This window comes from Felis catus, chromosome E1, assembly GCF_018350175.1.
Source record: "Felis catus isolate Fca126 chromosome E1, F.catus_Fca126_mat1.0, whole genome shotgun sequence".
NCBI lineage: Eukaryota > Metazoa > Chordata > Mammalia > Carnivora > Felidae > Felis > Felis catus.
In genome coordinates this window covers 28,338,361-28,623,143 of record NC_058381.1, presented here as the reverse complement: position 1 = coordinate 28,623,143, position 284,783 = coordinate 28,338,361, and the positions used below count along the sequence as shown (strand labels likewise).

The window sequence follows — 284,783 nt, the reverse complement described above, 5'->3', positions numbered from 1 at the left end:
CGTACGTTAAATAAGACCTTGTACAAAAGGTTTAGTTCAAAGGCAGCGGATGACTGTGTGTAAGCCCCACCTTCAGGAATTTGCTTTCCTTCCTGGCCTCTAGGAGAAGCTGTGGCTGCAGGAACAGGCTTCTCGTTCTCTTTCCCCGGGGCCCCCTGGGGAGAGCGGTCTGACACCAAGCGCACAGCTGAGGAAAGGTCCAGCCCTCGGCAGGGAATGTGCCGATGGATACAGTTCATGGGATGGGTGGGTTCACAGTCCCCAGGCCAAGGTTCCCAGAGTCATCTGGGTCCCTCGGCCAGCTGTGGTCTCGCTTACTTACAGAATAGAATCCTCAGGCCCGAGTCCAGAAGCTGCTCCATGCTTTCCCACCCTGCCTGAATCTGTTCCAGTAACTGGGATCTGAGACCCACAGTCCCCCTGCTCCTGACCCATTGTGCTGGAGCGGAGGGTGGCAGTCAGTGAGGAAGTTCATAGCACAGTTGAGGAGACGGAGGTCTGGCCAGGGCGGGGAGCCTGGCCCAGGTCACATAGTCCTACCACCTCTTTCTAGCCCCCAGAGCTCTGCCTGCTTCAGCAGAAAGACACTTCTCTGGCTTCTCTGGGAAGGGCTGCGGTGACTCTGAACTCGGGGTTTTCAAGGGGACTGTCGACCATCTGAAACCCCCAAACTGGCAGCAATGCATACCCTGTTTATGCGGGAGCACACCCGGCGGGCTATGCAGCTGAGACGCCTGATTCCCCCGTGGAGTGGAGACACCCTGCGCCAGGAGCCCCGGAAGACCGTGGAGGCCACGGTCCACGTGGGGAGTCCTGGGTCCCAGCATCCCTGAGAAGACAATCTGGCCTGAGACACCATTTGAGGGAGTGGCTCCCACTTCCCCTAATGCATCCTTTGGGGAAGTGCCTCAAATCAGCTAGGTCTGGGTGGTTGGGAGTGTACCCGAGATCCCACCTGTACCCCAAACTCTGCCACTAACTGGCTGTGTGTGACACCGTCCTTGTCATCCAGCTATCTGGGCTTCAGGAGCTTCACCAGCCAATGGGAAACAAACATTTCCACTTTTGACATGATGGCAATAAGGAATTAATATGTCTGAGCAGCCCTTCGGAAAGCGGAAGTTTTGTCCAAAGGCAAGGGGATGGGGTGGGCGGCCTCTAAGGTTATGTTCCTCCGGTATTCTCTTGCAGATCATCACCTACTGAGACTTTCTGCCCCTGGTTCTGGGCGAGGCCCAGGCTCCCCCTGGGAGAAAACCCTGGGGCCCTACCGGGGGTCTTGCTCCAATGTGGACCGTCATGCGGCCAGTGTCTTCGCCCTGGCCTTCCGCTTTGGTCACACCATGCTCCAGCCCTTCATGTTTCGCTTGGACAGCCAGTACCGTGCCTCAGCACCCAACTCATGTGTCCCTCTTAGGACTAGCTTCTTTGCCAGCTGGCGAATCGTGCATGAAGGTGACCAAGTTTTAAGAGCAGATGGGAGTGGGGGTGGGGCCAAGCTTAGTGCCGGGAGGCCAGGCTGCTGCTCAGGCCCCTGCTAATCATCTCCCCAGGGCAGTGAAAACAAGGCGAATGCCACCAAGACCCTAGGTCCTGGGCATCCCATCCCCTCAGGGATCAGAGGATTTCCAAAAAGGGGAGGAGACTCATGTCAGACTGGCCGCTTGCGGGCCTCACAGGAGCTTGTCTTCTGATCCTTCTTTAAGAAGTGGGGGTCACTACTTTCTCTGCCAGCCCCAGCACACTTCGAGTCTACCCAGGCCTTTGTTTCCGGATACAAGCATTATAGAATACAAGCGACCAGCTTGTCCAGCTCTGAGCTAGCTTGGCGTCACGCGATGACCCCAGGGCTCCCCAGAGGCTGATCCAGTGTGTGCTGTTCACGTTCCCCACCACCAGGTGGCATCAACCCCATCATCCCAGGCCTCATGGCCACCCCTGCCACGCTGAACCCTCAAGATTCCATGTGAGTGGACGAGCTGCGGGACCGGCTCTTTTGTCAAGTGAAGAGGATCGGGCTGGACCTGGTGGCTCTCGACACGCAACGCAGCCGGGACCACACCGCGGCCTCCCGGGTGTGCCCGTCCCTCCTCCCAGGCTTTGGCCTCGGGTTGCTGCTGGTGGTGGTGAGCGGGTTTCAGAGAAGACCGTTGGTGCATCCTTTCTGACTGTCTAGGCGATGTGCTGTGGTCGAGAAGCATGCGAGGCCACGCTTGATGTGGTAAAGCATCCCTGGGACCAGCCTTTTGCCATCCTGTCCTATCTTCTCCAGCCACTGTTCGGCCTCTGGCTGTAGATTCACAGCACGGCCAGGACTTGGACACAGGAGTGGACGAAGCAGTTCAGGAATTTCCGGGTAGAGAAAACAGTAGATCCAAAGGGCGGGGAAGAACAGCTCCATTCCCCACTTACCCAGGCGAGCTCCAAGGAGGAAGACTCAGGTTCCAGATATACAGAAACTGACTCCTGCTCTAAGTGCAGAAAGGCCAAGAGCCCCCGAGGCAGGAACAGTTGGAGTAAAATTAAGACAGCCGCGGCTGTTTTGTGACGACACAAGAATCCCAGGAAAGAAGAAAAATTCATCCCGGAAAAGAAGAAAACGTAGGCACTCTGCTAGGAATTTTCATGGATATTAATCATTTAGTTCTGCCAATGATCTTGAGAAGCAACAATTACAGCCATAGATGAGGAATTACAGCCATATAGATGAGGAAATAAGCTCAAAGATATCTAGTAATTTTCTGAAGGCCACATAACTAGGAAGTAGTAAAATTTGAATCATGTTCAAAATTTCTTTCTTCCCCTTGTTTAAGCTACAATGTTAGGGGAAGGCTTTGGTCACTGCCTTGCTCCCCTCTCCCTCCCCTGAACTCCCTACTTTTTTGTCCAAATACAACCCAAAGCCCCATCTGCTTTGGCTAATCTTTGGCCGTGTATGACGGAGTGGGGGCAGTCTCTACCTCACCTAACACAGCACTTGGCAGGCACACAGCAGGCACCCAGGAACCTGAGTTTCTTTCTTCCTTACACGCGGGTGCTATTGACAACTAAAGAGCTGTGGGTGCACCCTGATGGAGAGCTGAGATTGCTAGCCCCCGGCCCCCACCCAAGGGCCACACAGTTTTTGTGCCCCCACCCCCCATACCCTTTCCTCCAAGCTGTCCCAGAAATATTCTCCAGATACTAGCTCTGACAGTCTCCTCCATTCCAAACACCAAACCTGGAATTGGATGATCTTGTTTGAACTCCACTTAATGGTGGAGTGACCTTAAAAAAGTCATAGTTGGGGGCGCCTGGGTGGCTCAGTTGGTTAGGCATCTGATTTCGGCTCAGGTCATGATCTCATGATTCCTGGATTCGAGCCCCGCGTGGGGCTCTGTGCTCACAGTTCAGAGCCTGGAGCCTGCTTCGGATTCTGTGTCTCCCTCTCTCTCTCTCTGCCCCTCCCGCACTTGTGCTCTCTCTCTGTCTCTCAAAATGAGATAAATAAATGTTAAAAACATTCATTTTTAAATTTTTTAAAAATGTTTATTCACTTTTGAGATAAAGAGAGAGAATGTGAGCGGGGCGAAGGGGCAGAGAGAGAGAGAGGGAGACACAGAATCTGAAACAGATTCCAGGCTCTGAGCTGTTAGCACAGAGCCCGACCTGGGGCTCGAACTCACGAACCACGAGATCATGACCTGAGCCGATATTGGATGCTTAACCAACTGAAGCACCCAGGCACCCCCATAAAATTTTTTTAAAAGTCACAGTTGCTCAAGCAAATATCCATTGATACAATGGAGATTACAAAATGCCTCACAAAGGTATTGTGAGGATCAGAAGAGATAATCACATAACTGTGCTTAGTGAGGTAAGACATTGCATCATTTTCCTTTGCTCAGCTGGAAGGTGGTATTTGTGAGTTGTAGTTCAATGGACAATATTGGGCAAGCATTTCTTCAAGATTGGGCCAAACCTCTCTCGTATCTTGCTGGTCCCTACCCCATCATCGGGCTTGGTTCTATTGTGGGATCCTAATAGCAGAGAAATCAGTATGGCTGGTCTTTGGAAATTTCTGAGCAGCTGAAAACAAATTTTAAAGCAACTTTATCGAGACATAATTAGCACATCCCAAAAATCACCCATATGAAATATATGATTCAATGACTTTATCAATGACTTCAGTAAATTTAGAGTTGTGCATTGTTTTTGTTTTTTGTTTTTGTTTTGCCTGTTAAGGTCTTTGGCCCATTGATCTCCACTGCTAATGTCAGAACATTTTCATCACTCACAGAGAAACCTTATAATAATAGTCCCTCCCCGTCCCTACTCCAGCCCCTGACAATCACTGATCATCTTTCTATCTTTACATAATTGCCTATTTTGGGTCTTTTGTGTAAATGGAATCATAGCATGTGTTCCTTTTCTGAGTAGATTAACCACATTTCATTTCTTGGTTTGTTCACTTATTTACTTCTTCACTCATTCCTGCTACAAACCTGATTAAGAGTCTTTTATGTTCTAGGTCCTATCTTATTTGCACCTAATTGATGTGCCTGAGCCCAATAAATCACATCCCTGTGGTTATGAGTGTTGGATTACTGCAGCTTCTTATGTTAGGACACACTCACAAAGCCTGGTTGTCCACTTGCTTTGAAAATTAGAACGCAGTGGTTCGACATTTGGAAGGTTCGGGCCTCTTCTGTCAGCAGGGATCTTGTCCTGCCTAACATTTCCGGACCACAGAGCTCTCTCAGGAGAAACTGTGAAGTAGAAGCTAAAGGGAAGTCAGACTGAATCCGCTTCTGGCCCTCTCCCTACAGGGCACAACGCTCGGAGGCGCTTCTGTGGGCTTTCCCAGCCCCAGAATCTGGCACAGCTTAGCCAGGTGCTGCAAAACCCGGATTTGGCAAGGAAGCTCCTGAAGCTGTATGGGACACCTGACAATACTGATGTCTGGATTGGGGCCATTGCAGAGCCTCTTCCGCCAGGGGCCCAAGTGGGGCCTCTTCTGGTTTCTCTTTTTGAAAACCAGTTCACAAGAGCCTGAAATGGTGACAGGTAAGTGACCCTACCCTAAAGAGACCAGCCCCAGAGGAAGGGCAGAAAAGCACTAGCATTTCAAGTCTCAGCAAGGGGGAAAGTGCCTTTTTTAGATTCATTTTTTTCCAAGTTCACAGGGTCTAAGACCAGGAGGCTCCTCTGGGGAGAGACTGGTCAGAGGGAGAGAGACAGTGGGCCAGGCAAGGCTGATATTGCCTGAACTACGGGCACCTTTAACCCATGAGATTGGTCAGCCTTGCTCTTCCTGGCTAGTGGATCCCAGAAAACATGGACAGAAAGGGCTAAATCTGGTTTCCTTCCTAAACTTAGGGTTAAACACTTGACTTATTTGGATTTGGTATCTACCTGGGTTCAAATCCAGTCCTGGCCGCTAAATTACTGTGCATTTATACTGGGCAATTTACTTGACTGCTGAACCTGTTTCTTTAAAATGGAAATAATACCTATTTCGCAGGAATTCTGGAGAAGTGAATGAAATGATGTGAAGCATCTGGCATGCAATGGGTGCCCGTCCTGTTAATTCCTCCCTAACACACGAGGCCCTGGGCCAGGTTTCCTGGTCTGGAATTGTGTATGACCATACTGGTATCCCCACCATTTCGAAGGACATCTTCAGGGCCAACACTTACCCCCAGGGCTTTGTAAGCTGCACCGCATCCCCAGGTTGGATCCGTCAGCCTGGCAAGGCTAATGAGGCCTCTGCAGGTAAGGGGGTGGGGGGGCCCTCCTCCAACAGCCCTGGGTGGGGCCAGGCTTCCACATCCTTCCCTGGACCAGATGGCTGAGACCCTTTAGGCCTCTCAGCAGAGACAACAAAACTTGTCACTAGAGACAGGGTACTCTCCCCTGGTGGCTTTCCGGTATGCTAGTTTCTGGACTGTTAATCCAAGGCTCAGGACTTGGGGGGACAATTGGGAAGTGTCGAATCAACCCCAGCCCAGTCATCAACACCCCGACACAGCTCCATGTCTGGACACCCAGCAAGTTCCACACTGGCCCACTTGTGCTGCTTCCGCAGGAGCCCATTCCACGTCTGCAGCCTCGGACACAGGATCACGTAGGGAAGACCACAAGGCTACCTTCTCCCCCGGAGCAAGCACGCCTGCTGACACTTTTGCTGGCTATGGCTCAGGGCTGGTTCTGTGGCTGGGAGTCACGGCTGGGGCTCCCAGCAGCAATGAACCCTCCCACCTTGGGAACCTCTTAGGTAGAAGGTCAGGCATCAGCTCTGGGTGAAAGGAGTTCTTGAGGCCCAGGCAGGAAGAGTCATCTGAACGATTTCCAGCTTCTTTTTTCTATTTCCCAGCCTGTCCCCCACACCTGCCCGTGGCTGCAGGCCACCCCACACCTGGTCCTGGCCATCCCACAACCCTCTGCTGGAGCCTGCAGGCTGGGCAGCACGCTCTGCTCGTACCAATAAAGGACGGCTGGGGGGCAGGAGCTGGTTTCTGAGTTAGGCTGGGGAGGGCATGACATTTGGGCTTTGCTCCAAATGTCTAGAAGGAGCACAGCCAGGACACCGGTGGCACTAACCCCTAAGGCTCTCCTGCAGGCTCACATAAGAGAACCAAAAGAGACACTATGGATAGGAAAGGGTAGAAAAGGGGAAGATTCAGGAGAACACCTTGGCCACGCCAGCAACTTGAGCAGAAAACCAGCCAACACATCAGTCAATATACAAAGTTTTTATGTACAAGAAAACACAATAAAGGTACTACCCAGCTAGCAGAAAGGACTGGGCACTGCCTTTAGCCTTCATTTACTCCAGAAGTAAGCTGTATCTCCAAACACAACAAGCCCAAGCAGCAAGCCCAGGCTACCCTGGAAAGAGGAGGCTGAGGCTCTCGGGCCGGGAACTCAAGATATCTCTCACCTTTCTTTAGCCTCCATTGTTCTTTTTACATTTTTTTTAATTTAAGTAGGCTTCACGCCCAGCACAGAGCCCAATGCGGGGCTCGAACCCACGACTGTGAGAGCAAGACCTGAGGTGAGAGATGAAGAGTCAGACACTGAACCGACCGACCGAGCCACCCCGGTGCGCCTTGAACCTCCATCCGTAATGCAGGCTGCAGACCAGGAGTTGCCTGCGGCTCTCCGCTGGGAGACAGTGAGACAAGCCAGAAAAGAGGCTGTGTTGAGGACTGAGCTAACTGTGGGGTCACCCCAAACGGAGCTAAACCAATAAGTCTGCCTTGGGGTGACTCCCACTTGCAGTAAATGAAATATGAAGAGGGGGACCATAGGGTCTCCAGCTTTATTGCTTCGCAGCAGGGAGGAGACCCTGCTGAAGACCAGGCAGAGGCACCGGCCTGGGATTTTCTCAGCTCTTCTGGTTCTCGGCAGGTCAATGGGGTCACCAGTCAGAAGGACGAAGGTAGGGGGACACCAGCGTTAGCCATTACGCATCTTGTCCTCTTGCCCAGGGGCCAGTGCAGCAGTGAGCTAGGACGCCATGGTTCCCGAAGGGCTCACCAGGTCCTGGGGAAGGCTTTCTCGGGCCTCCTGCATGCGGCGCCGGGCGCGACGGAAGGCCTCTGCGAGGGGAGCAAGTATAGCAGTCAGCTGCCACACTGTGGGGAGGAGCGTGGCTGCTGCTGGTGCTGGGTGGCCGGCTGCGGGGGGCAGGGAGACCTACCCAGCACACTGTGAACGGAACTCTGCTGGCTGAATCCCTCCAGACGGTCCAGCACACTCTGCATCCTTTTCCGGAGGAAACTGGACTCCATGAAGGCCCTGCACACAAACCCACCACACGGCCACAGCTGCTCTCCAGCCCTCAGGGGTAAGGCTCCCCGAGGCAGAGGCCAGGGTTACTCACCTGGATTGCTGCAGACAGTGCAGGCGGAAGGTGACGCTGCCTGTGGTCTCAGTGCGGAACCCAAAGCGGCTCAGACGCTCTCCCTGTGGTGTGCAGTTAAGACAGCGTCAGGCTTCTGTGGCTTCTAGATCCCAGGAGCACGCTGGCCTCACCCCCATCCTTACTCCCATTCTCGGAGAGAATGGGGAAACCTCATTCCAGCACCCAGACTCCATCATCTCAAGGCTAACACTGGGCTCCCAACTGTAAATGAGGGAACATTCCAACCTCCCTGGAGAATAGCAGCCTTATAAGCAGCCTGCCAATCCTCCCCACCTTCGATTACTGAAGCCTCCGTGATGGGCTGGAAGGAGGGGCCAGTAACTCTGACGGGACCAGGGGAATCTCTGAGTATACTCATTTCCAGAGATCTCCTAGGATAGGAGATTTCCTAGGATCTCCTATGTCTGCACCTGGTTCAAGATGTGGCCATGACCTCCAGCTTAAACCACAGGCAGGAAGGGACTAAGTAATAATGATGCAATTAAGGGGCCTTAACCCTGATCCCACCTTCTCCAGAAGAGACAGGAACCTAAGCTCCCAGCATGAAGTCTGCCTAGAGACAAAAGTGACCTTGAAGGTTCCCGGTATCCGCACGTAGGAGAGGTCCTCCAGTTCCAGAGAGCCGCCAATGAAAAACCTCCTCAGCTCAGCCACGGTGCCAAGTTCCATGGGTCTCCACGTGGAGACTGTCAGGGTGTGAGAGCCTATGCAGAAAGGACAATGGGGCCACAGCCAGAAAGGGCAAGTGGTCTCTCACTGACCCCCAGCAATGACACAGGCCTACCAACCACGAAAACACCTGACCTCTGGTGAAGGTTATCATGGGGGCTTGGGGCACCTGTTTGGAAATCAATCAGCTAGAAATTAAAAGCTCTGCCAGTTGTTACTTGCACACCCAGGTCAAGTTTCTTAACCCCCATGATCTCCGTTCTCCTCACTGGTAAAACGGAAATGGTATAGCGCCTACACTCGCAGAGAGGTCGGCAGAATGAAACGAGACGCGCTTAGTGCAATGCCTGACAACAGAAGACAGTGGCTATTACTTCAAAATGAATGCTGATCCATCCAATACATGTGTGCCGAGAGCCCACCCTGCCTGAGCCGGTCCCTCAAGGCCGCGAGTCAAATCAGCGGAGCTCGGAGCGGACGCCACAGATGCTCAGGCTGCCCTACTTTGCGGTTAGCTGCAATTTCACTCAGTTGTCTCTAACAGAGCGGGGGAAATTCCTCAAAACGAGCAAGGAATCTTGCAAGTTAAATGCGTCTAATTCCTAACCGTCCCTACTTCTCACTGGAAGCGATGGAATCTTTTGGAAGTGTTAGTCTCGCTCTTAGGAGCTGGGGCACAGAGGCCACGTGGAGGGCAGGGACAAGAGGTCACCTGGGGTGGCGGGCAGCACCACAGCCCCGTAGCCTTCCACGCGATACCTCTGCCAGAAGTCCAGTGAGAGGACCTCACAGTAGAGCACAGGCCACTCTGGGAGAGCATCTGGGAGACATGAGAGAAGCAGCAGGTCACAGGAGGCCTTCACCACGAGAGGGCACCACCAGAGGAGATGCCGGGCCCAGGATCTACTGAGCTACTCACCAGCAGATTCGTCTTCATGGAGGAAGGAGGCCTCAAATGTGAATGGGTAGGAGAAGTAAGCCACCTTATCCTAAAAAAGAGAAGTTTTATTTTATACTCGGTGTCATGGGATAGGCTAGGCCTCAACGGGAACTTGTTCTCTCTGTGGCCGATGACATACCTTCACCAGGGAAAGACTCTCACCCAAGATAGGAAATAAGAGGCTGAGAGGGGAGGGGACGCCCAAATACAGGCTGCTACCATCCACAGAAAGACAGAGAGGGAGCCCTTGGACCAGGTAGCCCTGCAGAGCCCACAGAGAAGGGCCAGAGCCAACTCTGAATCCTCCCCAGTCCTGATAATCTTCGGAGTCCTGTTCCCCTCCAGATACCCCTCTTGTTTTCCATACCATTCCCAGGGATTTGGTGGCACAGGTCTGTGTTATTCCTGAGAGCTGCTGGAATGCTGGGCTTGACCAATCTGAAAGCCAAGGGGCATATATACAGTCAGTTGACCTGGGAGGAAGGCAAGTGGTTGAGAAAAAGACAAAGTTCCTTTATCGGTTCATTCACTCACACACTCAGTCATTCACTTAACATTTACTGAGTGTCTCCTATGTGCTATGACCCACCACTGGGGAGAGAAAAGATCCCTGTCTCTCATGGAACTGACATTCCAGTTGGCAGGGGAAACACAACAAACCAGCCAACAAGAGGCTATTGGGTAGCGACAGATGCTCTACTAAAAATAAAACAGGCTCATTTAGACTGGATGGTGAGGGAGGACCTCTCAGAGGTGACACTTTGGCTGAGACCTAAACTCGGAAGAACCATTCGTGCAAAGATAGACAGAAAGGTTTTCAGACAAAGGAAATGATCCCCAATAGGCCCTAAGGTGGAAATGAACTTTGCGTGTTCAAGAACAGAAAGTCTGACTGGAATTCTGTGAGGGAGAGATGGGCAGGGGCCAGCTCATTCAGGCTCTGGAGCTTGGTTTTTACACTAAGTGGGAGGGGAAGCTGTTGGGGTTTAAAGCCGAAGAGAGACACAGCTAGCTTCCATTTTCAAAGCCATGTGGCTGTGGCGCCTGTGGCAAATGAGGTGTAAAGGAAGCAGCAGGGTAAGTAAGAAAGTTAATGCATTGGCCACGGCAGAAGATGAGAGATGCAGGTGGCTTGGTCTAGGGTGCTCGAGAGAGCCGATGTTCAGGACATCTTTTGAAGACAAAGCCGACAGAAACTGCTGGTAGAATGACGGGCTGCAAGGAGCTAGAGAAAGTGAGGAATTCAGGGTGTCTCCTGGGTTTTCGGCACCAGCAACTAAGTAAATGACACTGCCATGTCCCTTAGGGAAGGGACTCTTTCCCTAAGATGGGGGAAGACCATGAAGGCAGGTTTGATGCAGGAAGGAGAATCAAGAGTCCTCTGGGTCATGCTAAGCAGAAATGACAAAGAGGTAGCTGGATATGAGCCTGGAGCTCGGGGGAAAGGCCAAGGCTAGAGAGAAATCTGGGGGGTCTGAGACGCCATTACAAGTCATGGATGGATGGGACCACCTAGAAAGGCTGTAAAGAGAGAGTAACAGAAGGCCCAGGCCCAGCCATGGACACTCTAATGCTTTAAGACCAACAGATGAGCAAACAACCAAGGGGACTGACGAGCCACCTACAAGAAAGAAGAGAGAAGTGTGGAGCCAGAAGCCTAAAGGAGTTTCAGTGAGGAAATGCAAGCTGGGCCACGAGCTTCTGAGAGGTCATGTAGGGTGAATGCACAAAGGTCACCACAGGATTTGACAACTTGGAAATGATCTATGACTTTGAAAAAGACAATAACTATTTCTTTGAAAAAAGGTGGGAAGGAGGCCTGACTGAATTCCTCTAGAAAATTGTCAGAATGGGTATAAAAGAGACTTATGAAAATTACTTACTAGTGGTTGGCAATTCCACAAAGAAGTGCACATAGAGATTGTCATACTCGTAGCCTTGGGCTGAAACTAAGAAAACAAGAAATGATTTCAGCTCATTCTCCTATCACCCTTAGCACCCAACTCAGTCCTGAAAGGCCTACACACGTCAGGAAGCAAGTCCCTGGAGGGCCAGGAACTCTCTGCATTTCCAGGAAAGACTCAGGACTGAGTTTCCCAAGTAGTACAGACAACCTGGCGCGTCCACTGCGGCCACAGGAGCTACTTCGCAGCTCTACGGGGCCCCTGCCCAAGCATCAAGGGATCTCTGTCTGGCAAGGCACTTACCTACCTCTCCGTTTACAAAGAGCCGGAGGGCACCTGGGGCAGTCTAAGGTGGAGAGAAGCGGGAAAAGATCAGGGCATCTGGGGGAGTCAGCACTTCTCCTCCAGCCCGTCCACGAACCCCAGGAAGACCTGACACTGGCCGCCAGATCTGGGTGCGTCACTATTGCGCTTCCTCCCTACCCTGCCACTCCACAGATCGGTTTCCTTCATTTCTAAAATTTGTAACAGAAAAGAAAGCACATAATTTAAAGGGTGAGGAGGGCAATGAAGTCTAGAGAGTTTACAGGAATAGCCAAGGGAAGCAACCGCCACCCTTCGCCATACAGGGTTGGGGGGCGCAGCTGGACACCCCTGTTCCCTTTCGACGCCTGGTCAAGGAAGGAGGGAGGTCACTTTTTTAATTACTTGTGTTTTCTTATCTAACTTTTTAACACTGCCCGTCTACTGTTAATGCAATATAAAAATAACGAATTGGTCTGGGGAGAGAGGGAGACTGCTGGGTCATCCTGTGCTTGTTTCCTGACCTAGGAATGGAACTCCCGGAATAAAGAAGACAAAGAACAGGACCACAGAATGACTGACATAAACTATTTTGTTTTGGTTGTTTAAGAGCTAAATTATTTGACAAACAGAAATGATTCCCCTTCCCTCTCCATGGGGCATCTTAAGAAAAATATCCACATGAAGAATGAGGAAGACATTTTTCATCCCTACATTTATTTTTAAAAACAATTATAAAGGAACACCTGCATGTGTTAACCACTGATAAAAACGTAAAACTACTAAGTTTAGGGAATGCAAAATAAACATTCCTGACGTACCCCTCTCACCACCCAACCCCCACCCCAGAGAAAGCAATCCATAGCACGTGTGCCCTTTTAGAACCTTTTCCCTGACATTTTCTTTTTCATTAATGCTTCTGTCAATATGCTGTATTTCAAAACGCGTAACAAGAACTGTGCTCTACATGCTATCCTCTGACTTCCTTCTGGCATAAAGAATATGTCCTTTAAGAGACGTGCTATTACTCAGCCACAGTCCGAATGCCCTGGCCAAACCCAGCTCGTGGTGCTGCGGGCAGCCACGCTACTCACCATCTCAAAGTCAGTGCCCACCAGGCTGCTGAGATATTCCTTGTGGCGGCCGTAGAGCTGAGGAAACAGACCACATGAAAACTAGAGATGCAGCCCCAGCCAGGCCATGGGTCAGGTCTGAATGGGTGGGAGAAAAGAAGCTGTGGCAGGAAATGCCGCAGAGAGCTGGAGGCCTAAGCATCCAAGCCACTGACTTTTAAATTAAATTTAATTTAATTTTTTGAGAGAGAGAGACGAGAGAGAGAGAGAGAGAGAGAGAGAGAGAGCGAGCATGCACATGAACAGGGGCGAGGGGAAGGGGCAGAGGGAGAGGGAGAGGGAGAGAGAGAATCTTAAGCAGGCGCCACATCCAACGTGAAGCCTGACGTGGGGATCGATCTCACAACCGCGAGATCATGACCTGAGCCGAAATGAAGAATCAGACACTTAACTGACTGAGCCACCCAGGCGCCCCAAACGCTACTGTCACTGACATTTTAAAGTGAAGCACAGAGGCTCTGGAGTCTGCTGGTCTGGGACCAAATCCTGGCTTTTGCACTTACAAGCCCATGACCTTGGGCAGACTTCTTAGCTTTTCAATCTCAGTCTCCTCATTTATAAAACGGTAATAATAAAAGTATTCACCTCAAAGGGTTGTAGTATTGTCTAAATGAAATAAAGCATGTGAGGGGCCTAGCAAAGCTTGGCGAACACTCAAAATAAATAGTCATTGTTATCATGTTATGTTATCAAAAACTTGTGGCTGACACTCAGCAGTGCTTCCCATGTAAGAAAGACTGCAACTGCGCACATCAACCTCGGACGTGGGCTCAGCTCCCGGGCACCAAGGCTCGTCCCCGTGCTCGGAACGAACTCACTCTTACATCCTTGAACACACGTTGCTCCCGCTCCTCTTCCTCCGGCTGTGCGAGGGAGGACACGTTGTCGATAGTATACTTCCACAGCTCCTGCTTCTCCCCCTCGGTCTCAATCCTGTCAGGTCAAACCACAAAAAGACCAACTCTCACCAACGATGAAAAAGGCCAAATGATGAGCAGGAGAGAGAAACAAAGTGGAAGAGCAGAAAGGGCATCAGGGTGGACACAGAGTATAGGTCCGGGGCCCCTTTCTGCCTCACAGTCACGGGGAAGCCCTAAAGCACAACTTCCCTGGCGCCCGGTTCTCTCACCCGAATAAACAGACAGGTAGGTTTAGGTCATTTCTAATTTATTGTCCTGTTATTGTAAGACATGGAAGCAGGAATAGCCAGCCCAGAGGAGGAGATGTGGCCGAGCTCCCCTCGCCCTGTTCAGGCCGGTCCCTTCATGTAGCGGCACCGAGGATTATTTTCACTTAACTACACCACCGAAGTTATCCCTTTCAAACTGGTATAGCTGCACACTTTCTGAGAACAGGGTCCCCACGATCCTACGAGTCTATCGGAAAACAGAATACGAACCATTGCCTGGGAATAAGGAAATCAGAGAAGATGAAGGACTTCTCAGAATCTCAACTAGGGGCCAGAAGTGAAGCCAAGGGAAGGAATGCCAGTCTCCACGCTCCCTTTCTTCTTTCCCTCACCTGTAGGGTCCTTTGAGGCCGGTGAAGTCAGGTTTTACTGTGATCACACCATTGCTGTCCACCTTCAGAGTACAGAGGACATGTTCATACTTCTTATAGCCAAGCCTAGATACCAGAAAATCAACACCCAGGTTCAGGACCACTGGTCCCACCTCCAGAGAGAGGAAGACATAGTCAGCCCACGTCAGGCGAGAGGACAGAGGCTATAGCGAGAACCGTCATAGTACTTTCTTCTGAGTACAACTAAGAAGTAAAAGAGGAAAAAGTCCCTCCCTCCCACATACCCCAGGATGACTGTAACGGGTAGGTGATGGTTAGCGAGGGAAGAGGAGGAGAATCTGAGCTGGGGGGTGAGAGGCTTCACTCACTTTCCATAGGGCCCCAGGTCTGCCATGATGTACATTGTCTGAAGAGGGGTGTTGATGACATGGTTGTTCCTGACAAATTCTTCTGATGGTTCCCAGGTGACAATTCGCGACTTGAGGATGCCGCCCTCCCTGGGAGACACCGCAGGAAGGGTCACTTCCCCAGCACCTCCTAAGGAGCCTAAAGGAGGAATCTAGGGGAGCACACCCAGGGAGGGCCTACTGCAGAATGGGAAGCTCGAGTGGGTGAACGTATCCGGATATTGGCCTGGAAGGACTACAAAGGCCCCCCCCCCAACCCTTCCCCCATACAGATTTGCACTCACATCCCTCGCCTGTCCTGCCGTCGCCGCCTGACATTTGCCATTCGCTCAACCAAGAACGATGGCACCTCCCGGGCTGCGGTGGTCATTTTCTGACAGTGCTAGGAGAAGAGAGCAGCCCTGTGTGATCCATCTGGTCAGGGCCACATGGGATCAGGTACCGAAGGCAAGCCTTCCTTCTGAAACCTCATCTGGGACCCGAATCTAACAGTCACACCTCACAACTGTATGTGTCAGTGGAGGAGAGCAGTAGCACAAACATGGCACAAAAGATTGCTACCATGCCTTGGTTTGCTCCAAGATTTTAGCAGCATATCATCCTTCAGAAATGAGTTTCTTTATGATAATATTAAAAGGAGTCTGTAATCTCTGAGTACACACCAACAAAAAGTTGGGCGAGTGTGCCTGGTAGCTGTTGACATTACCAGGTACTTGGAAGATGCCAAATGGGATACAAAGTATCGCGTGAAAAGTCCTTTGCATGGGTAATTAAGCACTAAGTGTAATGTCATTTACTTTTCTAAAATAGAAAACCCAAATTTTATATGCTACCAACCCAGAGCCTTCCTAACATAAGCACCAATCTTTCAAAAACATTCATTTAATACCTGCTCCTTGCAGAGCTACAAGGTCATAGACAAAAATCAGAAAATACAGGCTCCACTCTCAAGGATCTTAACGTTTCCCGGGAAGAAAGAACATGTCCTACAGGGACGAACACGTAAAGCAAGTCCACAAGGGTACGTGAGCACAGGCAAAGGGCACTAAGCCGCTCCCGACGGCTGTACTGAATCCCTCTTCAAACCCACAGACTCAGAGTTGTGGCTGCATCCCCTGATGAGTTTTATCTAGATGGTTCAGGACTCCACCCACCTGTGTCCTCTCATGATGAACGGAGGAAGTCCAGCCCAGGGGCTGCTTCCCTCGGGTCCGTAGTCTGCAAGCCTATCATTAGACACACTACCAGCTTCCCCGGGCCCTCTAGCAGGTGGAGAAGGAGCAGCCACACCACCCGAAAACTGTGCCCACTGTCCGGCTTGGCTGCCAGCAGCACGAGGCAGTTCCTACATAGGCTGTCTGTTGCCCCTTAACAGGCTTCCGGCTTAACATACAGAACCCGGTGAGACCAGAAGCTAGGGGAGGAAAAGGAGAAGGAAGCCATGGGACCCCAGAAAAAAACAGTACCTCCTCCACATTGGTGTATCTATCAGAGTCAGTGTAGGTAAAAATTCGTCGGTTCTTCCTGCCACCCGAAGCCTCCAGCTTCAGGATCTCTTGACGGTACTGATGATCCAAAGGGCTCTGACAGGCCGCTTCATTTCGGTACAGATCTACTTCAAACTGAGGTAACAAGGACACAGAGATGTACTGAGAATATGTCAAACTTTTGTCCCTGTAACTGTTTAGTCAAATCAGTTCTATAGAGTTAATGCTACTTGGGGCGCGTGGGTGGCTCAGTTGGTTAAGCGACCGACTTGAGCTCAGGTCATGATCTCGCGGATCATGGGTTCAAGCCCTGCATCAGGCTCTGTGCTGACGGCTCAGAACCTGGAGCCTGCTTCAGATTTTGTGTCTCCTGCTCTCTCTGCCCCTCCCCCACTCACACTCTGTCTCTCTCTCTCTCCCTCAAAAACTAAATAAACATTAAAAAGACATTTAATTATAGAGTTAATGCTATTTGACGTTTCCATAGCCAATTTCCATTTATCTGAATTAATGCAGGGCAGGGGATCCAAGAATGTTAGATCTAAAAGGAACCAGAGGGATGGTCTAATCCAACTCTGCTGTTACAGATGGCAGATTTCACCCAGAGGTGAAAAGTGCCTTACCCAGGATCATAAAACAGGGTAGCGTCGGTCACTATGTTATACTGCCCTTTAAAGGGCACATCAGGGGAATGTATAAACTGCTATAACTTTCTGGAAATTAGACAATATGTATCAAGAATCTTTCCCTCCTACCAGCCAGGTGGAGGCAGACCAGGTAGATGTAGGTAAGTGACACTGGCTCACCTGGCTAAAGAGCTTCTCCTGCCACCCAATCACGACCTCTTCCTCTTCCTCTTCCTCTGAGCGGTGTCCACCTCCAAAGACCACAGAGTGAGTCAAACGTCTGAGTCAAATCAGCACCACTTCTTGCTCTGTGATTGGTTTTTACTGAAGTCCCTACTCTAATATTTGCCACAAAACCAGCTGGAGTTTGGGGATTTATTAAGCACTCACTCTAAACAAAGGTTAGAGAGGCTGTGGATATATGTAGAAGCCAGGATTAGGACCCAAGAAGTTTTAATTACTACTTTAATTTGAATAAAAGGAAGTCGTGGCTCCCAGGAATTACTTAATCTAATTCAGTGTCAGGAGTCAAATTTAGATATGGGCTGAATACCTCTTCCTCAATCCCAACTGTCTACATTTGCTCGATAGGAACCCTGGTGTTTTTACCTTTACTATTCCTGAAACCATATATCTAGAACCACAAGCCCTATAACCTTTAAGAGACCAAGTGCCAGAAGAGAGGAGGAAAGGTGAGTATTTAAAGAACCAAATTGAATACACTCTTAGCTGAGTATGCCTTTTTCAGAGACACATGCTTCACAACCCACCAGCCCACTCTTGCCCAAGAATATATCTGAACAGAAACAACAAAAGCAGAGAGATTAGTGATTTAACACAAACACTGTCCTCTCTTCCTCACTCTTCTGGCTTCCAAGATAAGGTAAACTGCAAGACACCAGTTGATGTTAATATGTTCCCTTTTCAAGCAGATGCCAATTAAGAATGATTTTTAAATAGTGTGTATGTGTGTGTGGTATAGATATATGTAAAACTTAAAGTTATTTTTAGGGGCGCCTGGGTGGCTCAATCAGTTGAGCGTCCAACTTCGGCTCAGGTCATGATGTCACAGCTCATTAGTTTGAGCCCTGCATCAGATTCTGTGCTGACAGCTTGGAGCCTGGAGCCTGCTTCAGATTCTGTGTCTCCCTCTCTCTCTGCCCCTAACCCACTCGCATTCTGTCTCAAAAATAAATAAACATTAAAAAAAATTTTTAAGTTGTTTTTAAAAGCGTGTGTATAGTGCTTGCTTCGGCAGCACATATACTAAAAGCGTGTGTATATATAATATACACATATATTAGGAATTTGGGGCATATTTTCTCTTAGAAAAAAATGCCACAAGCAGTACTTAGGTTTCTAGGCAGATTCATAACATATCTAAGGTATAATCTTTGTTATTTTACTACATTTGACCACAATTCGGATCAACTCCTGATGGCAAGAATCAGGTCTTACTCAATTTCCATACACAACATAATGGAGCAATTGAAACTGCTTGGGATCAAATCCTTGCTTCAACATTTACCAGCCGTGTGACCGTGTGACCGTGGGCAAGGAACTCAACCTCTCTATGCCTTTTCTCAGACTACAGAACCGGGTCTACTAGGTCTTAAAAGGTTACTACCGCCCCAGGCCCTTCCCCAGATCCCCAAAGGGTCGCATCACCACCAAACACCCACTGGCAGTTGGGTGAGGCCTAAAAGTGGCCAAGTCTATGAGGTCCTTCCCAGGCTGGGCAGCAGGCTGGTAACGGAGGAAGTTGCTTGATGTGATTCTTTGCAGGTGGACTCTGTCAGGAAAAGAAAAGCCCGAAATACTGATTACAAGACATACAACCTGGAGATGAACAAAGAGCAAAGATGGGGGGGGGGGGGGGGGGGCGGGGAAGCAAAAGGAAAAAGAGGGCGGGGCTACCAAGGTGTGCCGGGTGCACGCGAGCGCGGCCCGGGATCCTAAGGGAAAGAGTGCCGATTAGAGAGTGTATTGGGTACACAGAGCTCCGAGGAATTTGAGAAGGGCAGAGACTTGAGAGGGCTTGGATAGGTCTGGAAGTTGTGAGTGGAGAGGGTTGAGGGTAGTGAGGGAGACGCGAGGAGACCAGAAAGGCAGAGATCAGGATTGAAAGCGGAAGGGGGCACTCAGCAAACAAGTGAGGTTCAGGCTCGAATTATTTGAGAGTATAAAAGCACAGGGCTCTGGGACGATGCGACTACCGGAGGCGCAAGTTGCGCACGGGGTCCCGGGAGCGATACACAGCCTCCCCGGTGTCAGTGCTCCAAACTGTCTCCGCCATGACAGCTGCGACTCCTCGCGACAGCGCCGGAAAGCGCACAGCCCCAGTTCCCCTGGCAACGGAGACGCGGGGTTTGGGAGGCTATGGAGGTGCTGCGCGCGCAACCTACGGTTCCCGGCACGGCGCCGCAGGCGAGCGACAGGAGCTGGCGGGACCCAGCCTGAGCTATTGGGTGCGGTCAGGTTGCGGTACCTCTGGATCATGTGCGTGCGACCTTATCGCATGCACGTGCGACAAAGCTCGTTCACACCCAGGACCGGATTTGGTGCCCTTTACAAGTGAGAAAACTAAGGCAGCACCACCGACTCCTTTCACAATGGTGAAATGGTGATTCCGAAATGGTGATGGAGATTCAGACCCAGGTGACCTGAGTCTCGACTCGACTTGTCTTATCACGCCACACTGCCTTCCACTGATGCTCGGAAACTTTGACCTGAAAATCGGTGAACGTGATTCAGAATGCACCCATTCTTTCAGGGAAGGCGTTGGCACTTATTCAGACATGAAAATATATTCTTGGAAGAAAACAAAGTGTCAGAAGAGTTATTAGTCCTTGAATTGGTATTCCCTGAGCCGGAGAAAGAAGGAACAAGGAAGCTAACAGTAAGGAAGGAATATTTGTTATTATTGAACTGTTTTTTTCCCCTGAATGTGTTGGTTCCGGATATTTAAACCATCTTAAGAAATTGCACTAGCCTCCTGAAAAGCCAACAAAGTGCTATTCGAAAGTCATGTTTCATTGGCCATCAAAGCAAGACACGCCATTATATGGAGTATGGCTCTCTGGCACCTTGAGGTAGATCAACAGTTATCGAACTCTGACATTTGCTACTCCCCCAACAGAGTAAGCAATTGTCCCCTGAATTCAGCAATCTCTTGCCAGTTTGATTTTATGGCTTTGGGAGCCCTGGGCAACCTAGCTGCTGTTGTGTAACACCGAGGGCTTAACCATAATAATAGCACCATTTATTTAGCATCCAGTACAGCCTGGGTGCTTTGTTTGCATTGTCCCTAATCCTCATAGAAACCCCTTAAGTAGGGTTACTCCCATTTAAAGGATGACATTAGGGAAGGCCAGGGTTTAAAAGGCTTATTAAGGTTGAACTCTAGTAAGTGGTGAAGGAGCTGGGATTCCAGCCCAGGTCTGTCTTTTGAAGCCTGAACACCTTCCAGTCTGCCTTGCTGCCTCTCACCCACCATTTTATTTCATAAGAGCACACAGTTTCCAATGTGAGAAATAATTATTTCAACAGATGAAACTGGAGGCAGAATTCTAGCTCTTAAGAAATGATCTAATTTTTCCTTTTAAAGTTGTAAATAGACAACACTATGCTACATGAACAACAAATGATAAAGGTGGAGGATGCATCAAGAGTTTAGTTTATTGGGGCACCTGGGTGGCTCAGTTGGTTAAGTGCCTGACTTTGGCTCAGGTCGTGATCTCACAGTTTTTGAGTTTGAGACCCGTATCAGGCTCTGCGCTGACAGCTCAGAGCCTGGAGCCTGCTTTGGATTCTGTGTGTGTGTGTGTGTGTATGTGTGTGTGTGTGTGTGTGTGTGTGTGTGTGTGTGTGTGTGTGTGTGTCTGCCTCCTGCCCTGCCTGTGCGCGCACTCTCTCTCTCTCAAAAACAAACGTTAAAAAAAAAAAAGTTTAGTTTGTAACCAAATCAAACTTATAGCCAAGTCAATCTGACATAATTATAAGCAAAATAGGAACTGTACCACATGGTATGGAAACATAAGTTATTTGTATAAGTAACTATAAATGAATTATTTTTTTTACTGGTAAACCAGATTTTTGTATTTTCTCTTTGTTTACTGGTATCTATATATCAGGATTCTTAAACCTGGGGTCTATGACTGAGGCTCAATGGGTCTATTTTGTGGCATGCATTTTCTGGAACAAGTTCATGGCTTTTATCAGATTCTGAAAGGAGTTTGTACTGTGATATCAAGAATGGTATGCTTCCCACTACACATATATACTGATATCTTGTTAAGAGTCAAAAGTTTAGATTGTATCGGATAAAGGACAAAATCTCTTGAACCATCACCAGCAACCCTACCACTCTCATCTGGATGGCTCAGAGTTGACATTTACTGTGTTCTCCCTAAAATAACACCATCATGTGGAGAAACTGGTTTAGAAAGCATTTGTACAAACCATCATGAAGGGCAAATATTATTGCTTTCATATCACATATTTATAAACCAAGACATTAATTAAATTTCCTCACATTCTTATGACAAGGAAGCACAGAACCTGGGCTTATATTAAAGGTGTTCTGACTCCAGTCTGTGGGCTTTTCTCTGCATTTTGATTTTTTTAATGTTTATTTTTGAGAGAGAGAGAGAGAGAGAGAGAGAGAGGCAGAGAGAGAGGGAGACACAGAATCCAAAGCAGGCTGCAGGCTCTGAGCCGTCAGCACGGAGTTTGGGCTCTCCTTTGAATTGTGCTGTTTCCTTATATCTACTCCTGCCCCCAACCCCTTCCCTAATTTTTTCATTACAAAACCAGTGAGTCACATCAGAACAGTCCAACACTGTCCCTTTCCCCTCTCCAACTTGTACTTTATAGCTTACTTGGGCTCTCCTTACTCCTTACTTAATAAGACTTTAGGAAAGCATGAAAGGAAGAACATTATTATAGTTCTTCAAAAACTTGTCTCGGTCCCCCAGTGTCCATGCTGTGTGCCTAATAAATATCCCTCAAACTCACCAGTCCCAGGAAGAGATCTTCCTGAATGAAACAATCTTAGGAGGCATAATAGGATTGATTTCTGCTTTATTCTCTTTTTCTCCAACTTTGAAGATGGAGGCAGAGGCCATAAAATGTAGACATGCCAATTATAAAATTTTTTTAATGTTTATTTTATTTTTAAGAGAGACAGAGCATGAGCAGGGGATGGGCAGAGAGAGAGAGGGAGACACAGAATCCAAAGCAGGCTCCAGGCTCTGAGCTGTCAGCACAGAGCCCAATGCAGGGCCCTGAGCCGAAATTGGACACTCAACCTTGTGAGCCACCCAGGTGCCCCTAAACATGCCAATTATAAATCAGAGATTGTCAGATTAGATAAAAAGTAAAATCCAACTATATGCTGCCTACAAGGAACCCACTTTAAATAAAAAGTTTAAAAGTTAAAGGATGGAAAAAGATCTACCATACAAATATTAAAAGAAAGCTGGAATGGCTATATTAGTAACAGGCAAATAGACTTAAAAATGAGGAATATTAGCAGAGATAAAGAGGTGTATTTTATAAATTTAATTATATATTGATAAATGCAATTCATCAAGAAGACATAAACCTAAATGTTTATATACTTAATAACAGAACTTCAAAGTACATAAAGCAAGAAATTAATAGAAATGAAAGGAGAAATAGGAAAATCCACAATTACAGTTAGAGGTATAACATATTTTCTTAGTAGATGATAAAATATGTGGGGAGAAAATCAGTAAGCTTATAGAAGGCCTAAACAACATCATCAACCAATTTGACTTAATTGACATTTGTAGAACATTTCAGTCTACAGCAGAATGTATATTCTTTTCAAATGCACATGGAACATTGACTAAGACCATTTCTGGGCTATAAAACAAGTCCTAGTAAATTTTAAAAGATTGAAATCATACGAAACACATTCCAAGACCAAAATAGAATCAAAAGCAGAAAGAGATCCAGAAAATTCAAAGTATTTGATATTTAACTTCTAAATAATTTTTCAAGAAAGAAGTCATATTGGAAATTAGGAAAGACCTTAAGATTCTCTCTCTCTCTATCTCTCTTTCTGTCTCTCCCACTTCTGCCCCTCTGCCCCTCTCCTGACGTGCTCTCTCTCTCTCATAAGTAAGTAAATAAATAAATTAATTAATTAATTAATTAATTAATCCACCTTTCAGGAAGGTGGACAAATGACAAACTTCCAGTTATAAGAAGAGTAAGTACTAGGGATGTAATGTATGTCATGATGACTATAGTTAACACTGCTATATATTATATAGGGAAGTTGTTAGGAGAGTAAATCCTAAGAGTTCTCATCACAAAGTAAAATTTATTTTTCTTTCCTTTTTATTGTATCTATATGAGATGATGGATGTTAACCAAACCTATTGTGGTAATCATTTCACAATATATGTAAATCAAACCACCGTGCTTTATACCTTAAACTTATACAGTGATGTATGCCAATTATTTTTCAATAAAGCTGAAAAAAAGTACACTTTTTTTCTTGTACTATCTTTTTTCCTTCTATCAGATTTGAAAGACAATTGCATAAAGGAAGAATTTAAAACTGTGTTGATGAACTTATCAGGAATAAAGATGTAATTTGTAGGACAATAAAGGAAGAGGAAGGGAACAGAGCTATACAGGAGCAAAGCTTTTGTATGTTATTGAAATAATAATGGAATTAATCTAAACTGGGTTGTTATAAGTTAAGATATTAATTATAGGGGCACCTGGGTGGCTGGTTAAGCATCTAACTTTGGCTCAGGTCATGATCTCATGGTTTGTAGGTTTGAGCCCTGCATTGGGCTCTGTGCTGACAGCATGGAGCCTGGAACCTGCTTTAGATTCTGTGTCTCCCTCTCTCTCTGCCCCTCCTCCACTCACACTCCGTCTTTCTCAAAAATAAATAAACATTTAATTAATTAATTAATTAATTAATATATTAATTATAATCCCTAGAGAAATCACTGAGAAAATAACTCCAAAAATTTTTTAACATAGTAAAAAAGACAGTAATGGAACTTAAATGGTACACTAGAAAATATCTAACACAAAATAGGGCAGTAATAAAGGATCAGAAGAACAAAAAGAATACATATAGAAAACAAATTTTAAAAATGGCAGATGTAAATCCTCACCTTATCAATAACTATATTAAATGTGAATGGATTACACACACCAATCAAAAGGCAGAGATTAGCAGAATGATTTGGAAAAACATGATCCAACTATATGCTGTCTACAATAGACAAACTTTTGTTTCAAAGAGAAATAGGTTGAAAGTAAATGGATGGGAGAAGGTATACCAAGCAAACAGTAACCAAAATAGAGAATGACTCTACTAGTAATATCAGACAAAATAAACCTTTAGACAAAAATTGTTATCAAGACAAAGGATATTTTATGATCATAAAAAGGTCAATCCATCAAGAAGACATAATTCCTAAATTCAAGAATTAAATAGGGGCATTACTACAGACCTTACAGAAATAAAAAGGATTATAAGAGATTACTATGAACAATTGTATGCCAATAACCTCAATGAAATGGACAAATTCCTAGAAAGGAAAAAAACCTACCAAATATGACCAAAGAATCAATTAAAACTCTGAATAGACCTATAACGAATAAATTGCATTCCTAATTTAAAAAATCTTCCCATGAAAGGAAAACTCAGGCCACATAACTTTGTTGGTGAATTCTTCCAAACATTTAAATAATTAATGCCAATCCTTCACAAACTCTTCCAAGAAACAGAAAAGGGAACACTTCTCAATTCACTCCATGAAGCCAGTATTACCAAGATAACAACCAGACAGAAAACACAACAGGGAAAGAAAAATGTATACCAATATCCCTTATAAATATAGATCCAAAAACCCTCAAAAACCACTAGTAATGTGAATCTAGCAATATATAAAATGGCTAATACCTCATGACCAAGTAGGATTTATCCCAGGAATGTAAGACTCAACATACAAAAATCAATCAGTGTGATACACCATATTAATAGAAGAAAGGATAAAACCATATGGTCATCTCAATAGTTGCAGGAAAAGCTTTTGACAAAATCCAACACTCTTTCATGGGAAAAACACTCAACAAATTAGGAATATAAGGAAACTCCCTCAACCTGATAAAGGACACCTAAAACAAAAGCAAAAACAAAAAACCAACCATACCTAACATGATCGATAATGAAACACTACAACATTTGGAACAAGATAACGATGTCTCTCATCCTTTCTATTCAACATTGTTCTTGAGGGTCTAGCCAGGGCATTTAAGCAAGAAAAATAAATAAAAAACATCCAGATTGGGAAAGGAGTAAAACTATTTCTACAGAAGACATGATCATATTTACAGGAAATCTTAAGAAATTCACAAAATAACTATCAGAACTAATCAATGAGTTCATCAAGATTGTAGAATATAAGCTCAATATAAAAATTCAATTATATTTCTATACACTAGCAATGCACAATCTGAAAATTAAACATTCCACTTACAATGGCATCACAGAAAACAAAATATGTAGGAATAAATGTATTAAAAGAAGCACAAGACTTTAAACACTGCAAACTTCAAAATATCATTGCAAAAAATGAAAAAAGACTTAAATAAATGGAAGATATCCTAAGACTTAATACTGTTAAGATGACAGTACTTCTGGGGAGCCTGGGTGGCTCAGTTGGAGCATCCAATTCTTGATTTCAGCTCAGGTCATGACCTCATTGTTAGTGAGATCAAACCCTGAGGGGCCTCTTCACTGACAGCATGGAGCCTGCTTGAGATTCTCTCTCTCTCTCTCTCTCTCTCTCTCTCCCTCTCTCTCCTCCCTCCCTCCCTTCCTCTCTCTCTCTCTCCCCCTTCCTCCCTCCCTTTGCCCCTCTTTCCTGCTCTTGTTCTCTCTCTCAAATAAAAAATAAAACGAAATTTTAAAAAATGACAATTCTTCTTAAACTGATGTACAGATTCAACATGATCCATACCCAAATCCCAGCTTCACTTTTTTTCCAGAAAGTGACAAGCTTATTTTAAAATTTATATGGATACTCTGGGGCATCTGGGTGGCTTTGTCAGTTAAGCGCCTGACTTCAGCTCAGGTCATGATCTCATGGCTTGTGGGTTCAAGCCCCACGTTGGGCTCTGTGCTGACAGCTCAGAGCCTGGAGCCTGTTTCAGATTCTGTGTCTCCCTCTCTCTCTCTGCCCTTCCTCTGCTCATGCTGTCTCTCTCTCAAAAATAAATAAACAAAAAAAAAATAATAATAAAAGAAAAAAAAGAAAAAAGAAAAAAACTAACTAACTAAATAAATAAACATTTAGAAAATATTTAAATAAAATAAATAAGATTTATATGGATACTTAAAGCTGGAGGACTCACACTTTCTGATTTCAAAATTTACAAAGCTAAAGGAAGATGGTGTGGTACTGACATGAAGATAAACATATAGATTGATGGAATAAAATGAGACTCCAGAAATAAACCTTTACCTTTAGGGTCAATTGATTTTTGACAACTATGCCAAGACAATTTAACGGCAAAGAGTAGTCTTTTCAATAAATGGTGCCAAGACAATTGGATATGCACATGCAAAAGAATGAAGTTAGATTCCTACCTCAGGGCATTTATAAAAGATTCAAAATAGATCAAAGACATAAATGTAAGAGTTAAACTATAACACTTTTAGAAGAAAACAGGCATAAATCTTTATGACTACAGTAGCCAAAGCCTTCTTAGATATGACACCTAAAATAGAAATGATTTAAAAAAATAAATTGGACATCATCAAAATTCAAAATTTCTGCACTTCAAAGGACAATGAAATATTAAGAAAATGAAAATACAACTCATAAAATGAGAGAAAATAGTTTCAAATAATGTATCTGACAAGGTACCTGTATCTAGAATATACAAAGAAGTCCTACAAATCAATAATAAAAAGATACATAATTCAAGTAAAAATATGAACAAAGGATTTGAGCATACATTTCTCCAAAGAAGATATATAAATGACCAAAGAGTACATGAAAAGATGTTCAACATCACTGATTATTAAGAAAGTGCAAAGTAAAACCACAGTGATATACACTTCACTCCCACTAGGATGGTTATAATAAAAGGATAGATAATAAGTGTTGGTGATGATGTCAAGAAATTGGAACTCTCATACACTGTTGGAGGGAATACAAATTGGTGCCGCTGCTTTGAAATTCAGTCTGGCATTTCCTCAAAAGCTTAAAAATAAAGTTAGCATATAATGCGGCAATTCTACTCTTAGATATTTACCTTGGAGAATTAAAAACATACTTTCACACAAAAAGCAGCTAACATCATACTTAGTGGTGAAATACTGAACACTATCCCTAAAACTGGAAACCAAGAAGAATATTTGCTTTCACCAACTATACACAACATGATCATGTATGTAAACAATCCTAAATAATCTACAAAAATACCACTGGAACTAACAAGGTTAGCAAAGTCACAGAATATAAGGTCAATATACAAAAATCAATTGCATTTCCATATACTAGGAACAATTTGAAATTGAATTTTAAATATTAAAGCCATCTGTAATAACATAAAAAAAAGAAACAGAAAAATTAACAAAACATGTGCAAGACTTATAAAACTTCAAAATATTGGTAACATAAAATAAAGACCTAGTATATTAAATTAGGTAACAGGTTTATGGATTGGAAAAATTAATATTAAGATAGTCTCCTGGGGCACCTGGGTGGCTCAGTCGATTAAGCATCCAACTCTTGATTTCAGCTCAGGTCATGATCTCATGGTTTGTGAGATCAAACACCAAGTGGCGCTCTTTACCGACAGCATGGAGTCTGCTTGAAAGTTTCTCTCTCCCTCTCTCTCTGCCCCTTCCCGACTCATGCTCACTCACGCTTTCTCACGCTTTCTCTCTCTCTCTCTCTCTCTCTCTCTCTCTCTCTCTCAAAAAAAAAATCCTCTCCCCAAAATGATCTAAGTCTCAATAAAAATCCTACCAGGTTTTTTGGAGAATTGACAAACTGATTCTAAAATTTACATGGAAATGCAAAAGCTTAGCCAAAAACAATTTGACAAGGAAAAACAGTTGAGAGCTTACAATATTTGGTTTGTAGACAATATAAAAATACAGTAATTACTACAGTGTCCCATTGGCATAAAGGTAGACATATGGATCAATGGGACAGGATAGAGTCCAAAATAGATCCATACATATACAATCAATAGATTTTAATTTTTTTTAATGTTTATTTATTGTATAGAGAGAGACAGAGAGAGAGAGACAGAGCATGAGCAGGGGAGGGGCAGAGAGAGGGGGAGACACAGAATCGAAGCAGGCTCCAGGCTCCAAGCTGTCAGCACAGAGCCCAACACGGGGCTCAAACTCACAAACTATGAGATCATGACCTAAGCCAAAGTTGGTCGCTCAACCAACTGAGCCACCCAGGTGCGCCTACAATCAATAGGTTTTAGATTTTTGACAAAGGTCCCAAAGTAATTCTATGGAGAAAAACAATACTTTCAATAAACAATGCAGAACAACTGGGTATCTATATGCAAAAAACAAAACAAAACAAAACAAAACAAAACAAAACAAAATCAATTCCTTACCTCATAGAATTTAACAAGTTAAAGCAACATGGATCATAGACCTGAAGTAAGAGCTACAACTACAAAACTTGTAGACAAAAACACAAGAGAAAATCTGTGAGATCCTGAGTTAGGTAAAAATTTTTTTCTTAACATCTTTTTATTGTATCTCTCTTTTTAAAAAAATTATAGTTGACAGGTAAAAATATTTTTTAGCTAAGACCCAAGATGTACAAACTACAAAAGAAAAAAGCTAATGAATTGGTCTTTATCAAAATGAAAAGCCGTTCTTAGAAAACACTTGTTAAGAAAACAAAAAGATGAGAAACATATTGGAAAAAAATTGTAAATGCATATGTGATAAAGGACATATCCAGAAAAATAAAGTACTCTCACAGCTCAGTTATCATAGGACAATCTTATATTTTAATGGCCAAAATATTTGAACAGATATTTCACCAGTGAAGATATATGAATGACAATATGTCCATGAAGAGATGTTCAACATCATTAGTTATCAAGGAAATGCATTTTAAAGCCAAGACAAGACATTACTGCACATTTATTCTACCTATTAGAATGCTAAAGTTTAATGAGTAGAAAATAACAAATTCTAGTAAGGATGTGGAGCAACTAGAACTCACGATATTGCTGGTCAGAACGCAAAATAGTATAGACATTTTGGAAAAACTAGACATTTCTTACAAAGGGAAACATTTACCTACCATATGATCCAGCAATCCCATTCCTAATTATTTACTCAAAAGCAATGTCAACATATGTCCACACAAAGATTTATATGTGAATATGCATAGCAACTTTATTCCTAATAGTAAAAATGGGAAACAGCCCAGATGTCCACCAGCATGTGTATATTTAAATAAATTGTATAGTATTTATACAACGGAATATTACACATTAAAAACAAAGTAACTACTGATACATAAAACTACATGGATGAATCTTCGAAAGTCATTAGGCTAAGTGAAGGAAGCTGGACACAAAGTGATATATTCTGTGTGGTTTCTTTTATATGACACTCTAAAAAAAATAAAAACTATAAAGATGGAACACAGATCTGTGGTTGCCTGGGGTTGGGGTTGGAAAAACATTAAGCATAAAGGGGCAGTGGAGGGAATTTGAGAAGTAATGGAACTATTAAAACCTATAGAACCATGTGTGACAATGAGTGCATTTTATTGTATGTAAACTCTTTACCAGATTGTGACAGGTACCTAAACTGTAATGCAGAGTATGACAAAGAAATTGAATTGTGTTATAAGTTATTCACTTAACCACACTGAAAGAAAAGACAGCCAACCTAAATAACCTCAGAAAACAGTATTTTGATTGGAAACCCAAGGCTAAAGTAAAAAGAACTGTACACAAATGCTGTACTCTAGTTGGTAATTTCTTTCTCAGGGGGGTGTGGGTTAGCAATTCTGAAACTAATTTATGTGTATACTAAGTTTGAACTAATAAGTAAATATATTGTAAATAATGAGAGACATATTTCTCCCTGCCTGAGATGGAAATTACAAATAAGGGGAAGGGTGAAGGCAAGAATGAACCCTGTGGTGCTGAATTAGAGTTGGAGTTAGCAATAAAAACTCATGAGTATGTAAAAATATGTATAAAAACTGGGTCAGAAATGAATGTAGGTACATATGTATGCATGAGTTGGCATCCATACATAGCATTCTTAGCTCTGTCCACTGAAAGAGCCTAGACGTAATGACTCCCCAGTAGAAATAAGCCCTCCCATACCCAAACCTTGGTTTCTAACTACCATACCACTCCATTACAAAGCAATCAGGGTTCATTGGAGAATTGACTCCCTGAAAGAAGCAGAATAGAACCTCTTAGGCAGCTCTAGGCTAGGGAGCACCCATCAGCCAAGAGCAATCCTGAGACATGTGCATGTATTAGCTGTTGACAGCCAACATGCTCAGCAGCTAATCAAGTGGACCTGGGCAGGGCACCAACAGCATCTGTTACAAGTATATTTGAGGGATGTGATCCTAGGAAACACTGGTATGGGAGTGGCACTAAACCCAGGCCAACTTGCTCAGGGCATCCCCACCCAGGCAGTGTACCAACAGGTGGAATAGGTAAGACTACATGGGTATTTCCACACTGACATAACCAGAGTTGGTAGGAGAAGAAAATATGTCAGTGGTACCCATTCAGCTTCTTTTTAAAAATGTTTTATTTTTGAGAGAAAGAGAGATAGAGATAGAGATAGAGATAGAGATAGAGATAGAGATAGAGATAGAGATGAGAGAGAGAGAGAGAGAGAGAGAGAGAGACAAGTTGGAGAGGGGCAGAGAGGGAGGGAGACAGAGGACCCAAAGCAGGCTCTGTGCTGAGACCAGACAGCCAATGTGGGATTTGAACTCATGAACCATGAGATCATGACCTGAGCTAAAGTTGGATGCATAACCAACTGAGCCACCCAGGCACCCCTAGAAGCTCAGTTTCTGAATCAGTTCACTCATATGCCCCAGTCAGATCTCAAATGCCTTTTCACAAGAAATATACTCAGTTTCTGGTAATTAACTGCTTTTATCTTGAGCAGCCTCATTTTCCCTACAGTGTGTCCCAACAGGTTAGCCCAGGTCTTCAGTGACTGTTCACTCCTATCAGTAGGAGTGTACTAAATAGTAGGACTCTGGTGATATTGGCTTCTATGGTCCCTCCCCCTCCAAGATGCTTCAATTTTTAGAAATACAGAGACTTTAAAATTCACCTTTCACGCTCCTCCCTTTCTTGTATTTCCTCCTGGAAATGCAAAGAAAGTAAAGTTTTCAATAAATTCCAATAAGTGGCAGAACTTTCTGCCAGCTGCAGGACTCTTTCAAGTTTAATCTTGCTAAAGTCTACTGACTTTTCCCAAATCAGAAACGACCTTTTGACAGTCTATATTCATATCTACACAATAAGTTTGATTCAAAGTTTTGGCTATTCTCTCCAAAAAAAATTGTTTGGCTACAGTTATTGGGATTGAAAGTAGATGGTGATGCAAATTACTTTGAGTAAGGATTCTCAGCAATTATGTCCAAGCCCAAGATGTGGTGGTTATGTTTGTTCCACCATTCATCAATTAATTCACTTCATTTATTCATTTAACAAATATTTATTGCTAGTCTCTATGTGTGGGGCACTGTGTTAAGCCCTGGGGATGTACAGTCTCTGACCTCATGGAATCTACATTATGGTCCAGGTAGATAGCAAGTAAACAAAAAAGTAAAACATGGTACAATATATAGTGGTCAGTTCCGTGAAGAAAAATAAAGCAAGGAAGGATGATAAGACTTGTGGGAGGAGTTTGAAATGTTTTTTAAGGGAAATCAGGAAAACACTCACTGGAACTGTGATATTCATGTAAATACCTGAAGATGGTGATGGAGCAAGCCACATGGATATCTGGAGAATAAGCATTCCAAGCAGAGGAAACAATGCAAATCTGGGTGATGGAGCATGGGTATGCATTGTATTTATTCTCAACTGTATTATGTGAATAATTATAATAGTATACATTGTTAAATTAGATCTGGTTCCAAGCTTCCACTCAGCAAAGCTGATGGAAATCCAGTGTCAGTCAATATTAGCAGCCTTTTCCACTCCCTGGAGTAGTATCCCCCTGCCTTGGAAAGACATCTACTCTATCATGGTCATTACTGTGATGGTCATGGTCTGCACTCTCCAAGGAGCAGCTACTTTCTGATCATCATGTCCATCTTCCTCATGACTAACTCAGTCCCCTGGGACCCCAGCCTTAGGGATTAGCCACAGATATCCATGTGCCACCCCATTAGAGGTCCTGCCCCATCTAGGAAAGCTGAGAAGGAGCTAAAGTTCCCTGTTTCTTGGCCCTGCATCTCCAACATAACTAGCAATCCCTCCATCCCTTCAGCCTTCAGAAACCAAGCTGTCTCCTTTCTACTTTCCCTCCTCCCCTGAGTACCTCAACAGAGCTCCCTAACCTTTATGAGCTACGTTTGTCAGTTATGTTGTTGTTGTTGTTGTTGTTGGCGGTGGTGGTGGTGGTGGTGGTGTGGGGGGAGGTTAATTTATTTGCTTGTTTAGGTAAAACAAGCACTTATTAATTTCCCAGGAGGCAAGGAAAATGCAATCTACCAGGGCACAAAACTTTAATTGCTTTCTTGAGGAAGGGTTGAGGGGAAAGTATTTTTATTCTTTCAACAGAAGATAGAGTTAAGGTCTCAATCAGGTTAATCTACCATATAAATATCTCTGGAATTTGTTTTGGCTCCCCACCTCCAGGACAACCAATCACTGTCTTATTTCAAGTTACCACTAGCTCTTGCCTAGATGACAGCAATAGGTTCCCACCTGACCTCTCCGTCTATAGTCTTTCCCCATCCAACTCTTCTCCATACTGAAACCAGAGTGACCTCTCTAAGGCAATAATCTGATGAGGTTTAAAATCTCTTTGCCAATTAAGAAACCAGCATGTGATCCAATTCAGGCCAATGAGATATGAGAAAAAAACTTGCCAACATTACTGGGAAAGCTATCCTCTCTCTTCTGTGAGATTCTCTGCCTGTCTCTGAATGTGGTTGTGTGCCATCTTGCTTCCAAAGGAAGGATGGCTAGAAGCTTGGAGAAGGCAAAGCCAGGAGAACTGTAGAGTAAAGGAAGCCAGAACCACTGAATTAAGTCAATCCTGAAGTCCACCTTATCTCTAGACTTCTGGTTAGATTTTTTTCTTTTTTTAATGTGTATTTTAGATGATCAAAAATGTGGAACAGACGTTGGTTGTACAATGACGTGAATACATTTAATACTGAACTGTGCACTTAAAATGATTAAAATGGTAACTTTTATGTTAAGTGTATTTTACCACAATTTTAAAAAAGTTACAATGATAGAAATATGGAACAAATAGTATTAATGACTACTTGTGCATCTAGCATCCAACTTAAAAATTTCCCTATTAATTAGGCCAACTTGAGTTGGCTTTTTGGTGACTTGGACCCAGCAAATGCATGATAAGTAATGCAGAATTTGGTAGCAATAAGTAGGAATGTTTAAATGAACAAACGGATCATAAGCCTGATGGAATTGGCTGAACTGAAGAGATAGGGGTTGATCATGGGCTGGAAAGTCAGCAATCCTTTTTTAGGTGATTGTGATATACTTGGTTTATCTGCCTCTTGAAATTTAATGGGCAAAAAAAAAAAAATCATTTAGGGGTCTCATTCAAATGATTCCAGTTCAATAGGTCTAGGGTGGGGACCAAGAGTCTGCATTTCCTTTTTTTTTTTTTAAGGTTACTTTAATGTTTATTTATTTTTGAGAGAGAGAGAGGCAGAGTGCAAGAGGGGAGGGGCAGAGAGGGAGAAACACAACCCAAAGTAGGCTCCAGGCTCTGAGATGTCAGCACAGAGCCCGACGCAAGGCTCAGACTCATGAACCCTGAGATCATAACCTGAGCCTAAGTCAGACACTCAACCGACTGAGCCACCCAGGTGCCCCAAGAGTCTGCATTTCTTTCTTTCTTTTTTTTAATGTTTATTTATTTTTGAGAGAGAGAGAGAGAGAGAGAGAGAGAGAGAGAGAGAGAGAGAGAGGCAGAGAGCAAGAGGGGGAGGGGCAGAGAGAGAGAGACAGAATCGGAAGCAGGCTCCAGACTCTAAGCTGTCAGTACAGAGCCTGGCGTGGGACTCAAATCCACAAACTGTGATATCACAACCTGAGCTGAAGTTGGACGCTTAACCAACGGAGCCACCCAGGCACCCCTAGAGAGTCTGCATTTCTAACAAGCTCCCAGGTGATGCCAATGTTGGACCACACTTTGATTAACAAGGAATTAAACTGATGTAGCCTGAAAGAGGGACCTTATATCATGCAGGCTGTTGCATCAGGAGGATAGTGGGCAAAATTCAGGGTATTGGAATGTGTTAGCAACTTATAACCCCGGGTAAGATTTTACAAGAGACATGCTTAGCCTCACACTGGCCTGTGCGCAAACAGAGAAAGAAGAAAATACACCTCTGTTAACACAGGTTCTCAGTCTGTGAACTACAATAAAGAAACAGCTGGTGGGGCGCCTGGGTGGCGCAGTCGGTTAAGCGTCCGACTTCAGCCAGGTCACGATCTCTCTCTCTCGGTCCGTGAGTTCGAGCCCTGCGTCAGGCTTTGGGCTGATGGCTCAGAGCCTGGAGCCTGTTTCCGATTCTGTGTCTCCCTCTCTCTCTGCCCCGCCCCCGTTCATGCTCTGTCTCTCTCTGTCCCCCAAAAAATAAATAAACGTTGAAAAAAAAATTAAAAAAAAAAAAAAGAAAGAAACAGCTGGAATTCTGATAATGCAATTATGTTTATCTTGGTCAACTTTTTAGAGTATCTCCATATTTATAGAAAATACAAGTGAATGGTGAATAAGTAAACTCACCATAAGAAAAAGCTGCTTAGGGGCACCTGGGTGGCTCAGTGGTTAAGTGTCCGACTTCAGCCAGGTCACGATCTCACGGTCCGTGAGTTCGAGCCCCGCGTCGGGCTCTGGGTTGATGGCTCAGAGCCTGGAGCCTGTTTCCGATTCTGTGTCTCCCTCTCTCTCTGCCCCTCCCCCGTTCATGCTCTGTCTCTCTCTGTCTCAAAAATAAATAAATGTTAAAGAAAAATTTAAAAAAAGAAAAAAGAAAAAGCTGCTTGGACACACAATCAGCAAAGAAATTGAATCAGTAATTAAAAATCTCCCAAGAAACAAGAGTCCTGGGGCAGATGGCTTCCCAGGGGAATTCTACCAGCCATTTAAAGAAGAGTTAAGGGGCACCTGGGTGGCTCAGTCAGTTAAGTGTCCAACTCTTGATTTCGTCTCGGGTCATGATCTCACAGTTCATGAGATTGAGCCTCGCATCGGGCTCTGAACTGAAAGTGTGGAATCTCTCTCTCTCTCTCTCTCCCTCTCTCTCTCTCTGCCCCTTCCATGCTCTCTCTCTCTTGCTCTCTCAAAATAAATAAGTAAACATTTTAAAAAACCAATAGAGTTCATACCTATTCTTCTCAAACTCTTCCCCAAAAAATAGAAATAGAAGGAAAACTTCCAAACTCATTCTACAAAGCCAGCATTACCTTGATTCCAAAAGCAGACAATTGTAGGACAATATCCGTGATGAACACAGATGCAAAATTTCTCAAAAAGATATTAGCAAATCGAACCCAACAGTACAGTAAAAGAATTATTCACCATGATCAAGTGGGATGTATTTCTGGGCTGCAGGGCTAGTGTCCTCCCAACACACAAGAAGTTCTCAGCATAAATACAGTGTGCCCCTTCTGTCTGATATCTTCTTTCTATTCCTCTACTTCCCGACTTAAGCCCACTTCCCTTCATACTTGCCTCACACCTCCCCTTGCTCAGGGCAGCCTCCTTCACCCTCAACTATATTAGGCCCCTGCCATGTGCATTCAGATCATATGTACCCTTATTTCCTACTATTCATACAGCTGAAGTTACACAATTAAAAGTGTGATTTAAAAAAAATTACTATCAACTCTAAGTTCCATGAAGACAGAAATCATGTCTATCTTGAGTTCCAAAGCATTCCCAGAACTTAAGAGCCCAGCACATAGTAGGCACTTGCTCAATAAATGAACAATTATCTTTTTATATGTCTTTCTGCTCCACTAACCAGTGAGCTTTATAAGAGGAAGAACCCAGATTCAATTTATCTTTGTATCCTCAGATAACCCAAACAATTGCTCAATGCATAATTATTTGGCTTGTACTGAACTGAATTCAACTATCAGGAGGAGCAGTGCCCCAGGGACTTGGCTAGAGTTTAGGAGGAAGTTCCAGGGTTTGGACAGGAGAGGGTAACAGTGAGGCCATCTACTCAGAGGCCCAGGTATTTAGATGAAGGTGGGCCTTCTAAGGTCTGCAGCCAGAAGAGAAAAGAGAAAACACGGGTTGCTATCAGCACTGCAGATTGGTTTGAAGTGTAAGGCTAGGAAACCCTGCTAGGCTGCTTTCCAGGAGACAAGCATCACCACCTGCCCAGTAGTCGGCCCACAGGGACTTCTGGGAGATGGGAGCAGCTAGCCTGGGTTCTGGGTTCGAGAGCAGAAATCCTGTCTGGGCCAGCTGCTATCCCCTAGGCTGTGAACATCCACATCCCCTCAAAAGGAAAACCAAGAGCTGGCCCCTTGGGGAACAGGATGGTCTCCATGGTCCCCATTACTTCTGTCTTTCTCATCAGACACCAAGTAGGCCACAGGGGGGTTCTACAGTCACCAAGGCAAACAGGAAGTCCAGCAGCAGAAGCCAAAAAAATTTTTTTTCCATTTCCCTCTTTCACATCTGTGACATGCAACCCAGCAATGAGAACATAGGATTTAAGCAGTTTCCTTTCTTAGTTTCAGCTTTGGACCCTCCTTGGGACTATAACTTGAGAGCCAGAAGAGACTATGAGAACATGGAACGTGATGATTCAAGAACAAGGGCATGCTGCAGTAGCTGCTCCCCCCCATGACTAAGAACTCTTCTTGATAACTAGGTATGACATGTGAATCATGCTTTATGTGTCTGCACACACAATCTCAGGTTATGACATATGCTGGTGCTACTGCTCCCTTTTGCCAGAGGAGGAAGCCAAGGTTCAGAGATCGAGTGACCAAGTGACAGCAACTGAGCAGGGTTGTTAGGATCCAGTGAGATCTGCTGGCCCCACTCCAAGTTCCCTCTCTGCCCAAGCTAGCTGGACACCTCTCCAGGGGAGCAGGAATAGCCCAACAAACACAGAACACAAGCTAAATGTGCCTCATACTGGGGTGTCTGCTTTAGCTAAATAGTAAGTAAATTTAAATTTTTTTAACGTTTATTGTTGAGAGACAGAGAGAGACAGAGCATGAGCAGGGGAGGGGCAGAGAGAGGGAGACACTGAATCTGAAGCAGGCTGCAGGCTCTGAGCTGTCTGCACAGAGCCTGACGTGGGGCTTGAACTCACAAACTGTGAGATCATGACCTGAGCCAACGTCGGACACTTAACCAACCGAGCCACCCAGGTGCCCCAATGGTAAGTAAATTTAAAATGTTTATATAAAAACAAACACAGATCACTTCTGCGGGACATGAAAGCAAAACTTTTTAAAGTTAAAATGTGAGATATCAAACTTTTAGTTGATAATAAGGTAACATTAATTGAGATAAATGTACTGCAGTGACATAAGATGTTAATCACAGTGGAAACTGCATATGGGTATAGGGAACTCTCTACTACCTCTGCAATAATATTGGAAATCCAAAAGTGTTCTGAAGTAAAAGTTCTATTAAAAAGTGTGAGATATTAAAGAAATTGTAGAATCTGAGATTCTTCCAGGGATACACGCTCATAGTACACTTTTGTTAGAGGTACACAGAGGCAATGTTTCAAAAGCTTGCCCATGCCCTATTGTTTGCAGAGTAGAAGGACATTATACAGAATTCTTATGTCTTAAGGGAAGAACAAGAAGGCAGAATAGTAAATATTCTTTCACTGCCCTTCCTGGGCCTCTGTCCCTTCTTAGCACCCCAAGAAGAATAAGAGGCAAATAACCACTTAGCCCTCCCCAGGTTCCCACCAGAGTGGAAGGGATTCTATTATAGAGTTACCTGAAGCACCTCACCATATTCTAGCCTCCACAACAATCTTCCAGAGCATGTTATTCTTGCATACCCCCAAATCTGGATGGAGCCCCATCAAGAAGTAGTGAGAACTCATCCACTTATAGTAAGTCTGGGAAGCACACAACTTGGCACCCAGCATGCACCACCCACCAGTGGTGGGCTAGTCAGCAGGGGAGCAGGGTGCCTTCTCAGGGATGTCCATTCAGTACTCCAGCCTCCATCCAGCACAGAGACCTAAGCAACTTTACAAGACTGGGGTCACATGGGTCCTGCTGCTTCTGAAAGATTCTTCAGCCATCTGGGAAATAGACATTGAAGTTCTACCTTAAGTTTGAGAAGGGTATTTAAGCTACTCTTTTCTCCCAACTATAAAAGGACCACGATTCAGATGTTCCTTATGATCACTTGGCCCTATTTTTGTGCAGCTTAGGATGGGCAGTGGGGCTCTAAGTTGGGGAAAGTAAAGGAGAAAAGAGAAAAATCCAGAAATTATTTCCTCTAGCTACACCTTAAATAGTCACAGAATTTTAATCAGTCTAGGAAATGGTTTCTAGAAACAGCTTTAGAACTGACAGTCAAGAACTTGGACTTCAATGACTAAGTTAAGCCAAGTGATTTTTACACCACTGTCATCATCTTTATAATAAAAAAAAATTATTGATTACCCAATATAACTTAGAGCTCTTAAGATATTGAGAATCTGATTTTGGCAACAGAAAAGATGCATAAAGAGATAATAAATAGGAAAAGCAAAAAGGAGAGAAAATAAACCAATGGACAGTGCTCTCTGGAGCTTGGCAGATAGGGAAGGCTTCATAAAGAAGATAGGGCTTGAGCTGAACACTGGACTTGCAAAAGAAGGGAGAGAACAAGCCAGGTATGGAGGATGGCAGAGGAAAGGCACAGGAGCAGGATGTGCTTAGCATGTTGGAAAAAAGGAGCAGGTGAATTTGACTGGAATGGAGAGTTTGGGTAGAGGGGTGATGTGTGATGGGCTTGGAGACATAGGAAGGGATTTATGGAAGACAATTGTATAGGAGTTGGTGACTGAGATGTGAGACAGAAGGAAGAAGAAGAGAAAGAAAAGGAGGAGGAAAAGAAAAAGGAGAAGTAGGGGAAGAAGGAGGAGGGGGGAGGAGGAGAAAAAGGAGGAGAAAAGGGAGAGGAAGGAGGAGGAGGAATAGAAGGAGAAAAGTAGAAGTAGTAAGAGCATCCAGGAGGACTCCCTGGTTTCCAACTTGAGTGACTGAGAGAATGATCACATCCCTGCAGAATTTTTCTTCCTCTTTCTCAACAAGATTCCTCTCATCTTTTATTTCAGTTGTCCCCCAGAACTAAAGAAAACCCCATCTCAGCTGGTCCTGAAAGTGAATAACATAGGATTCTGGTCCCCTATTTGTGTAAAGAGGGTAGGTGAGGGTATGTGACTTGCACAGGATTGTACAAGGGGGCAGGGGTAGAGTGGTACTGGGACCTACTGGATCTGATGACAGAATCCTAAACATCAGAGCCTAGGGGAAGCATCACACTTATTTAGTGGATCCACTTCTCTTTTCAGATAAGGAAACTGAGACCTGCAAATAAAGAGTGACTTCCCCAAGGTCACACAGCCCATGTGAAGCAAGCTACGACTAGGACCTGACTTTCTGAGTCTTACTCCAGCACTCCTTGCTCTTCCACTTATTGCTTAATGTTTCATCTATGTGTTCGCATGTGCACACGCAGGTTTGCTTGAGCAACGGGAATTTTGTTGGAATGATATTTTCTTGTGTATATACCCCCAAGGTATACCTCATTAGACTCCTCACATAATAACAATAATAATTTAAGGTTGCTTTTGTTGAAAATCCTGAGTTTATTCATGACATATATGATAGTTAGCTTATCTCCCCATCTCTACCCCAACTGTTTCTGGATTTATTTGGGGCCAAATTGTCTTGGCTGAACTCTGAGGTCTGTGCTTCTTCCAGTCCTATCCCTACATTACCCTCCCAAGGCACAGAACTGATCTGATGCCTTTTTCATTTGAAATAAACTTACAAAAATTTATAATATGTAAGCTAAGAAGAGAAAGAATTGAGAGTAAGAAACAAAACAAAACAGGACACACATAAGGCCAGGTGCTCAATGAATATCCAAGAGGGCAGAGAATAAGAGGAAGGAAGGACAGGACATTGGGGGAAATGGGAGAATGGTCTTGACCAAAAAAAGGATTTTCACTGAATGAAGAGAAGGAAGGGATAACATTCTACCCACTCCACCAAGGTTCCTGGGGAGGCCTTAACAAGACCCAGCACTTTAGTTCCCAGCATACTGTGGCTAATTGGAAAAACTCATTGATATGAAGTTTGTCACTCAGAATCCTTATGTTATGCCAATCTCAGAAACCACCAAACATTTGGCGAATCTTCCCACTACAAAATACTTTGAAAAGACAATGGAGCCCCTTCCTGTCTGTTGAGGGAGGCACACAAATTATCCCAGACATTTTTATCTTCTGCAAATCCCTCCTTGCTCTGATGGGTTCTGCCTGGCAATGTGCCATGCCTCTCAAAGGCCTGTGCTGCCCAGAGACCAGATTCAGAGAAGTTTAATCATCTCTACCCCACTCCAGTGGCCAGGATGGCTCAAGCCAGAGCACCTTCCTTAAGGTTCCTTCCTTCCCTGGGGTAGAACAAATGGACAATGCCCACACAGGGTAAACATTGGTATATGGAGCCATGCTGGGGACAAGAAGTCTGTTTGTTTGGTGTTCTGGGAAACAAGAAGGGGAAATGCATTTTAACCAGGAAGGAAAAAAATAAACTATCCAGCTCTGAATGGCAGCCAAGCCACTGGGAGATCACTGCAAACAGACAACTGAGGAAGGGACTGGCAATGCTTCCAAGGACGATGGCACCTGAAATGGTGGAGATGGTGGGGAGGCCATGGGACAGGGTGAGAGCTACAATCACCTCATAGAAACAGTGGCCACTTTGACACTGACCATGAGTGTCCCTTTGATCAGCCAAAGGTTTTGTGTGTAGCATTCAGAATTCTAATTTTGGAAGGCAATAGAAAAAAGCAACCATGTCTGAGGTCGAATGGACTTTATATTCATTGGGTTCTCCCAGCTGCTGATGCTCTATTACTAAAATATCTTGAAATCTCTGTGCTCTTATATGAGAATCTATTGGCCTTTTTAGCCTTCTACTGGACTTTCTGTCTTCCTGTCTCCATTTCTCAGGCCAGTTTGCCATTCCCTAATTGGAAGACAAATAACTGTACTAAACAGATTTAACTAGACTGAGATAAGTCCATGATAACATGTCATTGCATGTCAACAAAGTTCTGAAAACACAAATTAGCCACAGGTCAGTTATATGTCCGCTGTGACTGCCTCCAGGTATACTTCATGCTAAGAACAAAGCAAGGGCCACACTGGTCTGGAGCAGACACTGCCCCATCCTTGCCCATTACAAAAAGGTCAGACCTAGGACATATCACATCTTATTATAACATGATCAAGATCCAAGAACAGTCAGACCTGCCTTTTGCTGTTACCCTGACTCCAGTAGTTCACTATATATTGTACATAGGAAAGTGGTGTTATCTCATAGATCTTCTAGAAGGAAATTCCATCTTGAAATCAATTGAAACCAACTAGGTCAGATTCATCTAATGATGTAGCTCTGTTAACCCATAAAGCATGAAACCCAGAGGTGAGAGCCTGGAGAAGCATGTTTCAAAGTTCAAGGAATGGTCACACAAAGAAAAACAATGCTTGGCTGAGGAACAGAAATGTCTTTCAAAGAAAACAAGAGCCTAAAGTCCCTCACTCCCCTTTCCTGGACAGCTGCCTTTTTCTGGGATGCCCAGCTCATTTGCCTGGGCAAATCACAAGAGAAGCAGCTTTTAACTACCTTCCATAAGCTGAAGAAAAGGGATATCACTTTTTGGAAGGTAAACTCAGGGGTTTGGTACATGGTTGTTGAATTTCTGACAGTCTCTCAGAGTATTTTCAACCCAAGGCATAATTTCATGAAGAGCATATGGGTTTTTTTTTTTATTTTTAAAAGTGTTTATTTTTGGGGCGCCTGGGTGGCGCAGTCGGTTAGGCGTCCGACTTCAGCCAGGTCACGATCTCGCGGTCCGTGAGTTCAAGCCCCGCGTCGGGCTCTGGGCTGATGGCTCGGAGCCTGGAGCCTGTTTCCGATTCTGTGTCTCCCTCTCTCTCTGGCCCTCCCGCGTTCATGCTCTGTCTCTCTCTGTCCCAAAAATAAAATAAACGTTGAAAAAAAAAATTAAAAAAAAAAGTGTTTATTTTTGAGAGAAAGAGAGAGAGAGAGAGAGAGAGAGAGAGAGAGAGAGAGAGAGAAAGTGGGGGAGGGTCAGGGGGGCGCAGAGGATCTGTGCTGACAGCAGAGAGCCCAATGCAAGGCTCAAACTCACAAACTGTGAGATTGTGACCTGAGCCGAAGTCAAATGCTTAACCGACTGAACCACTCAGGCACTCAAGAGCTTATGTTTTTATCTTTCTGTCTGTAAAATACATTTCAATGAAATTTCATTTTCCTGAAATTTCAGAAAACTTCCTGTTTCCTTCCTTTGTGGAGTTAACTTGAAATTTCAAAGTCATTGAGGTAGGGGTGGTATATTACATATAAGTTCCCAGATATTGGTTGTTTTTTAATGGCCATCCTATAGAAGGCATGAAGTTACAGACTCCTAGTAATCATTTAAACTATCAATTTTCTAACTAGAGAATGTGATATACCAAAAGGTGAAATGACTTTCCCAGAGCCATATAAATGACAGAAATGGGGACTTAACCTACCACCCTGACAAGTTCAGGGTTCTTGTGACCTCTCTGGTGGCCAAAAGAAGGGGCAGTATTCACAGAAAAAAAAAAAAAAGTCAGTTTTTTTTTATTGCTTTAAATCCAGGACAAATCTATCTCCTTCTACAAAGAATCAGGTGAAAGGTAAGGGAGGGATCAAAAGGCAGTGAATAAATGAGTGGAGAAGAGGACCATTCAATTGTTCCCAATTTAAGAGTTTTTCTGATGCCATAAAGGGCTTAAGAGGGACAAGCGTGCTCAGAATTCGGAGTTTTGCCTTCCACAACTACAGCAGGACCATGTATTTAACCTTGAAAATGGGAAGAAGAGGTTCTGTTTCCACCCAATCAGTGATATTGCATCAACCAATCCCTGCAGTTTCCTCATGCATCTGCCTGGAGTCACAGGGTGTTTCCTGCTGAACCTCCAAGCCATCTCAGTCCCTCAAAATCTCCCTTCTTGGCCTTTCCCAGAAATAAATTCTTGGTGGAAGCTATAAAACACCAGTTCTTCCTAGCAGAATAACTCCACTGGCTGCCACCAGAGGCCAAGGCACTTGGCAGGTAAGACTCATTAATTTTAATCTTTCATGATTTCTGCAAAGTTGATGATGAAATTTCCTAAAGGCTTCTCAGAAAGCTTGGTACTGCATTTGGACTTGTCTTCAGTGGGCATTTTCTGGTGCCAGATTTGGCTGCCACAATGACAGATCATTCCTGTTTGGTGTAAGGAGAATGTGATTAAATCCATGTGGGGCAAGGCAGATTTTCCAAGTCTGAAAACAGTCACAGAATCATAAACTCTTAGGGCTGGAAGGTACCATAAGACCTCTCATCCACCATCTTTAGGAACTGAGGCCGAAGAGATAACACACAGAGTTGGGGATAAATAATAACAGAATGATGCTCCAAGTGGTGTTCTTAAGATTGCTATCATGTAACCTCTAAACTAGAGTGAAAATTTACAGTGTTTTAAGAGTTTCCTAAGATGGGGCTCTCAGATCTTTATCTTGTTTCCAGCATCTTATGCCTGGTATTTATAGCATATCTGAACATCTAGTTAGCCCTGAATGCCTAGTCCCATATGTCTTCAATGCTCTTGTGGACACCTGAATCTCAATCAAGTATATGAATTGCAGCAATATGAGATGGTCTTCATTTTGGAAGAATGGAGTGGTTGAATCATATTGTGTTTTACGTGATTGGGTGTCCCAAACCCTGTGGCTGAAGTAGGGGATTGTTTCTTCTAAGAAGATCTTGATAGGGGCATCTGGCTGGCTCAGTTGGTAGAATGTGCAACTCTTGATCTCAGGGTTGAGTTCAAGCCCCACATAGGTCATGAAGCCTAGTATAAAAAATTTTTTTTAACTAAAAAAATAAGAGATCTTGATAAGAACTTTCTCCTCTTGACCATTTTCCTCTTGATCCTGGAATTACTCAAAAGATCAAATAGAACCTTTTTGGGGGTGATGGCGTGTTTGTTAGTTTTCCTATGGCTCATCCTACCACCCTCAACAGAGCTCTTGCCACTCATGGAAAAGAATCCCACTGATTCCTTCCCTTCTCAGGCTTTCCTGAAGCCCCTCTTGGTGACTTCTCAGCAAGTTTGAGAGCCAGACTCTGGAAGGCCTTGGTGCTCAGAGTGTGGACTGCAGACCAGCAGAAGCAGGAGCATCTCCTGGGAGCCTGTTGGAAATATAGGCTCTCAGGCCCTTCTGTTTCCTTCTGAGTTAGAATTTGCATTCAATCAGGTCCCCAGGTGATTAGTAGGCACATTAAGGTGTGGGCTAAGGGACTGTCACCATCATGACTCTCTGTACCTTCCAGATGCTGAACTTCTCTGCCCTTGGAGTTTCATTTATTCAGCATGAACCCAACACCTATTATGTACCAACACTAGGCTTGGGCATGGGAAAAAACAAAAATAAGACATAGCCCTTGAGGAGCTCATGATCTGATAGGGGAAACAGACATGAAAACAGTGATATGTGATATGAGTGGAGTACAACGGGAGGACAGAAAAATGAATGACCTAACTTTGCGTGGAGAAATCTGCTACACTTCACAGAGAAAGCAAAATTTGGCCTGGCTGTTGAAGAACGAATAGTTCATCAGGCAGAGAGAGCACTGCATAAGAGGATGTGAATAGAGGCAAGGAATTGTGGACCAGCCCTGCCATTAGAGGGGCAGAGGCTATGACTCTGTCTCAGGATATTGCTTCATGTCCCAGAGAAGGCCCCAGGCTTTGCTGCAAACCAAAGGGCTTGGGAAATAATTTCTGCGCTGAGCATGATGATAAGAATGTGGATAAATATCCAAACATCACAGAAGCCTCTTGGTGACCTCTTACACCTGAAGCCCTATGTCTTCCACCCTCCACCCTGCTTGGCTCTGGCTGCAGACAGTGTCCCTTCAGGATCTTTTAGCATACCTTTTTTTCCAGCGCAGTGGCATAACCTTTCATTTGCCTGGCTCTGCTTTCTGTCCCACATCCTTCCTTCACACACACCAGGGAAGTTGGCCAAGACATGGAAAATAATTTGGCTTTGGCCTTGAGGTCTCTCCCTGCCTTCCCAGTGAGAGGAGTATGAGGGGGAAGGGGGTCCGAGGAAGGGAGAAGAGAAATGAGCATGGAAGTTGATTTTCCTGTTTAGATTTCTCAACTGTCATGTCTTCAACTATGATATTCCTCTTCCTCTATCTCAGATGATGTCTTTTTTCATAGACTAACCTTTTACTTTTGTTTTTAATTTATTACAAAATACATCAGTCATTGAAAGAGCAGTATAATGAATACTTGTGTGCCCATCAGCCCTCTTTAAAAATCAATGATATGGTTGTTGCTAGGGGAAGAAGGAAAAGGGAGTTGGTCTTTAGTGGGTATAGAGTTTTAGTTTTGCAAGATGAAATAGTTCTAGAGATCTGCTGTACAACAATATGAATATACTTGTCACTACTATGTACTGTATGGTTAAACATGGTTTAAAACAGGGGTGCCTGGGTGGCTCGGTTGCTTAAGTGTCCTACTCTTTTTTTTAATGTATTTTTTAATGAATAAATAAATAATAAATAAATAAATCCTATTTATTTTTGAGGAAGAGAGAGAGACAAAGCATGAGCAAAGGAGGAGCAGAGAGAGAGAGAGACACAGAATCTGAAGCTGTCAGCACAGAGCCTGATGTGGGGCTCGAACTTCTGAGCCAGAAGATTATGACCTGAGCAGATGTTAGCCAACTGGGCCACCCATAATTGTCCTATTCTTAATTTCGGCTCAGGTCATGATCTCACGTTTCTTGAGTTCAAGCCCCCAAGTTGGGGCTGTCAGTGCAGAGCCTGCTTGGGATTCTCTCTCTCCCTCTCTTTCTGCCCCTCCCCCGCTCTCTCTGCCCCTCCCCTGCTCTCCCTGTCCCTCCCCTGTTCTGTCTCTCAAAATAAATAAAAACTTTTAAAAAATGGTTAAGATAATAAATATTACACTACACATTTTTACCAGAATTTAAAAAATATATATCAATGATACACTTTACTCCAAACCCATCATGCCCTTTATATGCCTGAAAGGGAAGATTTCTGGCTGGCTCAATGTTCTCCTCGAATTACAAAGAGGAAGACTATGGTTCTACTCAGGATCATAGAAGTGTAAGAACAAGATCCCATCGAGGGTTAAGCCATTTGAGAACTCCTCTTGGAAATAAATGAAAGTGCCCAGGAGAATCTTGGCCAGAGAGGTACTCATTCATACCTTGCCTTTTTTTCTAGAGTTAGCTTACAAAAAGTACATTCAACAAGATAAAAATTGTTAGAGGAATCATAAAAGGACAGAGGGAAAGACTGGGGAAGTGTGGCGGAGAGCAAATTTACCTGGTCCAGCTATAGTCCTCTTCTGGACTGGCCTAATTCAAGGGGAGAGTATCCAAGAGGGTGTCCATAAGACTACCTAGGTGGCCTCTCAGGCAAAGCTCCAGAACCACAATTTCTCTTAGGAAGCTTCAAGTAGATATGGAGGGAGCAGCCAATCTGAGATGTTCTCCCTGGTGTGTTTCTGGAATCCAACCAGTGAATGCACACTGAGGGAAGAACCCATGCCCACCTGTGTAATCTGAGGGGCCTGTCGAGAACATGATATAAACAAATGATCATTCCATCTCATGCCATGGGTGCTTCCTGGGGCTGGAGCCAGAATCTCTTCAAAACATATTTTGGTTCAGGGGCACCTGGATGGCTCAGTCAGTTAAGCATCCAATTCTTGATTTCAGCTCAGATCATGATCTCACAGTTGGTGAGTTTGAGCCCCACATCAGGCTCTGCGCTGACCGTGCAAAGTCGGCTTGGGATTCTGTCACCTTGTCTCTCTCTGCTGCTCCCCTGCTCCTATGTTCACTCTCTCTCTCAAAATAAATAAATAAACATTTTTTTTAAAGGTATTTTGGTTCTATACCACCAAACCTCATGAACACTCTAACCCCCAAAGCCCCTCATCAGCCAACAAACCTGCAGGTATTTTTGTCTGATGATTTACATTCAGGGTTAAAGCTCACAATGAAGGGGTTAATCTAAGATCTGGAATCTCTCCAGGCAGCCTGGGGCACAGCTGTGGGCCCAGGGGAGCCCTGAGCTTTGTCACAACTTTCATTCATGTGCTCCCATCAAATTGGCTCTTTGAGGAAGGGTAGAAGCCCTTGCTGGTTTCTGAAGGGAGGAGCTGAGTGCCTGCTTCTCAGGCATGCTCCCCGGATGCAATACATCCCCAGGGGAAGGAAGGAGGGGAACTCCAAAGACCTGTTCCAGGTTTGGTAACAGCATTTCTCACACTTGTGACAAGACAGGTACAGGATCTCAGGTCACAGGCTATCAGGGCAGAATCAGACATCCTGTATCAGTTGGCCCTCACTTGCCAGGACAGGGGCCCAGAGACGTTAAGTAACCTGCCCAATGTCACAGAGCTAGTTGTAGGAAATGCAGAACTTTAACTCCAGATCTCCTGACCCTGAAGCCTGAGTTCTTTCCCTTCCAGCCCTGCTTCTTTCCATGTCTCCCAATAGCAGGCATGGGTCTGCACAGATGATTGATGCTAACTTAAGTAATTGTAGTTTCCCCACCTCTACTCCAATATTAGGGCATCTGCTGTTCCCTGGGCTTTTTATGCTTTACCATCCCTTTCTGTGACTCCGTCCCTCCCATGGGGGCTCTACAAGGCTCATATCTGATCCTGGGTCTCGTTTCAGCAATGCAAGCCCTCCATCTCTCAGTCCTCTTAGCTTTCCTGACCTTGCTTCAGGCTGCAGCATTGGCCACAAATGGTAAGTGTCTCCATATTGAATTCCTGGGGCTGCTGTGACAAAGGATCACAACTGGGTGGCTGAAGACAACAGAAATGTATTCTACAGTTCAGGAGGCTAGAAGTCCAAAGTCAAGGTGTCAGCAGGGTCCTAAAGTCTCTAGAAGGGAATCCTTCCTTGCCTCTTCCTGGCTTCTGGTGGCTCCAATTCTGGTGGTACCAATTCTTGGTACTCCTTGGCTTATAGCTACATCAGTTTAATCTCTGCCTCTCTTCACATACTTCTCTGTGTGTATCCTGTGTGTTCTTTTGCTATAAGACCACCAGTCATTGGATCTAGAGCCCACCCTAATCCTGTACCTTTATGACCTTATCTGAATTAATTACATCTGCAAAGATCCTATTTCCAAATAGGGTCACATTCTGAGACATGTATTTTGGGGGGACACCATTTAACTCACCACACCCCACCTCCCATGCTCCAGACCCCAATACAAGTGAGAACAAGAATTCCTACCACTCCTTCTCTACCTCAGGGCCCTGGTGATCAGCTAAGCCCTTTGATGGACACTTACGTGTCTACCTCACCAAAACCCAGAAAAATCCCCACAGCCCAGTAGCCCAAGCCAACCTGAATGGTCACACACCTTAATCCCATCCCTGGGTATTCTAGTGGACCTCTGAAGAGCAATTCCGACATCTTATCAAGGATCAGAGAGCATTCTTCCCATTCTATTCTTTTTCTCCTTGAGGATTCTTGTGAATGTTTCCTAATCTCAGTCTTCTGCCTGCTTGGATTTGAGAGGTGAGGGTAATGGCTGAGAAAGAGGGAGACAGAAGCAGAGGGTATCTCAAAGGAATGGTGTCAGATACTCTGCTCCTTGTCCCTCCTCCTCCAAGCACGGGCCACCACGACTGCTGCCATCTCTGATGCTGTGAATCAGGTCAAGGTCCAAGTCAACAAGGCCTTCCTGGATTCCAGGACCAGGTACGTGAGACACAGACACAGCGTACTTCCCTTGCTAGGCTTCCGGTTAATGACGAGTACATATAGGCCAGCCCTGACAAGCCAGTGAGAAAGCAATCATCCAAACTGTGCTACCACCCCCCCCCCCCAACTCTGAGTGTGTGACAAATAGGAGTCTTAAAATCCTTAGCCTGTAAATTACCTTGAAGAGGATGCCTCATCTAATCCTGGAAGCACTCTCTTCCACATGGCTGGATGTTTCCTTGGGTCATGCATTACAGAGTCTCAGAAAGCCTGTTGGTAGAATTTCTCCATTCATTCAACTAATATTGACTGACATAAGCCCGGTTCCCTAGAAGCAGAACCTGAGACATGGATTCATGGGCAGGTGACTAATTAAGAATTACTCTTGGGAGAGCTGTAAATGAAGTGAGAGGGCAAAGCTGGAAAGGTCAAAGAAGGAAGTTAAGCAAGGATTGGCTCAGTAATCACACAAGAAGGGTACAGGTATGAGCCGTCAGCAACTACACCCAAAGCAGCTAGGGGGCATAGCACCCCAATGCCATAAAAAGATCCAAGGGCACTTGGAGACCCCACAGCTCACCAGCAGAATCAGCCACCCTCGAACCACATGTTAGGGGCTGGGATCTTTGAAATAAGCAATGAAAACTGGGTTCCAGCTCTCAGGATGCCCATCAAGCTAGAGGCATACAGACAAGAATAACCACTGTGTTGAGCAGAAAACAACCTTATTCCTTCCTCTTGCTGTCCCTTTGCACTAGAATTGGGGCTTCCTTCCTCCTTGGCCCTTGAATGACTTTTAAGTAGTTCCATAACTGTTTTTTTGACTTTTAGAAGACAAGAGGTACTCCAGCCACTTCTAGTCCCAAGAACAGTATCCTTTCAGGAATTTAAATGTCAGCGTAAGAAGACAAAGCCTAGAGCTTCCTACATCCCTGGGCTCAGAGCTGCTTTATTAGGTTTATAATGAGAAATGGAACACAGTCTGCTAGTTCCTCCTTCCTGGGCTCTTCCTAATCCCCCAACACAGGTTTCTGACTCCTCAGGGTTAAGCTTGGGGGGGGGGGGGTGGAGGAGAGATAGCAAAGGGCAAGGTCTAAGTCACCTCACAACTTAGAGCCCTGAAGGGGTCAGAAGGTCTTCCCCACCTTGGGCACTTGTTGGCTGTCTCAGAGATTCTGCTGCCAGCTCCCTGACCCAGAGAAATTTCTGGCCAGTAGCTTACAGCTCCAACCTTCAGTACAGAAGCATCTGGCTCACTTTCTCACCTCCCCACACCCTCTTGAGCCAGGTGACTTTTAAGCAGGCTCCAGAAGACTACAAGCTTCACCCTGCTGCTGGAGGATATACAGATCCCATGCAGTGTGGCCCTGTCTGGCTTACTCTGTTAAGTGCGTGGTGCCAGCCTCCACTCCTGTAGGCTCTTTGGGCAGGTATCAGCCACTGGCCATGACTCTAGCCCACCTCTTAAGTCCCTTATCACTAGAATTAAAGCACAGAGGAAGCCCCATGGTGGCAGTAGGGAAGTACTTGGTATTTCAGTAACTTTCTCCAAACAAAAATTCTCTCTCCCTCCTTAACTTCAACCCTTTTATAGCCCCAAGGTAAGGATACAGTAAAGGCCACAAAATCAGTGTTCATCACCTCCTTTGCAAGCTGTGCACTGACCAGCCATGCTTTGGACTTCATTCCTACTGGTTAGTTCTTGGACTTAGGGGCCTCATGGAGACATAAAGAATCACACATAACCATCTTGTTACACAAACAATCCAGTGAAGGAAATAAACAAAGCGATGGTTGCTACTCTAGGCCCAGGGATCAGGGAAGCCTGATGGGGGATGAGAAGCAGCCAGCCATGTAGAGAGCCGGGAGGATAGCATCCCAGGGACTGGGAAGGACAAAGGCAAGGGTGCTGAGGCGGGAAAGAGCTTAGGGTGCTCGGGAAACAGAAAGAAGCCCAATGCTGGTGGAGGTGGTAGACAGGGAGGAGGACACCGTGCAGGTAGGCCAGAGAGGTGGACACTAAGGGCCATAGAGTCAGAAAGCAGATTAGAGGTTGCTGGCGGAGGAGGGCAGGGGAGGAATTGGAAGAGACTGCTTAATGGGTATAGGGTCTCCTTGGGGGGTGATGAAAATGTTTTGGAACTAGGTACAGGCAGTGATGGCACCACAATAGGAATGTGTGTGCAATAAGCAGATGGATTCATCCATGTCCCAGGGTAAGCAGAGTGCCATGGTCTGCTTTTCACTCTAAGTGCGCTCCAGCAGCCGTTTGGGGAACAGACAGCAGGGGGTGGAGAGAGATGGGGAGTGGGGCGGGGCCCCGGTCAGGAGGCTGCTACAGCCGTCCAGATGAAGGCAACGGTGGCTAGGATGAGGGTGGAGGCCTGGAGATGGGTAAAGACTTCTTCCCAAACCCTGGCTGATCCCACGGAGCCCAGCCCTGAGCAAAGCAGGAGGGATCCCGCATTCAGGCGGGAGAAGCACGCAGAGCCCAGGGCACAGGAGGAAGGAAGGAGCATGCAGAACCTTGCGTGGGACCTTCCAGGTGGAGCCCTGGAAGGCCCAGCAGCGCACCTTGTTTATTGGGTGGGGGACCCTTTGGGCCCTGGCCCATGAGGACGGTGGCGCTGACGCTAACACATGTGTGTATTCCACGCCAGATACAGCTCAAGGAGCTTTACAGTCCTTCCTCCCCCAAACCGTATGAAATGCTAAATTGAACTACATGAAATAGCTTGTTTTTGAGGTCAAAATGATCAAATAGCATGGCTCAACGAAATATCGTTATTTCATTTTATGGATAAGGAAGCTGGGTACAGAGAGGTTAAGTAACTTGCCCAAGGGCACATAACTAGTAAGTGGCAGCCAATGTTCAAATCTTGCTCAATGTTCAAATTGAGCAAGTCAAACCAGCCAATGTTCAAATCTTGCTTCCTAAGCCCCAACTCCAGGTGAGTGCGGGCCCACAGAACTTTCTGTGATGGTTTTCTGTATCGGGGCCATCCAATACAGGAGCCAGTAACTACGTGTGGCTGTTGAGCACTTAAAATGTGGCTAGTACCAGTGAGGAACTGAATTTAATTTAATTTTAATGAAGTTCCATTTAAATAGCCACTTGTGGCTGGAAGTTACTATACTGGACAGTGTAACCCTCCTGGCCACTGGGCCACGCAGTCTCTTGCAACAGCAGCAAAAAGACAGTCTGGCTTACTGTCTTGGGTCTTTTTAATTGAGGTTGGGGGAGGCTGGTCGGGGGTAGGCCTGCCAAGTAGAGCGCAATCATCCCAGTCACCCTTGTCCCTGTCCCACCTGCCCAGGAAGTCCCTCAGACTGAGACACCATGCCCCCTCACCCTGGAAATAGTTAAGAACCTAACCTATAGATCAGGCCAGCTGTTGCAGCCAGTGAACTGTACCCCAAAAGCAGAGCTGTCTTTTGTGAGAAGCTGAGCAACTTCCAATGTTTCAGAGTCTCAGAGCCATAGATATCATCCCACGGAACCCTTCCTCCCACATGTGTGGAGACTGAGGCACGGGGAAGGGGTGGTGGATTCTCATGGAGGCACTTTCCTAACACCACCTTGCACTCCATCATCTCTGTGTTTGTCCCAAACTTCTTAGTAGCAGGGATTTGGGCTTCTCCCTTTACACATGGGAAATTAAGAATAAAAAGGCTGAACATCTTGCCCCAAAAATGGTCAGCAAGAGGCTGGATGCTACAGCCCACATCGAAGCAAACTCCACGCTAACTCCAGGGCTAGCTGCAGTTAAGGATGTTTCCATGGGAAGAACTGAAGGCCCCTAGGCTTGTTATCTCTAGAATTCTCTTGTTATTTCTAAACTCCTACATGACAGGAGTTCCTCAGTCTGAGTCAGGACATCCTGGGCTTAGGTGTTTTTAAGTTTCTCTAATTAATTCTGACCCAGCCAGCACAGCTACAACCCTCTGATTCTAATTCAGGAAGCGCTCACCTCCATCTGCCTGCCCTTTCTCAGAACCAGACCCTACAAAGCTTAAAGACACACTGTAGCTTCCTCCTCCCAGAAGAGATTTTCCAGAGGCATCAGAAAGGAAATGAGAAAGATCCTGAGAGCGCGGGAGTGCTTGTCTCCTGCCCGCACTGCCGCCACCCCCTGTGGCTCCTCCCCAGACACACATCCCTTCACACCCCTTCTAAAGCTTCAGGGCTGGAGGGCCCAGTCTTGACTCTCCTATCGCTCTCCATTGTAGGCTAAAGGCCGCCATGAGCTCAGAGGCACCCACCACTCGACAGCTCTCGGAGTACCTCAAGCATGCCAAAGGCCAGGCGCGCACAGCCATCCGCAACGGGCAGGTGTGGGAGGAATCCTTAAAGAGACTGAGGCAGAAAGTGGCCTTGACCAATGCCACAGGTACAGAAAACCCACTGACCCTCTGATGGCGGGAAGGGGCCATGACCCCGCAGGAGTGAACAGGAGTCACCAAAAGCTGTACCCCCTATTAGGAGCACCTCCTTGGCTCTCCCTGCTCAGATTCATGGGCTTGCAGAGCAAGGAGGGGCTGAGGGGACAGCTGTGCCAGTATGGTTTTGTTTTATTTTGTTTTGTTTTGTTTGCAGAGAAAGGAACTCAAGCCCAGCAAGGTCACACTGCCAACTCCAAATAAGGGGACACTCATGCTCTTTGTGTAATGCCATCTGTAAAGCCTCTGTCCAGAGGAAGTACTAAAGTCAACAAACATGGGCTCCCTGTCCCAAACCACAGTGTCACCACTACTGTGCTTTATGTCTCCATAAAGGAGACGCGTAAGCCACCTGTATCAGGGGGATTTACTGGGATTATGTCACAGGAGATGAGATTTCCATCTTGTCTTGCATAATATGGAGCTGAAACAATGAGGTGACGGATTGATTGTGATCTCCAACCCGTCCACTCCCACCCCTACCAAATGTCACAGCTTCTGGAGGGTCAGGGAGGGAGGGGCTTGGTCCCAACCAGAAGAAGGGGCTGCAAGTTCTTCCTGGGAAAACAGCAGGTCCAGGAAGATAGCGGGCTTAGGACTTGAGCAAATTCCAAAGTTCCAAAAGAAGGAAACTGGGATGAGGTAAGGAGAAATAGGGATCCTTTAGACTCTGAGACTCAAAAGGTACAGAGGGTTGAACCCCTGCCCCTGCCAACCTTCACAGGTGGTCCCCTGAAGAAGCCCCCATAGAGCAAGATTCCCTTGCTTCTCTTTCATGCAGGCACCAGGATGGATCACAGACTGCTTTAGGAGGTTAGCAGTTCTCTCCTTTCTGTGCCAGCACGGGAGCCTCTGCTGCGTAAAGCCCCACTGTGTTACTCCTCCCAGGACCACAGCGCCCCTCACTTAAAAATTACCTGTCCCGGGGCACCTGGGTGGCTTAGTCGGTTGAGCATCTGACTTTGGCTCAGGTCATGATCTCGTGGTTCGTGAGTTCGAACCCCACATCGGGCTCGCTGCTGTCAGCCTGTCAGCACAGAGCCACCTCTTCAGATCCTCTGCCCCTCCCCCACTTGCCCTCTCTCGATAATAAACAGTTTTTAAAAATTACCTGTATCTTCCCAACATCTTCCTTATCTAGGTTCCTGCTTGCTTGGTACTTTAGATGTCAGTGAAGCTTTAGAAGAAGAAAAGCAGTCTTATCAGACTAACTCCTACTAACATGTGCTTAACCTCTCAGGGGTATTTTCGTTCTAAAAGAAAGATCTGTTGATTCGAATGCCCTGATTAAAAAACAAACAAAAAAAAATCACTAACAATGCTAGCAACTTTCAGTTACTACCTGTGTGGCCTTGGGCAAGTCCCTTGAGCAATGTGGTCTCAGTTTCTCATCTGTAAAATGGGAATTAAACCTCTTACCTCAATGAGTTGTCAGGATTAAACAAGAAACCACCTGAGAAATGCTTACCTAAAACAGACAAATGCATTCCCAGAAAAGTAAGCTCCCCTCTGCCTTCGGTTTCCTGCCTCCCCGCCGTGCTTCAGAATGGAGAGAGAACTCAGCCCCTCTGGCGTCCCTTCTGTTTCAGAACCTAGCCTGGACTTGACTGCACTGTCTTGGGAGGTGGGCTGTGGTGCCCCCGTTCCTGTGGTGAAATGTGACAAGGACAATCCTTACCGAACCATTACAGGAGACTGTAACAACAGGTGAGGGGGCACGGGCAGTTCTCGGGGGCGGCCCAGCTAGGGGCTTTGCCGCTTGGCCATTCCCGGCAGAACCCCCGCTGCCTCCCCCTCCGGGGCCTGCGGCCCACCGGAACCCGTTCATATTGGAACCTTCCCGAGCTTCCCCGTCTTCCAAAGGGGCCGCCGTAGGCCCGCGCCTTCAGAGCGGACGCAGTTCAGCGACCCCCCTCCCCGTCTGAGAGGCGCCTCCCCCGCGCCCCCTTTCCCTCGGGCGGAGTCCCGCCCCTTCCCTACGGGTCCCCCAGGGCTTTGGAGAAGCGGAGCCCGGAGCGCGGGCCGAGGCTGAGGGCGCGTCTTGCTCGGTTTCAGGAGGAACCCCGCTCTGGGCGCCGCCAACAGGGCGCTGGCGCGCTGGCTGCCCGCCGAGTACGAGGACGGGCTCTCCCTGCCCTTCGGGTGGACGCCGGGGAGGACGCGGAACGGCTTCCCGCTCCCGCCGGTGAGGGCGGGCCCGGGGTGCGCGCGAGCCCCGAGCGGGAGGGTGCAGGGGAGAACCCAGAGAGGACGGGAAGCGCCCCCAAACGCGCACGGAACGGAAGAAGAAATAGGTGGGAGGGCGGAGGTGCGAGGTGGGGCCCGCAGCCGGGGAGAGGCGGAGACTTGGACGGGCTCGGGCCGTGCTCCCCTAAGTGCCACTAGAGGGCAGCGGAGCCCGGAGCCCAGCCACGTGGTGGTCACGTCCCAGCTGCCCACAGGCCAGATACCCTGGGGTCTCCCAGGCAGATGGCCTCCCTGCCCCATCCTGCCCGCGCTTACCCCGCCCCGGCCCCTGGGGTGCATCAGCTGTTGTTTGCCCGGAGGTCCTATCTGTTGGCCTCTTCTGAGTTGGCAGCCCCTCCCCCAGAGCCCCTCTCCTCCTCCCAGACACCTGGCACCTCCCTGTCGCTTCACAAGCAGCCTGTCTTTGTTTTCCCTTTTCCATAGTGGAAAGGGCACTGGCCTTGCAAGCCATCAATTCCCGCAGACGTGTGTTCAGTCCCATCCCTACTATCCCCTTTTGTAGCTGCAGGACCGTTGGAAATTGGCCTCACCTCTCCAGTGTCCTCACCTTCAGAAAAGGTGTAATGCCACCCACCTCACAAACTTGTCATGGGGATTAAATGTACCTGTTATACTCTGGGTGTTCAATAAAACTGCAATTGAATCTGACTCCTCAAAGCACTTTTTCCTCCAATCCTTCCTCCCCTTCTGTCTCCATCTGTAGGCCCGCGAGGTTTCCAACAAGATTGCAGGCTACCTGAGTGAGGAGGGTGTTCTGGACCAAAACACGTCCTTGCTGTTCATGCAGTGGGGTCAAATTGTGGACCATGACCTGGATTTTGCCCCCGACACCGAGCTGGGGAGCAGCGAGTACTCCAAAGCCCAGTGTGACAAGTACTGTATCCAGGGAGACAACTGCTTCCCCATCATGGTAGGCCCCTGCAGCTGTTGGTGACAAAACCCCTGCCTCCCTGACGTAGCAGGGTACCTCATGGTAGATCTCGAATGCTGATTTGACAGCTTCCCAAGCCTCACACATCCATTCATTCACTCATCCATTTATTCAATAAATAGACATTAATCATCTACTCCGTGCCAGGCATGGCACTAAGCACTGGGGATTCAAAGGTGAATAAGACACTGTTCCTTTCCTCAAGGACAAAGAGCCTGTGTGGGAAATGGACAAGTAACCACTAATGGTGAAATTGGGAAGCTCTGGGGAGGGGCGGGTCGTCTATGTGCCTGGCCCAGCAGCATTGGCATCACTTGGGGACTTCTTAGAAATGTAAAATCTCAAGCCTCATCCCAGACATTGGGAAACAAAATCTACATTATACCAGGATCCCTAGGAGATTCGTTCTATACACAGTTAAGTTTGTAGAACGCTGCTGTAAGTCATCGGGGTCTGGGACGGCTGCTCCCAGAAAGAGCTGCAATTTGATGGATGAATCAGAGTGAGAGCAGGGATTTGTGGGGATTTCCAGCAGGAAGAGAGAGGCACTTGCAATGGTGCCCCATTTTTTTCTTATTTTACAGTTAGAGAGTGATTTATTCACTCAAACAAATCAAGGCTCTGTGCTGTGGTGTAAAGAACACGGACTGTGGAGAGAAGTCAGTCTAGATCTGAATCCCATATATTTCCCTTCCTGTTTACAAGTTCTGGAACAAATTACTTAACCTTTCTGAGCCTCGATTTTCTCACCTGTAAAATGGAACTGAATTACCTACCTTACATTTTTTGAGGACCAAAGTGAGATAAAGTATGCATAATGCATAGCACATGTTAGATCCAAAATAAATAAATGGTAGCTGTTTTCAGTAATTTTTTTATTGTTTATTTCTTTTGAGAGAGTGCATGCAAGCAAATGGGGGAGGGGTCAAGAGAGAGGGAGATAGAGAACACCGAGCAGACTTGGACTCAGGGGCTCATCACAGTGTTCATTGGGGAGAGGCTTAATGGAAGGGGGGAGTTTGTGAGGGAGGACTCGTGCGGGAAGGGCTCAATGCTGGACTCGACCCATGAACCACGAGATCATGCCCTGAGCCAAAATCAAGAGTCGGTCGCTCAACTGACTGAACCCCCCAAGTACTCCGTTCATAGTAGTTATTAACAAAGCCTTTCCTATTTCTTGTCCTGCTTCCCTGTCCAGGGATCTCAGGACTCCCTCGCCACCAAAAATTTGGAACCTCTGCTATAAAAGAGTGAATGATTCCCCTCAGACCTTTTACACAGTGGGATGTAATGAACTTCAGGGCATTGTGGCTCAGGATGTATAGTGTCAGCAGGAGGCATCTGGAATCAGTGTCTGGTCCCAGGGTCCCAGGAGGGCTCCATCAGCATCTTTGCCAGCCGCATCCAGACCCATCCTGGGGAGAGGTTGCCGGATCCCAGCTGTGCCACCTCTGCCCAGTCACCCACCCCCCAATCTCTCTGCAGTTCCCTCCCAATGACCCCAAGGTGAAGACTCAAGGGAAGTGCATGCCTTTCTTCCGAGCTGGGTTCGTCTGCCCCACGCCACCTTATCAGTCCCTGGCTCGAGATCAGATTAACGCTCTGACCTCCTTCCTGGATGCCAGCCTTGTATACGGTCCTGAGCCCAGCCTGGCCAGCCGCCTTCGAAACCTCAGCAGCCCGCTGGGCCTCATGGCTGTGAACCAGGAGATCTGGGACCACGGACTGGCTTACTTGCCCTTTGACATCAAGAAGCCAAGCCCCTGTGAGTTCATCAACACCACGGCCCAAGTGCCCTGCTTCCTGGCAGGTGAGTCCGGGCTGGGAACAGAGGGGCCCAAGGACTGGGAGCAGAGAGAGACCAGAAAAACTTCAGGAGGCTGCTAGGTAGCTTCCAGAGAGGCTTTACTGCTGCTGCTTTCCACATGCTTTCTGGAAAAATGCACACCAAGCCCCCACTGCCTCTGGCACTGGTCCAGGACTGGTAGAAGGGCCCGGATGAATACAGAATCTAAGAACATGTGTTCACCATCAAACAAACAAACAAACAAAACAATTAAATCCAGAGAAGCACAAATAAGAAAAACCTACCACCCACAAATGATCATTGTTAACATTTTTAATGCCCACCTTTCCAGGTTTTTTTAAATCATAGATATAGTTCTACATTGTTTTACATAATTGGGGTTATACTATCCGTTATGTTCTATAACCTGATGTCTTCACTTAATATATCACATCATTAAATATTCTCCAGCATGATTTTTACTGGCTGCCTGATATTCCCTGACATACATTATCATGATTTATTTTCTCAATCCTATTTTGAAACACTTAAGTCATTTCTAGTTTTCCTGTTTTTTTTTATTTTTATGTTTTATTTTTTATTTTAATTTTAATTTTTACTTTATTGTTTTTAGGTAATGAATATCCTTGTTGATGAATCTTTGCACTCACTTAAAAAAATTTTTTTAATGTTTGTTAATTTTTGAGAGAGAGCATGAGCAGGGAGGGGGGAGGAGAAGAGAGAGGGAGACACAGATCGGAAGCAGGCTCCAGTCTCTGAACTGTCAGCACAGAGCTCTATGTAGGGCTTGAACTCAGGAACTGCGAGATCATGACCTGAGCTGAAGTCAGATGCTTAACCGACTGAGCCACCTAGGCGCCCCTGGACTCATTTTTAATAATTTTATTAAGATAATTTGTTAGAAGAAGAAATTTTAGATTAAGAGGAATGCATATTTTTAAGGCTTTTTATAAACTTGGCACAAGGCCCCTGCTCCATACAACCTGTGCACAACCAAAGCCCCCCAATTCTGTTCTTTCTGGGGGCCTCATGTCCTCCTGGTCCTCTTTGCCTTGGGCTCCTGGAGGCCTTTCCTCTTCCAAAAATCTACTCTGTCAGGATAACCCCCGCCCCCGCCCCACCCACCTGGACATGGCAGAAAGCCAGTCCGTAGGCCCAGATCTCTTGGGTAGATCTCTTCAATTCTGTGTTCACACATATCTCACATCAATCCAGATACAAAACTGAGCCCTTTCCTGTTTTCCACAAAAATATCCGGTACGACCAAGCATTTGGGAATTTAATAGACTTTTCCTAAAGATTAGAGGACACAAGAAATCCCCTTGTGAACACCTGGTCTTTTGCCAGTTAGCTGACCTCCTATCCTGTCACTCTCTTCTTTCCTTTCTTCCAAAGGCCCCCGTCTCTAGATACTTCTCCCGTTGTTACATGGACAAATTCGACCCTACCTAGGAACCTGCCCTCAAACTCCCATTCATAAAACTTTTCAAAGTTTCTCTCCACCAAAAGCCCTTATCTGTTTGTACTGCCCCATCTTAGAAGGAGTTGGGATTGTAATTAGCAAAATTTTCCTTTTTCATGTCATCTGTAGTTTTGAGCACAGTCTTGTGCAGTCAGCCTTCTTATCCCCGTTTTCACAGATACAGGGACTGAGGCTTAGAAATGTCAAGTAACTTGTCCAAAGTGACCCAGCTAAAAATCATGTGTGTGGAGCTGAGATTCAAACCTCTGAATCCCAACCCCCATCCCATTCCACTTGACTTCCCTTAGGCTAACTGGAAGGAGGGGCTTAGGAGAGGGTCCCTTGGGGGCACTATCGTGTATTTCTTTGTGCAAGTTACTGGGTTTTGGGGCTACTCAGGGGGAACCAACCTTCCTGCCTTCTGGACTTTCAGGAGATTTCCGAGCCTCCGAGCACACCTTGCTGGCCGCTTCCCACACCCTCCTTCTCCGAGAGCACAACCGGCTGGCCAAAGAACTAAAGAGACTCAACCCTCACTGGGATGGAGAGAAGCTCTACCAGGAAGCCCGGAAAATCCTGGGAGCCTTCATGCAGGTACAGAAGCCCAGGAGCACTGCCTCCCTCACCCACCTAGCTTCTGCCCCCCCGCCCCGCCACCCCCGCTCTGCCCACAGCCACCCTCCCGCTACCTCCTCTGTGTTCCGCACCTCCTCTTCCCTTCTCCTCCGCTGCTTCCTTCCCACTGCCTCATTATTTCAGCCCTCCTTCTTGTTTCTTTAGCTTCTCTGCCCCAAAATGAATCCCTGAACTCAGAGTGTTGGAGAGTCATTTGTCTGTCGGTCACTCAGTGTGCCTGCCCAGATGCCACCATCACTGGGACCAAAGGCTCCGTCTCTCCTGGGACTGACTGTTGCAGAGCTCTTTGGGTTATTTCAGTTGGACTGTCTTCTTTTTCAATTCTCTGCACCTAAGCCACATGTCACAGGCAGAGTCCATTGCTATTGTAGATTGGCTGATTGACTAACTAGAATTAACTGTGCACGTATTTTTTTAAGCATTTTATTTTGAAATTATTATAGGTTCTCAGGAAGTTGTTAAAAAAAAAACAGTACACACACCCAGCCTCCTCAGTGCTAATGTTTTTGCATAACTATGGTACAACATCAAAAGCAGGACGTTAACATTGATACCAACCAAAGGTCTTATTCAGATTTCACCAGATTTAAATGCAATCATGCGTGCGTGTGTGTTTGTGTGTGTGTGTGTGTGTGTGTAGCTCTGTGCAATTTTATCACATGTGTAGTTTCATGTAACCACCACCACAATAAAGATACTTCACTCTCCCATCACCTCAGGACTCCCTCCGGCCCCCCCTCTGATAGCCACATCCACCCTCCCCCTTCCCAGGTCCCTATCCCCTGACAATCACTAATCTGCTCTTCATCTGTACTGTTTGGTGAATGTTACATAGATAAAACCATGCAGTATGTATCCTTTTGAGCCTGGCTCTTTACATTCAGCATAATTGCCCTGAGGTTCATCCAGGCTGTTGTATGTGTACAGTCCCTTCCTTTTTGTTGCTGAGTAGTATTCCCTGGTTTGTTTAACCATTTACCCAGTGAAGGACATCTGGAGAGTTTCCAGTTTGGAGCTATTATCAATGAAGCTGCTATAGACATTCGTGTATACATTTCTTCATGCAAGTAAGTTTTCCTTTCTCTGGGAAAACTCTGCCCAAGTGCAGTGGGTCATATCGCAAGTCCATTTCAAGTTTTAAAAGGAACTGCCAAACTATTTTCTGGAGTAACTGTACTATTTTATGTTCCCACCAGCAGTGTATGAAACATCCAGTTTCTCTGCATCCTGGTCGTGATTTGTTGTCATTGTTTTTTTATTTTACTCTTTCTGATAGGTATGTAGTGTTATTTCATTGTGGTTTGAATTTGCACTTCCCTAACGGCTGGCTAATCATGTTGAACATCTTCTCCTGTGCTTATCTGCCACCTGTATATCCTCTGCAGTAAAATACCTGTTCATATATTTTGCCCATTTTCAGATGGATTATCTTTTAATGTTAAGTTTTGATGGTTCTTTATATATTCTAGATACAAATCTTCCATCAGATATGTGACTTATAAATATTTTCTCCCAATCTCTCATTTTCTTAACAGAATCTGTTGCAGAGTAAGAGTTTTTAATTTTAATGAAGTCCAATCAGGACACATTTTTTTTTTTTTTTCTCTCATGGGTTGGGCTTTTGTGTCAAATCTCAGAACTCTCTATAGTCCTAGATCTCCAAGATTTTTATTGGGTTTTTCCTAAAGGCTTTATACTTTTATGTTTTCCACTTAAGGCCATGATCCATTGGGGGTTAATTTTTGTATAATGTGTGAAGGTTAGGGTGAGGCTCATTTTCTTTGGCCACAGGGTGTCCAACTGTTCAGCACCACTTACTGAAAAGGCTATCCCTCCTCTAGTGAATTGCTTTTGTTCCTTATCAAAAATTTTTTGGGCATATTAATATGAATTTATCTCAGAATTATCTATTCTATTCTGTTAATCTATGTGTCTATTCCTATACCAGCACCACAGTGTTTACTGTGGCTACACAGCAAGACTTACCATGGGGAACCAGGATTCTTCCCACTGCATTCTTTTTCCAAATTGTTTTGGCTGTTCCAGGTCTGTCCCTTTCCTATGTATTTTTAAATAAGCTTATCTACATCTACAAAAAAAAAAAAAAAACCTTGCTGAGATTCTGATAGGAATTGTATCAAAACTATAGATCAATATAGGAAGAATTGACATCTTAACACTATTGAGTTTTCTAATCTGTAAATGCAGTGTCCCTAAGTGTTTAGGTTTTCTTTGCTGTACGTCATCAGCATTTGGTAATTTTTATCATACAGATCCTGTACATGTTTTGTTACATTTGTACCTGAATATTTCATTTTCTTTGGGTAAGTCATAAATGGTATTACATTTTTTCTGACCTGCCACTTGCTCTTTATCAGTGCATAAAAATGTAACTGATTGTTATATGTTGACCCTGTATCCTGGCCTTGCTGAGCTCAGTTTAGGGAGTTCTTCTTGTAGAATCCTTAAGATTTTCAAAAAAAAAAAAAAAGATTTTCTATGCAATCATGTCATCTGCAAATAAAGACAATTGTATCTCTCTTTTTGTAATCTATGTTTTTAAACGTTTTTTTCTCTTGTCCTATATCAGTGGCTATAATTTCCAGTACTGTGTTGAATAAGAGTGGTGAGAACTGGCATCCTTGTCTTCCTAATCCTAGAGGGAAAACATTCAATCTTTCACCATTAAGTATAATGTTTGTTGGGGTGCCTCAGTTGGGTGGGTGTCTCAGCTGGCTAAGTATCTGACTCTGGATTTCAGCTCGGGTCATGATCTCATGGTTCATGGGTTCGAGCCCCACATTGGGCTCTGTGCTGACAGTGCAGAGCCTGCTTGGGATTCTCTCTCTGTTCCTCCCCTGCTTGTGGTCACTCTCTCTCTCTTCCTCTCTCTCTCAAAATAAATGAACTTTAAAAAAGTGTAATGTTTGTTGTAAATCTTCTGTGGATGCTCTTGATGAGGTTGAGGAAATTCCACTCCATTCCTAGTGTATGGAGAGTTTTTATCATGAACAGACGTTGAATTCTGTCTAAGGTCTTTCCTCATTAATAAGACTTTTCTTCTTTAGCCTATTCTGTTTGCTTCAGGTTTATTTTACTCTTCCTTCTGGTTTCTTTCAGCACTTGGAAAACGCTATGCCCCTTCCTTCTGGGCTCCATGGTTTCACATTGGTGTTCATTTGTAGATAATGTGTCGCTTCTCTTTGGCGATATTTAAGACTTTGTGTTTAGTTTCCAGAAGTTTAATTGTAATGCATCTTGGAGTACATTTCTTTGGGTTTATAATGTTTGGTATTCATTCAGCCTCTTGAATCTGTAAGTGTATGTCTTTCACCAGTTTGGGGACGTTTCTAGACCTTATTTCTTCAAATTCTTTTTTAGCCACCCCTTTCTTCTCTATGTCTGGGACTCCATTAATAGGAGTGTTAGCTCTTTTGTTATTGTCCCACAGAGCCCTGAGGTTCTGGTTTGTTTGAGGTGTTTGTGTGTTTGTTTTGTTTATTTTCTCTCTGTTGCTTAGATTGAGTTAATTCTACTGATCTGTCTTTCGTTCTACCCTGTCATCTCCACTCTACTACTGGGTCTTCCTAACAAGTTTTAATTTTAGTTAGTATTTTTCAATTCTACAGTTTCAATATTTTTTTTATAAATTCTACTTCTTTGCTGAGATGGTCTGTTTTGTTACAAGGTAACTTGTAATTGATTGTTGAAGCATTTTTATAACAACTGTTTTAAAATCTTTATCAGATCATCTCAGTACCTGATTCATGTAGGTATTGGCATCAATTGATTATCTTTCCATTCAAACTGTGGCTTTTCTGGTTCTTGGCATTATGAGTGATTTTTTAAATGATATCCTAGATACTTTAGTTATTATGTTAGGAGACTCAGGATCCTATTTAAGTCTGTTTGGGTTTAACATGTATGTCTGGCATACTTTTGTGGGCTTTAGTTCATATGACAGGTTTTTTTAAAGTTTTTTTTAAATTTATCTTTGAGAAAGAGAAGCGGAGGGGCAGGCAGAGGGACAGAGGATCTGAAGCAGGTTGTCTGCTGATAGCAAATAGCCCAACACAGGGCTTCAACTCACAAACCTGCTAGATCATGACATGAGCCAAAGTCGGACACCCAACTGACTCAACCACTCAGGCGTTTCCCCCCCCCCTCCCCTGGTGACAGTTGTTTCCTGAGCCTTTGCAGTGCTATGCTGGTCTGCTTCATTCTTCCTGTGCCTCTGGGGTTCACATTCAGTGCCTACTGATGCAGTCTGCAAGGCAGGAAGGCCCTTTCCTGGCTGCCTTCTGTTGCCCAGCAACCTTCTAGGGGAGCAGCAGCCACTGCACCTGGTCTCTTTATGGCTGTTGTGTGAAGAACAGAGAGATATGGGGTTTCACTGCTGCCACCATTGCAGGCATATCAGACCATCCGCCAGCCTGAGTTGTGGACGGCTCAGAGCTTGGGTTGTGAAGTAGGTCTGGGGGCTCTCCACTAGGTTTCTGCTGGGTTCCCCCGTCCCAGTCCTTTGGAGAGAAAGAGTAGGCTCCCTTTGGCTCCTTTTGTGTATTCCTATTGGGGGTTCCAGGTTGCCAGGCTCTCCTGCACTCAGTCTGGGGGCATACAGGAACTCACTGTGCTGTCATTCCTCAAGTCCTGAGGTCGTCAGCCAGTCCACCTTCTTTCCAGCTTTGAAAGTCTATTTATGTTGTCTATGGAATAATTTCCAGAGTGTTTACATATATTTAGTGTGGAAGATTAGGGGGAAATGAGTCTCCTCCATCTTGTTCTGGGACCAGAAGCCCCATGCACTTAGTTTTAACCATTAAAGACAGATATCTCCCTTTATTTCTTCTCAAAAATCTCCATAATTCAATATTAATTTTTAAATTGGATCCAGAAATCTTGCTGCTGGAGATGTTTGTAGGAAATCATCCAAGGAATGAAAAGTATCTACCTAAAGATGATTTGAGTTAAGGTTTTATATTGGTTTGTTTGGGCTGCCATAGTAAAATATCATAGACTGATTAACAACAGGCTTAAACAACAGAAATTTATTTTCTCACAGTTCTGGAGGCTGCAAGACCACGGCATCAGCAGGTTTTGTTGCTCCTGAGGCCTCTGTCCTTGGCTTGCAGATGGCCACCTTCCCTCTGTGTCCTCACATGGTCTTTCCTCTGTATGTGTACCTTCCTAGTCTCTCTCTCTCTCTTCTGATAAGGACACCAGTCCTAACTGGATGAGGGCCCCACTCTTATGATCTCATTTAACCTTAATTACCTCTTCATAGGCCCTATCTCCAAATACAGTCACATTAGGGCTTCAACATATGACTTTGGAAGGGACACAATTCCATCTATAACACGAGCGGCCAGCAGAAAGAGTGTCATGATCAATTAGCAATGTCTGCTATGGTCACAGGAAGGGAAATGGGCACATATGCTATCCATTTGCCCTCCTAGATTTTTGAACACTCATCCCTCTCAGCTGCAGCTTCCTCCAGCCTCACTCTGTGGAGATTTAAGTGTTCTCTTACCCTTTCCTCATGATATGTATCCCCACCCCCTCCAGATTATCACCTTCAGGGACTATCTACCCATTGTGCTCGGTGATGAGATGCAGAAGTGGCTCCCTCCATACAGAGGCTACAACCAATCTGCTGACCCCCGAATCTCCAATGTCTTCACCTTTGCCTTCCGCTTTGGCCACACGGAGGTCCCCTCCACCATGTCCCGCCTGGATGAGAATTATCAGCCTTGGGGTCCAGAAGCAGAGCTCCCCCTGCACACCCTCTTTTTCAACACCTGGAGGATGGTCAAAGAGGGTACGTCCTTTTGGGGAAGCACTGTCACCCAGCAGTCTCACTCTGTGGCCTGCTTCTAGGGAAGCCTGGCGTAGAAGCCAGACTCCAGGCACTTCCCGCGTGACCTTGGGCAAGTGAATTCACCTCATTGAGCCTCATTTGTAAAATGGGAACGATGGTACCTATCTCACTAGGATATACAAAAAATTAAGTGGCATAAATGTGAGAGCACCCCACAATGGTTCCTGACACACAGGGAGTGGTCGATATATATCAGTTATTATTCTTTCTCTCCTCCTCTGGCCTCGAAGGTGCCTGGGCTTTCCCTGCCTCAGGCTTCTCTGACCCCTGTACAAAGAATTCATGAGCTTGGGAAATAAATTGCTCTTTCCTGCTCTCCTCTAGGGCTTCCTACCTCCATCACGTGCCAAAGGTTGGCCCCTGCTCCCCTTTACCTTGGGTTGGGCTGTGTCGCAACTGGCTTTACCTCAGGCCTCACAAGTCAGGGCCATTCTCTGTAGGCTTCCGCCACCTCTTCTCATACTTCCAAGTTCCGGGGGGGGGAACATATGGAAGGAGAAGGAGCTGGCTTTCTGAGCTAGAGCTCCAGAAAACTTCTGAAGCTTATAGGCAGGCCATTGCCCCAGTAATGCCTCTGTCTTCCCCACCCCAGGCCCCAGGCAGGCAGTCTGGACTGCCCTCCAACCCCAGCATACCCTGCAGGCCGCACCTGGCTCTTCTCTCCCGGCCTCCAACCTGTGATGTTCAGCTGGCCCTACTTTTACCTGAGAGGAAATGTCAGGGGGAGGGGGAGGGGCCAGCAGTGGAAGATAGCTTCACGCTACCCACATCCCCAGGACGGCCTCTGGCTCTCCTTTGCAGGTGGAATTGACCCTCTGGTCAGGGGCCTGCTGGCCAAGAAGTCCAAGCTGATGAATCAGAATAAAATGATAACAGAAGAGCTGCGCGGCAAGCTTTTCCAGCCCACGCACAAGATCCACGGCTTCGACCTGGCCGCCATCAACATACAGCGCTGTCGAGACCACGGGATGCCCGGTGAGTGGGCCTGAGGTCCTGCCTGGCCCAGGGAACTTTTAGCTTCTTTCTAGGGTTCCTGGGGACTCTCTTCCATTAACCCTAAGGATCTGACCAATTCTAAAACATAAGGCAGAGATACCAGTTTTTAAAATTCATTTTGTTCACCTGTGAAATGGCGTCTTCCATTTTCCCTGATGTGGAGACAAGAGAACATATCTGATACCATCTTGGAGCTCCTCAAATGAAAAAGAGATCAACAACTGACTTGTAAAACCAGTTTAAAATCCCAGAAAAGTCACAGACCTAGAGCAGCGATGATAAAGATAGTATATGTCTAGTGCCGATTCAGATGACTGATCAGTAGGGCCTGTGTTGAGATGAATCAGGAGAGGAGAATAGAGGGGCTCCTGGGTAGCTCAGTCGGTTCCAGCATCCAACTTGCGGTTTTGGCTGAGGTCATGATTTCATGGCTTCATGGGTTCAAGTTCCGCATGGGGCTCTATGCTGGCAGTGTGGAGCCTGCTTGGGATTCTCTCTCTCTGCCCCTCCCCCATTCATGCTATCTCTCTCTCTCAAAATAAATAAACTTAAAAAAGAGAGACAGAGAAAGAGAGAGAGGACAATAGAGAGAAACCAATGACTATCGGACCTCTCTTTTATACCCATGAAAGGCAATTTAATGTAGTAATTAAGAGCCAAACTGCCTGGGTTCAAGTCCCAGCTGTGCCATTTCTAGTTATGTGACCTTAGGCAAGTTACTTAACATCTCTGTTCTTCAATTTACATATTTTTACGGCGCTTAGAATAGTGCCTGGACCCATAGTAAGCACCACATAACCTGCTAGCCCTCTCATGCCTGAAGTACCGCAAGTGTAAAACAATGGATCCCTGCCCACCCCGTCCCAAAGGCTAGGAGTCCAGACTTTCTGGGGCTGACGGCGCTGGGGCAGGTATGTCCCCAAGGGGGGCTGTGGTGAGAAGCTCCTGGGATGAGACGGCATCAGCCCCTCTGCCCTAGGGTACAACTCCTGGAGAAGCTTCTGTGACCTCTCACAGCCCCAGACACTCAAGGAGCTGGATGCTGTGCTGAAGAACAAGAGGCTGGCTAAGAAGTTACTGGATCTCTACGGGACCCCTGCCAACATCGACATCTGGGTTGGGGCGATTGCTGAGCCCCTGGTAAAGAGGGGCCGAGTGGGGTCTCTCCTGGCCTGCCTCCTGGGGAAGCAGTTCCAGCAGATTCGTGATGGAGACAGGCAAGTGAGACCTTGTGAGGAAGGCAGGGGTGAGCAGACCCTTCTGCGATGTGGACAAGTCCTGTGTGAGGACTAGTCCAGACCTCAGAGTGTTCCCAGTGACCTCCTTCCTTCCCCTTTGGCACAGTGGGGAGGGAGGGGCCACCGCCTGAGCTGTGTGGACAGACCCTGCTTCTGTCTCTGCAGATTCTGGTGGGAGAACCCTGGGGTCTTCACTGAGAAGCAGCAGGACTCTCTACAGAAAATGTCCTTCTCACGCCTTGTTTGTGACAACACCCACATCACCAAGGTCCCACGGCACCCATTCCAGGCCAACAACTACCCTCAAGGCTTTGTGGATTGCTCAGCCATTGACAAGCTGGACCTTTCACCCTGGGCCTCAGTGGAGAATTAGGGGCCCAGATTTCCCAGCCTCCCACACTGTGAAATTTTGCTCCCTTTGGTCCGTGATGCCATTTCAGGCAAGTTCAGTGACCCCGTCCATTAGAGCTGCACACCCCATCCGGGCCCTTCTATCCAGCTGGGTTTCTTGACACTCACCAGATGCACACCTCGCTCAAAGCCAAGGCCAGCACCTCTGCCTTTCCAGCTCTTCCACCTGAATCCCACTGTTTCCATGCCATCTGTGGGATGTCACCCATCCTCTCCCTGCAGCAAGTCTTGACTGAGGCCATGGTCTTTGCACTCTTAACTTTCCTCCTCTCCTTTCAAACTAGATTGTGAGCTCCTTGAGCCAGAGACTTCTGTCTGCTTCCCAGTGTCCCCCGTGCCATCAAGCATGATGCTCAGCACACAGCAAGGGCTCAATAAACATCTGATGATTGATGATGGTGGCAATGACACTGTTCCCTTCCAAAAGCAGGCCTTGGGACCACTGCCAAATAAGCAACTAGATGTTTACAGTGCAGACACGCCTTACCACTAAGATGTGTGCACGGGTCTGTGGGGCGAGAAGGCATGGTTTGGTGAAATTTCAGAGTTCTCTAAGAAAAGTGGGAGGCAAGGGGCTCCTGGGGAAAGAAGCAATGGCCGTAGATGAGGGAGAGGGTTTGAAGTGCCATCAAGGGGTCAAACAGAAAGGTTGTCCCAGCCTGGATAATCCTACAGCTAAAGTTGATTTTCCTTCCAGAAATCCTTCTGGGAAATACCTCCTTCTTCTAGGGCAGTCCTTGGAGCCTGTGAGATCTCAGAAGGGGCATGGCCAGAATGTTCCTTGTACTGCTGCCCAGTACATATTCATGTGTTCTTTTAAAATGACCCTCCGGGTAAGGTCAGCTCAGTCAGCACCTCCAGATCCCCTGACTGGTGGAGTGGATGGAGCCACCCTGTGGGAGGAGCCCAGGACCCCGAAGACTTGGCTGCAGTCCTCCTGGCTCTGGCACCCACTTCTTCAAGCCCTTGGATGAGTCTCTTTCTTCTCTGAGCGTCCCTCTCATCATCAGTGAAATGGAGAGGAGTATTTCTCCTGCTATGGGAGGTCCTATTGTGGCCTGGGGCTCCTATGGGTACATAAGCCTCAGCATCTTGCACACCTTCAGGCTCCCAGCTTCCAGGGAAAGGGAGCCAGAGGGGCAGGGGAGAATCAACCAGTCTCAGATATAGGGCTCAAGTTCCAGGCAAGGTTATTTGAGAAATACCCTCCTTCCCTTCCCTCAGCTCTGGCCCTGTCCTCCCGGGCCCAGCCATCTGATGTCCCTGCTCTTGGAAACTGACTACATGAAGCCAGGACTGAGAGGGAGTCTACTGTCTTGAGGGCCTCTGAACCACCGTGCCAGGCTGCAGGGGTGCAGGATCCAGAGGCGCCCCATCATCTGGGAAGGACCTCCTTTCCCATGACACCTCTGTTCTTTCTCTCCCGCGGGACACAGCGTTTTGTTCCTGGCACAGTGAGCACGTAGCAAGTATTTGCCAGAGCAATAAATGAACATAAGGGCCTGGGGACCACTGTCTCTGTTCTCTGGGGTGGCGTGGGTGGAAGGTGAGAGGCAGGATGGTCTGACCTGGCCCGGAGGCTTCTGAGAATTGACTGCCTTCCATGTGTGGGTCAAAGGACAGCTCCTCGATACCTCACCCCCAGTTTAGAGGCACAGACCACACTGGTTCAAACTGAGATCCCAGAGCAAGCCTCATGCTGAAGCTCCAGCCCCACAGCAGACATGGACAGAGTAAAGGTTCCCATCGGTGGTGTTTTATTATCATAGATGTCAGGTACAAACAAATGGCACAAAAGGGCCGATGCGTCCCAGTTCCTCTCCAGGTGGGCTCCTGTGAATAAGCAAGAGAACAGTGTGAGGAAGCAAACGGGGAGCCACCAACTGAGTCCTGCTCACCTGGGCCCACACCTCACCCACCACGCACACCCTAACTGCTAATGGCCATTCCTCCAGGGGTCACTGGTTCACCGTCAAGTGTAAGCTCCCCGGGGACAGAAAGTGTCCGACTTTCCCTGAATGTTTCTCAGGCCTACACAGCGCCTGTCAGTAAGTGTTTGGTAAACAACTAGAGGATGTAAGTGGGGCCACTAACGAGCCAAGACAGCTTTTATTAGCAAAGAAGAAAACTCAGGCTCAGCGAGGTCGAGTAATTTGTTCAAGTCACACAGTGGAGAGCTGCGAAGTCAGGATTTTCACGTAAGCAATCTGGCTCCTGAGCTTGTATCCATTCTAGTATCTTCCCTATACTTAATACATAAACAGCAAACACACACATAAATGACACATATACGCAGCACACAAAACACTACCCACGTTCACAGGAAACACACACATATGAAATGCAATTTATATACGTTGCATATGCATGCGCACACACACACGAATGAATGTCTAGTCATTCATGTTCTTGGTCAGAACAGGGACGGGCTCACCTAGGGAAGGGAAATCCCTGTGGTCCCAGTGGGCCAGCCCAGGGACGCCCAAGCTTCACCTCACCGCCACACCCCCTTACTCAGCCTCTAGTCACTCTGCCTCCAGGGAGTCAGGTCCAATGCAGGGAGCGTATTGCAGCTGACAAAGTCCCGGGGGAACGTGTTGGACATGAAGATGTTGTCCTTGGACACGGTGGTGATGCCCGTGTTGTCACAGATGATGCGGGGCAAGGAGATCTTGGCCAGCGCCCGCTGCTGCTGCCTGGTGAACACGCCCTGGTTCTCCCACCAAAACCTGCATGGTGACACCCAGGGACATTGCACTTGAGGCTGTCCTTGGCTGGGAAGGCATCATCGGGCTTGAGCTGCTCCCTGGATGGAAGAGGACCAGCACACACACCCGCTCCACAGCAGGAGATAGCTCCAGGCCCTCAGGCAGCCCAGGGGTTTTCAAAGGAGTGGTGCCCTCCTCACAGTACAAAGCACAGCTGCCCCGCTGCCTCCCCTCTGCCTCCACCCCCCACCCCGTGGCCTCGGAGGCCCCCCAGCTACACAGGGAGCTGGGCCCACACTCACGGACCCCTGTGCCCTGGCCCAGGGCTGTGACCATGGGGGTGGAAAGAATCTTGGGGTTGGTTTATAATGTGTCCACCCAGAGAGGGACACCTTTCTCTAATCTTCCCAAGGGCACAATACAGGCTAGGTAAGAACCGGGTATGACACATGTCAGGGCCACGATGAAACGACACTAGTAGGAGAGGCTTGGAGACCGTTCAGCAGTGAGTGACTGCTGTATGGTGGCACCCTGAAACCAGGGAAGGCATCGGTAAGACTTGCAGTTTCTATGTCTCCCTTCAAACCCACGGCTCCAGGCCCCTCCTTGCTGTACCCCAGCAAGTTCAGGGCACATTTAGGGATGACCTGGAGGCCCCAGAACACACTGGAAAGTCACGGATTCCTTCCTGCCCTTCACTTCACAGGAGAAAGTCAGGGCCCCGAGAGGTCGGGGAATAGGCCTGCAACCACACGGCGGGCCTGAACTGCTCGCCATGCCTCACCGGTCACCGTCTCGGAGCTTCCTGAACTGGGTCCCAATGAGGCAGGCAAGGAGCGGGCCCACGCGGCCGTTGGGCTCCAGGGGCTCGGCCACACCGCCCATCCAGATGTCAATGTTGTCGGGGGTGCCGTACTGCTGCATCAGCTTCTGGGCCAGGCCCAGGTTCTTCATCACTGTGGCCAGCTCGCCCACCGAGCGGGGCTGCGGGAGCCCGCAGAAGCGCCGCCAGGCATTGTACCCTGCGGGGGCGGGGAGCGGGGGCTGTGGGTGGGTTCCCCAAAACTCACCTCCCCAACACGCCGTGGCCACATACAGAGGGACGTGAGGGAGAGGCCACGGAGGGGCTTCTCCCAGGCTCTAAGCCCCAAGAGAACCCTGAACTGAGGGGCCAAGACTCTTCTCTTTCCCTTGCCCTCCCACTGTGAGGGAAACCCGAAACTGCCCGGAACTCCCACAGGGTCCAAGAATAGGGACATCTCATTGTCCCCCTCTGAAGATCTCAGATCTGAGGTTTGAAGTGTGTCTAGAAGGTTCAGCCACACTAGCTTTCCCATAATGTAGGCACAGGCTTTGGGGTTAGGCTGACCTGGGTTCAAATTCAAGCTCTATCCCTGATTTGGCTGGGGAAGAGCCTGGGAAGGTTCTGAAGCTCTCCAAGCCTCAGTTCGCTCATCAGTAAAATGGAAGTGATGATAACCTCTTCCCCTCAAAGTTCATGTAAAATGAAGCAAAATGAAATGTGATGTAGACAGTTTTCCAGCCAAGCTTGGGCAGCTGCGGGGCACTGGAGAGGGCAGGGCTCGAGAGTCGGGGGGCAGGGGAGCTCCTGCAGCCCCCTCACCTGGGAGGCCGTGGTCCCGGCTGCGCTGCATGTTCAGGGCAGGCAGGTCCAGCCCGATCCTCATGACCTGCTCAAACAACCGGTCCCGGATCTCATCCACCGCGATTTGGTTCTGGCGATTCAGCTTGGCAGGGGTGGCCATGAGGCCCCGAAGGATGGGATCAATACCACCTGGGACAAGAGGAGCAAGACTTGGGGAAGGATCTGGCTCCATATCCAGAGCTCAGACTGGACTCAGGGTTAAGTCCCAGGTGCAGTTGGGGGATCGCAGAAGAGGGCTGGGCACATGCAGCTCCTGGTGCCAAGGTCACCCCAGTGGGCAGGTCTTCACCAGGGAATCAAGGTCTCAAGGTATAATGCCATTCAGACTTGCAAGTTGGGATGCACTCAGGCCCTGGTCTCCTGGGTCACCGAGAAGAAGCCAGTTCCCTACAAGCCACCCCACCCTTTGTTATTATATACAGAAGCAGTCAGGTGAACCAAGGCTGGAAAGTCAGATAGGATCCCCAAAGATGGAAGGCAGAGTACTTCTCCTGTCCTAGCTTCCTGCAGCCAAGCCCACCCCACCACATCCTCAGCTGCCAGCCCACTGTCTCCTGGCCTAGGTCCTGCTCACCTTCCAGCACTACTCTCCAGGTAGCAAAAAAGACCTTGCTGAGTGGAACGCGGGGGTTGGGCCCCATGGGCTGGTACTGGTTATTCAGGCGGATCATGAAAGGTTGGATGAGGGTGTGGCCATAGCGGAAGGCATTGGTGAAGACATTGGAGATTCGAGGGTCCACCGAGTCATTGTAGGATTTGTAGCGCGGCAGGTACTTCCTCAGGGCCTGTGGTCCCAGCACCAGGGGCAGGTAGTCCCGGTAAGTGATGATCTAAAGAAAAGTCACGCTCAGAGTGGCCTCTCCACTCCACCTTCTCTACAGAGTCTCCACCTGCACTCCTGGCTTGGGGAGCCCCTCCATTGACTATGGCCAGGGTTGTCTCCCACAGCACTGGACCTGGGTCCAACAGAGTGGCTCCTGAGTGGTGGCTTATAAACAGAGCTCTACTGCTTACCTACTGTGTGACCTTGGGCCTGTTATTAACCTCTGTGAGCCACTGTTACTCAAATGTAAATTAAGGATAATTATGCTGCCCTGTGACTTAAAGGATTAAATAACAAAGGGCTTTGTTAGTCAATAGCTCCTTTGCCCTTGAGTTATTAATGTTTTGTTTCTCCTAATTTATAAGCTCCTGAGGACAAGGGTTGTAGCTCATTTCTCTGGAAATTACTCAGTGCCCAGCAAGCACTTGGCTCACAGTAAGGTTCCATATGTTTGTGGAGGTGGGGGAGGCAAAAAAGAAAAGGGCCACCCTAGATGATTTCCTCAGTGAAAAGAGAAGATATGGAACAGTCTCACTCTTGATTCTAGAGTCTGGAATTTTCTGTGAGGCTTAAATGAATCTCACTTAAGTTCTTGGTGCAAAGCAAAAACTTACCCTCAGCACCTGCAACTCTCTCCCTCTCTGGAGTCTGAGAGTATTGAAAAGGTGTGTGCGTGCATGCACACAGGTGTGTGTGTGTGTGTGTGTGTGTGTGTGTGTGTTTACATCTTGGGGAGAGGATGGGGGTGTTGAAGTATCAAAAGTTGGGAGAGAGAACCAGGAACATTTTGCAGGGGTAAATAAAGGTGAGGAGATTGGGTGAGCTATGATAGAGCCAAATGAAGAGGAGACGGGGGCGGGGGGGGGGGCGCGGAGAGAAAAGGAGAGGCATTTATTGACCAGCTGCTACATGCCAGGCACTTCAGACCCACCCCTTTAATTCTCCCAAAACCATCCCAATGGACAGGAAAGAAGAAATAGGAGCAAGCCTAGGAGAGAGAGGATGGAAGGCAAGTAACCTTCATCAGGCACTCAGTATCACCAGGTGTTTTCATATATATCATTTAATCTTTACAGTGTCGTGGATGAATATGTTGAGACTCAAAACACTGGCCCAAAGTCACACAGCTAGGATGTGGCAGAGGCACATCTGCATCCCAAGCCTGCCACATCCCTGGCATCATCAATACTCAGGACGGCATACCTGGACCATGGCTCCCACGATCTTGCGAGCTTCTTGGTAGAGCCTCTCTCCATCCCAGCCTGGGTTCAGGCGCTTGAGTTGTGTGGCCAGCCGGTTGTGCTCCCGCAAAAAGAGTGTGTGCATGGAGGCGAGCTCGGGCATCTCACTTGAGCGGGGGTCCCCTTGAGGAAGCAAAAGCTACTGTCATTCCTAAGACCCCATCAGAAAGGACTTGCTCCACAAAGACTCCCTCCCCAGCCAAGATCTGAAACCCAGACTTTGTTCCATTCATCTTTCCACACCATGTTCAGTTTACATCTCCTCCAGGAGGTTCCCCCTTGATGCCCTGGTCCACCATGATAAATTCTTCCTCTGTTTAGGGGCACTGCTGCTTGAGATGCTCATTCAATAGGCATCAGATCTGCCCCATGACTTGCCACCTTCTAATGCCTGAGACTGGGAGCTCCTTGAAGACGAAGACCATGGCTTGTCCCTTTTTGTATCTGACCCTCCACCCAACTCACACACAGACACATGGAGTTTAACACAGTGCCTTCTACAAAGTAGGAGATCCATAAACATTGCTTGGTTGACTTATTCTCTTGCTTCAGGCCAGACCAAAAAGTAGCATGCATGTTAGCACTCCTTACTTCCATGCCCATGTCAGACATAGCTAATGATCACAGCACTCTCTCCTGCTAAAATTGGAAGCAACCTCAGAATCCTTCTTAACACAGGACTCTAGAAAGCCACTAGCGACCTGATCAGAGTTGCCATCCTCGCCCTTACTGCATGCTAATTTGCAGCCTGCTCGGGCTCCAGAGAACGGGGTGGGGGGTAGATTTTTACAGTCCACATCTGAGACTGTTAGAAAAAAAAAAAGAGAGAAAACCAAGTGAGACCCCTAATCCCTCCAGTCCTCCCCAAGCCTTCTCTGGAAGGGCCAGAGTTAGGACCAGGCCCGTTTAGCAGGACACTGGGTTCAGTCTTTATAAGTTCTAGAGGCTGGTGGGAAAGAAACTCTGGAAGCAGCTTTACCATCCCATGAGCTGCCAGAGCGCACGATGATCCAGACCCAGGACATGTGGCTCAACGCCAGGATGGAGGCAGCCATAGGTCGCTGAGGAGTGCTGCTCTTCCTTCACTAGCCCAGAAAAGTCTCACAGGAGCCGACCTGGATCCTCCTGCCCAGGACCAGTGGGGGAGAGGCCACAGGGAGCCAGCCATCAGGATAAGTTGGGAGGCCAGAGGGAAGGGCCTCAGGACCTTTTTGGATCCACTATTGGATTTACATTAAAAAACATTGGAAGTTTCTGGGCATGGGCACCATTATTGCTCCAACCATATCCCCAGGGCTTCCAGGTATTTAAATCTAAAATCTCACCCTCTCTAATTACAGGGAATCAAGATGGCAGGAGGTGATATTCTGGAGCAGCACTGTCCCATAGAACTTTCTGAATTGATGAAAATGTTCTACATCTGTGCTGCCCTATATGGGAGCCACTAGCCTATGAAGTTATTGAGTGCTTGAAATGTGGCTAGTACAGCAGAGGAACTGAATTTTACTTTTAAGTTAATTTAACTTAAGTTCATTTTAATTAACTTAAATGTAAATGCAAATAGCCATGTGTGGCCAGTGGCTACCATAGTGGATGATGCAGTTCTAGAGAGTGAGGGTGCCATGTCTCCTTAGTTCCCTGTCCCTGGGGACTCAACTCTCTGGCAGAGTCCAGAGGGAAAGGGAGAGATGTAGAAAGGGATGGACAGATGGAAAAGAAGCTCCTTGGCTATCCCTGGGTCTCCTTCTTAGGTTTGTTCTGTTTTTGGTTTTGTTTTTTGTTGGTTTTGGTTTGGGGGTAGGGGTTGGTCTGCATTTTGGTTTTGGTTTTTGCTCCACCCAACTTGTTACCAAGGCAACTGGATTAGTATCATGACGTTGATGAGGACAGAGTCACAAACAGCACCCCCACCCCCAGCAGGGTGTGCCCATGCACCAGCCCAAGTTCCTACTTGAGGCTGACCTGCCAGGAAGCAGGGGATGCGCGCAGAGCGGTTGGTGAGGAGGCAGGGGTCATCATGCAGGTTGTCAAAGGGCAGCAGGGCCCGACCATTGTCACTGAAGCGGGTGTTGACGGCCAGCAGCCCCAGCTGGTTAGTCAGGTTTCGAAGCTTAGTGGCCAAAGGGTCCTCACTGCCATACACCATGCTGGCGTCCATGAAAGAGGTGAGCGCATTGATCTGGTTGCGGATGGTGATGTTGCTCTCTGTGCAGGCTGGGGAGGAGCGGAAGAAGGGGATGCAGTCACGCTGGTTCCTGATGCGGGGGTCATCTGGTGGGATCTGTGACACATAGACAAGCCCCGCTCACCAAGGGCAGGGACACAGTGGCTCTCCCCCTGTCCACCCCCCACCCCAAGGCCTTGATCCCACCTCCAAAGCAGCCTGGAACCCAGGACCAGACAGGGAGACCCAGACACCACAGCGGGTTCCTCAGGACTTCTGGCCGCCCTCAGCCGGCAGGGAGGCCTCTCAAGTCCCACAGATGATCCCCGTCTGCGGTTGCACCTGCAGAGTGCTTCTGAGCTAAGGGGTGATGACCAGGACTCTGGAATGGGGGATGTGCACCCCCGGGAGAAGAGCCCGCCAGTCCTCACCTTAACTTTCTCTCCCTCTTTCTCTCCCCCAGTCTGCCCCTCCCTCCCCTGTTCTCTGGATGCAGTCCCTACACTCGCAGTTGGCTTTTTCTTTCTTTTCTTTTCCTGCCCACCCCCACCCTTCCCCGTCATCCTTTTCCTGTCTTTCACTCTGGCCCCTGCCTATCTCTCCTCTTCTCTCTCTCTCTCTCTCTGCCATTCTCCTTCCTTTCTCTCCTCTCCCACTCCCCTCCAGCCCTCCAGCCCTCCAGCAATGGACAGCCCAGGCTCTTTGCAATGTGCCCGGATGCGGGAAGGTACCCCTCTCTGGTCAGAGGAAAGGGGGACTGAACATGCCGCACCTACACGCGGAGGTTGGAGGGAGGCAGGAAGGTCCTGCGCCAGGGAGGCGGAGGGGAGTGGGTGAGCAGGGTGAACCTTACTCAGGAGCTGGGGAAGGGGTTCAGCACAGAGGGAGGTGGCCGCTTGCAGGAATGATGGCCCCTATCTCCACCGGGCAGGCAGCGGCGGGGCAGGAAGGAGGAAGCACCTTGAGCGGGAAGCAGGGAGGCTCCTGCTCGCAGCTGGTCTTGCAGTCGACACTAGTGATGAAGGACGCCAGGGCGCCGGGATCCGGGCTCAAGTCGAGGTCGTGGTCGATCAGCTGGCCCCACTGCACGAACAGCAGCGAGCGCTCCTGGTCCGGGGTCAGCTGCTCCGTGGGGAAGCGCACGATGGCGTTGGAGACGGCGCGCGCCTGCGGGACACTGGGCGTCAGGGGCCGCCTGGGGCCCCGCGCGCCTCTGGGCCCGGCCTCGCCCCCTCTGTCGGCCGGTGCTCACCAGGGGGACCGGGAAGCCGCCGCGCTTGACCCCGGGCGTCCAGCCGAAGGGCAGCGAGAAGCCGTCCTCGTACTCGGCCGGCAGCCAGCGCGCGAAGGCGCGGTTGGAGGCCCCCAGCGTGGGACTGCGTCTGCAGGAATCGGACGGGGCGCTGACACGACGTAGCGCCACGGGCCGGTGGGGGACCCGGACGCGACCCCGCGTCCGCCGCCCGCCCCGGGGCCGCCCCCAGCCAGCAGCACCTGTTGTTGCACTGCCCGGTGATGGTGCGGTACTTGTCTTTCTCGGGGCACGTCACCCCCACGTCCTGGTAGGCGCAGCCGCTGGACTTGGACAGAAGATTCAGCTGCGCGGGTGTCAGCACGTCTGAGGCCGGGGAAAGAGGGATGTGGGAATTGAGTCCCTCCCCCCCATTTCCTATCCTAAGCTGGGGAGGCTTGATTTGGGGGCACAGAGAGGAGACTCAGATGTGCCTGAGCCTCCCCCCGGGAAGACGGGGTGGGGGGGCGGGGGGGGGGGCACTGGGAGATGCCTGAGGTCCCGAGTAGAGCAGGAGACTGAGGTTGTAGGGGCAACGGTACCGGTGATGTTGAGGGGCCCTGGCCGCAGAGGCCGCAGCTTCCCCTCCAGCAGGCTTAGGGCCACATGCAGATAGTCAGCAGCCCTCACGGCTGTCCTGGTGGCTGCCACCGGCTGCTTGAAGTAGGACAGGAGATCCATGGGGCTGGCCAAGCCACTGCGAAGCCGCTGCTTGATGCTGTTTGCAGAAGGGAGGAGTGAGGCCACAGAAGGTGGGGGCAGAGACACTCAGCAGAGCCGGCAGGACAGTGGAGACAGACCCACGAACAGGAAGCAGGTTTCTGTTTATAAACGGACTAAGGACCTGGGTATCCAGACAGAGGCAAGGCCATGGGGAGTGATGTTCTCAAACCCAAAGACACAAAGACTGACAGGCAGACGGAGGGTCCCATCCATACCCACGAAGTCCCCGCATCAAGTTCCTTCTCCGAAAGACCTGGGGCAGCCTTGCCCAGAGCTGGGAAGTGCCCGGTAACCCACCTCTCCCGCTGTTCCTTGTAGGCCGTGTCCACTAGCCGCTTGGCCTCCTCCAAGCAGGTCAGCACCACCGAGGTCTCCACTGCCTCCAGGACAGCTGTCCAGAACAGGAGTCACATAAGTCAGGAATGGGCCACCCAGGGTGGCCTGCGCTGAGGAAGGGGATCCTTGGGACTCACAACCACCCCCAACGCACCACCTTTTCCCCTTCTTTCTGCCCTGTTACCTGGACTGGCACCTTCAGAGGGCTGGGGCACCGCCAGAATGGCCAAGAGGAGCCCTGCAAGTGCCAGCAGCAGCTTCATCTCTGCAACAAGACCCCAAGCCCAGTAAGTCCATAGCCCACAGTGCATTCGGGAGAAGAGAGCCCCACCATCCCTCTCCTTCTGGCCCTTCACGCCCACCTTCATACCCCTGTCCAACCTCCATGGGTCCTGCCTACCTCCTGGACGGAGGGGTTCACAGCACGCCTCTTTCACTAGCTTCAGTCTCTCAGCCCCTCAGGACCTCACCTCTGAAGTTCACCTGGCATTGGCCATGCGGTTCAGCTGAATCCAGGCCTTTATGTCCTCTAGGCTCAGTGGGGGGGGGGGGGGGGGGGGGGGAGGGGGGGGAGTGGGGGGGGCAGACAAAACCCGCCCCTGGAGACTAAACGCTCTCTCCTCCCCCACTGGGGTTGGGGTGCCCAGAAGGTGATCGCTTCTATGGGAGAGAGGGACAGGAAAGGAGAGACCAGAACTGTGCCCAGCCTTTGAACTTAGCATTCCACCCGAGTTTCTCAGCTCCCATTGTGTGCCTAGGCAATTGTCGTCCCCAGGTGTATAGGCAACTAACCCACCTCCAAAATTCTGTTTAAATTTAGTGTCCAGGGATCCTTGCAAAGGGACAAAAGTCAGGAACCAAGAGCCTAAGGAACTATGGGAAATAGAGTGACCCCAGAGGAGGAGGGAAGGTGTAGGGGACTCTTGGAGTAACAATCTGATCAGCCTCGGGGGGTTGTCCCCCACCCCCAACAGTACGCTGGCCCTTGGCAGCCCCCCATTCTTGGCGAAGGCTAAAGGGACAGGAAATCTGGCTGAAGACCGTTGGATTTCACAGGAAAGCCTGGGGGCTACAGGCTCAGGACCAAGGTAACTTCCTCTATCCCTCTCCTCCTCCCCTTTCTTCTGGGCTCTGGGTAGCCGGCTATCTTCAGCACTCCTGCCACCTGCTCCTGGATTTCAGGAACCAGGAAACAGCAGAGCTGGATGTGGTTAGTGGTCAGTTAGGTGACACAGCCCAGGGCCTCTCTGGGATCACGTCAGTGCAGTTAAGAGGACTGGGGCTAAACTGTAGGATAGCTCTGGAATAGAATGAGATAGTGCTTCCCCTGAAGAGCGCTGGCAATGCAGCTGCCATTCTCAGGCAGGACAAGTACCCCATGACTAATGGCTGTTTGTCCATCTCCTTGGGCCCTTGTTAGGCTCCCCTGTTATTTGGTCTAGCCACACCTCCTACCCCGGCCACCTTCCTGCCCTCACTCTTGTCATCTATGCTCAGACCACATCTTGACCAAGGAACAAGGGACAGCAACACATCCAGAACACCCTCCTGGTATGCCCACAGATCCTGTCACTTGTGGGAAGTGGAGCCCAGTGGAGCCCATGAAGGAGGAGGCCATTCTTCCAGCCTGGCTCTGCCGACAACTTGTTATGTGTGAACTTGGACAAGTGGCTCCTTGTGAATCAGATTCTAGAATTTTATACTTTTGAAAATACTTTTAATGTTTATTCATTATTGAGAGAGAGAGAGAGAGAGAGAGAGAGAGAACATGAGTGGGGGAGGAGCAGACAGAGAGGGAGACACAGAATCCAAAGCAGGCTCCAGACTCCGAGCTGCCAGCCCAGAGCCCAATGCAGGGCTCAAACTCACCAGCCTGAGCCAAACTCATGACCTGAGCCAAAGTTGGACACTCAACTGACTGAGCCACCCAGGCACCCTGAGAGAGAGAATCTTAAGCAGTTTCCACATTTAGCATGGACCCCGACACAGGGCTTGATCTCACGACCCTGGGATCATAACCTGAGCTGAAATCAAGAGGCAGACACTCAATCGACTGAGCTAACCAGCTGCTCCTGGATATAATATGTATTTTAAAATGTGATAAGAACATACTCTAAATTTTGTCTTACAACCTAGTTTTAGTACCTAACAATTTAGCCTGGACATCTCTCTATGTCAATAAATATAGACTTAGTTCATTTGTATATCTGCATAAGATTGTGTATGAAGTACTATGTACTAGTATATGAAGTACTAGTATTATTCACTAATTCCCTCTTGTTAGATACTTGGGTTGTTTCCCATTTCCAGTGTTATAAGCAGTACTAGGGTCAACATCTGTGGGGTTAAATCTGTAGTCCTATCTTCAGTTATTCCCTCAGGCAAGAAGTTCTAGACGTAAAATTGATGCAAATTTGGGTAGCAACATTTTTAAGGCTTTTTAAAAAAAAATTGTCAAATGGCCTCACGAGGATTGCACCTCACCCTTCCATTAGCCATGCCTGAGCGCACCTGTTCCCCGTTGCCCTCATCAGCTCTGACAATTAGCGTCCTCTTACCCTTTCAGGGGAATTGTCAAGGCTCAAGAGGACAGAGATACTTAAGCCCCTTGCAGCTCAGATGAGGGAGATGGAGCTCAGTGAAGGAAACGACTGTGTCAAAGGCAGCAGTGTGGCACAGCTCAGAACGATCTAGCTGTCAGGTCTCCTGACTTCCACGCCAGCACTCTTCACCCGGTGGCCTCTGCAACCTCACTCCTGACCTTTCTTTCGGGCATTTATTCAACAAGTACTGAGCCCTTGCAGGGGCCGCTTGCACTGTGCCGGCCACTGGGCGTACCCTGCTGAGCACAGTGCGGGCTTTGTCCTCAAGGAGCACACAGGAGAATACGGAAAGGCAAACTGATGGCGCATGAGAGCCTTGTGCGGTGTTCTTTGGGGGCATCAAAGAGCAGCACGTGGACAAACTGGAGGTACTTAGGAAAGATTTCTTGAGGAGTTGGTGCTTGAGACAACCTTGAAGAATATTTAGAAGTTGACCAAGTAGGGGCACCTAGGTGGCTCAGTCGGTTAAGCACCCAACTTCAGCTCAGGTAGTGATCTCGCGGTCCGTGGGTTCGAGCCCCATGTTGGGCTCTGTGCTGACAGCTCAGAGCCTGGAGCCTGCTTGGGATTCTGTGCCTCCCTCTCTCTCTGCCTCTCCCCCACTCATGCTCCAGCTCTGTCTCTCAAAAATAAACATGGAAAAAAAATTTTTAAAGGGTGGGGGGCACCTGGGTGGCTCAGAGTTCAGTGTCCGACTTCGGCTCAGGTCATAATCTCGCAGTTCGTGAGTTCCAGACCTGTATTGGGCTCTGTGCTGACAGCTTGGAGCCTGGAGCCTGCTTCAGATTCTGTCTCCCTCTCTCTGCATCTCCCCTGCTCACGCTCTGTTTCTGTCTCTCAAAAATAAACATTGAAAAAAAAAAGAAAAAGAAAAAAGAAAATCTAAAGCCTTTTCAACGAATGATGTTAAAATACCCTTCACTCTCTGCTGCTGTGCAGGTGGGAGAATTCTTAAGATATACAATCCCAAACCACCTGCCTTTGGCTCAGGGCTGGAGCAGTGGGCTTGCATTTACCTGCAGAGACTTGAGATGCTCCTTGACTTTTACAATGTTTCCAACCACTTAATAATGATACAACTGGGCTGACCGCAATGCTGTCCAGTCTGTACCTCTGCTGATCCCTCATATAGGCCATGTTTGTCTCTCCCAGGCATATTTGAGGCCCAAAGGGCTTCTCAGCGTGCAGAGTAACCAGAAGGAGACCATGTCTGTGGGAGGAGATATTCCAAACAAGCCTAGTCCCTTAAATTACCCCCAGTTCCCATCCCGGGGGTGGCCTCTGGAGGGCGCTGCAACTGCTCCATCTCAAGACTATAGTCCTGGGAGGAAGTCCCCCCGCCCCCGCCGCCCGCCATGCCCTCCCCGCGTGGGAGCCTTCCCTTCTCCCCACTTACCTTCCCAAACACCCCCACCCCAGGGTAAAGTCCAACTGCCTGTGGGATAACGGGTCCTCTGCTACTGCTTGCAAAACAGTGCGCTCTTTCTTAATGCTGTTTAGGAAACAGTTCAGTTGGGATTACCGCCAGATTTCCTGTGTGTGTGTGTGTGTGTGTGTGTGTGCGCGCGCGCGCGCGCGCGCGCGCGCGGTTGGAGAGAAGGAGGCTATGGAAGCTGGGTGGAGGCAGGGTCAATGACCCCTCAGACACAGCAATTGCACCTGGCCCAAAGACCTTCTTTTCTTGCTCTTTAAATTTTTAAAAATTAATTTTGAATTGTACAGGTAATACGTGGATGCATTGTGAATAAAACTAAAATGTCACAAATCCTGTGAAAGCTCTCTTTAGATTAGGTTATTGCACCATCCCTAATTCCAGTCTCCTTCCTCCACTCCTCAGACCCACACCCTGTTGCCATTTTTGTGTTTGTCCCTCCAAGCCTTTTACTTTACATTCATTTGTATATGTGGATCTGTGGGAAACATTCGTCTTCCTTTGTTTTCCCACAAATGATAGTACATTAAACATTTTGTTGGGCAATGTGCTTCTGTCATTCAACAGGACATCTTGCAGATCTACCATATACTACTTAGAAAACAATCTCACTGTTTTAAAAACCTCTCGTGCATTCTTCTGTGAAGTTATACCTCCATCATGCGACCATTCCTCTCTTGATGGGAACTGTTTTCCCATTTTTTCACTATTAAAAGCAATGCAGCAAGAAGCCTCTGTAAACACACACACACACACACACACACACACACACACATTGTCCTCCAGGGTAAAGATTGAGAAGTGAGCCACAGGTTTGTGCATTTAAAATTTTTAATAAATCCGCAATTTATTATTAAATCTGTTCTCCAGATTTATCAAAATTCTCAAGGGCAAAGATTGGAATCACATTATTCGTTCAATTTTTATTTCTTTCAATAATAGCCAGCGTCTATTTGAATTAGCTGTTCTGTAAATGTCCTGTGTTTGGCATTGTCCGTTTTTCTATCGGATTGTCATTGTTTTATTTATTTGTAAAAGTTACCATATATTCTGAATAATACTAATCTGTTAGCTGTTTTGTATATTGTTAATATTTTCCAGCCTGTAACTTTTCACTTGTTTTTTATAGGGTCATTAAAAAAATTTTTTTTAATGTTTATTTTCGAGAGAGACAGAGCACGAATGGGAGAGGCACAGAGACAGATGCACACACACAGAATCCGAAGCAGGCTCCAGGCTCTGAGCTGTCTGCCCGGGGACCGACACAGGGCTCAAATTCACAAACTGAGAGATCATGACCCGAGCGGAAGTTGGACGCTTAACGACCAGCCACCCAGGCACCTCTATAGGGCCATTTTTTACGAAGTGGTCAGATTGATCAATCTTTTCCTTTATGGATTTTCCTTTTCAGACTTGTTTAAAATGATCTTTCCTTTTTCAAGAACATAAACATACTCTCCTAGATATTCTTCTAATACTTTCATATTTTGATTTTCCACATTTAGATCACTAAAGCATCTGGAATTTTTGAGTGTGAAAAGTGTAAGTGCACAGTACAAGAGTGGACTATCTTTATTCATTTCCAAATGGGTAACCAGTCGTCCCAATGCCTTCTGTTTTTTCCCCCACTGAAATAAGATACTGCCTTTTCTCACTTAACATAAATGTGTGTGTTTTTCTGGAGGATTCTATTCTACTGATCTACTAGTCTATTGATTCCTATGTCACTATCATTGCAATTTCCATAACTTTTTAATATTTTTTATTTCCATTAAGATAAATTCTTCTTCCTCATTCTTCTTTTCAAAGGAATCTTCAACATTCTAACATATTTACTCTTATGAATATTTCAATATCTAGTTCCATGAGAAATCCTGTTGATATTTTTATTGATATTGTATTCAGTCTATACATAAATCTGGTGACAATTGGCATCTTTAAGATATTGTCTTCCTATTCATATACATCCATTCATTCAACATATATTTCCCGAGTACCTGTGGTCCAGCACTGTTCTGGGAACTAAGAACAGAGCAATTACCAAATCACTTACTCTCCTAGAATTTACATTCTTGAGTAACACAGTACATCATTTTATTTGTCTACTTTTATACTCTTCATTGAAATGTTATTGTTTTACTTTCTTGTTAGGTTTGTTCCTAAGTACTCCCTTTTTGAAATAGGTATCTAAATTTTGTCATTAAGTTTCTCCACAGAACTTGTAAAATCGTATAAGTGTTTTCTTTCTTTAAAAGTTTTAGTATGCTTCTTTTAGTTCTCTTTAGAAGGCAGAGACATAGATCTGAAAAACATTGGACATTTTTAACCCCTACCCCCATCCTAGAAAGGTTGTGTTCTCTAATGAACAAGGTTTAAACAAAAAAATTTTAAGTGACTATTCAAGCTTTTGTTAGTTGCAAAAAATAGTTCCCAAATTTGTTTCAGGTAGTATTGTAGAGATAAAGACAAGTCAGATGATATGATTATACAAATGTTTAATGGATATTCAATTAAACCCCTTTATAGCTGTGGTTATTGGTAGTGGGGGTAGGATAAGTGTCCATGAGACAAAGTTAAAAAAAAAAAAAACACTAAAAACATGAAGCACTAAACTCAAAGTAAAAGAATGCAACAGCAACTTTACCAATCAGATTAGTTAAAATTGTAAAAAGCTAATAAAGCCAGCACCAGTCAGTATGTGAAAATATAAGTGCAGATTGGCCCCCATGACACGGGATGGCAATTTGACAATGTCAGTCAAAATCCAAACTGTACATTTGTTCTGACTCAACAATTCTACTTTCAAGAAGAAATGTATCCTTCAGATGCTTTGTTAGGAAATCATAAAGATACCTGCCCAAGAGTGTTCATTTCAGTCTCATTTCCAACAACCAAAAGACCAAAAACAAGCCATATGTCCATCAAAAAAAATTTTGACACACTGGTCATTCATATAATGGTGTTTTATGCAACCTTTAAAACTAATGAAGGAGGGAGGGGGGCTCCTGGGTGGCTCAGCTGGTAGAGCATGTGAATCGTAATTTCAGGGTTGTGAGTTCAGGTCCCACGTTAGGGCCTTCATAAAAAAAAAAATAAAAACTAATGAAGGAGGTCTATACATAGGAATACAGAAAGATATGTTGCCAAAAGAAAAGAGCTAGTTACAAGGCATATACCACATGATACAATTCATGCAAAACACACAGACACACATGCATGCTACGGGCATATATATATATACATTTAAATATGCATAGAAAATCCTGGAAACAGGCACAGAAGCCTATTAAGTATGGTTACCATTTGGGGAATGGAACTGAAAGGGTTGGGTGGAGGGTGGTTATTTTAAAACCAATGCTCCTCTGTTTGATAGTTTCACAAAGAAAATAAAATAACTTCATTACCAAAAAAAAAAAAAAAAAAAAAAAAAGGCAAGACAAAACCAAACCAAACCAGTAACATCTCCCTCCACCTTACCTTCCCAAAGTAGCAAATTTTGATTTTTTTTTTTACATAATCAGTGGTTTTGGATTACTTTTGCTTTGGTTTACTTAATATGAAGTCAAACACTACCAAAGATTGAAATGATAGCATCGGCATATGTGGCATTAAGGGGTAAGCATTTCCCCTGTGGGAGACTTCAGTAGCATGACTGATAATGTGGCTAAGTATAAAACTCAAGTTCAAATTTCTTTCTCTTCAGCACTTGAAAGACATTGCTCCATTATCTTTGCACATCTAGTACTACAATTAAGTTCTCTGTTACAAGTAGACACAATTAAGCCCTATTTCAGGCAAAGCAGAATTAACATGAGCTACAGGATCCATCGGCCAAATCTGACTATGGAGATGTCACGGAAATGAGACACAAAAGTGAAATTGTTGGAGAAGAGAAAATAAAAAGTGCTGGTAAGGGGAACACAGACTAAGAGGGAGAGGGGCCAGGTTTCTCCAGCAGGGGATGGGGCTAGGAGGAGCTACCCAGTCCCCCTCCTCTCTGCACGTTCTAGCCCTCATCAGATCAGTGCCCACCATGTAGAGACAGCAAGGCGGGAAAACAGCCCCTCAAGGCCAGCAAAAGTTTGTGAAAGGGGACGTTACATGGTGATGCTGGACCCTGGCTGGGTTGGGGAGTGGAAACACAGCTCCTTTCCTCTACCCTGACGACTAGACTATTATGACCTAATGGGAAGTTCTCACTTGGGCACAAGTACATGGAAAATCCCTAATGAGTAAGATCCCCCGGGTAAGTGCAGGGTGGAAACAGTGGATGAGCCCAAATTATAACCGCAGAGTCTCTCTAAGCTGTGAGTCTCCCACCAACGCCCTTATCTGTGCCTTGTACACACTCTTTAAACTCAACAGGAGGGGGACATACCAGCTCGTAGGCTTTCATCCTCTATCTTCCTCCCAGGTCATGACCAAGTGGAATTTATCCCAGGAAACTCAGGTTGGCTTAATGCTGAAAAATCACTGAAATTTACCACAACTAAGAAAGAAAACCATATAACCTCCCATTAGATGCAGAAAGATCGTTTGACAAAGTCCAACATCCATTACTGACTATTTAAAAAAACAAATCAAAAAGCCCAACTCTCTGCAAACTAGGAGTAGAAGAGAACTTCCTTGAACCTGATGAAGGGTATCTACAAAAATATATGTCACTAACATCATTATTCATGGTGAAAGACTAAATGCTTTTCTTTTTCCCTAAGACCAGGAACAAGGCAAGTGTGTCCACTCCTATAATTTCTATTTAGCACTGTACTAGAGGTTCCATCCAACCCAGTGGAGGAAGAAGGAAGGAAGGAAGGAAAGAAGGGAGGGAGGAAGGAAGAAAGGAAGGAATGGAGGGAGGAAGGGAGAAAGAAAGAAAGACCGAGACAGAGAGAAAGAAAGAAAAGGCATCAAAATTTGAAAAGACGAAGTAAAACTCTTTGTTTATATACAGTATGATCACATATGTAGAAAATTCTTAAGAACCTACAAAAACTACCAGAACTAATAAGTGAGTTTGGTAAGGCTGCAGCATACAAAGCCAAAATATAAAAATCAGTTGTATTTCTATATACTAAGAACAAAGAATCTGAAATTTTAAATAACAATACCATTTATAATAGCATCAAAAATATGAAATAATTAGGGGAGTGCCTGGCTGGCTCAGTGGAGCCTGTGACTCTTGATCTTGGGGATGTGAGTTCGGGCCCCACGTTGGGTATAGAGTTTTTTTTTTAATTTTTGTTAACCTATATATATATGAGAGACAGAGAGAGGCAGAGCGTGAGAAGGAGAGGGTCAGAGAGAAAGGGAGACACAGAATCCAAAGGAGGCTCCAGGCTCTGAGCTATCAGCACAGAGCCTGACGCAAGGCTCGAACAAACTCACGGACTATGAGATCACAACCTGAGCCAAAGTCAGACGCTTAACCCACTGAGCCACCCAGGTACCCTGGGTGTAGAGATTATTTAAAAATAAAACCTTAGGGCAGCTGGTGGCTCAGTTGAGCATCCCACTTCAGCTCAGGCCACAATCTCATGATTCATGGGTTTGAGCCCCTTGTCGGGCTCTTTGCTGACAGTGTGGAGCCTGCTTGGGATTCTCTCTCCCTCCCTCTCTCTCTGTCTCTCTCTCTCTCTTTGTCCCTCCCTGATTCGCACTCTCTTAAGATGAATAAATAAACTTAAAAAGTAAATAAAATCGTTAAAAATGAAATAATTAGGGATAAATTGTACAGAAGATGGACAAGATCGAATTACCAAGAGAAATTAAAGACATAAAGAAATGGACAGATGTACTGCGTTCATAGGTCAGAAGGCTCAACATTGTTCACATTGTCCCAACTGATGTTTGTCGAGTCTCAATGTTGAGTTTGCCTTGGCCTTAGTAGTTGAGAGCCCCTGCAAGACAGGGTGAGCAAGGCTGCTGACCTGCAGGGTTTCGGTGAGAGAGGGAGGGGGCACTTTGGTGGCTCCTCGCCTGGGCAGTGATACTTCTGGTTTCTCCTGGGTCTCGCCAACCACCTAGAGTACCACCTGGTCTCTGACCTACGCTGCCACTCCCGCTGTTGTATCTAAAGGCAGACGCCCTCGAGCTCGAGCCCCACTTTGGGTAAGCCCACTTCTCTATCTCTGTCCCTCATGGGATTCTCTCTCTCTCTCTCTGCCCCTTGCTCACTTGCTCCCTCTCTCTCAAAAAAATAAAAAATAAAAAAATAAATAAAAAATAAAGACAGACACCCTCACCTTTGCCCCTTGGCCCCTGGGGAGGAGAATGTGCAACAGTCAGTTGACCTGGTTGCTCCCCACACAGAATCTGGACTAAGCAAGCTGCCAGTAGCCCCCAGGGTTTCTTCTGCTCTGTCTGCGCCACCTCTAGGCATGGAGCAGCACACGGGACTCACACACACACCCTGCTTTGAGGTTTCTGGGGACGTTCTCCCATCTGTTTTTCTGTCCTCTCTCTGCTGTTCTAGTCTAAGAGTCCCCCCCAACCCCCGCCCTCCTGCTTTCAAGTGGAACTATATAGTTTCCTTGCATTTTTCTTACATCTGTTGTTTCTATGCACTTAGTATGCAGGAGGTGCTCAGTCTGCCGCCCTGAAACTGGTGCCTTCTCTGGGGTTTCCTGTCCCCTCGCCAGGTCTCTTTCTCCCACCAGAACCCCGCCGCAACTCCAAACACCCGGCCCTGCCACCAGGGGCTCGGGAAGCTGCCACACCGTCTTCTGTGGAAAAGAAACTCAAGAGCTGCTTGGTGTTCTTGTCCATTGGTTTTGCCCCAGTCACCCCCGGATGTAACTTCTGAGTTCCGAAGTCAAGTGCAAAGCCCAGCACGACCCGCCCCTCGAGCAGTCCTTTGCCCCAGTTAGAGCCCAGCATGGGTTTTGTGAAAATAGACTTTATTATAATAAAATGTCTTTTTAAACAAATACCCCCACCATTCCACACCCCTGGAGACCAAGGCCGGGGTGGGGGTTCAGTCGAACGATCTCCCACCACAGTGAAGGAAACATGCAGAGACACTCACCCAGCCGCAGGGTTAGAGGGGGTGGTGAGGGTAAGGGTGGAGAGCTCTCTACCCCATTCTGGACAGGGAATGTATGAAAATAGCTGCATAAATCTGTCCTCTTCCTCAGCCCCCAGACTCCAACAGGGGCCAGAGGAAAATGATGCAAACGAGAAGTTGAATCCAATGAGCAAAATAAGGCAAACCCAACTCCTGCTTTCTGCCCGCTGGCCCCAGGGCCTTTGGGGGTGGGACACACAGGGGCCAGGAGGCCGGGCTGGCAGGGAGGGGTGGAGCACTATGGAGCGGGGTTAGGCCCGCTTTGGCATGGTCTGTCTCCTTCCTGGGCCTGTGCGGTGGAAGCGAGGTGGAGGAGGCTGGACTGAGGCACTGAGTATGTACATATATACAGGGTTCCGCCCGCCTGCCCCATGGGGAGGGGGGCTCCAGGGGATCCAGTGCAAACTTGCCTTCAGGGAAAGGAAGACATGTCAGGATAGCCTGCGCCATCGGAGCGGGGAGGATCAAAGAAGGGACTAGCATCGTGTGGCGGGAAAGTAGGCATAGGTGGATGGACGGGGAGTCAGTCACAGGTCCTGGCTCTGTGACTGAGGTGCTCAGCAACCTTGACCGAGTGATTTCCTCATTCTGCGGCTCAGTTTACCCTCCTATAAGAGGAAGGTGCCCCTCCAGAGGATTCATCCTTGAGGACGCATCTAGCTCTGACCTTCAAAGAGTCTCTGATTCCCATCCAAGTGCCACAGTGTTAACTCAGAAGAATGGGCGTCCAAGGCCTTCCCCACCCCTAGACCCCAGGGGCCTCAGGGGGCCGCTTCTGCCCGCAGGATGGGCCACAGCATCACTCCTTCTTCCCAGAGCCCAGTTTCCTTAGGAGCTGTTTTCCCTTGGAGAGGAGACCCCACACCTTCTCGCTTGTGCCCTGTGGCCCCCCCAGTTCAATTGTGGGGAAGCTGCCAGGGCCAGGGGCACAGGACCAGCCTCTGGGCAGTAGGGGCCCTTGTGCTGAGCTGGCCCAGTCCTGAAATGTGAGAGAAAAGGGACAAAGTCAGGGCCTGGCTCCCTGCCCCAACCTGACACCTTCGCCCTACAATCTCAGGTACTTACAGCCCTCCATGTCACAGACCCATGGTCAAGAACCAGAGCCCCACCATCCCCCCCCCCCCACTTCCCCCAACACACAGAGCTCAGAGAGGTGAATGCTGAGGGAACACTAAGCTGGAAGTCAGAGGGACAGACATAGAGTCCAGTTCTGCTTCCAGAACCTGGGCAAGCCGCTCCCCTTCTCTGGGTCTTCCTAAAGGGTACTGGGCTGACAGAGCTCAGGAGTCCTCAGACCTACCCCTCGGGATGGGTGCCCCCAATTCCCCCATGTCACCCCCTCACAGCAAGGAAGACCAGGACCACTTAGAAGCAGCCACCGCCGCCCCCCTGCCCCACTAGGGAAAGCAGTTCCTGCACTGCCTCACAGACAGAAGCAGCACGCTCAGCCAGTCCAGCAGATGCAGTGTTCCAGTCCCATGAGGAGGAGATTGGGACTCTTCCTTAAATGACCTCTCCGAGGGCTGTGGGGAGCCAGGGCCAGAGCCGCACCACTCAGCCCCACCGCTAGCTCTGGAGGCTGCCCTGCTGCTTCTGTCAGCATATGTCCCCTGCTGAACCTCCTCCTAGCTCCATTGGCAACCATGAATGGCTCCCCTTGGCACAGGCCCAGCCAGTGCCATTAGTGGCCTAAAGGACAGGGATTGGGTGAACTGGAGAGCCACCGGGAAGCCTCCCTACCCCTATTCCCCATTCCCACATCCTTACCTCGACCTCCTGTGCCTGGCACAGCCCAATCAGATCTTGCCTGCCAACGAATTCCCCACCCCTGCCCTCCAGTCCCTTCCTCAATGCCTGCCCCCGACTCACCACCACAGCCTGGCAGTCTCCTGGCCAGAGCCAGCCATAAAGCCCAGACCAGAGGCAAGAGAGCTGGGTGCCCAGCCTAGGACCCCCCAACCCAAGGCCTTGGTGACATGGCAGGGCCTGCCCTCAAAGAGGTTTGCCGGCACCTAGAGGCCAAGGTGTCTACTACTAACCAGCCACGCCTTCCCAGGGCTCCTTCCATAGCATCCCAGGAAGGAGGGGTTGCTGGGGAAACAAACGAAGGGGCCTCTGAGCCCCAGAGACAAATGGTTTGGGGTTATCTATGGATTTCAATCGTTCAAGCCCCCCTTTTATTCTCTCTGGCAGAGAAAATTGAGAATTGGAAGTAAAATCATACATCTGATCCCCTAACAGGTCATGATGCAGAGGACAAGGGTGGGGAGACTATTATTACTGGTGGAATTACCATATCATCCTTCTGTCACCAATAATAATCACAATATTATAATACCATAGTCATATGGTATCATAATACACAGATGAGTCACAATATGGATGTTACACCACATTCTATAAGCTGCATGAGCTATAGAATATGAGGAGTCAGCTAATATGGGGCATTATATACTAAAATGACATGTATTCCTATAGCAGCTGGCACTGCCCAAGGTAAAAACAAAAGGAGAGGATGATCCTGCACCCAGATCTGGCTCCACAGCAAGATCTCCCTCCCCCAATCCCTAGGAGAAAGCAGAGAAGCCAGGTCAACTCCAGTATTCAGGACAAAGGAGTGCTATCTGATTATGGTGATGTAAGGAGTGGGGAGTCACATGAACAGAGGGGGCCAGTCCCCCACTTACATGTTGCTCTCTCTATATATATCTATCTCCATCTAGCACTGGACTCGTCTCCTCCTCATTCTCTGAAGAACAGGGAACAAAGAGAGGAGTTGGGTTATGGACTGACTCACATACTCCCTGCCCAGTCACCAGGTCACTCAGCTCACAGGAACTGGTCCTGCTTTGCACAGCCTTTGCTTCTGTAAATATTGCGGACAGATGCCCAGGGTTTCCCCCTGGGGCCAGGACCCATCCCCTCTCCCTGCGCCGTCAAGCTGTTAACTCAGCTGTACTCCACCCACCCCAAGGAGAAGCAAGCTCTAAGAACAAGGACCCAGGAAGCTTGCTGGGCCTTGCTGGGTAACTGGCTTTAAAAGACACCTGGGAGACAGGGTAGGAGGTTCCCTGAAACCCGGGCTATGACTAGTTACAGGTGTGAGGGCTAGAGGGGTCCTTTTTCACAAGGCCCCTCACCGACATCAGCCCGCGGGGTGTGGGTAGCTGGGAGAGATGGGCCTGGGATCAGGGTCACAGCCGTCATTCCTCTGCAGAGAGCGGCACATACTGGGAGGGAGCTGGCCCTGGCAGGGCTCTCCCTCGAAGCCTCACTCTGCACAGTGCTCCCCCAGATTATAGCCAACTGCTCCCCTCCCACAACACTGTCTGAGCCCCCACCACCACTCTGGCAGGGTACAGCCCCAACTCCTGAGCTGGGAGCCCAGCTCTTCACTGACCTGACTCTCGGCCTGGGATGTCCCAGGCTCCCTGTCTGAGCTGCCCGCCTCAGGTCCAGGGCCCTCCAGGAAGTTGGATGGAACCAAGCCCCTCTGTCCATTGAGCTCCCCCTGGGGAGGAGATGCTGATGAGGCTCAGACTAGGAAAGAGGCCTCAGCCCCACCCCGTCAGCCCTGGAGCCCCTGGGGGAACAGCCTGAGGTCAACATCACTGTCATGGCCTGGTCCATGTCAATGCCTGGTCCATTCCTCCAGGTTTCCTTCAGGAACCCTTGCTCATCCCTGTCCCTGGCTCTGGTAGAGCCCTCCCTGGAAGGGCTGGTGAAGGGGGTATATATAGCAACTCCCCGCCCCTCCCCATGTTCTCACATAGTAGAAACCATCATCGTCCATGTCACCGAACACAGTAATGATGTCGCCTGCCCGGAAGGGCAGCTCTGCCTGTGGAAAGCCCAAGAGGCCGACGTCAGCCCTGGGGAGGCCCTGCACCACCCCCTTGGCTGGGCTGTCTGTGGGGGTCCTCACCTCCACATCCATGTTGGGGGAGCTCTCCCGAGGGTTGTAGTCAAATGCAGCCACCATGGAACGGGAGGATTTCAAGCTGGCAGAGGAGACCTGCTGGGGGCGGCCTGCAGGAGAAGGGGGAGAGGACTGGGGACTCTCTGGACCCCCTACACCATACCATCCTCCACACTGCTGAGCCCCTATTCACTACCTCTCCACTAGCTGCAGCCCTTGGAGAGAGCCCAGAGGGGCCACCCAACCCCACCTCTCCCCAGTCTCCCCTGCACAGGAATGGCCCCTACCTGCACAGGGTTGGGCAGAGCCTTCTGCCTCAGCTGTGGAGAGAATGTGCAGGTGAGCCCTGCCCCTCACTTCCCTCCTCATCCCAGGCTGGGGGTGGTGCAGGGCAGGCAGGATGCTCGGTCTCACGCAGGGGATACAGGAGAAAAGATGTTCAGGGAACAGAGCCCAGCCCTTTGGATTTGGTAGTAAACTAAGACCCAGAAAAGGTCAAGGACTTGCTCCAGGCTGCACAGAATTTACAGTCGGGTGCTTTTTGGAGCAGAGGCCCTGGCAAACCACTCCCCGTCCCCATTAAAAGGACGCTCCCCAGTGGAGGGAATGGATGTGGGTGAAGGTCTGCCCTAATTCCCTTTACCTGCTCAAAACCCCACTCATGTCTCCCCAGAGAGCCAAGCAGTGCTCCCCACCCCCACTCATCCTCACAGGCCCCGAGGGAGAAGGGGGTCTCACCCACCTTTCTTGGAGCGGCGGGGCTTGGGGGGAGGCCCAGCTGTGCGGGCTGTAGAGTACACAAAGGGACCATTCCCTGATCCAGAAAGGCAAGTATATGTAAGAGAGAAACTGAGGCAAGGGAGGGGGACAGAATAGTGTCTCTGGAGTCTCCTCTTTGGACTGTGCCAGGGTTCTTGTGCTCAAGTTTCTAAAGGGCTTTCCTCTCCCATCCTAGACCTCAAGGACCCAAACTTCATGGCCCATCCCCTCTGCAACAGACCCCCGTTCCACGTGGCAAGCTAACTGCTGTGGCCACACTGGTCTCTACAAGGCTCTACAGGTTCTGCTAGACTCCGGATAAATGATGTTCCCTGGCCACCCTGGACATACAGATGGCTCAGGAGGGACTGAGTTGGAGCTGGGGTGGTGGGAGGTAGGTAAGGGACAGCAGCAGGACATACCTAAGCCTTCAGTGAGAATATCTGGGGACAAATAACCCCGCTGGAGCAGCTGCTGTCTCTCTGTGGGACTGTCCACAGCCACCTCAGCCACCATGTTGCAGGGGATGTAGCCTGTCCGACCCCCACCTTCACCGCGGTAGAAGCCATCGGCATCCTTGTCCCCAAACACCTGCAGGCAAAGACCAGTCATCTCAAGAGGCCAATACGGCTTGCTCCCTGGCTCCAAGGCCCTGAGCCCCACAGCACCACACTCAGAATTGAAGAAGAATGCTCTACCTTCTGTGGGTCGTGAAACAGGAAACAGGGGGAAACAGCCAAGAATAAGGATTCATACAGCATCACTCACTGCCTGCACGTCCATCCCCCCAGCCCACCCCAGGCTAGATCTCTGTAACCTCTGAACAGCAGCAAAAAGCCTGGAGTAAATACTTGGAGACTCAGTGAAAACTGTAACGTTACCAGGAGCAGTTACACTGTGCGGTGTGCCCGGGCCACTGAAGTAACCCACATGCCCTGAACCTAATCCTCAACCATCTCTGGGAGGTGGACATGAACATCAGCCCCATTTTACCACTGAGGAAACTAAGGTCCAAAGCAGCTAGCGCATCTACTCAAGGTTACACAGCTGCAAGTGTCAGTCAGGACTCTGGCTCTGGAAGCTGTGGTCTCCCCCGTGAAGGCTAGGACACCTCCAGTACAGGAGAGGAGAGAGGGTGGGGGACCTGGACAATCAGTCAGTCACCTTCAGGATCTGGCCCTCCCGGAAGGGGAGCTCCTCTTCCCCAGCGTCAGGGTTGGGTGACATTGACACCGGGTCATAGTCAAACAGAGCCACAAAGGCCCTGACAGGTAGGTCCTGGTAAACCGGCGCTTCTGCCGGGGGGCTCCTCAGAGAGGCTGTGGAAAGAGCGATGACAGTAAGGTCTCGCCGAAGGGTTAGGTCAGGAAAGTCCCCTTCGGCCTCACCCAGCCCCCCTCCGGTGCTCACCCAACTCGGTACCGCCCGTCCTGGGGGCCTGGGCCCCTCTCCGCAGGGGGCCCCTCCGCCCAGAGCTGTCCTGCCCTCTGGGCTCCCCAGTCTCTGTTGCCTGCAAAGAGAGCGCAGCAGAGAGCAGAAGTGACACACCAGCCGCTGGTGGGGCATCAGCAGGGGCAGGACCCCACACGCGCTCCCCAGCTCTGCCCCGTCAGCATAAGCAGCACAGCAGAGCCGGGACACAACATTCCTCTCCTGGAGCCTGGGCCCAATCTCTCGGAGACATCAGACACCCCCACGGAGGGAGGAAGGGTGGAAGGGGAGACCCCGGCTCCGGCCACCCTTGTTGGTGAGTGCAGAAGAGGGAGGGTCTCAGAGCTGGCCGAGGAGCATGGGAGAGGAGGGCCTCTTCTCAGCATCGGGGTCGGGTGATGCGGGACATCACCGTCAGGGTCCTGAAGACGTAACTAAGCTAAGCACAGGGCCACCCTGCCCAGAGGCAGGGGGCTGGCTGGCGGCAATTGGCGACTAGCGGTAACAGAATATTGTGCATCCCAGTTCCGACAGGCAGAAGCAGCAAAGCAGTGGAATGCGGGTGGGAGGAGGCGGGTGAGGGAGCCCAGAGGCCCAGCCCCACCTCTGCGGATGGAGGCGGCAGCGTGGAATGGGAGTGGCTGGTGGGCAGCAAGCAGAGCCACCAGGCGGCAGCAGGCAGGGGGCTGCCAGGGTGGGCAGTGGGCACGGACCCGGGAGGGTGGCTCCTTGGCTCTGCCAGTCGCACCGCGGCCTCTCCGCTCTGGCTCCCCCTTCTCCCAGGCCGAAAGGCGTGGGTAGGGGGTGGGGCCCGAATTGGCCTTCAGAGGCCCCCTGGACCTTCCTATGGGGGCCGTGCCCCAGGCCTCCCCATCTCCAGGGTAGCAGGAGCTGGTGATGCTGATGCCACCGCTGCCCGCCTCCTGCTCGTCCTCAGAATCATATTCGATGCTGATTTCCAAGCACTTGGGGGAGAAGCAGCCGGCCAGGCTAGATTCTGGAGCCCGGCCACGGGAGCATCTCCGGGAAGGGGCCGGCCGCCCTCTCCCACCAGCCTCTGGCACACCCTTGGTCCCCTCGCCCACAGGGGGGCTGCCCCTCTCCCGTGTGGGGCCCGGTCGTCCGGAGGCCTGGGGCCCGCCGTTGCTGAGAAGTCGGCTGCAGTGTTCACGGGGATCTGGGGACCGCCTGCGGTTTGGGGGCTTCTCAGGGGAGCCACTTCCTTTCCTCCGGATGCTTCCACCAACTAGTCCGGGTATGTCTTCCAGGCGGTCCCCACCCCTGCAGGGCTCTGGAGACAAGGGACACAGACCAGGTCCTCGAGGCTGACCACTGTCACAGCCCAGCCCCAGCAATGCAGACTCGGGTGGGCCGGGGTCTCGAGAAGAACAGCCTGCCCCTGGCCTCTCCTCGTCTTCCTCATCCTCCCCCTCATCTTCCTCGTCCTCCTCTTCTTCCTCTTCAGGGATGCTAAAAAGCTTCTTGCTGCAGAACTGCTGGAGGGGCAGCTCCAGGATCTGCTCCAAGATCTCCTCGTCGCTGTCGGTCTCACAGAAGGGGTCAGGCTGGGGCTGGGGCTGGGGGGAAGGGCAGTGGGGAAGAGAGGTCCGTGGGAAGAGGAGACAGCTGTGATCTTTGTCCTCAAATGAGGGGAGGGGTTCCATGCAACCCCACAGCCCTCCCTCAGCTTCCTACAAGAGGAAAGACCAGAGAGGGGGCTGGCCCAAAGCCACACAGCAAGTCCAGAGCACAGCCAGAGGAGGAATTAGAGAACACACCCCAGGAACAGGCTGCACAGATGTTGGGGCCCGAGGGCCAGGAGCAGCAGGGAGAAGACCACACCTGTGACAGCAGGGAGGCCTCCCCACCCCTCCCCAGAGGCTCCCAGAAAGGATCTCAGGAGACCAGGGTGCTGCATGTGGCAGGCTGGAGTGGGAGAAGGGGCAGAAGAGGGCTCCTCAGCCTCTCCTTTCTTCCCAGGAGGGCAGAATCCTGAGTAACTTCCTATCTACTGCTCGGGACAGGGCCCAGGCCACACACCTAGAATGTTGCTGGCACTCAGTGGTGGTTGGAGCAGCTGCTGACACGAAGGACAGAGACCCGAGAACCAGAGGTCTAGGGCCACGAGCCCATCCTCACCCCGTTACCTTGGCCCCATTCTCCCCGATGCTGTTGCCAACAACCTGCTTCTGGAAAGAGCAAGTCCTGGAACTCAGGTCCTCTTCCTCCTCCTCCTCGTCCTCCTCCTCCTCTTGGATGTCTGAGAGATCTGAATTGCGGCCATGGTCCACAAGGGAGTTCACCAGACGGACCCCGAGCTCTGCCGTGTCCTCCCTCTGCAAGAGGTGAGACACAGGAAGACAGAGGGAAGGGTTTGAGGAGGCATAGGGGGCTCCAGTAGGATCAGCCCTAGCTGGAATGACAGGGGTCCCTTGGCAGAGGGAGAGAGAGTCATGTCCCAACTGGGGGGTGTGCACAAGGGTGGGGGTGGGGGGAAGAGGATAGTAGCCAAAAGGAAGAGGAATCTGGGAAGACAAAGTGACAAAGAAGCAGACACGGAGCACACACCAGAACAGAAACTAGATGGAGAGGACACCCAGATTCTGGCTGGCAGAGGCAGGGAGGCAGGCCCCAATTCTCTGGGTGGCCCAGTGTGTCCCCAGCTCCGTACCTCAGCCCTGGGCCTCAGCCCAGACCCTGCCTCTCCTCCGCGGCAGGCCTCAGCACAGGGCACCCGCTGGGCGAGAGCTCCTTGGGTGGAGCAGGGTGCCAGAAGGGCCTCTTCCTGGGCCAGCGGTGAAGCTGCAGGGTCAGGAGCTCTCTCTCCCACAGCTGGCTCGCTGGCCCTCCCGTCCTCTGAGGTGCCCAGCACAGCTGCCCCAGCCTCCTCCTGGAATGGTGGGTACTGAGGAAGGGCCCAAGCCCTCGGCCTCTGTCCCAGCCTCCACCTGTTCCCCCTCTCCCCAGCAGGGTACCTGGGAGCAAGGTGCTGGGGGCTCCTCGGGGGATCCTTTTGCTGCCTCTCTGGGAGGGCTTGCTGGGGGGGCCCCGGGGGGCTCTCGAGTTCCGTGGGGGTCAGGGCGCCGGAGGGGAGAGCTGGGGTCTCCAGGCCCCGGGGAGGCTGGAGCAAGGGGTGGTCTGGCTTCCGAGCCCGGCCGCGGTGAGGGGCAAGAGACCGTGGCTGGTAGGCAGGCCGCCACTAGGGCTGGGGGGACAGGAGCTGGAATGGAGTCAGCTGACTCGCCGTGGGGTGACATGGTGCGCACAGCCACCTCACGGCACACTTGCATCAGCTGCAGCTGGGACAGCTCCACCAGCACGCTGCCTGCCGTGGGTGACGCCACCTCCATGATCTGCAGGTAGAGGGTAGAGGTGGAGGTGGCTGAGTCGAAGACACGATGATGGTTAGCAACGGCAGTCAGCATGATGCCAGGCAGCACACTAAGGCCTTGGCATGTCTTATCTCACTCAATCCTCCTGGCCACAGGGCTTCAGTGGTGGCCTGGTGTTTGAATCACAGTCGTCTGCTCTCAAAGCCCATGCCCTCGACCTATCTGCTTGCCCAAATGGGCACCCAGTGCCCAAATGCCAGCGGCAGGGCATCTCTGTGCCAGGTTGGGGAGATGAGGTCTCTGAGCACGGCAAGGAGAGACCCATATCCCAAGGAGAGACCCAGAGTCCCCAGGCCATACCTTTTGCCCATCAGCATAGATGGCATAGCCCGTGACCCGGACGCCATTGGAAGTGCCAGCAGCATCAATTGTTACTGGGAGCCAGCTGATGATCAAGATTCCAGGGGAGGGTCCCGGCTCAATCTGCACATCCAGGGGGGCATCAGGTGGGCCTGAGGGGGGGACGGTACCAGACCCAGGTATGCAGGACACTCACCTGCAGAGGCACCAGCCTCGTTTCCCACTTCCCTGAAAATGCACTTCCCCTGGTCTGGCCTTCTGAGTATTACAAAGTGTCAAAGCCCAAGCAAGCCTGCATACCTGCTGGGAGTGTGGTGAACTGCAGGGTGGCAGCCCGCTGCTCCGGCCTTTCCCAGCCTGGTTCCCAGGACTCTCGAGGTGGGAGCTGAGCCTCCACTCGGGCCTGATAGAGAGTACCAGGCCGCAGGTGACAGAAGGTGGCCCAGTAGGTGCTGGGGCGGGCAGGGGGGCACTCTTCCCCATTGAGGTAGACGGCATGGGCCAAGTTGCTATTGCCGGGCACCCAGGTGATCTCAGCAGACGTGGCTGTCAGTCGATGGACCCGCAGCTGGCTAGGTACCACCCCGGCCCGGGTACCCACCACCAAGCAACAGCGCAGAGGGTCGGAGCTGCCCTGGCTGGTCAGGGCCTGCACAGAAACACGGAGGGGCCCGGCCCGCAGGTCCAGGTTCTCCAGCACAGCCTTGGGGGGCACCCCCGGCCCCAGGGCCTGACGCAGCTCCCCGTTCACGCAGATATGGTAGCCGCGTAACTCCACTCGCTCAGGAGGCGGCTCCCAGGCCAGCACCACACTGTGGGCCAGCTGCCTGAGGACCACCAGACCCCGTGGGTAAGGCACAGCAGGGGGCCCGCCCAGGCCCTCAGGCTGGGGGCTCAGACTGAGCTCGTCCCCCGCAGCCTCGTCCTCAGGTCTGGGCTGGCTGCGTCCCCCGCTGCTCTGGCCCCCGCTACTGCTGCCACCCCTGCCTGCACTCAGGAAACTGAGTTCGGGGCCTGAGCTGTGGGACAAATCGGCCAGCTCCGGAGGGAGGGAGGTCAGGAGGTCATCGTCGGACACACGCTCTACAAAATTGGAAGGGACCAGGCCCCTTCGGCCATCCATGAGCTCCCCTGGCAGAGGGAGGGCAGGGAAGGGGAAGACAGAGAGGAGGTAGAGAAAAACCAGTCCAATAAATGCATTTTAGCAACGGTTAGTGGGTGATCTTAAGCATTTGATCCAAACCAACATTTATCTGTGAGCACTTTTAAAAGGCAAGAACACTCAACATCTGCAGTAGAGGAGTCATTGCTAATATTCGTAGGTGTAATAACAGTACTGTGGTGATCTAGGACAGCGCTTCTTAAATGTTAATGTGCATATGAATCGCCTCAAGATTTGTTAAAATGCAGATTCTAATTTAGTTAGGTCTGGGTGGGGCTGCGAGTCTGCATTTCTAACAAGCTCCCAGGTGCTAGCACCACAAGGCTCTCCGAGAACCATGTTCTGAGGAGATGCATGCTGAAGGGCTAGGCGAAATGTCATGATGTCTACAACTCTCTTTTACATCACTTTTCATTTTTAACCTACAGATGGAAAAAGCAAATATGGCAGAATGTTAACAACTGTTGAACGCAGGTGGTGAGTATATAGGTATTCGCTGTATTACTCTTTCATTTTTCTGTACATTTGAAAACTTTCAAACTCCAAGGGCCTGAGTAGTAGGGACAGGGGTGCTCTTGAATTTCCCTTTGTGGAAAACAGACATCCTCAAAGGGAGAGGAAAGCACCACCTGATCAGGGTAAGGGAAGGACTCTTTAGCCACAAAAGGCCTAAGTGCCAGAGAACAGATTCCCATATGGTTCTAGAAGGGATGAGGACCCATAGCGAGCCTGTGTCTAGGAACATGACTGGTGGTCAGTCCAGGCGCTGACCAAAGGTAGTAAGTTCCAGTTCCCCTGAACACATGACAACAGAGGGATGTCAAGGAAGGAAGAAAGTGGGCACACAGCATGCCCTGTCACTGTTAATTTGGGAGAAGGGAAAGGATTCCCAGGGGACAGATGAGCCAAGGCTGCTATGCCTTATTAGGAGGAAGGGAAAGCAGAGGCCAGGGTTTAAGAAAGAGGGTGCTGAAGAGGAAGACAGGTCTGAGCTGCAGTGGGGGGACTTCCAGCTTCCCCAACACCCTCGCTCTCTGCTTATGCTAGGAGTGGGGAGAAAGCATGGAAACTTGAAGAAACAATAGTGATTTTCAATACATTAGAGAATATAAGCACTTGTAGTGGATCAAACGGTGACCTCCCAAAAGTATGTCCACATCCTAACCCATGGATCCTGTGAGTGTGGCCTTATTTGGAAAAAGCATCTTTGCGGATGTAATTAAGTTAAGGGGCCTGAGATGAGATCATTCCAGATTATATGGATGGGTCCTAAATCAAATGACAGGTGTCCTTATAAGAGTCACACAGGGAGAGACACTGAGAGAAGAGAAGGAGGAGGTAACGTAACTACAGAGACAGAGACTGGAGTGACGTGATCACAAGCCAAGAAACACCTGGAACCACCAGGAGCTGAAAGGGACAGGGAACAGAATCTCCCCTAGGGCCTCCAGAGGGAGTGTGGCCCTCCCGACACCTTGATTTCAAACTTCTGGCCTCCAGAGGTGTCACAGAATACATTTCTATTGGTAATTTGTTATGGGAGCCTGAGAATATTAATGTCAGCACTAACACTTAAGAAGGTAGGAGCCTCCACGCTAAGCACATCTACCGCCCTGTTGGGCTGGTGCTGGAGCCCTAGTCAGAGGCAGGCACACATTCCCGAAGCTCGAACCACCGACAGCAGTCCAGGCAGGACCAGACATAGAAGAAGCAGTTGCTTAGCTAAGTGTGATGACGAACATGGCATCCCAGCCCCTGTTGTCTCCATGCCTTTAAACCTATCCCAGATCATTTAGTTCAAATTCTAATCATTTGTGCTTAGTGAACATTTGTGTTCCTGCTGCCCCCCTCCAAGAAAAGTTGTTGGCTTCTGGGTTTTTGTTTTTGTTTTTTTCATGTAAAAGGTCATTTTCTGGGAAATATTTAATCCCACTTTCGGTCACCCATCCCTCTGAGGAGTTTAGCTCTTCCCCCGCAGTTCACAGCAGCTACTCAAAGAACAGATGCAGGGCCCGGGGAAGGCATGCTGAGTGGGCACTGAAGACCTGGCCTTACAAACCCAAAGCTTTGGGTGTTACGGATTCAGATCTAACCTCTTTCCTAAATCCCCGCCCCTGGTTATGGCCCTCACCCTGCCCTGCCTACACCGCAACCCAGTCTCAGCCCAGGGCCGTTCTCCCCGCTATCTGGCCAGGGCCAACCTGGGTCTCCCAAGACCATTTCTTCGGCAGGCCCCACCCTATTGCCCAGTTTCAGTAATGGGGCTTCTGTTCAGGTGTCTGAGCTTCCCACAGGCCCTGGAGCACTGCCCTGAAGCCCACGCCCTGCCTGGGCCCTGACACCTGCTGACTACTCACTGACACCCTTTCCTGGGCTCTAAACCCTAGTTCTCCCTCCCCCACACCCAGCTGGAGTCCAGCTTCAGATCTTTGCTACATGCCCAACTTCAAGGTCACTAGTGTTAAGCACTGCCATGCCCTGTCTGGAAGCACAAAAGCAAATTCAGCCAAAATTCCCCGTGACCCCATTCATCATCTGGACTGTGGCAGGCACTGCCCTGCCCTGCTTGGGGTAGGTCTGCAGTCAGACAGTGGCTCCCTTTTCTAGACCCGTTCTGTGTGGGCTGCCAGGTCTCTATATGCCTTTTCGCTGAGTCTGAAACGTTCTGGTGGCCTGAGCATGCCAGGGAGACCGTGTGGGTGGGTGGAGGTCTTTGTGAAGAGGGGCTCAAAAGCAGGGGGATGGACAGAATAACCCTGCCACCTTCCTACCTTCAAAAAAGCCATCCTCGTCCATGTTGCCATAGATGTAGATGTACTCGCCAGCAGTAAGCGGAAGCTCTGCCTCTGGGTTCTCATTGGGGCCCTCGAAGGGGTTGTAGCTGTTGAAGGAGGTGCAGAGGAGGAAGAGGACAGCGACCCACATCTTACCCCCATATCCCGTCTCCTCTCTCCCACTGTACTAGGCCTTTATGGAGACTTGGTTTTTCACCGTCAGCCAAGTAGAGCGCTAACTGTGCCCACCTGGCCCAACTGGGCAAAGAGGACATGTCCAACTGGGATCCCTGAACGACGCCCACCACCTCCAGAAGCCTCTATCTTCACCCAGCCCCTCCTCCCATACACCCCAAACACTAGGGAAATGGGGGCCAAGGGGAGGGTCCCACCTATAGCGTGCTAGGAACACCTGGATCCTGGCTCCTCCGCGGCTGCCCTCCGGTGCTGCTGGGAGCAGGGAGACACTGTCTGCCTCCAGCTCCTCCACCTCACTGGCTGTGTCCACCTGCAGGCAAACAGAAAGGGCCAGTCCTCTCCAGGCTCCAGGGCCAACGGCAAAGCAGGCAGGTTTCCAGAATGAGCCAGAGGACCTACTACTTTGAGAAGGGAAAGACAGCACATGCTGGACAAGGCCAGCAGCAATGAGCCTCCGTGTTTTCTAAAGCAGCACCCAAGCCAGCAGATCCTGGCAGAGCCAAGCTGCCCTGGCAAAGGGGAGTGAGTATAACCTGGATCTCTCCTGAGCCCTGACCTCTACTGTACCATCCCAGTAAATATGACCACGTTCCCCACTGAAGAGGAAGCCAACCACTCTGATGCACAGTGGGTGTCCAACGGCAGTTTGTCTCTTTAAGGGAAAAACACGGCAAAGCACTCCGACTGTGAAGAGCTGGAAGTCAGGAGGCAGAAGGTCCTGAGAAGCCCCTGTAAGGGGGGCACCCTGGGGGCAGACAGCGCAGCCCCTCCACGGCACAGCCAAAGCCCGCACCATCGTTCCATCCCACAAGGGGGCAGCAGAGGTTGGGGCTGGGTTCCACCGCTTTCCCCCAACCCCGGTCGGCAGGGCTGCTCCTGCCTTGCCCCCTCGGATTTCTGAGGTTTACGAAGAAGTAGAGAGAGGGACAAGGTGATCAAGCACTTGGTAATAATAATAGCGGCCACATGTTAAGCACCTACTGCGCGTCCTGCAGTAGTGCTCTTCCTTTTATCTTTTCATGTAACCCTCACGACAACATTTCAAGGCAGGTCCTATTAGCTCCAAAATCCAGACAAGGAAGCCAAAGCCCAGAAAGAGTCAGACACTTGCTTGCCTAAAACAGAGCTGGGATCTGAATCCCAGAACCCGTGTTCTTTCTCACACAACCATCTGCTTCTGCTACAGACACTCACATGAACAGTCTCATTATATGGATCCTGGCGCCCAAGCGTCTCCCTCCATCCGGCTCAGGACTCCAGGGCCTCTGTGAGCCCCAGAGGGGTGGGGCTGGGCGGCCCAGAGTAGGGCCGGCAGGTGAGCCCTGGAGAGCAGGGCAGCCTCCACCCGAGCTCCTGGCCCATAAAGAGGAATCTGCAGGCCCTTCTCTCCCAGGGCCTGGCTCCACTTCCCAACTTGGGCCCCCACAAGGCCCAGCAGCCACCCAACCCCTGGGGACCCCAGAGGAGAATAGGGCCAACCCCAGGCCCCTCCCCAGCACTGACCTCGGGTGTGGGGCATGACTTGGGGCTGTTGTGGACGGATTCAGAGCGAGAGGAGTTGGAGAGGGACTCTGCCTTCTTGGCCGTCCTTCGAGGGACCCCGACAACGGTTGCAGGGACAGGCTCAGAAGACTTTGGGGTGCAGCGCCCAGGAGAGCCCGGAGGGAGGTCAAGGTCTAAAGAGAAGATGGCACATGGGATCTGTGACCTGAGGAGGGACTAGGGAGCAAGGGCGGGGGTGGCTGCTTGGATATGGGGTCAGGCCCTCCATAGCCACGTTTCCTTACAAGAGGGAAACATTCGAGGAAAACTTACTAAGTAGAGGTGGAAGTGATTTACATACATTATTTCGCATGATTCTCAGAGCAGGTCAATGAAGTGCACTGAATTATTCCCATCTTACAGCTTAGGAAACCAGAGCTCACGGGTTTAGCAGCACACTCAAAATCACATGGGCTGTTAAGTGAGAGGGGCTGGGGATTCCGGATCTGACTGATGCCCAGCCCAGCTCTTTACAAGCCCTTACTGCTGGCTGCTGATTCCTAGTGTCCAATTCCCAGCCATAACCACAGAGGTCTTGCTGAAGGAGAGGAGCAGTGGTTGAGATGCCTGGCCAGACTCCAGGAGAGCCACTCTTGTGATCTCATTTCTCCCCCATCAGAGCCTTATTCCAGCCTGGCCCTAACTTGCCGTGTGACTTTGGGTGAGTTGTGCGCTTTCTCTGACCCTGAAGCCTCTGCTCTACACAAAAGCATTCCAGACAAAATGTCACTGGGGTCCACTTACCTTTGGGGCCAGACCCACGGCAGGGGTGGGGGGTAGAGCAGCAGCAGGGGGGTGGTGGGTGGTCCCCAAGGGTACTGTAGCCCAAGGCAGAGGTGAGTAGATCCAAGGGGCCAGGGTGCAGGCGGAAGGCCTGGAGCTCCTGTGCCAGGAGGCTGAAGCGCTCTGTTTGGCTGCGGCACTGCTCTTCCAGCTCTCGAACCCGGACCTGGGCCAAGACCTCCCATAAGCCACCAGGCCCAGCAAAGCTGCCCAGTCCTTCCTGAGCCCCCACACCAGGCTTCAGCTTCCACCCACCCAGCCCCAGGCCTAGGCACCAGCCCTCACCTGGCTGCCCCACTGCCTTAACAGTGTCTGAGCTGGGGGTGAAACACCAGAGCTGTGGGCGGGCTTCACTCCCAACCCTCCCGAGAAGGGCTAAACCCACCCCCCACTCAGCACACCCTCACACCCCAGGCAGTGGCACTCGCTCCTTCCTGTTGCTTCCGGGCCAAAAGGAATGGCTCCCACTCCCAGCTCCACTGCCAGCGTCTCCTCAGGAGTTTCTTTGGCTCTGCTGCTTGTCACCCTCTCAGTCAGTGACCCAAATCCCCACCCTCAAGAGAGATCCTGCACAGGAGCTAGGGACATCTTTATGGCAGGAAGGAGCCAATTCTCAAGAATTTTTCTCAAGTATCAGAAAAGTCCCAACGTTTGGGACTCTCTCCTGGCCAATATCAAGAGGGTCACGGGTTAGACTGGTGAGGAACTTCCTCATGGTCCGAGCGGCTGTGTTTTAGAGGAGGGTCGGCCCCGCATCTGCCAGGCACTGCGGCAGCTCTGGGCCGAGGAGGTGGCCCACACGTCCCGCAGGAATGCCAGTCCTTCCACAGGTTCTCGGGTCTGCTACACCCTCCTCTGTTCCACATGAGAGCTGGGACCACTGGGCCCTGAGGCAGGAGACCCAGCTCAGGCAGCCTGGACAGGTGCATGGGAGGGGACAACCCAGGGAGGCGGGGGGTCAGGAGGCTGTACCTGCATGGAATCCAGCGTCGACTGTGGCAGGAAAGGAAAGCAAAGAGGACAGGTTAGAACCCTTCACCCTGCGGGTCACTGCGCAGAGAGGGAGAGAGGGAGCAAGGGCCCAAGTGGACACCACCTGGTCGGCTCCCTGGACTGACTGAGCAGTTCCTAAATGGAAGGGTATTTCAGGCAAAGGCAGCCTCTGGGGGTGGGGGGTAGTGGGGGCTGATGCCACCAGACCCAGGAGCCCCTGCCCAGCTGTGCCCCTGCCTAAGAAGTGGGCCAATAGTGGAAGGGATTCCCGAGGCTCTGGAGCACCTAAGGGCCCTTCCTTAACCCCACACCCTCCACACCCACCCAGTCCATTCCAGCCCTCTCTGAACGTCCCTGCCTTCTCCCCAAACTGGTGTTGCTGGTGGCCACTTCCAAGGACCCTACCTCCAGCAGCTGCACAGCCCCTTCATGTTCCCTCTTGGCTTCTGCCTGGGCCTACAGGTAGGAGGAGGCAAAAGTTGGAGAGGAAAGGTGAGTAACAGGGGAGGAGAGAGAGGGAGATGGATGGGGGGGGGGAGCCGTAAGGGCAAAGCAAGGGAAGAAAAGGAAAGGGGAGCTGGGAAGGGGGAGGCTGAGGGCTCGTCCCTCCCAGATCCCACCCCAGAACCATACCTTAGGCCAGAAGGTAACGGTGTCAAGGAGAGGCACGTCTGATACTGTTTCTCTCTTTCTGGGACATCCCCCCTCTGGTCCCTCCTACCTCTTGGGACGCTCCTTCTCAGCCTCCTTCACCTGCTCCCTTGCTTTTGCCCCTTTTGAGTGTTAGGGTGCTACAGGGCACAGGGATGGGCACAGGGCACTTTACACTCTTCGCTCTCCCAAGGAGTCCCATCTAGTCACACGACTGGACACACTGATGACTCCGAACCCTATCTCCATGACCAACTTCCCCATGACTCCAAACCCATAGATCCAACTGTCTTTGAAGTGTCCACTTGTATGTTTAACACATAACCCAGACTTAGCCAAGACAGGACTCAGAACTCAGGACTCCCTAACTCTCACACCTGTTGCCCCTTCATCCATCACCTCCTAGAGAGTGAAGAGCCCCACACTCCATTAGGGTTTACTCAGCAAATGGCTAAAAGAAGCAGGAGCTCAACTAGAATCCTATGGAGTTTTGTCAATTCCATCTCTAAAATATACTTCACATCCTTCCACTTGTTTCCACCTGCATCGCCTGCACCCTCATCCAGATGGCCGTCATCTCCCTCCTGAACTGCAGCAGCCCCAACACCTGACCACCTGCCTCCTCACCCACTCCCCCAATCCACCCTCCACAGTGCTGCTCATGTGATCTTCTAAAATGATTAATCAGATCATGCTACTCCCCTGCTTGGGACCTTCCAACAGTTTCCAACCCCTCAGAGAACAAAATACGCACTCTTCTTTAAGGCCCGACAAGATCTGGCTCTTGCCTATTCCTGCTGTTCTCTAACCTATCATAATCTATCCAACTGGTCTGGACCCCCGTGCTCTTTCCTGCCACAGGGCATTTGCGCTTCAATTCTCCTACCTGGAGTGCTCTTCAGCCGGCTCCTTCACACCCTTAACGTATTAGAGGCCTTCCCTGCCCACCTCTCTAAAGTGGCCCCTGGCCCCACCCTAGTCACTCCGTCACACCACCCTGCTCACTTCCCCCCACCAGGGCCTGTCAGTGACTGGGGTTGCCTCACTTGCATATCTGCTTATTTGCTGGTTGGCCTGGGACCTGATCTTTCCCCACCGCTGTCCCCAGTGCCTAGCACAAAGCCTAGCACTCAGTGGGTGCTCAGTAAATGCTCACTGGATGAGCAGCTGACTGAGGAGTCCAGCAGCCTACCACCCTTCCCTCGCCCCTGCCCCCACCTGCTGCAGCCTCCGGACCTCCTCCTGCTTCTCCTGCAGGCTGATCCGAGCCTGCTCATGCTCCACCTCGAGCTGCTGCCTCCGCTGGGCCACCTCCCGCATGTGCTAAAACACAAGACCTTGGGTCAAGGCCAGAGCCCGGCTCCACCATTTCTGTAGATCTAAGACGTGGGAGCTCTGGACACCATGTGTTCTGGGTGCCTTCTGTTAAGAAGGAAACCGAGGCCAGAGAAGGGCAAGGCTGGTGGTGCCAGGACTGGGGCTCAGACCCCAGTGCCCCACATAGGGCACGTTCTACCGTCCCACTTTCTCCTTGCATCAGGGACCAAGACCCTCCCCCCACCTATGCAATCTCCTCACCTTCAGCACCTGCTCCAGGCTCTCCAGCTTGCTCTGCAGGCCCTGGCTCTTTCGAAGGGCCGAGTCCCTCTCCTGTGTCACCCCCAGGAGCTGGCCCCTCAGCTCTGCATTCTCCCACTCCACCTGGAGAGGGGGGAGTGGCAGGGAGCTGGGTGTGTGAGCCTTGTCCCAGCAGCTCCCTCACCAGGGGGAATAGTACCCTTCATACTCTGGCCCAGTGCAGGGGGCACAGAAGACAGCCCCCTGCCCAGGGACCAGGGCCCCAGCGAAGCCCAGCCCCACAGCCCGTGGGCAGAACCGCTACCTGCTCTTTTTCCGTGGCTCTCCCACTGAGCCGAGAATTCTCCTCCACGAGGCGGGCATTCTCATTCTGGGCTTCTCTCAGCTGCAGTTCCTGAGAGACCAGGGGAGCTCTGGGCGGGGGTCTGGCACCTACACCCCTCCTCTCCCCACACAGAGGACCCTGCCCTCCCAGACAAGGTCTTCCTCCCCCACCTGGACCCTGCGCCAAACAGGACAGGAGAGCCCCGAAGGACAAGAAGGGTGAAAGCAGAGCTGAGAGGGAGCCCACCACCTGGCTGGCCTCGGGGAGGCCCTCGGGAGCTCACCAGCTCCTCACATCGCCTCTGCTTTTTCCGGGCTTCCTGCTCCAGGCTCTCGCATTTCTTTCGCTTCTTGCTGAGCTCTGACTCCTGTGGGGTCGGAACCAAGGGCTCCTCATGTGAGAAGGCAGACCTGCCCACAACTGGTCGCCTCCAGCCCTTGACCTGGGACTTACCAGCTGCTGCACCCTCTGCTGTTTCTCTGGCTCCCCTAGGCCCGTGGGTGGGTTTTCCACATCCTCTTGGGGCCTGGCCTGCAAACGCAGGGGGCAGTGGGGAGGCTGGCACCCAAGAACAGGGCCTCAGAGCAGCCTGCCCCTCTGCCCGGGCTGTCTGTGGCAGGCTCCCATGCCATCTCACGGTCAGCAAAGAGATCCCTGCCCAGGAATGGGGGCTGTAGGAAGGGGGTGCTGCCTGCCCATGCCTCCAGCTGATGTGGGAGTGCAGAGGCTGTGCCCCTGTGTCCTCCAGACATACTGCTTTGAGATCCTGAGACCCATGTGTGCCCTGGGAGATGGGTCCCTTATCCAGGCCAAAGCTTTCCCTTTTTAGCTTCCAACAGCAGCCCTGCTCTGCACTCAATAACTGTCCTGGGTGTCCTTCAGTGACTGGCAGAGAACTAGGAGGCTGCCTGAGCCCCCAGGGATGCGGTGCTCCCAGAGCTAGGAATTCTGGATCATCCAAACGTGGGCTTTGCCTAGAGCAGTGCAAGCCTGGCTAGACCCTCCTCCTAGCTTCCCCCAAGCCCACCCTGTCGCACTTCAGATTTATCTGTGCAAACTCTAGGGGAGGACAGGCCTTGATGGGAGCCGCATCTCCCTCCCTGGGCCAAGCAGAGGGGCAAAATCTGAGCAAGAAGCACCCCCACCCCCACCCCGCACCGAGGCCTTGGTCCCTATGGAATCCACCTTCTCCCACCCCTGTTTCCAGAACGAGGTGAACCCAGGTGCCGACCCAGTAGAGAGGATGGAGAGGAGCCAGACCTATAACTTCTGGGGGTCCGGAGTGGGCTCACAAGCCCTCGCGACACAGGCCGCCTACGCCCAGCACCCAGCGAAGATCGCTCGTACCTGGAGCCGAGGGGGACGCACCGCCACCCCCGGGGAGCCGGGGCCGGGCCTGGAGGACCAGGCGGGAGCTGAAGGGGGCGTCCCCGCGCTGCGGCGGCGGCGGCGGCGGCGGGAGGCGGCGGCGCGGGCTGGGCCCCGGGCGGCTGCCAGGGCAACCGCGGATTTGCGGCCGGGCCGTACCACTGGCGGCGCGGCAGGGGCGACGGGGCGGGCCCCGCGGGGCGCAGGCCTGCGGAGGGCGGACCCCGAGTCGCCCGGGTCCGGCTCAGCGCAGGTACGGGCGACCCTGCCCCCTGGGGTCGGGAAAGCTCCCCAGCCCTTGGAGCGCGCACGCCACCACCGAGTCCTCGGGGCTCCGAGCGCTGTGCAGGGAGAGATACCAGAGCCTCCCCCACCCCCATCCCCGGACGCCTACACACCTGCCCTGGCGCCAGAGCTCACCTCTCCCGGGGCCCCGGGGGCGGGCGCCCCTGCTCTGGCCGGGGCAGCGGGGCCCGGGGGCCGGGGCGGCGGGGGTGGCTCCTGCTGGTTGCGCAGGGCGATCTGCCTCTGCAGCCGCAGCACCTCCCGCTGGGACTCGCGGAGCAGCCGGTCGAAGTCCCTCACGTGGAGCCACTGGGGGCCCTCCTGGTTGGGGGACACGGAGAGGAGTCAGGCCTAACCCTTGCCCGCCCCCCACCATCCCCGGCGGAGCCCGCGCTCCACGGTGCCGGAGCGGCTCCGATGCGCGGGAACGTGCACAGCCTCCCATGCATACATGCCTGGCCATAGGTGCACGCGTGCACAGCCACATGCTTCCGCGAGCCCGTGTGCAGACCGTCAGAGTAACTCATTTACTGGGCACTCACGGTGTGCCCGGCACTGTGCTAAAATGCCTTGTGAACATCGCTCCACACAAGTGTGAGGTATGCGTGGATTCGTACAGCCAAACCCGCTGGCATACAGCCTGAAGCCTGGAGCACAGAAATTCCCAGGTCTGGGATTCATAGCTCCACCCCCTTCAGTTCAGGCTCCTTCTCCCGCTCCCACCTGGGCCGTTGCCAGGGGAACCTACTCCCCAGCAGCTTCTACCTTCCCGCTTCATTTGCATCTCATCAACATCTCGTCCACATCCCGCAAGCCAGGCAGGTGGCCCTGCGGAGGGCTGAACTGGAAGGGGTGACCAGGGCCTCCTCGCACCTTGCCAACCAGGGTGAGCCTGGCCTGCAGCTCCCTGCACTCCCGCTGCAAGGCAGCAATCTGCTTGTCCTTAGCCAGCAGGGCGCTGGCTGTCTCACTGAGGTCCCGGGCTCGCTGATGGGCCAGGGCCTTCCGGCACAACTCCAAGCTGGCCCCAGGACGGGGCACAGGGGCACTCACCTGGCCAGAGGAGGAGTAAGGCCAACGGTCATCTGAGGGCTGGGGCACTTCTCCCCACTCCTCAGCTCCTCCCAACGGAGGAATTCGGATGAAAACCTAGAAGTGTGGCCTCCTGCTTCTACCCTGTATCTGGGGCTTTAGGGGACCACTAGCCTCACTTGACCCCATCCCAGCAATTCTCAGACAGGACTGGAAGGGTTAACTCCACATCCTAGTTTAGGCCCAAAGGCTGCTGCTAATTGAGGGCTGCCACTGTCATGGGTCTTCATCCCTGCCCCCACCAGCCCTTCACCCAAAGATGAGCTCAGCGGGAGGCTGCAGCCAGCACCAGCACGTGGTAATCCAGAAACTCCCCGCCTGTTCAGGAACGCCCAACCCTTCCCTCCCTCCGGTAACTCCAGAAACCCTCAGCCTCCTAGCCCAGCCAGCATTTGCCCTTTCTACACCTTGGCCCCTGCGTTCCCGCTTTCCTGGGTGCCAGGAGTCCATGACTCCCGAACCCCACTCCCTCAGGCCCAGCCTGGCTCCCCTCTCCCTGGTCACCCAGCCTCCATCCAGCAGCCTCCCATCCTCACCACCTTCAGGTTAGTCTCCTGCAGCTTCCGGGCCCTCTCCTCCAGACGCTTGGCAATGACCGCCAGCTCGGCATTCTTCCGCTTCAGCCTCCGCACCTTCTCCTCTGTCTCAGGGAAGCTGCTCTTCCTCTGACAAGGGGTCAGCCAGAATTGGGGCATGCGGGGAGCACCCCGCAGACCCAATCCTAACTGTCCAGGACTTGAATTGGAGCCCTGGGCTCACAGGGGAGTCCTTGGGTACTCTAAGTAGGGGTTCACCCTCTCTGCGTCTTGGGATCATATCCCCTCCATGCAGCCCCCACTTGGAGGGATGCTTTATGGGATGAGGAGGGCACTGAGGCAGAGGGCTGGGGTGTCTGAGTCTGCCTTCCCCCAGCCCCAACCGGGACCCAGGACTCTCTTTCCAAGCCTCACCAGCATCTGATTTTCCTCCTTAAGGATGGCACAGCGCTGCTGCAGCTCCCCCAGGGCCCTCAGCAGCTCCAGATTGGGCCTGTCCCCAAAGCCCATGCTCAGCTTGCCCTGGCATGGGAAAGGACAGGACACGGCACCTCAGAAACACACCCTGCCTTGTCAAAGCCCACCTATGGAAGCATCCTGCCCCCCAATGGTCTAAGGAGACATGGAGACGAGAAGGTTCTCCCCCATGTCCTAGGCCTTCAGAGGGGAGCATGAGAGGCCTAGAAGGGGCCCCCACCGGCCTCCCCTAGCCCTGAGACCCTCTCTGCTAGTCCCCAGTTCTTTCCATCTCTGCCTATTTCTCCCTGGGAAATGCCAGCTCAAGCTCCCAGCCCCACCCCTCCAGGCTCCTTCTGGCCGCTCTGGCCCCTTGCTTCCCCCAAAGCCCTGGTCCCTCCATCTTCTACAGGAGGCTGCTCACACCTGCCCCAAACCTTGTCCTTCCTGGCTCAACCCAGCACTGAGCCCCCTCCCTTGAATCTGCTTCCTCTGGTCTCTGATTCCACCATACACCCCCACCACCCCCACCTCCCCCAGGATCCTCCAGCCCCCAAGGACAGAGACTCTCAGAGGAGGAGACACAGACAGACAGACTGTTAAAGAAAGACTCACGGAGGGAAGGGGCAGGGGCAGGGCCAGATGTAGACAGACAGGCAGAGAGTCAGAAGGACAGACATATGGCAAAAAATGGAGCCACTGAGATTCCTGCCCAGAGAAGGGATGACACACAGTCACAGAGAAGGACCCACAGACAGAGACAGGCCAGGAGAGGAGGAGTGGGCAGCGGGGTTACATATCGTGCCCAGGCTGGAGGCGCCAGTAGAGGCCCCACCTTGGAGACCCCAGCCCTCCCCAGCTCCCTTACCTTAGGGAGAGCCTCCACCTCCTCGTCCTCCAGCCTCGGGCAGCTGGGTCTGGAGCTTGCTGCTTGGTGCCCCAGGCTGTTCAGCCCGGTTTTGGTTCCTTCAGGGTCAATGCCCCCCATAGCCCCGGGGCTCTGGGCTCCCTCAGGCTCCGGCTCGGAGCTCTCCCCGGGCCTCAGCTCTCCAACCTGCCCAGCTGCCGGGATCTCAGCAATGCTTGGGGCTGCGCCTCCGGGTTCGCTCCCCTGGCCTGGAGTCCAGTTCTGCCAGGCGGGCAGGGCCCACGGCTCCATGGCTCTGGGGTCCCCCAGCTGTGGGAGAGGTGTCAGTTGCTCCATGATACTGCCAAGGGGCCCCAGGACCCAGGCCGGGGGACATCACCCAGCCAAATGGAGGGGCTGGCGAGGGTCATGCCAGGCCAGACCCTTTCCTCTCTGAGCTCTTGGCTTCACCGAGGCTCCATCCGAGGTTGGCTGTTCTTCCTCACCCACAAAGGAGGCTGCAGGAGTCCGAGCTTCCAGAGCTGAAGCTAGGGGTATGCGAGCTATGTTTGCTCGTGGCTATGTGTGTGCGCGGGTGTGTGGAGGAGCGAGGGTGTCCCCGTGGGGGCAGGGAGGATGTGCAGAGGCCACCAACAGCAGCGCCTGGCTGAGGGTTTGCGTGTGTCTCCAGCCCTGTCTGTTCAGGTCAGCGCTGTCTTGTGTGTGTTTGGAGGACAGGTGCCCCCACTCGTGTGTGCTGGGGGTAGTGGCTCTGTGTGTCACCGTCTGCCTGTTTCGGAGTTACCAGTTGTTTCTGTATGTGTGTGGGTGTCTGTATTGCAGGGCTGTGGCAGTGTGTGATGCTGTCACTGGTTGTGTCTGAGCAGCTCAGTGTTGTGCAGCCGTGTGCATCGGTGTCATTGTGTGTCCGTCAGCGTCTGTGAGTCTGGCTATCCATCACGACCCTCAGCCTGGCTAGGGTGTGCGGGAGCTGCTGGGGGTGATCCTCGACCGTCCGCTGTGGTCCTTTATCTCCTGCCCCTCTCTCTGCTGCTGCTCTCCCGCTTGCTGGGCAGTCGGCTGGTCCTAAGGAGGCCTGGGTCGGTGGGCTGCTTGCCTCATAGTCTCTGTCCCTGCTGGCCTCAGCTCTGGGGACTGCAAGGGTCCCCTACAGTCCCGGAGCCCCGAGATGGTGGGCGCAGAGGAGGGCTGAGCCTCAGAATGGGGGTGATGAGCAGGGGAGAGCCAGCCCTCCCCTCCCCTCCCCCTCCCTGTCTTCTCCCGCCCACCAATAGGAAGTCGGCTGCTGGTTTCCATGGTGATGGCGCTGGACTGGTGGGCTGGACCAGCAGGCAGGGTCGGGACAGAGGGAAGAGCAGGTTCCTCACGGGATCCCAGCCCAGTACCCGCTACATGTGGCCTCCCGCCCCTCTTCCCCACACGCCTTCCTTGTACTGAGGCGAGGGGGCTGCAGATGGTCCTCCCCACATCGGCCCCAGCCCAAGACCAGTAGAGACAGAGACAGGAGGCGGTATGACAGATAGACAGAGCCAGCCGTGAAGAGGGGCAGGTAGAGAAAAAATGGGATTTGAGATGAAACAAAGAGAGAGAGAGAGAGAGAGACAGAGAAATCAAAAGAATGAAAACAGGAAGATAGAAGCAGAGACAGTGATAGAAACTGACTGAGAGAATTGCTTCAGCTTCCTCCTGGCAGACTTCATTTCAGGGGCAATCTGGCCTTCTTGCGCCAACAGGGGAGACAACACAGGCTGTTGGGCTGGCTTTGCCCCAAACGGCAAGGAAGTTCATCTTCCGTCTAACCTTAGGCCTTTGTGCTATGGGAAAATGGCTTTGGGGGACAAGGACATGGGAACTCTCCTACCCACAAGTCAACTTGTACGTGGGGGCGGGGGCCTTGATGGGGTCCCCAGAGACAGGGGTGTTGGGAGGGGCCTCAGAGAGGCAGCCCCTTTCCCCTCTGAACGTGGGACTCGGTCCAACCGCACACAAGCCAGTCTCTGCCGAGGTTGGGGGCCCTCGTGTGGCACCCTTGGGGAATAGCAGCAGCAGCACTGAACCACAGGGCCCCTGCGTGTGGGCTCCACCCAGGCTGACGGAACAGCCGAGGAGTTCATGGGGATGAGGTGACATCCTCACTTCCCTAAAGTAGTGTGTAGATCGGCATGTGCACCACTACACGCATGTCGCTGGTGTTTATGTCAGGGGACATATGCATGCCATTATTTGCAGGTATGCGTATCGAATAGGCATATATTTATGTCATTGTGTGTGGGAGGGGGCCGTTGTATTAGTTTATGTATGTACACAGAAGCATGTATGTGTGTATGCATGCTCTTATGTTTCTGTGGGTCTCATTGGGTATATATGCGTGCATGTTTCTACGTGTGTGCCGTTGCATACATGTCTGCTCGCCACAGTGCGTGCTATTCTGTGTATTTGAGGGAGGACTTCGAGTGCAGAAATTACAACACGTATGTCACAATACATGTATATGCGTGCCGTTACGTGACATTACACAACACATAATGACACACTCTCATATAGTCATGTAAGTATATGTAACGACAATGACATGGCTTTATTTAGATCTGTGTATCTAGATATACGTGCCACCATGTATCTATTGTATATTTATAATCATGTATGAATGTGTCAGTATAAGTGAGTGTGTATGGAGCAAATGTGTTTATTACATGAATATCACTATGTGTTTGTCTGCTCTTCTATGCGTAGCACACATCGTACGTGTTTATATCATTGCATGTGTGTATACTATTGAATATGTATGTGTCCTGAGTGTGACTATATCTGTGGGTCATTATTTGACACGCCAGCCATGTCACATGTGTTATGTCACTGTGTGTGGGGTCCTTATGTGGAAATGCACATGCATGATTGTGTATGCTTTGTATATGAGTATCTGTGCCCTTTTTTATCTACAAGATGCTTTGTGTGTGTGCCGCAGTGTGTTTATACCCAATTCTTACACCACCAAGGACCCGCTGGACTTTCCTGGATTGGAACTGGAGGCTGGCCGCCTTCAGTTTAGGGGTGTAGAAAGCAAGTAGAGGTCAGGGCAGGGCCAGAGCAAAGGAAAAAAGTAGGAGGGCCCCTCATAACCCCTCCCCTCCATGGCCTGCCCCCTTTCCTGGGTTTGCAGGGAGGTCTCACCACCCCACCCCACCCCACCCCACCCCTGACCCTTCCTTCCCTCCCAGGCTGGCCAGGCCAGGCCAGGCCAGAGGTCTCTTCTGGTCTCACAGGCAGGGCCAAGCCCATTTCTCTCAAGGGAGTGGGTGATTCTCCTTCCCAACCCCTCTGTGTCCCCACCCCATCCATGTGCCTGCTAAGCCCACTCAGCAACCTCCCCCCCACCGCCCCGGCCCCGTGCCACCCAGCAATAGAGTCTCAGACAAAACAGAAGAGTCCATTTTTTATTAGTGTTGGGATCCCCGGCACCCCCCTCATTCCCCTCCATCTACTCTCCTTTTCAGCCTCTTCCTCGTCCTGGCATTCTGTCCACTTGTGGCTGGACCCCCGCGCGGGGGACCTCTCCATAGCTGCGACAACTCCAAATGTGCAGCCCGCCCAGACCTCTGGGCGGCAGAGGAGCTGATGTGGAATTTTCCTGGTTGGCCAGAACCGGGAGGGACAATGCCGTGGGGGGCAGTGGAGGCCTTTCAGAGATCTGGGCTGGGTCGGGAAGGTGCCTGAGGGGCTCACCTGTCACACACACGATCCTGAGCGTGCAGAAAGTTGGCGGCGGGCGGCGGCGGCGTGGTCTCCGAAGCCCACAGTACACTCATCCATAAAGTAGGAAACACTACACCCTCCAGTGCTGTTAGTAGTGCTTTCTACTTTATGGGTGACTGCACTGTCTGTCTGTCCGTCTGCGAGTACTCTTCAGGCCGCCCGCTCCTCCTCCTGACTCCTGCTTCGAGAGCCCCCAGCCCTCCCTGTGGCTTCCTAAGACCCTGCCACCCTGCCCTATGGCCCCCAGAGGGCCTTCTCTGGGCCTTGTGGGCGGTGACTCAGCATGGCGCCAGACCTTGCCTTCCTCCACCTCCCTCCCCCCACTTCCTCTTTGGCTCCCTCTTCCCTTCCCCCTAGAGCTCCACCCCATCCCCCCACTTTTGGAAACACTCAGGTAGAGGCCATAGCTACTCTGGTTCTGACCCCCAGTTCTGACGCCCTGGGTGACCCCTTCCAGCCACACTACCCACCCTCCAGAGTCCAACTGAGGCAGCCACAGCTTCCTCCCACCAAGGCCTCTGTCCCCAGCCTCCTCACCAGCCCAAGGCCCTGACTCCCTCATCATCCAACAGCTCCCTAGGCAGAAGCCCAAGGCGATCACAGCAGAGGTGGTGGCCATGTTGGGGGGAGGGAGACACTGAGTGCCTCTCAATGACACCGAGTCCCACTTTTCAGCCTCCAGACACCCCCTGTTATCCCCACCCTACTCTCCGGCCCTTATCCGTTGAAGCCCTGGACCCTTCCTTTCGTCATCTGGGGCCAGGAGCCATTTTACCTTCCTTGTCTAGAGGGAAGTCAAGACCCAGGATTTTGAGCAGCTGTCCCACCATGAAGGCCAACAGACCTGAGGGTTATTGCACCTCTTTGCCTAGAGCTTCCCTAGTAAACCCTGGCACCGAATTCCTCAAAGTCCTTCCCCTAAGTATCTCCACCCAGAGCCTGCAACCCAAAACCCTCATCACCCCTTGAAGCCAAGAGTTGAGGAGCCCCTGGTTGGGGCTGAAGTGAAGGTTCAGATCCTTACCTGATGCTGCAAGGCCCAGCGGAGCAAGCCCTGTGCTCCAAGCTCTCAAGTGGGGTTCCCTTCAGGGCGGGCAGGGCTTATAACCCCGAGGCCACGTGGGCCAGATCTCAGGGCGCCCAACGGTCTTGGAGCCCGCCCCCACACCGCAGCGGAGATTAGCGTGCCCCTCCCCTCCCTGGGGAGGACAGACTGACAGGAAACCAGAGACAAGCCTGGGTATTGGCGGGAGGGGGGCTGAAGAGACCATCTCACACACCCTGGACAGGTGGCTTCCGGGACCCCGGGCCTGCCCTTCCCCCATGGCACTGAGTCCAGGGGATGGTTCAAGAGCCTGGGACTGACTCAGGGTACTGGGGGTGACCCTAGGAGATAAGGACTCCCTGTCAGAGCCTTTGGTGAGTGCCAAAAACACAGGGTCCTGAATGCAGCATAAGAAAAAAGGACCTTTTTTTTGAGCTCCACCCCCATGACCCTAGCCCAGAAAACTCCCTTCCCTTTGGGACAGCAGTGACATTCAGACCAAGCCACGGCTCCTCTGTATATATTGTCTAGAGAGGCCACAAAGGTATAGATGCATGAAGGGAGGTCCAGGCCAGCACATCACAATATCCTTCACATAGTCAGAGGCTTCAGCACCCCACAAAGCGACCCCTCCCCCAGACCCAGCCTCTGGAAGACCTGGCCTGTGCCCTCGGCACGACACAGAGGTCACACTCGGGCCAGGTGGACCTGTTGGCACTAAACTGGATGCTTATGCTTCCTTGGGGTCCTGGAAGGCCTACAGGGATAGGAGGGCAGGGCAGAGCAGTGGTGAGGACCAGGGTCTAGGACAGGGCATAGGTGTCATTGGGCTTGGAGGAGTGAAGGGAAAGAGACTCCGAGGGGAGGTTCTGGCAGCCACCGGATGTGGGCACGGGGCCCGCCCACCTGCGTGCCACCCCCGCTTTCCCCATGGGGAAGGCAGGAAACTGCCCATCCCAGGGCCCCTGGCTGGGGGTGGGGAGCAGGGTGGGGGGCTGGGGCACGCATTTTCCCCAAGGTTCTCCAAGCCTCTCAGTGGGCTTGTTTCTGGAATCAGGAGGAATAGATTAGGGGAATGGGAGGGTGGTAGGCGTGGACAAGAATCACCCAGTGACTCCTTCCCAGAAGGCAACGGGCCTCTTCTCTGAGACCCCCATTCAAGGTCAGGCCCACACAAACTTCAGGGAACTCTTAGATTCAAGGGCCAAAAGAGGATTGACATGGAGTAGGGACCAGTGGGGAGATAGATTGCCTCTCATTTTTCCTTCAGGAAAGGCGATCCTCAACCTGGAGAATTATTATCCATCCCAGGCCCCTAAATGGGATGGAGAAAAGGAGAACAGGGCCCTGCATCCACTGGGATCTGAAGAGACAGTGGTGAGAAGGGCAAGCTGGCCAGAAATGGGACAGTGCTCCTTTAACAGACCACCACTGCTTCAGACCCTGGGTGGAGGGGAAGTGGCTGCCCTTGACGATAAGAGGATAAGAATATCAAAGTTGTGCAGTAACCTGAGTTCCTGGACCCCCACCCGTCAGGGCCCCTCCTCCTGGAGCATCTTGCCCTCCCACCACCACCCTGTGCCTAGAGTGCCCCTGGAGCTATCACCTCAGAGGCATGTTGTCCCAGCAGACCAGAGTCACAGACTGGAATCCAAGGGCATGGCTTCAGGGCTCAGATCTGCCATAGACTCCGTCCACATGTGACCTGCAGCAAGTCAGACCTGAGGTTCCCTCCCGGGGACCCACACGTCCCTCAACAGTCTCCCAGTCCAGCCCCTTTCCTGTCCCGAGCAGGGTGAAGGTGTCCCTGATGCCTGCTCCCTGTGACAACAGAGGCTGCTTTTCTTTTGTATGTCCTCACTGCTCAAGGCCAAAGACCACCACTGATTTTTTTTGTTTGTTTGTTTGTTTTTTGTTTTTTGTAGGAGAGAGACTGAGACCCAGCCTGTCTACCCCAGAGCTTCTGGAGTCAGGAGGTTTCTGGAGGGCTGGGCTTTTGCTGGTTCCCATCCTGATCCTGAGGCTGGGGTTGAAGAGAGGTGGAACAGAGGTGGGGCTCAGTGTTGCTGCACACTGAACTTCTCTCCCAGCCCAGCAATGGCTCCCAGCACTGTTGGGCCCCAAACCAGGAGAAACAGGACAGGGCCCAAGACAAAATCAAGGACCAGGAAGGGGCCGGGTCTGAAATAAGGACACACAGACCACAGGAACCACCCAGGTGACTGGAACAGGAGCACTGGACTGGAAGTGTGCTCCAGGCTGGTACAACCCATGTTTGTCCTGCATGACTGAGCAACAGGCACCTGAGGGAAGAGCAGTGGGTGCCTGTGCAGACACACACACACACACACACACACACACACACACACACACGGACACGGACACACAGGGCCCAAAGGGCCCAAAAGATTCACAGTCTCCTTTCCAGAGAAACATAGCGGGCCCAGAGCCGCACAGACATGCTGTGGGTAACAGCCCAGCTCAGGCCCACACATACACACCTGGAGGAAGCCCTGCGGCACATCCGGGACACCTGTCTCCTCCCCGGAAACACTCAGGAAGGTTCACTTGGGAATCTGAGGCCAGCACTTGGCAGGGTGACCGGAGGGACCTGGGGATGGCTTCAGAACACAGGCACCTCTGTGTGCGAGGTGGGACTCCCGCTCCTGCCCCCAAGGCTGCCTGTCGCCTCAGTCCACTGGGATGAGAGATGATGGCCAGAGGCTGAGAGAAGAGGTGGTTGAGAAAGGATGCCTCTCTTTGTGGAGGAGAGGGGCTGAAGCTGAGTCTTCAAACTCCGCCCCGTGGCAGTAGTCAGGGCTCCTCCACTCACTGGGCAGCCTCGCGTTTGGACTCTGCTAGGAAGTGTCCTCCACAGTCCTCCCCAGTCCCGACACTCTTAGACCAGGGATCATGTTCCTGCTCAGAGGTAACAAAAGGGGAGGAGGAAGTAGGGACCAGGATAAAAGGTGTAGAGGTGGGGCAGAAAAAAAGAAAGCGGACAGCCTTTCACCAGGTCACGGGGCTGAGGCCCCCGGGGTCTGGGATCCTGGAGGACTCCAGGCTCTCGACCCCTCACTCCTACACCAACCTTGCTGACCTAGGGTGCAGCCATCTTTGTGTGCCAAGCTGAGGCTGCGAGTAGGTAAAGGTGGGCCTGAGGAGAAAAGGGGATGGGACCTGTTTTCAGGGACTCTCAGTCTGAGACAAGACACAGATACATACGAAGGATATGTGAGTTTTATGTGTCGGTGTGAGAGCAATTCGTACCAAAGCAGGCCCAGAGCTTCAGAGCTCCTACCTGAGCAAGCACTGAATTTGAGAGGCGAAGGAGAACACACCTCCACACCTCCACACGTACCTACATCTTACAAAATTACGGCAACGAGGGCAAATTCGTCCTGGGTGGGGTTGAGGGGTCCACGGGGCTGCCCTGACCGATGCTGCAGTGGCGACCTCAGAGTCACAGGGGGCCCATCAGATAAGGCTTCCTGGAGAAGGCACGCACAGATGAAAGAGCTTTGGAAAGAGAGGGGATAGGGCAGAAGCTGACTGGCCGAGGGGGAGAAACAGGGGGAAATTAGTCTTTTGAAGGCCTAACACTTGCAGAGGAGAGCAGGCCCAGCAGCTGGAGAAATGACGAGGGCATTGTCTGCACATGAAGGCAGAGAGGAAAACCAAGTCTTCCCTGCAGCTGCTCAGGTCTGGGGCCTTGGCAAGACAGGCAGGCCGAGATGGCAGCCCAGATAACCTGCCTTGTGAGGAGACAACAAGACAGAAGCCACAGGACCTAACCACTCACAAACAGGAAGTCAGAAGGCAGAGCAGGCCCGCCCTCAAGGGAGCACGGGCAGGGGGGATGGGGGGGCACGTCTGGCTACAAAGGATGGAAACTGAGCCCCTAGCATTACAAAATGGGACTAAAGAAAATTGGAGTCGACAGTCCCAAATGTGGGGGCCTTTCACCACCCTCCCTGGAAGGGCTGCTAAAGGAAGCAGATTCTGAGAAAAGGAAGTGCCTCAAGAACCTAAGACAGCTCCTGTCCCTTGCAGAGGTCAACTCAGCACCTAAGAAGGTCCCCTGACTCATCTCAAAGCCTTGGGGAGTACCAGTAGTGCGGAGAGGCCTCCAGACGAGGAGAGTAGGCACGTTTCCCCCTCAGCCCTGTCTGTACTGCCCAGACATCCTGCAGGGTCAACTTCATGCTCTCTTGCTCTACTGGGGTGAGAGGCAGCTGCAGTGCACCCTGGGAGGCCAGCTCTGCTCTAGGACAGGGTTCTGGCTCAGCTCTCCAGACCATAGTATTCAAGGCCTTTTAAGCAGCAAGGTCAGGGAGTAGTAACCTAGCCTGAGTCAGAAAACTGATCTGCAAGCCCAGAGAGGCAGACGGCAGCCTGAGGTCACAAAGCGAGTTGAGGCCAAGTTCTGGGTGTCTTCCATAGCATCTGGGAAGAGGCAGGATGGGCTAGGTAAGAAATGGGGGGTGGGTGTGAGGAAGAAAATCACCCCGACAACTGCTGTGGGAGGGGCCATGAAATCAGATGGCCACTGGGATCTCCCGGGGACACAAGCAGAGAAAGCACCCTCCTGGCTGTCTCCAACACAGGTGCTTGGTTTAACTTGCTGCATCTGCTCCAGATTTAACCTCTACCAATAAACTCTGTGTTCGTTTTGTGTGTGTGTCCCAAGAGCTGGGACCAGGTAGGGTGTCAGTGCCTGGAACCCACTATGATCTCTCATCAGCCTAACTCCCTACCCCAACACTAGGACCACTAAACAGAAGGCAAAACCAGGAGGCAGGGGCCCCTACTAGGGGCCCAGGCCCCACCCTGTGGCTATTTACAGTAGAACTTTGGACCAGTCACAGAATCTGACCCCCAACCCCTAGTCCTTTGTTTATTCACCTGTAAAACTGAGGAGGAGGTTGACCAAGGACCTATTTGTACTCTGGAAAGTTCTCAAAAGCGAGGGGGCCTAGGGGGCTTGGAGGAGGAAGCAGCAAGGTCTGTGTTCCAAGACCTGCCCAGCTACTGGGTAGCTGATGGATTTCCCCAGCTGGCTCAAGAGCAAGAGCTCCGATTACTCAGAGAAGGCAGGTGGCTGGGAAAGGATCTAGAGCAGAATCCTCCCCTTATCTTGGCTGGGAACAAGGGACAATGGGCTGGGGCGGGTGGGGGGGGGGGATGTTCCTTAGTCCATCTATCTCCTGCCAGCATTCTGCCCCCCCCCCCCCCCCCAGCATTCCTCATATCCCAGGTAGAAAGGTAGAAGGTGAGGTCAGCACTGTGCACTGTTCTGGGCTCACTTTCTTCTTTCACTCCCACATTGCACACACAGAGCTGAGGGGGAGGGCAGCAGCCAAGGCCTCTAAAGAACTTTATAAAACACATTCGGTCTGAATCTCATTTGATCCTCACACTGAGCCAGTGATGTAAATGATGGTATCCCCAACTTAGAGATGAAGAACCGGAAGCTCAATGAGGTTAAGTTTCACCTTCCTGAAAACCAACCAACAGTCTGCATCCCGTTTCTCTCCCCTAAAGGATTTCAATTCAAAGTGCCTCTGAGAAGAACCAGACCCCAGAGGGTTACCCAACAGAGAGGGGAGATGTGGCCTACATCTGCTCACCTACCCAGCCAGAAAAGGGGATTGGAAAAAGCGATGGGAGGAACTCGGGCAGACGTCCCTGCTCCCCAGGCTTGTGGTGGCGGGGGGGGGGGGGGGGAGACAGAGGGCTCTAAATGGGTGACCGAATGGTCTACAGAATCTCTCCAACAGCAAATGGCACCCCCAGCCCCTTCCCTGGGAGCCTGTTAGGCAGTCAGATGAGGGAGAATTGGCCACGAAGGCTGGGGCCCCCAGCAGCCACAGCAAGCAGCTCACAGCCCTGGAGCCGTTAAAAAATGACTCAACCAGAAAGTGCGTTTGAAGCGACGCCTGCCAGGGCCCCAGAGCCAAACCTCAAAAAGACGAAGTGAGAGAGAAGAGCCTGTGGGGGCCAGGCTGGGGGTGGAGGCCCGGCCTGGAGCCGGCCTGGCCAAATAAGGGCAAATGCTCCCAGGCTGACCAATGGGGCGCGTGCAACCACGTCATGGGGCTGTGGCTGGAGGGGCGGGGTGAGAGGCCTGGGGCAAAATGGGAGCTGGGGACTGGGGCAGGGGGCCCAGGCCCACCAGGAAGGGTCCAAGGGTGAGTGAGCCTGAGAGGGTGTTCAGAGGCCCTCATCCCCATCCCCTACTGACGTCAGTAGACCCCCGCCCACTGAAAGCCCCACCTGCAGGCTGGGGCTCAAGGGGGCAAAAGGAAGACAAAGAGGACCCCCTCACCTCTGCCCCAGTTATGGGCCCTAGGTCCCCATCTGCCATAGCAGAAATCGAGAGAGGCCGTAGGACAGCTGGGCTGACACACCAGTGTAGCCTTATCCGGCTACTGACCTTGGGCAAGTGATAGAACTGAAACTCAGTTTTCTCATCTGTGAAAGGGGAATAATGCCTCACAGGTGGTACTGAGGATCAGAGGCAATAATGAAAGTGGCCACTTTTGAACCTGGTAATTGCCATGCTGATACAGTAGATTATTAGAAGCCCCCAAACTGCTTCTCAGATTCTTACCTCCCAATTGCTGTGAAAGATCCCTTTGCAAGGACACCATGTGGTTCTCAGTTTGGGCCTCTGATGTCTCCAGCAGGGGAGGAGAGGTGTGGAGGTCAGAGGTGTCCTTCTAATCTAAGCCTAGTCCCTCCTGCTGCAGAAGCAGAACAGACACTCTTTCCTCAGGCTCATTCACCAGGGATGTGATGTGCCCACCTTGACCTCCTGCACCCCAACTTCCCTGCCTGGCCCCACTGAGCTCCACACCCTGCCCCCATCTCCCTACTCCCTTGGGATGCAGGGCTGAGGAAGTGAGTCTATTCAGCTGCCTAGAGAAAGTGCCAGTGTCTCAGCTGTCAGCACAGGGTGGGGGCAGCTGCTGGCTTCTACCAGGACCTGTGATCACTCCTTGCCCCAGGCCTCTGCAGCCCCAGTTGGGACCACCGCCCAGGAGGAAAGCTGGGTGATGGCCACCACCCTCTTCCTCTCTGTAGAGTCCTTCTTTCTCCCAAGCACGGATTTGCATTTCCCCCTCTGCCCTCTGCTACTCGAGCCCCCAGGGAGAGGGTGACCGTTAAACCCCTTCCTCTGCTAGTGGCCCCAGAGCACTCACTTCCTTCCAGGTATTTTCCGGGATGGGGGGAAGGGTTGAAAGAGTGGCAGTTGTCAGGTTTGGGGAAGAATGAGGAATCCATTTTGGAGAGAAGCTGGGGTCCCTCCACCCTGGTGTTAAGCAAGCTCTCTCTGCAGCACAAGAGCTCAGTGTGGAGGAAAGAGTGCACAGGCAGGAAGCAGCACGTAGGAGTTCTCAAAACAGGCCTGCCAGGCCCCTGACTTCTTACAGGCCCAGGCCTCCATCTGTGGGATGGACCCCCCCCCAAGGAAAGCTTGGGCTTTATGTCCTCTGTCCATGACCCCATGACACCTGCCCTCCACTCCGGGAGGAGTATTGGGAATAGGGCTGCCGGAAGTCTGGAGGAAAGAGGTTTTCTGTCACATTTCTCAGAGGATCTGGCATCTTGGTGCCAGCAGCACAGGGCAGTTTTCTCTGCACTCAGTTCCTGCTTTCTGGGATCTTAAAGTAAAGAGAAACAGAAACATCTGTAGGCAGAAGGCACCAAGCCAAGCAGTGTAGGACATATAAAGTAGCAGTGACCCCTTTGGGGTCAGACTGACCACTGTCTCTGGTGCTCAGTCTTCTCACCCATAAAGTGCGTGTTGGGGAGAGGGGAGCTGGCCTAAGTCAGGACTCTCCCAGCCTTCACCTTCTCTGTTTGATCTGCTGAAACTCTACAGCCCCGACACTCTGGGTAAGGCCTCTGAGCCCCAAAGGCCCAGGCAGGCAGCCATGTGCTTTCTTCCTCAGTCTAAGCCTACTGGCCCACCTATAGCAATTTTTACCAAGTGTGGCTGTCTGTTCTCTTAGTTCAAACAAGACTGGAAGAGGGACAGCTACACATGGGCAGCAGAAGTGACAGCTGACAGGCTGACATGAATCCAAGAGGTAGAAAAATAATCAGTCCCAGAACCATTTCACCACATGATACAGAAATGGAGGTTTATAACAATGACTTTGTGCCAAGTAGAGCTTAAATCACATCCAGAATCCTGTATCCAAATAGCAAGAAAGTATATATTTAAAACACACACACACACACACACACACACACACACACACACACACACATTTTTTTTATTTTAAAATAAAAAGCCATGGTGCTTAAAGGAAAATGTTTCAGCTGTGATATGTCTATGTATGATAGATGTATTGAAACACGCATTGTCCAACCTAGAACTAATCTAGAGGTGGACGACTTTGGATAAAGATGATTCCTTAGAATCATTTTATAGTTTACAGCTCTCAAATTGCTTTTACATAAATTAATGTATTTCTCACAACTATCCCAGGATAGGACTGTTGTCTTTAAGTGAACTTTTTACTTGAAGTTAGCATACAAACAGAAAAGTGAACAAACCATGAGTATATAACTCAATAAATTTTCAGAAAGTGAACAAACCTATGTAACTAGCATCCAGATCAAGAGACACTATAACCTACACCGTAGGACCCCCTGGTGCGCCTTCTTCCACCCCCACTTTTCACAGGTAATCACTATCCTGCCTTCTTCCACCCCACTTTTCACAGGTAATCACTATCCTGCCTTCTTCCACCCCCACTTTTCACAGGTAATCACTATCCTGCCACCCAAACCAGAGTTTTGTCAGCTGCATTTTAGAGAGAGGAAACTTTGTTTTAAGGCAGTGAAGTGACTGGGAGGCAGGAGCAACACCCCCAATTGGATATATATGTAGGTTTTCATCACGAGTTTCGGTGTCCAGTGGAGGGTGAAGGTGCCATAATTGGGCTGCAGATGAAGGTGTGGGTAGGAAAAAAGCAGAAGAGGTTGGGGATTATGAGGCACAGGTCAACAGACCTGTTGGAGTAGAAAAGAAGATGCAGTCAGGAGGGAACTGGAGAAGGGCTGGACCAGTTTCCCAATGTCCCACATAGGGATCCTTGAGTAAATCCCAAGGATCACCTCCCTGGGCCATTTCCCCAGACTGCCTCTTTGGTTAATTTTTGTTGTTTTGTTTTGTTTTGTTTTAAGTTTACTTAAGTAATCGCTACACCTGATGTGGGGCTCAAACTCACAACCCCGAGATCAAGAGTCACATGCTCTCTCGACTGACCAAGTCAGATGCCCCTCTGGGGGTAATTTTAGATTTGGGGACTAGAGATATAAGTAGTGGGCATAGGGTGTTTGGGGGATCAATGTGTAGGGACATGTAACTTTCACTCAACAATAAGCTAATGCCTCATAGGTGCTTCTGTGGAATACTCATGAAGGGAGCAAGCCCTAGGAGTCTGGGTATAACTATGCGTATAACTATGCTGGAAGGAGTTAGAAGCCCTACCTTGGGTGTGGGCAATGTATTTCTTGAGCTAAGGCCCTACTTCTTGATCATGGCCAAGTCACTTTAACTTTGACTGTCAGTCTGTTCATCACTAGGTAAGGATGTTAACTATGACATAGAGGTTTTGTGAGGATCCAATAATGGACATGAAATCCCTTTTGTCAACTGTAAAAAGTTATTTAAATGAAAGGCTTTACTGAACATGAACCAGACTTCCAAAGTAAGACATCAGTCTGTTCTTCAACCTTACCTGTCTCTTTTATACATACTCGCAGGATCAGGTATCAGGGAGGGGGCATGAAGATTGAATGGCAGGTTATAGGGTGGCTGGGTGGCTCATTCAGTTGAGCGTCCAACTTCGGCTCAGGTCATGGTATCACTGCTTGTGGGTTTGAGCCCCGCATCTGGACTCTGTACTGACAGCTCAGAGCCGGGAGCCTGGTTTGGATTCTGTCTCTCTCTCTCTCTGCCCCTCCACCACTTATGATCGGTCTCTCACTCTCTCTCAAATATAAAACATTTTTTAAAAAGTGAATGGCAAGTTATGGACAGGCTTGGAGTAAAAAGGTAGTGGCCATGCCCAGAGAAAATGAGGCCAAACCTAAAGAGCCCGGACTGAGCTTAACCCTCCCCAGCTCATCCCCATTACTTTTGGGGAAACGGCTTCTGACCGGAATTTTCTGACTTGTTCTATCAGCCACCAATCACTGCCTAGGGCCAGAGGCTGCATTCAGCAATGCATTGCCACTTAGCCAGCCTAACCCCACAGGCAATAGTGGGTAGGAATCAGAGAATGAGGAATGAGCAGACGAGGAAGGCAGCCTGGCCACTACTCTTGTCTGACCTGCATCTGTCTTTGTTGAACTAGGGGGGAGGAGCCTTGCTTTCTGAAAAGAGAAGCCAAATTACTGAGTGAGAGGCCAAGACCATAAGTAGACCTCAGGAGTCAGAATGGGGTGAACCTCTGACAGGAACAACGAGCAGGCATAGCCAGCCCTCAGGGATGTGCAACAGGGGCAGTGGCACCAGCACCTGGAACCTCTCCCACATAGCACTGCTCTCTCCCAGGGAACCTTGAAGGATCAGAGATCTCTCTTTCAGTTTCTTTGGGCTCCCTGCAGGGGATCGGACTCTCACACCTTAGCGCCTGTCTGAGCTGCCAAGTGGCACCATCAGCAGGTTCGAGGACCAGAGAAAACAAGAAAGCCAATTCAGAAGCAGCTCCCAGGCAGGGCCCACTTGGCACCGAGTCTGTGAGATCCGGTTCCAGCAACTGGCCACCCCTCCCCCACAACCATCAGGGCCTGTGTCTTTCGCTTCCTGCGAGGCTAACAGTTAGGGCCTCAGCTCAGAGTGGGGCTGAGGCAGCCTGAGTGTGGTTATTTGTGCATGGCTCCTCCTGTCTCCCCTCCCCACAACTGTTTCCATTCTCACCAAGCAGCCACGTCCGGGTCAGACACGCAGGACAGCAGCCGGGGATTTCCAAGGGACTTTTTGAGAAAAGCCAGTGAAAGTTGGGTGTTGGCTGCACAGCTTAGGCACTCTTGCTGAAACCCACTTCTTCCCTCCAGCACGTAAGGCTGGCCTCGTGGGGGCTACTTCCCAAGGATCCTTTCAGATTGAAACTGAACAGAAACCGCCACCCCTTGAGCTCCTTCAGTTTGCTGGGTTGGAAAAATCCTCTAAAAACTCAGTTGAAATTGGGGTTGACAGACCATTCCTTCAGAGCTTGAAGGCCTCAGCAAAAATGGTTCTGGTTTCAGGATCTGTGAGCGACATGAGCCACCAGGGCCACAACCAGCTTCCTTCCCATGGGCCCATGAGAGGACAAGGACAGTGGTACCAAGTCAGCACCTCTCCCTCCTTCCCACACATTCCAGGCCACAGGTAACAGGAGACACTGACTCACTAGAAACACCAGGTGGCTAAGATACACAAAGCCCTAGTGTAGGCACCTCTGCTTATGAGTCAAGAGCTCATTCTGCAGTGGTGATTCTGGGCATTTCTCCCACTATTTTGGTTGACTGTGTGCACATTAAAAAATAACTAATAAAAAGAGAGTAGGTGAATTTTACCTTTTATAAAACCTAAGTTCTAGAATTTTCACATTGCTTCATTTTTATAATCACCACAATACTGAGGTAAACAGGCAGAGTGTTATCATGGTTTTACAGATGGAGAACAAGAAACTTAGGGTATCAAAATGGGGATATTGATAGGATTCTTTGTGGAAATTTAAGTAAGTAAGAATTTATGGTGAATTTTCATTCCAAAACAAGTAACTTGTCTTGACCAATAACAAAACCCCCTACTAGGCCAAAGGAGAGAGGGACGGGCCCAACTCCTACAGAGGCATAAACTAACCAGACCAAGACCCAGCAGCCACCAGTCTCCAGTTACAGGAAGCAGCAAACGTGAGTACGTGGGGGACAGAGGGCCAAGGTTACCACTGACTGGCCTAAGGTATAGGAAGAGCAGCAAAAAGAAAACAGAAAGTGTGTGTGGGGGGGTGGGTGGGGAGGAGGGTGTATTAAACATGGTCAATGGGCAAAGAATACTTATGAAATCTCAGGATTTCTTTCAGGGGACACCTGCTGTGCCAGGTCTAGAGAGCAAAAGTCTGCACGATGGGGTTCCCTAGACTCAGGACAGCAGACCTTCCAACAGGACCCAAGGAAGCACACTAGAAAGGCTGCAACTCTGGAGCCTGAAAGATGGGTAATGGAGAGCAGGAGGGCTTCTGCTGCTCTGGGAAGGTGCTTACAGGGTTAAGGGGGTTTTACTGCACCTGGGTAAAAGGAAGGAAGGAGGAGGTAAGGCGTCTGTCATGGGCTTAAGAACCTTCCTAGAGATTCGTGTTTATTGGCATTTGACCCAGAGTCTTGCCCATGGGTAAGGGCATAGACCTGGGCTCTGAGTAGGAAGACCAGTATCCTACCTCCCATTCAATTCAGTCTCTGTCAATCCACCAACCCAAACCACCCCCACCAGTAGTCCAAAGGTAAAATGGCCCAGGGACACGCTGTGCTCTCAACAGTCTGCTGAGTCTCAGAACTGGATGGTGGGGAGTATCTGAAGTTCCGCCCCCTTAGTTCCACAACAAAAAATAAACAGAGGCAGGAGGTGGGGCAGAGGCAAGACTCTGGCAGCCATGCATCTTGCTAGGTCTTTATAGCTGTGTCTCTGGATTTGTAGGCCACTCCTCGACTCTTCAGCTCTCGCACGATTCCTGTGGCAGGAAAAGAAACAGCTCTGTGAGGGAGGAAGATTCCAGAGGATAAGAAAAGTCCCTCTACTACCACTTTGTGGGAAGAAACGTGTTCCTAAGCAAAGTGGAGTTCCTAGACAGCTCATCAATGATCCCGCCAGGTTGGCTTGTTACCACTGAAGATTCAGGCAAGTGTCTGGCAATGACTTGGTAAAAGCGAGAGAAAAACAGAAGACACGTTGTAGTCATTGAAACCAAGGGTTCTGGAGCCGAAATGCCTGGGTTCAAATTCTACCTCCTTACTTAACTAGCAGGTGACCTTGGACAAGTTATTTAACCTCTCTGTGTCTCAGTTCCCTCACAGAGGTGTGAGGACTAGCGTGCAATCACAACAAGGACTTCCTCAGAACTTGGCACAGTAAATGAGTATCAGCTGCTATTATGATTATTATTACCTTGGGGTAGGCGACCAGTGACTGACACTGCATACACACCCGGCTTAAAGTTACCTAAGAGAGAAGAGATGGCAGTGAGAGTAAGTTAAGTCTAAAGACCAAATGGAGGTTTAAGCTCAAAACGAAAGAAATGCTGCAGCGCCGCGAGAAGAGCAATCACCTCTTTTGGCTACAGTGTTAAATGACAGGGGACAGGACACTCTCATCTTTCTCACTCTGAGGACACATACCCAATGATTTAAGACTCCCCCACTGAACCCAAGGGACAGAAACAACACAACTAGGAGAAGGAAAAGGAGAAGGGAGAACTTACTGACTCGCTGCCACTTAGACACCCAGCTGTCCTCTGGACTCATCATCGCAATGATTCTGGGAAAGGGAAAGAAACAGAGGTCACGCTGAGCCTTGCCCACTAGAGAAGAGCGATGGAGGAGACTGCCCACGTTACTCTGCTACAGGCCAGCAAAATAGTTCTGGGAGAAGAAACACAGGAAAAAGCCAAGTATTGAGTCTCTGCTAGAAAGCAGGAGAAAGTGACTTCTAATGCTGCGAAGGAGCTGACCAAAAGTTAGTACTGAAAAAGTTTCTTTGCCCGCCAATCACAAGTCAGTCATCATCCCCAAAGGACTAGCTTCACCAGGCTCAAAAACATCTTTAGCCCAGACTCCCGGGAAACCAGCTCTTCTGATTACAACCAACATGACCACTAGGGGGCTGGCGTTAATGCAAAGGCAGAGGGTGAATGAAAACAATGGGTCCTCCTACCAGAAATAAGTTAGACTGGGCCAAGATCTGCCTCTAATGAGCTGTGCAGCCTAACACACATATGAAACTCAGACCAAGCTAATACATGAAAAGCACCTAGCACAGAATAGGTGCTGAATAAACATTAACTCTCCTTATTATCCTAATAGTTTTTCCTAGGATACCTCTGATTCTAGAGCACAGGCAACAGAAAGGCTACTGAAGAGCTAGAAGCCTGCCTTTTGGGCTTGACATGTAAACATCAGGTACTTTCAGAAGCTTACAGAGGTCATTTCCCTGCCATTTGTTGATTCAATCAAATGCTTAGTGATTGCCTATTGTGACAGGTCTGTTCTAGACACTGACATTTGTTGATTACCTCCTCAATAACCATTCCCTCTTCTCTTGGCAACAATCTTGGATTCTTATTTGGGGGGCCTTCCTCCCCATCCAAATCCTACATTCTCAGTCATACACTGAGTGGAACTGACCCCATTCTCCAGGGTGGTTACGCAGGGTCATACTTGCCCTGGCCTGGCAGACTGATGTGCAGCAGACACATATGCAGGCCATTCTCCTGACCAAAACTATATTCTCCTCTGTCCTTCACAACCAATCTTTCTAGCCCTATAGTATCTGTTACCCAACCTTATGATTCAGTCTAAACAGAATTCCCACCATTCTCCAAACATACCCTAGTTTTCCCACCCCTGATTTTGCTCAAGTCATTCCCTTGTTTAGAATGCTTTTTCTAAAATGCTGTCTCACCTCACCTTCCTCAAAAAACCTGTACTTCTTTAAGAGCCTGATTCATATGCTATCTCCTCTGCTTCTGGCTGAGTTCATCTGGCCTTCCTCTGATCTCCATTAGCCTTTGACATACCCATTCTCCAAAACCTAATACGCACAGGGAATACACAAATAACTCCCAACAATTCAACAGTAAAAAGCCAAATAACCTGATTCAAAAGTGGGCAAAGGACCTGAACAGACATTTTTTCTGAAGAAGAGACACAAATGGCCAATAAGTACATCACAACTGATTAGCGAAAGACATCACCAATGATTAGGGAAAGACAATCAAAACCACAAAGAGATATCACTCCACACCCAATAGGGTAGCTTCTATCAAAACCAAAACAAAACATAAAACAAAAAATAACAAGTGTTGGGTAGGGTGTAGAGAAACTGGTGGTGGGAATGTAAAATGGCGCTGCCACTACGAAAAACAGTCTGACGGTTCCTCGAAATACTAAACATAGAACTCAGCAATTCCACTTCTGGATATATATACCCCAAAGAAGTGAAGGCAGGGACCTGATCAGATATTCGTAAAGCCATGCTCCCAGCAGCATTATTCATAACAGCCAAAAGACAGAAGCAACCCAAGTGTCTATCGACACATAGATAAAATGTGGTATATACAAAAATGGTATTATTCAGCTTAAAAAATGCTTCTGACATGCTACAATATAGATAAACCTTGAAGACATTACACTAAGTGAAATGAGCCAGTTACAAAAGGACAAATATCGTATGATTCCGCTTATATGAAGCACCTACAGTATACTTCAAATTCCATCACTTCTCGGCCTTTTGGCTAACATCAAGTGCAAATTCATAAAGAAAGTAGAATGGTAGTTGCCTGGGGCTGTGCGGAGGGGGAAATGAGGAGATGAAAAAAGTTCTGTAGATGGATGGTAGTGATGGCTGCACAACAGTGTGAATATACTTAATGCCACTGAATTCTACACTTAAAAATGGTAAATTTTCTGTCACACATCTTACAACTTTAAAAAAAAAATTCTAAATGCAAAACTTTACACTGCATCTCTTACTAGTAAATACATCACTGTGTGACTCTTGACATCCTTCAGAGCAGCCAACACAGTACGTTACCTGTAAATGGGAGTTCTTTTATTCATTCGTTAGCAATTTTGTTACAGTGCAAACAAATAATCGAAGGGACTGAAGATTCTGCCTATGCACATGCATGTGTAGGAAGTAAGATTCCATGACAACATCTTTTTTGCCCAATTCTTCATGCTTCCTTAAAGGAAATCAAAGAAGGGATGGAGTTGGCCCCATCTTGAAGGTTCAGCAAGTACTGGGTTTGAGCCTAGTCTGTGTATAAATCTTCAACTGGCCTGGAGACCAAGAGACACTTTAAAGTATCTCCTGAACCCCCCCAAAATACTGCCCCTTGGCTCCTACCTTGGGGGAAAAATGGAGACCTGGCTACTTATGTTACTCTCACTTCCCTTTCTCCCCATTGGACAATCTCACTAAGGGAAAATTTTTCTTACAGGTTCTCTTAGACATATCTAAAGGGAACAGCTTTCGGGCGATAATTTACCATTACTCTACCTGACCTTCATCTTCAGAAAGGATCTTCATGCATTCAACAAACATTTATTAGCCATTTGCCACCTTCCAGGCCCTGTGCCAAATCATGGTGCACAAGATAAACACAGTCCCTACCAACAATGAGCTGACCGTCTTTAATGAAGAACTGTACGGCAGAAATATAATGAAAACCACACAAGTCATTTTAAATTTTCTAGTAGCCATGTTTATGAGTAAAGACAAAAAGATGAAATTAACTTCAATACCATATCTCATTTAACCCAGTATATCCAAAGAATTATCACTTTGGCATGTAATTAATATTTGAAAAATTAAAATATTTTATATTCTTTTTTCTCGTTCTAAGTCTTGTCAATCTAGTGCATATTTCGCAGTATGAGCAAACCTCAGTTTGGACTAGCCACATTTCAAGTGCTCAATGCCACACATAGCTAGTAGCAACTGTACTGGACAGCACAGGACTACTATGTCTCAAAATAACTTTGAGAACAACTAGGATTATGGTCTCAAAAGTCTGCCTCACATTTACTTGGTGGGGTGGGATGGGGTGGGGGTGGGTGTAACAAAGGACTCTAAAGGGGCTTACCCATCAAAGGAAGAACTGGTGCAGTCATATACCATCTCCCGGTTACCCTTCATCTGAAGGTATGCATCACAATTGTCACATCCGTCATATTCAAACTGGTCTATAGTCTAGGAGAGGGAAAAGAGGGAGAAGGAGTGAGCATAAACAAGGCCAAAAAAGGAAGTAGCTTTCTCCATACTTCTACCTGGTCAAGTAGAAGCCTCCCTATGTTGGCTCTGTCTCATCAGATTCCCCACCCACCACTCCCACAGCCCCACTGCTAAAGTTCCACCCTCACAGTCCTCCCTCTCTTATTACCAGCTATGTTTTACCTACTCCTTTCCCTAGTCTCCTCAGGGTCAGGCATCCTCTCCGACTACTCCCTCAGCTGCAGATCCCCACCCTCCTCTGAATCCCAGTGGCCTTCGGCTTCAACAGAAATTCACTGAATGTCTGTTAAGGATCAGACCTGTGTGCTGAGGATTCAAAATCATGTAAGACTGCCTGCGTTCCTCCCGACTTAAACAACGGCCTCCAGCAGCTTCCCACATCCCCTGCCAACCCCCGGGGTCCTGGACCCTACTTTTCCCTTCGCTATCCCCCAGCTCCGTTCCACCTTTTCCCCCACCTTGATACCCCATCGCCCCCACAACCGCCTCCCCGAAGGACACCTTGACCAGAGAACACAGCAAACAAGCCCGTAGATGCCGTAGGTCCTTCGGCACCGTCTCCAGGGCCATCCTCTCCGACAAATGAACAGCAAAGATTTGGGCCACGGCCTCCTCAGCCGCAGGAAGTAAACAGCGATTTACCCAGAATGCCTTCCACTTCCGGTTTCCCGAACTTCCTGTTCCGGTGTGGGGAGCCGCGGACTCACGCCTCTCTCTCCCCCCCCCCCCCCCCCGGTCAAGGAGATGGTTTCTCCCGCCTGGAGGCGGGGCCGGCCGGGAGTCACCTGGGCCGGCGCGCGCACCCGCCACCTGGGCGGGCGCGAGGGCGAGGCCGGGAAGGCAGTTGCGCCTGTGGGTAGGGCCCGTGGGGGAGGGGTGGCGCGGCTGGCGCCTGCGCGAGAGCGCGCCGCGGCTCCGGCCGGAACTCCCGGCGGGGCGGGCCGTTTGATCTAGGCCGCTGGCAGCCGGCCGCCGGTCCCCTTAGGAGGATCCCAGATGTCAGCCGAGATTCTTTTTTGTCTTCCCATTTTAAAAGCGCAGGGCCAGAGTCCACTGTCTCCATCTGGATTATCTCTGCAGAGAGGAAAATCAGGGACGGCCCCTGTCTTTCCTGAGAGCAGTAAAGGGTTTCCATTCGCCGTCCACGGGAATGCTGGCTTGTGAGCCCATGGCGGATACCAGGCCCATTATTTTTTAAAACTCTTTACGTACTTTCCTTGTTCCAGCTGATAATTTGTTTCGTGCAGCATTTAGACACAGGTCCTTTACTTCAGAATATCTGTAGGGGATTGGAGATTGTGTTTTGTTTTGTTTTGATTTCACCTTATAGCAAGCTGGATGTTTCTTTGCTCTCCTGTTCAAAACTGGGCAACAGACAATGACCACCCCCTAGGAAACCTGTCCTGGAGAAGCAGAGGGGGAAATGTGCTTTGTGAGGATGAGAGCAGAGGCTGCCCCAGGCTCTGTGGAATTCATACCAACATAGCACCAGCTCTTGATCGTCAACCGTAGTCCCGTGGGGAGGCAGAGCACAGTCATTTGTGTTTATCAGAATTGGAGCTCTAGGATAGTTTCAGTAGTTTCAGGCCCTACTGTTCTATCCTCCCAACCAGGCGTCCCAACTGAAACAGAGCTTTTTCAAGGGGGGGCGTGTGTTCAGATGGGTTCTGTGACTGGGGTTAGAATGTTCCCTGTCACTGGATACTTTCCAAACATACTTTCACGCTTATCTCATGGGAGCCCTGCAACCACTCTGTGAAGTAGGCCTATTTTATGGGCGGAAAAAAGTGAGGCACAGAATATTTGCCCAAGGTCACAAAGTCACTGAAGCATCATAAGAATGTGTGAAGTGAAAAGTACAATAAGTCTGATAACGACTGGACCACAGTGTGAATCTTGTCATGCTTCCCCCTTCCCTTATCTCACCAAATCGTTTTTAGGGGCTTACAAATCAATTCTTGTTACCTAGTCTACCACTCTGTCCTGTCCTTTCATAAATCAGAGCCTAGCCTCTGATACCAGAAATAATTTATTTCCGTCAATGGAGAAGATGAATTTGTTACCCTGAGTGACTGTCATGAGAGAACAAAACCACAAGACCAGACCTCATTTATGGATAAATATATTAGCAAATAAATACATTTCTCAACATAGTGCCTGATTCAAGCGTCTTTCTGTCTGGTTCAGATATAAATACCCATGTGGGTGCTTCGGTAGGTGCTAGTTCCCCACTGACTTTGAGGGAAGAAGATTCCCAGGTAGGGTCCTGTGCCCACTTTGCTCCCACATTCACATTCCAAATGGGATAATGTCTGAGGAGCCAGCAATGGTCAAGCTGCCCTGGGGTGAATGTCACCGTCAGGAGGCCCCTCAGCCCTTGCCACTCAGTACCAGCTACCCAGGCCAGATATCCTGCATGCACACCTTCCTGGGCATCCCTGGCCTATATGGCTTATAATGGGAAGCTGGGCCTTGGGGCCATCTAAACCCAAATGTCCCACCTTGCTTTTCCTTTGTTCTCCCGTTTCCCATCCCTGCTCTGAGAGAAGACCCCCAGATTCATCGTTGTCCTTGTTCAGCTGTAATTCTGCCTTTTCTACCTTCATTCCATCCTCCCTTTTCTAGACGGAGTTCATCAGAAATCCTTTTCTTTCCATCTACTTTGGGACTTGGAGATAGGCAATCTCTAGAAAAGAATTATTCCCTCCCCACTGCCACGCCCCCCCCCCCCCCAATACCCAGAGGAACTGGGAGTTGCTGGAGAGAGAAGGGAGTTTGAAAGTCAGAGTGTCCATCCCAGGTTCTTCATGGTGCCAGAACATGGTGCTGGGACACGACTCCACACCCTGGCTTCCCACAGTCTCCCCTCTGACTTAATAGAGGGGATCTGACAATTAAGAACAAGAAGGGAAAAACATTCTCCCTTATGCACCAGGGTAGGCACTGCCTGGAGAAGCTGCAGAGCTTCCCTTTTTAGGGCTCAGGCCTCACCTATGTTCTTGATCCTTTTGCAAAGAAGGAAAATAAGAGCCAGGTTGCTGCTGATGCAGCAGCTTTACCGAGGAGTCAAAGCTGGTGTGCAGGACTCACCCAAGAAAGGAGGTAAGAAGGACCCATTGGCAGGTATGCACATGAGACTTGGGATGAGGAAGACCTGCAGGGTCTGGGGAAAGGAGCAGCACCTTTTCAACACCTAACTACCCACACCTAGCTTCCTGCTCCCCCCTTAAGGAGCCAGCCCACATAGGCAGTAGCTAGTTGCCAGGCTGGACACAGACTTGCTGCCCTGCAAATGCGTTCTGCACGCAGGGTCCAGAGCTGGGAGCAGGGAACACTTCCTGCCCCCCCCCACCATCACCACCCCTCTTCCAGAGGTTCCAGGAAGTATAGCAAAAAAGAGGGGTGTTTTCCGAGGTCCTTTCTTCTCTCAGGAGCATGACTCTGTGCCATACAGGGCCCCCAGGTCAGCCGGAGCACACTTGGTTGAAGCGAAGTCTGCGCATCTCACACAGCCTGTTCGCACAGCTCCTCAAGCTCCTCCTCCTCCGAGCCTGCGTTTACAGAGGAAGAGGAAATTGGTCACTGAGTGTCAGGCCAGCCTCTTGCTTGTTCCACCTGCAAGACAGTATGGCTGGCAGGGAACCACACAGGGTGGGGAGCAGGGAATGTGTCCAGAAGGGGCAGTTAGATCGAAAGCTGGGAGGGGTCCCAGTTGGGACACAGGGAAGAGGGGGGAAAAAAAAGCTAGAGAAAGAGAAACATATATAGCAACCAGTGTGTTACAAATACTTCCTATTCATTCATTAACCCAATTAATATTTATTAAGCACTCATGAATCTGGCCTGTTACCACACACCAAATAGAAGACCAGAAAAAAAAAAAAAAAAAAAAAGCAGGAACCTGACAGTCTTGTAGAAGAGAAGGCGTGCATGCAAAGGGAAATTCTGCCAGTGAGACAGGACTGGGTCCTAAGACCTTTCCTGGGAAGGGGACAGATCATGTTCCAGCGGAACAGTCAGGAAGGGCCTCCTGAAGGTGAAGATAAATGAGCTGGTCCTGCAGAAATACGTAAGAACTCAATTTACGGGAATAGGAAGGCAGCAGAATATTCTGGGCTATAGGAACTGCAAGAAGTATTTACTTGGTTTGGCAAAAGGATGGAACAGGGAAGAACAGGAAGAACAGGAAGGGGAAGAGGGAAAAATAAGGTTGGGAAGGGAGATGGGGGCTAGCTGGTGCTAGAGCCTTGAAGGCCAAACCAGGGTGGGTTTTTCTTCACTGTGGACAAAAGAGAACATTTGGAAATTTCTGGACAGTTTATTTGAGGGTGATGAGCCCGGCAGCAGTACATGAGCAGGGTAGCTGTGCTGCATGACTCTGTAGGACACAACACTGTATGTACAGTGCCCAGCCTTCGTGGACCTGTAAGAGGGGAAGGAAGAAGGGTAGGAGGCTCCTGCTTCCATCTTTAGGCTGCATCTAAGACACAGGCAGGGGCCATCAGTTTTGAAGAAGGTAAAAAATGCATCAAGGGTACATTTAACAGAATCTGGCATTGATTGGATTTGAAGAGCAGGGAAGAGGGAGACATTGAAACAGGTTCTGAGTATGGGAGAGAGGGAAGTGGTGGTCTGGGACCAGCAGCACATGACAGGGTCCAAAGGGAATCATCAAACACATAGCCAAAGCTTACTTTACCTGGTTCTATGGAAGCAATTATTTTCTCTACTGTAACTGTTTACATGCCTATGACCCCACAGACCTGGATCTCCTGGTTGACAAGTTCCATGTGTTCAGAGCCTAGCCTGGAACCTAGCATAGAGCAAACATACAGTGCAGGAAGGAAAAAGGAAGGAAGAAGTGAATGAATGAATGGTAACAGCTCTAGACCTTAACTGTTGGGTTCCTGGACTGTGAGGTCTTACGTTTCAGGACCTTTGGGTCCCCTTTTGGGGTGGCTAGTGATAGCTGTAGGCAGAGAGCTGTGTCATCCACACTATGGGAGAAGATGGGGAAAATGGGGAGGTAGAGGGCTCTGAAGGAAGAAGAGGAGGATTTGAGCAAAAAAAACACCAAGTTAAAGTTGAGGATTTATATTATCACCGTTGGTTGTAATACAGTATCAGGGATGTACTGAGGCCCCAGGAAAATGAGGTCAGTCTTATTAACAAGGGTGCTTAGAAGGGAAGCCTTAGTTGTTCTTTTACCCCCAGGGGGAGAGGAGAAAACCTAAGGACCCACAGGGTTGCTGAGAACCATCTGTGATCTTTTTTTCTTTTTCTTTCCTTTTCCTTCCTTCCTTCTTTCCTTCCCTCCTCCTTTCCTTCCTCCCTCCCTCCCTTCCTTCTTTCCTTCCTTCCTTCCTTCCTTCCTTCCTTCCTTCCTTCCTTCCTTCCTTTTCTCATTTACATAGCTCTTCTCATATGGCCTAGGATTATGGATATCTGCAATTATTTCTCCTACAACACCTCATATTGCCTAGGATTATGGCTATCAGTAATTCTCCATGCTCTCCTCAAGAGCGAGGAACCCTTTTTGGCCTTCTTTGTATTCAAAGCTAATAATTGAACTGTGTGCATTGGTACAGCTTGACTAATTATTAAAGTATTGAAACAATTATATTGGAGCTATTGTCCCAAACAACCGCAAGTGCCAGATTTCTGACGTTCCATCCACACTGTATTTCCCCTGAGGCCGCCCTATGATCTGGCAACTAAAGGAGTAATACCTGGCAGAGTCAGAGTGCTTCAGCCAGCATCCTATGCTATGCCTGTTGTTCAATATTTTGAATGTCGCCCCACTGCACCCTTCTCAGCTTCTGTCAACCCTTTGTTGGCTGACTTTACCCATCCTGCAATAACCCCTAGTATCCTCTCCTCACCACACCCTCTCCCCCTGGAAACTCACCAGGCTGGGCTGGCGGCACCTGGCAGTGTGGGTAAGGGCATGACCTGCCCTCCAGGGTGCCACAACTCCATTCACAAGGCCCTTCCCCAGGTGGGTGTGGTTCCAGGGACTGGCGTGGAGTCAGACACAACCACACTGGCTGTGAACTTGGGTAACAAGGGCCTGGGGTTTCTGGTAGCAGCCTCCTCTCCAGGCCTGGAGGTCCAAAGATCAATGGATGGGCCTCTGGGGACCAAGGGTATGCCAAGCTGGTAGCATAATGGGGGAAAACCTGGCAAGTTGGGTGTGCAGTCAAGTCCTGGGGCCGAGAGGCTGGGGGGGGCTCTGAGAGGCACCCTCGCCTTTTCCTCTGTGGATGTCGAACAGGGAGGCTGGATTTCTGCAAGTGGAAGAGGCTGCTGGGACTGGGACTGGAGGCATCAGCTGGGCCTGCGGCTGCTTCGACGAGGGCCTTGGGCCGCTGTGGATTGGGGAGCTGTCCTGAGGGGGCAGCTGGGTTGGATCTGGCAGCTTGCTGATCAGGGGAAGGCGGCTCTGGCTGGGGCTGTGTCCGAGGAATGGCAGGCCTGGACTGGGGCAACCCAGTTTCTGGGCCAGGCTTCCGGCCATGCCACTGGAAGCGCTTTTTGTAGTGGTGGTGCCGGTGCCGGTGGTAGTGGACGTGGCTGGAAACCTGGGTTTCTCCTGTGGGTACCACTGAGTCCAAAGAACGGGGCCGAGAGGTCACACTAGGCTGGGTCTCCTCCCCCCGGGGCTCCCCTTCAGGGCTGCAGTACACCAAGGGGTCAAAGTCACTGCTCAGGGAGCTGCGGAAGGTAGAACTGCTGCCATGGATGCCCTGCAGACTGATGTCCGTGCAGTTGACCACTGAGTCACTTGAAGAGCCATGACAGGGCCCCGAACTGGAGTCGCTGGCTGGCCCGTCTGCCATGTAGCCACTGCGTTCCGTGCGGTAGCTTTCTCCAGAACCGCTGCTGTCGTGAGGCCTGGCCCTGCGTGGGGGTGCTGGGCAAGCGGAGAGGTGCTGCGAGGTGCATCGGAGACGGCCTAGCCCCCAGCCCTGCGCATAGGGATGCTGGGCCACCGCCAGGCGCTGCTGCTCGCCCGGAGCCCAAGGATGTGCGGCTCTGGGGAGACGGTGGTGCCGGGGGCCTGTGCCTGGCTCCTGCGAGGTTGGGAAGGGACCAGATCGCGGAGGCCGAGCCACTGCACTCCGGGAAGGGCCCAACAGGTACGCAGCAGGTAGGTGGTAGTGGGCATGGCCGGGATGCTGGCGAATGAGGTGAAGTCTCCGGCCTGGTTCCTGATAAGATCGAGAGTGTCCCAGGGACTGGGAAAATGAATCACCCTCTGGAAGAAATAACCAAGAGCATAGGTGTTTGACCCCACAAACCTATGGAGCGTGCATTCAGAAAAGTGTGGCTGTAGCACCTATTTGAGCCCACATAGCCTGTGTGTTCGGTCAGAGTTGAGGGACCAAGGACATTCCTAATCTGCCTGTGCCCTGGGATGCCCTGGCTCCTTCCAGTCCATCTATCTCCCTGGAAGTTCCACTGTGTATGTCCATCCCTGCTCCTCCCATCAGCCCACCTGGGGCTCTTTGACCCAGGGCCACCACCAGTCCCTAGTGCACCTTTGGGTAGATTAGAAAAAGGCTCTCCTTCCTCAAGATACTTCACTTTCATCTTTTAGAAAATTTTCATAATATCCTGGTTTTGTTAGAATAAGATACTTTGTTGCCAGAAAATCAGAATAATAAATATACAAACCACCCAGATTTAGAATCAACAAAGTTGTCATAAAGATACAATGTTTAAAGTAATGAAGATGTCTACAGTATGAATGGTCCTCCCTGCCCTTCACAGGAAGCACTCTTGAGCAGTACACAGCTTAAAGAACTATTATGGCAGACCTGCTTTCTCCTCAGCTTCAAGACAAAACCGTCCCTCAGAGAGCAACCTTGTTCTAGACCCATCTGCCTGCACATAGGGGAGGACTTGGCCCACCTCCTACCTACGATGTTGAACATGCAGAGAGGGCAAGTCCGATGCTGATGTAGCCAGGGGTCCACACACACACGATGGAACTCATGGAGGCAAGAAATGACCCGTAGCTCCTAGAGAAAACAAGGGGGTCCAAACCAAAGTTACCTGTAGGTTCAGGAGTAACCAGGATTTCCCTGACTCCCTCTGGCCTCTCCTTTTTGCCCTCAGCTTCTTGTAAAATACCCCATGGTAGAATAGAAAGAGTAAGGGCTTTGGTGTCCGGTAAACCTGGATCTTGCCACTTTAGCTGCATGACCTTGGGCAAGTTTCTTAACAGAAATGCTCTAGTTTTCCGCTCTAAAATGAGTATGAAAAACTAACCTACCCCCACCCTGCACTGTCATGAGGCTAAAATGAGATAATACATCTAAAACACCCACTACAGATCCTAGCACGTGGTACACACTCAACGAACAGTAGTTGTCTTTCCCTGGAAGACCAGGAACATAACCAGACCTCAGTGCTGTCCCCTACCTCTGCCTCACTGCAAGATACACGGGACACAGATGCAACCAGGGCACCCACACCTGCCCGAGGGCCTCCTCCAGCCTCCCGAAGTCCAGCTGCCCTCCCCAGCCTGGTCATGGAGGTCGCCCGCAAGCCCTGCCTTACCTGGCCCTCAGAGAACTCCTCCAGGCAAATGGCACACACAGGGGCTGAGCTACAGCTGCTACTTGAGTCCGGCCACTCAGCCCGGGCCCTCCTGCAGCTGGCCTGGTACCTCCTGGTGGCCAGCTGGCTGATGGCCCAGGCTGTTCGCTGTTGAAGGGGATCCTGAGAAGAGGGGTGGGGCTCAGAATAGGGCAAGGGCTCCTCTTCCCTCACCCCTGGACCTCAAGTTTGTGCTTGGCTCCCAGTCACCCAGTTAGATCATATGGCCGACTGACTACTCCTAGGAGCTTGTCGTCTTCAAGCTCCTACATGGCTCTGCCAAGCAGGCTAAGCCCCGCCCACCCCACTCCCCCATTCATACCATCAAGCTTTCTTTTCCTTGATGACCCATGGGAGAAAATTTTCATCCAACTGCCTGCTTGACATCTTTGCTTGGATATCAAACAGGCCCATCAAACTGAATTCCTAATCCCATTAACCACCGAACCACATATCCACCCTACCGCCTTAAAATGTAAGTCAGATCATGGTACTACTTCTGCTCAAAACTCTCCAATAGCTCCCATTTCACCCAGAGTAAAAAAACACTGTCCTGCCAATGGCCTACACAGTCCAGTAAAAGGGGCCCCCAGGGACCCTCTGTCCTCGCCTCCTGCTCTGTCCTCTCACTCACTGCACTCCAGCCACATGGCCCTCTTGCTGTGACTCAGACATACTGGACACGCTTTTGCCTCAAGGCCTTTGCCCTTACCGTTTTCTCTGTCTCGATCATACTCTCCCCAGATATCTGCACATATCACCCCCTCACCCATTTAGGGTCTTTCCTGTAAATGTCGTCCTCTCAATAAGGCTTTCTCTGGCTTTGCTTTTAAAAATTAACTCTGTCCGGGGAGCCTGGGTGGCTCAGTTGAATAAGCATCCGACTTTGGCTCAGGTAATGATCTCACAGTTTGTGAGCTCAAGGCCCACGTCGGGCTCTGTGCTGACAGCATGGAGCCTGGAGACCACTTCGAGTTCTGTGTCTCTCCCTCTCTCTCTGCCCCTCCCCCACTCCTGCGCACACTGTCTCTCTCTATCTCTCAAAAATAAACATTGAAGAAAATTTTTTTAAATAAAAATTAACTCTGTCCTTTTACATTCCCCTTTTCCTCTTCCATTTTATTTTTCTCCTTGGAACATGTCGCCATCTAAAATACTACATATTTTACTTATTTATTTTGTTTATTGTCTGTCTCTTCCCATGAGAATGAAAGCTCCCTGAGGGATCTTTTTGTTCACTGCACAATCCCCAATACCTGAAACAGTGCCTGGTCCATACGAGGAGGTCTCTATATTTGCTGAATAAATAAATGAATGGGCAAGCTGATGTGGAGAGGCTGCTGGAGATCAACAAGTCAGATGCCAGGGTATTTAGATGTAAACTATTTCAAGAGCATAAGGGCATCTTCTTTCCTCACTTCTCCCTTCCTGCTCTTTACCCTCCCATATGCATAAACGTGCCACCTCCACCAGGGAGCCCACCCTGCTCACCGGCCTGTTGTGGTGGGGGCGGCATCGGATGCGCAGCACTGAAGCCAGGATGACCACAAAGATGGTGCCCACCACCGTCAGGAGGATCCACACATCATAATCTGGCTGGAGGAGTGAGCAGAGATGGAAAGAGTCATTATTTCTGGAAGGAGTTGGGCCAGTTTGGGAGACATTCAGGTGCTCAGGAGAGTGAAGGCTAGAGATCCCCATGAGTCTTCCAGCAGAGGGGATGAGGTGAGGAGGAACCTGCAGGTGGGGTTAGGTGGTCCCTGTCTGCCCAAGGTCAATCATAGGAGAGGGTCCTCCAGGTGTCAGCTGTGAGAGGTACTGTCTGAAGACCTGTGTGCTTGGGAAAAAGAGGAAAAGGACCCTCTGCAAAGTGGAAGCCACCCAGTGCACAGCTGGGTGAGGTTTCTAGCTAGTGGAGAAACACCAGCCAGGGTGTCAGGGGCTAGGGGGTCAGGGTTTCATTCTGGCTCTGCTCCTCCGTGCCGTGAAACCACAGAGCTGAAAACAACTTTAGAACTCAGCTGGCCAAATTGATGCCTTCTGCAGATGAATCCCAGAGGGGGAAGAAACCTGTCCTGAGGCACACAGCTGGTGGATAAAGTTGAACTATAGGGTTTCTAAACTCTCTTTAGCTCCAGGAGTCTAAGGGCTCTTGATGGGTGTTGCCACAGAACAAAGTGGCAGTGAGAACGGGCGCTAGGGCAAGGCCTGGAGATCTGGCGTGCTTACCCAGGTTGGGGGCTCCTTCAGCTCAATCCTAACATGAGCCTTTCGGTTCTTGTACACAAACTCCATCAGCTTCTCGGCATCTTTACCCCAGATCAACACCACTGGCCAAGTCAGCCCCAGGGGTTGCTGTAGCTGTGGGAGGGAAAGTGCCCACAAGGGCTGTTATGTCCTGACTTGTCTTTTCCCAGATGACTTTATCTCCCTCCATCCAGCTCCCTCAGACACCCCAATGTCCCTGGGTACCTGCTCAGCAGCAGCTCGATCCTCAGTGATGTCAAAGAGGACCGCACTAGCTCCTCGCTCCCCTGCCATCCGGGCCTGCAGGGACACACAGCAGAGGTCCGGCTGAGGTCAGAGAAGGACACGGCCCATCTGTCCATCCATGCCCCGGCCTCACCCCTCACACGCCTGTCCCTTCCTGGGACGTTGCACACACTGCATCTTTGCACACTCAAATATAACATGTGCGATCCGTGTCCTGCCCTCAGCTCACCCAGGTCCCACTGCCTTCAAGGACAACATTCAATCCTTCATTTTGTCATGGAATAAACCCGTAACAAGGGTTTAGTAGGTGTCAGGTAGTGGACCTGGCTCTAGAGCTAAGGACAAATAAGACATTGCCTGGCCCTCAAAGTACCACAAGTCTGCCTTCACTAAGAAGTGTGAGAACAGAAGGGAGTGGCCAGAACCACCACAAACCCCCACCCCAGGGAGTGGGGGGAGGGTGACCAGTCCCTGGAAAGGGAGGGAGAAAAGACAGGTGGAGAACTCCTTCAGAATAGAACTGGGCTTTCCAAGATCCAGCCCTGCCTGACAAGAGGAGCCTACAGGGCATCCCCTCAGCTCAGGCAGAGTTTCAAGGGCCTGGGCCCCTGCCGTCACCCAAGGTCTCTATGGCAGAGCCCAGGCTCAGCCCATCTCTTGATCTCTTTCTCCCTGCCACACTTTTCCTGGCTACAATTCAAGGACTTAATGGAGTCTCTGTCCAGTGCTTTATCCCTCATCCCTTCCCTGAAGGTGGCACTGGAGGCTGGGTGGGGAGGGGACTGAGGGGCTGTTACCACAAGGACACAACTGTGCAGGTACGCACATGCACACTTGCCAGGGCTCCAAGAGCAGGGTCTAGCCAACCAGGCAGAGCAGAGCAGAGCCAAAAAGAAAGAGAGAGAAAAAAAGCAGGAATCTAGAAGCTGGGTGTGGGGTAAGAGAACTGAGATAAGAGCCAGGGGTGGGGTGGAGGTGCAAGGGCAAAGGAGCCACAGACAGATACTGCCTTGCCTTTGTGACAGCCTCCCTGCCCAGCACAGCCACTCTCCAGGCTTTCTCCCCACAGCACAGGCTCATCTTGCCTTGGTATCAGGCTGGGACCTCGTGCCCCCAGGGCCCTGCTGAGTCTTTGCGGCCTTCCTGCAGGCACTGAAGGAGTTAATCCCTCTGCCAGTAGTGGTGGCAGGAAGGGGAGCCAGGGCTGGGGCTTACTCACACTCTTAGGGCTTTGATCTCTGCTTTCCTTCCCGGAGAGAGCCTGTCCGGGCAGGTCTCCTGCCAGGCAGGCCAGGGGAGCAGCTTGCTCCAGCTCCCTGCTCCCTACTCCCCAGGAGGCAGCAGGGGCCAGAGGGCCCCCTCAGAACTGGCAGCCCACAGGCAGGGGAGCCCAGGAAGAAGGTGGTGGAGACACTCGACTGGGGCCCTGTTTTGGTCAGAAGAGTAACTTTCCCCCTTCCTCCCTCTCTCCCTCCCTCCTTGAGCTGCTGAGGAGCTGGGCTGGGCCCTCTACCAGCACCCAGGCCCAGCCCAGGCCCAGGCTCGCCAGCCTAATTGACTGGAAATTCACAGGACTCCAGAATGGTATTGCTGAAGAAATTGAGAGGTCACAGCCTTCATTGTCCTCCTGCTCATTTACTCCCAAGAAGTCCAGCCCAACTAGGTGACCCCAGGCAAAGAGAAACTTCTGAACCCTCCAAGCCAGGGTATGGGAGCCACACCAGAGGAAAAGGAGAGGGGCTCCCCCTGCTAATGTCATAGTCTAGAACTTGGCCAAGGCATGGGGAGGTCACCTCAGTAGTCAATGAATTGAGACTCCTGGATCCTACATGCTGACAGGGCCTCATGTGTCTCACGCCCAGATTGAGACCCTAGACCCAGCCTGGCCTGAAAGAGCATGAGGGAAGGGCACAGACTTCCTTCTCCAGAGATTTTCTTACTTACCAACCCCTCTCTCTTTGAAGGACTGGGGTAGGAACAGTGGAAAGTAATTACCCTGATGTTCAAACACCCCAGCCCATTACAGCCCATAATTACAAAGTTGTAAAAAGGGATCAAAGAGAGAGAGTACTGGCCAACAGGGGAAACAAACAGGACTTTCAGGCAGTGGGTACCTGTGTTCAGAGTTCTAGGAACCAAAAAGCACGATTTGGGGCCAGATGGCAGCCCACACTGGGGCTATCCATGCTTCCCTCTGGTCCACCTGCCCCCAAGCAAGTGGGAGAGAGGGAGAAAAGAAAGCACTTCTTGGGAGACCGGAATCTGGAAGGCAGAGACAATAGGAAGGCCCTCTGCATGGGAAGACTCGGCTTTAGAAAAATTACCCAGAGATCTCTTTTGGGGCTGCAAAGAGTCAGCCATCTCTCTAGGGGCAGCAAACAAAGCTGCCTGCGGCCTCTAGCAACCAGGACTAGTACACTCTAGGACTCGTACACTACCCTCTGTACCTCTCTGGGCTGTAGGTTTTCCTCTCCAGACACAGTGACAGTCTCTGTAATCTCCTCATCAAAGATTGGCTAGGTACCTACTGTGGCCAGGGCGCCAAGCCAGGGAAGGCCAAGCCCTCTAGAACAGCTCATTATCTAGTTGTACATATCCATATGTACATATCCATAATATATCCAAAGACATATCCATAATATAATGCTGATAACATTCCAGAGTACAAATGAATGAAATAGACCAGTAGTTTTCAAACCTTTTTTCACTGCAGAAAGCCCATCCCCCACCACACACACACACACACACACACACACACAATCTGACGCAAATCTTCAATACACAAAACAGATAAGACTCAGCTGAGTTTGAGGATGGGGGTGGGGTTAAGAAAGAGCCTTGGTTTCCCCCTCCCCACAAAGCACCTCCCTGAAACCTGGCATGGACAGAGACCCTGGCAGTGTGCCAGAAAAGAGGCATCCCTCCATTAATAGGCTAGCTGGGCTGAGCCAGTCAGGAAAGATTCACTAGAAGAGGTGGAATTCATCTGGGCTTGAAAGCAAGGGTAGGAGGAAGTAGAAGGGATACTAACCTTTACTGAGACCCACTCTGCCCAGACTGCTCAGGTTTGAGTCCTGAATTTGCCACCAACTATTAGCTGTTAGACTTTGGGTATGGTATTTAACTGCTGTGTGCCTCCGTTTTCCTTTCTGTAAACTGGGGATTATAATAGGCCCTACTTCACAGGGTTGTTTTGTGGGCTGTGTAAGTTAATCCATGCAAAGCTTTATGCTAGTACCCAGCACATAGTAAGTGTCCCCTAAGTATTAGTTATTGTTATATCAGCTATTACTATATGCTTTGGGTATGTGATTTCATTCACTCTTCACAAAAACTCTATAAGACAATTATCCAGTTTTGAGTTGAGGAAACTGAGGCTCAGAGAGACTGAACAACTTCCCTAGGGTCACACAGTTGATCAGACCACTGATCTAGTCCAGGCATGAGGTGATAAGGGCCTGGGTAATCACAAGGATGGCTGTGGAGTTGCTAATAGAGAAACAGAAACCAAGTTGGATGACCGGATAGGGGGAGGGAGTCGGTGGTGGTGACAAGAATGGATGAGTCCAGAAAAATTATGGTGAGGGTTTCAGAGAAGATCAAGAGAGGCAAGAATGAAAGAAAAACCCCAGTCTTGTTAAAAGCATAGGATGATGATGCCAGTGACAACAACAGTGGTAATTGCAATCATTTATTCAGTGATTACTATGTGCTTAGCATGGGAGCTTCCATCTGTACTGTCTTATGGAGCTTCCATAAGAGCTTCCATCTGTACTGTCTCATTAAATCCTCATAACTACTTTATGATATAAGTCCCATTATTATTCCCCTTTTACAGATGAGGAAACGGGCCCAGAGAGGCGAGCTAAAATGTCTAGGTCACACTGAGGAGCAGTGGAGATGGCAGGCTTCAGACCCAGGGCTGTCTGGGTCTCAAGAGCCCCAGCTCTGTTGATGGTGATGACACCACTACTACTGATGGATATTCCAGAGCTGATTGAGGTTAGCATTTCTCAAACTTTTATCACTAAAACCCACCTTTCCCCTCTGGCTTCTGGGAACCATATGTTTTTTTAACATTTTACCAAACTAACTGAATTCATTATGTACAATTCATTTTCCTATGAGATAACTTGTAACCAAAAGCAACATACAAATATTTTAGTTAAGCTTGTGGGACTTATGAAACATTGGAAGTAGCTCAAAGACCTCCATTACTACCCTCACAGACCTCCTTTGAGCCAGCAGATCTCAGGTAGGAGCTGCTTGGTCAGGTCAAAGGATGAAACCCAAGGGAAGCCTTGACCTGACCAATTGGAGAATGTGGGGCTAGAGCCATCCTGTCCCACCGAGGTGGGGGAGAAGCCAGGTATGGAGAAGCTGAGCAGCTAGTGAAGGAGGAGGAAGCATGAGCAGTGACCACAAAGGCTGTGGAAGAAAAACAGGTCCTAGGGCAGCAGCCAAAATGCCTCTTCTAAACCCCTAATGGCTTTTTGTTCCTTTGTGCATTTTAGCTCAGGCACTATTTGGTAGCTGACAGACATCATTTTCATCCTCACAACAACCACTGGGGTAGAAAATAAAAGTCCCATTTTATGGTGGTGGCCCAATAAGGTTAAAAAGAGCACCGACCACACGTTCCTTGTTTCCTAGTGTCTGTGCACAGGACTTATTCCTCCCACAGCACTGTGATCCTCCAGGGGGTGAGAAGAAAACCTCCTACGTGGACAATGTCCTGCCACGTTGCCCAGTGTTCACATGTGTGTGAAATGCATACACTGTTTTAGAAGAACAGTAGAGCATCTCTGAGCCCTTCCTCTCCCATCTTTCTCTCCTCTCCCACCTCTGTATCTCACACACTCACAATCACTCACACACACACATACACACACTCACACCCACTCACACACACTCCACACTCACATTCATACCACGTAACACTAGGCACTCATCTACCAAATGAGCAAATGAATGACATTTGCCCATATTCTGTAAAGCAAGGGAAGTGAAATAGCCCAAAGCAGGGTACCTTCAACCTAACAAAATTCTGCTGCCATTAAGGACCTGCCCAGTCTTACACAGAGACAACACTCTCCAGATCCTCCACGTGTGCTGGCCCCGACCGCCCACCTCCTCCGTAGCCCTCTTCTGCATCAGCGTGGCCTGGGCTGGGAGAATATCTCCACCCACCTGTGGGTGCCACAATCAGAACCCCGCCCACATCTTTCCCCCTCCATGGGACCAGGTTAGAGCCCAGGCTGTTTCCTTGAGACTCATGGCTCAGGAAATAGCCCTCAGTAGGATCTGGAAACCAGGGAGAGTCTGGGCCTGAGTACAGTGAGCGGGCACACTGGTTGCGACTGTCACCGTCCTCTTTTCCCACACCGGGGAGCTGGACCCCTTCCACCAAATCCACCTGACTGTGCCACACAGAATCTAACTATGCTCTGGCTTATGCCACCAGGAGAATCTTCTCTCATGCTTTCAGTGTTCCTAGCCAAAATGGGAGGCAACAGAGCAGAGAGATTAAAAGCCCAGGTTTGAGAACTAGACAAGGCTCAGTTCAAATCACAGCTCCACCCCTTCCCAGCTGGGTCACCCTGGCAAGTTAAGTTTTTTTTTCTTTTTCTTTTTTAGTTTATTTATTTACTTTTTAGTAATGTCTACAACCCAATGTGGGACTCGAAATCACAACCCTGAGATCAAGAGTCACATGCTCCTCTGGGACACCTGGGTGGCTCAGTCGGTTAAGTTGGTTAAGTCCAACTTCAGCTCAGGTCATGATTTCAGAGTTCGTGAGTTTGAGCCCTGCATCAGGCTCTGTGCTGACAGCTCGGAGCCTGGAACCTACCTCGGATTCTGTGTCTCCCTCTCTCTCTGCCCCTCCCTGGCTTGCACTCTTTCTCTCTCTCTCTTAAAAATAAATTTTAAAAAACATTAAAAAAAAAGTCACATGCTCCTCTAACTGAGCCAGCCATGTGCCCCAGTTACTTAAGTTTTCTGACCCTCACTTGCTTCACATGTCAAATAGAGAATAAAATGTCTAGCTTTCCTGATTGTCATGTAAAATAAAGGGGATAATGTATAAAGAATCTGTCCCATGTGGCACATGGTCAGCACACAGACAACAGTAACTAACATTAGAGCAGAACAAATACAAATGTTCACAGGATCTTAGAGGTAGCAGGCCAGTGAGGAGCATGGCAAACCAGACAGTCCACGATGGTGGAAACCTGGCAACTGCCACCAGCTCCAGCCAATGATGCCCTCTGGAAATGTGGAGCCACCGGTTTGCAATCTTAGAGGAAGAATGTGAACTTTTTTTTATGTTTATTTATTTGATTTGAGGGAGAGAAGGAGAGAGAGCATGTGTGCGCTCGTGAGCAAGGGAGGGGCAGAAATAGTGGGAGAGCGAGAATCCCAAGCAGGCTCCTCACTCTCGGTGCAGAGCCCAACATGGGGCTCAATCTCATGAACCCTGAGATCATGATCTGAGCCAAAATCAAGAATCTGGTGTTTAACCTACTGAGCTGCCCAGGCGCCCCAAGAATGTGAACTTTTTAAGGAAACATGGCTTCTGTTTCTGCTATTCTTGCATATCCTCAGTCAATGTTTCTGAAAGATGGAAAAGCCCTTCAACTGACCGCCTCTTTGCCCTGATGCTGGTTAGGGGAAGGGGTTTAAGAATTTCCAGGTGATGGGGGAGGATATGGGGTGGGGCACCTGCCTTAGATGACAGTCAGAGGTTCTGCTGGTGGATGATGGTTGGTGGGGAAAGGATGGAGGCCTGAATTTCCACCCCTCTCAAACCAGTCATGAATGAGGAAAACCAGAGCAAATTGGACACATCTCTCCTAGGTGAGAAGGGGACAGAGAACAAAGGGCCCTCTCACAGCCTGGAGCTGGGTGAAGTTCAGAGTGTGTGGAGGTCAAGTGTGAACCTACCTTGCTGGCCAGTGACAGGCAGGGGCGCGGGGCCCGTTGGGGACTCTCCAGCTTGACAATGCTGATGAATCCAGGCTCCAGATTGTCATCATCACTGGCATTGCACAGGTACAGGGGGTGGGACTGCAGAGAGAGGGAAAGAGAGAGGTTAGGGAGGCTCTAGGGAGCAGGAGTAAGCTGTGGGAGCCAAGTACTTCCCCACTGTTCCAGGCAGGGACCAGGCAGGTCTCCTAGTGCTATGAAACAATCAGCCTTCTTATTTTTTCTTTCTTTTTCTTTTTCTTTCTTTCTTTCTTTCTTTCTTTCTTTCTTTCTTTCTTTCTTTCTTTCTTTCTTTCCTTTTTCTTTTCTCTTTCTTTCTTTCTTTCTTTCTTTAATTCTTTCATTTTAATTTGCATCCAAGTTAGTTAGCATATAGTGCAATAATGATTTCAGGAGTAGAATCCAGTGATTCATCCCCTACATATAACTCCCAGCGCTCATCCCAAGTGTCCTCCTTAATGGGCCTTCTTACTAAATTGCCTCAGAGGAAGCTAATAAGCATCAGTTGTCATTTCAGGGCCACCAGGGCCAAGGATACATGGAGGTGGGGTGCAGGTAGGCACGAGGGGTGCCCAAAAGGGGGAACCTCAATGAAGAGCCTGCTGCAAATCTGCCCCAACAACCCTCAAACTGCCGCAGACTCTCTCACCTCCTGCTTCTTTCACCTGCTCTAAAACCCCAGGCTAAGAGCCCATATCAGTGCCTTCAGAATCTTGCCTTCCCTCCATGCTCTCCCAGGGCAGTGCTGGGTGCTGCCGGGTGCCTCCTGCCTCCTTGGGATGCCCGCTGACATCCCCATCTTTCCTGTGGCTTGGGTCTACTCACTCTGTGTTTCCCTGATCTTCTCAATATCTCCCTTTGCCCCTGCCCTGGGCCCATCCTGAGATGAAGCAGGGAGAAGACACTATCTGGGGATAAGCCTTGGCTAAGAGCCTTGAACATCACACTTCCTAGGAGCTCATCCTTTCCCTGGGAATGATGCAGTGGAGGTGAGCCAGCACATGTTCTGAGGGTGTGGCAGGGTCAGTCCAAGACCCTGTGCCCTTAGCCTAGCTGGCGCAGAGCAATGGCTCAGGGGGAAGTGGGCCCAAAGTGTGGTAACAGACCAGAGAATGCCCCATCAGAGGACAAGAATGTCCTTCTATATACTCGCTTGTCACTCAAAATGATTCGAATACCCACTTGAAACTAATCTATGCTATGAGAAAAAAAGTACTTATCTGGCCCTAGATAATCCTATGGGCCGGAGGTTCCTATGTGGTGGAAACCCAGTGTATCCTGCAAACAAGGGGATTTTGTATGAGGGAGTTGCCCATACTTCTTCTCCACTGCCGCTGAAGTCTAAAGGACTTCCAGAAAGAACCACCAGACGAACCAGAGAGTATTTTGAATTCATGAAGATGTTGGTGCTGATGATGGATTTAAAAAGCACAGTCACTTTTTGGGGGTGCCTCATTTGGTGGAGAGTGTGTGACTCTTGATCTCGGGGTTGTGAGTTCGAGGCCCACATTGGGTGTGGGATTACTTAAAAATAAAATCTTTAAAAATATACAAATAAATAAAAGCACACTTTTTGAAAGCATTTCCATGCTATTTCTTCTCACCATGTCACTGCAGTCCCTTAAACATAGTAGGTTCTCAAAAACAAGCACCACCCTGCTTTGAATTCTATCCTTGTGAATACAAATCTTTGGGCAGGGGGAGTTGAAATGAGAGGGAGTTCCATTCTTGCTCCCAGAATTTAAGGAGAATTACTCTGGTAGTCGTCAAAGTTTAGTGTGGAAGAAATGCTATGTGCACCCCAACCCCCCTCAGAAAAGGGTCAGGGCCCAGATTAGGGGTTGTTCTCACTTCACTGAAGCTGTAGCTCCTGTCTCAACAAGTTCCATTAGTCTGTCCATCTGCCCATTTGCCCAACCATGCATCCATTCATTTCTTCATTCTTCATTTCTTCAACATTCAACCATGCCCAACCATGCAAATTCAACCATTTGCCCAACCATGCATCCATTCATTTCTTCAACAAGGAGGGCCTCCTTGTTGCCATGCACTGTACAATGAGTTGGGGAGTCAACAATAAATAAGATAGGCTCTTTGCCTTAACGAAGCTCAGAAGACAAGTGTACAAACACATTGTATTGTGATGTTGTGATGCTGTGGGAGGGCTCAAGGAGAGGGGACTAAGTATCCCATGTAGGAGAGCAGAGTGACTTTAGTGAGTCCTTGGGTACTGAGTAGATATGTGTTCACCCACTGGATCTGCAGGAAGGGGGAAGGTACATTCCTGGCAGAGGAAGGAGCCTGTGCCCAGGCATGGAGGCACAGGCAGGGGGCAAGGAGGGGTTGCAGGCATTTAGGTCTGGTGTGGAGGGGAAGGCAGGAGATGAGGCCAGAAAGGTTGGCAAGCACCAGACCAAGGAGGAAAGACTGCAGATTTGCGTTTGAGAAAGGTCTCCCTGGTGATGAGAGAAGACTGTCTAGAGTGGTAAGGAGTCAGAAGTCAGCTGTTCCAATAGAACAAAAGATGTGAGGTCTTCAGGAACTACAAATTGTAGCCATGGGACTCTATTGCTTTGCTTGCTCCCCTACCACTACCCACGGTCCAGCTTTCTCCAGATAATTCCAACGTGCCTCTCACTGATTAGAGTGTCAAGTGAGGGGGGAAGTCACTTCAGAGAAGAGTTGTCTTCTTTTTTTTAACTTTTCTTTTCCTTATTCTTTTTTTTTTTAATTGAGAGAGAGGGAGAGCACACGTGAGCTGGTGAGAGGGGCAGATGGAGAGGGAGAGAGAACCTTAAGCAGCCTCCATGCTCAGCATGGACCCCAATATGGGGCTCCATCCATAGCCCTGGGATTCTGACCTGAGCTGAAATCAAGAGTCGGATGCTCAACTGACTGAGCCACTCAGGAGCCCCAAGAGTTGTCTTTACAGAAAGATTTGCAAATATTTAACCACCACTCTGCCCCCAGGCCCTCGCAGGGGGAACCAGCATATACAAGCAGTGCTATATTGTAGGATGCCTCTCAGGTGATGCAGGAGAAAAAACTTGGTGTCAGAGTCACCAGACTTCCCTGATCCTGAAGGGACTATAGAAGAGGGAGGGGGAGGAAATTAACCATTAGTAAACACCTCTTGCCTGCCAGGCCCTCTAGATGTTATCTCACTATGAGGTAGGTGTGATCATTCCCATTTAAAGAAGAGAAAGAGGCTTAAGGCACAGGGAAGTTAAGGTCACACAAGATTAGAACCCAGCTCTATCTAACTCCAGCCTCTGGAGTCCTGTAACTCAAAATGAACCCAGAGTCAACCCTCCATTGTCCAAGCTAATGAGGATGATGATAATGCTAGTTTACATTTATTGAGTAAATACAGTGGGCCAGTGATGGGTCTAAGCACTTTTGTGTATTAACTCTTTCCATTCTCGTAACAACGCTATGTTAAGGTAGAAACTACTATTGTCTCCATTTTAAAGATGAAGAAACTGAGGCATTAAGCAGTTAAGTAACTGACAAGATAGAAGTAAAACTTTCACTATTTGCATATGATATGATACTACATATAAAAAACTCAAAAGACTCCACCAAAAAAGTGCTAGAACTGGTACACAAATTCAGTAAAGTCGTAGGAGACAAAATCAATGTATGGAAATCTATTGTATTTCTATACACCAATAATGAAGCAGCAGAAAGAAAAATTAAGAAATCAATCTCATTTACAATTGTGCCAAAAACAATAAGATACCTAAGAATAAACCTAACCAAAGAAGACAAAGATCTGTACTCTGAAAACGACAAAATCCTGATGAAGGACATTGAAGACAACACAAAGAAATGGAAAGACATTCCATGGTCATAGATTGGAAGAGTAAGTATTGTTAAAATGTCTATACTATCCAAAGCAATCTATACATTTAATGCAATCTCTATCAAAGTATCAACAGCATTCTTCACAGAACTAGGACAAACAATCCTAAAATTTGTATGGAAGACCCCGAATACACAAAGCAACCTTGAAAAAGAAAAACAAAGCTGGAAGCATCACAATTCCGGACCTCGAGCTACATTACAAAGCTGTAGTCATCAAGACAGTATGGTACTGGCACAGGCTCTCTCTCTCTCTCTCTCTCTCTCTCACACACACACACACACACACACACACACACAAATACACATAAATCAATGGAACAGAATAGAAACCCCAGAAATAAACCCACAATTATATGGTCAGTTCATCTTTGACAAAGCAGGAAAGAATATCCAGCGGGAAAAAGAATGTTTCTCCAACAAATGGTGTTGGAAAAACTGGACAGCGACATGCAGAAGAATGAAATTGGACCCCACTTTCTTACACCATATATAAAAATAAATTCAAAATGGATTACAGATCTAAATGTAAGACCTGAAATTATAAAAATCCTAGAAGAGAGCACAGGCAGCAACTTCTTTCTAGACAGATCTCTGAGGCAAGAGAAACAAAAGCAAAAATAAACTATTGGGACTACATCAAAATAAAAAGCTTCTGCACAGTGAAGGAAACAATCAATGAAACTAAACGGCAATCTAGCAGAATGGGAGTAGATATTTGCAAACAACATATCCAATAAAGGGTTAGTATCTAAAATATATAAAGAATTTATATAACTCAATACCCCCCAAAAAAGTGAACAATCTAATTTTTAAAAATGGACAGAAGATACAAATGGACATTTTTCCAAATAAGACATACAGATGGCCAAGAGATACATGAAAAAATGCTCATCATCACTTACCATCAGGAAATTCAAATCAAAACTACAATGAGAAATCACCTCATACCTGTCAGAATGGCTGAAATCAACAACACAAGAAACAAAAGGTGTTGGCGAGGATGCAGAGAAAGGGGAACACTCTTACACTGTTAGTAGGAATGCAAACTGGTGCAGCCTCTCTGGAAAACAGTATGGGAGTTCCTCAAAAAGTTAAGAATAGAACTATCCAACAATCTAGCAATTGCACTACTAGGTATTTACCCAAAGAATACAAAAATACTAATTCAAAGGGATCCATGCACCCTGATGCTTATAGCAGCATTATCTACAATAGCCAAATTATGGAAACAGCCCAAGTGTCCATTAATTGATGAATGGATAAAGAAGCTGTGGTGTCTCCCTCTCTCTCTGCCCCTCCCCCGTTCACACTCTGTCTCTCTCTGTCCCAAAAATAAATAAACGTTGAAAAAAAAAATTAAAAAAAAAAAAAGAAAAGAAAAAGGGGCGCCTGGGTGGCGCAGTCGGTTAAGCGTCCGACTTCAGCCAGGTCACGATCTCACGGTCCGTGAGTTCGAGCCCCGCGTCCGGCTCTGGGCTGATGGCTCAGAGCCTGGAGCCTGTTTCCGGTTCTGTGTCTCCCTCTCTCTCTGCCCCTCCCCCGTTCATGCTCTGTCTCTCTCTGTCCCAAAAATAAATAAACGTTGAAAAAAAAAATTAAAAAAAAAAAAGAAGCTGTGGTGTGTGTGTGTGTATACATATATGTATATATACATATATATATGTATATATACATACAATGGAATATTATTCAGCCATAAAAAAAGAATGAAATCTTGCCATTCACAATGAAATGGATAGAGCTAGAGAGTATTATGCTAAGTGAAATAATTCAGTCAGAGAAAGACAAATACCATATGATTTCACCCATGTGGAATTTAAGAAACAAAACAAATGAGCAAAGGGAGGAAAAAAGAGAGAGAGGCAAACTGAGAAATAAATTCTATAGTTTAACCATAGAGAATAAACCGGTAACCAGAGGGGAGGTGGTTGGGGGGATGGGTTAAATAGGTGATGGGGATTAAGAAATGCACTTATCAGGTGTGTATGGAAGTGCTGAATCACTACATTGTACACCTGAAACTAATATTACATTATATGTTAACTAACTAGAATTTAAATAAAAACTTTAAAAAAAAAAGGGTAACATGTCCAGAATTACACAGCTGAGATCAGAAGAAATGGAAGAAGTAGGGTAAAGTAAAAATAAATAATAATAATAATAATAATAATAATAATAATAATAATAATAAACTAAGAATATTTCCCATTTTTCTTTGAAAACACGATGCCTCCCCCAACTCATGACCAAGAAAACTTACTATCTTAATTTTACATTCCTAAACAAATCCCTGAAATATTGGATTCTGTCCTAGGCCCTCCTCTCTTTTTACCCTCCATGCACCCCCTACGTGACTCCAACCAGTGAATAGCTTTGGTTTCCATACAGAGGTCATTGATTACACATGTGCAGCCCAGACCTCTCATGAGTTCCAGACCTTTATGCCCAACAGGTAGGGCTTGGACATTTCTGCACGAAGAACTTTATACTGTTTTTTCCTTTAATGTTTATTTTTGAGAGAGAGAGAGAGTGAGTCAGAGCGTGAGCAGGGAAGGGACAGAGAGACAGAGAAACACAGAATCCAAAGCAGGCTCCAGGCTCTGAGCTGTCAGCACAGAGCCTGACATGGGGCTCGAACTCACGAACCGCGAGATCATGACCTGAGTTGAAGTCAAACGCTCAACCGACTGAGCCACTCAGGCACATGAAGAGCTTTAAATGAGACATCTCAAACTCAGCATGTTCAAAATTGAACTAATCATTTTATCCCTCAAAACTGCTCCTCCAGTGTTCCCTATTTTAGGGAATCGCAATCTACCTACTCCCCAAAACAGATGTTTTCCACCTAGCCTCCTCCGTCTCCTTCACCCCTACCCCCACCAGCAACAGCCACCAATCACCAGCTTCTAACAATTCTATCTCCTAAACATGTCTCTTATTTGTCCTCTTTCCTCCGTTTCCACTCTGGCTACTCTAATATAGGCCACCATCATTGCTGTTCCAATTTACTGGGAACACAGTTATTCCAAATAACTGGGGGCATTTCACCCCTCTCAGTTCTACACACTGAAGCCAGAGTGATCTACAATGCTAACTTGAGTGCGTCACTCTTCCACATTAAGCTCTTAAAAAGCTTCTTATAGCTCTTGGAATAAAGTCTGTATTTATAAAGACAGCTTAAAAGGCTCTGCCTGCTCTGGGCTCATGCCTATACACCTTGCCCCATGGCTTCCCATTCCCTTCCCATACTTCTTCTCCCCCCTTGAAACCCATGGTCCAGAAATAACGTGTTTCATGTCTCCAAACACTTCTGGCATTTGCTGCTCTGTCAGGATAGGTCAGAGGCCCCTGCTCTGGGCCCTCTTAGCACCCTGTATTCCCCCATCACGACTTATGCAGTGGTATTTCAGTTGTTTGCTTACTTCCCTCTCTTCCCAGGCTATATATAACTCACCTCCACCGCCCCTTCAGTGCCTGCCACACAGTAGGTACCCGGATCAATATTTTTTTTATTAAATATCGACGGTCTACACCCAGATAGCTGACAGTCAACTCTAAAGGCAACACAATGCACACCAAAATTCTGGTAACAATGGCTTTGAGAGAGGATTTAGCGAGGAGATAGTGAAGAGAGACTTTGGTGGTTTGCTTTGAACATTTCAATCATAGAATGATATATTGAGATATTAATTTGAGTTTTGCTTTTTTGCTGTTGTGGAAGAACAGAAAAGAATGAGAGCTATTTATATTTTGTATCTTTTCTCTCCTGCCAGTCCAAGAAGAGAGCCTCTCCTATTTCCCTGCCTCAGGGGCATTTACCCAAAACAAGTAATGCTAAAGACCTATCTTCCTGGCTTTTGTGAAAGATTGAATTCCTTGAGGAAAATGTGAGTGTCCCGAAGACAGAAAGGAGTGTGTATGGGGGATAGGGCAGCGGCCATTAGAGTCCCTGGAATCCTGGGGGAATGGGGGGAGGAATCTGGGGATATGCCAAGATGTGGGAATCTCCAGACTGTGCCCCAGAAGGAGTAGACCCCAGAAGCCTGGACCCTGGTGAAGATGATGTGCCTACATGGATTTCAAGGGAACACTTGGGCTTGAACAATGAGCATATTTGTGGTGACCAGTGTCGACAAATATCAGAGGGGTGTCTTAGATATTTCTGTTTTGGCTGCTCTGTGAGGGGAAGCTCTCAAGAAAACCTATTTCTTGGGGCGCCTGGGTGGCGCAGTCGGTTAAGCGTCCGACTTCAGCCAGGTCACGATCTCGCTATCCGGGAGTTCGAGCCCCGCGTCGGGCTCTGGGCTGATGGCTCGGAGCCTGGAGCCTGTTTCCGGTTCTGTGTCTCCCTCTCTCTCTGCCCCTCCCCCATTCATGCTCTGTCTCTCTCTGTCCCAAAAATAAATAAAAACGTTGAAAAAAAAATTAAAAAAAAAAAAAGAAAACCTATTTCTTGTATAGTTGTATTGTGGTATGAAAACCATACTCACTGCACTTTTGTATGGTTGGACTCTTTTACAGTAAGACTTTCCAAGTATGCTCAGATTAGAAACAAAACCAGGAAAAAAAAAAAAAAAAAGAAGACCATTCAGCCAGGACACTGCTCATTACCTAGCAAGGCAGTTTTAGTCTTCCTTGGGTGTACCACAGGCTGTCTTTGCTCCCTCCTGCAGGGAATTCTAGCTGGGGAGAGGGCCCCTGAGAGAAAACAGATCCAAATGTACCTGCCTCCTTAGGATGCAAGGTCTCCTCATAAGGAGATGTCACCTGTCCTCCCAGGACACCAGGAGAGAGCCAAGGGAGTTGACTGGTAGGATTCAGGGAGGGTGTGGTTGGGGAGAGCCCCTGAAAACTGGAGGGGCTTAAGGACTGGCTATCTGTGACTTCCTGAAAAGTCAGGAGATGGGATGCCCCTGTTCCAGACACTGCCTTCAGGGGCAAATTAAGAGGAGCCTGAGCTTGCTTTCAGGGTCCAGGCCACTCTGGCTGAGAACTCAGCTTTGCACACCTAGTTTCCATGCCTGTGTAAAGACGTGAATACTGTCCTTTTAGTGGCATGTGTTATACTTCATATTTTCGGATGGATCTGGTCTCTAGGTCTCTGTCCTCGTCCTTTAACTTATTTGTTCTGATTTTCCCCTCCCTTCTAAAATAGACCTAAGGCTCAAATTCTGACTCCATCATTCGCCTGTGTGACCTTGGACAGGTTACCTAGGCTTTCTGAGCCTCATATTCTTCACCTACAGGATGGGATGATTATCATGAAGACTGGAGATAATGGATATAATAAGTACCTAGCACACAGAACCCGACACTCAATAAGTGCTCATTAAACGGTCATTGTTTTATTATCGTATTTGCAATAATAAAATCCCTCCTTATTGCTGGAAGGGACAAAGACCTTCTTCTGACTGCTACTCCCTTGGCGATTGTCAACAGTGCTTCTGAATGCCAGTGTTCTACAAGGCGCAGTCTGGGACAGCTCATTATCCACGGTCACTTCCCCCCTGTGCTCAGCCCTCCAAACCCCACTGAACAAGCTCTTCCAGTTCTCAGCCCGCCTCCTTCCCATGAAGGAAGCCATGTGATCTCATTACCTCCTCACAAAGGGCATTCCAGGGCTCAACTGAGCCCCAAACTTAATGCTGGTCTTTCTTTATCCACGGCATCTCCTCATCTTGGGGCGTGTGCTTTTGCAAGCAACTCTCTACTGTCTCTTGTTTCCAGCCACCCTCCCCCCCCCCCCCCCCCCACCTCTGCTGCAATAATCTCTTAGTTCTCTGATTCCACATACGGACCTTCACCCAGGCCTTGGACAGGTAACTTTACTGCCTGCTACAACTTTGCCTTTGTAATCAGGAATACTGGCCAGGCATCAAAGGCACCTTTCCCCCCATTTCCTCTTTTCAGATTTTATAATCCATCTCTCCTATGCAACCTCCATTACCTGAACTTAGAACCACCTGACTCTTATCTCCAGCACCGGGACACACCAGCATCATAAAGTCAAGCTCCTATAGCTCGGGAGTTGGGAAAAACAGAACAGCCTGAAGTTGCTGCTTCCTGCCTGCAGCACTGAAATGGCCTCTGAAGCCCAGTTTGGGCACTTTGTCCTTTTTATTGAAAGAGGTCCAGCACACATCCGCAGGTTAGGCCCTACTGGTGATTGTTTAGGCTTGGATTTGGAAACCTCGAGACCTCATTCTCTTCCTTACCTCAGCCTGTCACTGTCTTTGGGATGACTGAGTTTCCTACTGAATTAAGTTGGGAGGCTGGGGAAATTGTCAAAAGGAGTTTCCCTTTATTCTGTTAATTTTTTTTTTATAAGGAAAATGTATTCCTGCTTGATTGTGTAATTTTTTTGAGGTACGAAGGAAAATAATATTGGTGGGGCTAGAGCAGCACAACCTTGGGCCCCCTGATGAGAGTGGACTGACAGAGAGAGGATGGGTGACAGAGGCCTCCAGTGTTTCTCACTGGATCCAGAAGACCTCCCCAGTGGACAGGTGTGCTGGTGAGCAAGAGTGCTGAGAAGAGAAGAACTGAAATGATGTGCCAGCTTCCAACAGGAAGCGGGGGGACAAAGGCTGAGGGGGGGAAATGAGCTCATCAAAAGTCTAGTCTGAGGCTTTGCATTTTGGAGGCCCTTGGTCTTTGCTGGAATAATGAATAAAATTTCATTTGAATCCAGCTGCCATACAGTTTACAAAGAGCTGTGATTTGCTAACAGCTGAGCCTGGTTCATATCTGTAAGGGCCCTTCAACCCTTCCTTTTTTACAGATGAGGAACCTGAGACTCAAGTCACAGGCTGCGCATGGTTACACAGCTAGTTAAATCCTGGAGGTCTCCAGAATTCAATCCCAGTACCCTGTTTACCCTGCCATGCCACCTCCAGGTACATGCAATGGGAGGTATTCTGTGTGGTACAACAAACATTGCTGAGTACTGCGGTGAATGGATGAAAGGCTTCACGACCTCCATTTCTAGAATGCTCAAACTTGAATCATTCTTAGCAACAGGACAGAAGCAAGGTCTGTCTGCTCATTTTCCCTCCAGGCCTAGGCTCTTTCTTCCCGGCAGCCTCAGCTTCCTTCCTCTCTCCTAGGGCCTATCTCATCTCTTCTCCTAGCCACAACAAAGGCAGCCAGATCCAGACAGTGCTCAGAGATGCTTTCCCAGTGAATAGTCCATGTTTGTTTAGGATGAGAAAGGTGTGTCCTGAAATTAGAGTTCACAAAAGCTTGGACCCAAATAATGGTCATTCAGCCAGACTGCAATTTCCCTGTCTTGCTCCACATTAAAGACTTCATTCTTCAATTTTAAAATTTACCTATCCTCTGGGGCACCTAGGTGGCTCAGTCGGTTAAGGGTCTGACTTCAGCTCAGGTCATGATCTCAAGGCACATGGGTTCGAACCCCATGTTGGGTTCTGTGCTGACAATTCAGAGTCTGGAGCCTGCTTCAGATTCTGTGTCTCCCTCTCTCTCTGCCCCTCCCCACTTATGCTCTGTCTCTCTGTCTCTCAAAAAATAAATGTTAAAAAAAATGAAAAATAAAAAATGTTAAAAAAGTTATTTAAAAAAATTCACCCATCCTCATCTCAGATCATATCCACGCTCCATGATGTAGATGGACCTCATGACCTTAAAATGGTTCCCATGGTGTGGTTTTTCTGCTTGGCATCTATGTATGGGTGGTTCACAGGGTCATAAGCAGAGTCACGGGCAGGAAAAAAAAGGGGAGGAGAAAGAAGAAAGAGCTAACTAAGTTGCTTTTGAAATAAACTGATAATCAGAGAGGAAGCTTATTTGGCAATAATCAGACAGAGAGAAGGAGAAAAATCTCAGCTATTTTTGTCCATTATATTCTCACACAGAAACAGAGTTTGTCCCGACTCAGCCCAGAATGACCTCTAGTTATAGGGGCACCAAGAAGCTAATCAAGAAGTTAGGAACAAAGGAGTGGGAGCCCACTAAATATCATTTTAGTTACATCAGTGCTCTTTAGAAGAAAAGCTATGAAATAGGATACCCAGGTTCTCAGGCCCACAAAGGTCAAGATCTTAGAAGATGCTTCAGGCACGAAGTTTGAACTCCTTTCCTCCACCAGGTTAGGATCTCAGGGATCAAACCTCCAAGACTCCTATACAAAGATGTCCTGAAATATCAGCTGAATTCTGCTGCTCAGTTAGTGACCACTGTCCCAGGGAGATCCTACCACCTTCACTGACCTCCATCCTATAGGAAGCACCACTTGAGGTCCCTCATTTACCTAAGTCTTGTTAAAAGAGGTCATCTGCAGAAAAGCTGAGGTCTTGTCACAGGTGGCAGTATTGCTAGGGCAATACTTGCCATCAAATTTCCAGGATAAGGGGCTCTAGAGGCTTTGGCTAGAGCCCCTCCTAGGGATGGCCTTAACTCTTAACTCTACAGTAGTTAACTGCACTCCCACAAGTGCTCCAACTGAACCCAATGTGCTACTTGCAAACAGCCTTGACACAGTCTGCTTTATGATTTTGCTGTTCTTGTTGCAGCCAAACTCATGCCAGAGATGATGGCAGGAATTTAGAAATCTGCTGGAAGCAGTGTTAGTATTATTGTTTTTAAGTAATTATTGACGTTAAGATTTTAATGCTGAAAAGACCAAAGACTAAAACCAGACAGCCCTTGTGAAAAAAGACCAAAGAAATTAAATTTGAGGAAATCAGTTTATTTATTTAAATATGCCAGAGGCATATCACGACTACCAGCAGAACTACCCAAGTATTTCTAAGTTTGGTGAGTTTAACACAAGAGTGTGAAATAGATAAATTAATCTGGTTATTTCACACATTCTGTGTCTTTCAGGCTCGTCTCCTGCTCAGGGGTTGTAGGGATTTCAAGTTACCCTGCACACTCTGTTCCAGTCATCTATGACTGGCTGGCTGTGGTGCTTATGAGTCCTTTAAGGGCAGATATTGTATCCAGATGGGCCAATTCAACTAAATCTATGCTCAGATTTTAATTGCCACATTGTGAGTGGTGATGGGAAGTTATGGCATTTGCTTGGCTGATCCCAGGCCCGGGTCCTGGGCAGCTAACACACAAGACTGCATTTACATTGGAAAGGGGAAGGGGGAGGGGTGGAGCATGGGCCTAGTTGTACTTAGAAATTACATTAGGAGGGGAAGGACAAAATTATTCAAGCCACCAGCCAACTCAGATGCCCAGAGTCTCTCCTCAGAAGCCACTGGGGGTTGAGACCAGGCCAAGGAGGCTTCTGTTCAGAAGAGGCAACAGTCAGAAGAGGCTTGTGTTGGAGACAACCCAAAGGCTCCAGCCTGACTGCTGACAGCCCTTTGACCACAGCTCTGAATCCTTGTCCATGGGGTGGCCCTGGGGAAGAGGCCTGCTTTGGGGGACTGTTTAATGATTTGCCAGCAAAGAGCAAGGCAAACAGACTGCTGGCAGCTTCCTGGATGCAACAGGAGAGTAGATTTTTATTCCCACCCATGGTGTAGCCTTCCAGGCAGGAGATAAAAGAAAAAGCGAAAGATGGTGTAGCGAGAGCCTAGAAGAGATTGCCATTTGGAGCTCAGCACTTCACTGGGTCTCCGTGGATAGTGCCTGGATACCTTGGCATCCGTGCCAGTTGGTATTTCCATCCTCTGAATATTTTAGTAGTTTCTTTTTTACCCCACAAATATTTTATTTTTAAGTAATCTCTATGAGCAACACAGGGCTTGAACTCACGACCCCAAGATCAAAAGTCACGTGCTTTTCTGACTGGGCCAGCCAGGCGCCCCTATTTTAGTAATTCCTTTTTTTTTTAATATTTATTTTGAGAGACAGCATAAACAGAGGGAGGGGCAGAGAGAGAATCTCAAGCAGGCTCCACTCTATCTGTACAGAGGCCAATGTGGGACTCGATCTCACAAACCACGAAATCATGACCCGAGCCAAAATTCAGAGTCGGATGCTTAACCGCCTGAGCCAGCCAGGCACCCCTAGTAATTCCTAATAGCAGCATCTCCTGGGCTCCTAGGAACTAAAGAGCAAGATATGTAAGTAGCCTCTTATGGCAGGGTTCTAGGAGTTAAAGAGAATGAAACCAGAAAAACACTGTCTTGGCCCTTAACAAATCTTTAAAAAAAAATTTATGAGCTGGGAAAGTAGTTTGGTTCTTTGATAAATTCCTTTTACTTTCTTCTCATGGGCCTTTCCCTATCTCCTTGGTTCCGCATAGAAAAGAAAAATGGCACCTCCCCTTCCCCTGGGCGCCAGAGTCCAACATCTAAGTCCTACAGCTCTCCCCCTCTTTTTCCCCTCAACCTTCCAGCCTAGTCTTCTCTACTCTTCCTACTGGGCTTTAAGTCCCCAGAATTAAACACTTTCCCCCATTGTTCCCCTGAAGTGTTATATTCCAAATTCTTCTTCTTTACTGTAAATGTTTACTTTTGGGAGAGAAAGAGAGAGAGGGGGAGGGAGGGAGGGGTAGAGAGAGATGGACAGAGGATGGATCGGAAGCAGGCTCTGTGCTGACAGCAGAGAGCCCGATGCGAGGCTCAAACTCACAACCCATGAGATCAAGACCTGAGCCAAAGCTGGACGCTCAACTGACTGAGCCACCCAGGGACCCCAGATTTATTCAAAATTCTTAAATGACACTTAACGTCTTACAGTTGTATCAGTAGAGTGCCTGATTCTTAGATTTCAATAAAATATTAGTCCTTTCCTCCTCCCTCTAACGTAGATCCTGAGCTACTTCAAGTCAGGGACTAGGCCTTATTCATCACTTAGCAGAATGCCAGGCACACAGATGTGAAGAAAAAAAATGCATGCATGTCGAATAAACAGACGTGAGGTCAAATAAATTTGGTGGTTGCCTTGTCATTTGATCAGGATATGCTTATTTTTAGATTTTGGCTTTCTCTTCAAAAACCTTCTGTGTACTCCCTATAAGTTAAAGTTTTAAAGTCAGCTTTTATAGTATTTTTACCTCTTAGCAAGGGAGAGGTCACTTCCCTTTTGTATCACACCTAAATCTCCTCCATAACCCTGAACAAAACTCACTTCTTTCAGGAAAACCTTCCTGCTTAATAACCCATCCTCAGTTATTCTTTTATTGTCTTCCCTCAGTATCAATGTGCTGAGTTGAGCACAAGCCTTAAGGGAGAGAAAGCAGCCCCCCTGCCAAAAAAGGGAAAGGGCTCCTGCTTTCAAGAGACTAAAGCCTAACTGCAAATCTACAGCCATGCATACACATGTGCACACACACAAGCGGCTCAAGCCCATTTGTCCAACAAACACACAGGGAATGTACATTCACAGGTCACAGCACATACGTCCTGAGCAAATGTAGAACGAATGGGCGGACCAACTTACTCTCGTGCTTTGTTTTCAAAGTGTTCTCTTGTCCTTTGGGCCCTTCTGCCTAATCTCCCAGATCTGATAGGAAGCTCCTTCAGGACAGGAACCGTTTAGAAACCATTAAAAACAGTTTTATTTATTTTTTTATCCCTCTAGTGTTGATTCAAAGAAACTCTTAGGCCGCCACACTGGCCTTAGGCCATGGTGTTGGCTGAGTGTCTCTGGTGAACTTCAGTTCCTACCAAGATTTTATGAGGACCCAGGCAAGTGATCTGCATGGAAAAGGTCTGGAAAAACTCAGAGTTGATTAACTCCCAATAGTACTCCATATTTTTTCTGAGTGGGTCAGATTAACATTAAATGAAGTAACATATTTAAATAACATTTTTCTTACCTTAAAGGAAATGAGAGATGAATTATATTTCTTTCCTCCATCCTTAAATTCTTTAGGGTTGAAGTGTCTGAAGCCCGAATTTTAAAGACTTCAGTTGAGGAGCCACATGGGTTTCAGCTTCCCCGCAGCCTGCTCAGCCCTCCAGCCTGCTCTGGTCCTGAGGACGTAAGAGGGCCACCCCACGCCAAGTGTGGTCGTATGTTCAAATATTCCAAACATCCCTTGACTTGCTCTTTGTGAACTATGAGTTCTTTGTTACTTCCTAATTGCTCAAACCTCTTTATTTTTCTTGCTAAGCGCAGATGGTGAGAGATATGAAAAGATAATCAAAGTGCTGATAAATGGAAGAAGAGTCTTCTCAGTTATCAGGTTGGCTCTGTGGAACAGAAGTTCCTGTTTGCACTTCTCAGGACATTCGGAGAGATGCCATCACCAGACCCAGTGGGTAAGGGAAGTACTTGGAGGGTCAGGAGGGAGGGGAGCCAGACTCCTGAGTTGAGAGTTCACAGGGCAATGAGGATCAATAACAGCACTTCTGATTTGTAGCCGTTATCAAGGTACAAAGCAACACTACCCTTTGTCCTTTTATTTTTACTTTGCTAATGGAATCATTCGCCCTGAATTAAGACTATTATCGGCTTTGATGTTGCGCTGTATATTAGCAAAGTGCTTTACAATCCTTCATTAGCTCTTTTATTCTCCCTTTATTAGTACCACCCATTTCACAAATTAGGTTGAAGAGACAACACAACGCATATTAGGCTTGCAACCGGGAACCCTGAATTCTGGGCATGGATTTCATGTACTAAATATAACAAGAGGAGATGTTGCTGACCATAGAAAGAGTCACAGAGTAAAGGAATAAAAGCATCCAAATTATAAAAGCCTTCTTGGGAAATAAACGTCAAGACCTGAAACTTTTACTTTATTTTGCCAGCAGTAAAACTGAGAGCTCTCACGAGTTTAAATGGGATCACCAAACACATCTTTAATAGGGAAACAGTTCTGGTTGACTAATTTCCTCCATAACAGAATTGAAAGAGAAAGGAAAAAAGAATATATCTGAACCTAGTGGTGCCAGTTCCCCAAGAAAAGGGATTGACACTAAAGCAAGACAAATATCGCTGACTTAACTTCTGACTTGTGGAATATCCCTTCTTGACACACTCCCTACTGTTATTCCTGACCTAATGCTGTTCTAGTTCTTCCATTTCTCTGACTGTCCCTCATTTGTTTGTTGCCTCTGCCTTCCTCTTTTCTTCTTCCTTTCATTTAAATATAAGCATATGTTCTCTGATTTCTATTACCTTTTTTCTGAGGTTCTTATTCATTCTAATATCTTCAATGCTAATTCCAAAATTTGTTTCCTAAGTCCAGTTATCCTGCACTATAAAATGCCTGCCACACATTATTTCTTTGAAGTCTTTCTGGTACTTCAAACTCCAATAATACCAAACCTACATATCATCTTCTTCCTGCACTCCACCTTAAACCAATAACCTCTCGTAACTCATCTGTTTTTGTTAGTGGTACTGTCATTAGAGACCCAGGCCGAGCACCTCAGAGTCATTATGACCACCCCCCCCACCTCATCCTGCATCCAATCACTTAAACTCCTCTTTGGAGACCTACCTCTCTATGTCCCTGGAGTCTGAACAATTACAATAGGCTTCTGACTAGTCTCCAGTCTCTCAACGTTCTAAAGCTCTCCATGTATCTTTGCAAGAGCAATCCTCCTAAATACGGCACCAATCATATTGTTGTCCTATTCAAATACCATCAGTGACTCTCCACTGCCTTCTGAATTAAATCCCAAGCTCCTTAGCCTATCAAATCAAGGCTTCAGACCTCTCTGCCCTGGCTTTGGAATCAGAACACCTGGTTTCACATTTTGGCTCTGTCACTTGAAAAATGTGTGTAACTTTGAGTGGGGAGGCTAACCTCTTGAGTCTCGGTTTCTTTATGGATAAAAAAAATTCAGATACCACTACCTACCCAAGAAGATCATCCTAGAGATTAAACAACATATTTAAAGTACCAGCATCTCTTGCACTAAAAAAGTATTAATTCCTTCCTCTTCCCCTCTGCCTTTTCAACTTTATCTCCACTTCTCTCCTAAATGTACCATACTGCTTATCCAAACCAAACTGTTTTACTCTTCTCTCATGTTCTCTTGGAATGCCTTACTCCTATCCTGTCACTTTTTAAAATGCTACTTATTATCATTCAAGGCAGCGCGCTTTTCTGTTTGTTCATTTTGTTGTGCTGTGTTTTGTTTAAGAGAGAGCGTGAGCAGGGGAGGGGCAGAGAGAGAGGGGGACAGAGGGTCCAAAGCGGGCTCTGAGCTAACAGCAGTGAGCCCAATGTGGGGCTCGAACTCACGAACCATGAGATTCAAGGGCATGTTTATATGCTACTTCTTTCATGAAGAATCTCTTTTTCCTCTGAAATGTCTCAATCACCTTGCTTGTATTTATCGTGTGGCACTTTTCACCTTCTGCTGTACATCCTTATCTACTAAATTGAGGGCAGAGATTTCTTTCTCTCCCACACAGTACAATGCCCTAACAATAGCAGGCAACCAGTAAATGCATGCTGAATTCACATTGAAAGCTTGTGCTTTTGGTCTCCCCAGAGTCCATTTGTTTGTGATTCATACTTCACACTGAGAACTCTTTAGAAACAGTCTCTGGCGGGATATCAGAATTTCAAACAACTTTAACAGAGAAGCTGAGTCAGTCTAGGATTAAGTTCAGTCCTAGTTCAGCCAACAGGAATTGTCTGGACCCTTTCCTGATTAAGATAGCATAATTTAGTAATTTGTGAGCTACAGATCTCATTTGAATAAATTCAGATGAGAACATATCTGAGGAATAGGCAAGCAAAAATGCATGATACCTATAAAAGCCAACCACTATTAGGTTGACAATGGCAATGACTTCACTGGTATAGGAAAAAGTCCCCAAAAGCCATCTGGTTTCACAGGTTTTGACTGTGGCTCAGCTACAAGGTATACCTTATTCTGGCTTTCATCCAATCCATTTCCTCTTGGTCCAGTTAGCAAATGGGTGGGTAATTATATGACATCAGCCACCATGGGGTGGCTGGAACATAAGGTGGCTTCATGGTGCCATATAATGCGGTCACCAAGTTTCTGAATCACCAAACACAGGTGCATCGACTCTTCCCCCCCCCCCCTCACCACACCCCCCACTCTATAAAAAATCACCCTATCTGATATTGCTGTTGACACAGTGACTACACTTAGGTCCTGGGCACTTTCTTTTGCTTCTTCATAGTGTTTGTTCGGGTGGGTACTTCCATGTAGCCTATAAATGAGTACTCACAGTGCGGGAGTAATCACCCAGTCATCAGGCCATGCTTTTGCCTTTAGGTAGGCTTACTTCAGAAAGTAGCAGCATATCTAATTGCGGAGTCCACACCTACATGAAATGCTTCAGAGGCTGAACTCCCTTCCTAGCAAAATACCTAACTAGCAGAGTTGCTGTCTGGCACTAAGTTTGATTCTTAGCCTGGACACTATCAGGCCTATTTCTGGAGCCATGTTTCTCACTAAAATAGCAGCTGCTACAATTTCTTCCCAAACTCTTTGTTACAGGGAAGATCAATAGCTTCCAAATGTTCCTTGTCAAGATATGGACAGTCACACAATGTTGCTATTGAGTGGATGCGGGATGGGTACACATGGAGTCTTGCCCCATGGGCACATCAGAATGGGCCTGAAATATGGCCTCTTAGTTGGCAAGTGTTTGATGAACATCAAAATTATGTTTGATCCAGCCCAGGGGTTATAGTCTTATTAGGGAGATAACACATAAACACAACTAAATGGTGACATAAAATGATGTATGACCAAGTAGCACATTGTGTGGTATAGCCCATAGGTCCTGTGGGTTTTGTGGAGGAGATGAATTAAGCTAGCCCCTAAGGAATTTGAATTTGGGGATTCAGGATTTGAATAAGAGAAGAATAGCCACATATGTAAAATAAGCAGGATCTGATCCACAGGATCTGTCTAATGGATTTTGGGAAATTCCCAGCTACAGCCTTGAGAAAACACATGGGGCCAAGTGAGAGGAAAAGCGGGGTTCTTGACCAGTCTCTCGCAAGTCTTCAAAGTAAGAAGACTTACGTAACTAAAAAACAGACCGGCAGAGATAGTTTAGATAGCTGAGGTAGGGTCAAATTGTGAAAGCCACTGAATGCTGAGATAAGAGCCAGACCTTGCTGGCATACGAGAAAAAGGAACCACTCTGGATTCTTAAGCAAGGGGATCTCATGATCAAAAGAGTATTTTAAACACAATTTAGTATCAGAATAAAAACTATAATGGGATGAAAAGAAAACTGGTGGTAGGAAAACCAGTTAGAGAGCTGTTCCAGAATCTAGCATAACATGATGAGAGCTTGAACCCTGGTGGCAACGGTTAGAAGGTGAAAGGATGAATCACAGAAATCACGAAGGAAATGTAGAAAGTACTTGCTGACACACTGAACCACAAGAATAAAAGAGTTAAAGGTTCTAAACCTGGAGAACTGGCGGCAGGTAGAAGGGGAGTGGCATCAATCCAAAGATGGACATTGGAAAAAGAAATTAATTTTGCACAGAAGAAAATGAATTCATTCTAATTCTGAATTAGAGATGAACATTTAAATCCTATAGGCGATTTGAAATAAGAATCAGAGTTTGAGTGAAAAGACAGGACTAGAGACATAAATTTGCCAAATACTGTTTACATCTTTCAGATGTAGTACTATGGATATAATATTGTAAATACTAAATTTAATGCATGAAAACACTTAGGAAAAGTTAAAACGGCTACGTAAGTGAATCCAATTAAAAGTAGAGTTTGTGGTTGTTGGTTCACTTGAACTATTCCCACTGCAAGAAATCCAGAAGAGATGATGCTGTGTAGCCTGCCACACCAGAATGAGATTCCACTCACTTAGCTTCTAATATCATCTAATGTATGACCTAAAAGGTTCTATAGTTCAGGGCAGTGGAGAGAAGAAAAACGAGAACTCCTAAAGGCAAAGCAACCTTGGAATCTCCTCTTTGAGGATGATACAGAAACCAATCAAAAGCATTGGGTTTCATTCTCCTTATGTCATATTGCTACTTCTATAGCCCAGCTAGTAGTTTTTCTAAAAGTAAGCTCCCACCAGCTACCTGCTGCTTAAAAGTCAAAAAGCGTCTGCCAGGTGCCTATAGGTAAATGATATAGCCTTCACACCATTTACTCTCTGCAAGTAGGACAAATTCTCTCATAACTAAGGGTTCACTTTTGGATATTAAAGCCACAGCCACTTCAATGCAAGCTGTATGCTGTGCCCTATGAAGGCAGCTGATATCTGTTAAAGTCTTCATGGTTATAAAGTAGGCAGTAACCTAGAACAGTGGATCTCAAAATTTGGTCCTTGAGACCCAGCAGCATCAATATCTGCTGGGAATTTGTTAGAAATCCAAGTTTTCAGGCCTCACCTTCAGACATTGAATCAGAAACTCTGCAAGTAGGGCCCAGCAATCTGTATTTTAACAAGCCTTATTTTATTTTACTTTATTTTATTTTATTTTATTTTATTTTATTTTATTTTAACTTTATTTCATTTCATTTTACTTCATTTCATTTCATTTCATTTCATTTCATTTCATTTCATTTCATTTCATTTTATATACAGAGAGGGGGCATGAGAAAAAGAGAATATCTTAAGCAGGCTCCACACTCAGCACTGACCCTGACCCAGGGCTCAATACCACGACCCTGGGATCATGACCTGAGCCGAAATCAAGAGTCGGATGCTCAACTGACTAAGCCACACAAGCATCCCAACAGGCCTTCTAAAACTGATTCTGATATACATTAAAATCTGTGAAGCACTGATCTAGAGGGACCAAAATAATTCTAGGAAGTTTCCGTACTACACACATAAGGAAAACGATGAAGATGGGAAGTCAAAATTCAAGAATGATCATTTCCCAAAAAACAGACTATATTCAGGTAGAAGAGCAGGGACTTCCTCCATTATTTCCCTGTCATATTAAACCTGTAAATGACCTCAGAATTAAGCAGGGCATTGAATTGGGTGGATCAGATAGCAAGCCACAAAACTTCCTTGTAGAAATACCTTATAAATTTTGTATTTCTGCAATTCTACTGTATGAATGTGATTTAACACATCTTTTCCAATAACCACCCTCTTATTTACCATGAACAAATAACAATGCTGAGCAAATGGTAAAGAAACTTGGTTTTGTTTTCTTCCAAAGGATTTGATTTCTTTCTCTTTCTTTCTTTCTGTCTTTCTGTCTTTCCTCTTTCTTTCTTTAATATTGAGCTGCTTTTTTTCTAGGAAGTAGGGGAAAGTGTTAGTCATCCTAGATAACAGAAAATGTTCATCATCCGAGATTGGGAAATCAGAAGCAGAGAACATCCACAAGCCATGGCTTCTCTTTTATTTTATCCGTGCTTCCCTCCCCTAAAGCTACATTCAGAAACAGTAAAGAAAATTTGGATGGTAAGTCAGAAGCAAACCCCCAAATATGTATAGGAGATGAAAAGGTGATCCAGAAAGCTGAGCAAAACAGAAAATAAAAGGCGCGACATCAGAGCTTTCTAACTAATTAAGTCGTGAGGGCCCCAGTCAAGTTGACTATACAATACACCACCCTGGCTTTTTTTTGGAAGAACATTTCATGGCTCTATCATCTTCCTTCAGTTGAAGTAAATAAGGCAAATTTTAAGACACTGTTTTGTAGAGAAAAAGAGTCTAGTTGCTTTACACTTGGGATTCTGGTGTAAAGGGCAAAATCTGGAGCTTTGGTGCTCACCTTGAATATAATGAGTGTAGGGTTTTATTTCTCTTGTCTACTTAAAACCTATGGCCTAATCTAAATTTTGCTCCTGTGCTATGGAGAACAAACTGCTTCAGCAACAATACCCTAAAAACTAATGTAAATATCTTCAAAAATATTCATTAGGAAAGGGCCTTCCACAATTAAGATGCTTAGAATAAGTTGTGCTTGATTTTCCTGCACCATCTTTCGGTACCAGAATACCACAGGGGAAGGCAGGTCTCATAAACTCTGCTTCTGCAAAATTCTATTCATCAGAAAAATTCTAAAAGAGGCTTAATGATTCCATTTACTATTTGCCTGGAACGCTCAAAATGTGGCTAGCAAAATGAGCAATTTAATGGAAAAGGCAAAAGAAAATTGATGAGAAACATGAAAGAAAATAAACTAATAAAAAGAAAAGTACTGAAAAAAACCTGTCATAGAATTGGAAGGGAGTTTCCCTAATCACTCCTGTCCATGTTGCTGTTCTTTCTCCTTTCTGTAAACTCCCACAGAAACTCACTGTACACCTTAGTTGGCACTTATTATAAACTCCCATGGTGGTAGTTATCTCTAGTATATATCTAGTATTATCTTAAGGTCTCAATTAGTAAGCACCTTGAGGGCAGGATGTCTGTTATCTTATGCTCCTTTGGGCCCTCTCCAGGGCCCAGCATTGTGCCTTTTACCTAGGGTCTAGTAATACTGAATAACTGTAAAGCTAATTCAAGGTATGGGGTATACTGAGGACCAAAGTTGGATTCAATTTGGAGCAAAGGGGAAAAAATAAAAAGGTAAATGGTGAGGTTGTAAAGGTTTCAGAACACGAATATGGGTAGGAAAATTGAGCTGAAGAATAAAATTTCCAATCCCAGATGATAATTCCTTCCCCCTAATTATTTCTGGTCAGGATTTTCTTTTTTTCTTTTTTCTTTCTAGCATCAGCCAGGTGAAGAACAAAAGGAAATTAATGATTTAGTTACTGCTCCAATGCTGAACGTTTGGAAGTCAGTCAGTCGGAGCAGGCTCCATTGTATGTCCCTGCATGTCTCGGACCTTGGTGGCTGTGCATAGAGCACTATGGTTCCAATCGCCACAGTAGGGGCCAATGTTGGACGCCTGGCTTCTAAGCAAGAGAGATGAAAGGCTTCTTCTAATGTAATAACTGACGGCCTCTCAGTGCCGTTTGAACTGTTTACAGACTGAGTTAACGATTACAGGCTATGTGTATCTTGGCCAGGTGCCCGAAATTCTTACCCACCCGTCAGATATTATCAAAGAACCCTTCCATGCCTGGCTGGAGTCCTTCCAAAGCACCTCACAGAGATGCCGACACAAAAGGAGGAGTGTTCAGAATGTGCTCTCTCTCCTGAGGCCAGGGCAAGAAAGTTAGAATATCAGGCATGAATTAGGTGCTGAGGGGCAGAGTTTCCAGGACTGCTCAGGACTGGGGAAAGGGTCAAGGTCAGCATGGAGTCCAGAAGAACCAGATTCCTCTCTAAGCCGTTTAGGAGGTGTAGGTAAGAGTCTTCACAGCTGGCATCTAGAGGTTGATTAGAGTAGGGAAATAAGACCCTTGAAATGAAGCAGAAATCTGCACCTACCACAGGACACAGAAGCCCCTAAGACATTAGATCTGTAAGGCTGGCTTTCCTATGGGGCAGCATACAGAGGGTGGATGGAAGTATATTGCTTTTTCTGAGAGTAATATACAAGTTGAAAAAGAACATCATCTCAAGACTAAGAAAGAATAAGAGATTCCAAAAATGACAGTAAATAAAGTTAAAGGGAGCTATGAAGACACCTCTACTGAGGTGAGTCCCAAGAGACAAAATGGCAGCTGTTTGAACATTAGCAAAATGTTTTTCACACAAATACATACAACTACTAATTATGATATATAATGGAAAACTGGCTAGCTTATAACTGAAAAATAGACTTAACACCAAGAATGCCAGAAAAGCTTTCTGGAAGCAGCAAATATTAAAGAGAACTCAAAGCCAGTGAACACCAAGTCTAGTTATTATTTAACTATATGCTAGCTTATGGACTCCAAAGAAAGACAGTAGGAATTTCTACTATTTCTTTATTAAGTAACTATTGGCCCCTGAACACAGTTGAAAGTGGAATAAATGGCAGTTTCTACAACTAAGCCTTATAAATCTAAAGTCAATACATAAGACAGTTGCACATTCACTCCAGAACTACCATCATTACTACAACTCTCTCAAAGGGAATACATATCTTCAAAATCTAAGGAAGGGTTATATGGGTGTTTTTTTTTTTATTTTCCATACATGTCCTGATGAGGGAACAGACATCATATAACTTATCACAAAATACTCTCGCAAGAAAATTTGGAGACAGTGCATGCAATTCATATTCTTCTATTCATACGTAAATATAGTCATCATTATTACATTGTGTTTCCTTGAATTTCCTTTGCAGCCTCAACTAGATACGGTTGTTTTATTCTCCTGTCCTAACTTGCTGAGCAATGTTGCTATTATGGAGCAACTAGTGACCGACCCTGTGTGGTAGGGGATAGGCCATCATGTTAGACTATCTACCTTGAGGTGGAGGCAAATGTGACATGACTATTTTGATTGCGGTGTAGATTAGGAAATTGACCTGATTTTTGAGATTCATTGTAATATTTGTATTTTCTACAACAGGCCATAACCCATGTGCATTTACTTGCACAAAACTTGAATAGAAACACAATTAGGTATTGTTGAGTTGCTTCAAAAAGCACCTCCAATATTCTCTAGACTCCTATCTAATGGGGATACTTTTCTCTTCTGGGGTAAGATTAGATGGAGTTCCATTTTATTTTTAGAATACAAAAAAAAAAAAGAATACAAATAAAAATATTGTTTGCACAGAAATCATAGAAACAACATGTCCCAGTGAGTGGTAAGCTTGAGGGGTAAAATTACAAAAGTAAATCCTATCAGTTGATGTTGAATTTTATGAGGAAATTCCAGATAATCTCATAGAATATGGCTCCATTCTCTTCTAGAAAATAGCCTCAAAGAAGGAAGAGAACATGCTTCTAGCCTCTCTATGTAGGTAGTTACCAATGACTTGATATCAGATAGAATAAAAAAATCAATGCACTGGATATTGCGCAAATGAAAAGAAATAATTTAGAAAATTGTTAGGGAAACAGAAGAAGTCACACAAACAAGAACTCAGAGGATGATGCTATTGCAGTTTTTAATATGCAGAAACAAGATAGTTCAACAATTCTCCTTATACGGCATGGAAGAGAGTACACCTGCAGTACTTACTCTGTACTGCTTACAGCCCTTGCTTTGTAAAAGAGAGGAATACCCAAGAAGTTCAAAGCAGGCCAACAAAAGGTAGAAGGACTTGAGGAGATGATTCCCAGGGAAGGATAAGAGCCACCAGATGGACACTTTAGAGGATACCAGGAAGGCTGTAGTGTCACCTCTCTAGTAATTGGACTGCTCCAGATGCACTGGTTCTACTGGAACAGCAGCTGTGTCTTTCAATTTTAGGAGTCTTGGGGGTTGGGGGGATGACCCTCTTTCATCCTCCCAACTCCTTTCACCTTCAGGGTTGTGAAAATCTGTGGAAGCACAATGGTTCGGCTATTTTACAGATATTCCACCTTATCTAGAAAGCTGAAACTCCACCACAGGGTTCTCCAAAGTGGGGCATGGTGCTGTGCAGGCAAATATATCAAGAAGAAAACAAAGTTCTTTATCAGTTTTCCATATAATAGGTTTACTTGCACAGATTGACAATATATGGAAAATAGATAAGAAACACTGATTTCCTTCTTCACAAGATTACTACTACAACCTCCATGCCTTCACTACTTAGCAAAACTAGCAAATATTAAATAGGATCTGAAATTCCTTTGAGTAAAAATATAAGGTAAAAGTTCTGAGGCAGCCAAATGGTCTGTCATAGCATGACCTATCTATCCAAAGATTATGGAAACGGTATTGTCAATATGAGGCAATATAATGTGTTGGTAGGTTCCTAGTTTCAACATACACATGACTCAACTATTTCTGATCAGAGCTCTGGGTCCATGCATGGTAAGATGCACCCAAACCTACTATCATAGCAATACCATGAAGTTATCCCTTCTTCATGAAAGATAGTTTATTATTGTGTACACTTGAACTCCTAGGGATATCCACAGTTCCCTGACAAGTAAATCTATTATGGCAATGAAATCAGAAAGCTATGAAACACAAAGATCTGAGAAATATTCTTTTGGAAGAAAGATCATGTAACTTAGTCCCTCACCATAAATATCAAGTATTAAACAAACTCAAAAAAAAAAAAAAAAAGATTAGACCGGTCCTGCAGCTTGAGAAAGAAAAGAAATGTGGTTTCTCTAGCTAAAAGTTTTCTAGATGATGCAGGAACTGCTGCTTAGAAGCTACTTTCTAAATAAACTGCAAAGGGATGACTATAAACATTTCATCAACATATTATAATAAAATTCTCTAGGAAGCTGCTTTATCATTAAGGATAGAGAAAGCCACAGATACTGTGATTTCAATTCTTCTCTTTCATTTTCTGTATTTTGTAATTTTCTCTAAAATCTGAGCTTTCATTTGGTAGGGAGGAAAAAAGGATTTTTTTTCTGATGGGAAGACACTGCTGTCAGCAAGTATGTAATCTGATGTGCAGCTGTCTGTTAATGCTGCCTGCAGAAAACTATCTCCAGAGGAACAATAGCAGCAACACACCAATTTATTAGACAAAATTATGAGTGAACCTATACGGTGAATCGGGTGCAGTACATGGCATACAGAGAAACAGGCCTGGTTGTCAAAATCCCAAACTAAGTAAGACCAACATGATATGGAGGATACAAAAGTGATAGCAAATTTTCATAGTGAGAAGAGACATTTGATTTGACAGTGGGCACAGATTCTTTAATGACCCCAAAATGAAAATGAGAGAAAAGAAACAGGACCATTATGTAGATAAAAATTCTTAAGGAGATAGTCAACAAGAAAGAGAAGAAAGTCAACCCCAACATCCTGAATCTGAGACAAGGCTGAAACAAAGCAAAAGACACCACTTTGGGGTTAGAATTGATTGTTTTCTGCTAAGTAAATTTAACTGAAAGACAGGTATCAGGGAAAAGGGACACAGAGGGGGACTGTCCTAAGGTAATCCATTTTGCCTGTGACCATCCTCTCAATAGGCAAAATTTCAAAAGCCACATAAGTAATTTGCCTTTAGGGTCTCCAAAGGCAACTGTTTTCAGAGACTGGTCTAAGGTTTGCATAGAGGAAGAAGCTTCCTATAAAGGATGGAAAATAAGTATTTAGAACATATACATGTATTCTATATTCCATATACATGTTCTATATATAATATAAATAACATATATTCTATATAGAGCATATACAATATGTCATTTATAAGGGTGCCTGGGTGGCTTGGTGGGTTAAGTATCAGACTTCGGCTCAGGTCATGATCTTATGCTTCATAAGTTTGAGCCCAGCATCGGGCTCTGTGCTGACAGCTCAGAGCCTGGAGCCAGCTTCAGATTCTGTGTCTCCCTCTCTCTCTGCCCCTCCCCCACTCACGCTCTTTCTGTCAAAAATAAACATTAAAAAATATATTTAAAAAGATAAGACTGTAAATAACATTTTAAAAATATGTCATTTATAAGTATATCTAATACATATTATTCATTCTAATCTAAACACTCAACTTCAATTCTTCAAGTGTATATACACATAAACACATATTTACCATTATTAGTAGTTTCAGGGTGGCTAAACATGCTGTTAATTTCAAATAATTTTATTTTTTAATTTTATTTATTTTTGAGGGAGTGTGCGTACGTGTGTGCGCATACACCCACGCACACACGCTCGCGCCTATGCGCGTGCGCATACACACATATATACACACACACACACACACACACACACACACACACACACGACGGGGAGGGGCAAAGAGAGAAGGGGACAGAGGATCTGAAGGAGCCTCTGCCCTGACAGCCCCATGCTGGGCTTGATGTGGGGCTGGAACTCACAAACCATGAGATCATGACCTGAGCCGAAGTCAGACACTTATCCCACTGAGCCACCCAGGTACCCCAATTTCAAATAATTTTATATTAGTGGTTGGCATAATGTATACCATCCTCATATCCAATTTCCTATAGAATCTGTTGAGTTTCCTTTGGTTCTGATGCAAATATTCAATTCTTTTTTCTACATTTCTTTGGCAAAAGCTAAGCTTAGAAATACAAAAACCTGTGTGTGTATAGATGCATAAATTGGGGTGGGGATTGAAAAAAAACCAAACTCAACTGAAAAAATTGAGGGGAAAATATATGTGCGTGTATAACCATTTTAAATCTAAAACAAAAAACCCCAACTCATCAACTAGGGTTGTCTTTTCTTTTTTTTTTTTTTTTTTTTTAGCAACACATAGCAACCCCACAAACTCAAAAGGAAAGACCAGCAGCATTTAAAAAAAAATTGAGCATTAATTCTACTCAATTCTCAAATATAGCTGCCAATCAGGGAAGAGAATATTCTGATTAGCATGAGTCCTTGAATACAGAAGGCACAAAATAAAAGTTTGTGATTTATTTAGCTTGCTAAGGACCAATTTAATCTGTACCAGACAAACCCTTTCCAAAATGTTTAGTATACTTTCCTGCCTAAATACATTATGCTGAACATAATATAGCCTTTATTTGGTATCTTTGGTATCTTCTAACACTATAAAGATATCATTATGATCATTTTTAGCATGAAATAATTTATATTCTGAAGTATAGGAGATTGGCTGAACTTATTATGGTGCCCCTAGGAAATTCTTGTATTATTTCTGGAAGTTCTCATATTATTTGTTTTTTATATCCTTTCTATCTGCTTCTTCCTTTTAATTTATCTCTAACTTATAAGCACAATACAGAAAAATATCCCAGTTTATTTAGTAATTATTGTAGTTAATGAAAATTTCCCTATAAAACTCTGGTTCTAAGGAATAGAATTGGAAATAAAAATTCAAATGATCAGATATTAAATTAAGTTTGCCACCAAGATTGCCAAACTTGAACAACAAGGTATCCAAAGACAGACAGACATCTACTTACTTTAAACACATTTTCAGACATTTGACCCATAGAAATGGAGGCTAGCAGTCATTCATTGTTAACACCCTATTACTTAGGATCGCAAGACTTTGTCCAATAGCCTCAATAAATGTATAAAGCTATCAAGAGGCAAAGGTCAAAAAAGGAATCAGGAACATCAAAAAATGCCGCTGGAAGTGACCCAAAACATCACATGCTGGGTTTTCCTTTGTAATGATAATAACAATGATACTGAGTGTTTATCCATGCCTTTATTTCAAAGAGCTTCAAAAGCTTTACAGACCTCTCTCACTAATCTTTATTAGGCCTCGGGAAGAAAACAGCTTTCCCCAAGAAGTCTTTTTTTGTTTAATGTTTACTTATTTATTTTTGAGAGAGAAAGAGAGAGAGAGAGAGAGAGAGAGCGCGCGCGCAAGCCGGGCGGGCGTGCTCATGTTTGTGCACACACAAGTGAGGGAGGGGCAGAGGGAGAGGGAGACACAGAATCTGAAGCAGAGTATCTGAAGCAGGCTCCAGGTTCTGAGCTGTCAGTGCAGAGCCCAACACGGGGCTTGAAGCCATGAACCGTGAGATCCTGACCTGAGCCAAACCAAAGTCAGATGCTTAACCAACTGAGCCACCCAAGCGCCCCTCCCCAAGAAATACCTTAAGGGAAGAAAGACACTTCTCAAAACCAACACAAGAGAAAACATTTGCCCTCTCCATCATCCCCATACACACTTGTCTCCTGACTCCCACTATATTGCACTATGATTGAAATGGATTATAATACCATGCAAGTGTTGAAAGTATAATAATGGTAATTCAGTTGGTTTCTAAAAGAGTTATAAGCCACATGTGTTTAATCACAACAAGGAACAGGCAAGCAGAAAAGATGAGAAACCCCATAATTACCTTTATCCCATTATTTACCTATTTTGGGGGTAGACTTCATAAAGTAACTGCATGGAATACAGATTTTTCCATAGTGCAGAATATTAGTCTCTGAGATGCCTCAAAGGATATCTTTACCCAAAAATGATTTCCGGGCTGCAAATATTTGATAGGTGCTATGCTTGAAACTGTTTATTCTCATTTTGATCTAACACTTCTCAGATGGGGAGCTGGGAGTCTCAGGGACCTGTGGGATAATTTCCAAGCAGGCTTTAGAACCTTATCTGCCAAGCTTCAAAGAATAACATGTTGGGACCAGCACAGTACAAGTATAATGAACTGGGTAAATTAGTTCCCTTCTCAATCCTGAACTCCTTTCCTTCTATCCCTTAGAAAACAACTGTAAACCTACACAGGAGGCTGAGAGCTTCAGCATTCTGAGCAATCATTTCACGGCAGCAGCAATGAAAAGAATACTCCAAAATTTCCAAAAGGGAAAATGTAAGAGTAATATGTATAATATGGTTCTAGGATCCCTCTGACGCTGAGAAGTAAAAACTTAGAAAGTAGCTGTGTTGTGTTGTGTCAGTGACCACCTCATTGGTCCTGGAAGGAACTTAATGGGCTCACCAATACAGAACAGCCACATGTACAAAGGTCCAGGGAGGGCAAGTGATTCACCATGGCACAAGCAAGGCCATAACAGGACTTAAGTTCCCACCCTAGAACGTATATGCCATTAGTCATTCTCTAAGCCATTAAGGCTACCTGCCACTACATTATGGTAACATTTAATCAGCCCTTTAACCCACAAATTTTGAATCTAAAGCTTTGTCTTTTTGGTCACATAAAAAATATAAATAGTCTTATACTTAGTTATTTCAGGATAATGCCAAATTGAATTCAAATAGGTTAACTGAGCTTAAATCCATAACCCTGAAACTTCATATTTCTTAACAGTCATTAGGTGAATAAGAAAGAGCTCAAGTCTAATTACTATTAATAATAATAATAATACCTTACATTTGTAATTTCCAAAGACAATCCTCATTTCATTTCAGGTCGGCAGACTATTACTATTATCCCCATTTTAATCATGAGGATACAGACTCAAAGAAGTTCAACAATTTTCCTTAAGGATTAGAGCTGTGATTAAAACACAAGACTACTGAGAACTCTTTTTACTGTGAGATGTTGCCACTCATTTTAGAACACCCTTTATGCCTTATTATATTATATCATTATATGTGAATACTGTGCAAAGAGTTTGGTGGGTGTGTTATTTTCAATGATCTGATGGTGACAGAAATTATGTTCTTAGGCCAGAAGGCCTCCAGTTATACATAAAGTTAGAACATAATGAAGTAACTCTACCCTAAGGGAACCCAAAATACACGCTGATAATTCAAAAGGAAAATGTCCTCATCATGGAAGTTAGATGGCCTCCAAAACAATTACCTAATCAGAGAGCATTCACCTGGTGACCCAGAGGGTAACTTACATTTCTGGGAGATGGGAAGAGCAGCAGGGACAAATGGTAGCTTCTTCTCCCGGCAAACACTGCATGGTGTTCTGACTTTCGAGATCATGTTCCTGATCTCTTTTAGATAGTTCAAATTCTCCTTCATGCTTAGCAGAGACATAATTGTGCAAGGCAATTTCTACACATAAATTACCAAATGATTCATCATCATTGATAGATCCTGACAAAAATCTTAAAAACCAGTGAACCAGAAAGTTACATCTCCTCCATTTGATAAGTAATAAAATAGTCACTGAATGCAATACAAAAGACTACCTTAGATGTCAATGGAGAACTAGTACTAGTGTCCTCCTAAAATTGGGACATCCAAGTTTTGGGGTATATGTACCCACTGTTTAGGTGCCAAATACTATAGTTTCTGGGTAGAGTTTGGCTACAGGAGAAAACCAGATCTTCTGGTAGCACTGACAAGGTAGGTGCAGCCATAAAGAACTTGACTTTTGATTCCATAAAGAACTTGACTTTTGATTCCATTGTCTCTGCCAGGGCAGGTGGTTTGGTAGAAGTATGGAATCCTGCCAGACAGGCTCCAACTCAAACTTCCCTTTAGAAAACAAAACAATAAAAATGGAAACAAAATGCCAAATCCTGTTCCATACCTTTGCTGCAAAAACTAGGGCATTTCATATAATAATATTAATTTAGTTCCAGTACACATCAACTCAGGAGACATCAGATTATAATAATGAAGAGTTGCAGGCTCTTCCCTTCAGTTCAATTCCCTGTTCCCCTATATAAACTAAAGGGATATTCTTGTATTTCAGTGAATTTTACCCATATATTCTTAGTGTAAAAAAAAAAACCCCAAAACTATAATCTAATGTCTGCATTGGAGTAACACGGGGAAGTTAGTTTAACACTGCTGAGTGGAATAAAAACCTCTGTCAAATCCTGCCTAACCTATACCTCCTGACTTACCTTTCTAGAACAAACCAGTGCATTTAAAATTTTGTGAGAATGGGCAGTTGATGATTCCTTCAAAGAAACTGTCTTCCTCTAAAAACCTATAGAGCATATTCGTTTAGAACAGAGTAAAAACATAAAGGTTTGTTTTTGGTGACAAAGATAGACAACTGACATTTTTACCAGGTTTGTCTTCAGGACAAGCCTTTGTGATTGATGATGTAGGCTCCTAACCACAAGGACACCACAAGAAGTTTCTGAGGAAGAGCGCTCAAAGAATCCTTGTTGGGGCACTGGAGCTGCCACTATTGGAAACTGTGAGCATTTTTGGTGTTCCTGGAATTCTATTTCCAACCACTACTTTGTGGTTGCAATGAAGGGACAGAAGAGATTGGAAGTCTCCTAGACCAAATACTCTCTTCTGTTCATAACCACAGAGCCAAGATTAAAATAACAAGAATGTACTTTGCCCAGGGCATAATTCTGCCTAAATCTGTCCTATCCATCACTTTATTTTTTTCTAATTCTTGTTTTTGTTGTTGTTAATCTGCTTTAGGAAGGAAAGTCAGATAATTTATAACTGGATTCCAGAAAAGCTTGGGAAAATTCATAGACTCAGAGGATATTTAAGAAGGAGCCCTTCAGTCGGTTGAGCATCCAACTCTTGATTTCGGCTTCGGTCATGATCCTAGGGTCATGGGATCGAGTCCTGCATCAGCTCCTCACTGAGTGTGGAGACTGCTTAGGCTCTCTCTCCCTCTGCCTCTATCCCCCACTCACACTCTCACTCTTTTTCTCTAAAAGAAGGAGGAGGAGGAGGAGGAGGAGGAGGAGGAGGAGGAGGAGGAGGAGGAGCTGCCATAATGTCTTAGAACAACAGCCTATAAATGTCCCAATTGCAAGAACCAAAATATTAAATCAATCATTGCTCTGACCCAGAAAATAATTTCTTAAAGTTACAGTGTTAATTCTCCCTAGTATTTAACATGGTTGTGCCAAACAGTTTAAATCCAGAAGTAAGTTCCTCCTTCATTTACCTGCCAAGACCTGAGTTCAGGCCCTCAGGGTGCTGAGGTTTTCCTTTGTGAGAGAAAATGACATCATCAACACCTCGGAGACAGCAGAGAATGCAGGGAATGTGGCTCCCAACATTGGTGATATCATCAACTGCCCTGGGAGAAACCCCAAATTCCCAAGAGTTGAAGTGTTGAAGGTTAAAAAAGATTTTTGTTGTTGTTGTTTCAAGTTTGCCAACAAATGTTCACGTTTCCCAATTTCAGGTTTTAAAAGGGCAGGTGGAGTAAGAGTCTCTCTTCCAGTAATAACCTCAAGAACCAAATACAGGAATTAAGTTCAGATAGAGCTATTCAACTCATTTGTATCTTACTGGGGCACATCCAACCAAGGAAGAATACAGACTTAGTTATATTAGGCTCTCTCCCAAGTCTGAGATGAGTATATTCTTTGGGGGACCTGCTAATGTTGCAAGTTTGCATTCAAAATAAATTCGAGGCATTCACATAATCCCCCAGTCTCCTCCAAACTTTCTTTGATGTCCAACAACTAAGGACAAGGATCTTTGATTATAAAACAATTTCTTTGGTTGGAAGAAAATTCTTTGCAGGGCGTGAACAGCAGGAGAAAGAAAAGATTTTTCTGAAGTGCAAACTAGTTGGAAACCCCCTGGGGAAAGAATCTGATTCCCAGTCTTTGAGAGGACTGGGCCTGCCTGTACAAGCTGCCTCTGCTGCAGGCCTCTAAGAAGGCGCTTTTGTGTCTACTGTATGGCCCTCAGTAACAGCACCGCAGCCCTTCTCTTCTTTTTTTGCCGGCGGAAGTTTTCCAACTCTGAGGATGTACAATGCAGAAAGTCACGGTTTAATAACAAGGCATAGTTACTAATCAGATGGCCCCATTTCCACTCCTCCCAGATGCCTCCAGATGCTTATATACTAGAGCTCTATCCCACAGCCCCACACATGGACACCTACCAGCTGCTCTGAAAGTCTTATTTCTAGTGTAATTATTTAGCTTATCTCTAATAATTCAACTTTACCAAATATTTTTTTAATTTTTTTAAATGTTTTTATTTATTTTTGAGACAGAAAGAGACAGAGCATGAGCGGGGAAGGGGCAGAGAGAGAAGGAGACACAGAATCTGAAGCAGGCTCCAGGCTCCAAGTGGTCAGCACAGAGCTCGACGCGGGGCTCGAACTCACAGATCAGATCATGACCTGAGCTGAAGTTGGACGTTTAACCGACTGAGCCACCCAGGCGCCCCCCCCCCCAAATATTTTAGAATCAGATGCATCATCCTCCTTTACTACTATGGTTCAGACTGGCTCTAGGTTATACATGGCTTTTCCAAGCCTTTCCAAAGGTTCAGATTCACTTAGATGTAGGCTCATGATTGAAGTCAGTGTGGTTTGGTCACTGAGACACCTTGATGAAGAATTTAGAATAAGGGTCCTCAATCCACAACAGATATTTTAAAATCTAAATCTCCAGAGAAAAATTCCTTTTTGTGTGTGTAACTGAATGTAAAGACAGTATAGGACCAGAGGGCCCAGAGTGCACCTGAGTCTGACACTTCGTTTTGCTACCAATCTGTTGTGTGATTTTAAGGAATTTGGTCAGATTTTTGTACCACCTACAAAACAAATTTTATCTCAGGGAAAAGAAATCAATAAGCAAGTTACATGTCTCTTTAATACAATAAGTCTATTTCTAAAGTAAACATAAACTCTCAATGTTTAGAGCTGGAAAGGATCTTAAAGATTATTTACTTACCCGACCAACCATACCCCAACAGATGATAGGTTTCACAACTTACTCTTATTTTTTAAATGGTCATGAGGCACCTAGGGACTTTGCATAGTTACAAAGGGGACAATTACACTCCACATAATCTCCAATGATCAAAATATATGATGTATAACCATACAGTTTACTAACTTCAGAGCAGGTAATAACCTGTTGCTGCTGTCATAGCAGATATGTACATTCTTCTAGAGTTAAGTGTCTATATTCCTCATATTATACTAAAATCACAACACATTTTAGAGAATGGAAATAACAGATACAGAGGACTAAAGTCAATAATTTTTTAATATCTTGGTATTATGAATAAATTTTGCTGGGGGTGCCTGGTTGGCTTAGTCGGTTAAGTGTCCAACTTCGGCTCACTTCATGATTTCGTGGTTTGTGGTTCAAGCCCCACATTGGGTTCTGTGCTGACGGCTCAGAGCCTGGAGCCTGCTTCAGATTCTGTGTCTCCCTCTCTCTCCCCCACTTGCGCTCTGTCTCTCTCTCTCTCTCTCAAAAATGAGTAGACGTTAAAAAAAATTAGAAATAAATTTTGCTGAATAGAGATGATATTCAAATATTCACCTTTTACATAGTATTTATTTCTTCTTTTATGCAGTTATTAAAGAATTAAAACTGAGCTACTGAGATTCTCCATTCAAACAGAACTAATACGTTGCATTCTGTTTAAAGCTAAATGTTCTATTTTAATTTCACTACAACTTAACAGAAACTTCTTGTACATTTTAGAAAGACAGTTTGCAACTTGAGAAGAAAACCATGGTGTTTAGTTCAACTAACTAAAGAAAATGCTACAGATGAGGATTATACATACAGGAATATTTACACAGACAATATTATAACCTATATTTAACTGATAACAGTAAAATTAGAAGGTATGATTGTTTGGGTTGTACTTGTCCTCTAGCTTTAAGCCACTTGAAGTTGTCTGGGTTAAAATTTTGTGTTTTTTGTTTGTTTTTCCTTTGGTCCTAGGGGACTGTGAAACAGAACTACCACAGTCATTTGAAAGACTCCTGAAAGAATGAAAATCAGCACTCTAGAGCATCTATGCCTGAGCCTCTTGCTTGGCATTCATCTCATACTGGCTTCTGCTGTTCTCCCCCGATGGACTAGGCTAGGGTCCTGTTCTTTGTACTCCTACAGGAACTGCCACAGTGTTTGGTACGCACTAGGAGATCCACATTATAAGACACTGAGAGACTCCAGTGCTGCCCCCAGTCTGGGTACGGTTCTTGGCCTAGATTTCATAAGAAGCCTCCACTGCTTTGAGGAGACAATCCAGGTCAACAGGCCATGTGGTGCACAGTGACTCTACAGCAGAATAAATGACATAAGCACCATGTGAAGTAATGCTAAGTTGTGGTAAGATACTTTGTTTGTTCACTTATTTTAAAGTATGCCTTCTGGTTGACTAGGGATCAAAGAGGAGAAAGACCCTATGGCAGTTTATAATATCTTCTTAATGGAATGCTCAGGGGAAAATCTCTGCCAACATCTGCTTTTTAATCTCCTTGCAATGACCCCCCAAAAAGTTTAAAATAAATAAATAAATAAGGTTTGCTAAAAATGCTGGCCAGTAAGATATGACAGTAGATTGGCAGCTCCTTGGCAAACTACTAATCTGAGTCTATTTCTTCATCTGTAAAATCAAATGATTGGATTAGGTGTTTTTCTAGCTTGAAATTTGCTGGTTATATTTTATAAATGGAATAGGCTACCCTTCTGCCCTTCCCCTCTCCAAACTGTATTTTACCCTAGGTATGGAAAACTGAATAGGACTTAATTCTAGTGTAAATCCAAAGAAGTATTTCACCAAGTTTAAAAAAAACTGGCCACAGAATTGTAAAGTCAGATACCTAATGGTTCTAGATAGAAGATACAAAAATTAAAGGACCTAAAACCTAAAACCTGAATCATGTAAAATATTTTTCTGAGTGGCTAATTCACAAGACTGTACACAAACTGTACTTTCTAGGGAAAAAAGAATGGGAATCCATAATCAGTTTTTAGGAACTAGCAAGATAAATAGGCGTAAAACATAAGGCCTTCAGTCTCATCCAAATTATTCTACAGAAATAACAATAGCAACAGTGTTTCTCAATTATCATATATTTAAATATGCATAATAGTAACCTTTTGATATATAAGCATGCACGAAATTGACAGGCATATGATAACTGGATATGCTACTTAAATTACAGTTATATTATGGTTGATTTCCATCATAACAGAAGTATCCTAGATTAAAAAAAAAAACATACAGTGGTCTTGAAGATACTTGTATTGCTGTCTTAACTACCACTGCTTCAAAATCCAGGGATTTGATTTTTTTTTTTTTTGAGTGAGAGACAGAGAGAGCATGAGCGGGGAAGGAGCAGAGAGAGAGAGAGAGAGAGAGAGAGAGAGAGAATCCCAAGCAGGCTCTATGCTTCCAGCATCGAGCCCAATGCGGGACTTGAACCTGCAAACTGTGAGATCATGACCTGAGCTGAAATCAAGAGTGGGACTCTTAACCAACTGAGCTACCCAAGCTGCCTTTAGGAATTAGAATTTCTAAAGAATCTAATTTCCTATCTCCAAGGAAAATGTGAGCCTTGTGTTTATAATTCTCAGGAAAAAAAAAAAACCCTCTAACTTAAATCATTTTTATTATTTTGGTGTTCCTGAATTTGCATATTAAACACAAACTCTTACTAAAAAGTATCAAAACAAAATGTATTCATGAACTGTAATGTTTAGAGCCCAGACAAAAATTAGAGTATATAAAGTAGCTTAGCAAGAATAAACCTTTTTAAAAAAGATTCAAAGTTTTCCATTATAGCAAATTTTAAGGGCTCAAAGAATTCTACCCTAGGGTAGAAGTGAAGCTTAAAGGATAGAAACCAAAAAAATAGAAAGTAACCAAAGTTAGTGTTACAGCCTCTGTTTTTTGAATTTAGTAATCAAATAGACACATACAGCTACAATTGTTCTACCTACATCAAAACAAATCAGTAAAATATCCTTTATTTTTATGGACCTCTTAGTGAAACCACCATGATGAAAGGGTTGTAAGCATTTCTTGAATTGATGGAGTTTCACTTAATATTTGGAAAGCACAATTCCTTCACTAAATAAACATGAGCAGATCTTTGTCACATGCCAATTTTTACATCTGAGGTAATCTTAGGCCAACCTTCTTATAACTGCCTAATAATATTGTTGTCTGTTTGACTTCAAGTAATATATACAAATACTTTTTTTTAGTGTTTATTTATTTTTGAGAGAGAGGGAGAGAGAGAGGAGTGGGGGAGGGGCAAAGGGAGAGAGGAGGACAGAGGATCTGAAGCAGGCTGTCGGCTCAATGCGGGGCTTGAACCCACGAACCGCAATACCATGACCCGAGGCAAAGTCACACACTTCACCAACTGAGCCACCCAGGCGCCCTATAAATACTTTTTAAATTAAGTAAACTGAGGGTAAATTAGTTTTGAGAATTTGATATCATTTCTTGAAATAATAGGGATTATTCTAGGATAGCAGCCATTAATCTGGAGTCCTTAGATCCCTACATCTCAAAGATTCAACTCACTGAGATTTTATGCAAAATTATATGTTCAAATACATGTAGTCAGCAATTTTTCTCAAATCCTCAAAGGGGTCTGTGGCACCAAAAAAGGATAAAGAATCACTGTGTTAGGGTAGCTCAAAACCAGAATTGGGAATCACAAGCTTAAGGACTAAGAAGGTGAGGTCCTTTGGATATATACCAATATCTGATAATCACAGATTTAAAGTCAATATCTCAATAAATCTTTCTTGGAAAATCAGAATTTCCTAAAAAGCAGATGTTGAGCTATCTATTAAATCAAATAAATGTTGTGTTAAAATGCTGTGTAAAGGAGCACCGCAAATGTATTGATTATAGCCATGTTTACAATTTGGAAGAGGCAATCAAGGAGCTACTATGCTGTCTATACGTCAGAGTGAAGGAATAGAGCATGTTCTTTCAAACCCAAAGCACTCAAAATAATTGACCTCACAGTATACTTAGAAATGTGATGACATAATAAATCTGTTTTATCCTAAAGTTATCTCCCAGCTATTAGAGTTACTTAGCACCACCATCATGTTCCTTACATTTATTCAATAAATGTTTATTGAGTACCTATTATGTCTAAGGCACTAAGTATACTAAGGCATTACTCCCAAGAATATAGCTCTGAACTAAGAAGACAAAAATCCCTACTTTCACAGAGCTCATATTTCACTGAGGGGGCAGAGACAAGTACAAAAGTAAAATACTACAATATGTTACATGGCAATAAGTTCATAAAGAAAAACAAAGCAGAGAAGGAGAATATGAGCCCCAGAGGGAATAGGAAGAGCCCTTCAGAATAGGATGGTCTAGGAAGACCTCACTGAGAAGGTGACATATTTGACACTTGGGGGGTGACATTTGAGAGACTAAGAGAAGAAAATACCTGGGGCATAAATCCCATAAGTGGGACTGGCATGTGGAAAGGCCCCGAGGTGGGAGTATGCCTGGTTTAACTGAAGGACAGCAAGGAGGTCAGAGCGATGAGAACTGAGTGAGGGCAGAAGAAGCAAAACATCAGAATGCCAGGTCAGATCCTGATGAGCCTTACGAGTCGTTGCAAAGACTTTGACTTTTACCGTAATAACAATGCTGAAAAGAACAATGAATGCAGGTTAGAGCAGTGGCTCATAGGGCTTTTTGAGACATAAAGTTGGCAAATTGCTTCACCAATAGTTTTTTGACTGAATTATCACACTGAGCAACATAGGCTCAAATAGAGTAGATATTTCACTCTTTGACAATATTTTAGCTTTTTAGGATTGCCACTCTGCAGAATTGATCCCAGAGAAATTCATATCCTTGGATACCTTAAAAATTGGATTACTCCTTTATCTCCTGCAAAGCAGATTGGGCCCATCTCTGTGCAACTTTGTTCTTGGATAATTTATTTGCTTTCTCTCCCCCATTACATTTCCTTTTCTGTAAAATGGAGTATATATCACCTATTCTTATTTGTCTTGCAGGTATTTGTGAATCATTTTCAGCTTCTTGGAAGAAAACTACTATATAAATTCAATGGAACATCATTACTACACTCTTCTCTAACAATACCCTGTACTACCAATTCTGGTTCCTAACAGGACATTTATAATAGTACAGCACTCATTTATAACATCTTTTTCCTCTACTGTACTTAGCAATTTAAAGGGAAAAAAAGTACCAAAAAGTTCCAACATTTTCCAATGAATAAAATGTAAAGGGCCTTCTATTAAAAACAAAAACAAACAGGGACATCTGGGTGGCTCAGTTGGTTGAGCGTCCGACTTCGGCTCAGGTCATGATCTCACGGCTTCTGAGTTCAAGCTCCTCATCAGGCTCTGTGCTGACAGCTCAGAGCCTGAAGCCTGCTTCAGATTCTGTATCCCCTCTCTCTCTGCCCTTCCCCTGCTCACACTCTGTCTCTGTCTCTCTCAGAAATAAACATTAAAAAAAAATTTTTAAACAAAAAAAACAAAACCATGAGCTCCAGAAATGTCTTTAATACCGTATAAAAAGTAAACTTTGGGCATGCTTCGGTGGCTCAGTCAGTTGAGGATCCAACTTTGGCTCAGGTCATGATCTCATGATTCGTGAATTTGAACCCTGTGTCAGGCTCTGTGCTGACATCTCGGAGCCTGGAGCCTGCTTTAGATTCTGTCTCCCTCTCTCTCTGCCCCTCCCCGACTCGTGCTCTGTCTCTCTATCAAAAATAAATAAACATTAAAAAAAATTTTAAATTAAAAACAAAGATAGATACTGATTAAGTAAACATTCTTTGGGTGCCTGGGTGGCTCAGTCGGTTGAGTGTCTGGCTGTTAATTTCAGCTCAGGTCATGATCTCGCAGTTCATGTTATTGAGCCCCATGTCAGGTTCTGTGCTGACAGCATGGAGCCTGCTTGGAATTCTGTCTCCCTCTCTCTCATCTGTCTCCCTTCCCCTGCTCATGTTCTCTCTCTCTCTCTCTCTCTCTCTCTCTCTCTCTCTCTCTCAAAATAAACAAATAAACATGAAAAAAATTTAAATAAACATTCTGATTTACAAATATCTTTGCAAATGAAACACAAATGAGAGAAATAGAATGAATACAGAATACAGAGATTCTTAGAAACTAGCAGGATACTGTGTATTCTGGATCAACCTCAGAAACTAGTACTCATCATTTTCATTCCTTTCTAGTCTGGAAATAAATCATTTATACAAAGTCTACACTGGTGTTCTGGTCATCTGTGGCATTCTTTGATGTACAGAATTTTAGAGCAAGAAAAGCTTGGGCTTTCGGGTTCAAGTTCCAACTATGCCACCTACTAGCCACATAACCTTGGCAGATACTAATATTTGAGCCTCAATTTCCTTATCCGTAAAATGTGAAGAATAAAAGTATTGCGCTTCTCTCACAAAGTTATTATGAGAATGCAATAAGCTAATACACGCAAACTGAATAGCACGAATTTGCTATGCATTATTATATTTGAATCTCTCAATTTTACAGATGGGGAATCTAAAGCCTAGAAAACCGTAGTAACTATTTTGACCCAAATCACCCAACTACTTAGTGACAGAGCCAGAGCTAAAATCAAATCCCTTGAGCCACAATGTAGTCACTTTGTCAACTACAGTTTGCTAAAGCATCGTCTCACTGGCTTTGGCCAAAACTTTATTAAGATTTCTCTCCCTCCTCAAATAATTCATTTCAGGCCCTGACTACAAATAAAGCAAAAATGCAAAGATAGGATAGCTACTTGTTGACTAATAGGTAAATTAAGGGACACGCAGAGACACTGTGTAAGGGGGAATCTGTCCAGGATGTGTTCACTGCTAGTGGCCAAATGCCAAATCACCACAACTCCCACTGTAGGGATGAAGCCACAGGACAGTACATTCTAATCTTGATCATAACTTTATCCTACAGCCTAAGAAAATCCAAGACAACCAGCTGAGCAGGAAGAGTGTGATAGTCAAAGAATTGTTGAGCTCTCTTGTGCTATGCTAAAATCCTCTTGGTTTTTTTTTTTGCTTTAAGAAGAAAGATTGAGGGGCGCTTGGGTGGCTCAGTCAGTTAAGTGTCTGACTTCAGCCCAGGTCATGGTCTCACGGTTCATGAGTTCGAGCCCCTGTGTCAGGCTCTGTGCTGACAGCTCAGAGCCTGGAGCCTGCTTCGGATTCTGTGTCTCCCTCTCTCTCTGCCCCTCCCCAGCTCATGCTTCCACTCTGCCTCTGTCAAAAATAAATAAACTTAAAAAAATAAAAAATAAAAAAAAATTTTAAAAAAAGATTGATTTCAAGTTGGCCCTTCAAATGACATTTATAAATAATGAACAAGAATTGAAAAAGAAAATAGGACTGTAATCATTTACAGAAGAGGTAGCAACACCATTACTAGAAATAATAGAAATAAACCTCAACAAGAGGTAAATAAACCAGAAAACTGGACAATTAGGCCATGCATAAGCTCTAGCACACTTTCCATCTACAATGGTATAAACCAGGAGAAAAGAATATACTCAAATGAAAATTAAAACAGTAATAAATCATAATCACTATCATCTAGTCCTTTTTATCAGACATAGACAAAGAATTAGGAAATCTAGAAAATTTCCTTGACATGGATTAATTGAGCAAAATGTAAAGAAATGTTAGATTTTCTGAAGCTCTCTGAGAATTCCAGAAACCATAACAAGGTTACTATTTTTTAAAATCATTGTTCTTGTACTTTTACATTTCCCAATGCCTACATCCCCAATCTTACATCCTCAATCTTAAAAAGACCTGACGACATCTTTGAAGACAATCAAACTTAACAGGCAGCTAGAGTAATTCACAGGCAGAAGGATACATAGAATTATCCAAAATTCCTCAAAGCCAATAGAGAAGACTGTCTTCAGATTTGTGACATCAGGTTACAGCTATCTATCAAGCAAACTAAAGTGCAGCAAAGCACAACTTTAAGAGATATAAACTTCAGTTAAATGGAAGGCTTGGTTAACCACAGTTGAGTAAACCTGAGTTGTAGTGTAATCTGATAAGGAACAAATAGCATGAATGCTAGAATTAGAAACCATGTATCGCCACTCTAGAGTTCTTTGAAAGAGTTAATCAAATAGTGGATAAAGAAAAACTGGTGCATATTATTCAAATAGTTGTCTTTGTATTTTTAAAATAAAGTCTCTCATAAGAAGCTATTAAGAAAATTTAGTAGCTATTGTAGATTAAGAATTGGTTAATAGACAATAAACCAAGACCAATGCTGACAGTGTCCAGTGATTAATACTAGACCTGTGTACAAGTTTATTAATGACCTAAAAGAAGCTTACGTGGACAGAAAAAGTGGAGAAAGACTAAAAATTGCCAATGATGCAAACCACCCTATAATAAAGGGTGAAAGGCCTTGCTAAATAATAGATACAATGAAATTCCCTCTTCACAAAGTAAAGAAACAACGTGTAAAGTATACTGATAGGCTCAAAGTTAATAGTTAATAATAATAATAATAATAATAATAATAAAAAGATTGGCAGGATTTACCAGAGAAAAAGGGTAGAGCAAGAGAAGATATGATAAAGATTGGTAAAATAATGAATGGCAAAGAGAACACCAGCTAGTCTCTGTTATATACCTTTCCCTTTCTGAATACACAGAGGTTTATGATAATAAAAGGTAACACATTTAAAATAAAAGAGACACTATTTTATACAGCATATAATTAACCCATTGAACATGCTGCCACAGGACATTAATAAGACACAAAGCTTAGTATGGCTCCCAAAGACCACAGAGATATTAAAATATGGTTCTATAGTAAAACTACTTAGGGTAAAAAATGAAAATGGAACACATACCTCATGCTTTAGGGTATTAACTAGGCAAGGCCAGGAAGTCTCCTTTCCAATTATATTCAAAATTCTTTGTGACTTCAATTTTTAAATATTCCTAATTCCATCCTACAGTTCAAATTATATGTATAGACTCATCCAAAAAGCCTTTGGCCATTTTTCCCAGATACATTATTTTTGCCTGTTTATTTCTCTGAATAGTTAAGCCTTCCATGTCATCCAATTCTTCTTCTACTTAATTTATCCCCGTTTCAAAATATTGCTTAAAAAGTGACCATGAAGAACCACTAAATCATATATGCTAAAATCCATGTTTGGAAAAGAGAGTTCTATACTTTGTTAAATTTTCTCACCTCCTTTAAGTAGACAAAAATTGAAATTCATACAATACTTTGGTTCTGTTTAAATCACAAAATTAAAATCTGAGTTTGGATACTGGAATAAATCATATTTAATAACATTTTAACCTATATCCAAGAGCTACAGCAAGTGTCCTTTCATAAAATGAATTGTAATCAATAAGCAACATAATTTTATGGAATAAGACACTAGAACGCCACAGCAAAAAGGTATAGCCCTTTGGGCTTTATCTTCACCATGGGGAATGGTAATTCATCTATGAAACGCTATGGACCCAGTCAGTTCATAAATTCAACACATAAAGAGTAGGCTATGAATGAATCACAGGCAAAATTTACAGCCTGAAAGCCTAAGAAACTGTGTCTGAAAAGATCTGTGGGTCAATAAAAAATAGATGTTAAATTAAAAATTTTTCAAAAATAAAATTATGTATAGACAAGACCAAAGGAGGCAAGTTTACACCTTGTGTCCATTTTGTAATTCAGTCCTCTCCATTTTGGGCTTAGCTATAGGGTGCTCCACGTGGTATAAAGCCAGCCATAGCATTCAAGCTTGGCTGAATTTTAAAAGTGACACAGTAATCAGATATGCTCCAAGGGCATTCTAGAATTTCAGGGTGCTGCTGACCATTGTAACCTCCTTACAATTGTATGGGTAACAGATGGTAGCTAGACTTATTGTGGTGATCACTTTGTAATGCATACAATATCAAATTATTATGTTGTACACCTGAAACTAATATAATGTTATATACCAATTTTAACTCAATAAAAAAAATATCAACCTCCTCAGTGTTCACTTCAAATTTAAACAGGATATAAAGTATGATCCTCATGTCAATTAAACACAAGTCCGTATATTTAATCTATCAAAAAACAGCGTCCAGAGTACTGGACTTGCAAAGAAAGGTCTTACGTGGATCTAAAATGGCAACGTAACACCAGAGTTAAAAATAAGCAGATGATCTTCGAAAATGTGGAATTTGTATGTTTCTTTTTTAGAATAAGAATTTGCTTTAGAATGCCAATAACGCAATATCCTTAAAAGATGGAACAAACAGAAAACTCAACAGCAGAAGCTCTTGTATGGTATGTGGTTTGGGAGACAAAAGAAGAAAGACACATTTCGAACAGATGGAAAGTGAAACATAATAAAGTTATCCTTACCTGCATTAATTTTCCTTCTGCTGGAGTTATTTCAGCAACACCAGCAAAAACACCTTCCAAAGTGAGATTCAGTTTTCCTGTGGGGTCCATTTTCAAGGGGATCACTCTGATAATAGCTTTCTGCTCTGCTGATCTTTCAGACTCCACCGCTGCTGCCAATACCAGTCCTGTGCGTCCAAAGCCTGCCTGCAGGGTAGCCATCAGCAGCCAGGGCCAGAGGGCAGCCAGCTGCAGCTGGTGGCCACCACTCATGCTACCAGCTGCAGCAATGCACCTCGGCCATACATACTGCTTCCACTAGCTAATACCAAATGCAGGTTCTCAGATCCAGACAAATATGGAGGAAAAGAGAATTTATGCTTCAGTTTCTGAAAGCCAAGTCGTAGTTTTGGCTCTTCCTTTCTCTAAAGTATATTCCCAAGAACAGGTGGCATTCCTGATCTGGCAGAGAAGAAGGTGTTTTCAGCCCACTTCTGCTGCAGGGATGTCATTTTCTCCCATCTTCACTATGATTAGTAAAGATATCACCACTTCTGTTTGGAATTTCCAACTTGGCTTGAGGTTGAATGTCACATTCTGAATTTTTATTATGTCAGATCACTTGGTGCTGGTCTTCCATATGCATCAAGTTGCTGAGCCACTAAATCCAATGTTAATGAACAAAACAAGGCAAAGTAAACAACTAAAGCCATGCACTGAAGGTGAGAGTGAAACACGCCAGCTCGGAAAATGAAGAGATGGTCCTTTTTAAGCCACAAAACTTGTCAATGGTCATAGGAGGATTTTTGTTTTAATGGAGAAGGAGAGGGTACAATATATTTCAGGCCACACCGTGAGGGATGTCCAAAGATGCTATAACACGTATTCATAAAAGTTTCCACATTAAACTGTATTTTAGGGTAGCCAAAGTTCTAGACCCATTGAATTTATAATACTTTTCATGAACTTAAATATACTATCATTTTTAATGTTCTACCTAAATTTGTCTATAAATTAGATGCTAATTTATATGTCTTCACATATTACAGGATAATCATGAGTATCACCGCTTTTTCCAACTTTCAAAATTCAAAGAATATTTGAAAAGTTTAGCTTTCCAATTATTTTTCCCAGTTAAAATTGATATTTCTATCTTTATTTTCCTTTCTCTGTTAGGGATTCCAGCTTTTATTCTCCTGCTTGAGAATGTCAAGTACTTTGATTTCCCATGAGATGATTTTGGAAACTACTTTATTATCCAGATTTTATAATCTGTAATTTTCTAGGTTCATAAGTAAAACAAAGGACCATTCCTAACACGTTTTCAAATTCCTTGAGGGGGCGGGGAATAAAAGATAGGGGGAGTAGGGAGGTGATTAGTCTACAGGCTCTAAGTAGAACACCCTGAAAAAGTATAAATAAGCCTGAGTAGAGTAGATCTGTGCTATTTCTAGGCACACTTGAGAATTTGGGTCTTTGTACAAACAAAATCTGAGTTCTAAGATATTAAAATGTGCACCCTTAAGTAAATATAAATGCACTTCAACCATAAAGCCCGCCGTGTTCAGAGGTCAAGTTAAAAAGTCTTATAAAGTCTTCAGAAAAAGTGCTGAAAAGCCAAGCAATTGAACATGAACCTGTTACATAGATCCTTTTCTTTTGCTGAGGCAGAGGGAGAAAAATAAGAATTTCAAAAGAAATCTGCAAACCTGTTGCGCTGTCGGGCCCACTGGAATCCACGGGGGTGAAACAAATTCAATTATGCTTTTATAGGTCCTGCTCAAAAAAGGTTTCAACTGCTTAACCAAGTACAGCTCATTCTTCCACCTTCTTACACTGCAACCAAACCAAGTGCCCCACACTGTAGGTAGGTGCCGAGAAATTCCGCAGCCTGAAAAAATAATCCATGCAGGTCAAAGGCAAACATTTACTCCAGGGTTAAAGCTACTGTTCCCAAGACTCTAAAAGCACTTATAAAGGATCCAAAATCATTTCTGAAATCTCCTTTCTAACAAAAGTTCTTTTTCTCCCCGAACAGCATATAAAATGATCAAATCTTGAGAGAGAAAAGGAGCAAAGTAGCAAATACATCAGCAACAATTCACTACCAGGAACACAGAAAATCCCAGAGGGAGAAAGCAGTATCTCTGAATCATGGATGGGCTTGGAAAGTTCGGAAAGATTCGAGTGCTTCCCTTCCAGAAAGACAATTCTGGATCAACTCCCTAGAGGAGGAAGCCTGTGGTTTGTAATTGGTGTTCTAGCTCTGACTCCCTCCCCTGGGACTGCAATCACGCTCTCTACCTGCTGACACAAAGTGAGGGTGGAGCAGCTACAGGCAACCACCCCCCCTCCCGCCCCTCCTCCTCCTGGCTGGCTAGGGCAAGGGCTGGAGTGCGCGCACACTTAACTGAGCCAGACATGTTCTTTTGCTCTCTCCTCTCTCGGCTCCTCTACTCCCTCTATTGAGCCACAGCCAAATTGCATCCAGTTCAATGGGTAAGCAAGCTACCACAGGTAAGTCAGGTTCACTCAAACAGGTATCTAAGCAGATTGCACCCAAGAGAACATAAATGGTGGTATAAAGAAATAAAGAGAACAAAATAATGAAAACGCGGAACATGAAAGAGGGGACACAGGGCTTTGCAAATGTAAGTTCAAAGGGGTTTCTGCTCTTTTGGGGCTTTGGTGTCTATAAGTGGCACAAAGCCAGAATAAAGTCATCCAGTGCTGTAGTGTTTACTGCTGTCTTATGTCTGCTACCCTGGCAGGAACTCTGTCCATTTTATGCATACTTTTTCTTCTGCTTTTACTTACTTTAAATTCAGTATCTCCTTTCTAAAACTGTTCCTGTATGGAGCTTTTAGTCAGGTTGATGTCAGAGGTCTTGAGCCTGTTATTTTCTTCCCACATCTTTGGGAGGTCAGACCTATGCCCTCAATGTAAGATTGCAAGTAAGTCTATGTCATAAATGCAACCAAAGGGGCAAAATATATATGATTAATGAGAAGCCTGTAGGCAAAAAGAAAACCCATTTTGGCTAATAACCACATTCATGAATTATATATAACCCTTTCAGTTACCTTGTCATTAGAATGCAAAAATTTCTCATATGTTTCTAAAATTTGAATTTTCATATTTACCAGATTATATTTGACTGTGGCCAGACATTTTATTTTTGACCTTTTGACAATAATCTTTCCAAATGGTACAAATGTACAACAGTATGAATGTGGTTAACACTACTGAATGTACACTTTAATGTTTTAAATTGTGGTAAGAAGCATATAAGATTTAAAAATGTTTTGATTTTACAAATGAAAGCATACAAACTGATCATCTGTAAAATGTGGATAACAATAATTGCATTGTAGGTTGGTTGTAAAACTTAAATGACATAATACCTCTGAAAGCAAAAAGTATAGGAGCTCTCTTCACCTTGAGCATTTTTTCCCTAGAGAAGGTTTATGGGAACACTTTTGACATTTTAGGCCTAATGACTGACATAGAGCAGAATAAAATAAATTCTTAATTTAGCATGTTTCTTTGTTGCTTGGACCTTAGGAATACAATGCAAGTATAGACCTTTACAGCTCTTTCCAAAAGAATATATCTAATTCTCAATCAAAAAGAATGCAATCTTGCCTTTCGCAACTACGTGGATGGAACTAGAGGGTCTTATGCTAAGCAAAATTAGTCAAAGAAAGACAAATATCATATGACTTCACTCATATGAGGACTTTAAGATACAAAACAGATGAACAGAAGGGAAGGGAAGTAAAAATAATATAAAAACAGGGAAGGGGACAAAACATAAGTCTCTGAAATATGGAGAACAAACAGAGGGCTGCTGGAGGGGTTGTGGGAGGGGGGATGGGCTAAATGGGTAAGGGGCATTAAGGAATCTACTCTTGAAATCATTGTTGCACCATATGCTAACTAACTTGAATGTAAATTTAAAAAATAAATTAAATTTTAAAAAAAGAATATATCTAATTCTTCTAGAGAGAATTTTTTACATCTGCGGCTTTATATTTTTATTTTATGTATGTTGTGTAATAGTATAGCATAAAAAATGCAAAATACACATTACTATATATTTGATACATGCAAAATTATCTTAAACAAAAAGTGACCTACTAATGGACTTTACCTCACCTATTCCTGCTTGAAACTTAGAAAGGAGTTAATAAGAGACCTAAACCTAAGAGTTAATAAACACACTTAGTTGAAAGAAGGAAGAAAATATAGATGTGGTTGCCCTCTCTTGAGGAAACTCCAAGATCTAGGAATGAAGAAAATATGTATCATGAACCTGGATATCCACTTAGATACTCAGGATCAAACTAAACAGCCCAATGCACTTTACTTCACTGATACACTGTATTTATTGGGTCACCAGAGCTGACAAACAAGAGAAATTATTTTCTGGCTTATCCCTCAGGTTATCTACTACAACGTCCACAGAGATATCATAAAGATGTCATTATCATGGTAATGAAATGCCATGTCACTAATATTTACTACCTAATCTTACCCGTGAGAAATATCATCCTTCAGGATCTATTTTCACATCTGGATTGACTAAAGTTACTGAAGACATGAGTCCTTTTCCTAAAAAAACAGATTTCTATAAACATGTCCAAGAATTGTCCTTATCCTTAATGGCATTTTAAAGATTCAATCTCCATTCAATCACAAATGAAGAAAAACAAAAAAAGCCAGGACATTTTTTTAAGTAGATTCTTTGAAAAACAGAATACATTCTCTCTCTTTTTTGTTTGTTTGTTTTTGTTTTTGTTTTTTTTTCAATATATGAAGTTTATTGTCAAATTGGTTTCCATACAACACCCAGTGCTCATCCCAAAAGGTGCCCTCCTCAATACCCATCACCCACCCTCCCCTCCCTCCCACCCCCCATCAACCCTCAGTTTGTTCTCAGTTTTTAAGAGTCTCTTATGCTTTGGCTCTCTTCCACTCTAACCTCTTTTTTTTTTTCCTTCCCCTCCCCCATGGGTTTCAGTTAAGTTTCTCAGGATCCACATAAGAGTGAAACCATGTGGTATCTGTCTTTCTCTGTAATACATTATCTTTCAAATTTTGCTATTATTAATACTAGTCATAATGACTTAGTTTTGTATTGATCACCAGTTAAACAGTAAAAACAAGCAAGACAACTCCAGTTGAAACACTCACTTTATTGTTGACTGATTGAAATTTATTGTGCTTAAGGTGCTGAAATACTGAGGAGCTAGTCAGAAACCTTGTTAGTATGCGTCAGACCCTACTGGCCAATTCACACAAAGATTTTATTTTATCTTCTGACATTTTTCCCAAGTCAGCGATGATAGCTTTAGTTGATAGATAGCAGGCATGTGAGTATAACAGGAGATCCAGCTCCTTGGTCTGTTGTATACACATATAAAAAAGTTTGGAAAGCTGATAAAGGCATTTCATTAATTAAGCCATGCCAAGGTTTCTGCTTGACATATGTTCCTCAAAGGATATTATCTCTTTCAACAGATACAAAGCTAAAAAGGCGTATTAAGGGAAGGAATGTCACCTACACAGTTTGTCAGCTTCTCAACATGACAGAGAAAAGGCAAAGTTCCTTCATTTGGAAATTGGGTCTCCTCTTCACATACTCTGCCAAAATACATAGTCTGGCCAAAAGATGGAGGAGTCTTGATAATCTGTTCATCTTTTTTAAACCTTGCTAATAAAGATTAATAAATGCCCATCACGTGGACATCAACTAATCTAATCAGATGGACCAAACAGGTCACTTTTCAGAACCTACTTTCATATCTAAACTGAGTCACTGCAGACCAATACAGAACTCATCCTTTTCCAAAAAACTACTATCTCTGTTAACATGTCTATGGTTTGACATCATTGGGAAGGAACAATGCAATTTAAGAGATGAATTGTTACACCCACAATGACTAGCATAGTATTTATGTCATATCACTAAGTGCCTTTTCTTTTTAATTAGTTTCATATTCCTACACTTTCCTTTTGTTTCTGCAATTCTTATTAGGACAACCAAAGCAGAATCCAATAAGAAAGTTCTAGTCAGTGTAAAAGACTTTAAAATCATAAAATTTCTTGCTATCACTAGATGAGCAAGTGAGGGATCAACCACAGAAAGTGGACACCCAAGATACCTCTCCTAAAAACCGGTCCCACAATCCTACTACTTGAATTTAGAATGCTGCAGAGGGGATAAAATAAAAATGTTATGGTATATCCCACTATCCAAAATTCTCTCAGAAGCTTAAACCAGACATAAACTATTACAAATGTCAGAGGTATAGCTTCTGTTAAATGACTGATCAGGTTTTCCCAAAATTTTGCACACAGTATATATAGATGAGAATTTACATGTACCAAATGTAAAAATCTAAAGTAAGAAAACAGTGTTAAATCTCTTAATGTTTTTGTTCACACATTTCCCCTTCAAAATAAATATCTTACACATGCATCCTTTATCCTTCTATTGTGCAATCTTAATAAAAATATAAAGCTTTAAAACTTTTAACTCTACCAGCATTTATAAATATATTAAACAAATTAAAAAAATTTTAGAAGACATTTAAATAAGTGATATATAACAAAACCTTCTTACCATTTATGATAATGTATCATTAAAATTAAAGAAAGATATGAAAATAGAAGAATGCTCCCATTAATATAAAACAATCAGGAGCTGTTAAGTGTGATGGATGGTCCAAGTCCAGGTGCCTCGCTTTTGAAACAGAATGTTGGGTTAGGAAGTAAGAGCATTTCCTGGTTAATCAGTTAGAAAATTAGCTCTTTCTCAGAGTTTCTTCCCTGGAATTCCTGACCCATTTAGACCTGCGATCTTGGTGACCTCACATGCCTTTGTTTCGCACAGTCTTCTCTAGAAGGATCACAGTGTGACTTGAAACAGATAGACTGAACTCCCCCTCTGGAATTGTGCTGACTAAAGTTTGAGAGTGGCAAGACAGCAAATCAACACACACACACACAGATTATTCTCCAGTACCATAGATGCAGCAGTTTTTAGATGCTTCTTGACTGTAACAGAAGGCCAGGACTTTCCATTTGAAAGGGATCTGGGCGCAAAAAAAAAAAAAGGCTGCTAGATGTTTAATAGTTTGTCAAGGTAAATAATCTGAACTGAAAAGCTGTAGTAAATACCAAAATCCCAATTCTCAATTAACAAAATTCTCAATTAACAAAACAAAAATACTTTTTTTTTCCTTAACAGAACTGAAAAACTCCGAACAGTGTGTCATGTGCAAGGCTAGTCTGCCCTCAGCTACAGCTAGTGCACAATGTCACGTATGTCCTCCATTCCTCACTCTTTTAATTCTTCCTCCTTTGGAAAGTGCTCCTGTTTGCAGGCCACGTCCACCAGCAGATGAAGATCTAGAAAGAAAGAAGATTTGTTTACTCACTCTTGGCCTCTCAGATTGGAGAGTTTGATAGACCAGTCTTCAGACAAGAAGAACAAGTTGCTCGTGGTTAAGTGTAGAATTGGTTCTAAAATTCTATGATCTCAGTTTTGGGACATTCCTGTATCTCTAAGGAACACAGATGCAGCCCAGTTGTTAACCCAGTGAAACCAAAAAGTGTACAGTTGCTATCTTTTCAATGATGCAGCTAAGCCTCTTTTCACTTCAACTGCTTTTTACTATAAGTGAAAAATTAAGGAAAAGTGTCAAAGGGATCAAAGTGAAATATACACACACAAATGAAAATTCATTTCTTTGATCCTATAAAGATGAGTGGGTGGGTGGGTTGTGGGAATATGAGAAAATAATGCCTTCAGAAACACAATGTTAAAATAAATAATCACTACTTTTCCAAAGTTGATTGACTCCATACAATTTCCCCTTACTGACAACACAGCTGATCTCTTGCAGAAGAAACATCTACCTGAACTGTCTGTAAAAAAGAAAGCATACCCTTCATGGAGGTCAAGAGACAAAAAGGGTCCACTAAGAATGGAAAGAACTAAAAAACTGAACTCTCAGCTCAAGTACTAAGTTTTGTAATACAAAGAGGCCATGTATGGGAGTAGAGCTAAATGGCCTGAGTAACACAGGCAGAAGTCAGAGGATCTTACTGTGGCTTCTAGACTCAAGCTAATTAGTTTACAACTTCCAGAGCAACATACAGACTTCTAGTTTATAATTTCTAGGGGAACCAACCTTCCTAGGTTTGTTTTGAAGCTTACGATTTTGCCATAGTAGCATTTGGGAATGAAATTAAACTAAACTATATAGCATAAGTCCTTTATTTCATTCTAGACACAGACTTTCGTCACTGTATTTCTAGAACACAGCCTCTGTGGGACTGATCCACAGACTGGGCAAGAGAGCTGATTCAACAAAATAATTCTACCACCATATTTGAGAAAATCCAGAAAGCATATGGAACAATAGCTAATTTTTGCCATATTTTGTAAAAGGTAGACCAGTCACTAGGGGCAGGTCATCTCATCTGGTGAATTACACTACAACCTAACCATAAAGAACAAGCAATTTATCCAGATGAGCATCTTATAGTGGGAGAAAGGCCATAATTTTATCACTTAAAATTGGCTTCTTGTATATCCACGATCATAGCAGCATTATTCATAGTAGGCAAAAGGCAGAAGCAATCCAAGTGTCCAAGGACCGATGAATGGACACATAAAATGTGGTATATACATACATTGAAATATTATTTAGCTTTTAAAATTAGGAAATTCTGATACATGCAACAACATGGATAAACCTTGAAAATATTGTGCTAACTGAAATCAGTCAGTCACAAAAGGACAAATACTGCATAATTCCACTTACGTAAGGTACCGAGAGCAGTCACATGTATAGAGACAGAAAGTGGCATGGTGGTTGCCAGGGGCTGTTATGGGAGTTACTGTGCAACGGACAGTTTCAGTTTGGGTAGATGAAGAAGTTCTGGAGGTGGTTGGTGGTGATGGTTGTGCAACAAATGTGAATGGACTTAGTACCACTGAACTGTGGTACTAAAAATGGTTTAAATGGTTTAAAAATGGTTAAAATGATAAATTTTATGATATGTATATTTTACCACAAAAGTCTTTCTTTAAAGTCTATATAATAACAAAAATAGTGATAGGTTATACTTATATAACATCTTTTTTTCCAAATAGTTTAAAGTGCATTATTATTATTATTATCATCTAATTAATTCTGAGGCGTAAATTGATATTGGGAGCAAGAACCTCTACGCTAAGTCTACATGGTTATTAAGTAAAGCCAGTGGTTTCTAAACCTTGCTGCACATTGGAATCACCTGGAGGATCTTTTAAAAAATACTGATGCAGGGGCACCTCGGTGGCTCGGTTGGTTAAGCATCTGACTTCGGCTCAGGTCACGATCTCACGGGTTGTGAGTTCGAGCCCCGTGTCAGGCTCTGTGCTGACAGCTCAGAGCCTGGCGCCTGCTTCAGATTCTGTGTCTTCTTCTTTCTCTGCCCCTACCATGCTCGTGCGCTCTCTCTCTCTCTCTCTCTCTCCCAAAAATGAATAAACACTAAAAGATTTAAAATAAAAAAAATACTGATGCATAGGACTCCTACCTCCATACATTCTGATTTAATTGGTGTGGAGTGCTACTTAGGCATCAGGATCTCTAAAAGTTGACCAGAAGATGTAGGAGTAACACCTAATGATTGTTCTCTAAACATCTCAGCTCCATATTGGGGGGGAGGGGAAGGGAGGAAGGGGGAAGGACAGGCCAAATGGTAATAGAACATATTAAAATAAGACTTGGGAATATGAATAGACCCAGTTATAACCCAGCTTTGAAAGCAGAGTAAGAATTCTTGATAATGACAAAGGTAAAGGCTATTAAAGCAACTACAGATTTCACATGGGGAGGTAAACTGAAAAACAGCAGCAACAAACTCCCTCTTTTTTTAAGTTTATTTTGAGAAAGAGAGAGACAGCACAAGGGAGGGGCAGAGAGAGAGAATCCCAAGCAGGTTCTGCACTGTGCAGAGGCCGACACGAAGCTCCATCTCATAATTTGTGAGATCATGACCTGAGCTGAAACCAAGAGTCAGAGGCTTAACCTATGAAGCCACCGAGGTGCCTCAAACCCTTTTTTTTTTTTTAAATCAGTGAACAAATGTCATTCATTTCATTGCTTATTAAGACTTTACCATATTGATAGGTTCAAATAATGGACAAGAACACATCATAGATAGGCATGTTTAAAATAGAAATAGCCTGTGTGGCTCTTTAATAGCCTCAGAATTAGTTATGTGAAGTAGTGTGAACAACAAACCCTCTTAACCTTAATGATTGGGCTTTAAAATAGCACTTGGCACACAGTTTCTAATAATGAGCATCTAAACATAGTAATTTTATTAAAGTAAACTTCCTTCATTAGCACAGCTGCCAATTAAGGAGTTAAAAGAGTATAGAGACCAATAAAAATATGAAAAGACAGACTAGCCTGGTGCTACTAGAGGTTGATATGACTTCATTTAGAAGAGAAGCTTGCATACTCACCAGAGAAGGTAAGTATTTGGGGATCACAGTAGCTCAGTTGGTTTGAGAGTTGAAAGGCCTTGAGGGCCAAGAGCATTGCATCTACTTGTTTGGGAATGTTAATTCCTTCCAAGAGCACCCTCTAGGGCTTGGGGGCTATTATCTAAATGAAATCTCATCCATAGTCCAATAGCTACAAAATGAGAAGTCCTTCCTTTAGGAATGAATAGAACTTTGCTTGTAAACCTTCAATTTCCCTTAACCAGAAAGCTAACATCCCATGAGAACATGAATGAGTGTAGCTTCTACTATAAAATTAATATTTGGGTATATTCAGTTTAGAGTGATATCATCAAAGAAATTGGAGGCGCATGACTGAATCTAATTTCCTTTACCTTTTGGTATTTTTGATCCAAAACGTATTTCCTTAAGTTAACTTGTGCTCAAAAAGCCTATGCAGAGAGGGGCTGAGGGAAGATGGCGGTGTAGGAGGACGCTGGGCTCACCGCGCATCCTGCTGATCACTTAGATTCCACCTACACCTGCCTAAATAACCCAGAAAACCACCAGAGGATTAGCAGAATGGAGTCTCTGGAGCCAAGCGCAGACGAGAGGCCCACGGAAGAGGGTAGGAAGGGTGGCGAGGCGGTGCGCACTCCACGGACTGGTGGGAGGGAGCCGGGGCGGAGGGGCGGCTCCCCGGCCAAGCAGAGCCCCCGAGTCTGGCTGGCAAAAGCGGAGGGGCCTGACAGACTGTGTTCCCACAACAAGCGCGACTTAGCATCTGGGAGGTCATAAGTTAACAGCTCTGCTCGGAAAACGGGAAGGCTGGAGGACAAAGGGAGGGAGAGCTGCTGAGCCCCGGACGGACGACAGAGCTCAGTTTGGTGGGGAACAAAGGCGCTCGCCAGCGCCATCTCCCCCGCCCATCCCCCAGCCAAAATCCCAAAGGGAACCAGTTCCTGCCAGGGAACTTGCTCGCTCAGCGCAAACACCCAACTCTGTGCTTCTGCGGAGCCAAACCTCCGGCAGCGGATCTGACTCCCTCCCGCTGCCACAGGGCCCCTCCTGAAGTGGATCACCTAAGGAGAAGCGAGCTAAGCCTGCCCCTCCTGCCCCTGTGCACCTTGCCTACCCACCCCAGGTAATAGGCCAGATCCCCAGCATCACAAGCCTGGCAGTGTGCAAGTAGCCCAGACGGGCCACGCCACCCCACAGTGAATCCCGCCCCTAGGAGAGGGGAAGAGAAGGCACACACCAGTCTGTCTGTGGCCCCAGCAGTGGGCTGGGGGCAGACATCAGGTCGGACTGCGGCCCCGCCCACCAACTCCAGTTATACACCACAGCACAGGGAAAGAGCCCTGCAGGTCCTCACCACTCCAGGGACTATCCAAAATGACCAAATGGAAGAATTCCCCTCAGAAGAATCTCCAGGAAATAACAACAGCTAATGAACTGATCAAAAAGGATTTAAATAATATAACAGAAAGTGAATTTAGAATAATAGTCATAAAATTAATTGCTGGGCTTGAAAACAGTATAGAGAACAGCAGAGAATCTCTTGCTACAGAGATCAAGGGACTAAGGAACAGTCATGAGGAGCTGAAAAGCGCTTTAAATGAAATGCAAAACAAAATGGAAATGACGACAGCAGAGGAGAGAATAGGTGAACTAGAAGATAAAGTTATGGAAAAAGAGGAAGCTGAGAGAAAGAGAGATAAAAAAATCCAGGAGTATGAGGGGAAAATTAGAGAACTAAGTGATACACTAAAAAGAAATAATATACGCATAATTGGTATCCCAGAGGAGGAAGAGAGAGGGAAAGATGCTGAAGGGGTACTTGAAGAAATTATAGCTGAGAACTTCCCTGAACTGGGGAAGGAAAAAGGCATTGAAATCCAAGAGGCACAGAGAACTCCCTTCAGACGTAACTTGAATCGATCTTCTGCACGACATATCATAGTGAAACTGGCAAAATACAAGGATAAAGAGAAAATTCTGAAAGCAGCAAGGGATAAACGTGCCCTCACATATAAAAGGAGACCTATAAGACTCGTGACTGATCTCTCTTTTGAAACTTGGCAGGCCAGAAAGAATTGGCACGATATCTTCAGTGTGCTAAACAGAAAAAATATGCAGCCGAGAATCCTTTATCCAGCAAGTCTGTCATTTAGAATAGGAGAGATAAAAGTCTTCCCAAACAAACAAAAACTGAAAGAATTTGTCACCACCAAACCAGCCTTACAAGAGATCCTAAGAGGGATCCTGTGAGACAAAGTCCCAGAGACATCACTACAAGCATAAAACATACAGACATCACAATGACTCTAAACCCGTATCTTTCTATAATAACACTGAATGTAAATGGATTAGGTGCCCCAACCAAAAGACATAGGGTATCAGAATGGATAAAAAAAAAAGACCCATCTATTTGCTGTCTACAAGGGACTCATTTTAGACCTGAGGACACCTTTAGATTGAGAGTGAGGGGATGGAGAACTATTTATCATGCTACTGGAAGCCAAAAGAAAGCTGGAGTAGCCATACTTATGTCAGACAAACTAGACTTTAAAGGCTGTAACAAGAGATGAAGGGCATTATATAATAATTACAGGGTCCATCCATCAGGAAGAGCTAACAATTATAAATGTCTATGCGCCAAATACCAGAGCCCCCAAATATATAAAACAATTACTCATAAACATAAGCAACCTTATTGATAAGAATGTGGTAATTGCAGGGGACTTTAACACCCCACTTACAGAAATGGATAGATCATCTAGACACACGGTCAATAAAGAAACAAGGGCCCTGAATGAGACATTGGATCAGATGGACTTGACAGATATATTTAGAACTCTGCATCCCAAAGCAACAGAATATACTTTCTTCTCGAGTGCACATGGAACATTCTCCAAGATAGATCATATACTGGGTCACAAAACAGCTCTTCATAAGTTTACAAGAATTGAAATTATACCATGCATACTTTTAGACCACAATGCTATGAAGCTTGAAATCAACCACAGGAAAAAGTCTGGAAAACCTCCAAAAGCGTGGAGGTTAAAGAACACCCTACTAACGAATGAGTGGGTCAACCAGGCAATTAGAGAAGAAATTAAAAAATATATGGAAACAAAGGAAAATGAAAATACAACAATCCAAACGCTTTGGGACACAGCGAAGGCAGTCCTGAGAGGAAAATACATTGCAATCCAGGCCTATCTCAAGAAACAAGAAAAATCCCAAATACAAAATCTAACAGCACACCTAAAGGAAACAGAAGCAGAACAGCAAAGGCAGCCTAAACCCAGCAGCAGAAGAGAAATATTAAAGATCAGAGCAGAAATAAACAATATAGAATCTAAAAAAACTGTAGAGCAGATCAACGAAACCAAGAGTTGGTTTTTTGAAAACATAAACAAAATTGACAAACCTCTAGCCAGGCTTCTCAAAAAGAAAAGGGAGATGATCCAAACAGATAAAATCATGAATGAAAACGGAATTATTACAACCAATCCCTCAGAGATACAAACAATTGGAATACTATGAAAAATTACATGCCAACAAATTGGACAACCTGGAAGAAATGGACAAATTCCTAAACACCCACACTCTTCCAAAACTCAATCAGGAGGAAATAGAAAGCTTGAACAGACCCATAAACCAGCGAAGAAATTGAATCGGTTATCAAAAATCTCCCAACAAATAAGAGTCCAGGACCAGATGGCTTCCCAGGGGGGTTCTACCAGACGTTTAAAGCAGAGATAATACCTATCCTTCTCAAGCTATTCCAAGAAATAGAAAGGGAAGGAAAACTTCCAGACTCATTCTATGAAGCCAGTATTACTTTGATTCCTAAACCAGACAGAGACCCAGTAAAAAAAGAGAACTACAGGCCAATATCCCTGATGAATATGGATGCAAAAATTCTCAATAAGATACTAGCAAATCAAATTCAACAGCATATAAAAAGAATTATTCACCATGATCAAGTGGGATTCATTCCTGGGATGCAGGGCTGGTTCAACATTCGCAAATCAATCAACGTGATACATCACATTAACAAAAAAAAAAGAGAAGAACCATATGATCCTGTCAATCGATGCAGAAAAGGCCTTTGACAAAATCCAGCACCCTTTCTTAATAAAAACCCTTGAGAAAGTCGGGATAGAAGGAACATACTTAAAGATCATAAAAGCCATTTATGAAAAACCCACAGCTAACATCATCCTCAACGGGGAAAAACTGAGAGCTTTTTCCCTGAGATCAGGAACATGACAGGGATGCCCACTCTCACCGCTGTTGTTTAACATAGTGCTGGAAGTTCTAGCATCAGCAATCAGACAACAAAAGGAAATCAAAGGCATCAAAATTAGCAAAGATGAAGTCAAGCTTTTGCTTTTTGCAGATGACATGATATTATACATGGAAAATCCGATAGACTCCACCAAAAGTCTGCTAGAACTGATACATGAATTCAGCAAAGTTGCAGGATACAAAATCAATGTACAGAAATCAGTTGCATTCTTATACACTAACAATGAAGCAACAGAAAGACAAATAAAGAAACTGATCCCATTCACAATTGCACCAAGAAGCATAAAATACCTAGGAATAAATCTAACCAAAGATGTAAAAGATCTGTATGCTGAAAACTATAGAAAGCTTATGAAGGTAATTGAAGAAGATTTAAAGAAATGGAAAGACATTCCCTGCTCATGGATTGGAAAAATATTGTCAAAATGTCAATACTACCCAAAGCTATCTACACATTCAATGCATCCCAATCAAAATTGCACCAGCATTCTTCTTGAAACTAGAGCAAGCAATCCTAAAATTCATATGGAACTGCAAAAGGCCCCGAACAGCCAAAGTAATTAAGAAGAAGAAATCCAAAGCAGGAGGCATCACAATCCCAGACTTTAGCCTCTACTACAAAGCTGTAATCATCAAGACAGCATGGTATTGGCACAAAAACAGACACATAGACCAATGGAATAGAATAGAAACCCCAGAACTAGACCCACAAACGTATGGCCAACTCATCTTTGACAAAGCAGGAAAGAACATCCAAATGGAAAAAAGACAGTCTCTTTAACAAATGGTGCTGGGAGAACTGGACAGCAACATGCAGAAGGTTGAAACTAGACCACTTTCTCACACCATTCACAAAAATAAACTCAAAATGGATAAAGGACCTGAATGTGAGACAGGAAACCATCAAAACCTTAGAGGAGAAAGCAGGAAAAGACCTCTCTGACCTCAGCCGTAGCAATCTCTTACTCGACACATCCCCAAAGGCAAGGGAATTAAAAGCAAAAGTGAATTACTGGGACCTTATGAAGATAAAAAGCTTCTGCACAGCAAAGGAAACAACCAACAAAACTAAAAGGCAACCAACGGAATGGGAAAAGATATTCGCAAATGACGTATCGGACAAAGGGCTAGTATCCAAAATCTATAAAGAGCTCACCAAACTCCACACCCGAAAAACAAATAACCCAGTGAAGAAATGGGCAGAAAACATGAATAGACACTTCTCTAAAGAAGACATCCGGATGGCCAACAGGCACATGAAAAGATGCTCAACGTCGCTCCTCATCAGGGAAATACAAATCAAAACCACACTCAGATATCACCTCACGCCAGCCAGAGTGGCCAAAATGAACAAATCAGGAGACTATAGATGCTGGAGAGGATGTGGAGAAACGGGAACCCTCTTGCACTGTTGGTGGGAATGAAAATTGGTGCAGCCACTCTGGAAAGCAGTGTGGAGGTTCCTCAGAAAATTAAAAATAGACCTACCCTATGACCCAGCAATAGCACTGCTAGGAATTTATCCAAGGGATACAGGAGTACTGATGCATAGGGGCACTTGTACCCCAATGTTTATAGCAGCACTCTCAACAATAGCCAAATTATGGAAAGAGCCTAAATGTCCATCAACTGATGAATGGATAAAGAAATTGTGGTTTATATACACAATGGAATACTACGTGGCAATGAGAAAAAATGAAATATGACCTTTTGTAGCAACGTGGATGGAACTGGAGAGTGTGATGCTAAGTGAAATAAGCCATACAGAGAAAGACAGATACCATATGGTTTCACTCTTATGTGGATCCTGAGAAACTTAACAGAAACCCATGGGGGAGGGGAAGAAAAAAAAAAAAGAGGTTAGAGTGGGAGAGAGCCAAAGCATAAGACACTGGTAAAAACTGAGAACAAACTGAGGGTTGATGGGGGGTGGGAGGGAGGGGAGGGTGGGTGATGGGTATTGAGGAAGGCACCTTTTGGGATGAGCACTGGGTGCTGTATGGAAACCAATTTACAATAAATTTCATATATTAAAAAAAAAAAGCCTATGCACAGCATGGCAAAGATTGTGACTGACCATCTCCTTCTAACAAAACACACATCTATTGAAATCAATACAATCTGGATTATTTAATCAATTTGTAGTCTATTTGAAAAAAAACAAAACAAAACCTCAAAGAAAGTTTGAAGTGTGACATGTTCCTACTTAAACATGGCAGACATCTTCAAAATAACTCAGTTACAGAAGAGCACTGATAAATTCTGGAATATAGGATGCCCCTGTTCAATGAGATATAGAGCAACAAAATGACATCCAACAGTTAATGTTACAATCATAGTATTTCAGAATTTGGAAGCAAAGGAGTCCTTAGAGGTGATTTCATGAATTTTCCTTATTTTTATCATAAATAATGTACTGTGAGAGTTGAAACCATACTGAGGGGAGATAGTCCTAATGATAGCGACAGTTGAAATTTAAGTGATACTTTAGGAATTTTACCTTTGGTTTCTATCATTACTTCTTTAACCTTTTAGTATCAAAATAAAAAAACATGTGGTCATCTGTAAGAACTAAACTGAATACTAGTCAATTTGAGCCCTCCTCACAAGTACCTCCTTACTCTCTTATGGGCTTCTCTGGTCATCAAGGATCAGGGCTGTGAAAAGATCAGAAGCTAAGAACAAGAACTTTCTAACACAGGGTGCAACAGACTGAATGTTTAACTCCCTGAAATTCATATGTTGAAACCTAACCCCACTGTGATGGGTGTTAGAAGCTGGACCTCTGGGAGGTGATTAGGTCATGACAGCGGAGCTTTATGAATGATATTAGTGCCCCTATAAAAGAGATCCCAGAGAGCTCCCTCACCCCTCCTGCCATGTGAGGCAGCTCAACTAAACTTCATTTATTATAGACACTGAAATGTGAATTTCATATCATCTTTATGTGACATGAAATATTCTTCTTTTGATTTTCCTCCAACCATTTAAAATATGAAAACTGTGGGACGCCTGGGTGGCTCGGTCAGTTAAGCATCCAACTTCAGCTCAGGTCATGATTTCACAGCTCGTGAGTTCAAGCCCTGCGTCAGGCTCTGTACTGATAGCTCAGAGCCTGAAGCCTGCTTTGGATTCTGAGTCTACCTCTCTCTGCCCCTTCCCCACCCGTGCTCTGTTTCTCTCTCTCTCAAAAATAAATAAAACATTAAAGAAAAAAAAGTTTTTTAAAAAGCATCCAACTTCAGCTCAGGTCACAGTTTGTGGGTTTGAGCCCTGCGTCGGGATCTGTGCTGACAGCTCAGAGCCTGGAGCCTGCTTTGGGTTCTGTGTCTCCCTCGCTCTCTGCCCCTCCCCTGCTCATGCTCTCTCTGTCTCAAAACAATAAACAAGCACTAAAAAAAATTTTGAAATATGAAAACATGCTTATGTTGCAGGCCATTTAAAAACAGGCAGTATGGGGCGCCTGGGTGGCGCAGTTGGTTAAGCGTCCGACTTCAGCCAGGTCACAATCTCGTGGTCCGTGAGTTCGAGGCCCGCGTCAGGCTCTGGGCTGATGGCTCGGAGCCTGGAGCCTGTTTCCGATTCTGTGTCTCCCTCTCTCTCTGCCCCTCCCCCGTTCATGCTCTGTCTCTCTCTGTCCCAAAAATAAATAAAAACAGAGAAAAAAAATAAAATAAATAAAAAATAAAATAAAAACAGGCAGTATGTTAGATTTGGTTCACAGGCCATAGTTTACCAACTTGTAACACTCACTAGGGCTATAATCAAGATTTTTAACCAAAACAGAAGATTTCATCAAACAGAATATTGTTATAATAGTTGTAAAAAAAATTATCTTTTCTCCAAAGAAGATATATAGATGGCCAACAAGCGTATGAAAAGATGCTCAACATCACTAATCATTAGGGAAATGCGATCAAAACCACAATGAGATAACACTTCACACCTATGAGGACGGCCATAACAATAATAAAAGGGGGAAAATAACAAGTGCTAGCGAGGATATGAAAAAAATGGGAACCCTTCTACACTGCTGTAGGAAATGTAAATGCTAGAGCTTTTATGGAAAATAGTTTGGCCGATAGTTAAACATAGAATTACCATATGACCCAGCAATTCTACTCCTAGGTATATACCCAAAAGACTTGTAAACAGATACTCCACTACATGCACACATGTTCACAGCAGCACTATTCACAATAACCAAAAGGTAAGAACAGCCTAAATGTCCGTCAGCAGATGAATGGATAAATGAATTGTGGTATATATATACAATGTAATATTATTTTGCCATACAAAGAAAGTTCTGATACAAATGTTATGACACGGGTGAGCCTTGAAAACATTATGCTAAGTAAAATAAGCCAGACACAAAAGGTCACATATTACATGATTTCATGTATATGAAATATCCAGAAGGGGTAAATCCATAGAGACAGAACACAGATTGGAGGCTACCAAGAGCTTGGGGGAGTAGGAATTGGAAGTAACCGCTTAATGAATACGGGGTTTTCTTTAGGAGTGATGAAAATGTTTTGTAACTAGATAGAGGTAGAGGTTGCACAACATTGTGAATATACTAAATGCCACTGAATTTTGCACTTTAAAATGGTTAATTTTATGTTTTGTGAATTTTATCTAAAAATGTATATTTTCCAGGGCGCCTGGGTGGCTCAGTCGGTTAAGCTTCCGACTTCAGCTCAGGTCATGATCTCGTGGTCCGTGAGTTCGAGGCCCGCGTCGGGCTCTGGGCTGATGGCTCAGAGCCTGGAGCCTGCTTCCGATTCTGTGTCTCCCTCTCTCTCTGCCCCTCCCCCGTTCATGCTCTGTCTCTCTCTGTCTCAAAAATAAATAAACGTTAAAAAAAGTTTTTAATGTATATTTTCCTATTAATTTGAAATGACCAGACAAAAAGAAGGGGAAAACAGAAGATAAATGGCTACAAAAAGTAAAATTCATAACCAAACATATCTTGGTTTTAAATGTCAGAACACAGGGGGCGCCTGGTTGAGTGTCCGACTTCCGCTCAGGTCATGGTTTCCGAGTTTGAGCTCTGCGCTGTTGGGTTCTGTGCTGACAGCTCAGAGCCTGGAGCATATTTCGGATTCTGTGTCTCCCTCTCTCTCTCTCTGCCCCTCTCCCACTTGTGCTCTGTCTCCTCTCTCAAAAATAAATAAACATTAAAAAAATATAAAATAAATGTCAGAGCATAATAACGAGATATGGAATGACATCTTAGTAAGACATCCACAATTCTTGGTTCCAGAAGAATAGAACTATAGAGGACACGACTTGTCTCTATTGTACCTAGTATGGTACCAAGCCCTACGCAATTGTTCAATAAGTACTTTTTAAAAGAAACCTGAGGAGTGCTTTGACTCCTCATATGTTCAAAACTTATCTTTTGGTGGCTAACTAAAAGATTGCTCAGATAGAAAGTAGAGTAGTGGCTTCCAGTGGCTTGGGGGTGAGCAAGAATAGGGAGTTATTATTTAATGAGTACACAGTTTCATTTTGCAAAATGAAAAGAGTTCTGGAGATGGATAGTGGTAATGGGAGCAAAACAATGTGAATGTACTTAATGTTACTGAACTATATACTTAAATATGGCTAAGATGGTAAACTTTATGTTACATATATTTTACCACATTTTTTTAAAAGATTGCTTTTTTTCCAAGGATTTTTTTTTTGAAGTACATCAGTAAGATTAAAGTGGGGTGGAAAAGCATGTCATTCATTCAACAAACACTGAGTGCCACAGCTAATGCTAATACTGTAGGTGCTGAGGATACATCGTTTAACAAAACAAAGGCCTTTCCCTCATGGAACTACCTGTAAAGAGGGGAGAAAAATAATAAATAGAAGGTTTTTCTAATACCAAAAGCCTTCTTCGTATCAGCTATGCTATACAGACTCTAACAGATAGTACATAAAACTTAAACTGACTTTGGTTAAGGTCTTTAATCCCATCGAACCTTATTTATAGCCACGTTTTCATAAGCCAACCATTAGGTTAAGTTCTATCAAGGTAGAATAATTTTGTACTTCATGAACTGTATTTCTGCTTACACTCTCATTACAAAAGCTAACTTTTTAGTAAAGAGGTTCTAGCTTAAGTAATTTACTCCTTGCCCCTAATAAATGGAAATGTGACCAGTTGTCATAATAATGCTAATATGTCACAACTCTTCTATTTCACAGCAAGAATTCAAGGCCAATTAAGACTCGGCTATCAACAACACTGACCAAAGGATAAGTCTTTACTTAAGGAAAAAAAGAAAATGAAGAGATAATAAAGATAATGTCCTAATTATTTTATCAGTTACACTTATAACCTTAATAGTGAAAGAGATGAAGTGATTATTTTAACAGTAGGCACCAGAGTTCCTCTTGGGCACGTAACTATCTTTGTAGAGACTATACTTGACAAGCTGTTTTGGTTGGAGAAAGTAAGGTCTCAAAGACATTAGGAAATAGAGGAAATATCTAACGTCTCTCCCTAAGGCACAGAAAAAAAGACCAGAGAAGAGAAGATACAGTGCTGGTACAAGTAAAGATGACAACATGGCAGAGGCCATAGTGATTAGTGACAAAGAAAGGTGAGAAAATGGCAAAGTGACTGACAGCCTTTTAAAAAGAAAGGTGGATAACATTCCATCTAAAATTATATGCAGTATTTTAAATGCAAACCCTTTTTACCTCCCCAAAACTTCAGAAAAGAGTTGAACACATACAAATGCCTAATGTAAATGCATGGGGAAAGGTTGGAAACAAAGGAAGACGGCCAAGTTCTACATCTGGAACAGCATGGAGCAGATAAGAGAGAAGAGCTGTAGGAGGTGAGAAATGGATGACTTTGGAATTAAACAGAAACAGGAAATTTAAAACTAAAAGTCATTGTAAGCCCTAGAAATTCTAAAAAATCTTGGAAAAGCATTTTAGGTGGGGGATACAGTTAGCTTGAGTCAATCATATCTAAACCTTGAAGTCAGGTTAATAACCGGGATATAAATATTTTTTCAAAATATTCTTTTTAATTTCCCATTCCTATTATTTTGATGGCTTTAAATTTACACTGAAAGAATACTTTAAAATATTTAAACAATTTTTAGTATTTTTGGATTTTTTTTCAATTGTAAAAATCTATAAAAATACAAAAAGGGAGTAAAAATTTCCCATAATCCTACTATTATGTATATTCATACACAAATTGAAAAGTAAAAAAGTACCTCTCTTCACCTCCAATTCTACTTTCCTAGAGGTAACCACTATTACATGAATCCATTTTATCATATACTGCTATACTTTTTTCTATAATTATATAGTATATACTTCCTTTTTTTCCTCCTAGAAAGGAGGCTGTCCTAGACATATTGTGCTGCAACTTGCCTCATCCACTTAACACGTTATGAACACTTAGTACCTTTCTAGGTAACAACATATCAAGCTAATTTTCTTAAATGGTTGCATAGTATTTCATTACATTAATTTTTTATAATTTATCTAGCTCCCTATTAGGCAATTATACTTTTTCCAAATTTGTGCTATCATACATGACACAGCAGTGAACTCTGCCAGGACTGGAATTCCTGAGTCAAAGCACATGAGCATTTTAGTTATTTACAAATAATGCCAAATGCCCTTCAAAAGGCTATACAAATTTACATTCCAGTTACAGTGTATTAAGACGTTCCTTTTTCCCTAAACTTTTATCAAACCTGGATATTATCAACAGCTTAAGTTTTGCCAATCAAAAAAAAAAATCTTTTGGGTTGATTTAATTTGCATTTCTCTACTTGATTTCTCTGAGGGGTTCAACATCATTCTACAAGCATATTGGCCACTTTATTTCTTCCGACCTGCACATTAATATCATTTTCTTTACTTTTGTTGGATTGACTTTTTCTTATTGATTTGTAGGAGTTTTTATGTATGATGAATAGAATACTTTGTATTTTGTTGTAAATATTTTCTCTTAGTTCATGTAACAGAAACTTCTACTTGTCTCCTGATATTTATTCCTCCTTTAAATCATGGTGTTGTTTAACTAGGCAAATGGTCCCCAGGTAAAGACTACATTTCCAAGCTCCCCTTCAGCTAGTTTGACCATGTGACCAAGTTCTAGTCAAACTGATGAGAGCATAAGTGATGATTATGCTCATAAAAGGAAAGGATATTTATAGCAGCCTGCTGGCCAACATACTGATATAGTGGTGAGCCATTTTTAACCCTGCAGCACCTGAGGGCTACCAGAGAGAGGTAAAGCTGCCACATCAGCTCTAGACAGCTTATCCTCAGAATATATCATAAGGGAAGAACAAACTTCTAAACTGTTTAAGCTACTAGTTTTTTGTTTTGTTACAGCAGCCTAACTTATACATGGACTAATATGGAATTTGGAATCTAGAAGTGAGGTACTGCTATTATTCAAATTAAAATACACGTTATGAGCTTGGTGGTCAGACAGCAGGTAATTATGACACTAGACACTAGCTAGAACACTGGTGATCTTTGTAACCCATGTCAAAACATTTGATAAAATTGTTACTGTGATACCCTGGAAGACAGGCCACATGCAAAGTGAGCAAGTAACCATAAGGGAAAAGGCTGACAAAATTCACAGTGTTAGTTGTTTCTTGACACATTCAGCAAAGTCCTAAAATAAGAGATGAACTCAGGCTAGAGGTAGCCAAAGCACAAGCAAAGATAGAAGGAAATACTTCTCTGCCTGTAGTTGATAACCTATTGTCTAGAGATCAGCAATTTGGACTGTGCACCCAACCACTTCATTATCCCAACATGAAATAATAGTAAGAGGGCCTGAAGCTTTTCTCAAGTACTTCTGATAGACAATGGGAGAGAGCTCTGTGGCAAAGATCAGATTAAGAATATTATCTTTCCAATGGAACCCATTCTTTTAGATGACCTCGATATAGGTTCCATTAGGTTGAATGAAAGGGATGAGCAAAGTACAGACAGTAAATCAAATACCAGACTTTTCAGGCTTAAAAACTACCTAAATAAGATCTCTGCTATAACTCACATTTGGAATGAACAAAGGCAAACAAATCAGTAGTCTACCTTTTTTTTTTTTTTTTTTTTTTTAAGAATTGAAATGCCAGAGAAATAACAAACATGCCCTGCTAAGATACAGGACTGTTCAGCTTCTTAAGTAATCCTCACACCCTTTACACACTCTCTAACAAAATATAGGCAACAAAAACTGGACTGCTCCGAAACCATGTATATTCCAGGGGTGCCTAGCTGGCTCCATAAAGAATGTGACTCTTGATCTCGGGATTGTGAGTTCAAGCCCCACGTTGGGTGTAGAGATTATTTAAAAAATAATAAAATGTTAAAAAAGAAAGAAAAGAAATGTATATTCCCCAAGGACCACATGAACGTAATGATTTGTATGTACTGATAATGTGTTCCTTTTTATTGCTGAATATTATTCTGTTGTTGTATGGATACACTGTAATTTATATGTAATTCATAACTTGTGATGAGTGTATGCTTAATTTAATTTTTAAGAAACTGCCAAATGGTTTCCAAAAATGGTTACACTATTTTTATTCCCCACTAGCAGTGTATGAAGAGTTCTAGCTGCCTCATCAACGCTTGGTACCGTCTTGTTTTTTTCTTTAAAAATTTTAGCCATTCTAATGGGCAGGTAGTGATGTCTCCCTGTGACTCCCAATGACTTCCCTGATTATTTAACATGTTAAGCATTTCTTCATGTGTTTATTGACCACTTGTACCACTTAGTGGTATGTCTGTTTATATATTCCCCCCACTTTTGAATTGCACTGTAAGAGTTCTTTTTATATTCTAAATGTGTCCTTTGTTTTCACATATGTGTTGTCGATATTTTCTCCTAGACTTTGGCTTGTCTTTCCATTTTCTGAATGATGCCTTTCCAAGAGCAAAAGTTTTAAATTTTGATGAAATCCAATTTATCAATTTTTTCTTTATTGATCACGTTTTTGTGTTCTAAGACATCTTTGTCCGCTCCAAAGTAGCAAAGCCTTTCTGTTATTTTTCACCAAGCTTTGTATGTTTGAGTTTTATATTTAGGTTTGTTCACTCCAAAGTAGCAAAGGTTTTCTTTTTTTTCAAGGAGTGTTATATATTTGGGTTTTATATTTAGATCTGTAATTCATTTTGAGTTAATTTTTAATTATGGTGTGAGGTATGGATCAACGCTAATTTTTGTTGAAAAGACTTACCTTTCTCTACTGCATTGCCCTGGCACCATTGTTGAAAACCAATTGACCACAGGGGCGCCTGGGTGGCTCAGTGGGTTAAGTGTCCGACTTCAGCTCAGGTCATGATCTCACAGTTGGTGAGTTTGAGCCCCGCATCGGGCTCTGGGCTGACAGCTCAGGGCCTGGAGCCTGTTTCAGATTCTGTGTCTCCCTGTCTCTCTGACCCTCCCCCGTTCATGCTCTGTCTCTCTCTGTCTCAAAAATAAATAAACGTTAAAAAAAAAATTTAGAAAATCAACTGACCACATATGTGTGGATCTATTTCTGGACTATTTTGTTTCATTCACAAATAGAAAAGATATCTCTATCTTTTCACCAATATCAAACAATTTTCATTACTGTGACTTTGTGGTAAGTCTTAAAATCAGATAAAATCTCCTTTGAAAATTGCTTTGTTAACTCCATAACCTTTGTATTTCCTTTTTTTTTTTAATTTTTTAAAATGTTTTATTTATTTTTGAGACAGAGAGAAACAGAGCATGAATGGGGGAGGGGCAGAGAGAGAGGGAGACACAGAATCCGAAGCAGGCTCCAGGCTCCGAGCTGTCAGCACAGAGCCCGACGCGGGGCTCGATCTCACGGACTGCGAGATCATGACCTGAGCCGAAGTCGGCCGCTTAACCGACTGAGCCACCCAGGCGCCCCTGTATTTCCTTTTAAATCTCAGAATCAGATTATAATTTTTAAAAAAGTCTACTGGAGGGGCGCCTGGGTGGCTCAGTCGGTTAAGCGGCCGACTTCGGCTCAGGTCATGATCTCGCAGTCCGTGAGATCGAGCCCCGCGTCGGGCTCTGTGCTGACAGCTCGGAGCCTGGAGCCTGCTTCGGATTCTGTGTCTCCCTCTCTCTCTGTTCTTCCCCTGATCGCACTGTCTCTCTGTCTCTCTCTCAAAAAATAAATAATTAAAAAAAAAAAAAACTTAAAAAAAAGTCTACTGGAATTTTGATTGAGATTGCACTGAATTTATAGATCAGTTTAGAGAGAGCTGTCACTTTAACAATGTTGGATCTTCTTATCCACGAATATGGCATATCTTTCCACTTTATTTACGTCTTCTTTTATTTCTTTCAGCAAAATTTATAGTTTTCAATGTAGAGGTCTTGGACATCTTTGGTTCGACCTATTCTTAGGTATCTTAGGATTTTGGTCTTACTGTAAATGTTTGGTATTTTAATTTCATTTTCCAATTGTGTGCTGCTAGTTTATTAAAATACAATTGCTTTTTATATATCAATCTTATGTCCTAAAACCTTGCTAAATTCATTTATTTGTTCTGTTGTAGATTCCCTAGATTTTTTTTATATAAGTAATCATATCATCAACAGATACTTTTACTTCTTTCTTTTCAATTTTTATGCCTTTTATTTATTTTTCTTTCCTATTGCAATGGCTAGGCCCACCAGTATAATACTGAATATATAAGTGGTGACTGTAGGCATCCTTGCCTTGTTCCCAGTCTCTAAAGTATAAATTTTGGTTTTCACCATTAATTATGATCTTTGCCATACATATTTTATAGGTGCTATTTATCAGTTTGAGGAATTTTCTACTATTCCTACTTTGTTGAGAGTTTTTATTATGAATAAGTACTGACTTTTGTCAAGTGCTTTCCCTGCATCTTTTAAAATCATCGTAGAGTTTTTCTCCTTTATTCTGTTAATATAGCAAATAACATTGTTTAACATTTGAAAATCAATCAAGCCTTGCATTCCTCAGATAAATTCTATTTGGTTGTAGAGTATTATCCTTTTTAAATATTGTTGGACTCAATTTACTATTTTGTTAATGATTTTTGCATCTGTATTCAAGAGGATTAATTGGTCTATAATTTTTGTTCTTATTTTGAGGAAAGTTTTTAATAACCAATTCAACTTCTTTAATAGAAGTGTGTGAATTTTGGTAAGTTATATTTTTCAAAAAATGTGTCTATTCCATTTGTATTCATTGATGTAAGACTGTCCACAGTATTCTCTTATTCCTTTAATATCCATAAATTCTGAGGTGGCAATCTCTTTCTTTTTTTTTTTAAGTTTTATTTATTTAAGTAGCCTCTACAACTCAATGTGGGGCCTGAACTTATGACCACGAGATCAAGAGTCACATGCTCCACCAACTGAGCCAGCCAGGCACCCTGGTAATCTCTTTCTCATTCTTCTTCTTCTTTTTTTTAATGTTTGTTTCTTTTGAGAGAGACAGAGAGGGCCCACACAAGTAGGGGAGGGGCAGACAGAGAGAGAAAGACACAGAATTAGAAGCAGGCGCTAGGCTCTGAGCTGTCAGTGCAGAGCCCGATGTGGGGTTTGATCTCACGAACTGTGAGATCATGACCTGACCCAAAATCGGATGTTTAGACACCAAAGCCACCCAGGTGCCCCTCTTTTTCATTCTTGATAGTTATGATTTGGGTTCTCTTTTTTCTTGATCAGTCTAGCTAGAGGCTTGTCAACTTTGTTGATCTTTCCAAAGAGCCAGTTTTATATTTGTTAATTTTCTCAATTGTTTTCTATTTCATTGATTTCTATTCTTATTTTATCATTTCCTTCCTCATGTTTACTTTGGGTTTACTTTCCTCTTTTTTTTTTTTTTCCTAGTTTCTTATATTGAAACTTGTCATTGATTTTAGATCTTACTTCTTTTCTAATATTAGCTAATATTTTCTAATATTAAAATTTCTAATTTAATATTAAAGCTACACACTTCATGCTAACATTGTTTTATTTTTTTAAGTTTTTAAAAAATGTTGATTTATTTATTTTGAGAGAGAAAGAGAGAGTACGAGCAGGTGTGGGGCAGAGAGAGAATGAGAGAGAATCCCAAGCAGGCTTTGCACCATCAGCTCAGAGCCCCACATGGGGCTTGAACTCATGAACCACGAGATCATGATTTGAGCCAAAATCAAGAGTCCGATGCTCAACCGACTGAGCCACCCAGGCACCCGGCTAACATTGTTTTAGATGCATCTCACAAACTGATATATTTTCATTGTCACTCAGTTCCAAATATTTTCTAATTTTTCTTGAGATTTTATTTTTGAGTTATGGTTTAGAAGTAGGTCACTGTATTTCCGGATATTGGAGGTTTCCCTGGTTACTTTACTGTCATTGATTTCTAATTTACTTCTGTTATATTAAGAGAATACACTTTGTATTACTGTAATTCTTGTAAATTTATTGAGACTTGTTTTATGGCCCAGTATACGACATCTCTTGGTGAATGTACTATGTGCACTTGAAAATAATGCATATTCTGTAGTTGTTGGATGCAGTGTTCTATAAATGCCAATTAAATCAAGGTGGCTGATTATGTTGTTCAGATCTCCTATGTCTTTACTAATATTTTGTCTAGTTATTCTATCAATTACTTAGATGGTATATTAAAATATCCTACTATATTGGGGCATTGCCTGTTTTTCCTTTTGTCAATTTTTGTTTCATACATTTTGAGGCCCTATTACTACACAAAAACACATTTATAATTGATATGCTTCACTGATTAACTGTCCACCATTATGAAGCAGACTCTCTTTATAATACTCTGTCTTAAAGGCTGTTTTATCTGATATTTAAAAATAACCATACCAGGCTTCTCATACTTCCTGTTTGCATATTATATCTTTCCCCATACACTTACTTTTAACCTATGTGTCTCCTATAGTCAGTCTATTGTAGGAGTTTGCTCTTTTATCCACTTTAGCAATTTCTGCCTTTGAATTAAAGGTTTTAAAACCATTTACATATAATCATTGTATTGGTTGAATTTGGGTCAACCATTGTATTATTTGTTTTCTCATTGTCTTCTTTATTTTTCCTTCCTTCCCCCTTTCCTGCCTTCTTTTGGATTATTTCTATTGTGTTGGTGATTATCCTAGAAACTACAGTACCTACTCTTGATTCATCAAAGCCCATATTAATCAATACCTCTACCACAGTTTCCTTCTGCTTGAAGAACACCCTGTAGGGGTGTCTGGGTGACTCAGTCAGTTAAGTGTCCAACTCTTGGTTTTGACTCAGGTCACCATCTCATGGTTCATGGGTTTGAGTCCCACTTTGAGCCCTGTGTCGGGCCCCACACTGTCAGCACAGAGGCCGCTTTGGGTCCTCTCTCTCCCTCTCTCTGCCCCTCCCCTACTTGCTCTCTCTCTCTTTCTCAGAAGAAAAAAAAAACTTAAAAAAAAAAAAGAACACCCAGTTGAATTTCCTTTAGTGTTGATCTGGTGTGGCACATGCGCTCAATTTTGTGTTTATCTGAAAATGTCTTCATTGGCTTGCCTTCATTCTTGAATGATCATTTTCGTGGGTAGAGACTTCTGAGGTTGCAGTTTTCTTTCAGTATATTAAAATGTGATTCTACCCTTTTCTGGCTTCCATTATTGCTGTTCAGAAAGAAGCTGTTAGTTTAATTCAGATGTTGGCAAATTATGACCACTGGGTTAAACTGGGCCCTGTGCCTGTTTTTGTAAATATAGCTTCACTGGAACATCACCATAACTGTTCATCTACATATTCTCTATGGCTGGTTTTGTGCTACAAGGGCAGAACTGAGAGGTTAAACAGATCATATGGTACTAGCATAAAGAGAGACAAATAGACCAATGGGCTAGAATAGAGAAACCAGAAACAAATGCTTACTTATATGATCAAATGATCTTTCACTAAGACACCAAGATCACTCAATGAGGAAAGGACCATCTCTTCAACAAACGGTGTTGGGAAAACTGTATATCCACATGCAAAAGCATGAAGTTGGACCCTTATCTTACATCATATACAAAAAGTAACTCAAAATGGATTTAAGACCTAAATGTAAGACCTAAACTGTAAAACTCCTAGAAGAAAACACAGAGGAAAAACTTCATGACATTGGACTTAGCAATGATCTCTTGGAAATGACACCAAAAGCATAAGCAACAAAAGCAAAACAAAACAAAACAAAATCCAAAACAAAACAAAAACAAAAAACAAATTGGACTACATCAAATTTAAAAACTTTTATGTTTTGACACAGTCCTTTATGTAAGGACACAGTCAACAGAGTGATTGTGAGTAGAATATTAGCTACATTAGTTAATGTGTGACCTTGAACAAGTTATTAATCCTCTCCAAGCCTAAACTTCCCAATCTTCAAAATGATGACAATACCACTTTCATTAAGTTTGGTTATGGCATTAAAAATGGGTATGCACAAATATTAGTTCCTGTCCTTTTCTAAATCACCTCCAAAGTCTATGCCATTGTTTTAAACATCTCCAGTGGTAAGGAATCTTAGTCTCTTAATCTTTTATCATGGATTGGACCATATATATTCAACTAAAAGTGACAGTACAAGCTAAGTCCAATGAATAAGAGTAGTGATCAGGATAGTTCTTTGCCTAAAAGGTGTTTTGCAGAAAGAACCCTATGAGTCTGAGCAAGATCTTGATCATATCACTATTAGTTTACTTTTTGGAGAAATTCTCAAATAATTTCTCAATATTTTTTAATTTTTTATGGCTAAAATGATTGTCTGACCCAATTAATTCTACCTGGATTGCATGCCTCTGACATGCATACAATTTGAGAATATTAAAGCTGGCCATTGAAGACTCTGATGACTTGTTTTTGAATCACATAAAGAAACATGTCTTATTAGATGTTACTATTTTCTTAAAAAACGGTTTTGTCCAATTGCCTTACAAACAATAGAACCAACTCTATGTGCCTAAAACAATCATTAATTTTGGGTTCCTATAAATTACAGGAAAAACAATGCCACTGCAAAAGCCACCCTTGATACTATTATCATAATGTGTTCAGGATAATGTTATTAATGACTAATTCTTTACTGTTACAATTTTAAGTATATTCCCTCTTATCCTACAGTCTGCTAATAAGAGAACAAGTACATCAATAATTACAAAGTCTTGGGGCGCCTGGGTGGCGCAGTCGGTTAAGCGTCCGACTTCAGCCAGGTCACGATCTCGCGGTCCGTGAGTTCGAGCCCCGCGTCAGGCTCTGGGCTGATGGCTCGGAGCCTGGAGCCTGTTTCCGTTTCTGTGTCTCCCTCTCTCTCTGCCCCTCCCCCGTTCATGCTCTGTCTCTCTCTGTCCCAAAAATAAAAAAAAAAAAAAAAAAAAAAAAAAAAAAAAACGTTGAAAAAAAAAATAATTACAAAGTCTTTGGCATCTGAAGCAGTGATTAAATCACCCTTCATCTTTGTCTTCTCCAAGTTAAATAACCCAAATTCCTGTGTTTTTACTTAATATGTTCTAGCTCTTCAAAAGCTCAAATTTTTACATGCAATATTAGGAAAATAACTTTTACATACTTTATAAGGACAATTAAGAAAACATATAGAGTTAAAATTACAGTTATGTAAAAAAGCAATGTGATAAGTATCATACAATTATGAATAAAAAAAATGAAAGCTCAGAAAAAAAAACTGTCATTCATACATTTATTTTACACCATGGTTCTAATTCTAGTATTCTGAGCACAGTAATCCTTACCAGGGGACTTTCCTTGCTGCGAGTTGCTTCTTCGCTCTCTGTATCTGGCTGGAGTGGATAAACCTGTGTCTTTACTAGGCTTGCTAGCAGGGCCCATTTCTGAAATGAGGAATCCCATGTGTTCTGAAGGCAAGATATTCTCAGGTGGATTGGCCTGGCATTTTATACTGGCATCCACCTAAAATATTAAACCCACTAATTATTATGAATTTCCCTCAAATATCTACTAAAAGTTAAGATAGTTTATCAGAGGAGTTCTATTATTGACACATGATACAACAAACATGTTTGTAAAGGCTTTTCATTCTTATGAATGATACCACGTTTAATTTTGTTGAGCTAATCTGAATATTCATTAGTAAGATATCTATTTCCCTATACACAAACCACTGAAATGTATATGGAGTTAAAACATTTACTTATGATCAGAGGAAGATTAACCATGAAGCTTGTTGATTTTTTTTTTTTTTTTTTTTTGGTACAATTCACACACACACACAAATTTACAACTGGTTAAGACCACTATCTTTTTCCATTCTAGTATCTCTTCCATCAGATTTCCACCATTGGTAACATTGAGATGGTCATAGGCATAATCCTGTTGGATAATGTCAGTGGAGCTGAGGACACTTTATTCTACTAATTTTGTATTCTTTGTCTTAGAGAAGCCCTCAAAATTGTATAAGCTTCAACCCCTACAAAATCTAGATCTGTTCTGCTTATGAGATAAGAGTTTCTTTTTTAGAGTTCCTAAGTTTTCTTTGGAATGTCAAATCCTTTCATAAAGGTGACCAACTTCTAAAATATTTTTATTTCTTTATGAATTTATTTTAAATAAAACTATATGGGGCACCTGGGTAGCTCAGTCAGTTGAGCATCCGACTTCGGCTCAGGTCATGATCTCACAGCTTGTGAGTCCGAGCCCCGCATCGGGCTTTGTGCTGATGGCTCAAAGCCTGGAGCCTCTTCAGATTCTGTGTCTTTTTCTCTCTCTCTGCCCCTCCCCCGCTCACACTCTGTCTCTCTCAAAAATAAACATTAAAAAAAAATTTTTTAAATGAAACTATATAATGAAATAAAGCTAAAAGTTAAAAACACAACTTTTAACAGCTGTTGTTCAAATATATTTTTTAAAGAGAAAGTAACTTTATAAATGCAATTTTAAGGTATGAAATATAATATTTTGGATGTGAACTATGAAGGAACAAAGACAAATTTTATGTTCTTTCCACAACACATTTGAAACACAATGGGCCTATCTTTGATCTACTGAATTTATAATATTATTTTAACACATGATATACTGGATTTCCACAGCTGGACTCAAAAAGGACAATGAGTTGATAGATACATTAAGACTTTGGATCCAAAATTAGAGCTAAAAAAGAATGCATTAAAAAACAAGTATCAGGTGCCTGGGTGGCTCAGTCGCATCCGACTTCTGCTCAAGTCATGATCTCACTGTCCTTGAGTTTGAACCCCATGTCGGGCTCTGCACTGACAGCTCAGAGCCTAGAGCCTGCTTCAGATTCTGTGTCTCCCTCTCTCTGCCCCTCTCCTGCTTGCACTCTCTCTTTCTCTCAAAAATAAACAAACATAAATAAACAAAACAAAAATACACAAAATAAACAAAACAAAATAAACAAACAAATAAACAAAATAAAAAACATTTTTTTTAATTAAAAAACAAAAGCAAAACACAAGTATCTAAAAGTTATCTTGGGAATCTAACAGTGACAATATTTTCAGTCCCATTAAAGAAAAAAAAAACAAAAATTTAAAAATATATATCAGGCTAAGATCAAGAAAAAAAAATTTAAAGTAGGAAAAATACTTAATTCACAAAAAGTGACTGTAATTTAGATGTGCTTTTATTTAGAATCAACTTTATTCATTTTCTGGTCATAATAAAGGAATTAGCTTCTACCTCCAGAATATGTCTCTCAAACTAGTCAGAATTCTGCTTTAAGAATGTAGATATTAGTAAGGAAATTCAAACACAGTAAGCTCACAAGTGAAATAAGAATTCAATAATGCTGTAAGAAACTATGAACAGACTTCTAACCATCTCTTTACCCCCAGGCTACAAATAGCTTGGAAAGTCCTGATACTATCTGTCAGATAAACCATCCTTTCTGAGTAGTGGATTTGAATCAGCCAGGCACACCTTGTCCATTCAAATTAAGATAGGAAGCAAAACTCAAGGGAGGCTTTTAACATGAAAGTAAGTTTTATACCACAATGCTCAGACTGCCTCTCTAGAGGCTGACTTCAGACCATAACATAGTAAGAACACGTCTGGGGCTTAAGGTTACTTCTGAATTTTTTGTGCAGAATCACTGGGACATGATCCTTCTGGAAAGCATAATGAACCAGTATTAAACCCAAATTAACGGTGGACAAACTCTCCACTAGACCAGTTTATAGCAAGAAGCACTAGGTACTTTGAGCTTTATTAGGATTTTTTCTTTGCCCCCTTACCTGGTGTGTGCTGAATGGTAGCCCTTCTTGCACAAATACTACTGAAGATGGAGATGGATTATGACTTAGCTGCTCCTTCAGTTTGACATGAGCTTGTTGGATGGCTGCAGATTCCTGCATTGTAGTATTTTCAACAGGCTGAGCTGTGTGGATGGTATAGATGTACTCAGGTGACTGTGGTAGAGAGCAGGTAATTGCTTGTTCTGTTCCGACTACAAAAGATGTAATGTCTGAGCCTACAGGAGTAAGTGGCTCCAGCTGGCTAGCCTGACTTGTGGAAGATGGATTGCTGTTGTTTGAATTAGCTACGATATGCTGGCCTCTGTTAGACTGAGATGTTGGGCACTGATTCTCAACAGGCTCCACCTTCACCATCTCCAATTTAGGGGAGGAATGCAACTCATCTACTATCTGAAAAACAGCCTCTAGGTTAACTTCTGTCTTTTTATTTTCATCAGTAGTACCGCAAGGCCAATTAGAAGGCAGAAATTCAACTGGATAGGAGGATTGCATTGGAGGATTCTGGGAAAAGAGAAAACAGGATTGTTTGGGTAGAAAATTGAATATGAGATTAAGGAAGAAAGCAACAATGTTTAGGCTCATAAATGTTAAACAAATAGACTAAATTTAACTAAAGCTCACTGAAACAACATGAACACCAATCAACTTTTCAGCAATGGTAGCTTCAATTCTATTGTTAACATTTACTTAGCAACTAATAGATGTCAACCACTATGCCAAGTTCAATACTGGAAAGGTCCAATAATTTTCAGGGTTAAAGTATACAAAATCAAAAAGCTGTAGTACTCAAATACCTATTTGCTGATAAAATGTCTATATACCAAATTCTTCCATAAAAGTTGACAAAAACATCACTTATATCTATCATATACTGTTTTAGGAATGTAGTAGTGAAATTTCAAACACAGGATGCTCACAAGTCCACCAATGCTTCTATACATTCAGGGGGAAGTACTGATATTCTGTTCCAAATGATCTGGGAAAAAATGGATGGAATATCGAATGTCCTTTGGTTCCTGAGATTGTTTATTTTTAATAATAAAACAATAGATTAAAAATAGCTGTCACTTTTAGATGTATCCTTTATACCTTTAAGATGCATTCTCTTACACCTAGTACTTTGCACAGAGTAGACATACAATTACATGTTTAGTGATAAATAATCTCAAGCTATGAACATAAATACTAAAGAGTAACAACTAAATAAAACACGTAATGGGTTGATATTGCCAAACACACTACAAAGACTGTGTCAATTATTCAAAGGACATTAATGCCAAATAATGTAAATTTAAATGGTGTAAGCATCAAGCCACTTTACTGTAGCCAATAGCACCATTTATTGAGTTCTTACTATGTGCCAAGCACGTGCAAAGTACTTCATATACAGTATTCCTCTTAAGAGGTCTATAAAATGTGATCATCTCCATTTCCAAATGATGAAATTGAAGTTCAGAGAAACTCTGTAATTTACCCAAAGTCACAATGAAATAACTGACATATCCAAGTTTCAAACATAGGTTGCCTAGCTCAAGAGCTCTTGCTCCTAACCATTATGCTATCCTGACCATGCATGCACACTCTCACCAATATCTGCAATCCAACCAAATCCTTTAATTCCAGAATGACACCTTAAACACGTTCTTTTTTCCATTTAAAAAATTTTATGTCTACCTATCTTTATTTTCCTGTAACATGTATTGTCTTTGTAGTAAGAAAAGGTCTTTTAAAGATATTTTTAAAAATTTGTTTAAAACATAAACATAATCAAGACATAAATACTGTCAGAGAATCTCCAGCATGATCCAAGGGAGAGAGCATCTGGATCCACAAACAAAAACATCTAATTTGTGGGACAGATATGTCCCTCTAGTGAAGATGAACAGACTGGACTATCATGCCCGATGGTACCTGCCTTTAAAAATATCCAACTAAGCCCATTTGATCTGATTCTATACTCTTTGAACAACAATCTGACTTCCTACGTAGCTTTGTCAAAAAAAAAAAAAAAAAAAAACCCCACAAAAAAGTAATGTTCCTTTACATACTGGAATGCCACTAGTAAGATATTCTCTTAAAAACAGAAGCTATCTCAGGGACGCCTGGGGGGCTCAGTCAGTTAAGCATCTGACTTCAGCTCAGATCACGATCTCACAGTTCGTGGGTTCAAGCCCCGCATCAAGCCTCATGTCAGGCTCTGCACTGACAGCTTGGTCCCTGGAGCCTGCTTCAGTTTCTGTGTCTCCCTCTCTCTCTGCCCCTCTCCTGCTTGTGCACACATACATGCGCTCTCTCTCTCTGTCTCAAAAATAAATAAGCATTTAAAACAGAAGCTATAGGGGCGCCTGGGTGGCTCAGTCAGTTAACACAGAAGCTATCTCAACTGGATGATATCAAAGGCAAACACATAATTCCAATCTTTAAGCAATTATAGCATAAAAAGACAAAGCATGGAACTTAGCCTTATCCTAGAAATAGCAGTCTAAAACACTTAAATCAATGCAATTGCTTAACAATAAATAATCAGAAAATAATTAAAATATAGCGTGTACAATATGGGGGCAAAAGGGGATCACCACTTAAATTTCTCATTTTTTATTTCATTTTTCCTTTCTCATTAAAAAAAAAGTAATTATCTGTACTATCTTGGAAGAATCTGTTAATAGTGACATACACTTTTAAAATTTACCTGGTATTCATTTTACCATAGAAGAGCCTAGAACAGCAATGTTCAAACTAATTTTCAGCAATGATGAAAATGCTATCTCTGCTGTACAATTTGGTAGCCACTGGCCATGAGACTTTGAGCACTAGAAATGAATTTTAGATTTTATTTAGTTTTAATTAATTTAAATTTAAACAGCCAGATGTAGCTAGTGCCTACTGTTTTGGACAGTGCAGGCCTAGAAGAATCCTCAGACACCATTCATATCAACTCCCTTTTTTTAGAATTGAGAAAACTGAAGCCATAATCCACAGCTTACCTCTGGCTACTCGTTCAGATAAAATTACACTTTAAAACTGTGCAAGGTCAATCGTATTACACGTGAAGTACAGAGTGTGTCCATTGTTCCAAGAATATTACCTGGAAGTAGTTGCAGTGTGCATAGGAAGAGGCAGTGGGAGTCACACAACTACTTAGAGCGTCCATGTGGGTAGAAGGAGAGCAGCACTGTAGCACAGCTGGGACAAATTCAAACAGAGAAGAGGCATCAACCAAGTTAACCTGTGTAGCATTTAAAGCACTCCCCTTTCAACTTGGAAAGAAAAATTCCAAAGGTTTTCCTTTGGGGATGCAATAAAATTAGATTTAGTACAATCAGGTGCTATTATTTGTTGAAAACAACAAGGTAATTAACCAATTTAAAAAGTCATTTTAGGGGCGCCTGGGTGGTGCAGTTAAACGCCTGACTCTTAATCTTGGCTCAGGTCATGATCTCATGGTTCATGAGTTCAAGCCCAGCATCAGGCTTGGTGCTGATGATGCAGGGCCTGCTTGGGATTCTGTCTCTCCTTCTCTATGACCCTCCCCTGCTTGTACTCGCTCTCTTAAAATAAACAAACTTAAAAAAAAATTTTTTAAGTCATTTTAAAGGGTCATGTCTACTTTTCTAAATGATTTCTCTGGCACCTAAACATTTTGTCACCTTTCTAACCAAATATTTATTCTTATTGAATGTAATTTCATTTTACTGAAGGGGTGCCTGGGTGGCTCAGTTGGTTGGGCATCCGACTTTGGCTCAGATCATGATCTCACCATCCGTGGATTCGAGCCCTGCATCGGGCTCTGTGCTGACAGCTCAGAGCCTGGAGCCTGCTTCGGATTCTGAGTCTTCCTCTCTCTCTGCCCCTCCCCCATTCAAGCTCTGTTTCTGTCTCTCTCAAAAATAAACATTAAAAAAAATTTCATTTTACTGAAAATATCAGAACATGTTTGGAATTCCAAAATAATTGTTTCAAATATTTTAATAGTAACAAACATTTGGAGGAGGGTGTGATTTTAAGGATAAAATAAGTGAAATACTGTCCAAATGTTCTTACCATTATAGAACGCATCCAGTAAAATCCAGGCAAAAATGTTTTAACCACTTAAAGAAATTACTAAGAATTTGGATCCAAGACCAAAATCTTAATTGCTACATAAACTTGAGCAAGGTTAATCTCTTTGGGCCTCAGTTTCTGCATCTTATTAAAATGGGGGTAATAATAGTACATACCCTAGTATGTTTCTTGTGAGGAATGAATGAGCTAATAGGCATAAAGCACTTAGAATAGTACTGGAATACAGTAAACAATCCAAAAATAAATAGCTAATGCCATTATTTTAACTAAAAAAGTAGGTTTTCCTAGTTTTCTCTTTACAGTTAGGATACCATAAAAAGATTGAACTCTTTGTATTGGGATAGTTACACTTACAGATGCAGTCTTTTTTTTTTTTTTAAATGTTTGTTTATTTTTGAGAGAGAGACAGAGTGTGAGTGAGGGAGGGGCAGAGAGAGAGGGGGACACAGAACCTGAAGCAGGCTCCAGGCTCTGAGATGTCATCACAGATCCCGATATGGGGTTCAAACCCATGAACCGTGAGATCATGACCTGAGCCCAAGTTGGACGCTTAACCAACTGAGCCACCCAGGTGCCCCACAGATGCAGTCTTTTTTTTTCTTTAAATTTTTTTTTTTAACGTTTATTTATTTTTGAGACAGAGAGAGACAGAGCATGAACGGGGGAGGGGCAGAGAGAGAGGGAGACACAGAATTAGAACCAGGCTCCAGGCTCTGAGCCATCAGCCCAGAGCCCGACGCGGGCCTCGAACTCATGGACCGCGAGATCGTGACCTGAGCTGAAGCTGGACGCTCAACCGACTGAGCCACCCAGGCAGATGCAGTCTTAATAATCGGTTGAGTTTCCTCTTTTCCAGAGAAAGACTCTCCAGAATGAATGAGAATCAGTTATAACACATCACACCTTTGGATTAAACAGAGGATGACATTTATTGAGCGCCTACCATGTTCCAGGCACAGTAGTAGGTGCTTTACATATATTGCTTCATTTAATCCAAACAACAATTAAATGAAGTATTAACATTACTTTACAAAAATAAGGAAACTAAAGCTCAGAGATGTTAAATAATTTGCTGAAAGTCACAAAGCTGATATTGACAGGGTCAGCATCAAACTCCAAAGCCCAAGCTTTTTTTTCTTTTTTCTTTTTTTTTTTTTTTTTTGAGAGAGAGAGTGTGAGAGCAGGGGAGGGGCAGAGGGAGAGGTAGAGAGAGAGAATCCCAAGCAGGTCCACACCCAGCACCAGTCCCACAACCATAAGATCAAGACCTGAGCCAAAATGAAGAGTTGGACTCAACCAACTGAGCCACCCAGGTGCCCCCACATGCTCTTTAGTGTACCACAATACTTCCCAAATCTTTTCTTCTTCCTAAAATGTAACACTTTAATTTTACTAGAACTCCATTTGATGAATATTTTTGTCTTTGTTATAAGATGGCAGCTTTCTACTTTTATGTCCACATTTTTCATATTTTGTATATGCTAATAAAATTACCTAAAAAAAACTTATTCTATAATCTTTGAAAGTAAATCAGCCTAAGTGTTATAAAAATTCATTGCAATGTTTCCCAACTTATCTATTATTGACTACTGATTTTTAAAATGTCAGAAGTTCAGGGGTACCTGGGTGGCTCAGTTGGTTAAGTGTTTGACCTCGGCTCAGGACATGATCTCACAGTCCATGAGTTCAAGCTCCATGTAGGGCTCTGTGCTGACAGCTCAGAGCCTGGAGCCTGTTTTGGTTTCTGTGTCTCCCTCTCTCTCTGCCCTTCCTCCCCCTCAAAATAATAAACATGAAAAAAAATTTTAAATGTCAGAAGTTCATAAAGGTATGCTAAAAATAAATATTTTCTAATATCATATGCAGTTTAAGCCATTAAATCTTGCACATGGAAGGAAAAACCTGAAATAATGGACAGAATTCTAGTTCCAGTACACATGTAAGGGTTGATGTTTTCTGAATTACATCATTTTAACAGTTCCAGTGATTTAAAAAGCCAGACATGACTAAGATGGCCATATAAAATTCATATTCTTATCACTTCCAATATAGGTTAGGCAAACAGGTTCTTACACTTTAACCTTTAAAGATTATTCAAGCATATAATTTCAATGTTATGGATTTGAATTTGATTTCCCAGGATATTTATGCTTTCAAACATCCTGGGAAATAACTTAAATCCAAAAGGAAAACACCAAGGAAGCATCTGTAGGGTTTGCCAAAACTCTGAAAAAAAACTGGGACTTTTTTCTAGAGTTTTAACAGCTAAGGAAAACCTAGCCCCCTAGTGGCAGGAAAACCCTCAGTCAGGAGCTGCAGTATTTACCCTTCAGGGTACCATAAAATAGTGTTTTCATTACAAATAAAACAACAAAAGGTATTAGGTTTACTTTGCTAATACTGCTCTGATTCCATTGCTTACATATTTTGAATAGTTGTTAAAGTGTACATTAAAATAAATCTCTTGGGGGCTCCTGGGTGGCTGAGTCAGTTAAGTGTCCGACTTCAGCTCAGGTCCTGATCTCTGGTTTGTGAGTTCAAGCCCCTCCTCAGGCTGTCTGCTGTCAGCACAGAGCCTGCTTCAGATCCTCTGTCTCCCTGTCTCTCTGTCCTTCCCCCGAATGCATACATGCTCTCCTTCTCAAAATTAAAAACATTAAAAATAATAAGGAGCACCTGGGTGGCTCAGTTGGTTGAGTGTCCAACTTCAGCTCAAGTAATGATCTCATAGTTCATGAGTTCAAGCCCCACATCTGAGCAGACAGCTCAGAGCCTGGAGCCTGCTTCGAGTTCTGTGTCTCCCTCTCTCTCTGCCCCTCCCCACTCACACTCTGTGTCTCTCTCTCAAAAATGAATAAACATTAAAAATAATAATAGTAAAATTTATTGGATAAACAAAGTAAAATAAACAATAGAGAATATATTAGTATATAGTTGATAGCTGATTTATTATCTAAGGAAACAGCAAAATGGATACTATCCTTTTAAGTGTCCAGTAACAAATGGAAAGTAGAAAGTTACCTGCATGAAGAAAAGGGGAACATGAATAGATAATCCAAAAAGATTCCTCAATGGCTATTTCCTTACCAGTGCAATCCCATTTTGTATAATCAACAAAATAGAACAAAGTAAGATACTAGTTAGCTTACAGAATATGAAAAACTTAGCTATAGAACAGCAACTGTTGCTTGGTACGTGAAAAATTAACCTAGTGTGTATTATGAAAACATTGTGAAAGCACTGACATTTATAAAACTGAATTTATCACTATGTCCTAAGGTACATTCATCTGCATAAAGAACTTCCACTATCTTCCTGAAGGCATTGTTCACTTAAAGTATTAAATTGCATGTAGAATATAAAACTGGAAATAATGGACAGAATTCTATTTCAGGGGCGCCTGGGTGGCTCAGTTGGTTAAGCTTCCCACTCACGATCTCATGGTTCATGAGATTGAGCCCCACTTCGGGTTCCTTACTTCCAATGCAGAGCCTACTTGGGATTCTCTCTCTCTCTCTCTCTCTCTCTCTCCCAAAATAAATAATAAAACTTAAAAAAAAAGAATTCTATTTCAGATATAAATATAATAGTTAATGACATTTTTATTTTTTTTATTATTTTTTTATTTTTTATTTTTTTTTTTTAATCTTTTTTTTCCAACGTTTATTTATTTTTGGGACAGAGAGAGACAGAGCATGAACGGGGGAGGGGCAGAGAGAGAGGGAGACACAGAATCGGAAACAGGTTCCAGGCTCTGAGCCATCAGCCCAGAGCCTGACGCGGGGCTCGAACTCCCAGACCGCGAGATCGTGACCTGGCTGAAGTCAGACGCCTAACGACTGCGCCACCCAGGCGCCCCAGTTAATGACATTTTTAAAAGAATTCTGGTAATTAGAAAAATTCAGGATTACTAAAAATTATCCAAAAGTAAAAATTTTCACTCCTACTACAGGTAAGGAAAACAAGTTCATACTTGTTTATCCTATGGAGGTTATTCAAATATATAATTAAAATGTTTTGGACTTGAATTTACTCCAGAATAGTAGTGTTAGCAGTGAGAAAATTCTCAACATAAATGCTCAGCAGGAAAAACATCCTAATAGTAAATTTAGTTTCAAGATAAGTTACTATATATCTAGAACCCCAACACTTCCTCATTTGTAGTAAGGTAAAGGTCTTCTGGGAATATACCCCAAAAAAGTGAAAGCAGGCACTCAAACTAATATTTGTGCACCCATATTCACAGCAGTATTGTTCACAATAGCCAAAAAGTGGAAGCAACCCAATGTCTACCAACAGATGAATGGATAAACAAAATGTGGTATATACATACAATGGAAAATTATTCAGCATTAGAAAATCAGGAAATTTTAGGGATGCCTGGGTGGCTCAGTCCAGCAAGGAGCCTGGAGCCCACTTCGAGTTCTGTGTCTCTCCCTCTCTCTCTGCCCCTCCCCTGCCCCTGCTCATACTCTGTCTCTCTCTCTCTCTCTCAAAAATAAGTAAACATTAAAAATTTTTTTTTAAATAAGGAAATTTTGGCCCATGTAAAAATATCGATGAATCTTGAAAACAGTATGCTTAGTGAAGTAAGCCAATCTCAAAAGGGCAAATATTGTATGATTCTTTTTTTTTTTTTTTAATTATTTTTCTTTTTTAGAGAGGGGAGAGCGCAAAATTGGGGGAGAGGGGCAGAGGAAGAGAGAGCATCTTAAAAGTCTCTCCACGCTGAGTGTGGAGCCAGACGTGGGGATCGATCCCATTACCCTGGGATCATGACATGAGCTGAAATCAAGAGTCAGATGCTCAACTGACTGAGCCACCCAGGCACCACTGTATGATTCTTCTTATATGAGTGTCAGAGAGTTGTCAAGTTCATAGACAGAAAGTAGAATGGTGGTTGCCAGGAGCTAGGGGAAGAAGGGAATATGATATTAGTGTTTAACAGTATGGAGTCTCAGCTGGAGAAGATGAAAAAGTCCTGGAGATGGAAGGTGATAATGTTAGTACAACAATGTGATTGTATTTAATGCCACAAAACTGTAGACTTAAAAATGTTTAAAATGGTAAATTCTACATTATTTATATTTTACCTCAATAAAAAGAAAGACAAATATAATTGTGCTTTTGCTTAGTTTCTTCTGGCAGCTAAAGAGAACTTCCTCTTTCCACAAGAAGAAAATCAGACCTTTTCAAAGAAACAGACAATAAAGGCTGCCTGAGCACAAGAATAAGAGCATTGGAAAGCTCTTATAACTTCAGTTCTATATTTGTCTATGTACATTATATAGAATAAAAAAATAAATTCTTGAGAATTTAAATATACTTTAAAACAATAATAATCAATTCTTTTTGCCCAAGATTCTATTAAAAAAATGATACAATATTTATTTTTTCAATAAAAAATAAAATATCATAGGCACCTTGCAGAGGAAGTTGTATATTCTTACACATGACTGTATTTAACCTTTAAGATGTTAATATGTAGGGTCTTTTGAAAGATAGCTTTTAAAATATTTTATTCTTTTGGGGCGCCTAGGTGGCTCAGTCGGTTATGAGGTCATGATCTCCCAGTTCGTGAGTTTGAGCCCCACATAGGGCTCTGTGCTGACAGCTCAGAGCCTGGAGCCTGCTTCAGATTCTGTGTCCTCTCTCCCTCAAAAATAAAAGAAATGAGATAAAGGGCAGCTACAAATTACTCATCACTGCTTTAAGCTTAAAACTTAACTTTAAAAACAATGCAAAACTGACTTTGGGTCAATTCAGCATTATAACATTAGTTAAAGGAAAACATTCCTCAATATAGGCCTCTATATAAATATGAATATTTTGGGGGCACCTGACTGATTCAGTCAGTGGAGCATGTGACTCTTGATCTCAGTGTCATGAGTTCAAGCCCACATTGAGATGAGCGTGGAGCCTACTTAAAAATGAATGAATGAATGAATGGATGAATCAATCAATCAATCAATATTATTATGTATGTTCAGATATGTAGAGAATTAATACAATAAAAAGATCTAGGGGCATCTGGCTGGCTTGGTTGGTGCTTCTGGTGAAGCACATACATGACCCTTGATCTCAGGATCATGAGTTCAAGCCCCACACTGGGTGTAGAGCTTGCTTAAAAAAAATTGAAAATATATGGGGCACCTGGGTGGCTCTGTCAGTTAAGTGTCCAACTTTGGCTCAGGTCATGATCTCACAGCTCATGAGTTCGAGCCCCATGTCAGGCTCTTTGTGCTGACAGCTCTGGGCCTGGAGCCTGCTTTGGATTCTGTGTCTCCCCCACACCTTTCTGCCCCTCCCCCAACTCTGCTCTGTTTCTGTCTCTCTCAAAAATAAACATTAAAAAAAATTTTAATTAAAAATATAAAATAAAAAGGTCTAAAAGTTTTGTATACAAAAGGGAAACTGGGGCACCTGGGTGGCTCAGCAGGTTAAGCATCTGACTTCTGCTCAGATTATGATCTTGCACTTCATGAGTTCAAGCCCCAAGTTGGGCTCCCTGCTGACAGTTCAGTGTGGAACCTGCTTGGCATTCTCTCTCTCCTCTTTCTCTGCCCCTTTCCCACTCACACTTTTTTTCTCTCTGTCTCTCAAAATAAGTAAATAAAAACTTTTTTAAAAAGGAAATTAAATTACAGTAGCATGCTATGAAAATAATATCAAAAGAAAGAAATGAATCTAAGATAGGACAAGACTAAAAAGAGTCAATCAATACTGGATCTACAACATTTTGTCTTTGAAGCGATGATAAGAGTGGAAAAAATGTCATCAACTAGGCAAAGAAAATAAGCACTTCAAGAGAGGAATGACAAATGTAAGAAACGATTCAGATGAGTCATTCTGAGTCAGTTGGACAGCAATGTTCTAGTCTCAATGTTTGGCTTTACTAAAGAAATTAATTTATAAAGTAATACAAAACTCAAACTTTACTGACTATAATATTTGAAGACCAGATTCAAGTTTATTAACAATATAATTTTAAAAAATTTTTAATGTTTATTTATTTTCTTGAGAGACAGAGACACAGACAGAGTGTGAGAGGGGGAGGGCAGAGAGAGAGGAAGACACGGAATCTGAAGCAGGCTCCAGGCTCTGAGCTGTCAGCACAGAGCCTGGTGTGGGGCTCAAACCCACGAACCCGGAAATCATGACCTGAGCCCAAGTTGGATGCTCAACCAACTGAGCCAACCCAGGAGCCTCTATTATCAATAGAATTTTTAAATGAAGTCAGCTGTTGCTGTTTACTAAAATTTGATCCAAACTTCAAATCATATAGTTCACTTCAAAAAGATTCAAGTGTGACCATTATTCCAAAATTAGTTACTTCATTATTATTTCAAGAGCTGAGTTTGAAAATGATCATTATCCTGCCTCTGAGAATGATATTCTATTTAACTTTGGTTAAGTCATTTGTAATGCTCTTCATAAACAGGTACTCATTAACTACTGGTTAAGTTGCTCACTACTTTTTGCCTCCTTCACCTAAAATTTGGAGGAGTCAAATACTTCTACAGTATTTTTATGGCACTTTCTTTTCCATAGTAGGTTGCTTTTACTTACGAATACAACCTTTTTTTTTTTTTTTAAGTTTATTTATGTATTTTTGAGGTGGGAGGCGCTGAAGGAGAGAGAATCCCAGGCAGTCCCCACCCTGCCAGCACAGAGCCTGATGCGGGGCTCAATCTCACGAACTCTGAGATCATGACCCGACCTGAAACCAAGAGTTGATGCTCAACCAACTGAGCCACCCAGACACCCCAACAATACAACTTTTTATTTATATAGTACTTTAGAATGTTCAAAGCAGTCTTGCTTATTACATTATGGCATAGACCTAGTCTATGTAGTAGGTATCATCATGAGATCATGAAACTTATTTTCAGAACCTCAGAAACTTTATAGTCACTTCAACGTTCCCAAAACAAAAATTCAGATAACACAAGATTCTATTTCACATGTACTGTACACTATCAAAACATCAGCAGCACTTACCTGTTCTTTTAATGTCTGTTTCCTAGCCCTTACCTTGAACTCTTGGACATAATTTTCAATTAATTAATCTATTCACCTATTTATTTCTTTATTTGACAATTTTCAACTTATAATTTTACATCCAAGCTAACATAAAATATTTTTAAATAACATATCCTAAATCATAATAATTTAACAAACAGTATTTCTATAATGAATGAATAATAGTAACTATTTGTAATGTTTTCTGGTAAATGATACTTAAGTGGTTCTCAAAAAATTTAGAACTAGGTGTTTCTGAGAAGATTGTCTGGAACTTGAAATACATGTTCCCATAAAACAACATCATATAAGTTAATTTGGCTCCTAGACCAGATTATAACCACCTGTACCATAAGTGTAGGACTAATAATATAGAACCTAACCACCATATCTAACATGTCCATAGGAAAATGCCTCCAAAATTCCAAATTGGAAAGCCAAGTACATTTCTACATTTCTCTTGCTGCAGGCCTTCCAAATTTAAACTCCCCAACAGCTTCTGAGTCTTTAGTAGTTTGAGGAAGGGGGTTTGGAGGGAGTTTAGGAAAGGAAACACTTACTGGTAAAGGGAAGGGAGGTAAGGGTATTATCCAGTTGATGGGCTACAGAATGTAAAACAAGTGTAAGGAAGACACAGACTGTCTCTCTCTATATGCATATGTATTGTATGCATGCATGGAACACAGCTGAAATTATAATTTAGATAGTAATGCCTAATCTGTTCATTAAAATGTTGAACTATAGTATTCACTAGAAGATATAAAACTTCTAACATGAATTTAGTCATCTATTTTTTGTTTTTCAAAGAAGTAGCTGAAAATATGAAAAAATACTAGGCTTCAACCTTTTTTTAAAAATTTCTAATAGGCAAGGGGCACTGGGGTGGCTAAGTCGGTTGAACATCAGGTCATGATCTCTCAGTTCAGGTCATTATCTCTCAGTTCAGGTCATAATCTCTTGGTTGGTGAGTTTGAGCCCCACATCAGGCTCACTGCTGTCAGCGCAGAGCCCACTTCAGACCCTCTGTCCCCCTCTCTCTGCCCCTCCCGTGCTTGTGCACGCATGGGCGCTCTCTCTCAAAAATAAACATTTTAAAAAAATTTCTAATAGGCAAAATGAATAAAAGTGCTAAGTCATCCTTAATCCATATACTTCCTTTCCTTTTCCTTCTCAATTCCATCCACCAAAAGAGTAGCAGCTCTAAAAATATACAAAACCCAATCTAATTTAAATTCTTGTTTTATTATTTTAATATCAAAATATTATATATTTTGGGAAAATCAAGCAATCTCTTTTACTGCTATATTTAGGTAGAATGCAATAAGCCAATAGTAAAAGAATACAGTTGGGTGATACAGCTAGAAAATAGTGAGTACTGTTACAAACAGAAGTTAACAGATTTATAACTTTTAAAAGTCAACAAATTATTTAATTCCCCTAATTTACATTCTTTTAACCTATTCTAGCTTTGGATTTCCTCCTGCCTGGCAGAAATGGTGCTTCCAGATCTACATATTTGAGAAAATTAATATTCCTAGAACCTTAATTCATTGGGCAAAGGAATACCCTCTTTCTTCTCTCTCTGGTCTTTTCTGAAAGCCTTGACCCTTGTCATATGTCTATTGCCCCTTTTGTCACTCAGTATTAAAGCACTTTACATGATGAAATACACCATGATTATATGGTGTTCCTGCAAAACAGAAAATACATTTGAATGGAAAGGTAAGGCTATTATCTTGCAAAAGTGTACCCCCCCCAAAAAAAAAACACTCTCCCCACCCACCCCAAGAAACTTAACACATGGTCACTATCATAAGGATTCCTGATTAGTGGCTTGAGATCTACAGTATGTCTTCAATACCCTTGGTTGAGCTCTAGGTCAGCTGTCACTGTCAGGTTCTCTTCTCTGCTACTCTGCAGTTCTTAGTTGGCTGGGATTAACACTGCAGGGACTGCCCTGTCAAACCACACCATCACATTTTTACTAGAAGAATATGATTTAGTTTTAAGAGATAGAAAGTATGCTCTTTTATTAAACTTCATCACTGAGATGCTAAAATGATTTCATTATGAGGTAATCTCACCTATAACATTAAAAAATGTAATATATACAGTTGACCCTTGAATAACATGAGTTTGAACTATGTGGGTATTTCTGGATATTTTTGATACAGTACAGTATTGTAAATGTATTTTCTCTTATGATTTTCTTAACATTTTCTTTTCTCTAACTCACTATGTTATAAGAATATAGTACATAATACACATAACATACAAAAAATGTGCTAACCAACAGTTTATGTTATCTTAGGTAAGGCTTCCAGTGAAAATAGGTTACTAGTAGTTAAGTTTTGGGAGGATGAAAAGTTACACACAGATTTTCAACTGCATGGGGTCAGCATCCCAACCCTGCATTGTTCAAGGGTCAACTATAACATGTATATAAATGTTTTTTAAAGAAACAAAATACTGCAACAAGAGCAGAGTCAGAACAAGGTCCCAGTGTAGTTATGTCCTAATTTCATTACTAGGACCCATTTTGAAGATATAAAAGTTTCACTAAAAACATACATCTTTCTGTACCAACAAAATGTTCACAATCTTTAAGAACACAATGAAATTTTATATATTGCTCAAAAACATGTTCTGATGAGAAATCTTTGACATTTCTTATGTGCATATTCATACTATTTTTAAGAATGCAGAAATGCATTTAGAAATACAAATGCCCATTATAAAATACTTTAAGAGAAGCCACTGAACTTGAATTTCTCATACCTGTTGGATAGTAGGCTTGGGAGTACTGCGCTGAGGGTGTGTAGTTACTGTATTTTTGGGAGGAGCTGACCATTGTTTGAGGACCTTGCTGAACGTGTACAGATGTGGCGCTTGGCTGCAGGGTATAGGTAACCTCAGTCGGAAACCTCTGCAGTACAGGAAATGGAACCCCTTTATCTGAAAAAGTGGGAGACGTTTCCACTTGTCCTGGATGCATTCCAAGGGAGTTCTGCCATGTTCTAGGAGGAATCGGGGTCCGATCTAAACCTTTCAGAGGGAAAGTACTATGGTTGTGGGATGAAGCTGATACGTAGGAGTAAGGAGACAAACTATCTCGCCGGAATGACCGGTGGAATTGTCCTACAGCCACTGGTCCTGCATAAAAGAGGAAGAGCGCGTTTACTAATTTTATATTGTACCACTGGATGTAGTAAACTAAAAGTTACAAAACATGAATATGTTCAATTCTCAGCCATGTTTAACACAACAGAAATTTAGTTCTGGTAAAAACAAGTTCAGAATCCAGAATACAAGATTACACATACAATGCTAAAAAAATAATCAAATAAACTTTTGCTTGGTTCTCAATCTTAGTAAGAGACAAAGTAGCCAAACTCCAATATTAAATCAAATGTTAAATCAAATTCAATGTTCAAAGACTTTTATAGATGATTCAGTCATCTTACCTTTTTAACCTCAGTTGATTAACCCAGATTTTTCCAATCTATAAGCTACTTCGTAGAAGTTTTAGAAATTCCACTCAGTCTTTCAGATCATTGAGAAACCTTAATAATATGCACAGAAGTAAACACTTAACCATATACATAAAAGAAATAAGTGGGGATCAAATAAGAACTATAACACAAACCAAAAAGAAAATGCTCTTTACTCCTTTTCAATTTTTTTTAAAGCTCATCTTTGCAGAAAAGTCAGGCTTAAAAACTTTGACTCGGTTCTTTTCTTCCTTTCTTAATCAAAAATTTTCTATGATCAAAAAAAAATTTATTTTCCATAGTCTTTTTTTCCTCAGAGTATCCCCAGTAGAGTCCCTTCCTAGATATCCTAGGTATCGGCAGCTCTCAAACACTGATTTACATCTGAAATCACCTGTAGAGTTTGTTAAAAATCCATATACTCAAGCCCAGGGATTCTGATATTTGCTTTCTCCTATCTAGTAAGGTAGAAAGGAATTCAAAAGTGGAGATAATGAAGAGAGAGAAAGGGCATTACTATATAATGAGGAAAAAAGAAAATATACATGTTGCAGGCTGAAATTATTTTTCAGACTGTGATTCTTGAACACAATAAACAAAACTAGCCTGGGGTGCCTGGGTGGCTCAGTTGGTTGAGCATCTGACTCTTGATTTCAGCTCAGGTCACGATCTCACAGTGATGGGATCAAGCCCCATATTGGGCTCTGAGCTGAACATGGAACCTGCAGAGCCCATATGGGATTCTCTCTCCCTCTTTCTCTCTTTCTCTGTCCCTCCCCCAGTGGTTCTCTCTCTCTCTCTCAAAGTAAATAAATAAAAATTAAAAAAAAAAAAAAAGCTAGCTTTATTTTCCCAGGGAGGATGTTAAATTATGTGGTTCACAAATTCCTTTCAATTTGTTCTATTAAACTAATCTATAAAACAGAGGGGACATCTAATTTATGTGCTACTCCTCTATTAAACTATATGGTAAAAGATGGCACTCAAATACCTACTTTTCCAAATATTTTAATTGTAAACCCATTCAACATGTTATACATCTTTCATTCTATTTCTGTGGTGTTTAATTTCCTCTAAAGAATAGAGCACTAGGAGCATTCCTAACCACTTCTGGTTTGGCCCTGCCTGATTCAAGCCAATTTTCTTAATATAAACTCTTAAAAAATAAAAATTAAAAAAAATAAAGCATTAATGACAAAAACAAATACATACATACATATATATATATATACACACACAAATCCTAAAGTAACCTGGAAATCAAGAAGTCTAAATCTAACGGGGGAAAAAAAGTCTAATTCAGAAGACTGAATGTATTCAAATGATACATACCTCTTAAAAACTGCTTTTCTTTTTTTTTCCTTTAAAGTACAAAAAAACAGTTTTTATGGTACTGGACTAGCAATTCCATATGTATACACACTTTGAACTACCAGAAACAATCCTTTAAGACTTAAACATTTTTTGCTCTTCACAACAGGTGTTTCTGAGATCTAAAACTACCCACCACTTGATTCTTCCTTGGATGCTTCACATGCTAAAACTATATATCGCTACAGTGTGAAATAGCTAACCCTTCTTCCACCTTCTTTAGGGTTAAGATATTGATGAATTTTCAGACTGTCAGTAACTTAAACAGTTTATTAAAGAATTCTTTACCTTGATTTATCAAAATATAAAATCTACTTCTATCATGATAAAGCGATGGCCAAACATTCATATACTTTTAGATGTTTTTAGATGCATATGAAGACTGATAGGATTAGAAGGGCATTCTTTTACATTTGTTTTTTAAAAATAAAGAACTAAAACACATTCAGCTCTTATTTATTGTTAAGGGTTACCTCATAGGGCTCTATTCTGACTAACTTCACAGAATATCGTCTGTATGTTTTCAGAACATCTGCAAGATATATTTGACAAAGTTTAAATCCAGAATTTTAGAAATGTAAGGCAGGATGCATTTCTGTTCATAAAGGTCTTGTTCCTTTTATATAAATGGCTCTGAACTAATCAATTCCCAGGAAAAAAGTCTGCCTCTTGAAAGCTTGATATCCCCAGGCCAAAACAGATTATCTACTATTACTCAGACCTGTTACTTAGTTTAGAAAGTTTTAACAAATATTGTAAAATAAATTGCCACTAAAACCAAAATAACAAAGTGGAGCAAAAGAAAAAAAAAAGGGAAAAACATGTGATTTTCACATTTCTTATCAAGGACATTCCTGAAAGGTGAACAAGACAACTATTTCAATGGATCTAGATAAAAAGGTACTAGAACAGAGGATGCTATTGTAAAAAAAAAAAAAAAAAATGACATAAGTATTCAAACCATAAGCTGAAGTAGAACACAGAAAACAAAGTGGAGACTAAGAAGTAGCAGTACAGTCAGACATATAACTAAAGAAATGGTCAAGCAGAATAAAAACTAGGTGAAGAGAAACAGAAGAGCCAAGGGCTTAGAACACAGAATTAAAGCGAACGAAGTTGGCCCAGTATTCTTGAACTTAGAATTACATTCCACCCACATCAGAAACACAATTCCCTAGTGAACCAAGCCTATCGTGTAGACAATACACAACTGACATACCTTCTGCACATACCAACAGGCAGATGGTAAAAAATAGGAAATGTGTGAAAACTACAATAATCTAGGTATATGTGGATTGATGTAATATCTACACTGCAAAAATATGAATTAAATTCATGTTATTCAACAAATCTTCAAAATGCTGACCAACTGAACTAAAGTTCATCTATATAGTTATAGAAGTGTGTGTATATATATATATAAACTCTTTATATATATATTATATATATAAACTATATATATTATATATATAAACTCTGTATATATATATATATTATATATATAAACTCTGTATATATATATATATATATACACACACACACACATTGAATTTCTATAACTATATATATATGTATGAGTTCAACTATAAGAAAATCTGACCGTCGGCAGCCCCTGTACTTCTTTCATTAAAATGGACTCTATTCTTAGAATACAACTGGGTTTAGGATACGTCAGGAGAAAAAGAGAAGTGAAAAAAGTGAGCAAGACTTGGTTTTTATGTATGCACATTTGTATGTTTCTTTGCCTGAAGTAGTTACCCTATTACTCCCAAGAACACACTTTCCAGTCTTTTCTCCTTACACCCACCAGATACACAACCTAAAAAACAAATACCCACGTCAGAGATTCTGTCAAATGCATGCCAGGGTATTGTCTCCAGTGCCTTTCCCCATGCAATTCCCCACCAAAATCAATGGCCATCACATGGAAGTGGCTTAATATTCCTTTAGAATTCCTTTAGAACATTCCTTTGCCACTGCTATTTTTCCAACTTGTTACTAGAACTCTAACCTAATCCCTTATCTTCTAAACTCCACACACAAGCTAATCTCTTATCTTCTAAATTCCAAATGAACAAAATGCTGCCTCATTCATAACCCTGGGCCTAGGTTAAATCAAACAAAGTGTTACTTTTATTTGTATATTTTTAGCTTCCCATAACTAAAAAATAATCCTTACATATTTATGTTAGATCCAAATTAACATGGTGAAAATGTTTCTGTTGAAGACAAGAATGAATTCTCACTATTATATCCAGTTGCTGTTTTGAAATACTGCCTCATATCATGGACTCTTTAAACAGAGAAAAGGAGTATTTGCCACCCTCACCTTCCTGGAAGAGGGGGAAGAGCATCGGAAGCCAAGTTTACAAAATAATTTTCTGTCAGAAAGAATTTTTGAGTTTTTAGTAAACATATTTATACAAAGTTTTTTCATGACTGAAAGGTTGTAGCCAATAGTGAAAGATTCAAAGACATAAATGTGAACTTCCTAAAATTCCTTTTAACTACAACTTGACAGTAAAGAAAACCATTTTGCCTTCTGTTTGTCTAACCATAACACCTCAAGTAAAGATCAGCTCTAATTAGCTATGATGAAAGAAACGTTTGGCCAATTCGTTCTATGCAGGAACAGTATCTTATGAAAAATTAATATATTATTATATATTTGCCCTTAAGATACACAGTGTTAACCTTTCTATATATTACTTGGAACCTAAAATACGATTGTCAGAACATCTCTTCAGACTTCTTAGATGTGTCAATGGGTAGAAGGTGGCATGTCTCTTCAAGGGCAAACTTCCACTCAAGGTACCATGGTTCCCTTCGGTCGGTATAAATGTTCTACGTTTTCCTGGCTGACTTTGTTCCTCCCCACCTTGGCCATCATATCCTCACCCTCTACAGTAACTGTTTTGCTTCCCATTAGAGCAAAGGAGACCCTCCGGTGTTTCTTCCCGACCTAGTGCTTCAACAAAGGGCTACTTATTCTAGATGTTGGAGAAGGGAAGGGAAGAGTCTCAAGAAGGTAGATGGCTATGGGGGGTTGGAGTTCAAGAGAGGCCAGGTACAGCAGAAAGACTACAGCAGAGGTCCCTTTGGCTGCCAGTGGACAATTAACCAGAACGGACTAAAAACGCCAAGTCCTGCCAGGGGACACACCGGCGGAAAGGGGGTGCTGGCGGTCGTGGGAAACGGTGGGGGCGACGTGACCTATTTCTCGGGAAGCCCAGCAGACAGTGGATCACCTTCGCACCTGAGGATGTGTGAAATGCCCTCGGAAGCGGCGGTTGCTCCCCGTCGCCCCATGTGCCTGGTAGTGGTCATGGACTCACCATGCGGCTCCGGCCGGGGCCCCGCGGGTGGCGGCGGCTCTTGGTGCTGCAGCGGGGAGGTGGAGGCCGAGGCCGAGGCCGAGGCCGAGGCGGAGGCCGACGTAATGAGGAGCCTCTGGAAGCGGTTGGGCGGCCGGCAGGGCACCTCCAGGCCGGCGGCCAGCTTGGCCTTGTTGGCGCTGGTGAGCCTCTTGAGGTGCACCAGCAGCTGCGGCTGGTCGCGGCGGAAGTGTGGGCTGTGGAAGTGGTGGAGCGGCCCGTCGCCCGCCGGTCCGCCGCCCCCCGGCCCCGGCCCGGGCCCCGCCGCGCCCGGCCCGCCCAGCACCACCTTGCGGAAGCCGTAGAGGTTGAGCTGTCGGATGAAGCTGGTGAAGTTGGTGGTTTTGAAGAGCTCGGGCTCGGCCCCGGTGCCCCCCACACCGCCGCCGCCGCCGCCGCCGCCACCGCCGCCGCCGCCACCGCCCCCGGCCCCCGCCCCGGGCGGGCTGAGCAGCTCGGCCTCGAAGAGCGGCTGGTCGATGAGCAGCCCCTCGCCACGGCCGTCCCAGCGGATCGAGCGGTACCGGGGACTGTTCACCAACCGCCACAGCTTGGCGGGGAAGTTGTTGGGGTTGATGGGGGTGGAGAGCAGCGCCTCCTCCATCGCCCCCGCCCGGGCACTGGGCCTCGCCCCGCAGAGCCTGGCTCTTCCACCCCGTTCTCGATCCCCTCCCCCTTGCCCGGCCTTCGCGGCGCCCTGCCCCCTCCTGCCTGCGCCAGGCCCGCCGCGTACCCCGGGACCGTTGGCGCACGAGCCTCTGCCGCGCCTTCCAACGCGGCCAATGGGGCCTCGAGTTCCCAACCGCGCGGCCGGACGTGGCGCGAGCCAACCCTCCCCCTGGACTCCGCGTCGTCCGACCCTTGCAGCAGCGTGGGGCGCGGCGGCAGCAAGGCACGTTTCCTCGGCGACGTCCCCAAACCGCCAGACTCCGTGGTGTTGCAGCCCACCAGGTACTATTAAGTCCTGAAAATAAATAAACCTGATTATCCATGGTGGAATACCAAGATTCATGCTGATCACCGCAACCAGCGTGTGAGGTTTCAGAATTCGGAAACTGTGCACTTGCCAATTCAAAGTCAGCCATTCTTGAGAACAAAGGGGCTAACTCTATAATCTGAGTAGCCATAAACTAAGTATAAACGAACAGTTTAATTGCTTGTCTTCCCAAAATAAGAATGGTGATGGGGGTATGGTATCCTGAGTAAACAAAGTGATCTTTTAAAGAGTAGCATTTTATGTTTTTAGATATACTCTTTTACGTCAATATTTTGCTCAGGACAGGTTTATTCAAGGTGGGATGAGAACTGAGGTGGCAATGAGGAGGGAATCAGAATATAATTACAATCCTCTGTACCTGGTCAACCAGCTGATGCTATTTTAGACATTGAAGAGAAACCTGACATGAGATGGGGTAGAATTCTACGGTAGCCATAATGCTAAATCCCTTTCTATCAATAGATAAGAGTATGGTGAGAGCTATGCTGATAGAAAGGTCCATTTGGAGCACCTGGGTGACTCAGTAAGTTAAGCTTCTGATTTTGGTTCAGGTCATGATCTCACTCAACACTTTGTGAGCTGGAGCCCAGCAGTGGGCTCTGCGCTGACAATGTGGAGCCTGCTTCTCGGGATCCTCTGCCTCTCTCTCTCTCTCCCTCTCTTTCTCTCTCTCTGCCCCTCCCCAGCTTGCAATCTCTTTCTCTCAAAAGTAAATAAACATTGAAGAAAAATTATAAAAAAAAGAAAAGAAAGGTCCATTTAAAAATGGAAATTGGGACACCTGTGTGGCTCAGTGGGTTAAGCCTCTATCGATTTCTGCTCAGGTCATGATCTCATGTTTCATGAAATCCAGCACTCATCTCCCTCCCCCCTCACCCCCACCTTCCAGCTCTGCACCAACAGCGTGGAGCCTGCTGGGAATTCTCTCCCTCCCTCTCTCTCTCTCTGCCCTTCCCCCTCCTCACTTTCAAAATAAATAAATAAATTTTAAAAACTTTAAAAATGGAAATGGTTGGGACGAAGAAGTATAATGTTTTAGTCCTTTCTCATGGTCAAAGAAAAAATGAGTATTAAGTTTACTTAGAAATTAAAATGAATAAAAAGACCCAACAAAGCAGCACTAATATAGAGATTTTATTTAAATTGTATTGAGTTTTTACAGCACATTGCATGTTTGTCACAACGCAACTGCACAGTTTGGATTTTTGGCCACATCATGTCACTTACACCCACAAGAGCTCTGAAAGGAGTATTTGATGAATACATCTGAGCTGAGAGCCCAGAGTCTCTCTCCAAGGCCATGCAGTATGTTCACTGATGGGACAGTCCCTCAAAACAGCCACACGAAGTAGACAGATACAGTCTCCTCAAATGTTACCACCAATCTTACTCCCCCTGAAAATGGGCAGAGTGAAGTGCAATGAAAGTTAATTAAAAAGCCACTCGCAACTGGCAGTAAATTTTAATGATTGAGAAAATGCTTAGAATTTTACGTTTCAGAGACAAGGAATAGTTTGTTACTTTTTCAATGATCTCAGGAATTTCCCAGACACAAATCTCCATTATTCAACTCCATTTAAATGAAAAAAAAAAAAAAAGTTCTGCTAGGCTGACCTAAATACGCCAAAACTTTTTAGGTTACATCCATGACAAGTATAAAAGCACAGATGCTTCTCTGTAGGACTAAAGAAAAGGTCAGGACAAATAACAATTCTTGTTCTAAATGCAGATCCTAGTTATTTTCAAATGAAAAATTTTTTTCTAGGAAGTAACATGAAAGTAGCAGTTAGACAGACAGCTACCATAGTTTTAAAACAGGATAAGCCTAAGTGTAATTCACCTTTTATACACCAATGGATTAAGGAAAATGTATAAAGGAAATACTAGTGGTTTCATTATAGATCAAGGAGACTATATCTGTCCCAACCACAGTACATGGCTATATCACTGTATCTTTTGGTTAAGTGCCACTGGTACATATTAAGATGAAACAAAACAACAACAACAACAACAAAAAAAAAACAATGTTTGGTCCAAATGGACACATTTTCTCTCCCAATTTTGGTATCAAGGCTTTATTCTCTTCTGTTTGGGTTCCATTGTTAAGTGCACAGAAATAGACAGCAGCATTTGTACTGAAACCCTCACATACCAAACAGCATATTCTAGGAGGTAAAAACCAAATGCTAAATTCTACCCTCAAGGTGTCAAGTGTTCAGGATAAGAAGCAGTGTGACCCAGAGGAGGCAGCAGCCAAGGGAAAGACAACATGAGGGAAGTGGGCAATGGAACAACAACAAAAATCCATTGTTTCGTTTTCATGCCAGGAGAGGATCAAGGTGTAACTCCTGTGTTAGCACCAGGACAACTAGGAAAAGTCAGGCGCAAAGGGCAGGGCACGATCAGCAAATATTTGACAAGGATCATTTCTGCTTTTCCCTTCTCATTCTTCACAGTGCATACCTCAAGAGCTGCCACTGAGTAACAGAGACGACTGCCTTCGCAGCTCAAAATAACTGATTTTTGCCAGGACTGAACATCAGCAGAGCTTTCCTCTGCTCCCAAGAATGTCTGACTCCTTAGAACGGTCCCTCTAAACTGAATATTCACTGATGTTGGCCGATAAGCCAAGTGAAAAATACAGCAAAACCTCCACTTGCTGAACCAGTCTTTAAACCAAACTCCACAGAGAGACAGAACTACTGCAACTAGAGGGAGTGCCTCTAAAGACTGAGCCTTCATGCACAGACACAGAGCACAGAGGAACAGGATATAGTTCATTTCAAATAGGATAGGAATTCCTATCTTGTATACTAAAATCTGCTTTTTTCAAGGTGGAGGAGAGATGGATCTGTTTATCACTTGGAGTTTGGTTATACTTATGCCTTTCTATTGCTGTTTGGGGCATGTATCACCAGGCGGTATCTATGAAATCATCATCTTGTGGCCCCTAGGACAAAAGCTGGAGTCACCAGCTCAACATTAAGCTTCCAGACTCTGGGTCTGGATCAGGACCATTACCCCAAGGTGAGGGTCTCACCAATAGAAGACCTCCTGCCAAATTGGAATTCCTCTGCTCCAGTCTCATGGTACCATGGAGGATTTCTCAAGACGGTATCTTTGAGCTCTGTTATTTCATGAGCCACACCAAGGAACCTTCAAAACTACACCTGAAGCAGATCCTCCCTTCAAACCTGCTAAAATTGGACAGGTCATCTCCTCTGGCATTCAGCTGGAAGCTGTAGCAATGGGTTTCTTCAGATGTTGGCTCATGAGTTCCCTGGCACGAGATACTTGGATGTGTTCATAACAGGAGTTACAGACGAGAACTGGGTCATAGAGCTGTTGATCAGGAATGGGCAGCTTCAGGTGGCAGCAGCCAGCACAAAATACATTCCCACAATTTCTGCCAAAGAACAAAGAGGGAAGAGCTCATCAGAAATGAATGATCCTCACGGCCCCTGAGTGGCTCAGTCAGTTAAACATCCAACTCTTGGTTTCAGCTCGGGTCATGATCTCATGGTTCATGAGTTCAAGCCCCACGTCAGGTTCTGTGCTGACAGTGCAGAGCCTGTTTGGGATTCTCTCTCCTCTCCCTCTGTCCCTCCCCTGCTTGCATATGCTCTCTCTTACTCTTTCAAAATAAACACTAAAAAAAAAAAAAAAAAAAAAAAAAAAAAAAAACATGAAGGATACTCTAAAAGGCCTTACGTGAGTAAATAAAGAGAAAAGTTGGCAGAAAACAAAAGTAGTCCCTATAAAGATATCTCTATTTTCAGATTAACTCTATTTAGCTCAGATACACATACATCAATCACTCCTTTTTGAGCCTTACAGAATCATATAAAACATCTTACCGGCAATGGTGTCTTCGTTTGGCCAACCAGAACTCACAGTCACAGTTATAGCAATGTGATGCCATATGGTCTGGAACCCAGCGAGTCACCTAACAGAAGGCACAAGGAAAAATTCCAGGTCCTTGTCAACAAAGTAGAAGAGCAACATTGCAACAAGGAAAGCATTCCAGGAGAAAATGATGAGGTCTGTCTTTATAGTTGGCCTCTACTTGCCTAAAAAGAAGACACTCGCCCAAGAGAAGGTTCAGTTTATAGCATGTCACTCATCTCTGAGAAATATGAGAATTCAGTGCTTCACAAAAGCATGTATTTGCCTGGACATACCTCAGTCTCTTTCTTATCAACAGGTTCCCAGCTTGCCTCTGAAAGGCAGTCTTCACTGTGATCAGAGCCAAAATCTTCTATATCACTGCCATCAGACTCCTTCAAACATGTCTGAAGAAAGGCAAAGACATCAACACCATCTTCACCATCACTAACATGTACTGTTTCCTATGCATTAGGTACTATTCTAAGAATATTACATGCATGAACTTCTTTAATTCCTCCCAAGAATCGTATGATGTATATTATCATCATCCTTATTTTACAAATAAGGAAATTAAGCACTGAGAAAATTAAAAGGTAGTAAGTAGTAAACCTGAATTTTCAACGTTGTACAGTTGACCCTTGAACAACACAGGTTTGAATTGCACAGGTCCACTTGTATGCAGAGATTTTTCAATAAATATAGTATAGTCCTATGAATGTATTATTTTCTCTTCCTTATGATTTTCTTAGTAACGTTTTCTTTTCTCCAGCTTACTTTATTGTAAGAACACAGCATACAATACATCTAACATACAAAATATATGTTAATTACTGTATTATCAGGCTTCTTAGGCTATTACTAGTTAAGTTTTGGGGAGCTCAAAAGTTATATGTGGATTTTTGACTACATGAGGGTTCAGCACCCTAACCCCTGCATTGTTCAAGGGTCAAATGTATTTTGGATTCAGACCTATGCTCTTAACTAATATGCTTTATCACAGCACGGACATATTTCTCATTACATTCTAAACCAGAGATTCACAAACTATGGCCCACAGGCCAAATCTAGCCCACTGCCTGTTTTTGTAAATCAAGTTTTACTGGAAGACAGCTACACTCATTTTTATACGTATTGTCTATGGCTGTTTGTGTGCTGTGACAGCAGAGACAAGCAGCTGGGACAGAGACTATATGTCCCACAAAGTCTAAAGTATTTAATATGGCCCTTTACCAGAAAGTTTGCTGACTCCTGTTCTAAACCAACACTCCGAATATTAGGAAGTTGTTAGCCCTGACCATCCCATCCCAGTAAGTGGGCAGCAGGCAAGTGGGAATGTGTTAACAGAAGGAAGGGAAGTGTCCGTGTTGATGACATGATACTGTGACCAAGAAACTGACTCCTAGAAGCTTCTTAAGAATTGTGGACCCAAATCTGAAGGCTCCCAACACAGCAAAGCTTAGATAGTCTTCATCATCTCTCACTTTGATTATTCCAAAACATCTTTTTTTTTTTTTAAATGTTTATTTTTGAGAGAGACAGAGACAGAGCGTGAATGGGGGAGGGGCAGAGACAGACAAGAGACACAGGATCTGAAGCAGGCTCAGGTTTGAGTTGTCAGCACGGAACCCGACATTGGGCTTGAAGCCACGAACCGTGAGATCATGACCTGAGCTGAAGTGGGAAGCTTAACAAGCTGAGCCACCCAGGCACCCCTGGATTATTCCAAAACATCTTAACCAGCCTCCCAACCTGCATTTCAAGTGCCTCATCCACTTGACACACCATTGCTAGAGTAGTATTCTTAAAATACAAATCTGATGGGGTGCCTGGGTAGCTCAGTCAGTTGAGCATCCAAGTCTTGGTTTTTGGCTCAGGTCAGGATTTCACAGTTCATGAGTTTGAGTCCTGTATCAGGGTCTGCACTGACAGCATGGAGACCCTGCTTCAGATTCTCTCTCTCTCCCTCTCTCTCTGTCCCTCCCCCACGTGGGTACTCTCTCAAAATAAATAAATAAGCTTTAAAAAATATTTTAAAAAATATAAATCTGGGGTACTTGGGTGGCTCAGTCAGTTAAGTGTCCGTCTTCAGTTCAGGTCATGATCTCACGGTTTGTGAGTTTGAGCCCCATGTCAGGCTGTCTCTTGTCAGCACAGAGCCCACTTCGGATCCTCTGTCTCCCTCTCTCTCTGCCCCTCCCCTGCTCACACACACACTCTCTCTCTCTCTCAAAAATAACATTGAAAAAAAAATACAGATCTGATCATGATTCTCAGTGGCCAAAATCATGCTGCCTTGAGGGTAGAATCCACACAAGAAGGGATCTCGAGCTGACCTTTCCAATCCCTGTCTACTTCTCCAATATCAGCTCCCACCTCACTACCCAACTCCCTCCTCCATGGCCCCAGCACACCTGTACATGCATGTCTCACACATGCACACGTGCACACACACACACACATACCCCCATCCCTTTGTTCGAGTCATCCCATCAGAATACTTACTGCCTCCATGCTTTTGAGAATGGTATTTCCTTTTCATGGTCCACCTAGCCAAATATGACAAGTTCTTCAGCACTCACCTCAAGTATTACCTTCTCAGGAAAGAAAGCCTGAGCCCCCAACACCTGATGCTTCCTTCCAGGATAACATTTAAAAAAATCATTCTAGTTGTCTGCTTCTCTCTCCTATAGACTGTGAGCTCCTTGAGAGCAGGGACTATGTCCTTCATCCTACAGACCAGCCACCTAACACAGTGGCACATAGCAAGTACCCAATGAATAAATGTTGAATGCATGGAAGGCTGGATGGAAAGAATGAATGAATGGATGGATAGCAGTGGTGAATACTTACAAAATCATCCTCATAGTCCATGGGGGGCTCTGCTGGAGGGGCACAGCAGTGACGGATATCCAACCTCATCTGAAGCTCACGCACCTGTCGGCGTAGCTGCTCTACCTCTTGCTTGTACCCTGCTTCGATTTGCCGTAATCTATGCTGAATCACATCCGTGGGAAAGGGCAGTCCATCATCATCCAGGTAGAGAGGAGGCACTGGAGAAGGGCAGCTCAGTGGAACAGGCTTTGTGCTGGAGACCTGCTTTGGATGACCGGACAACCACATCCGGTTGTTTTTTCCCCCTGGACCAGTACAGTGTCCATTGGAATGACTAGAACAGACCGGTGATTTCACCCCTTCTCTCTGAGCCCACTGGCCCCCAAAGCAGGGCCCTATTGCCCGCACCTGCTTGTTGTTTGACCTTTTGCTGCAACAGCCATAGGAAAGCAGCCGCCGAGGGGTGGTCTCCCCACTTGGGAATGAAGTCACCATCCCTTGGAAGCTATCCCAGTTGGATCCTAAAAAGGAAAACTCACTGATCTGGCTCTGAGAGATTGGCTTTCGGGCCCATTCCAATGGCACTTTCCCAAAGCGAGGATTTTCCAATAACTGCCCATTCCTATTATTCCCTCTTTTGCCAGCGTATTCCTCCCTATGAATCAGATCTGGCACAGAGCTGGGCTGTTCCTGGTGGGAACTCCTTGCCACAGACCCTGGGGGATCTTGGCTGAGGAAGTCAGTGCTTGGCTCCGAAGGAGTTTGGCTGGTAGCACTCAGTGGGTCGCAAAGGGTACCCAGACTGTGATCTGCAGCACATCCAGAGGGCACACCTAGCATGGAATCTAGCAGGGCCTGTTGGGGGGCACCTGAAAGGGAGTCCTGGGAAGACTCAGGAAAATCACAAACTCCATTCCATTTGTTGGAAACAACTTCGGAGAGTGTGCTGACAGCTTCTTTCTCAGGACAATGTTCAGGTGGCTCCTCTGTGCCATCTAAAGTCCTATTCATCTCATTGTGGGCAGGAGGGTCTGGAGCTGCTGCTTCAGTCTCTTCCAGGACTTTGATCTCAGGATCAGAGATGTTGCTCTTCATTTCCTGGGGCACTGCAGTACTAAACAGTTTGTAACTTGGAGAACAGCTTCTCTGACTCTTGAAAGGTTTCTTGCTCAAGTAGTCTTTCTGGCTGCTGGGCAGAGGGGAAGGAAGACCCATTTCTCCTACGGTCTGCTGAGGACCTCCTACCACAGATTCCACAAAGGTCTCTGAGCCCTCAGGATTGCTGTGCCGGGGCTCCAGGCCTACTCTGGCCTCCTGACAGTGGTTATTCAGGTTAGGGTCACTGGATGTGCGAGTCAGGGGGCTGCTTGTGTCACAGGCAGAAAGCAGATCGTCCATAGATCTGGTTTTAGGTAATCTGGAAAGACAAACACACCTCCAGGTCAGTAAATGGGAGCTACCTCTAATATGCAGAATCAGGCCATCAAAGCAACATCAAAGCCAGAGTTCCCAAGATACAACATTTAAGATTACAAACAACCAATGTTCACTGCAACAAGTCTACTCTGCAAAAAGTGAAGGACATGAACTCTGTCCTCCAGAACTGAGCATCTGCCCCCAACTTTTATCAGTCCTCACTCTACACAATCTCCCTGGGCGATCTTGACCACTCCCATGGTTGCAATGCTTTCTATGTTGATGCCATCTAAATCGACTATGCTAGCCAGGACTATACCTGAGCCTTAAATCTAATGTCCAACTACCTCTATCACACTCGGTAAGATGGAAGCAAGCCAGTTTTGGAGCTAGACGATACTGGTTCTGACAATGATTAGCCATATGACTACAAGAAAGTTATTTAACCTTTTAGACATGTACTATCATCCTCTGTAAAATGATCATCATAAATTATACCTTATAGAGATGCTATGAGGATTCAAACTATAGGCAGCCAAGAGCAAACTTACTAAGACTACACTCACAACTTCTCATTTTTACTGCCTTCCTTGTTAGAAATGATCTTTCCATCACAGTAGTAACCAGCACAGCCTTTTACAACCCCTTAGCAGCAGTGCATGCCTCAGAGTCCTAAGTCACCATGGAAAATTCCCCTAGCATAAAGCACTCAAAAGAGTTCTAGAAGCATTCGTGCACACCAAACGGGTAACAGACATTTTCAAGAATGTCTGATTCTTAAAACATTTCAAAAGTCCTTTGAGCAACGAAAACTTCAGGGAAATTTGCCAGGAAACAGTGGAGACTTAATTGGACTCCTATTTTCAGATGCCTCAGTCAGTCCAGCCCACACAGAAAAATCCCTCAAAGATGGAGTTAAAATATAGCTGATTTTTTAAGTGTTTGGTTTTTGAAACTTATGGGGGTTTTTTAGGTTTTTTTTTAAGTGCTTAGTTTGAGAGAGAGAGACAGAGAGCACGTGCACATGTACAAGTGGGGGGAGGGGCAGAGGGAGAATAGAGAAACCCCAACCAGGCTCCAAGCTGTCAGCACAGAGCCTGACTCAGGGCTCAATCCTGTGTACTATGAGATATGACCTGGACCAAAACCAAGAGTCAGACACTCACATTAAAATTTTTTTTTTTTTTTTTTTTTATGTGGGGGAGGGGGGCGGCACCTGGGTGGCTCAGTCAGTTAAGTGCCGACTTTGGCTCGGGTCATGATCTCATGGTTCCTGAGTTTGAGCCCCACCTCAGGCTCTGTGCTGGAGCCTGTTTCAGATCCTGTGTCTCCCTCTCTCTCTGCCCCTCCCCCGCTCATGCTCTGTCTCTCTCTCTCAAAAATAATAAACATTTAAAAAATTAAAAAAAGTCAGACACTCAACCGACTGTGCCACCCAGGTTTAAAAAACACCTTATTATGTTTTTTAAGTATTTTTATGTGTGATTTTACTTTTGTGATCAATTTTGATTTTGTGTATGTGTATGGTATGAAATTCCAGGAAGGCAATGGCAATGGTTATGATTACACAGTCTCTGGAGTCCCATAGCCTCGGCTCAAATCCTAGCTTGGCAATTTTTTAACTATGTGACCTTAACTTCTTTCTCTAAGCCTCCATTCCCTCATCTATCAGAGAAAGGTAACAGTATCTATCTCTTAAAACCGTGGTGAAGATTAAACAAAACAATCCACTTCAAAGCACATCGCTCAGTACTTCCTACATTACTGCACTTACTATTTACTTGTTTCTCTCCTGCTATAAAAGTGCCTTGAGGGTAGCACTGTTTCTTATTTGAATTTCCAACACTGGCCAATCAAACAATTTGAGAAATGAGTAGTGAGCTGAAAATCTAACATCAAGTGTTCACAGCTAGGTACCAACTGAACGAAAAAGACAAGTGAGATTCAATATTTGGTGCACATTAGGAGCTCCTATAGATCTTCTAGATATATAGACAACCAGACCCATCAAAGACCTATGAATGAGAATGGCCAAGAGTGAGACCCAGGCATCTGTATTTTTAAAAAGTACCACAGCTAACTTTGGTTCCCCCCCCCCCTTTATTTTGTTTTACTTTTTTATCATGGGAACTTTCAAACATACAAAAGAAGTAGAAGAGTATGAAGACCTCCCATGTATTCTTGACCCAAATTCAACAGTATCAACAGTCTGAAATCCTCAACAGCCAATTACTACCTACACAGAAGGTTTAATCAATAATGCTGGTAGAGACAATAATGCCTGAGGAGTTTAGAACAGAGACAACTCATCCAACGAGGGTGGTCAAAGAAAGCTACGTAGAGAAGGTAGGATTTGAGCTGGGTATAGCAGAATGTCTTGTACTTTAATGGAAAAAGAGAAAAGAGGGCAGGATATTTTTGATCTAGAGAAAGGTAGAACCAAGTCAGGCCAGCTGTTAAAGAAAGCATTTTTTTTTTTAATTTGCATGCTACTTAGTCCTCCAAATCCAACTCTCCATCTTGAACTGCCTATAGCACACCTTCTCTTTGCTAATATTTCAATCCCAACCTGCCTGTATCTCCTCTTCCCCGAACTGACTCGTCTTCTCAACTTCCCAATGTCTTTAGGTTAGTACTAATATCCATCTAGTTTCTAGGCTCGGAGAGTCATGACCTTTGACGAGTCCTCTTCACTTCCACACTCCCACACTCAGTCACTCCATAATCTGCTAATGACTCCTCTTCAAGGATTTTAATCCTTTCCTTTTCCAAGGACTCTTCCCCTCATATCTGAATTACAATAGTGTTGGCTGTTCTCTGTGTCCCCAACTACCCAGCTCAGTGGTTCATTCTCCAAAAATCCCATGGTCACCAGGTCACAATGACTTCCTACAATGACTTCCTATTGACAACTGACTCAAACTCCTCAGGGAAATGTTTAAAGCCCTCAATGAACTATCCCATATTTCTTTCTTTCTATTCCTCAGAATGGCCCCTTCCTAACCCCTGCCAGTTCCAAAGAGGTTCCTCTTTTTTTCTTTGAACTATCTCTCATGTAGAGGTGCATGGGTGGCTCAGTTGGTTAAGCATCAACTTTGACCCAGATCATGATCTCATAGTTCATGGGTTTGAGCCCCATGTCAGGATCTGTGTTGACAGCTCAGAGACTGGCGCCTGCTTCAGATTCTGTGTGTGTCTCTCTCTGCCCCTCCCCTGCTCACGTTGTCTATCTTTCTCTCAAAAATAAACAAACATTTAAAAAAAATTTTTTTTGAACAAAACAACTAACTCTCATGTATCCAATTCCTTTGGACCCCTCTCCACTACTTATTACCAGGTATTCCATTCATTTGTTTGTTCATTTAAGCATTTACTAAAGCACCTATTATGTGCCAGGCCCTGCACCAGATGCTAGACAAAAAAGCCAAGGTTTCCTGCTTGGTCTTCCATTAAAACTTCTCTGAGTAAACAGTCACCAAATGACCCCTTTCTGACTTCTCATTTCTCTAATAGCTTTGAACTATACACATTCTTACTTGCTTGGATGCTGACTTAGAAATGTTCTCTAGTAATAGTTCTCCTATGTCTATCTTATTACAGCTTTTAAAGAATATCTTAAATAGAATCAATATCTTGTATTTCTTTGGCCCATAAACCTAGTATTAGACAACTAGTAGGTTTAAAAAAAACACTGATTGAATTGAAAAATTAGATATTAATTTAAGACAGTGATTTTTACACAAGTCACAGAACTTACTGAGAATTTGATAAAAAGTTCTGAGCCCTCTCCCTGGCAAGGTAAACTTATAAATATGAGTATACTCAAATTCTGCACAGTTTGGGGAAAGAGGAAAATCACAGAATTCTTGAAGCCTATCCCTTGGCAGCTGACCATGGACTCAAGACCCTAAAACCAGTAATTTATAGGGGCATGTTTTTTTTTTGTTTTCCTTTATAATATTCAACCAGTAATTTAAGCTACATTTTAGCTTTAAAAGTCTTCCACAAGGGGTGCCTGGGTGGCTCAATCAGTTAAGTGTCAGACTCTTGATTTTGGCTCAGGTCATGATCTCACAGTTTATAAGATCAAGTCCCACATTGGGCTCCATGGTGACAGCACAGAGCCTGCTTGAGATTCTCTCTCTCCCTCTGTCTGTCTGCCCCTCCCCTGCTCACATATGTGCTCTCTCTAAATAAATAAATAAACTTTAATAAATAAACAAATAAATAAAAAATAAAAATCTTCCACCAAGAAACAAAGATCATACATATCCTTTGAACCCAGCATTTTCACTGTTTAGAAATTTATCTGGCAAAAACACTAGCACAAATGCCAAGATACACATATAAGGTGATACTACTTAATTGTACACCTAAAAATGGCTCAGTTGATGGGGCACCTGGGTGGCTCAGTTGGTTGGTTAAGCAACCAAATCTTCGTTTCAGCTCAGGTCGTGATCTCACAGTTTTGTGAGTTTGAGCCCCACATCGGACTCTGTGCTGACAGCATGGAGCCTACTTGGATTCTTTCTCTCTCTCTCCCACTCTCTCTGTCTCTCCCCGGCTCATGCTGTCTCTCTCTCAAAATAAATAAACTTAAAAAAATTATTTAAAAAAATGGTTCAGATGATAATTATTATGTGTATTTGACAACTGTTTTAAAAAACTTACACATAGTTAAGGATGTTATTTAAAGCACTCCCAGTAATAGTTAAAAAAAAAAAAAATCACCTGAATGATCACCAGTTGGAAACTGGTTATATAAATAATGCTACACTCTAATTTTAGACTAACATATGCAGCCGCTAAAGCAAAAAAACAGCAGCTTTACATGTGCTTTACAGGGGTGACAGCCCAATACAAAGAGGGCAAAACATTTTGCAGATCAGTATGCAAAATATGGTTCCGTTTTTGTATTTTATTTTGTTAAGGTTTATTTACTTTTGGAACAGAGCACGAGCGGCAGAGGGACAGGGACAGAGAGAGAGAAAGAGAGAGAGAGAGAAAGAGAGAGAGAGAGAGGGAGGGAGGGACAGAGGATCCAAAGTAGGATCCAAAGCAGGCTCCGTGCTGACAACAGCAAGCCCACTCGAACTCACAAACCTCAAGATCATGACCTGAGCTGACCTGAGCTGAAGTTGGCCGCTCAACCAAATAAGCCACCCAGGTGCCCCTGTTTTTGTATTTTAAAAACGTTTCTATATGAAAGCGTGGATACATGTATGTAAACATAAACATCAGGAAAGACACGCAAAGTGTTACCAGCCTGTGGGGACAAGGATCAGGGAGGGAGGACTTTCATTTTCTACTTTTACATCGTTCAACTTTTTCTAAAATAGGAACTTGTGTTACTCTTATAACGTAAACAACATTGACTGTACTTCCCCCAAATATTCAGCCAGAAGATAAACTTTAATTTTTATGTCTCCCTTTAACTTCTGGCCTTTTTGGCCAGGTGGGTCACCTGGTGAGCATCCAACTCTTGATTTTTGGCTCAGGTCATGATCTCACAATTGAAGGGATCGAGCCCTGCATTAGGCTCTGCACTGATGGCAAGGAGCCTGCTTGGGATGCTCTCTCTCCTCTCTCTCTCTCTTCTCTCTGCCCCTCCCCAGCTCACGCTTTTTTTTTTTTTTTTTCCTCCTCTTTCTCTCTCTCAAAATAAATCAAAAAGATAAAAACTTTAAATTCTGGCCTTTTCCTGTGGGAGAACATGAAGGCCATCCCTCTTCTGGAAACCCACTTCCCTGAGAATCAGATGCTTCTGGAAGTGCCCCAATCAATGCCTTCTATCAGTGAACATAAATCAAGCCCATTCCCACAAACCTTCCTGAAACAGTCCTTTCTGTTCTGTTCTCCTGTCCTCTGCTTGGCTATGTCACAAAGGGTGAGAGCAGCTCCAGGAAAGAAGGTAACCAATCTTATCTTAGGAGAGGACCTTGAAGACACACAGAGTACACTCCATGCTAGCTGCAAGTCCTGGGCCAAGTTTCTCCTTCAACTATATCAAGAAGTTGCTTTTAAGTATCTCATAAAAGAAGGAGAACGTTAGGCTAGACACAAAGCAGTATTGCCTTCCTGGTGGGGAGAGAAGAGAGCAAGAAAGGATCTTCTTACCTGTCCAGAGAACGGCCAGAAAACTCCTGGCTCTGAGCCACCGGGGAAAGGTAAAGATCCATGGTCTCTTCCCCAAGTGTACATGGAGACGACGCTGGCAAATAAACAGCTGTCCAGAGGTGTAGGGCCCGTACGTGACACACAGGATGCAGGACCTAGGGAAGCAGTACCATACTAGTGTTTGTGAGCTGTTCCGGGTCCCTCTTCCTTCCCCAAGCTTTTGGCTCTACGTTCTCCCCACTGTCTCAGCCTGTTCTCCTTATAGGTCTCGAAGAAGCACTGACAGGATAAGGGTTTGGACTTACCATGTCTGAGCCAGGTGTGTAGAGGAAGTTATGGAAGTTCTTATTGCCAGCTCGCAGGAGAGCCCACACAGAGCAGGTCCGCTTATAGATGTTGCGCTTCTCTCGCTCCCAAGGGTTGTTGGCCAGGAACGTGCCGTAGAGGCAGGAGTATGTGTGCTGCACCAGCTTTACCTAGAGGGCCAAGACAGCTTGCAACTGGGAGCCTCGGCCACCTTCTCCCTGACCCTGGCCACAGGCTTTAACTTACCAGGAATGCTTCATTAAACTCAAACAGGCAGGGGAACTGCTTGAGCAGCTGATGAACGGAATCAAGCCACTGGAGGAACACAGGGCATTGCTCATTTTGGTCCTCTGCATTCTCCTGGTGGCCACAGCGATCTCCAAACTTGTGCCCAAAATCCAGCCAGTCAGACTCTACTAAAACTTGGAAGCCCTGCAAAAAAGAGAGTCCAAGTATAGGGCCTTTCTGGAAAGGCTGGTATGCTACTCCCCAGGGGATGCCCGAAGCAAGGAGCTGGCAGCTTCAGAGAAGAGCAGAACCAATCCTACGACTCAAAGCCACCCATGGCCTCCACTGAAAGATCCCCAAGACAGATCCAGAGGACCTTCTCCACCCCCTTCTCCACCCCCCTTTCCCTCTGTTCTTTCCCACCCAACCCCACTCAATACCTCCAACGTCCTATAATATGGGTCCAGTAGTATTTTGGCCAGGGCTACAATCTGCGGTGTCCGGTCCCAGCCATCTGAGCAGTGCACCAACACAGGCCGGCCTTCCCGGTCTACAGTATTAGCCACAAGCACGGCTGCCTTTAGCATCACCGACAAGTGCTGTAGCCATTTGGTGCTCTCCAGTGCCGACAACCAGCTACGCAAGAGCAGAAATCAAGTCTGTCACCAAGGGCGCTGAGGATCCAACGGTCTCTTCCACCGCCCATGGCCAGCCACAACTAATGAAGTCCCTAGGGAGGGCTGAAGCCAAGCGGTCCAGTCTGTGGCCTTTCTGCCAGTAGGTATCTGGCAGGAAAGGAAGGAAGACAAGACCTGAGGTAGACAAGAGACTAGGGACCGAGGGAGAACGGGAAGCATCACACGCACATTTAGCCATTCTTTCCCCAGTTCTCTGTGTTCTTTAAGTAGGAGAGGATCCAAACAAAGGGAGCCCAGTGTCCTGTGGCTGTTCCAAAGTGTTGGCTAAAAAGCAGAAGAAGTGATCTTGGAACTGGCCCACTGCACGCAGGCTCTCAGGTCTCCCCTACCTCTATACTCCCCAGTTCCCTCTCTCACCTCCTAAGAACTAGAACTGGGTGAAGGACAAGACAAGAGAGGATGGAACTGGGGCAGGGACCACCTACTTGCTGGGATCAGGCATCTGGCTACACACAGCCCGAAGGTACTGGAAGCTGTTCCGGATGGCATGGATATTGGCCATTCCCATGAACACGACCTCACAGTTGGGATAGTATTCTGTAGACATACAGAGGAGAGTGGAGCATAAGAGCATGTCCTGAAAACAGGCGTCCAGGACAAGTGGGCCAGGCTTCCTTGGCAGTGCAGACCACTTATGTCTGGATGCTCAGGAGCCATATACTAACGGTAGTAATAATGATGTTAATGACAAATGATAGTCCTATTACTACTAGCAATGGCAATACATAGTAAACTCTCAATATATAGTAGCTTCTCTAGCCAATAATTGTTATTATCATCCCCATTTGACAGATAAGAAAATAAAACTTAGATTAAGCAATTTAGTCATAGCTAGTTAAGTGGCAGAGTCCCGATTCCAAGCCAAGTGTTTGGCTCTTTCCACTGCACGAGCTGCCCCCAGGTCCCTCCTCACCAAAGCCACCCAGAGCACAGACTGACTGCAGACACTGGGGTAACAGCAGTACCTTCACACTCACAGCCTCCACCCTTGGCCCGGTTGGCCACAGCCGCCGTGTAGGATCTAGCATCCAGGATCAGCAGTTTCTGGGGGGCCGCTGTGCTCTCCACTCCAGAGCATGCAGTCAAGGAAGAATCTAAACATGTGGCAGGGAGCAGACCCTGGGTCAGCCAGCCCAGCCTCACCCTACCCTGGGACACTCCCTTTCAGAGGAGAACATACAACTATAGTCCCCTGCCACCCCACAGCTTCCCAAAGGGCAGGGACCCTGGCACCCTGTGTGTTGTCATCTTCTTCCCATCCTCTCACTGGGGACTCCCTGAAAGCCAATGAGACCAAGGAGGGGACCTGCTCCCCAGGGCGTCAGCACCACCCACACCTTACCGAAGTCAGTGTCACATGCCTCGCTGGCATCACTATTCCCAGTGCTGAGGGAGCCCCCAGTGGCCCTTGTCCCCGGGTCCAGAGCACAAGCTTTAGCGATGGACGTGACCAGATACTCATCATCAGCATTGCGCCAGCCCCACCAGCTGATCTCAGGCTGGCTGCAGCGGGCAATTGCAGCCCCATTGCGTAGGTGTCTGACAAAATGGAAGAAGCCATCATGCCCTTGCCAGTTGCAGCTCCCACCCCCCAGGCCTACTACCAAGGCCCCAAGAACTAAGATCTCCAGAGCCAACAGGGGCTACCAGTTCACCCAGGCCATGATAATAAACACCAAGAACCCTTGACATATCTAGAGGGCTTTATAGTTCAGAAAGTGGTGTCATACACATTTCTCAAATAGGCTCTGTGTTGCCAGGGTGACCTTGACTTCTTGAATCTGCACAGCACCTGCTCCAGGTACAGACACCAGCAGGAGAGCAAGCCTGAGCCCAGAGCAGAACAACTCCAAACCTCCTCGCTACTATATGCCTCGCTCTATGTTAGCTATAATGTTCTACTGCAGGGAACCCGCAAGCTTTTTCAGACAGAAACAAACAATAAATGTGCAGCTTCACACATCATAGCCAGTCTCTGTCATACATTCTCCTTTCTGGTTTTCTTGGTTTTTGTTTTTTTTTAAATAACTTTTTAAAAATATAAAAATCATTCGTAGTTCTGGGCTGTACATAAAACAGGCTGCAGGCTAGATTTGGTTCACAGGCGACAGTTTGCCAACTCTTGTTCTAATGCAACATTTTACACACACACACACACACACACACACACACACACACACACACACACACCCTCCAAAAAAGAGTAAAGTGAATGTACTCTCCAAAAGCCTCATCTTTAGGAGAAAAAAACTGAGGCAGTTTTTGATTTGAAATTATTTCATTCCCTGCAGGGTGTCAATTCCCGGTCAACTAGGACAAATCTCCAGTTTTGACTCTTTCCTTATTGCATAAAAAGTATCCTCTCTACTTCCTGTCCCCTACCGCCTCACCTATACACAACCACCGGGATCCGCTTCCAGGAGCGGAAGGAAGCCACGTTCTCCAGCTCTTTGTCTGTGATCCACACAGGAACCAGCAGCTTCTGGGGGTAACTGGGGCACAATCTGCGAAGAGAACAGATGGGATCACCAAGCTTGATCTAAGACATGTGATGACAAGATCCCCAGGGATGGCTTTGTGAGTCAGGAGTCCTCCTCTCACAGAACCAGGGGCTGTGCCCGGCAAGGTCTAAGTCTAGATTGGTATTTTGGGTTCCCCCACCCCTGCCCTCTCACTTGTAGTTGCTGTTGATGTGGGAGACTCTCCAGACATTCTGCAAATCAAAGCCCATCCTCGCGAGCTCAGCCTCCTGGCGACATCTTATGTGCTCTCCTGCAACACAGCCCCCACGCCTGTCAGCATCCAACAGAACCATGGCCAGGGGTGGAGGAGGGTAAGAACCAAGAGACAGGAAATCTTCCAAAGAAAACAGCCTGGCCTTACCTGGCTGACATAGGTGAGTATGCTGGTCCTCCTCAGTCAGCCCCAGGCACCAGGCATGGTAGGCAAAGGCAAAGAGGTCTTCAGGCTTGGCAGGTCTCGCCGTGGCCCGGCTTAGCCGTGACAGCCACTCTTGGCACTGCTTGAAAGTGGAGAAGTGGCACCTGCCAGGCAAGAAGCCACAGAGTGAGATAAGAGGCAGGTGTGCACTGGGGCCATAAGGGTCAAAAACAAGGCCACAAGAAGGCTGTGGGGAGAGGAGGCTTTAAAGCAGGAGGTAAGGCATGGGGATCCTGAGGAGAACCAGGGATACTGGTGAATACCCAAGAGAATTTATCTTTTTGACAATTCTCTTCCCAAGAACTCTAGTCCTTGAGACATACTTGTACCTTCTAGTGGGGGGCCCTACCATTTCATTTCTCATATCAAATCTAAATGCTACCGCATGTCCCTGAATGTCTGCTATTCCACGTTATCTCCCATGACTCCTGCTTCAGGCAGGAAGTCCTGTTCACATCATTCCTGTCTCCTTGTTTCTTCACTTCTGCTTGATTATACGTCGTCTTGGCCAAGCCACATCCTACTGACACTTTGAAGATAGTTCTGGTCACAACTCTTTTTTGAAGCCTTCCCAGCTCATTTTAAGACCCCTTCCTCTTTTATTCTTAATATGCTTAGAGTATTAAACAGTATGTTTTTCCATAGCATACTGCCACTGTTAAATCTTCTTCCTTCAGCAACTAGACCTCAACCTCCCTGAAGGCAAGGCCACTGTGGATTCTCTTTCTGAATCCCTACAGACCTGAGCACATGACAGCCTCTAAACTGAGCATTCTTTTAATAATCCGTGGAATCATTCCAGATTCCTCTTTCTCTCATATCCAATCTGAGAGCAAATTCTGTCATCTCTACCTTCAAAAATCTGACCATTCCTCACCAGTTTGACCACCACGCTAGCAAGGCCATCATGCTCTGTCACTTGGCTAACTGCAATAGCTTAACTAATCCCTCGGCTTCTGCCCTTGCTTTTGCCCCCAACTCACTTCCATCTATTCACAATATAGCGGCCAAAGCAATTCTATGAAACATTTAATCAGATCACATCTCTCCTTTGCTCAAAACCCTGCAGTGGTTTCTCATTTACCTCAAAGTAAAAGCCAGTCATTATGACAACCTGACACCCCCCCCCTTACCTCTCAGATCTTACATTCCACCACCCTCACCCACATGCACTCCACTCCAGCTATACACTAGCTTCCTTGCTCTTCTTCCAATATGCTAGGTACATACCTACCTCAGGGCCTTTGCACTCGCTGCTCTCTCTCTCTCTGGCACCCTCTTCACTCAAATATCCACATGGTCACTCTCTTTAGGTCTTGACTCAAATGTCACCTTTGCAATGCAACCTTCTGTGATCACATTGTTTAAAGCTACAAACTTCACCTCCATAGCACTCCATATCCCTTTTACCTGCTTTATTTTTCACCTTTCATTTACCATCATTTAACATATTTTACTCATTATTTACTGCTGGCTATCTCCCCGATGGAATATAAGCTCCATGAGGGTAGGAAATTTTGTCTCTTTGTTCCTGCTGTATCTCCAGTGCTTAGAACAGTCTGCCATAGGGGCACCTGGGTGGCTCAGTGGGTTAAGCATCCAACTTCGGATCAGGTCATGATCTCGTGGTCCGTGAGTTCAGGCCCCGCATTGGGCTCTGTGCTGACAGCTCGGAGCCTGGAACCTGTTTCAGATTCTGTGTCTCTCTCTCTCTCTGACCCTCCCCCATTCATGTTCTGTCTCTGTCTCAAAAATAAATAAACGTTAAAAAAAAAAAAAAAAAGAACAGTCTGCCATAGAGGAGAGTACTCAATAAATGTATGTTAAGTGAATTAATAAACGAATCAACAATAAAGTAAGTGCTGTATGCTAACCCTAGGTGCTTTCTCATACATTATCCTATTTAATCCTTATGACAACCCCATGAGCTATGCATTATCCCCATTTTTCCAGGTCAAGATACTGTGGGTCAGTAAACTGACCTCCCAACCTAGACAGGGCTTCTACCTTTTCTTCCAAATGGGGAAAGTGAGGCAGGATTTTTCCTTTCTTGCTGCAGAGAAACCCTGCATCAGAGAGGCCTGGGCAAGACTAGGGCCAGAGGACCTGCGTGCAGCCCCATTGTTCTCACCTCACCACTTTGGAGTCCTTGCAGGCAATGTGCAACTGGAACATATCACGGCTCTCTACACTGTCAATCATCCGGAGGGGGACCTTCAGAGGAAGGGCAAACGAAAGCTCAGATCCCCACTCTCACCCCTCCTCATGCCCACCCCAGCCCAGATGCTGATATATCAATACTAGGAAGGAAACTCACATTTACTGAGGGCCAGTTAAGTGCCTAGGAACTGTGCTGGGTCCTCTACATACAGGGCCTTAATTAATAATCACAAGAACCCTGTAAGCCAAGTGTTTTCACAACAAACTATTAGGGAAGAAATTGACCTGAGTAGGGTGACTTGACCAAGGCCACACGGTTGGTAAGTGGCACTCTTCCAACAATGCCACTGCACCCCTTAGAAGGGCCAGGAACAGAGTAAAAGGAAAGAGAGAAGAGGGGATGGAAGAATAAGAGACAGGCAGAAAGACAGACCTATAGCTAGGAGAACGAATCAGGAAAATAAAAGGTTGGTGAGAAAAAGAAGGGAACCCCAACTGTTTGGAGACACGATCAAGTAGAGCATTGGAACAATCCCACCTTGAACCAGACAGGGATTCTACCGTGGTTGTGGGAGAACAAGACAGGAACTCACGTTGATGACAGAATCTTTAAACTTGATATGCAGTCGGTAGTTGGAGATGGCAATGAGGGCATCAGCTGCCCGGCCCAGGAACTCCACTCCCTCACCCTGCAGCACTGTAAAGGGCACCTGTTGAAGGGCAGAGGAACCCTCAGTCCAGAAGTGAGTCACCCCTCCATTCCCCTCCCCAAACCCTGATCTGTGGGATTCCCTCTGGAAAAGCTGGGCCAAGGCAGAACAGAAGAGTCCTCTCCACGGTAACAGCACCAGGCAACAGCTGTACAGGAAAGCTGCCTTTCCCTCCCTGGGGCCAAAGGCTCTACAATGCACATGTAGACAGATTCCCCTCCCTCCAGAGACCTGGAAACAGGAAGCCAAAGCCCAGAACTAGATTCCCTTGGAGATATTTTTTGAAGGGAGGGAAAAAAAGGTGTTTTTAACTGGGTAGAGAGTTCAACCCACCCTGGGCCCCCAACTCCTCCTTACCTGCAGATTCTCCTCCTCTTTCACTAGTTCCTTGGGGGGAAACAGATCCTTGGCTTGGATGTACTCCAGGCTGGGGGGCCCTTCCTCACCCTGTGGGGAAGGCCTCAGCCCTAAGTCACCAGGCTCCATTTGGCCCATTAGGTCTCATTCTGCTCCCCTCCCCTCAACAAACCGGGATACACCCCATACACACTTATAAAGGTTCTGGTCACCAGAGGAGAGAAAAGAGGCCTGGCTTGGTTGGGACAGGGGGGTACTCAAGCCTATTAAGCCTAAGGGAAGAGTAAAGTCCAAAGAGGACCTGGGAATCTGCACTCCTCAAAAAGCAGCAGAACCAAAAAGAACCAAAATTTCCCAAACGGAAGAAGAGAGAAAACTAAGAAAAAGACTAATGTGAGGGTAAGACAGAAGTGAGAATGGGAAGTGCTGCCCTGAGAAAAAGGAACCAGGTGTGGTTGCTGGTTTTAGAGATGAGAGGGAAAACAGGCACCTAAGACCACGACCTGTCAATCTGGTAGGTGAAGGAGACAAAGAGGAGTGGGTTGGGGGATTCAGTCCCAAGCCTCTAGAGGGCCTTCATGGTTGCTTTCAAAAGGAGGATGTCTTTTGGAGCTGAGCTTATCTTCCAGTTAGGCCCACACTGCTAAAGAGCCCCCACCACCTGCCAAGCAACCTGCCCTGCCCCCTGATCAGAGGGGAATTCCTAAGGAATAACCACAGCAAGCAGAAGTAACTCCTCTCCCAACCACCAGGGAGGGGTGAAGAGGGGATCCACGCACCTGGGAGAAACCGGGAGACCCAAGGAAGGCCAGGGGAGAGAGAGAGGAGGCCTGGCAGCCACCCACGAGGGATGGGGGAGGGGGGCGGTGAGAGGGGAAGGGTGGGAACATCTGAGAGGACAGATGGGGGAAGCTGGGAAGGAGCATTAAGCCAAAGGGGGTGGGGGAGGACTGGGAATGATGCAGAGGTACAGAGCCCTGCAGAGGCAGGGAAGATGGAGAAGAGAGGCTGTCTGGGGGACAGTCAAGGAGAAAAGACTGGCGTGTCAGGTGAGGGTTGGAGTGGTAGAAGAGGGAGGGGACTGGAGCCAGGGGAACAGCTCAGACATTCTGTGCTCCCCGACCTGCCCCCCTAACATCCCAGCCACATCCCACATCCCCATGCAAGGATGCAGCGGGTGGGACCAAGATGGAGAGGTGGAGGTAAAGGGATGTACCCCTGCAGGGCGGGGCCTGGAGATCTGCAGTCAAGGGCAGTGGCTCCGGGGCCAAGATGGGTCAAAGAATTTCCATCCCGTCCTTCCACATCCCCCGGCACCCGAAGATGAAAGCAAGTCCAAGAAAGAAAAGGGAACCACCCGCCGTCCCCCCGCACCCCCCTCCCGCCCCGCTCCCCTGCCAGGGACCTAGGGAAGGGGGATGGGCGAAAATCCGGAATCTCAAGGGTTGGCCCTGGGCGGCGCTGGGGGTGCAGCATGCATTAGGACCCCTGGGCCCCCGCAGGCGAGGCCAACACTTACGAAGCAGCTGAGCATAGAGCAGGAGACGCGGGCGGTCAGGCTCATGGTCGCGGGCGGTCTGGGCCAGCGCACATGTCCCCGGAGCCGCTGCGCTGCCCGCCAGTGCCGGGCGCCCGCCGCATCCCGGCTGCGGTGCCTGCCAGGGGCAGCCGCGGCGGCCAGGAGGCGAGCGCGCTGGTAGCAGGGCCTCCGCGGACTCCCGCGCGCCTCTCCCCTACTCTCCACAATGGAGCGAGCCCGGCTCCGCCCTCCCGCACGAGCGCATAAGAGAGGGGAGAGACCTAGGCCGCGAGAGGAGGGATGGGGCGGAACCTTGCGGCCCCGCCCACAGTTCCAAGGCTCCTCCCTCCTCGGAGCCCCTCCGCAGCGTGCGAGGGCGTCCTCTGGGGAAGTCTAGGGGCTTTTGAAGTCTGGGGTGCGGGACTGCCCCCAGATAGCGTGAAAAGGTAAGGCAAGACCTCCTACATCTTTTCATTTCCCATATTCCCAGGTGAGCCACCCCACACCCCCCTTTTCCCACTCCATCCCCATGCTCTCCCCACCTTGAGTTCCCTCAAAGCCTGTTCTGAATTCTCAAAATGGAGCTCGCCTACCTCCACCCAGTGACCTTTCCAGTTCCAAGGCTTCTTCCTTTCCCTCCCAAACCACCACCCACCATACCCTTGTCCATCAGTGTCCTCCCATCCCCTAACGTCACTAAATCCCGTTCCCTTTTTTTGCCCCTTAGAACGTACACTGATCTATGCCAGTTAGTCACTCCACACTCCTGAAAGGGAAGTTCTCTAAGTGTTTTATTCTAAGACCCCTGCCCAACCCTACTCTTCAAGCTCCACATCTCCCTTGTTTCACATCCTCTGACATCTGGGTAAGAAAGTCTTTCTTGGAAAAGAATTTTTTAGGCTGGCAAAGAGAAGACTGGAACTACAGACCACAGAAGCATGCAGAATAAAACTTGAAACCCGAGAGTATGGAGGGAGTTGGGTAGAGGGCCGAGGAATAGGGAGCAGTGAAAGGCTCAAAGTGCCACCAGGAGTCACAGAAGGAGCTGGTGAGAATCCCACACTTTCCTGTGCCTGGTTACTTTCAGAAACCAAGGCTTTGGTTTGGATTTGAGGGCAAGGGAGGAATAGGAGAAAACCTGACATTGCATTAAGCATCTACTATGAGCCATACATGTTCCTCTCACTAAAACCTTTCAGCTCCCCAAGAATTAAGCCTTATCCTGTTTTACTGGTGAGACATCAGGCTTAAAAAGAAAGTATGCCATTTACCTAAGCTATTTAAGTGGTGGTGCTAGGATTCAAAATTAAACTAGGCTAACCCTGAAGCCAACAGTCTATTCAGGGTATTACAGAAAAGAAAAAGGAAAGGGGCTATCAGTTGGTGGGGACCAAGACCAGCAGGCTTTCTAAGAAGATACCAGAACAGTACCGCACACACCACATACCCACATGCCTAGGGAGGGAAGGAGAGAGTCCTCTCACCAGCTGAATTCCCTAACATGTCCCTAAGTACAGAAGATACCTAAAGGAACTGAAAAGAGCAAGGGCCTGGTATGGGCCAGGGCCTACAATTCTCCACTCTCTTCTCATCTCACTGCTTCCTCTCCTAGTTCTCAGGGATAAAGTAAGGGGTTCCCTGAACTTGAGGTGAGATAAGGGCACTTACAGTCAGTGGAAGAGTATACAGGATCATTACAACCCCCTCCCTAACCCATCCCCAGCACAGCCCAGTGATATTCTGGGCATCTTGAGGCTGCTGTCCTGCTGTATATGCAGTCAGCTATTGGCTGCAGTAGCTTAACAGACAGCAGCACCTTAGAGCTGGAGAAGCCCCAGTGTTTTGGTGGAGTCACTCCTGATACAGGACCCACAATATCCAAGGGGCTCACTAGGAAGTACAAGAATCTTGAGATAAAGGAGGCCTGGTTTTTCAGGCCAGAACAAAGAGAACAGAGAGCTTCCACCAGGGACCCAAGAAAAGCAAGAGAAGGGCCATTATAAAAGGCTAAGAGTGCCAGTGGTAGGTAGTATAGGGAACGCATGGCATAGCATGTGCAAAAAAAGACTTCTACAGGCTCCCTGTCCCAGGGCCATATACTGGCTGATGTTTTGCAATCTACAGAAACCCTAATTTATTTCCAGCGCAGATGAACCCGTTTAGGAGCTGAACAGAGTAGCCTGGAGCTCAAGGTCCAGGAGGGGCAGGGCAGCTTCATGGAGAAAGACAGGATTACAGAAAACACAACGATCTGAGGAAAGGGAGAGTACTCACCATTCTACTGTGGTGAGGGTCCTGGCTGCCTGCTTCTTACTGTAAGAAGACAGAGAAACATAGGATTCAAGAGCACCATTAATATTACCTTAGAATCAGCAAATGCCACACACCTACTCCGGACTTCTAACAGAGAATCTCACAGAGAATCCAGCCTCTCCACAAGTCCCCATGCCAGACAGAGGCAATGCGAGCTACATGGGGAGAAAAGCAACAAGTGATTCTGCAGGGCATGAAGTCAGTTACAAAGTTCTGGAGCAGGAATGAGTGTCATCCAAGATTATTCAGCAAAATTCAAGAGTCCTGATTCTGAGACCCGAAGGAGAACACTCCAAACCCTATTCTTTTTGGGAGAGCAAAGGAACTTCCAACTCTGAAACGAGAGGCTGCACAACCAAGACTTACTTCAGGCCTTGGTAGGGATATGAATCCACAGGAATGCTCTGCCAGCCTCTAAGTCTGGGAGTAGCACCCACCTGACCTGTTTACTCGGGGCAGAGTCCAGAGCAGAGGACAAGAGGGAGGGGACCACAACCTGTGAGCAGAAGGCAGCGACGTTGGATAGGTCCTGCTGAGTGTACTTGACACCAAGTGGGATGCAGGACTGTGGGAGGCCACACACAACAGGGACAGAATCAGGCCAGTTCAAGGCCTCCGAGTCAGTACCTGTCAAATGGGCCTAAGCAACAGAAATTCAGGATGGGCCTCCTTGGCCCACTTAGGGAGCCAGGCCCCGGTTTTACTGACACTTTCCTTCATGCCTGCTATCCGAGCTCAGAAGCAGTCCAGCAGTGCCCTGCGCAAGTCTGTGGGGATAAAAGCCTCCATCTGTGGTGTTGCCCGCCTCCCTGATCACAGCCCACCCTTCCTCACGGGGGAGCCAGCAAGCGGCAAGCCAGAGGTGCTGCCTCACCGCCCACTGGCACGCAGCCTCAGGGAAACGGAGGGAGGGAGGAAGGGAAGGACAAGGACCAGACCTGCGATGCCCAGGGCTCCCAGACCAAGGGGATCTGGCCCCGGGGCGAGGGGGGAGAGGGGGGGCGGGCCAGGCTGGCAGAAGAGCCCAGGTGTCCAGGTTCTAGGGGCGGAGCCTAAAGATTCGGAGGCGGGGCCCCGAATGACAGAAGGCGGGGCTCATGAAAAGCGGAGGGGCTGGGGCGGGGCGGGGCAAGACGCAGTCTTTGCGGTTCCCAGACTGGCAGTGCACGGGGCACGGTGACTCACCCAGGCGGCGTCCGCCCGACCCTCCGAGGCCGCGCTCTCACCACTTCCGTCTCCCCCAGCTGCTGAGGCCGCGCAGCTTCGACCCCACCACGGTGCCTCTTACCCCAACCAATCGTATCTCCGGTCTGTGCGCGCCCTGGCCAATAGCCACACCAAGTCCCGCCCTGCCCCCACCACGCAGCCGCCGCCCTCACTCTTCACTCCGCTCATTGGTCAAATAGGGCAGACGCCCTCCCAGCCTTTAGCCTATCGGGTGTCGGAAGACAAGACAGTACCTGGGAGGAGGAGGTGCGGCCCCGGAGAGGAGGCTCGACCAATGAGAAATCACAGCGCGTCCCTGCGGCAGCCAATGGGAGAGCAGTAAAAGGGGGGCTGCTGGCTTAGGCTCCAGGGGCCGGAAGTGGGGGGTGGCTGTCGCCTACTGGTAGCGCAATTGGAGGCGGGGCCTGGTAGTGGCCCTACAGCCACTTCCGGCAACGACCGTCCTTTGGGTGTAGTTCTCGAATAGATCCCCGGTGGCACCTCAGTTTATCCATTTCAGTTTTGGTTTCGCTGCGATCATCGCGTCCCAAACCCAGAAAGGGAGAAAAGACCCCGCGGGCTAAGGGAGGAGGCAGGCCTAGGCTCGAGGCTCTGCCTCGGTCTTCTTCGACTGGAGGCGAAAGGGTTTCCTCTCTTCTGCATCTTGACGGGTTCCTCCAACCCTCACTTTGCATCGGTGAATCGACCCTGCCGTCTTTCGGGACCTGCATGGTGCCGTCAGTCCTGAGTAAAGATCTCTAACTTGTGAGAGATGAAATCTGGATCTCAGGTTGCCACTAGCTAGCTGCGACCTCCTGGTCTGTAAGGAGTGGGAACAGGACTCACCCAGCTCTTCGCTCCTCCCTTTCTCCCTCCCCGGCCCCGGGGAACCAGAGCAGGCAGCAT

At 45.7% G+C, this 284,783-nt stretch overlaps 8 protein-coding genes and 1 long non-coding RNA gene across 23 annotated transcripts; 1 reads left to right on the top strand and 8 right to left on the bottom strand.

The window, feature by feature from the left end:
* Positions 1-6,719: 6,719 nt before the first annotated feature.
* On the bottom strand, positions 6,720-19,241 carry MKS1 (MKS transition zone complex subunit 1). Of its 2 annotated transcripts, none has more exons than XM_019817622.2 (18): positions 19,116-19,241; positions 18,582-18,691; positions 17,080-17,150; positions 16,253-16,408; positions 15,071-15,168; positions 14,748-14,876; positions 14,380-14,484; positions 13,683-13,791; positions 12,820-12,876; positions 11,726-11,768; positions 11,402-11,467; positions 9,886-9,956; positions 9,498-9,567; positions 9,291-9,398; positions 8,417-8,613; positions 7,868-7,950; positions 7,685-7,782; positions 6,720-7,583 (listed from the first exon to the last, which is right to left on the bottom strand). In XM_019817622.2, the coding sequence occupies exons 1-18, from the start codon at positions 19,193-19,195 to the stop codon at positions 7,492-7,494; spliced, it is 1,743 nt and encodes a 580-aa protein (XP_019673181.1). In that variant the 5' UTR covers positions 19,196-19,241; the 3' UTR covers positions 6,720-7,491. The 2 variants fall into 2 exon arrangements, with proteins under 2 accessions (XP_019673181.1, XP_003996686.1); XM_003996637.4 differs by having other exon boundaries at positions 8,480-8,613.
* A 24,105-nt stretch (positions 19,242-43,346) lies between these two features.
* On the top strand, positions 43,347-69,399 carry LPO (lactoperoxidase). The gene is made up of 13 exons (XM_023244022.2): positions 43,347-43,543; positions 48,205-48,279; positions 49,158-49,245; positions 53,479-53,639; positions 55,278-55,395; positions 55,744-55,873; positions 56,639-56,845; positions 58,352-58,676; positions 60,569-60,729; positions 66,337-66,589; positions 67,451-67,624; positions 68,625-68,862; positions 69,049-69,399. Exons 2-13 carry the CDS (start codon positions 48,207-48,209, stop codon positions 69,254-69,256), a joined length of 2,136 nt encoding a protein of 711 aa, XP_023099790.2. The 5' UTR covers positions 43,347-43,543; positions 48,205-48,206; the 3' UTR covers positions 69,257-69,399.
* Positions 53,803-55,294, bottom strand: LOC123381935. The gene is made up of 2 exons (XR_006589551.1): positions 55,157-55,294; positions 53,803-55,080 (listed from the first exon to the last, which is right to left on the bottom strand). It is a non-coding gene; the product is annotated as an uncharacterized LOC123381935 (long non-coding RNA).
* Positions 69,400-71,034: 1,635 nt separating the features above from the next.
* MPO (myeloperoxidase) lies at positions 71,035-80,776 on the bottom strand. 3 transcript variants are annotated; one of them, XM_006940138.5, is made up of 14 exons: positions 80,647-80,757; positions 80,431-80,511; positions 80,208-80,301; positions 79,730-79,905; positions 79,391-79,514; positions 79,149-79,278; positions 78,857-79,063; positions 77,695-78,013; positions 75,695-75,855; positions 74,243-74,498; positions 73,627-73,797; positions 72,787-73,024; positions 71,809-72,023; positions 71,035-71,127 (listed from the first exon to the last, which is right to left on the bottom strand). In XM_006940138.5, exons 2-13 carry the CDS (start codon positions 80,507-80,509, stop codon positions 71,816-71,818), a joined length of 2,163 nt encoding a protein of 720 aa, XP_006940200.3. In that variant the 5' UTR covers positions 80,510-80,511; positions 80,647-80,757; the 3' UTR covers positions 71,035-71,127; positions 71,809-71,815.
* A 10,384-nt stretch (positions 80,777-91,160) lies between these two features.
* TSPOAP1 (TSPO associated protein 1) lies at positions 91,161-116,984 on the bottom strand. 8 transcript variants are annotated; one of them, XM_006940154.5, is made up of 32 exons: positions 115,757-116,982; positions 114,847-114,954; positions 114,433-114,561; positions 113,678-113,857; positions 112,940-113,125; positions 111,605-111,682; positions 111,435-111,518; positions 111,131-111,220; positions 110,827-110,949; positions 110,467-110,571; positions 109,003-109,053; positions 108,577-108,597; positions 107,566-107,770; positions 106,783-106,955; positions 105,474-105,589; positions 105,079-105,188; positions 101,446-102,276; positions 101,146-101,297; positions 100,429-100,806; positions 100,125-100,343; positions 99,601-99,789; positions 98,167-99,030; positions 97,433-97,532; positions 97,187-97,341; positions 96,445-96,613; positions 96,006-96,077; positions 95,551-95,583; positions 95,270-95,373; positions 95,114-95,185; positions 94,745-94,855; positions 94,032-94,093; positions 92,187-92,323 (listed from the first exon to the last, which is right to left on the bottom strand). In XM_006940154.5, exons 1-31 carry the CDS (start codon positions 116,090-116,092, stop codon positions 94,064-94,066), a joined length of 5,574 nt encoding a protein of 1,857 aa, XP_006940216.4. In that variant the 5' UTR covers positions 116,093-116,982; the 3' UTR covers positions 92,187-92,323; positions 94,032-94,063. The 8 variants fall into 8 exon arrangements, with proteins under 8 accessions (XP_019673175.3, XP_019673172.3, XP_019673173.3 ...); XM_019817616.3 differs by lacking the exon at positions 94,032-94,093 and having other exon boundaries at positions 91,161-92,323; positions 99,637-99,789; positions 115,757-116,983; XM_019817613.3 differs by lacking the exon at positions 94,032-94,093 and having other exon boundaries at positions 91,161-92,323.
* A 15,903-nt stretch (positions 116,985-132,887) lies between these two features.
* SUPT4H1 (SPT4 homolog, DSIF elongation factor subunit) lies at positions 132,888-138,207 on the bottom strand. Its single transcript, XM_011289109.4, has 5 exons — positions 138,073-138,207; positions 137,423-137,529; positions 134,039-134,094; positions 133,726-133,779; positions 132,888-133,291 (listed from the first exon to the last, which is right to left on the bottom strand). Exons 1-5 carry the CDS (start codon positions 138,139-138,141, stop codon positions 133,224-133,226), a joined length of 354 nt encoding a protein of 117 aa, XP_011287411.1. The 5' UTR covers positions 138,142-138,207; the 3' UTR covers positions 132,888-133,223.
* A 1,470-nt stretch (positions 138,208-139,677) lies between these two features.
* Positions 139,678-204,094, bottom strand: RNF43 (ring finger protein 43). 2 transcript variants are annotated; one of them, XM_019817611.3, is made up of 10 exons: positions 203,493-204,094; positions 201,805-202,444; positions 155,614-155,736; positions 148,648-148,722; positions 148,405-148,536; positions 147,667-147,771; positions 146,137-146,298; positions 145,493-145,595; positions 143,480-144,829; positions 139,678-141,122 (listed from the first exon to the last, which is right to left on the bottom strand). In XM_019817611.3, the coding sequence occupies exons 2-10, from the start codon at positions 202,054-202,056 to the stop codon at positions 141,076-141,078; spliced, it is 2,349 nt and encodes a 782-aa protein (XP_019673170.3). In that variant the 5' UTR covers positions 202,057-202,444; positions 203,493-204,094; the 3' UTR covers positions 139,678-141,075. The 2 variants fall into 2 exon arrangements, with proteins under 2 accessions (XP_019673170.3, XP_006940210.3); XM_006940148.4 differs by having other exon boundaries at positions 201,805-204,094.
* A 2,867-nt stretch (positions 204,095-206,961) lies between these two features.
* On the bottom strand, positions 206,962-257,290 carry HSF5 (heat shock transcription factor 5). Of its 2 annotated transcripts, none has more exons than XM_045044645.1 (6): positions 256,480-257,290; positions 250,733-250,909; positions 238,956-239,053; positions 235,850-236,371; positions 233,369-233,546; positions 206,962-209,199 (listed from the first exon to the last, which is right to left on the bottom strand). In XM_045044645.1, exons 1-6 carry the CDS (start codon positions 257,273-257,275, stop codon positions 209,129-209,131), a joined length of 1,842 nt encoding a protein of 613 aa, XP_044900580.1. In that variant the 5' UTR covers positions 257,276-257,290; the 3' UTR covers positions 206,962-209,128. The 2 variants fall into 2 exon arrangements, with proteins under 2 accessions (XP_044900580.1, XP_011287419.3); XM_011289117.4 differs by having other exon boundaries at positions 250,733-251,107; positions 256,152-257,217.
* A 1,016-nt stretch (positions 257,291-258,306) lies between these two features.
* MTMR4 (myotubularin related protein 4) lies at positions 258,307-283,973 on the bottom strand. Of its 3 annotated transcripts, XM_011289108.4 has the most exons (19): positions 283,857-283,973; positions 282,633-282,671; positions 278,840-278,929; positions 278,366-278,482; positions 277,744-277,826; positions 275,556-275,716; positions 275,348-275,444; positions 275,063-275,176; positions 274,015-274,211; positions 273,638-273,766; positions 273,098-273,209; positions 272,415-272,610; positions 271,993-272,178; positions 271,746-271,916; positions 271,441-271,595; positions 263,926-265,324; positions 261,369-261,479; positions 261,045-261,133; positions 258,307-260,593 (listed from the first exon to the last, which is right to left on the bottom strand). In XM_011289108.4, exons 2-19 carry the CDS (start codon positions 282,633-282,635, stop codon positions 260,416-260,418), a joined length of 3,588 nt encoding a protein of 1,195 aa, XP_011287410.1. In that variant the 5' UTR covers positions 282,636-282,671; positions 283,857-283,973; the 3' UTR covers positions 258,307-260,415. The 3 variants fall into 3 exon arrangements, with proteins under 3 accessions (XP_011287410.1, XP_011287409.1, XP_023099205.1); XM_011289107.4 differs by lacking the exons at positions 282,633-282,671; positions 283,857-283,973 and adding an exon at positions 280,359-282,049; XM_023243437.2 differs by lacking the exons at positions 277,744-277,826; positions 282,633-282,671; positions 283,857-283,973.
* Positions 283,974-284,783: the final 810 nt, after the last annotated feature.

Coding starts and splice junctions, on each gene's coding strand:
- MTMR4 (XM_011289107.4), bottom strand. CDS start 280,403: ATGAGCCTGACCGCCCGCGTCTCCTGCTCTATGCTCAGCTGCTTC. Junction 275,177..275,347: donor CACATCAACAGCAACTACAA/GTGAGAGGGCAG, acceptor TTCTCTTCGCAG/ATTGTGCCCCAGTTACCCCC. Junction 271,917..271,992: donor AGTTTAATGAAGCATTCCTG/GTAAGTTAAAGC, acceptor TTGGCCCTCTAG/GTAAAGCTGGTGCAGCACAC.
- SUPT4H1 (XM_011289109.4), bottom strand. CDS start 138,141: ATGGCCCTGGAGACGGTGCCGAAGGACCTACGGCATCTACGGGCTTGT. Junction 137,530..138,072: donor TGCTGTGTTCTCTGGTCAAG/GTGTCCTTCGGG, acceptor TCCCTCTCCTAG/ACTATAGACCAGTTTGAATA. Junction 134,095..137,422: donor ACCAGTTCTTCCTTTGATGG/GTAAGCCCCTTT, acceptor TCCCTTTCCCAG/AATCATTGCGATGATGAGTC.
- MPO (XM_019816875.3), bottom strand. CDS start 80,633: ATGGAGGTTGGACAGGGGTATGAAG. Junction 79,515..79,729: donor AGGGCCCCTCAACATCACCG/GTACCGTTGCCC, acceptor CCCCGGCCTCAG/ACGTGCTGACACCCGCGCAG. Junction 79,279..79,390: donor ACCGGGCAGTGCAACAACAG/GTGCTGCTGGCT, acceptor CGATTCCTGCAG/ACGCAGTCCCACGCTGGGGG.
- HSF5 (XM_011289117.4), bottom strand. CDS start 257,202: ATGAATCTTGGTATTCCACCATGGATAATCAGGTTTATTTATTTTCAG. Junction 233,547..235,849: donor TACCATTCAGCACACACCAG/GTAAGGGGGCAA, acceptor TTAATATTTTAG/GTGGATGCCAGTATAAAATG. Junction 209,200..233,368: donor GCAGCAAGGAAAGTCCCCTG/GTAAGGATTACT, acceptor CTTTCTTTCTAG/ATCTTCATCTGCTGGTGGAC.
- RNF43 (XM_006940148.4), bottom strand. CDS start 202,056: ATGAGTGGTGGCCACCAGCTGCAGCTGGCTGCCCTCTGGCCCTGGCTG. Junction 148,723..155,613: donor GCCTGTCACTGGCCAGCAAG/GTAGGTTCACAC, acceptor GTGTCCCTGCAG/GCCCGGATGGCAGGGGAGCG. Junction 147,772..148,404: donor TGAAGGAGCCCCCAACCTGG/GTAAGCACGCCA, acceptor TCACTCCTCCAG/CCAGATTATGATGTGTGGAT.
- MKS1 (XM_019817622.2), bottom strand. CDS start 19,195: ATGGCGGAGACAGTTTGGAGCACTGACACCGGGGAGGCTGTGTATCGC. Junction 11,468..11,725: donor CTTTGTAAACGGAGAGGTAG/GTAAGTGCCTTG, acceptor TTGTTTTCTTAG/TTTCAGCCCAAGGCTACGAG. Junction 7,951..8,416: donor TCCTGTCTCTTCTGGAGAAG/GTGGGATCAGGG, acceptor TGCACACCACAG/GGAGAGCGTCTGAGCCGCTT.
- LPO (XM_023244022.2), top strand. CDS start 48,207: ATGCAAGCCCTCCATCTCTCAGTCCTCTTAGCTTTCCTGACCTTGCTT. Junction 48,280..49,157: donor TGCAGCATTGGCCACAAATG/GTAAGTGTCTCC, acceptor TCCTCCTCCAAG/CACGGGCCACCACGACTGCT. Junction 53,640..55,277: donor GGCCTTGACCAATGCCACAG/GTACAGAAAACC, acceptor CTTCTGTTTCAG/AACCTAGCCTGGACTTGACT.
- TSPOAP1 (XM_019817613.3), bottom strand. CDS start 116,092: ATGGAGCAACTGACACCTCTCCCACAGCTGGGGGACCCCAGAGCCATG. Junction 110,950..111,130: donor GAGCCACGGAAAAAGAGCAG/GTAGCGGTTCTG, acceptor CCCCCTCTCCAG/GTGGAGTGGGAGAATGCAGA. Junction 108,598..109,002: donor GGGCTGTGCAGCTGCTGGAG/GTAGGGTCCTTG, acceptor TTCCTGCCACAG/TCGACGCTGGATTCCATGCA.